This window comes from Gopherus flavomarginatus, chromosome 9, assembly GCF_025201925.1.
Source record: "Gopherus flavomarginatus isolate rGopFla2 chromosome 9, rGopFla2.mat.asm, whole genome shotgun sequence".
NCBI lineage: Eukaryota > Metazoa > Chordata > Testudines > Testudinidae > Gopherus > Gopherus flavomarginatus.
The window spans coordinates 8,730,994-8,981,510 of record NC_066625.1 but is presented as its reverse complement, the minus strand read 5'-3'; the positions used below and the strand labels follow the sequence as shown (position 1 = coordinate 8,981,510).

Here is a 250,517-nt window from a genome sequence, read left to right as displayed (position 1 = left end):
GAGAACGTGGGGAAGATCAATATTTGCCAAATGGGAAAGCTCAAGATCAATAGAGATGTTTTATTTTCAAACTTAATCGGAGGGTATCACAACTAATGGAGAGTAAGAAAGATAAAACCAGAAATCGACAAGACAGTGGCCCTTTAGCTCAGTCATGTGTGCTCATGCTGAAAACCCCCATCTTGACAGGTAGACAAAAGTGAGAACTCTACCCTGGTGCCGGGGTTTCTGTGTCCCAAGCAGGTGGATCTGATCAGATGGAAGAGAAAATATATATCGGTTTGTTCATTTCCTGCATCTCAGAGGAAATAGCTCAATTGTACAGCAGGTTTTTTCCCCCTGCCAGGTTTTTGTCAGGCATTCATACACCAGTACTGAAGATTGCTTAGATCAACGCTACAACAGCTTTGAAAACATCGTTTTTAAGCCTGAAGGTAAAAGTCTGCTTCCTCCCTCCCCGCCCCCTCCATCTTTTCATGTCTTTTTAACAGGCTTCCTCACGTTGCTGCATGCAGTGAAAGATGCTACTGGTAAAATACGTCAACGTGCAGGATCCCTGCAGTGAGGTCAGACAAGTCATGCAATTGCTGCCCTGGCATCGCCGTGTGAGGTTGTTCTCTGGAGCAGGTGTTCAGAGTGATTCTTCTGCAAAATGAAACCTCATCTGGGGAAGAGAGGGACAAAGAAAAGGAGTCCAAAAAATCTAGCCATCTTCTGCCTTCAAACTGGGTATCTTGCACTAGATGCTGTACATATGCTTAGAATCATAGAATATCAGGGCTGGAAGGGACCTCAGGAGGTCATCTAGTCCAACCCCCTGCTCAAAGCAGGACTAATCCCCAAACAGATTTTTGCCCCAGATCCCTAAGTGGCCCCCACAAGGACTGAACTCACAACCCTGGGTTAGGAAGCAGACTCCTAAAAAGTCCCCACAATTTGCCAAGCAGCGTGACAACGTGCATGTGAGGGGAAAGCTTTCAGCTCTGATAAAACAGACAAATGCAGAAGAAGTCACTGAGTGCCATGGTTCCCCTTGGTACGGATGACACACTCAGGGACCCAAGCCAAGAGATACGCCAGTCACAAAGTGATGAATCAGATGCCGAGAAGAGTGCTTTGCTGTCAGGACAGCTGCAGCCACATTTCAGTTCTGTTGCTAGGGAGGGCAAGGGAAACTATGAGCCCTCTACACCTTTATGCACAGGAGTAACTCCATTGGCCCCAGTTGGGCTGTGAATGAGAGCCAGGCTGGCAGGATCAGGCCTGTAAATTGAATGTATTGTATGTGGGTTTATCAGTAAAGATGTTCTGGTTAACAATGATAATTTACTAGTCCCTACTAACTCCCCAGTCAGCCGAAGAATCACGCAAATGGTGGCCTTCACGTCCCCAGCCTTCAACTTAATTTCACCTACTATTATTATTCCTGTAGCACCTAGTGTCAGGTGACCTGGATGTGGGCAGTCTAGCCTAGTGGTGAGTGCGAGCATGAGCTCTAAGGATTAGAGAAGGCGGCAGGAACCGAGCATCAGAAATCAGGGGGTAGGGTCAGAGCTGGAGACTGGAGTCAGGCACTGGGTATCACGGCCAACGGTCAAGCTGGAGTCCCCTAGAGCAAGCAGGATAACGGGCAAGGTGGGGTCTCAGGTAGGGACAAGAGTAGTGACAATAATGTACATGAGCACTGAACAGATAGCAAGCTGCTGCTGGCTTCAGAGCTGCTTTGCTGGCCCCTCCAGCTGCTCAGACAGCCTGCTGCAAACCATGGATTGCCTGGAGACTAGCTCTGTTGCAGGCCCTGATTTCTGACATCTAGCGCCCTATTGTGCTAGGTCCTATATAAACACCTAGGAAGAGACAGCCCTGGTTCCAAACAGCTTACCCCATCTATATAAACAGGTCAGAGGAAAGCGAGGAGAAAGGAAGTGCTGTTATCCCATTTTACTGATGGAGGATTGAGGCACCAGGAAGATTAAGAGACTTGCCCAAGGTCACTCAGGCAGTCTGTGGCAGAGCTGAGCATTGAACCCCAATTTCCTGAGTCTAGTGCCTCAATCACAAGACTGTCTTTTCCATCCCAGTGAGCTCTCCTTCGGGTGGGCTCATGGCCAGGGGTGTTTGCACAGTAGGAGGCAATCAAAATCACCGCCAAAATTGTTTAAAACTTTTCATCTGTGTGGCTATGGACTTAAACCCTCTCCCCAAACAATTTGGACAATAAACGCTCCAACCTGAAAGCCCTGACTACAAAGAAGAACAGATGACACCGAAGCTGAATGAAAAATCTCCGGTGGCATTTGACAGGTTGTGTTACATTTAGTGAATACCAACAACTCTACATGATCAGCTTTTGCTTTCTGCGATTCCATTTTTATTCTTTGTCCCAACAAATCCTAGCTAAAGCTGGCACAGGACTCTCAATGCAGCTGACAAAATATAACAATAATGCACATAACAATAATAACTCACACAAGAATATATGAAGAGGAGAATCTGTCCCTTTGTGTGTTTTTTTCAAGGTACGAGGCTTTAGGCCAAGTGTCTTTAACTGTCTCTTTTCTGCCAAGAATGAGAGTATTCACTCAGAAATGTAGGACAGGGGCCTGATTATCTCATCAGTTGCGCAGGCCAAAGCCAATGGGAGCTGCATGCATGCAACTGACAGGCTAATTGAGCCTGAGAAGTTCTAACGCCAGCTTGAATGGAAGTGGTAGGAGGCCTTTAGCGCTTGCCAAATGCAGCTGCTAATGTCCGTTAGCCAGGCAATATAAATGTACATCTTAGAAAGCCAGCTCAGGCCTGGAAGAACTGTCACTCCACACTAGATGGAACATTAAGGAACTAATTTTATCCTCTTAAGCTTCATCCTTTCTGCCATCTCGGAGGGGATCAGAGTAACTGTTTGGTATATTATTATTTAAAGATAACATCAGACACAGCTAATTATTAGAGTTATTACGGGACACTGATTTATTGAACTGCTGAAATGTAATCACTGAGCTCCTTGAAGCTCAACAGAGTTTGTTTTCTAAAGGAATTAAATAGCAGGATCCAGTAATATTCAGCTCTAGTTTAGTCTCAGGATCTTTTCTGTGCCATGAATATTTGGATGTGTTGAAACAGGCAGAACTATGTGCAGCTGAGGGAAAAAGCACAAGCCGTTGATGGGCTGTCTCAGATTTACGAGGGGAATCCCATAAATGGGCAGGAGGAGGAACAGAGAAACGATTTAAACATCTGTGAACATCCCACACAACCTTTCTCCCCCAAAACATTCAAATTCCAAGGGAATAAATCACTCATTAAACTAAAGGAAAATATTTTAATTCATGTGGGAGGGAAAAACCCATGAAAATATCAGAAAACATGCAAAATCGCGGATTTCAGAAGTCTGGCAACCTAACAAAATCCCTGAAGATGTCACTTTACTGTCAGGGATTCAATGTGCAGTTTCATTAGATGCACATGAATGCCTGGTCCCCTTCCACTCTCTAAATACCGATAGTGTTATATTTGAGGCCATGAAGAATCTTTCTCTTTGGAGTAGGTTGAAGCCTTTCACAAAGGTTTGTCCTGTGCTAGGAGCACAACGCTGTGTGTGGGGCCTATTCTTGAACCACTGAAGTCAATGGCAGTTTTGACATGACTTTCACAGGGAGCAGAAGCAGGGTGGAGCTGTGCCATACTTCCAGTGAGCTGAAGCTGTTGCTTGCCACTGGTTTGATGGGGACAGACATGAGTGGTCAAGGGCTAAATTGTATGCCAACACCCTGTGCAAACCCATTTCCTTCAGGGAGGGTGGACAGAGTGTAAAGCCATGTGTAACCCACACACCATCTGGGTGTGGTGTTCTGTCCTAGCTAGTGGCACTGAGACCTCTTAGAGTGTGATTAATGAGTCTGCTCTGCAGCCTTAGCTAACAGCCAGCGGGCTTTTAGCTCTTGTGGTAGAGGCTCATGCACTGAGGTCACTGGTTCAATCTCGCCTGCAGACAACCCTGGCCTGTCCGTGTTACACAGGCAAAATTTAGCTCTTAGAGAATGTCTTCACTGGAGGGAGGTGTAATTTCCAGATTGAGTGGACATTCTTGTGCTAAATCTGATCATGCAAGCATGCTCCACATGTAGCCATGACGGCATAAGCAATGGCACATAGCTAGTGTCTCAGATGGGACCATACTCGAGGTGGCTAGTTCTCTTGCTGCTCGAGCACCTACACTCTATTTTTAGTGTGCTCGCTCAGTCAGACCTAGCATGGGTATGTCTGCTCAATTTGGAAATTAAACCTCCATCTGCAGTGTCAATGTACCCTTAAATAGTCAACTCTTCGAGGCAGGGACTGTGTGTGCAGAGTCTAACACAGCCGGTCGCTGATTCTGATCAAGACCTTTGGATGCTGCCATAAACTAAATATTAAATAAATAAGGACAAGGATTTTCAAAAGGGCCTGAAAGTCAATGGGAATTGGGCACCTAACTCCCTTAGGAGTTTTTGAAAATTGCAGCCCAGGCTAGGAAGTTACTGGAGATGGGTGGAAGGGGCTTTCTTGTGGTTAACATTAATATTCAGGAGATGCTGAAAACTCTCCAAGGCCTTCTAAAAAGACACAAGCAGAAGGTTGGACACAGGGCTGTCTCTAAGTTTTTTGCCACCCCAAGCAAAACAAACAAACAAATAAACAAAAAAGCTCCCGGAATGCTGCCCCTGGAATTGTGCCATCCCAAGCACGTGCTTGATTTGCTGGTGCCTAGAGCCAGTCCTGGTTGGACATGTCTCCTCTACCTGTTCGTAGCAGCTGTTGGTTAAAGCTAATTCTGTGCTAAGCATGAGGATAATATCAATATCTGTTTCAGCATTTCCCATCTCACACACGCTGATTTAGTAACGAGGTTTCGGGGCAGCAGTAATTACATTCCTCGTGCTGTATCCACGCTGCCACTTGGCTGCTCTGATGTCTCTTCACATTTGGGTAGGATCTTTGATGTGCATGGCCTGCTGAGCCTCTTTGGATGAGCTTACTGAATAGTTCTTTGCACCAGTGTAGCCGTTGGGCACCCCCACCTTGCCACTTGCTGGAAGAGCAACTCAGCTGAGAATCCAGCCAGACCCCTCCCTTCCAGAACACTGTGACTCACAGCTGGTTTAAATGTGTGTTTATTTGTTTGGTAGCTCTCTGATTTGCTTCTAGCATGGAGTGAACCAAGGGATCCGAGTGTGGATTCTGCCTCCTTCACCCCATCCGCCCCAACTGAGGCTATGGCGACACTAGAGAGTATGGCTACACTCTAGTATAGCTGCTTTCAGCCAGTGGGAGACAGCTGTCCTATCGATTGAATGAATCCACCCCCAATGAGCAGTGGCCAGTAGCCATGTCAGCTGGAGAAGCGCTCCTGCCACCATAGTGCTGTCCACACCGGCGCTTAGGTCGGTCTAAATTATGTTACGCAGCGGGTGGTAGTGTAGATGCAGCTTAAGACATGTCCTGAGGTTGAGGTCCACACCTCCCTGAGAAACGACTAAGGGAACGGTTAGACCATCAGGGTGGGAATGCTAAAGGTTCCTCCCCCCGCCCCCACAGTCTCCTTTTCTTTCCTGTTTTCATAACTGCACCTGGAAGAACTAACCAAAAGGGTATAGGACAACACAGTATGGAGATAAACCAAAGGCTGATCTGACAAACAAATGTGAGAGTGGCCCATATAACCCTAATGGATGATCCCATTCATGGCCTGAGAAAAACACCTCCACTGCCGATGACATACTCCTAAGCAATGCATGATAACAGATAACACCACATACGGGCCACACACTTCAGTATGAGGCTGGGTAGTGCCCCTGGATCAGAGTAAGGATTGAAGCCAGTAGGTGACCCTGGTGAATGGGTTAAGGTCAGGCCTGCTGACAGGGGAGGGGCGGCAAAGGGGGCAATTGCCCAGGGGCCCAGGCAATTTAAAAGGGCCTGGGGCGGCAGCCGGGAGCCCCAGGCCCTTTTAAACAGCCCAGGAGGGCCACAGGGCTCCTAGGCACACATGACTGCGCTGGCCAATCGTGCCGGCCCATGGGGCCTGGAGCAGTCGCACGTGCCTGGGAGTGACAGGCTGTCCTGGAAGTGACGGATTTGTCACTTCCACTCCTGTCCGCCCTAGGGACAGCCCTGGCACTGGGGCCCGGAATTTCTGTCGGTGGGTCTAGTTAAGGATGGGGCCAGTAGAGGGTCTTGGGCCCAAGTTCCTAGCTCCAGCACCTCTGGGCTTGCCGCGTCAGTTAAGCAAGTACAAATATTGCTTGAGCCCCGGCACTGGCCTATGGTTCAGTCTGGGGGCGGCAGAGGGCTCCAAGCTAGGGTTAGGATTGGGGCCAGTTTTGGGCCCCGGGGCTAAGGTTAGGATTGCAGCTGGCTGGGGGCCCCAGGTTAAGGTTAGGGCTAGAGCTGGCTGGAGTCCTGGGCTCATTAGGATTGGGCCCCTAATTGCACCCCTAGTGGGGTTTGAAAGTGCTCAGCACCTCACAGGATTACTCCCAGGGTGTTGGGCAAAGAGCTCTTTGCTCTTGTTTGGTTCGAGTCGGGGATGTTTGCCTCTTCAGCACAGGCGTTACCCTACTGTCCTCATGGGAAGACACCAATCCTCCCCACGGCGGCCAGCAGACAACAGCTGAGAATGAGACTAACACATTTAGCCGGAGGATCAGCATTAATTATTATTATTATTATTATTTAATGATTAATAAATGCATCAAACATCTTAGAGTCTCTTGGGTCAGCTCTTAATATAACCACGTGCAGAGTTTGCCTTTCCCAATGCGAACAACCCCCCAAAGCAGCATCCGCCATATGTCAGTTTGCTGCACCCCAGTGAATGTAACAGGCAGCATCTGAAAGGCAGCTCCCGGTTACCCCAGGGCTTGCCAGGACAGGCTGGCTTGAACAGCAACCCCTGCTGTGCGCAGGTTGAGACTGTAAGTCAATCAAACCTTCTTTTGGCCCACTCGGACTTGCTGTTCTCCTATCTTCTCCTTTACCTTACTCGTTGCGGGCTGGCGGCTGCATGAAGAAGTACTCTATCTTATACTGCTTTGTACCCTAGGGACACGTCTACGTTGCAAAAAACCTGCCACAACAGCAAGCTTCAGAACCTGGGGCAACTGACAGGGCTAAATGCTACAGCGCTAAAAACAGCAACATAGACATTCCCGCTCGGGCTGGAGCCCAGGCTCTGAAACCCAGGGAGGGTTGGGTCTCTTGGCTCGGAGTGGGACATCTGCACTGCTGTTTTTCGCCCCTTAGCACAAGCTGACCAGAGCTGCGTGACTCGCTGCCACGATGAACTTTTGCCCAACACCGTAACAGCTGGGCAGCACACCAGCTCCAATGGATTTAGCCTCACAATACCCTAGGGAGGTAGGGCCCTGCTATTCTCCCCATTGGGAAAGTCTGTGAGAGAACAGGCACTCGAGCCCATGTCCCCCATGTCCTAGGCTAGTGCCCTACCCCTGGACATCCTCCCTCTCTCCCATTTGACGTCAGTACCTTTCAGAGGGGGCTACCTAACACCTGCCTCCAAAGTCACTCATTTTGAGTGGTGTAGGGTGGTATTATTTAGAGTGCTCAGGGCAGGGCCCATGTCTTTTATTTTCTGTAAAGCGCCGTTAAAACAAATACTTTTTCTATAATATATAAATAATAACAATAAGTGAGTGGAAAAGTTGGTCCACTACAGCCAGGGTCATTATAATGGAGTTTATAAAATGTAATGAGAGAGAGTGCATGTGTGTGTGTGTGTGTGTGTGTGTGTGTGTGTGAGTGTGTGTGCGCGCCCTCTGCTGGGTAAAATCTGAACAGCTCAACTTTGTGACATAAGCCCTATACTGCTAAGAAGTAATGGCCATTCTCCTTTAGCTCAGGTGGTATTTATTATTAATTATTATTTGTACTCATATTTCACTAGTGCCCAGAGGCCCACGGTCATATTTCAGGACCTGATCCTGCAGCCATTAGAGAACCAAAATGCCCACTGTCTTCAAAGGCATTTTGTCTGAGTAGGGACTGCAGCCCTAAGTCAGAATTTTGGATCATTGATAACATTATTCTGACAATTTGGATTTGGCCCTAAATGTTTGCTGATTCTGGCCTCTTGGTTGGATGAGCTTGTTCCTGTTTATGATTAACCAGCTTGGCCTATAACCTCATGAGGAGGTGTGACTATTTTTTTGCCACTTAGGTCCCACCCATGGATAATACAGACCTTTATGTCTAATAGATCAGGATGAATAATTCACAGTCCGTAATTTATCTAATGAATTTCACCTCTCTCGCACTCTCTAGACAGATTGTTCAGGAGTCACTTATAACTTCCATTCATCGATTCATCGTTTAAAATTATTCACCGAATACGCTCGGCAAATAAGTCACACTCTGTAGTTCATTTGTGAGCAGTTCATCACAACCACTCAATATTCAAAAGTCAAGATGGATTAGCTCGTTCTGATTGGATATACAGATCATGCGGTACCATTTCTGTTCCCTGATTGGATGAATCGGATTTTCAATGTGAATACTCACCACTGCAAATTCAGAATTTGCTTTCTCCATTTCCCTAATATTTGCCTCAAATTTGCTGTTTCTGCAAACATTTCTGCCAGCAAACTCACTCCTTAGCATATTCACCTAAGTAAACACACAACCCCTTGACGGGGGATACTACTCATGCTCCACCCACAAGAGTCATCAGACGCTTCTATTGAAACACACAGCAGTGCAGGAGGTAGCAAAGTTGACATTGAAGTGGTCATCATTAGACTTCAGAGTCAACATGCCATTGCAATATGACTGGGGGCAGTTGTCAAACTTGCCACCTCCTAGAGCAGTTGGGTGAAATTCAGTCCTGGTGTAAGCAGTTGCAACTCCGCAATAGACGCCATTGTTTGTCTGCCTGTAGACTCAGGCAAACAGCTCAGATGCACAAGTTTTTCATCACAAATGTAAGGACTAAAAACTATTTTCACGTGGAAGCTTAATTGGGTCAAAACTGATAGTGCCACTTGAGATGTAGGGGCACAGCTGGCACTCCAAGTACAATTGAGCCGGACTCCTGCTTTTCACTGATCAGCTACCCTCACTGGTGAAATTCTTACCCGTCACCTGGCAGGAAAGAGACGGCTGAAGTTGTGCCTTTGAAGGAAAAATTCATTAGGCAGCTGTTCTATTTCAGCTCCTGGTCCCTGGACTCATGCAGTTGAGTGGGTAAGATACCCTATAAGGAGAAGAAAGGGAAGGAGAATTCCCCAAGAAACAGGGCATTAATTGATCTCTCCTGCGGGACATGAGCGTTGGCCAATCAGGTTTGCAATGGTGTGGCCAGCTGAGCTTGTGTCTCATTAATGCGGTTATTTTTTTTAAAGGAAATGCTGGCTCAGGCCCTTTGGGGGGGGTATAAGAGAAGCTGGCCAGCCCCTTGTAAACATGCAACGTCTTCCAGCACTCTCGGTGGTAGGTACTTGCTATGTGTGACGGTCGGGAAGAGGTGTCTTGGGGAGATCTGCTGTGATTCATGCAGCCGCACTGGGCAGGAATTGAAAGTGGAGGCAGGGGAGGGAATAATGTCAGGCTATAAGAAGCAATAGCTACCCTTCTAACTTACCCAGCATGGATTTGTTTTCTTTGTGTTTTATGCCAGAGACACTTTGAACTCACAGATAGTTTTATATTATAGTTGTTACATCAGCGGAAGCCTTGGAAAACTAAACCTCAGAATTTTAACAAGCAAGAGCCTGCTCTGAAAACCCGTTGACGATAATGAGGAGATTCCTTTGGAGCAGGCCTTTAGAGAGGCAGTTTGATCAAATACATTAGAATAGTTAAAGGAACCTCCTTGCACTGTACTTGGTTTTTAACAATTGACTTAATTTAAGAGATCAGTGGGGTGTGTTATTCAGTGGCTAGACTGGAGAGGGGTGTATCAGGGCTCCTGGGCTGGCTGCACCACTTATCATGTGACCTTTGGCAAGACCTTTGCACCCTTTTTCAAAAATGTCCCCGGCTTCAGGTCCCAAAATAAGACGCCCACGGGGCTGATTTCAGAAGAGCTTCAGGTAGAAAGGCAGGTGGCCAGAAATATCAGATTTTAGATGCCTCATGTTGGCCTCTCAGAAACCAAGGCAACCCCAAATTGATGGACACTTTTGAAGATTTCGGCCATTCCTCAGTTTCCCCATCTATAAAATACTATCTCCCAGGGATAGTGAAGCTTACTGAATTGAATTCTGTAAAGGGCTTTGAGAGCCTCAGCTAAGGGCACTGTATGACCGAAGGTTATGCTATTTGTATTTACATGCGCGTATGTTTAGTGGGGGTCTAGCATAATGTACCTTTCAATCTTCTCGGTCACTAATATGCTTTAAAGATCCAGGGTCCAAGTTCTGCTCCCCTGCTTATTCATGTATAATGTTACCTTAGTTCACTAGTGAGTCTGTTGATTTTAGTGGGATTGCTGATGGAGTAGGGTGCGGCTCTTTGTGAACAAGGGAGAGCAGAATCCGGCTCTAAATAACTCTTGCAAACCTGGGAATAAGAATAGTCAAAACACAGCAGGGTCCATGGATTGAGCTACACGGAGTGCAAAGGAAAATGTTTGCTGATCCTCCTTTATCTCTGCCTGCTTGACCAGCAGATGAGGTACAGAGAGGAAAATTCTTCCTTCATGCTCTGTGGGTGAAATTCATCCACTGAAATCAGTAGGTTACACCAGGAATTCATTTGGCCCCCATAGCTTCCCTTATTGCTTCCAGTACCTGAAGGAGCAGTACTGCATCTTAGGTTTTTTTAGACCCTCAAGAACTTGAGTGGGCACCGGGGAAATTGAGATCCCCAGAGGGACCCCAACCCAGATCTCTCTCCGCTTAGTGCCAATCTATTCTGAGAGAGCAACAGGCTGCGGCCCAAGCAGCATCTTCTAAATGGAGCAACAGCTGGCAAACAGAGTCAGCTGCCCTTCCCCTTGGGATTCCTCCCTGTCAGCCAAGACTGGCTTGTGTAACCAGGCAGCTACTTCTGCTGTGACACCACAGCTCAATATGGCATTTAAACGCTGTTCTGGGTTACGCACCCTCTGCTGCAGGGAGTCAAGGGAGTTGCAGTGGTGGCTCAGTCTTTAATGACAAGAGCATCAGGGGTCAGGTCTGTGATGTCTCCTGGAGGAACAACCCGGAAGGCACAGATCAGCCTTTCCGCAGCTCACATCCTGGACTGTGCTGCTAGGACTAGTGCATTCCCTGCGGTAAGGGAGGGAAGCTATGTGGTCTGATTTCTGACTGCCGATGGGCCGTTCCGCAGCCCAGAGCCCACACAGAGTCTCTGTAGTGCTCAGCATTATGGAGATGCCACTGACACTGCCTGCCCCCAGATCTGCCCCAACATGCCTCCAGATTTGGGGCTTGCAAGCATTCTTGGTGGCCCTATGCATGGCCTGCACCAGGGAATTCTCCCCTTGCCACAGGCCAGGGGCTCTTGGGGAACGTCTACACTGCAGTTAGACACCCACGCATAGGTGCCAACTCCATGAGCACCCAAGGGGAAAAATTTGTGGATGCTCTGCACCCACCGGCAGCTCCCCGCCCTGCCCCAGCTCACCACCCCCTCTACTCCGGCTGCTCCCCTGAGTGCACTGCCATGCCCTGCTTCTCCCCCCTCCCTCCCAGCACTTGCGCTGCAAAACAGCTGTTTCGCGGGGCAAGCCTGGGAGGGAGGGGACAGGAAGGGGAACGTGGTGCGCTTGGGGAAGGAGGCGGGGCCAGCGTGGGGATTTGGGGAGGGGTCCAATGGGGCAGGGAGGGGCAGAGTTAGGGTGGGGACTTTGGGGCAGGGGTGGAGTTGGAGGGGACGCAGGCTCCCACAGGTGCAGAAAAAAGTTGGCGCCTGTGCACCCATGGCTGGCCCATGCCAGCTGACTCTGGCTCGTGTGGCTCGGGCTAAGAGCCTGTTTAATTGCAGTGCACATGTTTGGGCTCGGGCTACAACTCGAGCTCTGGGACCCTCCCACCTCACATGGTCCTAGAGTCCTGGCTCCAACCCAAGCCGGAACGTCTACACCACAATTAAACAATCCCTTGCTTAGCCCCCAGGCCCCACAAGCCCGAGTCAGCTGGCACAGGCTAGCTGCAGGTTTTTCATTGCAGTGTAGACACTATTCGGGCTTAAAGGGTTTAGGGGGTGTGGGAGAAATCACCTTTCACTTTCTAGCCTCCCTCTTGGTAACAATCCTCCCATTTGGGGCATCCCAGTCTCTCACTATGTGCTGTGATGGGGCCCTATTGAATTCACAGGGGGTTACTGTAGCCTGTGGGGGACAGAACAGGGCCCCAGGATTCCCCACTGTGCTCCTTGCCAGATTCTCTGTTCTCCCCCTTTTCACAGCCTTGCAGGAAGCACTGCTCCCCATCTCTTTTCCTTCCGGTTTCACCCTCTGCCTGACTCGAAGCCAAGATGCCTGGTGGCTACAAAGGCGAGTGCGGGGATGACATTGACCCCATGCCGTTCCTGAACCCTACTGAAAAGGAGAAGCTGGAGGCCATGAACAAGCCCTATGACATCAAGAAGTCGTGCTGGGTCAAGGATGAGAAGGAGGGTTTCGTTGCCGGGGAGATCCAGTCTGACAAGGGTGACCAACTCGTTGTGAAGACGGTGACCAACCAGGTACGGTCGGCTCTGTGAGTTGGATGTGAGAATGACAGCAGCTCCCGCTGGGTCACTGTCCTAACACTGCAGCTGCATCCCCAGTGTAAGCCTCTAGATTTCAGGGCCTGGTTTCTCCCTCCTCCCTCTATGGGGCAGAGGCTTAAAATCAATGGAAATCCATTGTATTCTCTGGCAAGAGGGGGAAGGAATCAGGCCCAGGAGTTAACTGACCACATAGGATTAGCCCTGAAGCCAAGTGGTGCTAGTCAGGATTACTCCCATGAGTAAAGCTTTGCAGGACCAAAACATTGTTTGTCTGAAGCCTCTAGCCTCCAGCACGCTGAAAGTGGCAGTGGCTGCCTGTCCGGGCTTGAAGGAGAGCTTTGCTGTTTGCTTTGCAGCTCTTTATGCTCATAGTTCCATGGGAAGGACGCTCGTTAACAGTCCGAGCATCTTCCACACAAAGCCTCCGGGGTTTGGTCTGATTAGAATGTTCCGGGCGAGGGAAGTCTGCTATCCCCAGAGTGGGCATGGCATGGCGAGCAGTCATCCCTGTGCCTGCCTCCCTGCCCTGCTGACGTGCCGTCAGCATGACCTGGCCTGAGCCGTGCTAGGGCTGGAAATTCAGTGTCCATGGGCCATTCAGGCCTGGGCCCTCTCTGCAGAGCCTGCCAACAAGGTGCTGTTGACAATAAGTGCAGGAGGGGTTGAGATATGGCTAGGCATCCATGAAGACCATCAAACCCATCTCACATAGCGTCTGAGGGGTGCTCACTGACCTAACACCTTTCAGTAGCAATTGAAAGAGGCAGAATTGAACCCAGAGGCCATAGGGCATAAGGCTCTACTTCCCATTTACCAGTTGCCTCGAACTCTGGTTCAAATATTCTGATGCAGACCAACCCCACTTACATATTGCTTCCCTAACACCCCCCTGCTCCCCTCCTCCAGACCCTCACCGTGAAGAAGGATGATATCCAGCAGATGAACCCACCAAAGTTCTACCAGGTCAGTGACATGGCCGACATGACCTTCCTGAACGAGGCCAGTGTCTTGGACAACCTGCGGCAGCGTTACAGCCACATGAGGATCTATGTAAGTGGAAGGCTCGCAGCGGACAGCCGAGTAGCGTGTGGCTATAACCATGTCAGTGCCAGGCACTAGTGGGTCAGAAATAGTCGCTGATGCCAGTACAGAGGCCCAGATCCAGACCTGAGTTACATCAGTGTAAATCTGGAGGCACTTTCTTCTTTTGGAGTTCCACCCCATTCAAACCCTCCTCCAGGCCTGCTTGGCTCTCACCTGCTTAAAGCAGATGTGGCATGTCAGGCAGCCTGGACTCTCACCCTCGCTCTGCCTCTGCATGAAATCAGCCAAGCTAATTCACTGCTCTGGGCCTCAGTTTCCCCATCTGTAAAACAGGGACAATGAATGACGCTGCCCTACGGGTGTTGGTAGCACTAATTCATGCTTGTAAAGCCCTTGGAGATCCCTGAGTGCAGGGTGCTAGATGAGTGTCAGCAGTTAGAGAGACCTGAAGTATCACCTGAGGCTGAGAAACTAGCTCTGTGCCTCCCATTGTGCCCAGAGCAAACTGGTTTTCCTCATGCTGGCTGGTTTCTCTTCTCTCTCTCACCCTCCAGACGTACTCTGGTTTGTTCTGCGTGACCATCAACCCCTACAAGTGGCTGCCAATCTACGGAGCCCGGGTGGCCCAGATGTACAAGGGCAAGAAGCGTACTGAGATGCCCCCTCATCTCTTCTCCATCTCTGACAATGCCTACCACGACATGCTCCAGGGTGAGTGCGAAGGGCAAACTGGCTTCCCTACTCCCCCGGAGCCTCTCTCCTTGTTCATCCCAACCACGGCTGCCCCCAGAGATCCCTCTGGGGCGGGGTGAGCTTCCCCCAGCAGTGAAAGTTGCTGCAAAGTTGGGCTTCACATGAAGTTTTGGGAGGGGAAAGACTAGCTAGATCCCTCCCTCCCCCCGAATCCAGGGCTCTGATGCCACAGAACCCTCCCATGGAAGGGCTCCTGCAGAGCATGTTCTGAAGACGGCACTTGCCCCTTCCTTGACAACACCATGGGTTAGGCTTCCCGGCGTGTCTGAGGGCAGAGGGGCAGGGACCAAGGGCGGTATCCCCAAGCCCAGACAGTGCATGCCCTGCAGGGCTGGTGCTTTGTTCCTAGGGGATTCTGGAGACCCTTGTTAACCCTGGTCTTGCCCTGTTTGTTGTTCCCCCACAGACCGTGAAAACCAGTCTATGCTGATTACGTAAGTATTCCTTGGGAGTCTTCAGCTGGTCATCTCCGCTGTGCCAGAGGGGAACAGGGCGCAGGGAGAAGAGGTGGAATTAGGCATGGGAGGGAAAGCTGTCCGGTAGTTGGAGCAAGGGCTGGCAGTCAGGATGCCCCGGTTGTGTTCTTGACTGTCACGGACTAAAGCCCCGATTGTCCTTGGGTGTGTGGGGAGCAAGGGGGACAAGAGCCTTTCCCCACACTTGCGTGCCCTGTGCGAGGACCAGCTGCAAATGCCATCCCTGGGCTTGGAAGGAGGGGGGGTGGAATATAGGGACTGTTCCCTTGATGCACCCCTGCGGGCCCTGTTAATTTTTCTGCTGATCCTCTGCAGGTTTAGTGGAGGCAAGATGCACGTTCCCCCTCTCCCCCCCAGTCTGCCCCCTTCCCATGCACAGATCGGTGAGCTCAGAGTCTCTCTGCGGTGTCCAGGATATAATGCAGCAAACTGGGATGATCCCTGCCTTCCCAGCATGGACACTGTAGATAAGTGATACCCCAGATTGCCCTCTCATGGCCTGGAATGGTCCTGCAGGCACCCTGCCTCAGTTTCCCTCTGAGTTCTGAGAAGAAAACACTTCTACCCAGTGTCTTCAAGAACAATATTACACACTTACACACAAAACCTTGAGCTAATTTATCAGATTAACCAGATTCCCTTTTAGATGCAGGGTTTCACAGCCCTCCTTCTTGGGGCTCTATGCTTCTGAGTTCTTCCTTTCAAGCTCAGCAGTTCCTCCTTGACTGGGCTTGCAGCCTTTTTTTGAGTCACCCACCCAGTCAAATAATCAGTCTCTTGATCCTTTCCAGGTGGGTCTAATAACTCCAAGCCCCTGTCTGCCAGAGAGGGGAGCTTTGCTCCCTCCCACCCCCCACTCTACAAGGCTCCAGGTCTCAGACCCTTAAAGGAACAATGCTCTTGGATGGCCCTAGATCTTTCCTCTGCCTTCTCAAGCTACTTCCCTGGTCTGTAAAGGCTGGAACCCTGTTACAGACACAGGCCGCTGCCAGCACACAGTATGGGCCATGTGTTGTAAAACTGTAGGGCAATGATGCCGATTTCTGCATAAATGTAAAACTCTTCCTGATGACTCTTCTGGAAGTATCAACTGTGCCTGATTCTCCTCTCGCTTACATTGGCCTTACACCCCTCCCCTATTCTTGACTTTAATGAAGTTACTCCAATTTTGCCCTGGTGCGAGGGAAAGCAGAATCAGCCCCGGTGAGCTTTGTAAGTGACCGTTCACATCACAGATGTCTTTCCCCAGAGCAACTGCCTTCAGTCTTTCCCCGCTCGTTCTTGGGAAGGCCAGTCCGCCCCAGAAAGGACTCGTGCCTGCAAACACACACAGTAGAAGCAATGTTATTTCTCTCCTGACACAGACAGATCATGTCTTACCTTTTGCTTGTTTCTTTTTACCGACACCTTGTTTCTCTCGTTTGTTTTACTTAGCGGAGAATCTGGTGCCGGCAAGACTGAGAACACGAAAAAGGTCATTCAGTACTTTGCCAACATTGGCAGCACGGGCAAGCAGGCTCCTGATGGGAAGGTAAGACGCAGGAACGTGGGCATACTGTCACAACAGTCATTCAGCTTCCCTTGGGAGAAACTATTCTTTAAAGAGCTGCAGGAAATGTTTGCAACCAAACCCCAAAGTCTTTTGTGTTTAGATTCCGAGGCCAGAAGGGACCACTGTGACCATCTAGTGTGACCTCCTGTGACCTCCTGTATAACACAGGCCACAGAACTGTTTTTTCTTGTGCAGGGATCCCTGGAAGATCAAATCATCCAGGCTAATCCTGTCCTGGAGGCTTTTGGAAATGCCAAAACTACCAGGAACAACAATTCCTCACGTTTTGTAAGTACCAGCCTCTCTCCTGACTTCAGTTTCGTTGGGAAGGGGGTGGGAGGGCTATGTCAATGATGCAACTCGAAAGCGTTCACAGAGGAAGAAGCCTCTGTAGGAGTAATGATAAGAAGGATGTATTTAGCACTTTGCATTTCCAAAAGACCATGCAAGCATTAATTACCCTGCATTTGCTAACTTTCCAAATCAAGCTTCATTGCATCCAGGTTCACTAAAACAGACACAAAAATAGAAAATCAAACATTGCCAGAAGCTGGGAATGGGCGACAGGGGATGGATCACTGGATGATTACCTGTTCTGCTCATTCCCTCTGGGGCACCTGGCATTGGCACTGTCGGAAAACAGGATACTGGGCTAGATGGACCTTTAGTCTGACCCAGTCTGGGTGTTCTTCTGTTCTTATGTACAGTAAGAAATACACATTCATATTAATGATCCACTGTATTAGTGACCCTTAGTGCTTATAGATCACATTCAAAATCCTTTGCAAGTGTTAGCAAATGAACCCACAGAACATCTCAATGAAATAAGTGAGTTTCATTCATCCCTTCGAACTGGTTGGGAAATCAAGGCATGAAGATTTTTTGATTCAGGAAATCCCTGAAGCACGTGCTTACGTCCCCCTGGAAGTCAGTGGGGTATATGCTAAAATACTTTCCTGAATCAGGACCAAAGAGCTTTGTCAAAGTCTCATAGCAGGTGCGTGAGAGTGTTCCTGGCTCCCATTCTTCTGTCGTTTGCACTATACAGCCTTGCCTCATGCTGTAACAATAAGACAGTTTCTTTAAGCTATACTAAAATATCCAAGAACAAAGGGATTTTTATAGATTTGAGCTGTGAAAAGACTAATCACTTCTCGCTGACTTGCACATTTGCCCCTGCTGCATGGCCCCTATGAGCTCTCAGAATCTCTCAGCTACTCCCTGTTTTTAGACAGATATCGCAACAAATGGCCTCCTCTTTCATTTTCTTATCCAGGGCAAATTTATCCGAATTCACTTCGGTACCACGGGCAAGCTGGCTGGGGCTGACATTGAGAGCTGTAAGTAGCCACATGAATGTTGTCATTTACTGCCCCCTGGGTCTCATCCAAAGGCCCTGGGAAAGAGTGGGAAAACTCCCATTGACATCAGTGGCCTATGGGCCAGGGTCTATATTGTATGGCCATCTTCTGCACTAGGGCAAAGCTGGAGTTAATTACATTAACTTGATTGATTTGCTGTGGTGAAAACAAAACCAGAATCTGGTCTCTGGTGAAAAGACCTGCTACAGTTACTTGTACTCATCATCATCAGGACAATGGCATGACTGTGGTATACTTAGGATTCTAAAAATAGCTTTCTAGGAATGTGCATTGTTCTTTGCACACATGCATTTAAAACCAAACTTAGAACCACATATCCCAGCTCTCAATGCATAGAGACCCCGGTGTGTTTCCTGGCTAGGGACTTTGAGAGGGCAGAAGAAAGAGAGAGAGGAAACATATGGACTGTTGGGTTTTTTTTCCTGGGAGATTCTTTATATCTGCCACTTTCAACTGGTCCCTGGTTTGCAGTCCTCTCTGGAGGTCATAGGTGGCATTCACCTCTTTTTTTGGACAAGGAGGTGTAGATTTCCTCCGAATCAATCAGAACTGCAGCCTAACTGGCTGTTGAGCAATGCAAGGAGCTCCTTCCCCCAACTTCTTTGCAAATGGCTGAATTTCCTGCCTCGGCATCATTTGCAAGTTGCAGCCTCAGCTGGTGTGACCAAGGGAATAAGAGACCAGAATCAAACGTAAGTCTCCTTCATGTCAGTGAGAAACAGCACCGTTGGACCAATGCACACGGGCATAGGACATGATGACTGGGCACAGGGAGTCTTTTCTATGGCTCTTTTTAGAGAGGAAGAGCATCTCAGAGATGATTAGTAGTTTAATCATATATGCAATAAATTGACTTTTCATAACATCCTTTGAAATGGAAAGAGCTTCGGGGCAGTCACATATCTGGAGATTAGAGTGGGGCTCTGAGAATCAGAAATCCTGGCTTCCTTGGACCCACCATTGACTTATGACCGTGGATAAGTGACTTCATCTCTTGCCTCTGATTCACCCATTTGGAAAATAATTATAATAAAACTGATCTAACTGGGAATGTTGTGAAGCTTACAAAGTTCTTTGAGATCCTCAGCTGAAGGATGCTCTAGGAGTGCAAAGTATTATACTTATTGTTACAGTAATGCTGGATAGAGTGAATGGAGAAGGAATTTGCTTCCAAAGGATACTTACTATACATGAAATTCTGGCTCCATTGACATCAACAGAGCCAGGATTTCACCCTATATCTTTTACCTATATCTGCAATCTTAACACAGGCCTGGGTTTACCAATGATCCCCTTTATATTTCAGATCTCCTAGAGAAGTCTCGTGTCATTTCCCAGCAGGCAGCTGAGAGAAGCTATCACATCTTCTACCAGATCCTCTCTAAGAAGAAGCCTGACCTGATTGGTATGGCACTTCTGTGTATATTCACTCTTCTTAACTCAGGCTTCCCTGATATGTCCTCTATTTCCAGGATGAGAAATTGATTTGCCAAAGCTTTGTTTATCAGTGGTTAAAGTAGGTTGACTCAAGAAGGCGACCTCTTACTGAAGCAGCTAAGGAGGAAGAAGACCAGGCCAGTGAATGAAGGCGAAGTTGTATTTCCCTTTCTTTAAACCCTGTAACTGACTGGTCTAAGGTGTGCCATGTAAGGTCTCAGCTGATCTGCTCAGGTTTGGTGCTAAGGTAATGAACATCAGGTGCAATCTGAAGCAATGGATTGCTAGAGCACAGAGACTGCTTATTTCCCTAGACATGGGAAAAACACTGCGGCTGAGGTTTTCAATGTTGCGTAAGAGATTTGGGTGTCCAGTTCTCATTAATTTTAATGGAATGGGGTGTCCACATCCCATAGTTGGTCTGAAAATCTCCGCTCTAAAGGAAGTCTCTCAGAAAGTGCTCCATTAGAGGTGGATCCCTGGGAAATGAAACTCCTTCTTCCCCTCCCCAAGTGAAGCGTTTTCCTTCTCCACCCATAGGTCCAGTGCAGGCACTGCTTTGTAAGGGCATTGCTATCAGACCATGTAATCACCTCTTGGTTTGCCTCCTTCTGCAGAAACTTTGCTTCTGGTGCCTGATCCCAAGCATTACCACTGGATAAGTCAGGGCGTAACTACAGTAGACAACATGGATGATGGGGAAGAGTTGCTTGTCACCGACGTAAGTCTGGAAAAATGAAGTGCAGGGAGGCTAAACATGATGCTCCTCCATGATCTCAGTTCTCTCTAGAAATAAGGGGGTAACTTCTTAATAGTGAGAGTACTTAACTATTGCAGCAACTTACCTAGGGATCTAATAGATTCTTCATCACTCAGAGATTGGGTTTATCTACAGGATATCTTCTAGCAACCAGAAATTCTGGGCTTGATGCAGGAGGTCCTGGGTGAAATTCTATGAGCTGCATTATTACAGACATCAAACTAGATTAATTATAATGGTCTTTTCTAGCCATAACACCTATGTACGTTCTTTGACTGTTTTCATACAGTTTTCTTGAAGGGCAATCTGGCTTTGGAAAGGGCTTATTAGGAATCCTTGCTCCTGACGGTGGTATTACAAGCACTGTTTCAGCTACACAGAGTTCAAACTGTCTCCAGCTGCGAATGTTATAGTGCCACACGACCCTTTAGAAGAGCTTCCCTCACTGTAAACGAGATGCTAGCTAGAGCAATAGCTTTAGGCATAGAATAGTCCTCAAACATTGAATTTTCCCATCAGATTCACATCTTTGTACAGTCCGTGTTCAGTTCTGTGATAGATTCACAAGACAGAGACAGGAAAAGGCCAGGTAGGTCATCTAGTCCCTTGCCTTGCTGTTGCTGTAGGGCTGTTCCCTACAATTAATTGACCAGTGTTTTGGCCAGACTAGTTTCAGGTGATAGGATGCCGTCACTACCCTTGGAAGACTGTGGTTGGTGACCTGCATTTCAGGAAATGTTGAGAAGGGTTCCCAAAGGTCAGGTGTTATTCCTCTCTGGTGTGACTCTACCAGAGCCAGTGAAGTTACATGAGAGATGGAAGCAGCTCCTTCTGTCTTCCATCAGGCTCTTTGTTTGCACAAGATTCAGGTTTCTGCCCAGTGTGGGGATTTCAACCAGCCCTTTGTTTATTTGGTACAGAATGATGAAATAGGTCTGAATTTGAAAATGATCTTTTTTTGTTTTAGTGGTGGTTGGTGTTTTACAGGCTTCAATCCTTTAAATGAAACAGCTGAGGTTCTCAGAGTCCTCCGAGGGGCTCTTGATGTCCCACTCCCCTGAATTTTAAAAAGGGGGCTTAGAAAATCTCAGCGAATGTGTTGGATTTAACTCCTTCTGTCATGAGACTGTTCAAATGACTGTTGCCGAGGGGGCAGATCCTCAGCTGGCATTAAGTGGTGGATTAAAGACAATCAGGCTACACTGATGTCCATCAACTGAGGATCTGTCCCAAATGACTTCCCCAACATGCTATCTAGAGCTAGTTTGAAGGGACCTCACTGGGCTGATCTTGATGGGCTGTGAAATGACTTTAGGTGTTTATAGGAAGGAGAAGTCCTCCTGCTTAAGGTGCAGGTTTATATTTCCCTTCTGTGGGTCTCTTTCCCTGCGTCCAGGTGGCCTTTGATGTTCTAGGCTTCTTTCCAGAAGAGAAGCTTGGAGTTTACAAGCTGACGGGAGGCATCATGCACTTTGGCAACATGAAGTTCAGGCAGAAGGCAAGAGAGGAGCAGGCGGACGTAGACACCACCGAGGGTAGGTTGGAGGTCACTGCTTTAAGTCAAAGTACGCCAAGGGAATCTACAGCTGACAGAGGAATAGATTGTTTTACTCAGCCAGTTCACTGATGTCCCAGAAAAGCTGCCCAAACCCGAGCATGTTTCCAAAGGATAAAAATGACCTTAAACAACCAACTGCATCTGAATCTTTAAAGTGAGCAGATGTGCTACTGAGACTGCCATTCACCACTCCAAAGGGGTGTCAGGCCTAGACAAGTGACTGAGCATTCAGCAAAAAGGCTTGATTGTTCCTCATAGACATCACCCTGCATTGTGGCTAGTATGGAGTCCTGGGGGAGTGGGCAGACAGAATGTCTCCTGGAGCAAAAAGGCAGAGCACCCCCTGCTGCGTATCTTTCTTGACTGGGCTCTGCTCCCTAAACTCCAATATGGCTGGCCAGCTCTGCTGGCCAATGTGTGTGTGGGGACAAAACGATAGCCCCTCCCCACCCCTTGTGGAATGCTGTGCTGTAGTGGTGAAACAGACTCTGCGCTTCCCAGAGTGCAGAACCCATAACCCCTTGCTAAACAACACAAACTGGAGACCAAGCACCATTCTTCTTCCCTTGAAGATTAACTAGGTTCCTCTTCTCCTTCAACAGTGGCTGACAAAGTTGCTCACCTCATGGGTCTCAACTCTGGAGAGCTCCAGAAGGGCATCACCCGGCCCCGGGTGAAAGTGGGCAATGAGTTTGTGCAGAAAGGGCAAAACATGGAACAGTGCCAGAACTCCATCGGCGCCCTGGGCAAGGCTGTCTATGACAAGATGTTCAAGTGGATGGTGGTCAGAATCAACAAGACCTTAGACACTAAGATGCAGAGACAATTCTTCATTGGGGTGCTGGACATCGCTGGCTTTGAGATCTTTGAGGTACACAAAGCAAGAGCCCCTCTCTCTGCAGTGGGACCCCTCTGTTTGTGAAAATATTTCCTTATCATCCTGCCCTCCTCCAAAATGTTACCTTCAGTATCCGTGAACATGCCAGCATAGTCAGTCATCGTCTATTGGGATAGGTCACTAAATCATGGGCACCAAACAGAGGTTGATACCCTTGCAGAAAACAACCATAGAGCACGTGGGGGTTAACCATGAGCAAATGACCACATTGGATCTCTCAGCTGCAGGAACCCAGCAATCAGGCCACTTTGTCTTAGGGGAAAAAAAGGTGCATGTTGTTCAGACATTCACTTACCTAAGGCCAAATTTTGATCTCATTTACACCGCAGAGAGAATCTGAAATAACTCTAAAGTCAGTAGGGTTGCTCTATACTGGCTCTGGAAAAACAGAGATCAGAACGTATCCCCGAGAGTGGATAATTTGCTTCTTGCCAGCAGCTGTGTTGTATTTGCAGCCTCTGGGGTGACATTTCAATGCATTGCTTCCTCCCTACTCTCTGCAGTTCAACAGTTTTGAGCAGCTGTGCATCAATTTCACCAACGAGAAGCTGCAGCAGTTCTTCAACCACCACATGTTTGTGCTGGAGCAGGAGGAGTACAAGAGAGAGGGCATTGTGTGGGAGTTCATTGACTTTGGCATGGATCTGCAGGCTTGCATTGATCTCCTGGAAAAGGTAACTTTCCCTGACCTGAAGGAGAAGAGCGGGGAAAGAATGATCTAGAACAGATGCAGAGAAGGGCTACTAGGATGGTTAGAGGAATGGAGAACTTAGCTCTGAGAGCAGACATAGAGAGCTCGGTTTGTTTAGTCTAACCAAACAAAGGCTGAGGGATGCTATGACTGGTCTGTATAAATACACCAGAGGGATAAGCACCAGGGAGGGAGAAGAGTTATTTCAGCTAAGGGCCAATATTGGCGAAAGAACAAATGGCTATTAACTGGCCATCAACAAGTTTAGACTTGAAATTAAATGAAGGTTTCTAACCATCAGAAGAGTGACGTTCTGGAACAGCCTCCCCAGGGGAGCTGCCTTCCAAGACTGAGCTTGATAAGTTTATGCAGGGGACAGTATGATGAGACTGCCTACAATGGCATGTGGCCTATCCACGATGGCTAGCAGCAAATATCTCCAATGGCCCAAAGATGGGACACTAGGTGGGGAGGGATCTGAGCTACTTCAGTGAATTCTTTCCAGGGGTCTAGCTGGTGGGTTTCACCAACATGCTCAGGGTCTAACTGATCACCCTATTTGGGGTAAGGAAGGAATTTTCCCCATGGTCAAATTGGCAGAGACCCTAGGCTTTTTTCGCCTTACTCTGCAACATGGGACACAGGTCACTTGGTGGTTTGAACTAGAGTAAATGGTGGATTCTCGGTAACTTGAAGTCTTTAAATCAGGGGTAGTCAATTGCTTTTTGTCAAGTTCCAAATTTCTTGATCAAGGTATAGTCAAGAGCCAGACACTGGAGAAAATAATAATTTATAATAATAATAAATAAAATAACAATCATGAGAATAATAAGTACATAAAAAGACTTTGGGGTCCATTCAAAAGCATCTGGCGGTCTGGATTTGGCCTGCGGTCCACCTCCTGACTAGCCCTTCATGATTTGAGGACAGAGGTTTTTAAGGTCAGGCTTGACAAAGCCCTGGCTGGGATGATTTAATTGGGAATTGGTCCTGCTTTGAGCAGGGGGTTGGACTAGATGACCTCCTGAGGTCCCTTCCTACCCTGATAGTCTATGATTCAGTAACTTAGCCCGAAGTTAAGGGGTCTATTATGGGAGTGGGTGGGTGATGTTCTGTGGCCTGCAATGTGCAGGAGGTCAGACTAGGTGATCACGAGTCTGCTCAGCTGCACATAATTAAATTACTGGTCAATAATCTTGCCATAAGTGGCAAACTCAAATTAGAGGTGAAGCTGTCCGCACTCACCACTGAGAAGGCAGAATGGGCTTCTCTCATTTGCTTCTACCTTGTGATCCTCTTTCTTCCCCCAGCCCATGGGCATCTTCTCTATCCTGGAAGAGCAGTGTGTGTTCCCGAAGGCCACAGATGCTACTTTCAAGGCTGCCCTCTATGACAACCACCTAGGCAAATCATCCAACTTCCTGAAACCCAAAGGAGGCAAGAAAGGGCCTGAAGCCCACTTTGAGCTGGTGCATTACGCTGGCACGGTACGTCCGGAACAATGTTATTTTTGTTGGCATATCATCCATGAAGATCCGGCTATCTGCATGGGTCTGACCCCGCACTCGCTGAAGTTAACGATGAAACTCCCACTGACTTCAGTGGAAATGAAACCAGGACTGCACTGCAAACTCAGGCCTGTTAGACCCATGCCTGTGCTCGGTGTTTCAGCATCCACATGGCACTGGGTCATGCACCAATCATGTCATGCTTTCCAGGCATTTGACATATCCCAGCACAATGTGCCTTTTATGGGCCAAATTCCCTGCTGGAGTAACCTGGTGGAGCTCTGCTGCCTTCAACAGAGCAGCACCAACTTACCCCAGCAGGGAATTTAGTCCTGCAGGGTCTAATTGAAACACATCTCAAAATGCTTTATAACAACAACAACAACAGAGATAAATCACAATCTAAAACTTCAGCTGGGCAAATGGACCATCAATGACTCAATAGTAGCGCACTTTAGTGGGTTATGAGTAGCAAGTCAATTGCGCCGGTCAGGGATGGTCTACCTATACTTGGCCCTACCTCAGCGTGGGTGGGATGGAGTAGGTGACCCCTCCATCCCTTCCAGCCCTGAATTTCTATGACACTTCAACACACAGGGCTCAGGTCTGATAAAAAATTAACTCCTTAGAAAAATTCTGGAAGCCATTCTCTCCCCTCCAGTACCAGGACTTTGTTTCTGGGAGCACAAAGGCTCACAGGACAGTTACTAGGCGAGCAAATCAGCCAAGGGATTAAATGAATTTTTGCTTGTTTCTCAAATGTTGCCAGAAGATCCTGAGTCCTGGGGTTCGCTGCCGCTTGTCTAGTCTTTCATGGAGACTGTGTTGAGCAGCCGTGCCAGCGCTTAGCCACAGGAACAGTCTTTATGCATTTAACCAAACTCTGCCGGTTATTCACGCACGCGACCGCACAGACATTCTGACAAAACATGATCACAGCATGAATCATAAGAGCTTTCTGTGTCTTAGTCACATTCAGGAGCTATTGCCATTCCGGGATCACACATGGGCATTTAACATTGGCATTTGTGTTAGACTACGCCATGCTAAATTCAGATAACACCAACGGATGGGCCATGTTGTCCCCTCTGGCAGTGGCTCCGGGTGAATGCATATTAGGGAAGTGTCTGACCTCTGCCTGCAACAGGCCTCCATCCTTGAAGCCTGCCAAAGCTCCTCCATCAGGGGAACATCTGCTTTCCATGGCAAGAATCCCTAAACCCACAAGACTTCAGTGAGTAAGTTAATCCTGACTGTGAGTCAGCAGTAACTCAGTCACTTCCCTCTTCATGCAGTGGCTTTCTCTTCAGGGGTCTTTGGGGCAATGGAGAAGAAGCGTCTTCTTATTTATACTGTGTTGCAGCAACATTCTCTTTCAGAATCTGGAGTGTTCACTTTTCTTCCCCGTCTCCAGGTGGGGTACAATATTACTGGGTGGCTGGAGAAAAACAAGGACCCCCTGAATGAAACAGTTGTGGGCTTGTTCCAGAAATCCAGCCTGGTACTGCTCTGTAATCTCTTCAAAGAAGAGGAAGCTGCAGGTATGGTAAACATGACGCAGTACAGCAATGTGGTTGGGCGCAAATGTGATCGTGTCTAGCCCTTTAGTGTTTCCCCATGATTCTCTGGGGCAAGGATTAGGCCACTGGTTGTAGCACCCTCTGCAGCCAGGTAACAGACTTTGCTCTGCAATACCACCTCTTCCACGCTGAAAGATGGGCTAGCTCTGTTCTTGAAAACGACACCCCCTTAGTGTTAGCCAAGGTAGCTTCCCTTGTTGGACTGAAGCCTTTCTAGAATACTGCTGCCGGCACACACTTGTGTCTGAATGAAGGGAGGATGCAATACGGAGTTAATGACAAGCTATGGAATTCCCTCCCGGCAGTAAATGGCCTTCTGTTGACCAGACAAATGTCAGGTTTCTATCAACCAGAAAACTTGCTGCCTCATCGGATTGTTGCCAGCCCAGCCTGGGGCTCCGCAGTTCAAAAGATGAATGGGAAAACTGTTTATGAAAAGGCTTTTAAGATCTGAAATTATTAACAGATTGGGTCAAATTCTCCTCTGAGTTACACTGGTCCCACTCCATCCAGTTACAGTGCAAAGCAAGGCATATGCACCACTGTAATCGAGAGGAGAATTTGGCCCAATGGATGTACCAATACATGTACTTTCAAACAAAATATTGTAAACTCAGTTTTATTTTTCCATGCACTCAGCTCGCTTCAGATTCCAGGACTCCCTTACAGTAGTAAATGATACAAAATCCCTAAACCAGGATAGCATGCAGGTTTTATGGATGCTTGTTTTTTATTTAAGGGGCTGTAGTCTCCAGCGAGACCAGTACTGTCAACTACAGGCTCCTGAGAAGATGTATTTATTTTGTGTGCTATAGTATAGCACTTTCATCTAATGTATACTTGAGTCTCTCACTTGTATGTTATGCATTTTAATATTATTCAGCTGGTACCAAGAAACAGAAGAGAGGGTCTACTTTCATGACTGTTTCCAACTTCTATAGGGTAAGTGGGCATTCACCACCCATCAATCGCAATATAGGGTTCTTTATTATTTGAATTTTGGTAGTGACCCAGGCTGCTATAGGGCCAGACCCTATACACACATATAACAGAGCAGCCCTGCCCAAAGGAACATACAATCTAGGATATGATCTAGGATAGGGTTTCTCAAACAGGGGTCACCGCTTCTGTAGGGAAAGCCCGTGGCAGGCCGGGCCGGTGTGTTTACCTGCCCCGTCCGCAGGTCCAGCCAATCGCGGCTCCCACTGGCTGCGGATCACTGCTCTGGGCCAATGGGAGCTGCTGGAAGCAGCAGCCAGTACGTATGTATGTATTGAGCATGAGGTTCTCTCTCTTCTGCTTGGCTCGCTCACTTTGTTTCTCTTCCTCTGGCTTCAGGAGCAGCTGAATAAGCTGATGACCACTTTGCATAGCACATCACCCCATTTTGTACGCTGCATCATTCCAAATGAGTTCAAGCAGTCTGGTAAGTGTCTGCAGCGCCTCTGAACCACACTCGGGCAAAGAAACACAATGCCTTCAGCCCTAGCTTTGGCTGGCTGAACAGCAGATCTTTATCCAGTCCCGGATGAACATGGGATATCACTTCATAGAAGACCTCCATGTCGCTTAAAGGTAATATTAGTATAGGACAAGACTCCAGTAGAGAGGTTTGAAGACAGGATGGCTAATGAGCAGTTCATTCCTCTGTGGATGTCCACTGAACAGGGAAATACAGGATCACCAAACTGCTTTGACACGCAGTAAACTAGCAAGGACAGGAATAGAAAGCACAAGGTAGCACATGGAATTCTGGTAAAGGGTGGTTACTCTTGATATCTCCCTCTAGTTCCTTGTCTACCCATGAATACGCTGTTGGGCTGATAAATGTGCCAGATACTTCACCTCCTGGATTTCCATAGGGGTTGGTGGAATCTCAGCTGCACAGTAATTGCAAGAAGACTGATTGGGCAGGGTTGAAGTGAAAATGTCCACGAACAGGCCTTCTGGTGTAGAACATTTCTGTTTTTCTTGTACCCAACACAGCAAAGTGAAGGGCGCCCTTAATACAGTCCATTCTCCTCCATTTCAGTTCTACCCACAGTGTTGACTGCGAACCTCTCCCTTTACATCTTTGTGTCACGGAGGGCAAACTGCGCCAGAAGCTCCAATTGTTTTGTTCCCTTGGCTCTGGCTCAGTAAAGTGAAGTGCTGACCTGTTCTCTGGTTTTCGTAGGGGTGGCTGATGCCCACTTGATCTTGCACCAGTTGGCCTGTAATGGAGTGCTGGAAGGCATCCGTATTTGCAGGAAGGGCTTTCCTAACAGACTGCAGTACCCCGAGTTCAAGCAGAGGTGAATGTTTATATTTTTCAGCCCGTTTGGGAGGATGGACACATACAACATCCTATATGGTAACCTCCTTGGACAATCGGGAGGTGGAGTAGCGCCACTGCTAACCCTCCTACGTCCGCTCCTCCAGGAACTCTTATTAAGCAAAGACGAGAACCAGGGATTGTTATAAACACCGCACAGCTGGCACCCCTGCCCTCTTGAGACCTTTGCTAGAAGAGCCTGCGATGGAAGTAGACATTAACCCTTGCCTAGCTCCAGGGCCATCCTTAGGCATATGCAGCTGTGTAGGGCACCCGAAAATTTGGGGCACCATTGGGACCATAGGTGCTGACTACTCATCTTGTCAGGAGGTGCTTGACCCCCCTGCCCCCGCTCCAGGCCCTGCCCCCAAACTCCCACCCGGTCTCTTCCCACCACTGCTCCACCCCCACCCCTTCCCCACCTCCTCCTCAAAGCACACCCGTCCCTGCTCGTCCTCCTCCTCTCAGAGCTTGAGCACTGCAAATCAGCTCTTCGTGGTGCTCTGGAAGCACTGGGAGGGAGGGGGAGGAGTTAGTAAGTGCAGGGCCGCCAGCATGCAAGAGGCATGGAGGGAGGGGGGCAAAGGGGAGGAGCTTGGTGCTGGTGGGTGCTTTGCACCCAGTAAATTTTCCCCATGGATGCTCCAGTCCTGGAGGACACACCCACAGAGTCCACACCTGTGATTGGGATAGCAGGCAAGAGTGGGTCAGCTCCAGCACGCACTGCAGTCTCCTTGGTAGGCAGAAGGCAGGGGCCGTATTCACAGAGCCAAACACGCTGGGGCGGCGCATTCTGCATGAGGGAGAGCGTACGAGGGTCTGGTCTCTGAGGGGAACTGTGACTCTCCACATCATCCTGTCAATAAATCAGAATTTTTTCTATGGCATTACTACTTTAGCGCAAGTATAGTCCCGCAGCATTATAGGATGTTTAATTTGTTTAAACTGTTTTTAATAATGTGCACGTGGCAAGTTTTCCAATCCGGTCAGCTTACGTTTGTGTTACTAAGAGCAAGTCGGGCATAGAGGCACCAGTTCAATAATACGCTACTGCGTAGGGCCCCATAAATCCTAAGGGCAGCCCTGCCTAGGTCTTCTACACTGGTTCTAACAGTGGCTCTTACATCACTACACTTCTTTCTCATTCCAGATATCAAGTCTTGAACCCCACTGTAATCCCTCAGGGATTTGTGGACAATAAGAAAGCATCAGAATTGCTGCTTGGCTCTCTTGAGTTGGGGGAAAATGATTACAAAATTGGGCACACCAAGGTACTGGTTTTTCCTGTCAGATTGAGCTAAATGAATCCCAGACCACTGTCATTCAATTTAAGTGTATCCACACAGGGAATGGCACCAGTTTATGTTGATGTCAAAACTGATTTTTATTCATGCACTGGGACTTCTGTGTGTCAACCAGGCCTCGGAGTTAAAAGTTCCTACAGCAACCTTAGGCTCTGCCTTTCATTGCCTTCCATTACGTGAACTCATGGCCCAGAGCAATGGGACATGTTCCTTCTCAAATACAGAGCAATACAACGTGAAGGAGGCACACTTTTAAAGATGGGCTAAATTTTCAGGTCTTTTCGCTTTTCACTCGCTCCTTAGTGTATGTCTACACTAGAAACACTACAGAGGCACAGCTACAGAGACCTAGGGTGACCAGATGTCCCAATTTTATAGGGACAGTCCCGATTTTTCAGTCTTTTTCTTATGTAGTCTCCTATTACCCCTCCCCCTCATCCCGATTTTTCACATTTGCTATCTGATCATCCTATAGACACTACAGTGCCAGAAGGGGTTCTTCCATCACTGTAGTAAATCCACTTCCCCTAGAGGCAGTAGCTAGAATTCTTTTGCTGACCTAGAAGTGTCTACACTTGGGTTTCTGTTGTCTTAATTACATCATGCAGAACGTGACCTAACGTTGTAATGTAGACCAGGCCTTAGTCAAGTAAAAATTCCACTAAAAATTTTGCCCAACTTCAGTCTTCAGTAAAAAAAAATGAGTCGACCTTGTTTTTTGCCCCTATAATCTTAGTGGAGCGTGTCAGAAATGAATATCTCTGCATGTATATTTTGTGTGATCATATAATGAAATAGACAATTGTGATATATATGCAGAGGCGGAAAAAGTTCAGCTTTTTCCAGGAACTTACAATGGAATTTTCTAACTTGTATAATACTCCCACTCCACTTACTGCTTCTCTAGCACATTTCATCCTTCGATTTCCAAGTGTCAGTTAATTAAATCTTCCAGTGTCATTGTTATCCCCGTTTTACTGCTAAAAGAACACAGGCAGAGAGAGGGTAAGTGACCTCACCTAGGCCACACAGCAAGTCAGTGCTAGAGCCGGAAATAGAACCCAGGAGTCTTGACTCCCAGGTCCTTGCTTATAAAAAGCCCAGCTTCAATATTTTATTAATATATAATTCTGTGTACTTACAGCAGTGGCCCCCTAACTTTATTGCCCGCACCCCCCTCAGCTCATCCATGCCCCCCGGGAGCCATGGGTGGGAGCCTGGGCTGGGAGTGGGGGCTGCAGTCATGGGCCACGGTCAGGAATGGGACCAGTGCTGCAGCTGGTCAGCCGGGGTCCATGGTCAGAGCCGGGGGCTGCAGCCAGGAACAGAGCTGTGGCTCAGAGTGGGGCCGCGATTGGGACTGGAACTGCAGTTGGGGCCACATCCAGGAGTGGAGGCATGGCTGGTTGTGGGGCCAGGAGCCAGTGGCTGAGGATAGGTGCAGGGCTGCCGTGGAGCTGGGGACAGGGCTGGGTGGTGCTCCCACCCTGCCCCGTGGGGGCTGGCCTGAGCCCATCCGCAGCCCCCCCAAATGTTCCTCCATGCCCCCTTAGGGGGCATGTGCCCCAGTTTGGGGACCAGTGGCCTACAGTGATAGTAAATGTAGGTGGAAAGTCAGACAGGGCAACAAAGGCAGAAACCCACAGAAGGAAACTAAAAGGGGACTAACAGCCCTGAATAAGCCCAGATACATGAATAAGCCTAGAGACGGGGGCAGAAGTTCTGGTGCACGACCTGGAAGCCAAGTTCTAAGAGTCTCCTCTTGCTCTTCAAGGTGTTCTTCCGTGCCGGAGTCCTGGCCAAACTGGAAGACATGCGCGATGAGCGTCTGGCAAAGATCATGACCATGTTGCAGTGCCGTGCGCGTGGCTTCCTGATGAGGATTGAGTTCAAAAAGATGCTGGAAAGAAGGTATCCCTTTGAAATATGAGACACCACTTCATGCATCTGAGAGAGCGCTAGAAACCAATTGCTAACATACTTCATTCTCTACTAGGCACCATGAAATGAATCTTGGAAGTCAACCCTTGGTCCTGGCATGCAACCAAAGTCACGGGGTTATGCACTGTGGATCTACATGGGAATCACGGGGATAAAGAATCCTCCCCTTCAGGCCACAGCTACAATAGCTCCACGACCTCCCATGCATCTAATCTACTTGTGGATGGATTCACAAGCCCTGCCTCTGTTCAGGAACCTGATTGTGCATTGTGGTGCAGTGAACCCTTTGGAACATAGCTTCATGGTGCACAGTTGGTGTAGATCAGAGTGGGCCCTTAACATCATGGTCCCAACCCGTGCAGTAGAACTGTATTGTTTCTGCTGCCACTAGGGGACATTGATGGCTGCAAGGCGGAGGCGTGTTGGGGAGGGAGGCAGATACTGCCAGTTAGAATCTTTTCCAGCTGATGCACCATATTTGTTTCCTCCCATGCATGAAACACCCATGTTCTACTTCAGTGGCAGCATTCCTTCTATTCCAGTACAACCCTGCCACCCTTTTCCTACCTCAGCACACTGCCGCTGAACTTTCTTGCACCTGGGACTGGGAGAATACTGCTCCATCCATTCCTACCCCACTCAGCCAATGCACCAGCATTACACAGCCTCTGTTACTGGCTCCAGTTTCCTGGTGGGATTCTATCACACTGCCACAGTGATACCCACCCAGTACAATACACACACTGCACAACGAACCTTTGAAAATAATATCTGCTTTAGGAAACAATCATATTCAGTGAAGAGAAAAAAACTCCTCTAGCCAATGGAGAAATGTGAGGTCAGCATTTAAGAATGAACTGAAAACTACTATAATGAGCTGATAAAGAAACTTGCTGCATACCAGGACAATGTCTTGATGTCTCAACTACCCAGTCCACATTGCCAGGAAACTGGGGACTGTTTCTAAGCCACACAACCTGTTCTGTTTCATTACAGGCTAGGCCTGATGGCGATTCAGAGGAATGTTCGCAAATTTCTGCAGCTGCGCTTCTGGGGCTGGTGGAAATTGTATAACAAGGTGAGAACCATGCTCCCCACAAACAACCCCCCGCACACACCACTGTGCCCATCATACACAGACTGAAATAAAAGCAGCTGCAAGTGCTGGCAGTGGGTGGGGTGCTTGGATTTTGAAGATAAAGGGTAGGAAAAAAAGAATTGCCTTGCCCAGTTATTCAGTGACAAGTAAATACACTTTGGGTGCCAGTGACTTTCTTGCTAATTATTAACAGGGCAAGTGGCATGAATTATTTCCTTCCAAGTCGATGCCAGAGCAGTCTGGAAATGGTGGAGGGATAGCTCAGTGGTCTGAGCATTGGCCTACTAAATCCACTTAGGGATCTGGGGCAAAAACCTGTCTCGGGATTGGTCCTGCTTTGAGCAGGGGGTTGGACTAGACGACCTCCTGAGGTCCCTTCCAACCCTGATATTCTATGACACTTTGAAATCTGAATCTGCCACCTCCATGAAATGGTAATTAGATTCTTCAGGAAATTCAAGCCCTGGATCACCCTCCTCCAAAAAAATAAAGTTCAACTCTGCCTTAAGCAGCTAGGTGTTATAGTCCTGAACACTGGGGATGGACTCAGGCTATTAATTAAAACCTAGAACAGAGGTAGACAACCTATGGCACGTGTGCTGAAGGCGGCACACAAGCTGATTTTCAGTGGCACTCACTCACACTGCCTGGGTTCTGGCCACCGGTCCAGGGGGCTCTGCATTTTAATTTAATTTTAAATGAAGCTTTTTGAACATTTTAAAAACCTTATTTACTTTACGTACAACTATAGTTTAGTTATATATTATAGACTTCTAGAAAGAGACCTTCTAAAAAGGTTAAAATGTATTACTGGCACGTGAAACCTTAAATTAGAGTGACTAAATGAAGACTCGGCACAGCACTTCTGAAAAGTTGCCGACCCCTAACCTAGAACAAAGTTTCTTGGTCCATTTCCCCACCAGCTCAGAAAGACGTGGCCTACATAGGACAGATGAGCCCCATTCCACAGCAGTGGCTTCTTCTCTCATCTCCTAGGCCCATTAAGATTTTTTTTTTTGGTGGCAGGGGATGGAAAGGAGCATTGGCCAAGGTATTCTTGCATAATAGATGCTAATGGACCCATACACCAATTTAAGGCCAAATTTAACAGGAACCTAAACAGCATCTGATAAATGTACCTGTGTGCCCATTGGGAGCACAGCCTCCCACATCTGCACATAGGGTGACCAGATGTCCTGATTTTATAGGGACAGTCCCGATTTTGGGGTCTTTTTCTTATATAGGCTCCTATTACGCCCCACTCCGTCCTGATTTTTTACATTTGCTGTCTGGTCACCCTATCTGCACATGCAAAATTGAAGTTGCAAACCTGAAATATTCATTATTCCACCCCCATTTTGTATGTGCGCAAATGTAAATATCGGCCTTTTGCATGTGTGTAGAGGCCAAAATGTTAAAAATGTGGGTTCAATGTCCTCAAATTACCAGAAATTCAGCACCTCAGGAGCAAAGACCCAGAGCCTCAAAGGTACTTAGGCATCTTACTCTCCCGTTGAAATAAATATTTTTGAGGATCTGGGCCAAAGAGCCTCCAAAAGACATTACATCAGATTTTGATCTCAGTTACACTGGTGTGAACCTGCAGTAGCTCTGATGATGTAAATGGCACTCAGAATCTGACAAACTATCCTGAGTTCTCTGCTGGGGCCCAGAATTGTTAGGGTAAGTAGTTTATTATGATGCCTTTCCTGGAAGTTAACTCACACTGTAGTGATGAAGCACTCCGCACCGACTTAGTCATTTCAGAAGACACCAGGCCCAGGCAATACTTCAATATGGCAATAAAGAGATCAGCTCGGGTGCATTCTGGGGGGAAGTTGCTACAGAGAAGATCCATTTGTGAATCTCACTGGCTGAACTGCTTCTTACAGGTGAAGCCTCTGCTGCATGTGGCCCGACAGGAGGATGAGATAAAGGCGAAGGAAGAGGAGCTGAGGAATGCTTTGTCGAAGACTCAGGACCTACTTGATCGTGTCAAACAGCTAGAGGAAAATATGGCCACCCTCAGCCAAGAGAAGAATGATCTTACCATCCAGCTGCAGGCTGTGAGTTATAAAAAAAAGGATGGTTACCGGTTATGTCTCCTCCTTGGGCCCATAAGAGGGCACTGGCTATAGCTTTTCCAAATGATTCATAAAAGGGCTTGTTTCAAGAATCTGGAACAAGTAGAGACCAGTGGTAGATGGAAAGTGAGAGTCCCAGAGAACCACAGCAGGTCAAAGAAAAATCCAACTCTTCTAAAAACAGCAGGAGGCAGAATGGGCTAGTGGTTAGAGCAAGGCAATGGGAGTCAGGAATCCTGGATTCTCTTCCTGCCTCAGCCACTGATTCTGTGTGGCCTTAAGCAAATTACTTGGGGGAAAAATTTTCAAAACCGCTCTCTAATTTGGGTTCTTCCATTTCTGGTTGTTGCACAGTCAACCTGTGGAACTCTTTGCCAGAGGATGTTGTGAAGACCAAGACTATAACAGAGTTAAAAAACGAACTAGATGAATTCATGGAGGATAGGTCCATCAATAGCTATTAGCCAGGATGGGCAGGGATGGTGTCCCTAGCCTCTATTTGCCAGAAGCTGGAAATGGGCGACATGGGATTGATCACTTGATTATTTGTTCTGTTCATTCCCTCTGAAGCACCTGGCACTGGTCACTGTTGGAAGACAGGATACTGGGCTAGATGGACTTTTGGTTTGACCCAGTAGGGCTGTTCTTATGTAACTTGAAACACCGAAGGCCTGATTTTCAGAGATGCTGTGCAACCATAACTCCAGCTGGAGTCAATGCACCTTTAACATTCTAGCATAGCCGCCGGTGCTTCAGTGGAGTGGCTCTGACCAGTGTAATGGATGTTTGCTGCCACAAGAGACCAGGGATACAGTAGCATCTAAAATGATAAAGGTTGTGTTTCCCTCCCACCATTAGGAACAAGAGAACTTGGCAGATGCTGAAGAGCGGCTTACCCAGCTGATGAAATCTAAAATTGACATGGAGAGCCAGATCTCAGAGATAAAGGAGCGCCTGGAAGAAGAAGAGGGCACAGCCGCTTCCCTGAGTGCCCACAAGCGCAAGCTAGAAGGGGAGCTCAATGACCTGAAGCGCGACCTAGAGGGGTTGGAAACCACCTTGGCCAAGACCGAGAAAGAGAAGCAGGTACGAAGCATCGTTGGTGTTCTAAGGCCTGGTCTACACTGGGGGTGGGGGTCGATGTAAGATATGCAACTTCAGCTACGGGAATAGTGTAGCTGAAGTTGACGTATCTTATTCTGACTTACCTCCCATCCTCATGGCGCGGGATCGACGGCTACGGCTCCCCCCATCCACTGCGCTACCGCCGCTAACCCTGCTGGAGTTCTGTTCGGGGAGCATGTTTGGGGATCAATATATCGTGTCTAGACGAGACATGATATATTGATTCCCGATAAATCGATCGCTACCCGTCGATCCAGCGGGTAATGTAGACATACCCTAACTCTCTCTTCCTTGCCCTTTAGGGAAATAACCACTGCCAAGAGCAGGGAACCAACCAGCAAAGCTCACTCAGTCTGAATGCCCTTTGAGAAGCTAGCTCGGAAGCTGTCAGCTGTTCCCTCTCCAGTATTCAATATTCCATAGTCTCTAAAAATCTGTTATTCGTTCCATCTTGAGCTGGGATGAACCTGAATCTACAACTTTTCTTATTGTCCTGTATTAGGAAGAGTAATTTCCCTGTAACTTCCATGAATCTCTCTCTCTCTACAGATTTCAGAGTAGCAGCTGTGTTAGTCTGTATCCACAAAAAGAACAGGAGTACTTGTGGCACCTTAGAGACTAACAAATTTATTTGAGCATAAGCTTTTGTGGGCTACAGCCCACTTCATCGGATGCATAGAATGGAACATATAGTAAGGAGATATATATACACATATTATGTTCCATTCTATGCATCCGATGAAGTGGGCTGTAGCCCACAGAAGCTTATGCTCAAATAAATTTGTTAGTCTCTAGGGTGCCACAAGTCCTCCTGTCCTTCTCTCTACAGCGGCCTTCAGAGCCCTTCCACATCCTGTGTTAATTACCACCTTCCTTGCACTGCAAAGTTACTGGGTCTTTGCTTATAAAATGTGCCCCCATGAATCCCTTCCAGTTGCCTTTTTCTACGTTTGGGGGATACTCCCTCTGTTCCCTATCAACCATTACTTTTTGGAACAGTCACCGAAGGTTTAAATCCATGATGTTATAGCCTTTTTGTGTCAGTGTGATACAGTCCCTGGGTCACAGTCAGCAGATGCTTGTGGCACCCTGCTGCTTCCCCTGAAATCAGTGTTAGTTACACAGAAAGCAGGACAGGGTCCTTGATCTTCAACTTCCAGACACTGGGTGTGTATGAGAATTCAGTAGCAGATGTCCAGGTTTTGGCCTTCCCAGAGCTAAAGAACTACAAGTTAGTTGACTTGAGGGACGCTAAAAGTTGACATGGCTGGTTGTGATCTTGACTATGTTATCTTCCCTGTCTCCAGGCACTAGACCACCGAGTGCGAACCCTGACTTCGGATCTCTCCGTCCGGGACGACACAATCGCTAAACTCCAGAAGGAGAAGAGGGCGTTGGAGGAGCTGCACCAAGTAGAAAAAATCTGCTCCATTTTCTTTATTGCACCCTAATAGTGTCCTTAGGGCTGCGCTCTGGTAAAGGAGAAATGGTGTCCTACTCAGGCTATCGAGAGATTAAATTGCTGCACAAATGGGAAAGGATCCCAGGTCTCAGTCATGCTGGGGATTTGTGTCTCCTACGAATTACACATTGCAGAAGAGAAAAATCTTGCTCCTTTGCACTAATGGCTGAGGTCTATTGTGAACTGCTGAATTTTGTGTGAACAAATGCAAAACACACCTAATGTTTGTACATGTTGTTTGCTAGCTCCTCTGGCCAAGGACTGTTTTTCTTACATACAATGCCGAGCCCACAGCCAGTCAAAACCCACCCCCACAGTCACATTCGGCTCAGCGGGCTGACCTAATTAAGGCACATCCGTTTCCACAGCGTAGCATACAAAAACGTCATGATAATTAACTACAGTGCTACTAATATTACTGAATTAGTAAACGTTCGGCAGGCTGTTTTCCACACGTAACGACATCTTTGTAACATGTGAGCTCACTGCCGTTGTCTATTCTCACATCTCTGCTGAGCTAGGAAGAGACTGGCTTTTCCTGGGTGCAAAAGATGGTGTGTGGGTTAGCCAAGAGCAAATGAGGGTGGTTCTTTTGCAATGATACATGTTATCATTGGGCCAGATCCTGCAGGGCTTGCTGACAATTTACACACAGCTCCCATCAATGTTAGTGGGTGTTTGGCCTGAATAAGGAGGACTGCAGCTGTATCCCAGGATTATTAGTATCATCTTCGACCTTTAAGACACCAGGAAATTAAATAAATCATTAATAAACCTGTTAACCTAAGGAGCCTTTACTGAGAGTAACTGGGATTTTGGATGGTGTTTTCTTATTGTCAGGACAGGGGTACTAGTCTTCCAGCCAATACAGTACACCGATGATTGCCCTTTTCTCTGTCTCTCTCTTTCTAGAAAACTCTAGATGACCTGCAAGCTGAGGAGGACAAAGTGAACCATCTGACCAAGAACAACAGCAAACTTACCACTCAGCTACATGAGGTGAGGACTGGTTGGTCTGAGATTGTAATTTCATTCATCACTGTGTGAGGGCTTGTTTTTAAAGATCGATACATTGGGTGCCTCTGATGAACATCTACTGCCCGGGTGTTATCATGACAGAGTGCTTGTCTCTACCCAGCCAGCTTTTTCAAATTCTTGTGACCATTGATTCTCCTCTCCCTTTTTATCTCTGATTAGCTGGAGGACAACTGGGAACAGGAAAAGAAGATCCGTGCTGAGGTGGAGAAAGCACGACGGAAGGCTGAGGGTGACCTGAAAATGACCATTGAAAACCTCAATGAGATGGAGCGAGCCAAACTGGACTTGGAGGAGGTTGTTAAGAAGTAAGTGTCAGTCCATATGGAATCTCATTGTGTGGCGGATACTCCGCAGTCAAAACAGGGCAGCACCAGGGATCTGATGGCATTAATTATAGCAGAAGGCCACTTCATTAGAAAATCACTAGTAAGAGTTCCTCTTGGCATCCGAGAAATCCATTACTAACCTAAGGCCAAGAGGAAGTGCTATCTAATGGTTAGAGCAGAAGACTAGGAGTCAGGACTCCTGGATCTTATTCTTGAATCTTTCTCCAACTCACTGTGATCTTTGGTAAGTCAGCCTCTCCAGTTCCCTCTTATAAAATGAGTATAATCATACCTACCTCAATGGGTGTTGTGTTAACTGATCCTTATTTCTACAAGGCTCTGTGATCCTTAGATAAAAGCTGTTCTAGAAATGCAAAGTATTATCGCTAATTAGATCATTATTATAGTGTCACCACTGACTACTCTAGTGATAGGTCTGCCAGCATTTCTCCCCCTCAAAATTAACTTTAAGGATGTAAATTCTCAATTACATATTATCAAAACCACTGCTATTGTTAGTTAAATAGCTAAGTAGCTAAGCAAATGAATACAGCTATTAATTAGTAGGTGCAAAGCGTGATAATGCCAGTCCTAGCAGGGAGCTCAGCAGGAAGTGCAAGACTCTTGTGCTCCCGTGCAAGGGAAGCTACGTGCAGACACAAGTAAGGTTAAGCACTAATATCGCTCCTCCACACTGAGTGAATGTATCAGCTCCCCTGGGTGGTCATGCCTTTCCCATCAAGGGTACAGAGTAAAAAGGGGGCAGGGAATGGACATGACTAAGGAGAAATTAGCTCAAGTACTAAAGCTCATCATGCTAAAGAGGCAATTAGCTATGAATTGCCTACTTAGCCCTCACTCCTGTATAGCCTAGCTCAGGGCTGGCCAACTGTGGATCTGGAGCCACCTGCGGCTCTTCAGAAGTTAATATGTGGCTCCTTGTACAGGCACCGACTCTGGGGCTGGAGCTACAGGTGCCAACTTTCCAATGTGCTGGGGGGTGCTCACTGCTCAACCCCTGGCTCTGCCACAGGCCCTGCCCCCATTCCACCCCTTCCCGCCCCCTCGCCTGAGCCTGCCATGCCCTCGCTCCTCCCCCTCCCTGCCAGAGCCTCCTGCATCCCAGGAAACAGCTGATCGGGAGGTGCGGGAAGGGTTGGGGAGGCGCTGATCGGCAGGGCTGCCGGCGGGTGGGAGACGCTGGGAGCGGTGGGTGGGGGGAGCTGATGTGGGGATCTGCTTATGTATTACTGCGGCTCTTTGGCAGTGTACATTGGTAAATTCTGGCTCCTTCTCAGCCTCAGGTTGGCCACCCCGGCCTAGAGTCAAGGGTTCCTGCTGGATTTCTTACCCATGTGACACCCCCTCCCACCTGAAGGGGTCTCTTGTGCCTTTTCTTGCAGGCGAGACATGGAAATCAATTCAATCAATTCTAAGGTGGAAGATGAACAGTCTCTGAATTCCACGCTGCAGAGGAAACTGAAAGAACACCAGGTGAGGAATGCTTTGGCTATTCTCTTGCCCTTTACGTCCTATTTCAAGACTCTCTCTGGTTTTCCTTTGCTAGTATCAAAGGGACTGTCCAAACTCACATGAGAAGTCAATCCACTGGCGTGCTAGGGAGCTGGATTGGCCGTTAGGGACCCATGTCATTCGTGACAAAGGACATGGACCCCACTGAAAAACTCCTCAAGCCAAAGCTCCAATAACACCAAACCTTTGTGACTAGGGCCAGATTCTCCGCTCTGGCCTGTCAGTGTAAACTGGTGTAACTCTGCTGAAGTCAATGAAGCTACTCCAGGTTGAAACCAGTCTAAAGGCGATCACCATCTATCCCCTGGTGGGGTGGGATCTATTACCTATTCTCTACACGACAAGTACAAATGCCAACTTCCTTTTCTTCTACGGAAACTGTTCTAAGAAATCCAGTGCAACACAGCAATCCAGCTCTTTTAAACTATCCTGTCAAAATGGAGACAAGGCCCCATTGTTTATTAGGACCTCAATATTCTTCTCTTCCAGTAAGTCACACAATAGTCAGGTAGCCTCTTCCTCTTCCAGGTAAATACAAAGCTCAGTTCAGAGGCAGCACCTGCGTGGTTTTTTTTCAGGGAAATTTTGGTTTTTTTTTCCCCCAGCTGCCCTGTCTGAAGCCCCAGGATGTGTAGTCCCCTGCCCTTCAACTCACAATGAGTCAGTGGCTCAGTCAGCTCTGAGCTCCGCCCCGTCTTTTGTTCCGGCTACTTGCACTAGACCCTGTTTCCTTTTATGGCTGGAAAACTGCAGCCTCCGCTTTGAACTTAAAACTCATCACAGATGTCCTGTCACAATGATGCAGCAAGAAGGAAGGTGATTTAAGTGCAGGCACCTCTTGGTCTATTTATATCTACTGCACAAGTATGGCTGGTCAAAAACGTGGCATCGAAACTAAGCACGGGGACTTCTCTGAAGTTTCCTTTCTCCTGACCAAGAGGGGATAAAGTTGCGAAGAATGGAAGATGAAGCTCAGCCAGAGACCCCAGCCCATAAGGCCCCAAACTACAATTCCCACAAGGCCTTGCAATATTTCTGGTTTCGGCTGGAATAGTTCAGTTTTCAATACTTCACTGAAAAGTCAAAATTCATCATGGAAAAAATGCCTATTTTCTGCCCAACTCTACTAACAAGTTTCCCCATGTAAATTGGTCATCTTTCCAAGGACCCACCCACACGAGATGTGACACTCCTCAGGAACAAGAAGAAATGCCTGGTGACAACAGGTCTTGCATGTCGGTCTTTTACAGTTTAGCCAAATTCCACAGGCCCTTCCCAGGAAAAACTCCCTCAGAGGTTGACAGGTGTTCTGACTGAGCACGGAGTACAGAGGTTAGAATGTACAGATGTCTTCATGCAGGTTCTTTCTTATTCCCTCAGCTACCCAGATATAAACACTGGACAGTTCACTGTTGCTTGTCTGATCACTTGATATACTTGTGTGTGTCTTACAGGCCCGTATTGAGGAGCTGGAGGAGGAACTGGAAGCTGAACGGGCTATGCGAGCTAAGGTAAAAATATCCTTCCAAAGAGAGAAGACTGTATGGTGCCAGTCCCTGATAAAATCAGCAGTGGTGTCAAGACCAGTCTTAAACTCTACTTTGCTTTCTGTCCAGCTATCAGTGGGCAGGTACTCACACCACAAGGACCTACCAGTATGCAGCAGCCCTCTGGTTTGAAATCTGCGTAGACTGAATGGGCCATGAAGAGTGAACTATCTGCCCACTGCAAACAGGAGCTTTGCAGTTCAGGGGCTGACCAGTTTGAGGGGAAATCTGTGGTAGAACAGGGTGGATCCCATCCTGGCTTTAATAAAAAAAATCTTTCCTTTTGCTCTTTACAGATATGTAACTATGTATGTATCTCATATAACAATCCTTATATATGCTATTCCCTAAGCCAATTGTAGAGATCTGACTCATAACTATATTATCAGATCTAGTGATAGCAGAAAAGGCTGTAGATAATTCACACTCCAAAAGGATATACTGTAAAGCATGCCCTACACACAAACTGTGGCTATGAATGGACAGCATGAACACATAACTTTTCCATTCCAGTGTGCTGTACAAATGATAACTTCTGAATTCTCCAACAAGCTACGAGGCAGATAAGTATTACGAGTCCCATTGCACAGATGGGGAAACTGAGGCATGGAGGGACTTGCCTATAGACACAGCAGGCACCAATGATTAGAGTTCAGGAATTTCTGGGTCCCACTCCTGAGCTCAAACCGTGCCTGACTCTCACCGTGGTTTCTGACATAGTCATGCTTTTTAAAAAAGGCCACAGGAGAATTTAGCTTTGTCAGCGAGTAAGAATTTCTTGCCTTCCCTCCCACCAGGTGGAGAAACAGCGCAGCGACCTCTCCCGTGACCTTGAGGATCTCAGCGACAGATTGGAAGAGGCTGGAGGTGCCACTACTGCCCAGGTTAGGAACTGACCAGAGAAGGGCATCTGACTCTTTGGTCCCCCTCCTTGAAGAAAGCAAAACATTAGTGAGTTAGGAATATCTCCAGGAGCATTTTCAGAATCTGCACTGAGCTAGTGAGAAGGCAAGATTTTACACCCCCTTGTATCACCAAACCTTTACTAACCCCCAACTCCCCCAAAACCTTCCCCAAGCAGAGTTTGACCCCAACAGGGACACACGTCAGAAACTCCAGGAAGTCTGCCATGAACTTCACTTTTGCTATTGACTTTACATGGACAGCACTCAGAAACTATGGTGATACGTAGCAGTATAAAGCCCTTAGATTCTCTGAGGAATTCATTTACTAGCATGGAGAAGGGGGGGTGGCAGATGACTTGGGCAGCGTTTCCATTAAATTCCACAATGAAAACATTTGGACTGAAGTCCAAAGAACGTTTCTGTTTGAACTCCAGCCCGGATGCTTTGCCTTCCGGGGGATCTCCTCCTGGTAGCCAGCGATAAACTCATTAATGAAATTACACCAGGATGGAGCTGGTGAAACAAAGCAAGAGAAAAGGCATCAAAAAGCCTTTCAAACAAGACAGCCCTTGAGGCACATGCTGCGAATTGGCGGCTCTCCTCATCCTGGTGGATGGTTTGTGCTCTGTCCCTCTGCAGATTGATCAGAATCGCAAGCGTGAGGCCGAGCTGCTGAAGCTGCGGCGTGAGCTGGAGGAGGCAGCCTTGCAAAGCGAAGCCACAGCCTCGACTCTGCGCAAGAAGCACGCAGACTCCATGGCGGAGATGGCGGAGCATGCGGAGAACCTCCAGAGGGTCAAGTCTAAGCTGGAGAAAGACAAGCAGGTCATGAAGGCTGAGATCGAGGACCTCAGCGCCACCATAGAGACCATCCAGAAATCCAAGGTAAGGCGCAAACAGCCAGTGTCTCTGAAACCCAGCAGGAAAGCCAGGGGGGCTGCATATGTGTTGAACCCCTTCAATGTCAGCTGAAGCAGAGGCCATTCAGCAGCTTGGAGCGCCAGGCCCACATCCCACTCACCTGGTCCATGCTAGTCGTTCCATTAGAATGACAGCTAACAGGACAAACTGGGTGTGCCCGGGAGCAGAACTTGGCCCTTCAAGTCAGACTTTGCTTTTGTATGACTGACCTCACCGTTCATTTACAGCTGAATGCTGACGCCCATGTCCGCAAGCTGGAAGACAACTTGGCTGAGGCTAATTCCAGGCTGGCTGAGATGGAGAAGAACCAGGCTGAAATTAACGCCATCAGGACAAGACTCCAAGGTAAACTCCCTGCTCTCCTCTGACATGTCTGCCCCATACTGTGCCCCACTGGGCCTCCTCTTTCCCCTTCCTCCCATCTAGCTCTGGCAATCCTGTCCCCATCTCCTCTAGCCATCTCTTGCGCTGCAAAGTCTTTCTGGCAAGGCCGTGACAGTCCAGCTTTGTCAACTCTTTCAATCCATCAGTGCAGAATTATTTCATCTCACACTTGTTCTGCACTTTATTTGTAGCTGAAAACAGTGAGCTGAGCCGGGAGCATGAGGAATCTCAGAGCAGGCTTACCCAGATTGCCCGCATGAAGACTACCCTCACCTCTCAGGTGGATGACTTGAAGAGGCAACTGGATGAAGAATCGAAGGTGTGGATGATAGCCCAAGAGGGGGCTGCTGGCTGGATAGCTGCACTAATTGCCATCCTATACACTGCTCTCTTCAGAGAAACAAACCTTTTATTGTGTTAATGACCCACCTCTAGCCATGGAAAATCAGCCTGGTCCAATTCATCCCTGGGGTAACAAATAATACCAATTAACAGCACTTGTTATCCATGGATCTTGGTTGTAGGTACCATTAGTCCCATTTTACAGATAAGGAAATGAGACCTAGGACAGTGATTCTCAAACTAGGGCCGTCGTTTGTTCAGGGAAAGCCCCTGGCGGGCCGGGCCAGTTTGTTTACATGCCGCGTCCGCAGGTTTGGCTGATCGCGGCTCCCACTGGCCGCGGTTCACTGCTCCAGGCTAATGGGGGCTGCAGGAAGCGGCGTGGGCCGACGGATATGCTGGCCGCCCTTCCCGCAACCCCCATTGGCCTGGAGCGGCAAACCGTGGCCAGTGGGAGCCACGATTGGCTGAACTTGCAGACGCAGCAGGTGAACAAACCAGCCCAGCCCACAGGGGCTTTCCCTGAACAAGCGGCGGCCCTAGTTTGAGAACCACTGACCTTTTTCATAGCCCCACAGCCCAAGCCCCGTCAGCTTGAGCCAGCTGATCCAGGCCAGTTGTCCTACAGGTGTTTTTATCACAGTGTAGACAAACCCTCAGAGGTCTTACTTGAGTCAGTGGAAGAACTGAGAATAGAACACGGCTCTCCTGACTCCCGCTCCTATGCCCTAACTACTGGATCTCACTGCAGATGACTCCAGCTGAGTTACAGCTGGAACAAATTAGACTGACAACTATGGCAATATTTCAAGTACCTCCTCTGCCCTGGAAGCACTCAGCATATTCTGCAGGCAGGCTCCATTTACTTGGTGCATCGCTCCACTGGTGTATCAGTACATCTCAATCATGGCAGACACTGTTTCTCGGCTTAGAATGAGCACAGAATGGGCTTTCCATGGTAAATCAAGTGAAACACCAAGCCAAAGCGTTGAGAATGGTCCAAGGCCAAATTCTGCTCTCAGTTATATGAGTGCATGTGCAACTCATTCACAGCAAAGAAGTAACACCTATGCACAGAGAGTGGAAACTGCCCAGTGACCGTGAATATATTTGTATTGTATTGAAATGTTTCTAACAGGCTCAGAACTGAGTTGTTCCATCTGAGCACCGAAAGGCCAGGAAGTTACTCCAGTGCCTTCATTAACATAAGAACAATCATCATGCGTCAGACCAAGGGTCCATCTAGCCCAGTATCCTGTCTGCCGACAGTAGCCAATGCCAGGTGCCCCAGAGGGAATGAACAGAGGCAATCATCAAGTGATCCATCCCCCGTCGTCCACTGCCAGCTTCAGGCAAACAGAGGCTAGGGACACTCTGAGCATGGGGTTGCCTCCCTGTCCATCCTGGCTAATAGCCATTGATGGACTTATCCTCCAGGAATTTATCTAGTTATTTTTTAAAGCCTGTTACAGTTTTGGCCTTACTTTAAGCTCCCAAAGGAGAAGTAACTCATGGTGGTTTTGGTATCTCCAGTCCCGTAGCGCCGCTGTCGTGAGCCTGGCCAACACAAAACATGATCTGGACCTGATGAAAGAGCAGCTGGAGGAAGAGCAAGAGGGCAAAGCTGAGCTGCAACGCCTGGTCTCCAAACTCAACACTGAAGTCACGACATGGAGGACCAAATACGAGACGGATGCCATTCAAAGAACTGAAGAGCTGGAAGAGACCAAGTGAGCATTTGACTTTCAAGGCGCCAGAGAGGGGATGGGGGTAGCCAGTATTCAGGTTGGCTGTGGAGCAAGTCAGAGATAATGGCAGTGAGTTTTTGGAGCATAACTTGAAAAAGCTAAAGAGAAAGCGAGAGCATCCCGGTCAGGAGAAAGAGAGAATGTTGCTTATAATAATAAATAAAGGATGTTGAGAGCTAAATCCCCATTGCTGCCTGGTATCAAACACAGCAGACACATTCCTAATAAAGGGCCAGGTTCAGATATCCCTACTCGCACCTAAGCGGTACTTTACTCCTCAGTCAGTCCTTATGGAGTCAATAGCACTACTCATGGGGAAAAGGGCTACCAAACCAGAGTAAGGCACTCCACCCCAGGGAAGCTGCACAGGCTGAAAGCGGAGCCCTCTTGGCCGTGATCCGTCTGAAAAGAGCACCGTGAGGAGAGCTCTTAGCCCAAAAGCCCCAGTTTACATCTCTTGACTCAGATCAAATAGGTCAGGTTTACTTTAGATTTGATGGATCAGGCATTGGCTGAGGGGGGCCAGGGAACAATTTACCCTTCTCCTCTTTGCAGTCCTACTCCTTGAGACCCCCTAAGTGTCAGGCCAAGGAGAGCTCAGTGCCAGCAAACCACCCAAGAGCAGAGGGCTGAACTGTGGCCCTGACCACTCCTTCCAGTAGAAGAGACAAGCATGTTGCACACTGTTAGGGGTGCTGCTGGGTTCCTTCTCTGGCATATACCCCCCAGCAACATTGGATGTGTTCTCGCCGCATCGGCAGCAACACCTCGGAAGAGTCCTGCTGGTGCGGAGCCCTTCCGCGCAGACTGAGCCCAGCGTTTAGTTGCAAAGCTGAATGGCAGGCACCTTGAAATGTGCCAGATTGAAATTTAATGCTGCAAAACCAATAAACTAAGCGGTGCACGCGCCATTCATGAGATAGGACAGTACCGTTCTCAGTCAGGCTTCTGCAGGCCTCCTGACCTTGGTAGGTCCCTCTGAAGGTGAAAACAGTGAACGTGTCTGAGGCGAGACAGATGGGCAAGCCTCTCTCCCTCCTCTTTCTCCAGCTTACGCTTTAAAACCTTCCACCCTCAGGAGAAAGCTGGCTGCTAGGCTCCAGGTGGCAGAGGAGACAGCGGAAGCTGCCCAAGCCCGGGCCGCCAGCATGGAGAAAACCAAGCAGAGGCTTCAGATAGAAGTGGAAGACCTCACACTTGACCTGGAAAAGGTAAGAGACCTGATGATGCAAAGATGGATTCCTGCCAACATATGCCTGAACAGAACATCCCAGGAAGCCCTAGGACCTGATTTAAAGCCCACTGAAGTTCCTCTGTCAATTTCCATGGACTTTTGGCCAGGCCCCTCATTCACATGATTTTTATCGTCTCTACTAAGTTTATTAAAGACAAGACAAAATCTTGCATTACCAGCAGTAGCAAGACACTAGATGTATCCCACTGTGTGAAAGCCCAGAGCATGGGTCAGCAACCTTTCAGAAGTGGTGTGCCAAGTCTTCATTTAGTCACTCTAATTTAAGGTTTTGCATCCCAGTAATACATTTTAACGCTTTTAGAAGGTCTCTTTCTAGAAGTCTATAATATATAACTAAACTATTTTTGTATGTAAAGTAAATAAGGTTTTTAAAATGTTTAAGAAGCTTCATTTAAAATTAAATTAAAATGCAGAGCCCCCGGGCCGGTGGCCAGGACCCAGACAGTGTGAGTGCCACTGAAAATCAGCTTGCGTGCTGCCTTCGGCACGCGTGCCATAGGTTGCCTACCCCTGGCCCAGAGGATAGTCACAGACATTCCATATGGACATACAGCATGTTCCTTTTAGTCAGGCTAATTAACCAGCTTCCAGTAGCAGCAAAAGCAAGTCCACCTGGCCAGACAGCCCGTCCTAGCTGCAGCACCAGGTAACCCTCTCCGAAGCCTGTGTCTACCTTCATATTTGCCAGTGTTGGACCGCCACTGTTTGCAGCAATGGTGGGAATGCTAGTGTGGACTGGCCACTAGTGTTTTAATCATCATGTCATCTAGCCCTGCAGTCTAGACAACCTGGCAGTGAAAACACTAGTGATCGGTGCTGCCGGTCTACACTAGTGTTTCCATCTTTGCTACCACTAGTCTAGATGCACCAATGACAGTGCAATGGTGGGAAATGGGAATAAAAATGCTAGTTAAGTCAGGACTATGGACTAAATGGGAGTTTTTCCAATGACTGCAGTGGGCTTTGGATCAGGCCGTAGGAGAACACAACCCTACCTCACTGTGTTACATCCATGGACGGTGGGTGACTTGCCAGCTTGGGAAGGTTAGCCCCTCCCGCCATCCTTCCCCTGATGGAGCCCAGAGCCTTCCTCCCCACCCCCCTTCCGTGGCCACCAACCCCCTTCTCCCCCCCAGCACTCTAAGTAGGCAGCGTGTGGCTCCCTCAACTCCATCATCCCCAGCACAGAGCAGGCAGCCCCAGCGCCAGCAGCCCCCCACCCAAGCACTGGCTAGTGCAGGCCCAGCACTTGCGGGGCTCCCTAACACTGGGTGACCCCAGCCACTCCAAGTCCCAGCCTGCTTCCCATAGAGTTGCCAACCCTTCAGGATTGGCCTGGAGACTCCAGGAATTAAAGACTAATCTTTAATTAAAATTATGTCATGTCATTAAATCTCCACGAATACGTCCAACCAAAATTGGCAACCTTATTTCCTGGAGAGGAGCAGCCAGCCTGCCTGGGCTGGGGCCAAGAGGGAAGGGCAAGCAGGAGGGGGCTTTCCAGGCGGAGCATGGGTGGGGCCACATTGGGCTGTTCGGGGAGGCACAGCCTCCCTAAGCCTATTTACGTGCTGCCAACGGTTGCATCCCTGGGGCAAAGGGGTGCTTTGCTATCATTTCCCTCTAATGAAGCTCATCTTTGGATAGTAAGAATGCAAGGCGTATTCATGATTAAAAGCCACAACGCTCCAGGAAAGAAAAACACCCTGTTATCCTTTCCCTTTTATGGTGATTCAGTTTAACACAATCTAAAATTGGCTTGGATAGCATCTTGTTTGCAACTGAAGCCAAAATGCTTTCGAAAGAGCCACAGTAGTCGACCACAAGAATTCCTACCAGTGCATCTGTATGCAATATGTCTGAAATGGGAAACATTTGCTCCCCATGTAACAACAGAGTTGAGGAAGGCCATCACACTGAAAGCAACTTGGTGGTCTTGCCAAATTCCTAGCAGTGGGGAAAGAAAGCCAAGCAAATATTTGAATCATCCATTCAAAATGACTAAGAGGAACTCTGCCAGTCACGAGAGCTGCTGCCAATTTAACCATGACTAGCAGGCAGGACATGCACAGAAGTGATGTGTAAAGAAAAACTTGTCTGCCGTGAATGCTTGGCTTTCTGCTTCCAGGCCAATGCTGCTTGTGCTGCCCTGGACAAGAAGCAAAGGGCCTTTGATAAGATGCTGGCGGAGTGGCAGCAGAAATGCGAAGAGCTGCAGGTGGAGCTGGACAATTCCCAGAAGGATTGCCGCATCTACATGACGGAAAACTTCAAGCTCAAAACTGCCTATGAGGAATCCCTAGAGCATCTGGAATCTGTTAAGAAGGAAAACAAGACCCTCCAGGGTAAGCACTGATTCCATGTAAAAACAACCTCCACACATCCGCCCAAGCCCCCGATTTACATAGAATGATGGGCTGTAGCTTCTCCCAGCTGATACTCACGTTCTCTTTGTGAATGTATGTCTGATGACATTCCAAATGATGGGCCAAATTCTGCTCTTGTGGTGAAATTCACCGACTCACTGACACCTCCCCATGCACAAACACAAAGTAAATTGCGAAAGTAACATAGGTAAATGTATAGTGCTGCGAGGGAACAAGAAGGGCTCAGGAGACAGGAAGATTGTGCTGCAGGTCAGTTCCCTCTTGGTGGCCACTGGTCTAAAGTAGAGGCCATGACCCCTGTGCATCCCTTGGGGGGAAGGGGGTTATCATCACAAGAACCAGATAATAGGGGGAATGATGGACTAGTGGTTAAAGCAATCGACTAGGATACATGAGACTTGGATTCCATTCCCAGCTCTGCCTCGGAGTTTTCTGTGATCATGAGCCAGTCATTTAATCTCTCTTTGCTATAGTTTACCCATCTGTAAAATGGGGCAAATGACACTGACCTTCCTGACAGGGGTATTGTGAGGATAACTCCATGAATATTCGGGAGGAGCTATGACCCTCTGGCACTGTGGCCCACAGAAAATAAAGAATGATGGACTCAGTGGCACAGCCCTGATGCTCCCTGCCCCCTCCATCCTTTGCTCCAGCCTACAATGGCTGGCACAGAGCCCAGACAGCATGGAGTCTTGTTTTCACTTAGGAAGAGCAACCATTTGAGAGGAGGGAGAAAGAGGCGGAGAAAGATTGTGGAGAATTTCTGATGGCGTAACGGGTTTCTCTTTTCCATGTCGCTGAACGCAGGCTGCCAACAGGCTCATTCAGAAATCCAGAGTAACATTTAAAAATGAAAGCAAAGGCCGACTGATTGGAAGTAGAGTCCTAGAAATGTAGGGCTGGAAGGGACCTTGAGAGGTCATCTAGTCCAGTCCCAGGTGCTGAGACAGGACAAAGTACACCTAGACCCTCCCTGACAGCTATTTGTCTAACCTGTTCATAAAGACCTCCAATAATGGAGATTCCACAACCTCCTTGGGTAACAGATTCCAGTACTTAATTATCCTTATAGTGAGAGTTTTTCCTACTATCTAACTGAAATCTCCCTTGCTGCAGATTGTTGATCGCTTGACTGGAACTATCTCAAGCCATTTTCTCTCAAAGGATCAGTACAGGTGGCACTTGTTAAAAGTTCCCAGTCCTGGAATACACCCATCACACAATGTCCATTTTTCTTCCTCAGAGGAGATTAAGGATCTGATTGACCAGTTGGGTGAGGGAGGGAGAAGTGTACATGAGCTACAGAAGATAAAGAAGAAGCTGGAGGTTGAGAAAGATGAACTGCAGATGGCACTAGAGGAAGCAGAGTCTTCCCTGGAGGTAATAATTGTATCCAATTCTGACAACTACACATGAGGGGAACACATCAGACTAGTACATAACTTGCTGGCCATATTCCAGCAGATAAATGACATAGATTTTACCTCTTAAAAGCCATTCAGTCACACTTCTATTGTATGTTTGCTGGCAGGTTGAAGAAAGCAAACTGATCCGTATTCAGCTTGAACTAGCTCAGGTGAAAGCCGACATTGACAGAAGAATCCACGAGAAGGAAGAGGAATTTGAAGCTACAAGGTATGGAATATTTCATAGAATATCAGGGTTGGAAGGGACCTCAGGAGGTCATCTAGTCCAACCCTCTACTCAAAGCAGGACCAATGCTCAGATTTTTTTGCCCCAGTTCCCCAAATGGCCCCCTCAAGGATTGAACCCTGGGTTTAGCAGGCCAATGCTCAAACCACTGAGCTATCCCTCCCTATCCCTTTAAGTGCTCAAAGGCCACGTCCAGACTAGGGTATTAAAATTGATTTTAGATACGCAACTTCAGCTATGTGAATAACGTAGCTGAAGTCGAATTTCTAAAATCTAGGTACTCACCTGTGCAGACGGCGCGGCATCGATGTCCGCGGCTCTCCATGTCGATTCCAGAACTCTGTTCGGGTTGATGGAGTTCCGGAATCGATGTAAGCGCGCTCGGGGATTGAAACATCGCGTCCAGACTAGACGCGATATATCGATCCCCGAGCAATCGATTTTAACCCGCCGATGCCGCGGGTTAGTCTGGACGTGGGCAAAGATACACACTCAGAGTTTTTTGACTCAATATGCAGCGAGGAGGTGTAAAGTCCCAATATGAATATTCGTTCATTCGATGAAAGAAGCCCACATTTGCTTGGGTGATCTGCTGGATTTGACCTGATCTAGTGGCTGTATTACCAAGGGGTCTTGTGTTAACATTAAGAAGCAGGTGATTGTAGAAGATTCTGGGTCGAATCCAGCTCTCTGTTACAGCCGCGTGGTGTCATTGAAGTCCAAGGTGTTGCGTTGCATAACTAAGTACAAAATCTGGCTCATAATAAATTTCTTAGTTACTATCAGAACATAGTTCTGCTTCAGAACTTATGCCAGTCTCTGTTAGAGAGTAGGATGAGACCTAATATGGGAGGCAGATTATCCCACAACCAGGGTTCTTACACCTTCCTCTGAGGCTTATGCTGCTGGCTAGTGTCAGAGACAGAATATTGGACTAGATGGACCTTGGCTGTGAGTCAGCCTAGTAATCCTTAGACTTCTAATGTCCACAAAAGATAAAAAAAAATTGTATCTCAGGGAAATGTGATAAACCACAATTATCATGTTAAACTCTCAGGATTATTTACAGTGCTTAGCTACCTCATTGGAGAAGTTTTGGTCCACTTCAAATCTATACTTATTAGTATGACGTACTCTAAGACGGAAAGTGTTTGGGATCAGTGTGGCTGCTGGGATCAAGAATCCCATTTTCAGAGCGTTTCTGAAATGATCCCTTTTTATTATTTCATGAACAGTCCCTTGGTTTTACCCACCTAAAGCCAAAGGCTGGACTGGACTCAAGTGTAACAGAATGGTGCAACTTGTGCTTCATTGGAATCCGCAGGAAAAATCATCAGCGTGCAATTGAGTCTCTGCAGTCAAGTCTGGAGATGGAAGCTAAGGGGCGAGCTGAAGCGCTCAGGCTCAAGAAGAAGATGGAGACGGATCTGAATGAAATGGAAATCCAGCTGGATCACGCCAACAGGAACAACAGTGAGCTTGTCAAGACGCTGAAAAAACTGCAGCAGCAGATCAAGGTAAACTGGAGAGAAGGAAGTAGGACCCTGAAGGGAAAACTCTATCCAGTTACATCTTTTTACATATAATAACTCTAGGAAGTGGAATATACAGCCTTGTTTAGAGTGACTCTGTTAGGTCACATTTGCCCCCAAATTCAGGTTTTGTAAGCAAAGGATCTAAATCAGATGTAAATGAGGAGTAACTTCATCCAAATCAATGGGGTACAACTGCTGTGAGAGAAGAACCAGGCGCACAGGCTTCTACAAAACCTCAGACCAGCAGAAATATTTCCATGCAATTAAAAAAAAAATTGCAATGAAAACGGTTTTGTTTTTAATAGACAGTGCCTGCAGTGTTTGCAAATCAAACAGTGCTGCTTCACTCCAGTGCAGGTGAACCTGAAAGTGAAATTGACTAGAAATCAACTGAAGTGAAAAGTGAAACTTACCAGTCTGTTTTCTTTCTCCAAGCTCAGAGAACTGCAAAAAGGATACAAATAGCATAAAAAGGGCAAACCAAATTTAGATTTAATAACAATAATAATAAAAAAACTTTAAAGGCCAGATCCTCAGCTGGTGTAAACGGGTGTCACTGCAGCTGAGGATGTGACTCTAATAACCTAAGGCAGGGGTTCTCAAACTTCATTGCACGGCGACCCCCTTCTGACAACAAAAATTACTACATGACCCCAGGAGGGGGGCCTGAAGCCTGAGCCCAACCAAGCCCAAACCTCTGGGTGGGGGACCAAGGTTGAAGCCCAGGGGCTTCAGTCCCAGGCAAGGGGCCTGTAATCTGTGTACCAGTGCCCTTGGGCTTCAGCTTTGGCCCTGGGTAGTGGGGCTTGGCTTGGGCTTTGGCCCCAGGCCCCAGGAAGTCTAAGCCAGCCCTGGAGACCCCATTAAAATGGGGGTGTGACCTACTTTGGGGTCCTGACCCACAGTTTGAGAACCACTGACCTAAGGTGTTGTAACAGCATTGAAAAGTACATTTGTTTTCGTTTTTTAAATATGTGGACCTTATTTTGCTCTTTGACACTGGTGTAAATCAGGAGTAACTCCACTGAAGTCAAAAGTTGCACTGGTGTAAAGCAGACATTATTGACATCAGAATCAAACATCATGATTTTTAACTGGACAATGTCTCTTTTAAAAAAAAAAAGGAGAAAAGAAAAGGACATGAGTGGGCCATCCTGTACTTTACAGCTTCCCCTGTGTGCTTCTTAATCATACTTATCCCTCTTTTGCCTTCAGGATCTTCAGATTCAGATGGATGAAGATGCTCGCCAGCACGAGGAACTCCGGGAACAGTACAACCTCCAGGAACGCCGCCTCAGCCTGACACAGACGGAGCTGGAAGAAATGCGCACTGGGCTGGAAGGCAGCGAGCGCTCTCGCAAACTCCTGGAGCAGGAGCTGTTAGAGATCACTGAGAGGCACAACGAAATCAATGTCCAGGTGAAAACAAATACCATGCTGTTGATACAGGGTTGTTGTACTGTTTGCTCCGCTGCTGGCATTAAAAGTCTGTTGTGCTTGATGAGAATGTACTGTGCTGTAAAGAAAATGTTATGAAAGAATAAATAAAAATCAGATTGATTTTATTAGAGCCAAATCTAGCAGCAAAACTTCCAGTGACTTCAGTGACAGCCTGAGTAAGGATTGCAGGATTCGACCCATAAAGGATTAAATGTGATATTATTCCTTCTGGGGAAAGTCCTATAGAATTTATGATGAACTCTACCAAGAGGGTTCTATGGATATTACACTAAGGATGGGATATTCAAAAATGCTGAGCGTTGGCCCAAGTCTATGATCCATTGATGCCAGTGGGGGCAGAGTTAGGACAATGCTGAGTACTTTTGAAAATGACACTCTAAAAATCTACAGGGTGAAATACTGGCTCCACTGAAGTCAATGTGAATTTTGCCATCGGCTTCACTGGTGCCAGGATTTTCCCCCTAGAATTTAATGAAGAGTGAGATCCATTTGATTGACATTTTAAACCATCCTACAGAATGCAAAGAAAATGGCATCCTATAGGATTCTGTGCGCTGGTTTCAAAATTCTAGAGATGGTTTATCATTATTTATTACATTCTCTAGGCCTTTTTCCATAAAGGATGGACCAAATGTGCTAAGGATTTCCAAAGAAGGGGAAGGAAGGTCTACAAGATAAACTGCTGGAAAGGACTAATAATAGAGAGAAGCATTTGCATCCTGAGATGATGATGGACTTTGTCTATCTAAAGAGATGGAAAAAATATAACAAATACATTTACTTGTAACTGATGCTCAAAGGCTAAATTTTCGGCAGCTAAACTGCTGCATTTATGTCTCATAGTCTTCCTGATGCTTGCTTGTTATACAGAACTAATATTGTACAGTGCTTGCATTGTACTCTACAGCAGGGGTAGTCAATTATTTTTTGTCAAGGTCCAAATTTTTTGTTCAAGGTATAATCAAGGCTTAGACTTCAGAGAAAAAATACATAATAACAATAATAACAAATAAATACAAAGATTTCAGGGACCATTCAAAAGTGTCTGGAGGTCCGGATTTGGCCCGTGGTCTGCCTATTGACTACCCATGCTCCACAGTATTGTGGTATGCAGACTTGATGCTGTAGTACTGGAGATCTTGAAAGTCTATGCAATGCATTGCTTGGTTATTTAGTAATGTTTCTAGGTATAATTGTCTTAGCATTTGGGCTCCTTACAAAAAAAATCCAAAACTATACACATTGGCAAACATTGTGATTAGAAGAGGATTTTCAGATTTCCCATGAGGCAGAAGATACATGTAGGCTATAAGTTCTTTGCACAGCAATCGCGCGTGTGTGTGTGGAGCGCCTATAGACAAAAACGTCTGGATGCTACTGCAATGTAACTTTGAAATAATAATACACACACATGCACACAAATACAATGAAGCAGGATTAAAATCAAACCCTTTCGTGGACAAAGGGCTACAACGCATGATACAAGATTGGTTACCAAGGAAAATCTTTCTGATATAAAAGTAAAATAAACATACAGGGCCAAATGCATCCTTAGTTTCAAGCCTGCGAAGTGCCAAGGCGTCTGCTCAAAGATCAAGTTAGAGCCCACAAAGCTAGGCTGGGTCACCGAGTCTTCCCTCCTCCCTCCAGAACCAAAGCCTGCTGGTGATAAAGCGCAAACTGGAGTCTGACCTTATGCGCATTACAAGCGAACACGAGGAGATGATCAGCGAGTTCCGAGCAGCCGATGAGCGAGCCAAGAAAGCCATGGCTGATGTAAGTTGCACTCGGCCCCCAGTGATGGTCCCTAGAAGCCTGGGGGTTGTATATTCTGCTCTTTCCTACACTGCTCAATTTTGAAGTGCGTTGTTACTGATTAATCTTAGCACTTACGTAGCATTTCCCATTCCTAGAGGGCTGAGCACACATCAGCTCATCTGTCCTCCAATATGGCAAAAGGAGACTTGGAGAAATCCACTTCTCTTCTGTCCCCCTGCTAAGGAAGGAATCTTCTGTATTACTGATGGCGTCCTGGGGAGTTCCTCCATTTCCCCTTCTGTTTTGTCCCCGCTTTCCTCAAGGCTTAACATTGAAACGATCATGCTTCTAACCAAAGACTGGACGCCCTCCCCCGTAGCCAGTCAATGCCATTTATAATTGGCAGGGAGAGCAGAAGTGGCCACTGTTGAGTAAATTTCTCAGTTGGCACTTAACAATTTACACCTTAGAAATTCCACAGACAGCTGTAGAGTTAATGCTCAGTATTTCCTCCTGAAAGAAGGCTGAACATTCTGCCTTCTTAATGCTCTCAGCTATTGCGTGTTCATACAGCACCTTACCTAGACCCCAGGGCAAGAAGCCCAGGCTGGACCCTGCTCTCAGAGGCTCCCTCTTTAACCTCAGCTGGCTTGTCAATTTCATGGCTGGGAGCTGTGAAACTGACAAGACTGTCTGACTTCTGGAGGGGAGTGGACATTAGGGGGAGAAGTCCTGGGTAGCTTCCTCCCCTTCTCAGCATGGAACATGGAGTGGTGGGGGGCAGCCAGGCTCACAGCTCTCAGCTTCCACACTGCCCCTCTTAGGTTGGTGGAAACGCTCCTGGTGAGGACGTGCACCACCAGTCCAAGGAGGATAGTCTGGATATGCACCACTGCAGTAATTTATTGCGGGGCCTGTAAGTTGACCTAATATAGGTTGACTTATGTTTCTAGTGTAGACATACCCTATGGTAGGTTCTAATCTCTCTTCTTCCCAGGGGAGGATGGAAAGCATAAGCACTGGATTGTACTCTGTAGGCAGAAATGACTGTCTTAATAAGAAGGATGAGTAATATCTTACACTGTACCCCTGTGATAGTAAGCAATCACAAATCTCCTGGCTTGAGGCCTGATCCAAAGCTCACTGAAATCGATGGGAGCCTTTCCTTTAGAGAGGCAAACTGTGATACATAGAACAGACTTCCAGCTCCTGCAAAAATTCCCCATATGGCAGCATATGGACATCAGGTCTAAATAGCCTAGCTTCCAATGCTCAGTATAAATAGTCTGTGCTGACAAGCTGTTTCTTACCCTCCTCTTAGGCTTCCCGCATGGCAGAAGAGCTGCGTCAGGAGCAGGATCACAGCATGCACCTGGAAAAGATAAAAAAGAACTATGAAATCACAATAAAAGACCTGCAAGTCAAGATGGAAGAGGCTGAGCAGTTGGCCCTGAAAGGAGGAAAACGTACTATCATGAAACTTGAGACCCGGGTAAGAAAAACTGGATAGATCTACTCCAAAAAATTCTTCCAACACCGCCATCCAACCCTTCCCTGACCTGAGCTTTAGTACTCGGGAGAAATATTTGAAAAGAAAAGGAATGTTTTTATTAAAGGGCCAGTATATCCCAGATAAATTAAACTAAATTAAAGAGAGAGAATAATAGCAAAATATATTCTAGAGAAATTAAAATCCACCCTGGCCATACTCAACCCACTGCAATGCAAAGAAAGGTCAGTGCTGCTCCTCTGTGTCATATGCAATGTCTGGTTGGATCCTAAATGTCCTTGGCTATAACTCTAGGGCATATTATCATTAGCCATACCATCTCTGTCGACCATCCCACCGATGGGTCCTCCTGCCCCCAGTTCACACAAGGTCCTACTGGATCCAGTGATAGAGCTCATTGGGATTCTTTTCATATTTGTTGCAACTCAAATACCCCTGCATCAGTAAATAAAAAACACAAGACCACTTTCCAGATTTTTAGTGTGACTCCAGATCTCCATGTCCATCATGCTAAACACAATCAGTACTAATGTATCCTGCTGGGTTTTTTCCTCCTTTTCAGATTAAGGAACTGGAAACAGACTTAGATTCTGAACAGAAGCGTCATGTGGAGACGGTGAAAACGCTGCACAAGAATGAACGTCGCCTGAAAGAGCTGATCTTCCAAACAGATGAGGACCACAAAACCAACCAGCGCATGCAGGAGCTTGTGGAGAAGCTGCAGAACAAGCTGAAGACTTACAAGAGACAAATTGAAGAGGCCGTATGTACCCTAGACAGTTACTCTCCCCTCTTGTGCACACACACAATAATATCTACCACATACATTGTGTCTTCAAAAGAAACATAATCTGAAATATGTGTTCATCAGTAGCATTAGCACCTCCAGTCATCAGGCTCCTGTTTGATGCTCCTTTTTCCTGCCATCTTTGATAATACGGGCCCCAACATACCTATAAAAAAGCCACCTAAAAACCCACCTGCCTTATCCTCTGCAAAAAATCAGATTAATACATGTTGTCATCTCACCCTCTTGCAGTCCTTTGGCTGCCCTCACAAGTTACCTCCAATATCTGAGGGGATGTGCATGTAAAATGTATTTATTCCTGGTCCAACAGTTTACTATACACTTTGCCTGATTGGTTGTATTGAAGGAATACAGGTCAGAGCCATTTTGTGCTGGCATTGTCTAATATAAAGACTTAAAAAAAAATAAGCCCAATCTTCTCCCATCCCCAGGAGGAGCAGGCTAACCAGAGCATCGCAAAGTACAGAAAGACGGTGCACGAGCTGGATGAAGCAGAGGAAAGGGCTGGAATGGCTGAATCGGCTCTAAACAAATTGCGCACCAGGCACCGTGTCTCGGCGACCAAGGGATTCACCTCTGTGGAGATCATCCAAGTGTCGAAGTCTTCTGCTTCCAAGTCCGCTTCTGGGGAATAGACACTTATGCTCTGAACCTGCAGCTGGTAGGGCTGCATGCCTGGCCTTTTTCAGACAGGGTACTGGGGTGGATTTGGAAACATAGGTTCAGTAGAGACCCTGGGTGACTCACTGAATTCACTATGAATGGTGACAGGGCCATTCTGCTTGGCTCTGCTGATGTGGGAAGAGGAATTTTGAAACTGAAGAGGACTGTGATGATTATAGATGCTGTTACAGCCTTAGAATCATGCAGAGGCTCCATTGTAGCTCTTTAGCTCAGAGGCAGTGGGGTTTCTGTCCTCTCCACATCCCTCAAGTAGAACCTATGCTCAAAACCGATATACTTGGCCTGGAGAGGTCAGGATTTGGCCCTATTAAAGGAAATCATTGGCCCGGTCTGAACATCAGTAGATTCCAGTGGGTGTTTACATGGATATTGTAGCATTTCTCACCTCTTCCCCTCCTCCCTAGGGAGGCTTTAAAGGATAAAGAAGTTGCTATTGCAATCCAATTTCAATGTCTCTTTCCTTCCAGGGTGACACACATCTTCCCAACAGCTGCCCATTGCAAGATTGCTACCCTAGTGATGAATTGAAAACAGCAGTCTAGAGCCATCAAGAAGACACCTACATAGGGAGAGAGAAATGGAAACAAAGAATGTACATGTATCTCTGGGGAGAAAATAATGATTGCACTGGAGAGCTTGAAACCAGTACTTTCCCCGACTGGATTAAACCACAAAATCATATAGGTCTGGCTGTTATCAGTTGGAATGAGTCTGTTTTCATGTGGATTTTACACTTTCATGTCAAGGACGGAAGGTGTAAAGCATCTGTGTGATGTGGGCTGTCTCTTGTAAATAATTCCTCACACATTAATAGTCTTAATGCATAGTCTTAATAAAGCTTACTGTATGGGAAAGAAACTTGGAGACGTTGCTGGATTGTCTATGTTTGTAGGATGACAATTTGATTCACTGAGACCTCCTGTCCAAAAAAGCATTTTTAAAAGAAATTCAGCAGCACTGAACCACGTTGGCTGTTGTGCATGTGTACCAGTTACCTTTACTGGATCAGAATTTCTCAGCTGTGTGTCACGGGTCCTCTAATGCCAGCAGTTAAAAGCAGGTTCCTCTTTCACCTGGGGTTTTGGAGAGGAAGCATCTAAGTTCTATCCCTGATATTGCTCCAAGTTGCTGTGGTACACATCACAGTGACACTTATGAAGTCCTAGGCCACGGATTCTTTGAAATCCCAATGTACGAGGACTCGCACAGCATTTGCTTTGCTCATTTAACACAAGGGCTGTAGAGGTTTTCCAGATCCTTTTGGTGATGAGGTCCCAGCCATGCACTGTTGGGAGCAGTTTTGTGACATCAACAAAAGGGTCCAGCCAATCAGAACATGGCTTTGGACAATCAGTGTCTCCAACCCAGACACTACTATGTACTAGCACACACTCTCCTGGGGTGAAAAAATACAGCATTGTGTGTCTGTATGATACAGGCCCTTGTGACCATGGGTTCAAATATGTGATGCTTGGGAACAGAGATTTGTGCAGCTAAGGGAGGCGGAAGCAAAGGTGGCCAAACACATGCTGACCTAGCTCCAGTAGCAGCATGGTGGGGGACAGTGGTCGTTCCAAGAAACAGCTCGAGGATTTGTCAAGAACAAATCAATGCCAAAACAACCTGATTTGCTGCTTTGACAGGGTTACTGGCCTAGTGCACCAGGGGCAAGCTGTAGACATGATATATCTAGACTTTAGTAGGGCTTTTGACACAATCTCATATGACACTGTCATAAGCAAACTAAGAAACTCTGGTCTAGATTAAATTACTGTAAAGTAGGTACACAACTGATTAAAAAAACCCTATTCAAAGAGCAGTTATCAACATGTTGCTGTTTAACAAGGAGGGTGTATTTAGTGGGGTCCTACAGGGGTCTGTCCTGGGTGTGGTACAAGTCAATATTTTCATTAATGACTTGGATAATGGACTGGGAAATACGCTTTTAAAATTTGGAGATGACGTCAAGCTGAGAGGGGTTGCAAACACTTCGGAGGACAAGATTACAATTCAAAACAAGCTTGACAAAATGGATAATTGGTCTGAAATCAACAAGATCAAATTCACTAAAGGTAAGTGCAAAGTCCTTCGCTTAGGAAGGAAAAATCAAATGCACAACTACAAAATGAGGAATTACTGACTTGGCGGTAGTCCTGCTGAAAAGGATCTGGGAGTTATAGGGGATCACAAATTGAGTTTGAGACATCAGTGTGATGCTCTTGCAAAAAGGGAAAATAATATTCTTGGGTATCGTAATAGGAGCATTGTATGTAAGACATGGGAAGTAATAGCTCCGCTCTACTTCGCACTGGAGTATTATATGGCCTTATCTGGAGTATAGTGTCTGGTTCTGGGCACCACACTTCAAGAAAGCTGTGAACAAATTGGAGAGAGCCCAGAGGAGAGCAACAAAAACTGATAGAAGGTTTAGAAAATCTGACCTATGAGGAAATGTTAAAAAAATGAGCATATTAATCTGCAGGGGGGCCTCATAGCAGTCTTCAAATATGCTAAGGCTTGTTGTAAAGAGGACAGCGATTGATTGTTCTCTGTGTCCACTGATGATGGTAGGACAAGAAGTAATTGGCTTAATCTGCATCAAGGGAGATTTAAGTTAGGTAGGAGGAAAACCTATCTATAAGGATAGTTAAGCACAGGAACAGGCTTCCAAGGGAGATTCCCTTCGAATCCCAGTCATTGGAGCTTTTTAAGACCAGGTTAGACAAACACCTGTCAGGGATGGTCTAGGTATTCTTAATCCTGTCTCAGGTAGAGGGGATGGACAAGATCAGTGGCTCGCAAAGCCAGTCTGCCGCTTGTTCAGGGAAAACCCCTGGTGGGCCGGGCCGGTTTGCTTACCTGTCGTGTCCGCAGGGTCGGCCGATCACAGCTCCCACTGGCTTCATTCCCCATCCTCACCCCACCAATCTGCCTCCCTCCCTCCTCCTTCAAAAATCAAACCAGTCAAGCCCCTCCAAGGTGGGAGGAGGGGGCAGTGGGAGCCCTGAGGTACGTGAGGTGGTCGGGAGGGGAACCTTGAGCTCTCACCCTCATTCTGCCCCCTCTCTGCATTATCCTTCCCAATTCTTCTCCCCTCCCTCCTGCAGTGATCACCTGCTCCCTCCACCTTCCTACCAGCCACATCCATCTTTACCCAGGAGCTCCACAATGGCCAGGTGTCAGCAGGCACAGGCAGGAGCCAAGAGGGAAGACAGTCCACCCAGCTGCCTGTAGCCGTCGCTTGGTGGCTGGGAGAAGCAAATGTAGCTGTGCCTACAGCTGTGCTGAATGCAGGAGGGTTGCCAACCCTCTGGGATTAGCCTGGAGTCTCCAGGAATTAAGGATTAATCCTTAATTAAAGAGTATATCATCTGATGAAATCTCCAGGAATATATCCAACCAAAATTGGCAACCGTAGGAAGCAGCGGTGCTGTCACGGCAGATATCTGGCACTTTACCAAATGGTTGAGACCCTAAATCTGTTTCCAAAAGTGCTCATTTCAGGCCTGACCCTTAGACCTGAGCTTCCCAACTCCCACTGATTTCAGGGAAGACCTCATCTTGCAGGAGCTACCTGCAACTAACTACTAAGGAAAAATGTGACCCAAAGACCACAGCTCAAAGATAGCATTTACTTAAGGTTTTGATCAGGTTAAAAAACAACTGAATCATGCTCCCTCATTCCCCACTGTATGTCACAACCATTTCACATACAGTCCACTTAAACACAGAAGATTAAAACACAGCACAGCAGCTGTTAAACTGGCCTGTCTTAACCAGCTATGGAAGCTGTCCAAGATGATGGCATAAACTGACCTTCATTTGTTAAGAATCACAAATTTTGCAACTTCAATACATCTAGAGTGGCTATTTGAGATCAATATAATGCCTTTGCTAAGTCAGATAGCTCTAGTATTGGTTATGAAAACTGATTTTGAAAAATTATTATAACCCTAGGTGGATGCTGTACTGAAGTCTTAAGCAAGTGCATCTTGGAAAAAAATCCAGTACTTATTTTTCTCTTTTTTTCCCTCCCCAAACATGCTGTGTTTCCTTCCCTGTGCCTGAAAGTGACACATTTTCAGATGTCAGAGCCTACCTTACACTTCTAAAATAGATACTTTTGCCGACAAATGCATTTGTGTTTAGTTACCCATTTTGAATCCAAAATGCATATTGTGCACTTGCAGTTACCTGTTTGCACATGTCTACACATATTTTGCAGTTGTCTGCATTTTGAAACGATGTCCCGTCGTTTTTTTCTTTAGACCTTAAGGCAAACTTCATCTATAGTTAAATCTCCCACTCTTGCTCTCACATTAGAGCAGTTCCACCACTGTTAGAGGAGTGTTAGTGTAGATTGGTCACTGACCTTTTCAGTACTAAATCTTCTACTCCAGCTCACTGCTGCTTGGGAGGATGTGATGGTGAAACTGCTGACAGCTTGTTTGCCTTGGAACTGGCATAGCTATATCAGTAATACTGCTGGAGCCAAAGTGGGAGATTCCTGAAAACCTTTATTGTAGACAAGGCCTTAGTATTTTTGCATTTAAAATCTCCAAGCTCCTGCAGAACTCAGATGCTCTGTAACGTATCTGGCTCAGTTGCTTTCACCCATCTGCCAGTGAAAATCATTTTGTAAATGTAATACTGTATTTAAATACAATTTCAATCCTGTTATGTAATATTTAGTTGACCTAGTTATATATCTTTAATCTGCACTTGTTTTAGAAGCAGACCAGTAAGAACTACAGTGACTGCATGTTGCAAAGTCACTCTAATCCTCCGATCACTCCACTCAGATTTGTCTTTTCTGTACTATAAATTGCCAGCTTTACAAGTGCTGCCTTTTATAATTATGGTGCTGTTACCTAGAGAACAGAGTACTAGATGGGAACTCTGGAGAGCTGAGTTCTACTCTTACTCTGCCACTGGCCTGCTAGATGAACTTGGGCAAGCCCCTTCACCTCTTTGTGCCCCAGTTTCCCCACCTGTGCAACAGGGGTAACTATGACATTCCAGTTTGATTTATAACATTACTCCCTAGCTTTTTTCATCAGTAGAGCTCAAAGCATTTGACAAAGGAGATCAGAATTCCCAGCCAACTGCTAGAGCACGCAGATCCTGCTGAACTGACAGGCACCACCACAAACCACAGCTCCCAGCACTTCAGTGACTAGCTCTGCACAGAACCACTAACCAACCACAGTACGCATGTGTAACTTTCCCCTCCAGGCGATCACTGCGCATGTACAACTCTCCTTCAGGCTGGAGACAGTGCGCATGCTCCATCCTCTCGCCTCCTCTCCCCACCCCCGCCATTGTGTAAGTGCTCTCGCCTCACCACGCTTCAGATCTATGCGCAGGCGCAGTAAGACGAGCGGCTCCCGGGCCCGTGCGCAGGCGGAGGGGCAGGAACCTCACCCCGCCCCGATTCTGTGCGCAGGCGCAGTGAGAGGAGCGGCTCCCGGCCCATGCGCAGACTCCGAAGCTGTTTCCTGGATCGCTTGTCAGTGCCGGGCCCCGCCGGCCGCTCCCTCTCCCGCCGCCCGGAGCGGAGTCGCGTTGACTGACCAGAGTCCGCGAGTCCCGCTCCGCTGCCTCCTCCCCTCCCCCCCAGGTAAGTGGCGGGTCCGCGGCCAGGCTCATCCCGCGTCCGCCTGGGGACCCCGGGCCCTTCGTCCCCCCCTCAGGGGGACTCGGCCCTTCCTGGGCCCCTCCCCTCAGCGGGTGGCGGGTACCTGGGCCCCGCCCCCTTCCCTCACGCCGGGGGGGGCGGGAACCCCTCCCCCATTCTCCGTGCGGCGGAGGGGGGGTGTCCGGCTGTTCCTCAAACCTGGGCGGGGGGGTGAGAGCAGCCCCTCACCGCCGCTGGGTGGGGCAGGGCACGGACCTGTTCCCGCGCCGTCCCCGCCTGGAGCTGGTCCCTCCTGCCGCCCCCTCCCCACACATCTGGGGCCAGGGGTTCCAGAGCTCCGGGCACCTGTGCCGAGAGCAGCGGGAGGCGGCGGCCCGCCAGAGCCCAGCTTGCTCAGAGCCCCCCCCCGCCAGCCCTCCAGTGTCTAGGGCGAACCCCGTGCCCTGGTAGTGACAGCCTGGGTCAGGGGCACAACCCTCGGAAACAGCGTCTGTTTATAATGCCTCCTGCATCCTGGGCCAGCAGCCCTGGCCGTGAGAGAGCAGTCCTGACCCATTTGGAGGCAGTGAACTGCAGACACTTCCCTTCCAGATGATTTATATGATCTGAAAGGAGATCGATGGGTGCAAAAAGAATCCCTCTCTTTTTAGCACTATATCTGGATTTGTAGGCAGTATTCCTGCAATGTGTGTGTTGGGGATAGCCTTGTAACATATTTAACCTGTCTTGGTTAGGGAATGACCTTTCCTCACTCCATTATCTCACTCCCCTCCCCACCACCCCTGAAAAAGGAAGCTGATACTGTACAAAAAGATAAAATTCCCCTCTTGGTTCTGGAAAGCAAGGATTATTACTCTGCAGTTGTAAATTAATTAGATACATTAGGCCAAGTACCTAGATTAAAAAGTTAACTAGGGTAATATATTTACTGTGAGGGATTCTCAGATTGGGCTGACAGGGAGGGTTGAAGATATTGGTGGTTGAAAACTGCATTAAATACCTATCAGTAACATCAAAGGGCTGACTTCACTAAAGTATGGATTAGTGTCTTTGTCCTGCAATGAGCTGTTTGGTGATTAGGAAGAGTTTTTTTTGACTCTCTTAGAAAGGAATGTTAGGAAAAGGATAGTGTGGTTATCAAATGTGTGGGTGAGAGATATTCATTTTTGAGAATATCTGTCTGCAGCATTGCTCTATAGTGCTTAACTGGTCCTCCAAAACACAATACCATCACTGTATACAGGTGAAGGGAGATCTAATGTCCGTCTTACGAATACGATTCTTGCACTAGAGAAACCCAGTCATTTGGAAAGAATGGATGATACCTTCTGTCTAGATTCACTGAATGGGCATTTTAGATAAATACTGGATATGGGGGAATCTTTCTAAGGTGAACTAGAGCTGTTTTCATGTACGAGCATCTATTTTTGATACGAGCTTGCTGTTTAGTCTGAAGCTTAGGAATAAAATCTGTGGACTAGATGTTATAAAGACAGGAATATGTCCCCAACATGTAGCGCATGTGTGGGAAAGTAGCAGGATTGTGTTAGAAATCGTGTTTTGAAATAACTATACTCTTTGGTTTTAGAAAATTTTCTACATTTTATTTCTGAAAGAGAGTAGAGAGGGCTGAGCCATCCTTGTTGGTGAACCAGCTCTTCAATTTTTCCTGTATATGGAAATTTACTGCCACTGACTGTTGGCGTGCACTAAAACAAGAAGATGATAAAAAGAAGTTGCAGATATTTTGCTTAGATTAACAAATGGAATCTCAGATCATGGCTGTCCCAGGTCAGAGATAACTCAAATCCCTTTTAATGAAGGAAACGATGTTGACATAACACTTTGGTAGGACTGGATAAAATCTCTCCAATAATAGTTTCCTTTGATTTACCAAAATATGGGTGTTAGAAGAACAAGCAATAAGGTGTCAGTTGAAAATTATATCACCTTGACCTTAGTTAAAAGTTTAAATACTGTTTTTCTCAAAATGCACTTTCAGAAGAAGTACACTGATATATAATTGTATTTGTTTCCCTAAGTGTAAGGTAACAACATGGAGGCAGTACTTATTTTTGGAGACTTTTTTAAAAACTTATTTGTGGTGTTGGAATGCTGTATCATTTGTTAAACTACTGTGACTCCATATGCTAAATTCAGTAAGGAGTTGCTCATCTTCCATTCACTCCTGAGTTTCTGTTGGGTTCTGTTCATTTCCTGTTTGCATCTGAATTCCTACCTTGCCTTGCAATCTCCACCCTCTGCTAACATGGCCATACTTGGGTATGTTGTAATTTCAGATTATAATGGGTGTGAGTGTTTTAGAATGACATCACTGTGGGTTGGTTTTTTTTTTTCCTTTTACATGCATGTAGGAAAAAAGCTTTCTCCTGGACTATTATAAATTGATCCTTGGATATGAAATTTAAGGAATATGTGTGGGAATTGGCATACAAATTATATGTACTGAGCTGTATGTAGTTTGATGACTACAGGTGCTTTTAAACTGCTGCAGTGTTATCTTCCACCCATTTGTGCTGCAGTCTTTATACTTTTGACAGCTGTGCATGTGGAGTGTATAAAGTCTCAGATTGTCCTGTATTATACAGTTGTGTGGTTAATCACTAATACAACTTCAGTTGCAGAATCCAATTATTTAGTTTTAATGCAGTTACAAATTATGGAATACAAGCTTTTTTAAAATAAATTGTGTATTTACAGATTAGAATATTTTATGCTGTCATTTTAGTGTTCAGTTTTCATGAAAAAAATCTGTAATCCAAAAATTTATAGCTAATTAGAACTAATTTCTTTTTGGGATTAATGAAGTGAATAATTTTATCACATAACAAATGTGTCAGTACACTGTAAGTTTCAGTGGAATGTGTGTGTTAATATTAAAATGACGCATTCAACTTTTTAAAAAAAAATATTCCTGGAATCGTCTTAATGCTGCCATTGAGCCTTGATATTGCATTGGACTTTGATCCGTTTATTGAAATATCTATCTAAATAGCGAGAGCTTTTTTTAAAAAAAAAAACACCATTCTATAATGCTGTAGAATTATTTAGGTTTGTTAGAAGATTTTTCATAAGTCAGGGAAAGCCTGTCTCACTTTCACGTGTGAAGAAACGCTAAGAAGTGATAATTTGCTATTAGCTGTATTAAGAATGAGAAGTCAAAATAAGTCTGCATACCATGATGAATGAGTGCTTTGTAAATTCCTGAGATAGCAAAGCTAACCTTTATAGGCATCTATACTCTTGTTGAACTAGTTATGATGATGTGTAAATAAGCTATAGTATTTGACTCAAGCAGCCCTAGTAAGTAACTTCTAAGACTGTAGCTTTATGTAATTATCTAATTTAAAATGTTGATTTTCAACTCTTATTCCTTTCAGCTTTTTCACTGTTTAGAACACTAAAAATATCCTTTATTCAGAATGTCTCTACATCAGTTTTTATTAGAACCAATCACCTGCCATGCCTGGAACAGAGATTGTACTCGTAAGTACCATATTAACCATCTTTTCCCCTTCGATTGGTATTTTGTACATGCTGCAGAACCATATACTTATAGAAAGATGACCCAGAACTTTGAAAAGGAGAAAACAATCCAGTACAGCAACAATTACAGACAATATCAGATATCTAGTGTGCCTCACTGAGCGCTCCCCTAAAAACTACAAAACGTGCTGCAATAGTGATAGTCTTCAAAATTCCGTACTAGGACATTGGGTATATGGGAAACTAGAGTCTTAGAAGTGTTTATCTTGGTGCCCAAAAGCAAAAACTAGAGATTTAAGTGGGCGGCATCACTTCCATGACTTCCTGTTACCTTCACTCTTAAGTCTCTTTTCCAGGCCCCAAATCCAGCCTTTTTTTGTACCCTAGTTTCTCTCCACCCATTTTGGATTATAACCTTCAGAATCTATTTTCTTCTTTGGAGAATGTTGAATACTAAACATCATACAGTTCTAAAGTTCTTCACAGCTTCTCCAGATAAGAAATGCACTACAATGCATTCTGGACTTTGGGAATAAATCTTTTTATTCCAGACTTTGCATTCTCAATGAGATTGTATCCACCTGTGTACACATTTTGAAATTGAAAAATACAGACTTGATTTGGACAGAGATTCTGTTCTAAAGCTTTTGTCATAAGAAATCAGGGCTTTGGAGCTGTGCTCCGGCTCCGCTTCAGCTCCAGGCAAAAATCTGCAGCTCCACTGCCCTGGAGCTGCTCTGCGCTCCACTCCAAAGCCCTGTAAAAAATAATCTCACATACTAATGGATTAATTCCCTTTGCCAGAGATTGCCATTAGCCCTAATAACCATGAAGTTCACATCTATAAGAAGAGTGGGAACCAGTGGGTAAAAGCTCATGAGCTGAAGGAACACAATGGACACATTACAGGTAAGTGAATCTGATAACATAGTTATAGAAAGTGATTCAACCTGCTTTTAAGAAGTAGTCTGACAAACAGTGAGAAATCTGGAAGTGATGAATAGATGATCCAGTCTTTTTATAGGTTGGCACTCTCACTTCATGGAGAGCTTTGCAGCATTTTTCTGGACCACATAAAGCAAATGTGGGGAAGCAAAGCATTGATTTCCAAACACTTTCACTGAGTAGCTACCATACTAAAGTTCAAGGCTGTAAAAAGTAGTAGTATCCTGTTCCTGTGACTTTTTAAAAAAAATCTTTAATGAGATAGCAAGAATATTTTTTTTTCACTTTTCAAATAAGCCAAATTTGTCGTGATTTTTCTCTGGTCGTACTTTGCATTCCATTGTAATTGCTAGTTTTAGTAAGCAAACTTCAGCAAGTATGTATGACTCTGCTATACTGCTATGTGGCTTTTGATATCTGTAGATATATTTTCTTGGGATTAAACAAGCACTTTATGTTTAAGCAGACTGGCATTAGTTAATCTCTTCCTTTCTCTTTGATATGCTTGTAATACAGTGTGTCTTTCTGTAAAGAGCAGTGGGTTGCCGTTATTAACCCTGGTGATGGAACAGGGTCTTCAGACGTTTGTTTTACAAGGTAAAACATGCAAAGGAAGATAATGCAAAACAGTTTTACCAAAGGTCCTTTGTATTCTGGGGAAAGTTAGAGCTCATTTCTATAGCAAAGTCTTGGTTTTTGTGCCAGAATAGAAATTCTGCAGCAGCTGAGTTTAATTTTAAAAGTTGGGGTTTTAATTATAAAATTAATATAACAATACAGTATTCTTTAAATATTAAATCCAGTTTATTTTAATTTTTGTTTGCATTTACAGTTTGTACTGTCTCATACTTCTGTGTTGACAATTCAGTTTTATGTTAAAGTTTTCAGTGAGGGAAAACTAGACGTTGTGGGTTTTGGTGGCTGGATAGCAGGAAGTTGAGGATTTTGGCATCCAGGGAGATGTGGTAGAGGTTTACAGTGCTCACTTTTAGGTTACCATGTTTTGGTTTCACAGTTAACACTCATTGGAGATAAATGGTACTGTTCACATCTGTGAGTTATTGTTTCAGGCTGTCTGCAGATTCAGGAAGACATACCACTGCATTGGTTTTACTCATTTTATATTTTAACACCTTCTTTGCAACTATAATGGCTAGAAACCTTTGCTAACTAAAGCTTAGATACTGATGCACAATTCTGGGGTAAGTTCCACTTGTGTGAATTCTTGGAATTCACGGATCTCTGGCTTTAACACAGAAGCTTAGTTAACATAATGTCCAGGATCCAAAATTAAAATATAGAAATGGTAAGATTGCCAAAACACGAGTCACCCAGGTATTGTCTAGAAAATGGGATTGTCCTGCATTAGCCTTTTAAACAAAGTTACTTGGGAAACTAGTTAAAATTAGCATTTGCCCTGTCCACCAGTGTTGTGTGCTGATGTCAGCCCACCTTTGTACTACAGGGTTTTATGGAACTTCACCAAACTTTCCTGCGCCTCATTGGCAAGCACACAGCAGTTTGCACTCTTTCTTGCTGACCTAACTGTTGAATGAACAAAAGACTTGTCATTCCCAAAGGTGTTGCTCAGCATTTTAGTTGCACCTGTTGCCACTAGCAACATTTAGGTGTTCATTAAAGAAGTCAGTGTTGCATACCACTGCCACTTGAGAATGCTGGGTGCTTTGCAGCTTTTAAAGCTTACCAAAGTCTTGACACTTGCAGTATTTTAACATTAAGAAACCTGGTTTTATAGTAGGCCAGACATGAATTGTAGAATAAACATTGCATCTAAAAATATTAGGCATCAGATTCTGCCATATTTTTCTATTTTAATTCTATTTTTGTATCTTTCATGCTGTTTTTTTTTAATCAGCATGCTGGAGGAATTTCTTTTAGTACAAGTAGTGCTGGTAAGGAAGGTCTAAATATATTTTTGGGGCGGGGGAGACTAATGATAGCAGACTGACTCAAAAAGAAAGAAGCAGAGTAAAAAGATAGGAAATAACTCTGCTCTGAATATTTCCAGCTGTAAACATCCATCATTGCATAGGAAGGATGGAAAGCTATGGCAAGCTTGTCAAAGGGATTTCTTACATTATTTTTTTCTGACATCGCTTCTTTGCATTGATGCTGATTTATTTTTGGCTGATGGCACAGCTTAAGTAGGCATGACACAGATACAAATATTGTATTCCTACATTAAAAACTGATAGCTTTGTTCTTTCTAACATTTCTAAAAACTACTACTGTCTGAAGTTTTAGACCATGACCGTGTAGCTTGGCAGCAGCAAAGTAAACAACTTTGCTTGAGGTTTGAGCGAAGTTTTGGAAGTACTGCTTGTTTAGCTATTAAGTAATAAGCCTCTTGCAGAAATCAGAGTTGGGATCCAGAAAAGGGGGTGGAGGAAGAGGGCGGTAGCCATTCTCCTAAAAGGGGGCGAGCTTTCAAAGCAGTCTTCTTTATCACACAGTCTATGTTCCAGTAAAATCTATCAGTAAGAGGGATTTGGCGAGGGAAGTCAGGAGTAGTAAAGGTTTACAATGGTGATTGACTGAATGGTGGTGAAGACATCATTGGTATCTGTCTTCATGGCAAAGGGCAATAGCTGATGTCTCCGTTCTGGGTTGCTGTACAGTAAACAGGGATTCACAAGAAAGAAAATGTGATATTAATAGAAGGTCTGAATTGCAGGTATTGATTGGGCTCCCAAGAGTGACCGCATTGTAACTTGTGGTGCAGACCGTAATGCCTACGTCTGGAGTCAGAAAGACGGCGTGTGGAAGCCAACTCTAGTGATTCTGAGAATTAATCGTGCAGCCACCTTTGTGAAGTGGTCTCCTTTGGAGAATAAATTTGCCGTAGGAAGTGGAGCTCGACTCATATCTGTGTGCTACTTTGAGTCTGAAAATGACTGGTGAGCAGTTTAAACTTGATGAATTCCATTAAGGCAAATCCACGGGGCAGTACTTTGTCTTGTTTCTGTATTCCATAGTGTATTTTAAAATGCAGTTAATGGACCATAAATGTGCTTTAATTGCTGAGTTTTTATCTTTTTTATTGAGGCTTTCTTAGAGTTGCAAAGCTGTAAAGGGTACATGTTATGCATGTGATTTAATCATGCAGTTCTCATTAATATTAATAGGTAGCTAAATCCTCAGACAGTGCCATGAAAATGTATTTCTAACACAGTAGAACCTCAGAGCTACGAATACCTCACGAATGGAGTTGTTCGTGACTCCAAAATGTTTGTAACTCTGAACAAAACGTTATGGTTGTTCTTTTTAAAGCTTACAACTGAACATTGGTTTAATACATCTTTGAAGCTTTATTATGTAGAAGAAAAATGCTGCTTTTAACCATCTTAATTTAAATTAAACAAGCACAAAAACAGTTTCCTTACCTTGTCAAATCTTTTTTTAAACTTCCCTTTTTTTTAAGTAGTTTACATTTAACATAGTATTGTACTGTATTTGCTTTTTTTAATTTGTTTTTGCTGCTGACTGCATACTTCAAGTTCCAAATGAGGTGTGTGTTTGACTGGTCAGTTTGCAATTCTGGTGTTCGTAATTCTGAGGTTTTACTGTATGTCTGTTGAGACCTTTATTTTCATACTCCACTGCCTGATTTCTGGCAAGTTTAATGGATTTTCTCAAATATTTGGTGTTTTTACTTCTTCTACCTCTTTCGAAAGTGCCTGAATTTCTTTTATAACTAACCATTGCCTGGGACTTTGCTCATTTACCAAATAGGTTTTTTGGTGTAATAGTTTACTTGTTGTTGACACACAAACCATCTCTGTACTAATTCACCAAGATTCTGAAGTTGTTTGCATAAATATTGTATAGAGCTTCAGAAATCGAGCCCTATAGCTCACAAATATGAAATAACATGAAATAAAATGGTCATGGTGCTGCTCAGGGTTGGCCCAGTTACCCTTCGTCATGGGGTGTAGGAAAGGTGTTGGATAGATTTTGAGTGAATGGCACTGTGGCCTGGCACAGAAAGGGGAACTGAACCCATGTGTTGAGCTACCACTGCAGGGTGATTGTGGGGGAGGCTCTCTATGCAAACGCACACCCACCGCCAGGTCCAACCCCTAGTATGGGTAAAACAAAATAACCTGAAAATCCACAAAAGAGGAACTATAAAAAATAAAAAGAATTTCACAGGTTTCTAGTCATATACTATCTGAAACAACCATTCAAAAGAAATGTATTGCGTAAGCAAAGAACTTACTTTAATAAATCTCTTCTGTTTGGTGTGTAAAGAAACAAGTGGTCTACCTGACACTCAGAATTGGAGTGGGTGACCATACTTGAATCTGACAGCATCAAGCAATGTATAACCATTAGCATTTCCGTGTCTCTTACAAGATCTGTGAGACACATGCTACTTTTCATTATCATTTATATACTATGCCAAAGCCACAGCATTTGGGCAGGCCGGAAGACGTTGCATTTTAAGATAGATTTACAAACATGGACTGAATGGTACCTTGTCCTTATTTGCATAATCCTCCGTGTTTAGAGAGGGTTTTTCCTCAGTTACAGGCTAAGAACTTGCACCTAAGTCACAATATTTAGATGGAAAAAACTTTGTTTTGCTATTGCCGTTATCCGTGACTTAAATGCGGCATTTAATTGATCTGTTTATTGTAACCTTCTGACTAACCTGTGAAAATTTCCATGCAATATGAGTTTATATAACTTTCATAAATTTTAACCATAAAATATAAAGAACAGAAAAGTTATAAGATGCAGAAAACACTTTAAACCTGCAAAAAAAAATGCACTCAGAATGTTGTACTAAGAAAATACTGCTCAACTCTGTTATGATTCAACAATGTTCTCTTGTTCTTGAGCATATAAAAGGGGAAATTTACTACATCAAAATCAAGTTAATGAGCTCAAGGTCAGAGTAGTGGTCAATTTGGTGTATTAAAGTGTTTCCAAAAATTGATTTCAAAAGGGCATAGGACCCAAATGTGTATCTGCTCAGAATAGTAGCTTTTTTATTTTAATTGTTGATGCCTGGCTGACAGAGCTCATAGCCACTTGAAATTCATGAATTGTATTGGAGGTTTTGCAGTCATCAGTATTTTCTTAAATGAATTTACAAAATCTCGACTAGATGGAGTAAGGTAGAAGAAAGGAGCAAAAAGAGAATAATTAGTTGAACTCTTCTCTAAAAAGTTCAGCTGGTCTGTCTCAAAAACCTACATAGCGCTATCTGGAAAGTAAAGAGAATACACATATCTGATAGAATTCAGGTATATATTACAAGTGGTGCATTTTAATGTACTCACTGTGGAGTAATAGAGGGCTGGAGTTCCATGTTGTCTAGAACCATTTCTTGTCTGGTGAGAATTTAGGGGCTGATTTAACAGTAATGATGATCAAATGGGCCATGTGTATTTCAGTCTCCTCTTCCTTGTACACATCAGTTCTGTTGCAAAGTTGGAATGTTTCCAGTCGCTTGCACTGAGATTTGATGCACTGGAGTCACATACTGCTTGATATTTGGTGCTTTACTGGTAAGCAAATGGTTCCCAATAAATAAGTTTTATTTCCTGTTGTTTTAGGTGGGTGAGCAAACACATTAAAAAGCCCATTCGCTCCACTGTCTTAAGTCTGGACTGGCATCCCAATAATGTCTTGCTGGCTGCAGGGTCCTGTGACTTCAAATGCAGGTGAGAGTAAATAAAGCATTTGCAGTTGATTTGAGTTACTGATTTAAATCAGTAAGTATGTGCTAATCCTGCGTACACTGTCAAAATAGCAACCTGTCACGTACTAGTGTATTTATTTAGAAAAATAAAATATATAGCCTTGAAAGACCATTGAATCTGTGCCACTACACATGTACACAGGGCTTTAGATTTTTAATATGTGTCCCCTAAAAAGTCAGTGTTACTTTCATAAATCAGTGTTTGCTTACTTATACTGCATCAGCTGTGCAGGTACCTGATGGTCAGCTCCATGCTGCTCCTAATATGAAATCAAAGCCTGTCAAGCACCATCTTTTATCTGAAACAGACCTTTGGCCATTGTTAGCATGAGGTTGGAAGACTTGGCAGCTGCTTAGTGCAGATAGATCCCTGCCACCTGCACAGCATCCCATTAAAGTCATGGGATGCAGTGCACAGGTCCGTCCATGTGTCTCAGCTTGCAGGATCTGGGCCCTGATAGGTAATTTTCTACATGGTGATTTCACCATATTCTTTTTTATTATTATTTTAAACACTTTTACTTTGCACAATAGTGAGAATTTCCCTTCCTTCTGCTACAGGGGAAATATTCAGGCTTAAAAATAAAGTCTGTGTATTCAAAATGACTACTAGAATAAATGCTAGGCCCAAACATTACATTCCCTAGTCTAAAATGAAGTGTAAATCTGAAGTTTAGAGCCTTTGGTCATTTGATATCTCATGGCACTTTTCACATGAGGAGGGGTGTTCTGACCAAATCCCAGTTCGTTTAAATTGGATATGGTATACCTCTTCACTTCCTGCCCTAAACAGTTGACTTTTGTAAAGTGTTTTCACCCCTCCAGAAGAGACTGCATGTGAGTTGTGTGTGAAAGGTTCCTTCCGTATATGTAATTAAAGCACTTTGCGACTCTATGAGATGAAAGGTGCTATTTAAATGTGAATTATTTTTTTATATTAATGTCAGTTTCCTTGGATTTGTAACTTTTTTGTCCTGGTATTTTTTTTCTAACACCTCTTATGTGGAGAGGATCTCATGCAAGGTTTTTCTTTCGACTTCTCCTGAGAAGCTGTAACTGATTACCTTGTAATGCCTTCTTGTGTCTAATCATCCCTTATTGAAAAATCTTATTGAAGATATGAGTAGGCAAGAAATTACCAAACATAGGTTGAATCAACTTCCCAGGATTTCCTTAGAACAGAACAATGATTCATGGAAGATTAATATTATTGTTTCATGTACTTCCTGCTAAAAAACTTGTTCTGCCCTGCATTTTGTTCCTCTGGAAATGGTCCATTCTGAAATGTGTATCTTTCTATTAAAATATTTAGGAGGCATTTATTATTTAAAGTTTGCATTGCAGGATGGGCCATTTAATACCAGTTACAGCTCTGATCAGAGAGAGGAACAGGTCTTTATGTTGGTGCATCAGAGGAAGAAGTGTCCATCTCAATTCACATTTCCAGGTCTCAGACTTTTATTGCCTGCGAATAACCTATTTCTGAATGTTAGGAGAACTGTCTTGCTCTGCTGAAGGTGAATACAGGTCTCTGGAATTCTGTTTCCAGGCGAATGTTCAGTTATATACTAGAGTTATAAAGACGACTGGGCTTTTATCATGTCTGCACTGATAACTGCTTCTGAAAAGTTATTAAATGGCCAAAATTAGTAGTAGCTAGCAGTACATCACTTCAGCAAGCAGGAGACATGCTGATAAAAATCCAGGGCAAGAGGTGCTGCTGATTGATAGTTATTTAATAGGATTTAAGATGGCTGGCCTTGATAATCCATAGGGCCTCTTCCTTTAACTTTATCTCTCTCAGAGTATAGCTATGAGCACTATGTAGGGGCGTTTTTTATACTGTAGCTGGAGCAGTGTCACTGGAAATAAAGGCCATATTCTAGTGCTCTTTGAATGTGGAGGCTTTCAAGCGTAGAGATGGCTTTAGTTCTAAAATTGAATGGTTCAGAAAGAAATCTCAGCAAATGAAAGGCTTTCTTCAATCATCAGTCACCTCCGAGTCTTCTTGCTACTTGGGACTGCTTTATTCTTGCCTTGTATCAAAGACTCTGCTGCTTTTAACATATGATGTCCTATTTCCATATATTAAGTGAGCTGTCCTTCTAGATTCTTGTAAAGGGCTCTTAAATTTAAACCTGCCAACAACACACAGTCCTTTCGCTAACTTCTGTTTTAAACTGACAAGGCTGATTGAACTCGTGTTTACAATTTAGAATTCTCTGGTAGCCATATTAACATAGCTGCACTTAAGGCCTCTTTTCTGTTCTATATTTGTCGGCTTTACTGAAGACGTGTGTGTTCTTCAAAGCGTATGTTGAACAATATGGCACACACATGCAGAGGTGAAAAAATATTACCACAAGCTCACTTTAAAAAAAAATAAAAAATTCCTCTTCATTTTTGACCTTGTGCATGATTGTTTGATCACGGCTATTGTTATACTGAAATGTTTCATTATTTGTACTATGGTGTGGTTCAAATAGAAGAACTCTGCTACTGTTAATCCTATGCCTGTGACATCATAATAACTTCCATGGTAGCAGTTATGGATGCCATATTGTGCCATTGTGCCACCCTTGAATCTCACAAAAGGAACCTATGATTATAGGGGGAGACTTTTTATTTAACACATTTTGATAAATAGCAGTGCTGGGAAAAGAGATGCAGAAAAATAGTGACCGTTTAATATGTTTTGATGCACTCTTCCAGCAGTTAGTCCAAATGTGACAGTCTCTCTTACCCATTCTCTAGATTGAGATTTGGAATCTTTATAAGTATGTGTGTTAGCTAGCTGTTACATATTGCACTTCTCAGATTCTCTCCGAACTTTGATTGTCAGGGTTGTTAGTGGTGTGAAAGGAAGAAACAAAAATCTTAATGCAAGAGAGAATTTAAACATTTCCATAGCCAGCCTCTGGCAAAAAGGAAAGAGACAGAAGGTTGCATTTTCAAGAAGGCGGCTGTGTACATTTTATGCATAATACTGCTGAGTGCTGATGTTTTCCCACAGCACACAGAAGTCTGCTGTCAAAGGAGGCTCAAAAAATGGCGCCTTAGCATGACACAATTAATGTAGCGTCTGTCCTGGTGACTCTAACATGAGATTTTTATACAGTTACAATGTCTGGTTTTCTTTCCATTAACATTTTGGTGTTTTTTTATTTGCAGAGTGTTTTCTGCTTACATTAAGGAAGTGGATGAAAAGCCAGCCAGCACACCATGGGGCTCAAAAATGCCCTTTGGGCAGCTGATGTCAGAGTTTGGTGGTCCTGGAAGTGGCGGATGGGTGCACAGTGTCAGTTTTTCTGCCAGTGGTAACCGTCTAGCCTGGGTCAGCCATGATAGTACTGTGTCAGTTGCTGATGCCTCAAAAAATATGATGTAAGTATTTTCTTTTTGGTATTTCCAGAAGTGTTGTGTCCAGCTCTGTCAGTTATGCCGTGGGGTACAAGCAATCCATTTAAAGTTTAGCAGACTTGTGTCTCTGACGTCTGTTCAGGTTGGCTCTTGGGAATTTTGGATAAATAAAATCAGTCTGGAGTAAATGAATGGTTTTTGACAGAACCATTTTGTTTTTGAAACTAACAGTGTGTTTTGTTCTGCTATTAGGAAACTACATTATCCTGTGGAATAGCTATAGGAGACTTTTGTAAGAGCATGTCCAGTTCTTTTACATCTAGTCCCCAATTTGATAGTGTTAACTAGGGACTGGAGAATAAACTGTTTATTTCATGAAATCTCAATTCCACACCTGTCCTCTTCACCATCTTACCTGTTGCAATGTTTTAAATTATATCCTTCAACCATGGTAGAAATATTTCACTACTCTCCTATAGTCCCCCTACCTCTCTTTTCTTGGGAATGGAGAGAGGTGATGTTGTTCCAGGGATGTGGGGAGAGGAGAGGGCCCTCTGAGCACAGCTGTGTTTAATTGTGACACACACAGATCTGGGGAGAAATGCAGAATGTATACTTAACTAGAGAGATCATTAAATAATACAGATGATCTAGGGCCATCTTTGAAATCCTGTTCTGTTGATTAATTTCCTTGATATTGTTGTAATAACTTGAATGATGAGATCATTTAATATTGATATAAATGCCCAGCTATTGTGTCTTAAAAGGATGCAGCCAAGTACTTTAAGTACTGGAGTGTTTTACATTATTTTTATAACCTTATAGAGACCTATCTTTTTGTCTTACCAAGCAGAAAAGGCCCAAATTGGTAAATATCAGTATTGCTGGAATGTGTAATCTTTTTAAATGTGTGTCACCACTTGTGTACAGAATGCTCTATAAGGTCAGCATATTGCCAGGAATACTTTTCTGGTTATTGTCTCCCTCTACTGCCTGCTCAGCAGCCCAGTATAAGATATTGTAGGATTTTTATAAACATTGACTACTGTCTCTTCCTTAATTTCTTGGGGACATGGCACAGGATTTAAAAGAAAAATAGATTTCACAGGGCATTTGCACTAAGCTATAATTACTTTCATGTAAGTCACAATCTACTTGGGTCACTTGAAGGCACCATATTATAGTAATTGGGCTATACTAGCTTTTGTACTAGTAGCGCTGTCTGAGAATGGGCCCTTTTGTCATATTCTGTTGAAACAAAAGATAAGAGGTTTCAGTGAGGCCTTTCTTTAACAATTGTTCTTGTGTTTAGGGTTTCACAGCTGAAAACAGAGTACCTCCCATTCCTGAGTGTGTCATTTGTCTCTGAGAACAGCGTTGTGGCAGCTGTAAGTGTCCCTTCTTTCCCCATGTAGAATGTTGTAGTTCTTCAGTGAGAGGATAACGCACACACTGTGAAGTTAGTCAGTAATAGAATACCTCTTCAGAAGCACCAGCAGGCCCTGTTCTGCAGCCAAGTGAGGTATAAAAAGCAAAGGTGCTGCTCCTAATTAGCTAATTTTTTTGCTTTAATGATGTCTTGTTGCAGGGCCATGATTGCTGCCCAATGCTCTTTAACTGTGATGACCGTGGCTCACTGACCTTCATTTCCAAACTAGACATTCCAAAGCAGAGCATCCAGCGCAATATTTCTGCCATGGAACGGTTCCGCAACATGGACAAGAGAGCCACTACAGAGGATCGTAACACTGCTTTGGAGACACTACATCAGAACAGCATCACGTGAGTGCCACCATGCTCAGGACATGTGACAAAGAGAGCTCCCTTGCACCTCACATATTGCAGGACATATCGGAGACTTCAACCTTGGATTTGCAATATCAGAAAACTTACCCTTTCACTGATAGTTGCTTATTCATGGTGTTTCATAGAAAGGCAAGAATGCCTGGCCCCAGGGACCTAGCCAATTTAGCAATTTTGTGCATAGATGTTAGCTATTGGAAAGGGAGACATGGAATTCCTTCCTGACCCCTTGTCTGAGACCCTGAATAAAGAGATTTAATTGCTCCAGTTTTGTTTGGAACTTCATAAAAGATAATCATTAACATTGATAGTTACAGATGTGTAACTCCCTTTGCTTCTGGGTAAAGTCGTATTTAATGTGTTCCATAATTCAGACCTGAACAGACACTGTGTAACTAGGACTTGATACTGTAAGTGGGACGAGGGACACTTACCAAAGCCACTAAATCCAGTGAGCAGAATTCACCTGAAAAACTAATTCTCCTTTCACCCTCACATTTAAAAACATATTTCAGTATTTATTACTGTTCTGGAATGAGTGAATACAAGTTAATCATGTGAGATGTTCCTCTGTTTGCCCCAGTACTCCATGTGCACAAGATACACTAACACTTCTAAAGTAAAGTTGGTGCCTCTTTAAATTAGAAGCTTTTTATAATAGTGCTGGATGACCTTCCTTACCTGCCTTGGAGGCTGCCTCCCAAGTTCTTACATTGACAGAACCACTTCACCATTCTTACTCCTTGAAGATGCATGAGGTGGGGTTGTTTTGAAATCTTTACTTCATAGCACAGCTAATGAAAGATGGAAGGGTTTCAGGCAGACCCCCCTTTGTCAAGTGACATAATGAAAATCAGGTAGAAGATACAAATTACAAGCATATCATTCTGTCTTCCTTTGGGAGAATAGGGATTGAACCTTCTGGAGTTCTTACAAAGCCAGTAATATCCAGTGCTTTAAAGTCTACTCAGCCATGTCTCCACTACTTGTGGCTCTCTGGTATTCTTAGCTCTCTTACAGCTGTCACTCTCTGTTTTCAGCCAAGTGTCTATTTATGAGGTAGACAAGCGAGATTGTCGCAAGTTCTGCACCACTGGCATTGATGGAGCAATGACCATCTGGGATTTCAAGGTATGCATTTACTACTTTGCTTATGAGTAAGGCTATGATAATGTCATAGAAGTCACAGAATCTGTGACTTCCAGAGACCTCCGTGACATTTTCTGCTTCAGCCCCTGGGCTGCAGGGCTGGAGCTGTCAGCCAGAGGGCCCTAGAGATCTCAGTTGTGGGGCCACCGCAGCTCCCAGCCATCGCGCAGGTGCAGACACTCTTCCTCCCCCTCCCCCCGCCGCCAGTGTTCCCTCTAATTTTTCCCACCCATGTGTGGAGAATTTTGTCGTGTCACATAACAAAATTCATGTGGTGGGGGTGGGGCCAAGAGGTTTGGAGTGTGGGAGGAGGCTCAGGGCTAGGGTAGAGGGTTGGGGTGCAGGGGTGTGAGGGCTCCAGCTGGGGGTGTGGGCTCTGGGGTGAGGCCAGGGAGGAGGGGCTCAGGGCTGGTGCAGGGGGTGTGTGCTCTGGGGGTGTGGGCTCTGGGATGAGGCAGAGGGTTGGGTGCAGGGAGTGAGGGCTCTGGGATGGGGCTGAGGATGATGGGTTTGGGGTGCAGGAGGGTGCTCTGGGGCTGTGGCAGGGAGAGAGGACTCCACCCCCCACCCAGCCCAGGTGCTGCTGAGGGGGAGGGAGAAGAGGCACTTCTCCCCACCACGGGAGCTCAGGGGCTGCAGGATAGGCGCCCCAGCCCCTGTGGGGAGGACCACCCCAGCCATGCCTGCATCTGGGCAGCTCTGACTGTAGCTGGGCCTGGGCCATGCCTAGGGGGCCAATCCGGGCCGCTCCAGCTGCGTACCGTGGCAGGACCAGGCACCCCAGCCCTGGCAGGTCCGGGCCACAGGTTGAGTTGGGGCCAGGGAGGGGTGCCCCAGCAGGTCCCAGGGCAGGTTCCCTGAGCACCTGCGCGGCACTAAGTAGGCTGTTGCACAGCCGCACAACTTACAGGCAACTTAGGCCCCTGCAGCTCCCAGCTGCTGGGCTGGAGCTCCAAGCCACTGTGGGGGGCCCTGGAGTTTGTAGCCTCTGCAGGCCCTGGAGTTCCGAGCTGCGGCGAGAGCCTCCTCAGCTGCCAGTGGGAGATCCCATCTGTGAAGGGCAGCCCCTGGCGCTCCCAGCCACTGCAGGGGACCTGAGCAGCAACTGGGGGCCCCACAGCTCCCAGCCGCCAGTCCTCGAGCTCCAGCCTCCGCAGGCAGCAGAGACACTGCAGCTCCCAGCTGCTCTGAGGAGCAGCAGTGGTGCTGGCTCCCCCATTCCCCATTTTGTCACAGCTCTTTTTAGTAAAAGTCAGGGACAGGTCACGGACTTCTGTGAATTTTTGTTTATTGCCCATCACCTGTCCCTGATTTTTACTAAGAATAACCGTGACAGAATCTTAGCCTTACTTGTGAACTGTCTGATTTGTTAATCTCTGGGCATCAGAACCTGGGATTCAGCCCTAATGTAAATTGTATTAGCATTAGGGAATCTAGACTCTGAATAGTTAGGACTCTTAGTGAACTCTTTAGAGAGGACAGATCCAAGACTCAACATAATCACAGATGTATTTGCTTAGCAGATGGTACTAATCCAGACTAATTTTTTTATGGGATCACTCAGGGCCCTGTAGGAATCTTGTTAATCCTCTTCTTCCTTCTCCAATCCCCTTCTTTTTTTTTTTTTTTTTTAGCCGCAACCATGCTGGCTCAGGAGACCAGAATAATTACTGGAGCAGTGAAAGGGATTCTGGCACAGGTCTACAAAGGTATTTAGGCTTATAACTTCCATTGAAATCAGTGGAAGTTAGGAGCCTGAATACCTTTGTGCATCTAGGCCACTGTTATCTTTCTCCATCCACTAGGGACTGAACTTACTGTCTTGGCAGAACCCAGGCTCTTCAGAGACTTTCTTGACTTTTTTTTTTAAAGTAGCAAAAACGTGTCTAAAGCGAGGTCCAAAATGCATGGAAGCTCAAACAAAAAGCCTAAATGGATTTAAATGTTTAAATGATTCTAGGCTGTCTTTTTACTAGATTCATCTTGATGTCAAAACAGACTAGGTCATTCACCCTGCAAACTAGGATTCATAGTTTAAAATTCCAACAAAAGACCTCACAGACTACTGCTTGACACTCCTATGGCAGGGTGCCCTACTTGGTGCTTTAAAAAAACCCAACCATAATTGGGATATATCTAGGATCTAAGGATCCATCTTTGTGAAAGCCTAAGCATGCCCTATTCTGTACGCAAAGTCTCTCAGAATTTCCTCCAGACCAGATTGCATGTGTTGCTGCACATTGGCCAGCAGGTGTCTCTGTAGATCTCCGACTCTTCTGTTGTGCTCTGGAATACTGTAGAACCTCAGAGCTCGAACACCTCAGGAATGCAGGTTGTTTGTAACTCTGAACAAAACGTTACAGTTGTTCTTTCAAACATTTACAACTGAACATTAACTTAATACGGCTTTAAACTTTACGATGCAGAAGTGTTCCCTTTATTTTTTTAGTAGCTTGTTTAACACAGTACTGCACTGTAGTTGCTTTTTTATTTTATTTTTTTCGTCTCTGCTGCTGCCTGATTGTGTACTTCTGGTTCCGAATGAGGTGCGTGGTTGACCAGTCAGTTTGTAACTCTGAGATTCTACTGTACACAATTTTTGCAAGAGAACTGTTGGTTGCTTTATAATCTGGTAGCATGTACTAGCCCCAACCAGTGTTTAGGCCAAGTTAGAGGGCTGGACCTTGTCTCATGTTTCATCTGTTTTGTTCTATCACTTAGTTTTGCTGTAGGGGTTCACTATGTTCAATACAATATACTGTAGTAGTTACTGATAAATGTTTTCTCTCTCAAGACCTTAGAGTCTTCTATCCAAGGTCTACGAATCATGTAAAGATGGATCTCCATTATCTAGCATGACAGACTGCTTGACAGCATGCAGCTCCAGCATCCACACAGACCTGAAAAGGGACGAGTAAGCTGGATCATTTGGAAGCACTGAGAAGATATGGCTTGGCAGATTTTCTTTTAAATACATACTTGGTGAAATGTGTTGGTTTCAAAATCAGCTGTGATTGTCTCTCTTTCGTTTTGATTGGTTGTTTCATTCCATTCTTTACCAAAGCTGCTCCGTTAGTAGTATATTGCAGGAAGTTATGGATCACTAACTTAAAAGGGGAATTTTATGTAAATTGTCTGCTAGAAATAAAAGATACAGAATGTGTTTGTAGTTTGATTCCTTGTTAATGATGATCTAATCAATAGTGAATGCATGGGAAATGAAAAAACCTTTAGTGTGTCCTTCTATATCAAGAGGAGGAAGTTCATCTTCTCAGCTAAAAGCTCTTTACAATCTCAAGAGTGAGGGTAAATCCAACCAGACTTCTTCCGAAGGAAGAGCCTGGTCATGGAAAGCTGTAATGCTGAGGGAGACTTGTCTCAATGATTATTTCCAGAGTGATTAGTCCTGTCTGCTTTAGCAGCTAACAGACTAACAGTAGCAAATTAAAACTGAAAGTTGTCTCATTATCAGCTCATACATGGTTCGCTAAAGGCAAATTAAATGACCAGGATTATCTGTAATGCTTTGAGGCTTGCACGAAGCACCTCCTCAAATAGCATTAGCTCAAAGTATCTATGATATGGGATGGACACTACATACTGGAATTAAAGCATAATTAATACTGAGCTCGAGTCTAGTAGGACAAGTGAGACAATGACCTTCTAGGCATGGTGTATAAAATTCTACTTTATTATGACTGCTGGAGGAGTGCAGCTTGTTTAGCAGCACAGAGAGCACAGACCAGCTTCTCCAAAGACATAAAAAGTAATGTTGGACCGGTCATACTTGCCGGAGTTCATTTCTGACCTCTTGATAACTCGCAGAAGCAGTTATGAGTAACTTTGTCCATATGGCCATGTAAGGTGACTGTTGAATCTTACTGCATGCCTTGAGGTTGGCAGTGCATTAGAGGGGATTATCTGGCTATGGGTAGTTTGCATTGTCTCTCATGTTTGAGTGTTGCATTTTAGACACAAGAAATGAAGGGCGGGGGGTGGAAAGCACTGGCTATATTTACCCCTTCCTCTGAAACCAGCATGTAACTTGATACACTACTTATTGCTCCCCTTTGAATGGTTTGAAAAGAGGGGTGAGAGGGAACCCACAAGGCATTGGGTCTCTCTTGCATGTCTAAAAAACAAGCTACCCGCAACTTCAAGACGCATCTTTTTTCAGATAAGGTGTCTGTGAAACAGAAAAATGATTATTTTCCAGTTCCTCTTGTTTCTGGTTTCCAGGAGTGTGCGGAGGGAAGTCAACATTTTGCAATTTTTCCTTCATCTCAAGAGCATAAAATCGGTGGGACTGAAATGAACCTCTTATTCACCATCTAGTGCACTGATCTGCAAAGTACCATGGCTGATTTCATCTGTAATAATACAGGGCATTTCCTTGTATGTTCCATGTGAGGCTGTGTGTGCTTGAAACAGTGGTGAATTAAACCTCTTATGCTGCTATTGCATAGGTATTACCTCCCTCTTGTAGACAAGTCTGTTTCAGAGCTAGGAAAATATCCCCCTGGCGAAAACCTGTCACAAGAAGCTATTAGAGACATTAAGATAGTGATGGAGTCAGGGAATGTCATGAATAAGAAACTGTTTTTGAAACAGCTTAGGATAATAAATGGTCCATTCCAAACATGGCAAAAATGTAACAATGGAATGTCCCAAGGTTCTATATTTGGACCAGTGTTACATATATTTATCATCTGGAAAAGGGGGGAGCCAGTCAGATGAGTTATTTTGGCTTCTCAAAGCTTGAGAAGACTGAGAAACTCCGGAGGAACCTTTTTCACCTGGTGCATGGAGGCAGCGCTATCTCTAAATTCATTGTTGCTATATACCCTGTAGAGAAATATTTGAATTACTACATATTGCTGAGACCTAAGTTAACTGAAATAACTCGGAAAAAAGAATTAAGTATCACTGTAAGGAGAGCCTTGTTCAGGGGTAGACTAGTGCCAGCCAAAAATAATAATCTGGTAGGAATAGGATAGAAAATTTTAGAGCTATTGCACATCATATTGGAATGTCTCAAATACTGCTGACTTCTGGTCACCTGGGATAAAATTTTTCAGAAGTGTCTGTTTCGTTTGAAGTCAATGGTAGTTAGTCCCCCAAGTTGTGTGGATGTTTTTGACATTTTTATTCCCACCTCAGAAAGACAGTAGCAGAAACGGGAGTTCAGAAATAGGTGACAAGAATGAGTAGAGGCAGAAAGAGAGAGACATCTGCTGGAAGAGTGAGAAGTGGGCATGTTTAATGCAGAGAAGAGGGTAGAATGGAAGGTCTACAGAAGTTAAACTGAACTCTGTTGTCCTTAGTACAAAAAAGGCAAAAAACAGCAAATTCCAAACTGAGAAGGCGTCAGTCACAAAACTGCAAAAATCAGCAATTTCCAAACTCCTTGACGTAACACAAGCTGTGTGGCTTATCGCCACAAAAATGTGTATGCCAGAAGCTTAGTGGGGTTCAGAATGAATTAAACACATATGGACAATGAACACATTCACCGTTAAATTAAGAAAGGATAAAATTATGAAGTTAAGGGAGATAAAACAACATCCTTTAAGGCATGCAGGATTTCTTGCTCCTTGCTCTGCAGCATCCGGTTGAGGCAACTCTCAGAGATAGGGACCACTGGTCTCATCTGGAATAGCTTTTCCGGTACCCTTTGCATTTATCACATGACCATCTTTCCTCTCCCTTTAAACCAAACTGAAGGTCTGTACAGTGCCTGCTGAGTCAAGCAGTCTCCCTGCCCTGATTTTCCCACCTTTTAAGGAGGCAAAGGGGCTTTCTTTGTATCTTGCTTTGGTAAGAATCAGCTAGTACATGTTAGCCAGCTGCAGCACCAGACTACGCACCCAGTTTGGTCAGTGGTGTCTTGTCTCACTTATGGAGCAGCTGTCGTGCTTAGTGACAGCCGACAGGAAAGCTTCTCCCTGAGAGGCGGTAGCTATGTCGATGGGAGACATTGCACTGTCCGCACTGGGGGTTTGGTCAGTGATGAAGTGATATAGTTACACCGACATAAGTTTGTCATGTAGACAAGGGTATAGAGAGCTCTATTCCTAACAAATACAACTCATAGCTGCCATCTTAATTCTATGGGAACAAGCAATCTTACTGGTTTTTCTAGCAGTCTTCACTCCAGTCCTGCTTTAAGGCAATTGGACAATAGCAGCACAGTCAGCTGGCCAGGTCTACATCCTGCTTAATTGTCTGCAGTTATGTTGAGCTGGGTTTAGGTCATCAAGAGGGTTTTTGGGTGTCATGCACATACAAATTATCTGTGTAGCATTTCATGTCATTACTGTGCATATGCCTTCCTGAAACTTGGCAATGGAAATCCGTGCAAGCTGTCCATTGAATGTCAGGTAAATCGTAAGTCAAGCGATGCAGAAGACTGTGGTCTTGTCCTCTTTTCAGCTGGTCAAGAGGTTCCTTACAGTGAAGAATTAGCACCATTGTCAAAGAATTCTGTTTTCAATTCAATTCACTTTCAATTCCACAAGCGAGTATGTTCTACACTAGCTAGAGTATTAGGAGCAGCTTGCGTTCTCTGTCACATCGTCAAGCTTGCAAGGACCTAGAACAGCAAGATGGGCAGCCTGACCGTATGGTCCTAATTCATTTTAAAGTCTGGCTCTCTTCCTGTGCTCAATAATTCTCCCTCTTGTAAGCTGATTCTCTCCTCCTGCCTGCTTTATATGGAGAGGCTGAAGTGGGGGAAGCAAAACTGGAGAGTTGCTTTTAACAAATGTCCTTTTTTTCCCCCCGGGAACTCATTTGTTTGAAGCAAGGAACCTTTTGTTGTGGCTTCATTTTAATTTTTGCTAGTAGGAATAACTATGGCAGGAAGCTCATGGGCTCTGAAGGAGCTGTAGTGTTGCCCAGGCCAGCTGCATTCAATGTATCAGATAATGTGGTTTGAGTAGAAACGTTTTAAAATATGTATTTTTTTTGGACCAGGCCAACTTAGAACCCTAATTTTGAAAAATCTATAATAGTGCCCATCGTCTAGGTATCTTAGATTGTAAGCTCTTTGGGAAGGGATTAGCTTTGGTCTGTGTTTGTACAGGGCCTAGCACATGGGGTCTTAGGCCCTTCGGTACACTTGTGAGAAGCACTGTGTGGAAACCCTGAGAGAGTTTGACCCCAGCACCAGCAGGTGGGACCTGGCTAAGAGAAGAACCCAGCCCCTTAAGCTTTCAGGATGATGCTGGAGTGTAACCAATGCTTTACCTGCCTCTGGAAGTGAACAGGTAGCCACCACTCTGGCAGAGCTGGGAATAGAACCCAGGAGTCCCTGAGACCAGTCCTAGGCAGCAGTGTCCGATTACTCTCTTGCAGGGGATACATTGGCATCATACTCTAGACTAGAGAGACACACAAGCCAGATCTCTGCAAGAACTGCACATATTCAGTAGCAACTTCTTTCTGTCCTTGTTAATTACAACACAACTGAACAGAAGAATGTGTAGCAGCAGCAGCCACACCTCAGCCTGAAGCAAAGAGGAAGTGCAGTAGCTGGTAGGGAACTGCTTTGCAGGGAATGCTGCTGGGTTTTCATTCCAAGCTCTCTGTTTAGTGAGGTAAGGGTTCCTTCCCACAGTCTTAACATGTAGTAGCAGTGAGTGGGAGTAGAGTGCTCCAGGCAGCTGAATGTGTTAAGGTAGCCTGAAGGGGTGAATCTTTTGTTCTGCAGTGAAGTAAACCTATGTTCATTCTGTCAGGTCTCTCCGTGGCCAGTGATCAGTGGCAGTATGCTTGCAACGAAAGAGTCAATATTCCGATGTATTCAGGAAAAGATCCCTGGCAGAGCAGCTTAGATTGGTGTTGCTGAGATCACAGCAGCTTCTAGCCACCAGCAGCCTGAAGGGAGAACGGGTTTGCTTGGTCCGAGGACATGAGATGCGCAGGGTAGGAAATCAAACCTCTGCTAAGCTACAGCTTTCAGCTCCGAGAAGCCTGTAGCAGGTGCATTGTTAGCCAAGTCACCCAATGAGGGACAAGGAGTGGTTACACCTGCCAAGTTGCCTTGGTGGGCTTTGCATCTCCCCTCTCAAAGCTTAGAGTTAGGTCTCTTGCCTGATTTTTAAGAGCTGTATTTTCCTGTCGGATCATCCTCTGTTACCTCTAGCCCTCCCTAGGTGACCAGCACTCACTCCTCCGCCCCCCCCCCCCCGCCATGTGTCCCAATATTTTCTTCCTCTCATCTGGTCCCCTTACTCTAGCCCTCCCAGCACTTAAAGCAGGGGTGGCCAGCCTGTGGCTCCGGAGCTACCTGCGGCTCTTCAGATGTTAATATGCGGCTCCTTGTACAGGCACTGACTCCAGGACTGGAGCTACAGGTGCCAACTTTCCAATCTGCCGGGGGGTGCTCACTGCTCAACCGCTGGCTCTGCCACAGGCCCTTCCCCCACTCCACCCCTTCCCACCCCCTCCACCTCCCCTGCTGTGCCTTCGCTCCTCCTCCTCCTCCCGAGCCTCCTGCATGTGAGGGAGTAGGAGGCGCTGATCGGTGGGAGCCAGGGCAGCTGATGGCAGGCTGCTGATGTATTACTGTGGCTCTTTGGCAATGTCCATTGGTAAATTCTGGCTCTTTCTGAGGCTCAGGTTGGCCACCCCTGACCTAAAGACTCCTGCAGGCTTGTAGGGACGCTCTGAGAACAACCCTCCTTGCATGCTGCAGAGATCCAGACTATCCAGTTAAGCAGGAAATCTGCAGAGTGGGCCAGGAATATGTGAAAGGTAAAGCTGTCAAAGCCTTTTTGGATCTGGCATTTGTGCAGCCGTTTCAGCTACTTCTCCTCCCCCCCAGCAATGCCCATGCATATTAATACTTAGCACAGGGGTCGGCAACCTTTCAGAAGTGCTGTGCCGAGTCTTCATTTAGTCACTCTAATTTAAGGTTTCACAGGCCAGTCATACATGTTAACGTTTTTAGAAGGTCTCCTTCTAGAAGTCTATAATATATAACTAAACTATTGTTGTCTGCAAAGTAAATAAAGTTTTTTAAATGTTTAAGAAGCTTCACTAGCACAGCTGGGCCCACCATGAAACCAGCATCACCCTGCCATGCTGGGAAGCTGTTAGGGACATTTTGATCCTTCCTCTCTCCAACCTGCCAGCAGTGGAAAGCCATAGCATCAAACTCCACTGGGATACCCTGGGCTGGCGCGCCACAACAGGGAGAGCAGTAACTATTTTGCTCGGAAAAAACAGAGGGTGGCTATTCTCTGTTGTAAATGAGGATGCTTTGGGTCTGACCCTGCACACGCTTCTGCGAGTAACTGCCCTCATGAGCAGTCCTGCTGATCTCAGGTGTAAATGCTGTTACTCCCGGGCATCAAGGAGTCCAGGATTGGGCCTCCAGGGCCACCAGTTTGTCCCTTCCAGCTATGAAACTGTCAAACGGGGGAGCAGAGCAGGAACTTTTCCTGTTGCATCCACCTGTTTCTGCCCCTTCCCTTTGGTCTTTCACAGCCCAGTCTCCTCTTGAGGCCAGGCACCTCGAATCTGCCAGGTTTCTGGGCCAGATGCGAACGCACAGCAGCGATCCCCTGAGCTTCAAAGGCATCTGCCAAGTTGTAGCGAGGGAAGCTCTTTCCAGGCTCCTGCACTTCTACGTGTCGGCCCCAGAGCCTTGCACACAGGCCTGGAGAACTGAGCCAGAGCTCATGCAGACAACCCAAGCCTGCTGTGGCTGCTGCTTCAGCTGGAGGCAGCCTGTGCAGCTTTCTGCAGTCCCCACACGCCCACGCAAGGAAGTGGTTACATTTCTCAGAGAGGAAAAGGGAAGTCAGGCTACTTCAGAGCGAGAACTCAACTTCTGCCTTTCATTCGGGGCTGGTTCAGCTGCAGTTCGTGTCGACTGCCCAGAGTCCATGAACTAGCGAACCCACTTTGGAGAGAAAGATTTTCACCCTGCTTTCCTCATCTTCTCTTTGAAGGTAAGTTGTCAGGAGTTTCTTCTCTTTTACCACAGGGGAATGGGAGGCTCGTCCTTGTCTCCTAGCGGAGTTGCTGTTTAACCCTGGAGCGCGCCACCAAAAGAAAAATCTTTGTTCCTTTTGCTTGAGCAGAACAGCTCTGGAGCTACAAGAACGGCACTGAGATTGGAATGAACTTCCCCTTTGAATCAATAGGTCCTCAGAACTGTTGGTTTTTCCCCCCCTCAAACACACTTTTTAAATGTTTCTTTTCCATTGTAGCATTTTTTCCCCCTAGGAGGCCTGAAAGCGCCACTGATTTGGAACAGATCCCTGAGCAGGGATACCACAGAAATTAATGAAAACGGTGTGCTGGACCACAGACCCGTTAGCCCTGCTGCTGTTCCCCAGATCCCTCCCCAGGGATCCCCTCCATGTGCACGCTGGGTCTGACTCTCCCCTTGCTTACACTGCTCCATTTGGCAGAGTTACTTCTGAGTTACACCAGTGGGAGTGAGAGGAGAATCAGGGCCTCGGGCTCCACATTTGCACGTTCCCCTCTAATACTGACACGGATACTTGATGCAAAGGTGTCTCTTGGCACATCTGCTGGAACCGGCTAGGGGTGCTCTCTTTCCAGCCAACAAGAGAGAGTTTGCGCGGATTTCTGCCTAACAGAGTGGGCAAGCGAAGATGGAAGGGTCGTAGGATCTCAGCACTGGGTGCTGATCTGCTGGATGCTCTGCTCTTTGATTGATTAAAAACATCAGGCTTTGCTCTCGGAGCAGAGACCTAGCAGCAGCAGGCAGGCAGAGAGCTTCTCCCAGTCTATAATCTGCTGTGTCTGTCATAGAGGAACTGCCTTGACTGTGGTGGTGTCTGATAGCCTGGGGTGGGGGCAGGGGGCCTTCAGTTAAATCAGTTCATTTGGAAGACGGAAGAGAGAACCCTGGCGGGCGGAGCCATTGTCACCCTCAGCAGTGGGCTCCTGCTGGCTCCCTCTCCCGAGGTGGGGTTCCGGGCACTCTGTCGCAGCGAAAGTGCCTTGCCTGACTCCCAGGGGAAATCAGTGGGTCACAGGCTCCTGAGTCACAGAGCTGCTTTGGATCATGTCACCCCACTGAGTTGGCTGGAGAGGAGGGGAGGAAAGGAAAGGAAAGCAGGTGGATGGAGTGGATGGGTAGAAAGCAGGGCCCGGGCCAGGGGGCGGGGTGCACAACTCTGCCTCCCCCTCCCTGCAGCTGTTCCTGGAGATTGACCATTGAGGCCCGAGGGCACTATCAGTAATATGGGGCTGGGACGGTGGCCTGACTGTAAAAAGCTTTGGGACAGACTCAATCCCATCCCTGGCCTGGCTCTCCCTCCCCCCAGGCTGAAGCAGGGCAGTGGAGATGCAAACTTAATCGCTCTGCAGAGCAGGGTGCCCGATGTCCCGATTGCATAGGGACAGTCCTGATATTTGGGGCTTTGTCTGATGCAGGCGCCTATTACCCCCCACCTCCTGTCCTGATTTTTCACACTTGCTGTCTAGTCACCTTAGTGTAGAGCATCTCAGCTGCCCTAGCACCACCACCTCCTGAAAAGGGCCGGAGGAGCCTGGCTGGACTCCCAAGGGAACATTGATTCTGTGTCCCCTCCCCGTATTAACTGCTTGACCGTCCAGCAGGGCAGGGGTTAACACGGACAATCCGCCTGGCTCAGGGCGCGGGCGGGGAGGAGGACTATATTAAGCAAAGCTGCATGTGCTAAATTCAATTTCCTGCTGAGCCTTTTCACTAGGGGAGGCAGTGACAGCAGAGAAGCTGATCCAGCATTTTGCCTGTTTCTGACCTAATTCAATGCTCCCCACAAAATTTGCAATCAAGGCCCTTCCTACTGAGCAACTTCCTTACCTCGGGTGGGAGGGGGAGGAGAGAAATTGCCCAGCTCAGGATCCAATATTCAGTTACTTCCCCCAGCCTGTCCCTTCATTGGTGAGGCCTTGAGCCTGGGCAGAAAAGGAGTGAAACCTGAGGAAGTTATCTAATTCTAAGCCATCTCAGTGCTAGGGATCAACTCATCTGTCTCAGGCAGGCAACAATCCTCAAACTGAACTTTTTACCCACGAAAGCTTATGCCCAAATAAATCTATTAGTCTTTAAGGTGCCACCAGACTCCTCGTTGTTTTTGTGGCTACAAACACAGCTACCCTCTGAAACTTACCTTTGTTTTACTTGAGCGAGCAGGTATCTGATTGTTTCGAGGCAGGAGGGGCTGTGGAGCCTGCAGATTCAGGAGGTGAATGGGACTGGCTGTTGGAGTGGATGTTAGCATAGAATGAAAGGTGACGAGCAAAGGGGGGAATTATTCTGGACCCTTTTTTGGTTCTATATTGTGCATAAAGGTGACCAGAAAGTTTGTTTTATTAACCTATGTCCTGCTTTGTCCTTGCATTACAACTTCAGCTCTTGTCTAGTCTGCCCATGTCATGGTATAATTCCCCATGTTCAAAAGTTGGGGTACCAGCATGAATTCCTCTAAGCTCAATTACCAGCTTAGTACTTGTAGCGCTGCCACCAACCAGGAATTCCAGTGCCTGGTACACTCCGGTCCCCCCCAAAACCTTGCCCGAGGACCCCCAAGACCCAGTCCCTCTGGATCTTAACACAGGGAAAGTAAACCCTTTCCCTCACCATTGCCTCTCCCAGACTTCCCCTCCCTGGGTTACCCTGGAAGATTACTGTGATTCAAACTCCTTGAATCTTTAAACAGAGAGGAAAATTCACCTTCCCCCCTCCTTCTCTTTCTCCCTCCCAGACTCTCCCTGAGAGAGAAAGTAATCCTAACACAGAGAGAAAATTAACCTTTCTCTCCCCCTTCCCTCCTTTCTCCCCACCAAGTCCCTGGTGAATCCAGACCCTGTCCCCCGGGGTCTCACCAGAATATAAAAAAAAAAATCAGGTTCTTAAACAAGAAAAGCTTTTAATTAAAGAGAGAAAAACAGTAAAAGTTATTTTTGTAAATTTCAGATGGAATATGTTACAGGGTCTTTCAGCTATAGACACTGGGAACACCCTCCCAGCCTAAGTATACAAGTACAAATTAAAATCCTTCCAGCCAAATACACATTTGAACTCCTCCCAGCCAAATACACATTTGCAAATAAAGAAAACAACCATAAGCCTAACTCGCTTTATCTGCCTAGTACTCACTATTCTGAACTTATAAGAGCCTGTATCAGGGAGATTGGAGAGAAACCTGGTTACAGGTCTGCTCCCTCTGAGCCCCCAGAGTGAACAACAACCAAAATCTAACAGCACACACACAAACTCCCCTCCCTCAAGATTTGAAAGTATCCTGTCCCCTGATTGGTCCTCTGGTCAGGTGACAGCCAGGCTCACCGATCTTGTTAACCCTTTTCAGGCAAAAGAGATATGAAGTACTTCTATTCTATTAACTCTTACTTATCTGTTTATGACAGCCCGGAAAAGGAATAGTGGATCTGTGAAATCAGATGCCAGCAAGTGAAACCTAACCTAGGAGGGGAAGTGATTGTTGCTCAGATGGCTTAAAACACTTGGGTGCAGGCAGCTGACAGCAAAGCATCTCCATTTTTAACCATTCAGCACCCAGTGCCTTCGACGGAGGGTGAGGAAGGCAGCCAACGACTCCCCCTGCAAAAGAGGGAAGGCAGAACTTGATATTCCCAAGGCAAAATTAAGTAAAACTTCCCCCCTCCTGATATTATTTTAAACCTTTCAGGCTGTCTTGATGCATCAAAAAGAAGGCAATGGCGACACAACTCCCCTTTTCTCCTTTGCAGGTCGCTGTTGAAAAGGACAGAGACGCAGTAAATGCACCCTTCCCCCAAACCCATTGCTCTCCTAAAGCAACATCCGCTGCTCAGTTCTGGTTAGCGACTTCACATGGTTTCTGCTCCAGGCTTTCCCTCACATTTGTAGCCAGGGCCAGCTCCTCCAAAAGGCCCAGCTTTCAATGGGGTTAGGCACCTAAATAGCTTTGAGGAGCTGGGCCCAGACTACTATGTACAGCCAGTTTTATTCAGACAGGCCTCCTGGGACACCCAATGCAGCAGCCTGCTTGCTTCCTGTGCATCTCACGCCAGCAGTGTAAATGGGATATGCTGTAGCAGGTTTCAGGACAGCGGCAGCACTGCGCAGTGATCACTGAAATATACGGTCTGGTTCATTGGGGCAAACAAATCCCCAGCATAACCTCATTGACACTTTGATGTGATTATAGCATAGTCCTTTGATGCTCATAACACTTCCCAGGGTTGCCACTGGTCACATTTCTCCCTTGCAGATGATGTGTACAATCCCTCAAATAATATAGAACCTTTGCATTTTTAATACAATGGCCTCCAAAGCTACTTACGCTTAATTTGATAAGGTTTGTGAAGGAGCGTGCGGGAAATTGTCAGATCTGTCACAGACTGCATTGTGCACTTAGATTTTATCATGGGTTTTACAGCTGTGTGCGCATCGTCCAGCCTGCAGCACTGCTTGCAACGGGGTTAGTAGGCTCCTTGGTTTGACCTGCTGTGCTAAGTCCTACGTTCTCCACCATCACCATTCTCATGAGCAATCCTTGGAGGGTGGGGCTGGATGTTGCAGCTGTTTGAGGCATGGGGAGTTGCCATGTTATGTGTTGTGGATCTGAGCTTTGCTGGGACTCAAACAACTAGGCATTGGTTTTGGTAATTCCTGAGTGTGGGGCTCTGTTTCTCTTGCTCTTCACAGGCCTAGGAGGCTGGAATCTGTTATTAGAGACTTTGCTTTTTTGCCTCCAATAATAACAAGCGGCAAACACTGCAATTAACATCCTGGCTGTCCCGCCCAAGGGTGGTGCAGAGAACTGTGGCAATTTCTGAGTGCTCCTCATGAAATTGACTTCTAGGTTCCGTGCAGCCCAGCTCAGCAAACCGGGGTCTGTTCCTTATCTGATGGTTCCAATATCTTCCATAGAGTTGGCCAAGGCCTGTTTAAAAGTCAAGGGTGGGTTGATTAAACACAGGGCCGCCCAGAGGATTCAGGGGGCCCGAGGCAAAGCAATTTCAGGGGCCCTTTCCAAAAAAAAAAAGTTGCAATATTATAGAATACTATATTCTCATGGGAGCCCCTGTGGGCCTGGGGCAAATTGCCCCACTTGCCCCCCCTCTACCCCCCCGGGCAGCCCTGATTAAACAACTGTAAAAATAACCCCTCCCACTCCAACGCTGAGTATTTCAAGCAGCACCACAATGGTTCTTTCATGAAGAATTCTGTACCCTGGCAAAAACCAGCGATGAGCTAAGCTAGTGGAAGATATTAGTCATGATCTACACTGGGGTTGAACAGCCAGGCAGCTTGTGCTTAATAGAAATGTAGATTGATTGCTGTGGGGAGGTGAAGAGAAAGGAACGTTTTAACCATAAGAGTTGAGACGTTTCTAAAGAGGAAGGAACTCACAGAGGAACCAAAGTGAGGAAACTAAGATGAAGCAACCAAGCAGGCTGAGAGATTGCACACTGTTACACACTGTCAGCAAGACAGTTTCCAGACGAAGGGGACGACTTCTCGTTTAAAAGAGTCTCTGACTTGGGAGCAGCTTGCTAAGACAATCATGGTTGATGTTGCTAAGAGAATTTTGATCTCGGTTGCTTTTGGTACGGAAGCATCTTGAGGCACATGTGTGCCTGGCCCCATAGCCTTTGCCACAGCCTCTGCTTTGTTTGGGATGTTCAATGGAACAGCTGAGCATTAGCCAGATTAAAAACGTGTCGTCAGTATTGATTAAATTGGAAGCTGGACTAAAACATGCAGCGTAGTGAATGCAGACGGAACGAGGCAGTGTGTTACTGGGGACTGGATGGACGCTTACAGTGGGCAACGCCAACCGTTAGACAGAGCTCGAGCAGGCACATCTACAAGAGCTACCAGCTCTGACTCGGCTGACTGCATCTCAGAGAGGCACCTCCCAGCAGCCAGACAATGGTTCCTTCTTTTGCAACATCCTGCAGTGACCCCAGCTGGAGGCAGGAAGCCAGGGGAGGTTTGTACTCAGTCTGAAGTTTCCCCCCCATCCTCCTTCTATAAATAAAGGGAGGACTAGCCTCTGTAGGGCAGTCACCCCAGTACTGAATTCACCCCCTCCATGGAGGCTTAGTGGGGACACGGCACTCAATAGGTGGCTGTGTCCAACTGCCTGTGTCTTTGAGGGGGAAAGTCAGAAAGGGACCTGAGCCATGGAAAAGAGAAGATTCCCAGCCACAGGCAGTTTCCTCATCAAGGAGGTGACTAAGTGTGTGGAGACACTGAGGACTTCCAGATGGAGCAGGCTTTCCCAGTGCACTTAATTTCCAGGCCCGCTGCTGTTCCTTCAGGCTCTGCTATGTTCTGCTGCACGCAGCAGGGGCATCTGAGGAATGTGACAGGCATGTGAAGGAGGGGTCTGGCAAGAGGATAGGGGAGGGGTTAGCACAGCAGCTGCTCTGTGCTCCAGCTGATGGAGGCTAGTGGCTCTCTGGAATCACACCAAAGGTCCTGGCCAGGAAGAAGGGAGGCTGGCAAGGCAGGCAGCAGTTCCTCTCTGACCCTACGAACCTGAAGAATTTTGCACTTCATTCATCCGCAAGGAGCCCCAGTTCTGGGCTTGGTTCACCAGATAGGTCACCTCTGCTCCCTCCCCTTCATTAAGGGGCTAGTCAGGACCATCCGTGTGAAGTGGACTGAATGGCCCTGCTGAAATGATCTGCTGATGGATAGTTATGTGCCAGTCACCTGGGATAAGAGGCCATGGAACAGAATGATTTCCTGCACCCCCGCACCAGTACAGCAGACTTTCCCATAAACCATGTGTAGCAATAAGCCAAGAACATATATGCCCATTGGGATGGAGCAGTTCCAAGTGGTTTTGGTCCTGGCCTTTCTGCAGAATTCTTATCTCCTCTGCCCCAAATGCCGAGAGCTTCCCTGATGTTTATAGACATTGCAGAAACCCGAAATCCTGCCTAATGCGTCCATTTGTCTGTCATCGCATCCTCCCCCCCTTTCTATCTCCTTGCACTTGTTGCAACTTGACTTTATCCACCCCACACCGTGAGCTTTGGGGCAGGGCCTGTCCTAGGTACGTGTCTACACAGCAATGAGCAATGAATGGACTGCCCTGACTGAGGTCCCTAGGGGCTGCTGCAGTGCAAAGAAGTAATAACAATATAGCTGATTTCGATGAGAGCATCAGACTAGCCACAAGAACAGATTGAGATCACAAGTGACTTTGTGTTTAGCCTGTGCCAATCCCCTCCTGTAAAACCCCGGCACGTGCTGTGGGCTGAGTCTGTTCGCTTCAGGAGCAGGAACCAGCGCCAAGAAGGTTCATGAGTGATTAGAAAGTCCCTTAACGTTCTGAGCCAGCTTCCTGTTTTTTAAAGTTATCGGGACCTTCTTGTTTCCTTTCAATGCCCTGACTGTGACAGGTTGCTGCCAAAGGGCCATTCCAAGGAGACTTGAACTGGGGGAAGGCCTTGCTGTGTCCTTCCAGAAATAAGGCTCAACTGGTTGGTAATATCATTGCCAGAGGGCCAGGTCCATCCTGTGGGATGGACCATGAGGCCCTAGCCTACTCTCTTCTCATTTTGCACCACAAATCTCCCTCTACCAAAGGCGTAAGGGGAATAATTTACCAGACTAAATTAGTAACGCATTCCAGTGCTGACTTGTGAGAATCAGACAGCCTTAAGAAATGCTTGGGGCTACTGACTGCAAAGGCCTGGCCACAGAGATAGGATAGGAGTGTGTGACTCACTGGCTTTTCATCAGCTGGAGATCTGGCTTCAAATCCAGCCTTAGGTTAACAATGAATTGATGGGTCCTCATCCTAGTTCCTCGTGCCCCATACAGCTACACAGGTCATGATTAGTTGAACTTTTCTGAAATCAAATCTGAAATTCAACAGCGATAAGTGCAAAGTACTACAGTTAGGAAGGAAAAATAAAATGCACAAATATAAAGTGGGGAATAACTGGCTAGGTAGGAGTACTACCGAAAAGGAGCTGGGAGTGATAGTGGATCACAAGTTGAATATGAACATACAGTGGCAAAAAAGGCTAATATCATTCTGGGGTGTAGTAACAGGAGGGTTGTAGGTAAGACACAGGAGTTAATTGTCTACTCAGCACTGGTGAGGCCTCAGCTGGAGCACTGTGTCCAATTGTGGGCACCATGCTTTCGGAACAAACTGGAGTGAGTCAAGAGGAGAGCAACACAAATGATAAAAGGTTTAGGGAACCTGCCTTATGAAGAAATCTTTAAAATGATATGTTTAGTCTTGAGAAAAGAAGACTAACGGGCAACCTAATAATAGGCTTCAAATATGTTCAGGCCTGTTATAAAGACAACTGTCATTGATTGTTCTTCATATCCACTGAAGGTAGGGCAAGAAGTAATCAGTTTAATCTTCAGCAAGAGAGATTGAGCTGAGATATTGGGGAAACGTGTCTGTTGGATAATTACGCTCTGGAATAGAGTTCCAAGGTAGGTTGTGGGATCTCTATCATTGGAGGTTTTTAAGAACAAGTTGGTCTAACACTGGTCTAGGTGGACTTGGCCTACCTCAGTAGAGTGGGATGAACTGGATGACCTCGCAGGGTCCCTTCCAGCCCTACATTTCTATGATTCTATGAAAGCCAATCAAAGTCAATGGAGCTATGCAGATTTACACCAGCTGAGGAGCTGGCCTTCGGTTTCAGTTGTCATTGAACACCAATGTGAGAATCACCATGAATCTGCCGAGTCAGGCAACGATTGGGTGACCAATGAACAGATTCCAGTTTACCGCCCTTTGGTGGCTATTTTCTTTAGATGTGGCTGACGAGGGCCATCTTTTAACCTGGCTATTACATCTCTGCTTTTTCACTTCCATTCCAGCTGAAAAGCCATGGCCTACCACAGCTTCCTGCTTGAACCCATCAGCTGCCACGCCTGGAATAAGGACAGAACCCGTAAGTATACAGATCCCTTCTCTTCCATGTGCACCAGCACCATGGAGTGAAAACAGGTTATGCTGATATAACTGAGTTAGCAGAACTGGCTCATGGTATGCATGGAACACACTGCATTGGTAAAGGTCCCATTTCCCAGGACCCAGCCTCAGAGCACAGAGAGTGCCGAGCTGGTTGCATCGGCTTCCCTTCAGGGTTGCCTCACAAGACTGCTTCCCATGTTCTCCCCAGCTGCCAGCTCTCCCCAGATGTTCAGGCTGTAGAGACCCCTCACATCTGGCTTTGCCAAGTGCAATGACTTACTGGGCTGGGCCTATGACCTAGTCATGCTATTCATCAGAAAGAAGAGACACAATGTTCATCCAGATTCTGAGTGCTTCAAACTCGGCAGAGGTGTTTTCAAATCCGAGACCCTAACAGAGAGAGGAGGCCATTTGCAAGGTCCAGGTCCCAGTTCCGAAACCCCAGCAAGCCTGGGGCTCGGGGGGGGGGAAGGGGACAGATCTCGGAGTTCGTACAGAGGGATAACGCCCAGGAGCAAGTGGGTAACACATCTGGGGAGGCGTTCCAGCGGGCTCCCACTCCTCGCCTTCCTCATGTCTTCCTACCAGGAGATTGGGGTTGTGTAGGAGGAGGCTCAGCCCAACGCAGCAGGCTCAGCGAGACAATCCTGCAGCCCCGTTTACTAGGAGCCAAGCGTACCATATGTGCCGTGTTCTGGGAGGTCCAGCCCCCATGGTGCAGCAGTGGGCAGAATTGAGGTTGAAGGGAACAGCCTGTTACTGTTAGTAACACAGATAAATACATTTCAAGACAATCTGAGCTGCCTTTGTGGCCTGCTGGCAGAGCCCCTGGGCGATTCATGGTGAGTGACACTGTCTCCTCCCAAGTCATGCCGCCGTGGTGCCCTGGGGTGGAGGGTATAAAAGGGCTGCAATGAGCACGGAGTAGCTCACCAGAACAAAAAACACTTTCTTTCAGGGACAGGGGGGAAATGGGCCAAGTGGCTGGCTGTAGGCAGGATGGGGCAGGCACAGGCAGAGTGCCTGCCAGGGGGCCACCCCTTGACAGCTGGCATTCCATAGGGAACCTCCCAGCAGAATGGCTCACCTGAGGTGGGCGGAGCCTCTTCTGGTGGTGGGTGGGGCCTCTTCTGGTGGTGGGCGGGGCCTTCCTCCCACTTGCCAGTTTAACTCGGAGCTGAAAATCAACGCTGGGGGCTGCACAGCGGTGGCAGAGTGTGGCATGGATGGGCTGGGTCAGGGGAGCTCGGCTGGGACAAGTCACATTCAGCTGCTCCCCTCCAGCACTGTCTTGCCTAGCTTCACCCAGCTGCCTCTTCCCCTTATGCTACTGCCCTCACATAGTTGAGGCCTGAGCAACGGAAGGCACAAGATCTAAGCTATGCTTGAATCAAGGCCTCAGGCTTCCCTTCGTGTCCCTTTTATAACCTCCACCTTCCTGCGTAAAGGCCCTTGCCTGCCACATGCTAGTGCCAGGTTCACCAGCACACAGGCACTGACTTTCCCGCTCCGCCCCCCACCTCGCGTCTTCCTGTCCCTCTCCCCCCAAACCCGAGCACACCCTGCCCTCGTTCCTCCCCCTCCCCTCCTGCACGCGTAAAACAGCTGATCCACAGCGAGCAGGAGGAGCTGGGAGGAAGGAGGAGGCCCTGATGGGCGGGGTCTTCGAGGGGGTGGGAGGCACTGAGGGGCAGGGGAGGAGCTGATAGAGGGGCTGCCAATGGGTGCTGAGCACCCACCATTTTTTTCTCATGGCTGTGCCAGGTCTGGAGAACTCATGAAGTTGGCATCAGCATACCAGCACATGTGAAGTTTCTCTCCTAGCAACTCTCTTTGTCTCTGTGCACAGGGACCACCCATCCCTCTATCCTCTCACCACAAGGCAAGAGGGATGTTGCTTTTAGTAGCTTTCCCACAACAGCGAACTACGTGTCCGCTGCCTGTGCGCTACAAGCTGGGCTCTGGCTCCAGACTCAGGGCCACAGAGCAGGCAGCACCGGAGCAGGTACCAGCAGGGAAAGGGTGAAAGAGGAAGAGCTGGGGGTCGCTCAGAGTGAGCCCCTTTGAAGTGTACAACTGCTCCATTGGCTCTGGTATTCGGCCGCTGGCTGCAGCTGGCAGCTCTTGCTGCCTTAGACCACCCCCCCCACTCGCCCCCAGCACTAGTCAGGGTAGAGGCTTTCCTGCCTGACCCTTGTGGACCATAAGTGAACACCCTGAAGCTTGAGACTGGCCTGTCTCACCATGAGCTTAGCCTGACTAGCCACATGTTGTATTTATGAGCATCAGCTGATCCTGCTCTTCACTGGAACTTAGCTGTGGGACTTAACCCCGCCCGCAATGGCGGATCACGTAACAGCTGTTATTGTTCCCCAGAGCTTGCCATCTGCCCCAACAACCACGAGGTCCACATCTACAAGAAAGCTGGGGAAAAGTGGAACAAGGTCCATGAGCTGAAGGAGCACAACGGGCAGGTGACAGGTGAGCCAATGCGTCATTGGGCCAAGGGTCCCTCTCTCTTCTCTGAGAGCAGTCAGGAAACACAGCCGCATGCGAGAGACAGGGCTGGAGGAGACAGATCCCTGGCTAATGGGAGGGCTCCCTGCTTGGTAACGCACTCAGAAGGTTGTGCATGTGTCTGCAATGAGGGGACGGGTTCCCTTGAGATCTTGTCTCAGCTGCAGCCAGAACCCTTCAGGCTGCACTTGGTCATCTTGCTAACTAAGCAGGGTTGGGCTGGATCAGCCCTTAGATGGGAGCCATCCACGGACCACAATATTGCTGCAGGAGATGGTGGTGGTGTATGAGTCAGTAGGTGGTGCTTTCCCCCTTGTCAGTACTGAGCCCAGAGTCCTAGCGTAGTGGTAGGGGGAACTGTGCTGTCTTTCAGAGGAGATGTGCAAAGGAGATCCTGACCCAGAGGCATCAAAATCCCAGGGCACTTTCCATAACAGGTCTTGTACTGACTAAATTCCCCATTGGTCTCGTTCGTCACTCCCTGTACTAAACTGTTGTGTTGCTGTATGCTGTCAAACCACTGCCATGTTCCACCCAGACGTGGCTGCATTTCAGGGGTGAATGAAGGAATTTATGTAAATTGTTAAGCAGTGAGGGATTTTGTGAAAGGAAGAGTGGAAATCGAAGCTTTTGCTGTTAGCCAGCTGAGGGAAGAAGCCGCTGAAAGGGCCTCCCCAAGGTATAAATTGAGATGAGAGTTGCAGCTAACAGGAGAGATGGCCTTAAGCCATCATTAAAGCTGATCTGGGGCAGGGACTGTCTAGTGGCAGCACATTGGTGTTCAGGGCCTCACCACCCTGTCACTGCAAGGACTGGGAGAGACAGAGGCTTGGAGTGGCATCAACAGTCTCCAATTGGAACAGTGTCCAGCCTTGTCTCGCCCCTGGTAGGCCTTCTAGAGGAGGGGGCGTGTGGGGGGGGGATTGATCCTCCTTCCTCAAAATCAATAGGTTTGCAGCTTCCCGCCCCCAATGATCTGTGCTTGGAAAGGCTGCCTGTGCCTGGCTGGCTCATTCTAGGAGGTTGTGGCTCTGTAGCAGGAAGCCCAGATCAGCGTGGGGCACTGAACGTGAAATGGCACTAGTGAAAGGTGGGCGGGGAGGGGAGAGTTTTGGAAGTGGAGGCTGCCAGCAGAGGGGGAAGGAAAGGGCAAGGGTGCCCCCTGCTGGCCATTTTGTTGGTTTCTTCTCACCAGCTTTCCAGGGGGCAGTAAACTGATGCCAGTTGATGGGCCTGACCCAAAGCCCTGGCACCAAACACCCAACCGCTGAGGCCCCTTAAGCCCAGCTGTGAATGTGGGGACTGGGCAGGGGCTCGAAGAGCCGGGGAAAAAGGAGTTTGGGAGCATAGACTCATAGATCTTCAGGCCAGAAGGAACCATTATGTCATCTAGGCTGCCCTCCAGCAAAGCACAGGCAGGGACCCTCCCCCCTCCGGCAAAGCACAGCCAGGGACCCTCCCCCAGCATTCCCCGCCCCAGCCCATGCCCTAAGCCCATGGCTTTCTGTGTTTCAGGCATTGACTGGGCCCCCGAGAGCAACCGCATTGTGACCTGCGGGACCGACCGGAACGCCTACGTGTGGACCTTAAAGGGCAATGTCTGGAAACCCACCCTGGTTATCCTGAGGATCAACCGCGCCGCCCGCTGCGTGAAGTGGTCTCCCAAGGAGAACAAGTTTGCTGTGGGCAGCGGCTCCAGGGTCATCTCCATCTGCTATTTCGAGCAGGAGAACGACTGGTGAGTCCTGGCCCTTTGGCGCTGCAAGGGAACATGCTCCCAAGGGGTAAGGCGCCTTGGCCCTGCTGCTCTCAGGCACTGTGCTACCTGCTTGTCTTGTGCCCTAGGTGGGTTTGCAAGCACATCAAGAAGCCCATTCGCTCGACTGTCCTCAGCCTGGACTGGCATCCCAATAATGTCCTGCTGGCTGCCGGTGCCTGTGACTTCAAATGCAGGTGAATTAAGAGTCCTTGAGACAACACTGAGTCCCGGGGATGGCAAGGAACAGGAGGTTCTGGAAAGGAGCAGGAAGGCTGCTCTCTAGTGGGGAGCCCTCGCCCTGTCTGGACGGACATGCTCTTTGGCGCGCCAGGGTTGGAAATGGGGCCCTGTTGGGGTTTGGGCTTGCACAGAACTGCCTCTCCCTTTGCCGTGCCCCATCACTGTCCTCAGGGAAAGCTGAGGTCACCCTCCTCCCCTGTTTGTTTCTGACTAGAAGTGGGCCCTAGATCAGAGCACCCCAAGCTTTGGGGAAGTCCTGACCCTCGACTGGATCCCAGCTGTGCAGCTCAGGCCCATCACTGGCTCTTCAGAACCAGAAACGTCCGCTGGGCAAAGCGCAAAGCCTCTCGTGTGAGAGTCACCAGGGACGATCCTGGGACTAAAATAAAGATCCAGGCAACAGCCGAGAGGTTGGGTTTGCCAGATCTAGGCAGGACTGGGCCGTCCAGGGTTCGGAGTGTTGTTCGGGACCCGGGGGTGTGAGGGGAGTCTCCAGGTGGCAGCACTGCCTCCCTGGCTGATGATATCATGGAGTGACTGCCTGCCTTAAGCATCCAGCAGGGAGCTTCCGATCTGTTGTTCCCCACCTTGGGGGGTGTCTCATTAGTGATGTGGCCCCGCCCAGTTCCCTGGCAAAAGCTCCATCATCTGTGGCCCTTCATAACACAGCTGGGCCTTGATCAGGAATGAGTGAGTCCTGTCGGGGCGGGAGGGGGGGAGAAGAGTAACTCCCTCGTCTGGGTTCTAACAACACTCAGCCCCTCTCTGGAGAGGGCCAAGGGACTCGCTCGAGGTCACACCAGCCAGGATTACAAACCTGGTCGCCTGTCCAGCAGCCTGGGCCCTAGCTGAGGAGTTTCAGCTGCTTCTCCGGCAACCAGTGCCATAGCCACCGTTCAGCCAGCGCATGCAGCAGCCCAGATCTGTGCTTCCGTTCCCCATAGGATTTTCTCGGCCTACATTAAGGAAGTGGAGGAGAGGCCGTCCCCCACGCCGTGGGGCTCCAAGATGCCCTTTGGGGAGCTGATGTTCGAGTCGAGCAGCAGCTGCGGCTGGGTCCACAGCATCTGCTTCTCTGAAAGCGGCAACCGCGTGGCGTGGGTCGGCCACGACAGCACCGTCTGCCTCTGGGACGCCAACAAGAAAATGGCGTAAGTGGGACTGTTTTCTTTAACTGAGCAGGACGTGCCAGCTGCAGCCAGGACACCTGCCTCTCCAGTGGGGCTGGCTGGACGCACAGTGGAGTGAACCCCAGCCCATGGGAGAAGCTCTGGGCAGCACAGAGCACGGAGAACCTCGCTGTGAAGGGCTGAGCTGGCTGCACGTAGCCGGGCTGCTGGAGTGGCTGGGGGTTGGGTATTTCAGACCCGAGGCTGAGAGCCTTGCTCAGCCCCATGCGCTGATCAGCCCCCCAGGGGTACAGGGGCTCTGCAGTCAGAGGTCTGGGAAGGGCTGAGAGCGCCGGGGCTGACTGCTGAGCCGTCCGCATTTCTAGCCTCTGTTGCTTCTCTGCTGGTGCTGCAGCCACCTCGCGGGGTAAAAAGTGACAGCAGCTGGCCAGCGCCCAGCGACACTCGAAAATAGCCTAGGGCAGCATGCGAAGACTGAATCCAACACACTGAATCCAACGCCATCTCCTGCCGCTCTCCCAGCCGCCTACCGACCCAGCCCGATCCTGCCGTGCCAGGCTGCCTGGGCGAGGAAGGGGCCATGCGTCACAGTCTCCCTGCTAAATGGGCCCCGTTCTCTTGCTCACCCCACGGTGCTGGAGACCAGGATGGGCTCAGCCCTAGGAAGAGCCGGCTAACCCTGGCTGCAGTCTGGCTCATTGCTTGCGCTCTGGAAATCTGGGGCGCCAGTTGCGTTCCCTGGTGGTTCCAAGGAGGATGTATGTGATGTGAAGCCAGAAAGCTGCTCAGAGATGCTAATCGCTCTTGGCTTCTTCTCCCTGTCTAGTGTCGCCTCGTTGTCTGTGGAGACTCTGCCGCTCCTAGCTGTCACCTTCATTACCGAGAACAGCCTGGTGGCAGCGGTAAGTCTGCGGCTCGTGCCGGGAAGCTGAGTGGCTGCTCTGGTGCCTGGCAGCTTTGAGCAGGACACATTGTTGATGTTTCCCCAGGGCCACGACTGCTACCCGATGCTCTTCACCTACGACGAGAGCCAGGGCTCGCTGACCTTTGGCGGGAAGCTGGACGTCCCCAAGCAGAGCTCCCAGCGTGGCCTGACCGCTCGCGAGCGCTTCCAGAACCTGGATAAGAAAGCCAGCACTGAGACCAACAACGTCACGCTGGAAACGCTGCACAAGAACAGCATCAGGCAAGGGCCAGGTGGGGCACTGGGAGGGACCCCACCACACGTTAGTCCCGGAGACAGGGTGGGGGATGGGGCTAAGTCCAACCAAACCCAAACCCCACAGCTGCCTCCTCACTTCGAGGAGGTTCAGCTTCCAGTCTGATGTTAGTGTGGGATTGGCTGAGCTGGAGGCTTGCAGTGCAGGAGCCCAAAAGGCCAGGAGCATCTCCTTGGCCATTCTGCAGGGACAACCTGCCCCCTCTTGCTGGAGCTCACTTGCTCCATGCAGCCTTGGTATCTGGGAGAGCCCTGGCTGGTGGCCTTCACAACTGAAGGTGGTGAGTTGGGTTGCGTGAGACAGAAACTCGGGCAAAGCTCTCCTGTTGGAGTCAGCATTCTCGTGTGGCAGGCATGGAAAGGTGGCAGGTGGTAAAATAACCCCCGTGCTTAATAAACTCTGCGTCAAACACGTCAGCTTAGAAAGATTCTGTCAAAGGCTGAGGCCAGGGAAGCCAAATGGCAGCTGACTTTCCGGTGTCCGTCTGTGCTCTCCAGCCAGATTTCTGTGATTGCCGGTGGCAAAGCCAAGTGTACCCAGTTCTGCACCACAGGAATGGACGGGGGGCTGAGCATCTGGGATATCAAGGTAAACAACCCAAACTGTGACCGGAGAGGTGTTTGCAAGGTTTGGGGCTTCCTTGGGTCACCTCAGATCACAGCTTGAGGGCCAGGCCCTGCTCGCAGTTCCGGTAGTGTCAGTGTCATTGTGGCCAGCTGTAAAGGAAAATAAAACATGGTCCCGCCAGGGCCGGTGCAAGGATGTTTCATGCCCTAGGCAAAACTACCACCTTGCGCCCTCCCCCCCCCCGCAGCAGCTCCCCATCCTCTGCCCTGAGGCACCCCTCCCGCCCCTGCTCCACCTCCACCCCAAGCACGCCTTGGCTGCTTCACTGCTCCCGCCCCCTAAGCTGATTGGCGCCGCAAGCCTGGGAGGCAGGAGAAGTGAAGCAGCCACGGTGTGCTCGGGGAGAAGGCAGGGCAGGGGTGAGCTGGGGCGAGGAGTCCCCCTGCGTGCCGCCCCCTCCCCCCTTACTTGCTGCAGGCGGCCTTCCCCACGCTCCCCTGCCCAGCTCCCTCTGCCTAAATGCCAGCAGCGAGCGAGGCGACCGAAGATCCAGCCACCGCGGTTGCTGCTCTGGGCCCTGCAGCCCTTCTACACGAGTGTATTGCTGGCTCTGGGTAGTGGTGCTTCTGCAGTCCCCGTGGGAGGGTTCTCCCAGGCCAACTCTGAGCCCTTAACCAAGCTGGGTTTTTATTTACCGGGGTTGTTTTCAAACTGTCAGCATGCAAGCCCCAAACAGCAGGGGAAGCCTTCCCAGACACTTCAAATGACTTTTTTGGGAGCCGCCCCCACGACCATTATTAGGCTGCTTAGCAAGCTAATCTCTGCCCCAATTGCGCTTTCTAGTTGCTTTTATTATGCCTGGTGGCAGCATTCGGCCGCTGCTTAGCAGCAGGTAACAAAATTCACACTGGTGGGAAGGATGCAGCAGCTCAGAAGCCTTGTGGCTGATTACAGGGCTAGACAGCAAGAAGGAAGCTGGGTTCTTGCCCTTGGAAGGTGCTCGGGAAACGTTATACAGGTCTGTCGCATCTTACACGCATTTAACATGTGCGATTTCAGCTTTATGCGGTTGGCAAAAACAAAAGAAAAAGAAACAACAATTTAAATACTGTTTCTGTAGTGCAGGTGATTCCACCCGCCATTCAACTCAATGTAATTTTGACTGTACCCGGTTTTTGCTTTACGCACTAACAGCAGAACGGAGCCCCCGCGTAAGATGAGATAGACCTGTATTGTAACAAAAGCTTCCATTTCACGTCAAGCTCACGTCCCCAGCATCCCACTGATTTGCAGTTCCGGCACCCAAATGCCTGGGAGCTACCGCTCAGCACCAGGCACTGCTCGCAGGCCAGTCCTGGTACAGAGAGCACATACCTTTCCCTAACACTACACTATCCAGCCTCACAAAGCCACAGCGTGGTTCCCCAAGGCCGTGCTGGGAGCTGACGGCACTGAACGCTGTCTGTTTGCTGGTGCAGACATATCACTACTACTTGGTACTGCCATTTGCTAGCTCCAGGGGGATATATGTCCACAGGAAGCTATTTCCTCACCTTCATACCCCAGAACATGGAGCAGCTTTTCAACCTTTGCTTCTGTTGAAAGCTCGTCAGCATGCCCCAGGGAGTGTTCCACGCCGGTGCTGCGCCCATCACAGCCACTCTCACATAGCACAAATGATTGAGTCCTTGTGTAATAAACTCTGCTTGGAATGGGATCAGACATGCATCAGAACGAATGCAGCCTAGCCTATGGCTCTCACCTTGTGTGTGCGACTCCACCATTCCATCACAGCTAGTAACATTCGGCAGAGACGTTCTGTCCATGATTTGACCTACCCAGATAGTCCACCAGGCCGGGGCGGGGGGGAAATATTCCTGGGATGGTATTTTTAAAATTCAGCCTGACCAAAGGGAAATTTGGAACATGACCCCTAGCCCCTCTGATTAGAGGGGCCTGCAAAAGAAACGGACACACCCAACTGGCTCTATCAGACAGTCGACTTGAACAGCCCTTTGGAGCAATGGAGAGCTGCAAATGCTAAGCACCACAGAAGAGCATGTCATGATTTATCCTCTTGCTGGGGGGTGGGAAGGAGAGAGGGGAAGAGAAGGGGGTGTTCAGGGAATGCTAAACGCATACTAGCTTGTATTTTTACATGGCTGGACACAATGTCTATCTATTCCCCCTGCCCCCCAGCATAAAACAAATACTAGCTGTGGTCTACATCCAGTTTTTGCAGTTTTGACATGTCCACACCAAATCACACCCTTAGTGGTAGAAAGACGTTCTATGGAAATGTGGCTTAGTCCCCTTCCCATATGGAATCAGTTACACGGGGATGACTGTGTCTACATTAGCAGGTGGCAACACTAGCTCTAGCAATACCGTTACAGCAGTTCATCTCATGTGTATAGACAAGGCTTACGAGATGAGGTCACAGAGGGCCCTGCATTAGAGGGGTGACTGGTTGAGAGGCAAGGAGTCTGCTGCAGGAAGCAGGCATATTTCCATGGCTTGTGCTTGCACTCTGGCCGAGCAGGCAAGCCCCCTAATTTGCAATGGCCAGGCTGCACATACGGTTTATTCAGTCACTGTGCTCTCACGCGCCCGGAGAAAAGTGCTTGTTAGAAATCTTTGCTGTTTTCCTTGTAGAGCCTGGAGTCTGCACTGAAGGATCTCAAGATCAAGTGATGGAGCCTGTGGGGAAAGGCCGTTTGCAGCACTGCCAGCCTCACTCTCGTATTCCAATTCCGCTTGCTTTTTCTATAAGATGTTGAGTTTAGATCAAGACAACTGATATTTGTAGATACACATCTCCCCTGGCAGCGGTACAGCTGCCTGGGCTCAAAGGCACTTGGGAGGCTTGTCAGCTGAAGTAAATTAAGTAGTTTTTTTAAAAGACTTTTTAAAATTTTTAAACAATGCACCTATGCTGGTCATAAATTGCTTGAAGAAACAGAAAATAAGTGTCTTTTTCATGTAAATCAAGCGACTGCTTTCTAATATATATTGATGTCAGTGTCACTGTTAAGTTCTCCCCAGGGTAGCATATATCTTGGGGGAGTCTCCTAGGGCTGTCTTGTGTCTGTGTCACACCTCATAACCACTTCCTGTTTCAAACAATCGCTGCACTGACACCTGGCACCCTTTATTGCCAGAACAGAAACAGCTTGTGCCTGGGAAAGGCTGGGAGGGGTTCTGCCCATGCTTGTCTCTGCCATGTACAGCCCCACCCAGTCTGCTTGAAGAGAAGCAGGTTTCCCAACGTGTGATGTTGCTGCCCTGGTTTCGTAACTCTACCTGCAAACATGGGACCCAAAGCTTGCGCCTCCAGCATGCCATCCTCGTGGTTGAGTCAGCACAGCTTCCAGACAGGTGGGGGCTTTTCAAAGATGCAGTAAGCCATGGTGTGGGCACATTATCTTCCCATTGGATTTTAACCAGTCATGTCCACTTCTAAATGTCTCCTTCTCATTTATCCAGACTTCCAAGGACCACATTCTGGCACCCAACTAGGGGACAACTCTCTCCTAGTAGCACAGTGGCATTTTTGATTGTTGGGAGTTTACATCCCCAGTGTGTGTGTGATCATAGGCAGTTCTGAGACACACTTATGAGACAGGTGTTTAACAAGGGAGACTTGGTGTAGATCAGATTATCAGACACTGATCAAACCTTTACAGATACATTGACTCCCTCTATAAACATTCAAGTCAGAGCTTTTCATGATAAATACGCCTTTTCCCTCCTCCCAGAAACCTCACACTAACCCCCCCACCTCTGCAAGGTGTAACAGTCCAGGGTTAGCTCTATCCACACTGAAGAGGACATGGATTGGAAGAAGTTAGAGGACAATTATCCCCTGCCACTAGCCAATTGTGTGTGTAGAGGAGATTGAGATGTCCAGCAGGTCCAAGCAGGGAAAGCAACATTACCTTCAGGCTGTAGCTGTCAGTATAGTCCAGATGCTCCAGTCAGACTTGTCCTATAGGCTCCATTTTGACAGTGCAAGTGGCAGAAAGTGCCAGGAAAGCAGAGCAAAACAGACATGAAATAGCAAGCCACCATCACAGCTCACAGGTACGGGGCATCTCCCACAAGTTGCTGTAACTGGAAACCCTGCAGAGGCACACCCGGTGCCCATGAGATTTCATGCTGACATGCACAAAAGACAAACGCAAAGCATTTACGATAATTTAAATTTTAATCAGCCAAATATACAAGTTTGGGTTGGTTTGTTTTTAATTTATTGAATTTTCCTTTTTACCTGGGTGTTGGTACAATCAATGAAGGCTTTGCTTTAAATAAAGGATGATGTGGTTAAAAACTGACACTATCCCTAGTCAGAGGAGAGAAAAAAGGAGGGAAAAGGGTGGGGGGTCGAGGGTGAAATGGGAATGAACAGCACTCCAGAAAAACAGCCATGAAGTTAGGCTTCCAGACTATTCTCACAACACTCTGCAGCTCAGTTTCACAGACTGTTTGCAGAAGTGGGTCCTTACGATACACCACCCCAACCTTTGGGTTTTCATCAAGATTACCGACCCCATGCCCCACCCCCAAGCTGACAGAAAATCTAAGTTTTGCGATCTAATATATGAAGCATTTGCCCTCCCACCTTGCTCCCCCACCCTGCCCCTAATGTGTTCTTAGTCCTAAAAACAGCAAAAACATTCAGGTTTCCAAACTGTTACACAGAGAAGTGTTGTTCAGCACGGTTCTGCCCCGAAGGTAGCAGCTGCCCCCCCAACCCAAAATGGAATTCTGTGCCAAGATGAAGACGAACACACTGTCAGTGTCTCTTGGAGGTGAATTTGACTTCGATGTTGCAGTACACCCCATGTGGTATGCAACATGGCAGAGTTCCTGGCAGGCACCAGGCAGAGTTCCCTGGAATTCTTCCTCCTGCATGTCCTGTGCTTATTTGTTAAGGGATAGTGATTGCAGTCTTTTGCCTGCCACAGACGCGTCATCTTTTGCTGTTGGAGTCAGGGCGGGGAGAAAGAAAAGAGAGAGACTTGTCAATGTTTCCAGATGACCATGGGGAATTGGTGCTGTCTCGGTGGCCCTAGAGACAGAGCTCCATTTAGCCACACCACATGCATAGCACGGACAACAGCTTAGCAAGTGTCCCTCTGCCACCCCCCTGCTTAGATGCTAAAAGTCCTGGTGGGCCCACATCCAGAGTGAAAGGAGAATGCCATCTCTACGGTCCATTCTGACCCCGGCCTCAATCATTGGTGCCAGCTGTGAAGAGATCTGTGCAGTGCGAAACGGACTGAGACCAAACCCCCATCCCCACTTTGGTTCACAAGATACTTCAGCTGAATTAAGGGTCAGCCTGTGACCTAGAGGTGCAAAGCTCTATATCCCATTACCAATTCCCTGAGACGTTTAGGCCCCAGCCCATATGTAATTCTGATGAACAATATCCAAGCTTTTTGCAGGGAATTCACTGAACTGCTGGTGTGAACATGTACAAAAATCCACTACCTTTGCCTGTTCATCTGAAGTGTAGGTGTAGAGAGCAATTCCCTCCTTACTTTGCCTTCTCACTGCCTAACTAATCTACCACTTTATGATGCAGCATAAAGCAGAGGATGAAATACAGCTGACTCTAGTGTTGAACAGAACAGCTGTTTAACAGCACACGGTAACAGCACTGGTAGAAAGGGAAAACTACGCCTACTTCGCTTGTGATACTGAGATCACAGTTCCTGGAGGTCCGTCTGTCGGTGAGGACAGTTGGGGTGGATGGAATGAAGAACCATTACTGTAGCTGTAACAGTCTTACCTTTTCTTTCCTCCTCTTTCTTTTTGGCAGCTTCTTCCCTCTGTTTCCGGATGATGGCTAGTCGAGCGAGATCTGCCTTTGCCTGTTCTGTTTTACCAGCTAGGTGCATTTTCATGTATCTTTCTTTTGCTTTCTGCTTCTCTATTTCTTCTCTGTTTGAGTGAAATACACTAGTCATCATGGTAGCCAAATTAACACACAGGTATCATTAGTATTAGAAAGAGGATTAAGAGAAGACATGATCTCAAGCAGCATCGATCTCTGATCTTGGAGCACAAATGCGCAAAGTCATTTCAATCTCTAATTAGCATGTTAGTGATCGAGCAATTCAAGGAGGCTGAAGATCAAAATAAAGTTTAAATCCTTTTCAGAGCAGTCATGGGGCTTGGGAAAAGCCATGCTGAAGATGGTGTCTGGCTTGAAAAGCCACCTAAATAAAGGCTTCTTTCTAACATGCATTATCCTCACATCCAAGTGCCTCACAGTAGCCCGGTGAATTAGGGATTGTTTCTGTTCCCACTGTGCCAGGGAAAACTCTGGCACAAAGAGTTAAGAGACTTAGGGTACGTCTATACTACCCGCTGTGTAATGTTCGATGTATCGGGGATCGATTTATCACGTCTCGTTGGGACAAGATAAATCAATCCACGAATCGATGCCCGTACCTCACCTCCGCAGGAGGAGTAAGCAGAGTCGACGGGGGAGCTGCGGCAGTCAACTCACCGCCGTGAGGACAGCCAGGTAAGTCAAACTAAGACACTTCGACGTAGCTGAAGTTGCGTATCTTAGTTTGAACCCCCCCGCTGGTGTAGCCCAGGCCTTAGCCTAATATCCCACAGCAGGACAGTGTCAAACCAGAGCACAGTCCTCCTGCTTCCCATCTAGTGCCCTACCCACAAGCCGCCCTTCAGCTCTAGGAATCGGTATTGAATCAAACTCGCACTTTTCTCTCTAAAAACCCACATGTGAAAAGGCAACTGAGTTCAAGATTGAAAACAAAATCTAAGTGTCCACTGGGGCAAGTCACTTCATTCTGACCCCAGGACTCTGGAAAACGCACTCCCATCAATACCAGGGCTCCTGCCACACCAGGAACTAACACGGTGACCCTTGGTATGGTATTTTTCTGCCACTACGTGCTAATGCACAGGGGCAGTTATTTCTGATTATTGACATCAGGCTTTTAGAAAGGAAAACTAGATAGCCAGCGTCCATGACTAGGGCTCCTAGGTGCTTAACAACAAATAATTAATAATCATTATAATAATCATCAGAGGAACAAACATTTATGCCCATCTCAATGCGTTTCACAAAGCTGCCTGACTTTAGGATGACAAGGTGGGTGAGGCAATATCTTTTACTGGACCAACTTCTGCTAGTGAAAGAGACAAGCTTCCAAGCTTACACAGAGCTCTTCTTCAGGTCTGGGAAAGGTGCTCAGTGTGTCACAGCTAACGACAGATTGTTTAGTATAAGTAGTTAACACATGAAGGATGGCAGCCACCAACATAGACTCGCTCTACTTAACCATGTAAGTTCCTATCCCATGAAATTGGGATCCAAAGTGAATCCTAATAATTATCTTCACACCTACTGTGACAATGGGCTCAAATAAATAAAGGACCTCACTGAAACATCAGCTCCCCTCCCAGCATGTCAGATTTACTGGCACTACATGGCTTGGCTATTGCAGAGGGCAGAACGTTATTCTAGGAACAAACACAGCACACACATCTCTCCAAGCTATAAGAGAGAAGGAGGATTGTTACCGCTCTCTCCGCGACAGCTCCTTGGGTCCATCCAGATCCAGCTGAGTTACTTTTTTGGCTGTCTGAACAACTCGATTGGGATTCTCTATGTCTATCAACCCTTCCACGCCTTTGCGCTTTTGCTGGAGTTTAGAAACAAAGGACATGCATGTTATCAAAGAGTTCTGTAACTGTCAATGCTCAATGAGTCTTCTTCACATGTGTCCTGGTGGAGAAAGTTCACTCATGTGGTCATTACCTCTGAAACCAAACCTAGACAGATACTAAACAAATTCTTATTACCAGGGAATATACCTGGCTGCCACATCATATTTTACTTTACCATGTGTTTTCAACCCCACTGTTAATAGTGAAAGTTATCACCTCAGTTTCTTCCACTTCAGTGCACAGCAATGAACAGGTTAGTAATGGAGTGAAGATTAACTGGGAGGAGACACACACTAAGTTTAACTTTAAAAAATCCCACCATCCTTATAAATCTGGGCTCAGGAGCCCACAAATACATGGGGAAAATAAAAACCAAGGATTAGCAGGTTGGTTGTGCCTTGAGAATGTGGGGTGTTCATCTACGTTAAATGCATTGGGAATTACGGTACCTGATAGTCCTCGTCATCTTCATCACTCTCGTCTGAATCTAAGGATTTCTTCTCTTTTCTGGGGTCTCCTATTGCCCCTTCTCCCCCTTCTTCTTGCTCCTCCTCTTCCTATGAGTTTACAGGAATTAAGAAAAAATGTAAATTGATGAAATTGCAACCTCTATCAATGACTCTTCAAAAGAAGCAGGCACAGTGAAAACATTAATAGGCAAGGGATACAACTGCATGGCCGAGAATGTCAGTATTATCGGCATGTCTCCTATAATGATTTTATTTTTATTGCATTCAAGAGCAAGATACATTTTGTCCCCTAAATGTGTCCCATTATTCACATCACCTGCATTAACAGGGTCCTCAATAAGAGACTCCACTGCTTTCTATATACAATATGATATCCATTGCTAGGTAACTTGATCACCGCATTCTATGTTTCACATTTTACTTCCTACAGAGGAAGAGAATAAGGGACACATTCTGACTTTGGTCTCAAGTGCTTGACGTCCCTCTGATTTTGATAGAAACTGCCCAAACATTACTATGAATTAGATCCAGCTCTAAAACTCTAGGTCACCAACAGAAAATCTGGAGAATAGCAGATTGTCAAACCCAACACAGAAGCTTTTCCACATATTGTAATTCAGGTGACAGAATGATTTACAACACTTGACTCTAAGCTGCCTTTGCTCATGAACTGCAAAATAATTGAGTATAAGAGCAGCAGTTTATCTCGCTAAGCACGTGACCAGACAGAACACATACCCTGGCCTTTTGTTTTTCTGCTTGGAGCTGTGCATCAATCTCTTCAGGGCTTGTGTACTGTCTTGCTCGGCCTTTGTGGCCTCCTTTTCTACCTGCATGAGAAATTAAGTCAGTAGCTGATTTAGTGAGATGTTTCCACACACTCAGAAGCCTGTCCCCCATTCTCTCCTGGCTGTGGTAGTGCATAGCACAGACCAGTTCTTCTTCCAGTAAAAGCTAAAAGAACACAGAAGGAGTCCAATAATTCACCGACCTTAGTCAAGCATTTTGAGCCCTTAGATAAATACACAGAGAACTGTTATTGAACCACAAACGGGTTCAGAGAAAAACTTTCAGACCACCCAGCACTTAGCTTAATCCCTCCAGATCTTAGGGAAACCTGCGCCAGTCGGACCACCTAATCCAATGGTCTGTATTTGAGAGGGCCCAGTTTATACCTGGCATCACCAGAAAAGAACATAGCCCATCATCTCCATAAGAGTCTCTACATCATGTTAGCAAATATAAGCTCTGATCAATTTCAATTTTTCCTGTAGTTCACTAGGGACGTTCTCACCACTCCTCAAGGTGGGTACTACTGTTCTCATCTCAGCTACTATAGACTTCAGGCATTGCAGCACGGTTCTGTCAGGCTATAGAAGGATGAGGAGAATTACGCTTCCAAGGGCTCAGATAGTGGAATGACACCATCCTTCCCCTTCCATCCACATCCACAGTTGCCTCTGATTCACTTCCTGAGTTGGCAACCAAATATAAATCCCACAACCGCTCCTTACTCTGCATTTACTATACAGCAAGGAGCTGCGCTCTAGCTATGCTGCCACAGAAACACTAGGGAGTGACAGCAATTGTAAGTGAGTTTCTACTATAACCCTGATTTTTTCCTGACCGCCCACTGCCCCTACACACACCCCCAGAAAAATGAGAGATGAAATCAGTTTCCCTGGATGAACTGCCCTTGCTGAGATTCGGTACCTACCGCCAAACTTTAATACCTATCGCCAAACTTTAATTGATTGATGTGAAATCACGGAAACTATTAATGTTTCCTGATGAATGGCAGCTCCAGTGGTCTTGGCACAAGACATCCAAGGACTGCTGGAGACCTGAGCTTTCATTTTTAAATAGTCTCTACCCTTTTCCCTGCAGAGACAGAACTCGAAGTACAATCTGACCCCTAAAAGTACTTCGCAATTTTTTTTTGCCAAACAGTTCACAAGGGGGTTCTCTCCTCCTGCAGATCTCAGGAGGGCCATTGGCAGGAGCCATGGGACATCTCTCTGACCTCTTCCCTCCCACTTTATTCCCTGAGGTCAGTAGGTACTCTTGGGGGGAAGGGGTCAGGAGCGAGAGATCAAGGGCACACTCTTCCTGAGATCTGTATGAGGGGAGAGCAGTCAGCTCCCCTGCATAGGTTCAGTAGCGCCCAACTAACCTAATTTGTTGAGCTGGTTGAATAATTGGAAAATGTTCATGAAAAAATTGTCCCTTTTTGGGCGGTAAGTTTGTCAACAGCATTAGTATGTTAGTCCAGCAGAGGCAGGCAACCCCCGTTTTCTTGATCAGAGCTGAGCCACCTACTGCGAGTGTGGGTGGTGTCGTCTTGAGGAACCTACCAAGGCCAGGAGGCACAACTGTTCATGAGGAGGGCTCTCAATAGCTCAGCAGCTCCAACATACCTGCCCGCTCGCCCCCTTTCCTCACACTGTTTATCACTGCAGATTTTCTAATGTCTCTAGGAAGGGAGCTTTGAACATGCAGCTCTTAGAAGATCTGAAGGGGGGAAATGAAAAAAGCAAGAGGCTTGAAGAAAGAATTCCCAGTCAATCTTAGGGAGCTCAATGAGCCACCTCCCCACAAATCTTAGGAAGCCTCATGGCCCCTTCACCTCTGTATTTCTATGTTTTCTCACATGAGAGGTGAGGTTCTGTACACTAGTGGCCTTGAAAGGTGATATTCACTCAAAGAACTTACATGTGCGTGCTGCCTTCACTTCACCTTAAAAAAGCACATGATGGATTTTCAGTTGTGATTTCAACTACAGTATCCGCAGCCATTGATAGATGGCGCTGTACATTAAAGGACTTATCTACCCATTTAAACCACCTTTTTTTTCCTCACAGCTTATAGGGATGCCAGAGTAGAATTACAATTCAAAATTGATTACTTATTTAAAAAAAAAGTGTGGAGTAACTGATACATGTACAAAGTAACTACTATGATGTAAACTTTATCCATTATTCTACACCATGAAGGGCTACATGATCTAAAACAATGATCTGCTATAATACTACCAGGGTAACTAGGCTCTTTGTCTGGCAGATGCATTTTCAGGCATTTGTTTTATGTGTAAGGTCAGCTTATAACAGCAGATTTCAATGTATTTTTAAAAAAAATAAAACTAGCCTGTAACCCTTTGGTCTTCACGTTAGGTGTTGTGAAAAGCAATAGATATGAAGAGCAAAGCTCATTAGTTCTAAGCTTTACCCATTCTACATTCAAGCCTGTACCAAAGAATTAGGTACTGTACCGCTCAATACTTTTACTATCATCTCATCAGCTAGAATGAGATGAGACTTGAGTCACATCAGTATGCAGATATTTAATCAAGGAGGGCATAGGGAAGGCCTTTGCTCATGGTAAGGAGGTAGGACTGCAAGGGGCTTTGGACTGTGAGTCATGCAACCTGAGTTCTATTCCTAGCTCTGCCACTGACCTGCTGCATTACGTTGGGCAAGTCACTTCACCTCTGTGCCTCAGTTTCCCCATCTGTAAAATAGGGATAATGAGTCTTATCCTCCTTTGCAAAGCACTCTGAAACCCACAGATGATTATATTTTTAAATTATGGTAAAGGCATACAGAGCCTAAGATAGGCATGTTTTTAAATACATATTTATTTCAGTTTATAAGAGTATTACTATGAATGTGAATTTAAGCTTAGAAGAATTTTATGGAGCTATGAGTTTAAAAAAAACGGGTTTTGACAGCCTCTAAACAGAGATCAAGAAGTACTTCAGAAACTACTTGTTCTGTATTAGCAGACAAGCTCATATTAGCGCAGCAGAAAGGGTTTCTCCCCCAACACATTATGAGCTGCTACTTCAATAGCGCTATTTCTTTTACAGAACATAGATTATAAAAAATTACACACACACATTACAGAAAAGAGAAGAGCATTCACTGAGTGGATCCTTTTGAAGCAAGATGTATTTGTAACATACACAGCTGGGGTTTTTCTTTTTTTAAATTATTGACAGGATTAAATTTACATCTGCTACCAAACACTGCAGGCAAAACCCTGGCTCCCCCTGAAGTCAATGGCAAAACACCCATTGATTTCATTGGGGTCAGGATTTCACCCTGCAAAGCCCAGACAAACTTGAGAGGGGTATGTTTAGAATTGTGTGATGAACTTGGAACAGAAAAAACTGAATTTATTGAGCCTTCATTACAAAAATAATTATGAGCATCCACACAAATAAGTCTGGAGCCTTCTCCTTATCTAGCAATAGTTTTATATAGTACAAACTGGTATGAAGGATGTCTGGCCTAGATCAAGATATCAAAGAACCTGTATAAAAAAACTGGCAAACAAAACTTATGATATTAAAGACTAGGTGGAGGGGGGTAATGTATTCTCTACAGTCTGACAACGGTCAGTCAGGCCCCAGCAGTCAGTACATTGGGTGCATATGAACTGCATTCTGTGCCTTATTTAGCTTGTGAGCTCAGTGCCTCATGTAGTCTTACAGCACTAATCATACACTCCATGCTCAACAGATGCCAGTCTACTCCCCAGTGCAGAACAAAACCCCTCACCCTGTACTAGATCTGCTAAGGGCCACCAGGCCCACCACTTTTCCCCTGCACACAGTACCCCTACAACTTGCACACACCCCTTAGTTCCCAGGGGCTTATGACCCCTCATGCTTCTCTCATCACCCAAAGGGGCTTCAAGCTTGTACTCCCCATAACCTTCCATCAGTCCACTGGGGCTTGCATCTCTCCATAACCCATCACTCCATTGCCCGGGGGCCTGCATCTTCCTCTCAACTCAGTCACTCCTGGGGGCTTATACCCCTTCCCCAGGGACTCAGGACTTGCCCCCTCCTTGATCCTATCCCTGTTGTAGGGCTTAAACCCCTTCCCCAGAGCCCTAAGGCTTGCCTGCAAAAACCCCACTACTCCTGAGGGGCTTATACCCCGCCCCATGGGACCTAGAGCTTGGGCTCGCCCATAACCCACCATTCATGGGGTGGCTTATATCCCTACCCCAGGAACCTAGGGCTTGTCCCCCTCAACCCCACCGCTCCGGGGGGCGGGCTCATACCCCTCCTCCAAGAACTCTGGGCTTGCCCCCCTAACCCCACAGCTCCGGGGGGGGGGGAGGGTTATACACCTCCACAGGAACCTAGGGCTTGGGCCCACCCTTAACCCACCACTCGTGGGGGGGGGGGGGGTTTATATCCCTCCCTCAGAAACCAAGAGCTTGCCTCCCCAACCCTACCCCTCCCACAGGAACCTAGGGCTTGCCCCCCCCCAACCCTCCCCCTCCCCCAGGAACCTAGGGCTTGCCCCCCCCCCAACCCCAGGAACCTAGGGCTTGCCTCCCCCAACCCCAGGAACCTAGGGCTTGCCTCCCCCAACCCCAGGAACCTAGGGCTTGCCTCCCCCAACCCCCCCCCAACCCCAGGAACCTAAGGCTTGCCTCCCCCAACCCCCGGAACCTAAGGCTTGCCTCCCCCAACCCCCGGAACCTAAGGCTTGCCTCCCCCAACCCCCCCCCTCCCCCAGGAACCTAGGGCTTGCCTCCCCCAACCCCAGGAACCTAGGGCTTGCCTCCCCCAACCCCAGGAACCTAAGGCTTGCCTCCCCCAACCCCCCCCCAACCCCAGGAACCTAAGGCTTGCCTCCCCCAACCCCAGGAACCTAAGGCTTGCCTCCCCCAACCCCCCCCCCTCCCCCAGGAACCTAGGGCTTGCCTCCCCCAACCCCAGGAACCTAGGGCTTGCCTCCCCCAACCCCAGGAACCTAAGGCTTGCCTCCCCCAACCCCCCCCCCAACCCCAGGAACCTAAGGCTTGCCTCCCCCAACCCCAGGAACCTAAGGCTTGCCTCCCCCAACCCCAGGAACCTAAGGCTTGCCTCCCCCTCCCCCAGGAACCTAAGGCTTGCCTCCCCCTCCCCCAGGAACCTAGGGCTTGCCTCCCCCTCCCCCAGGAACCTAGGGCTTGCCTCCCCCTCCCCCAGGAACCTAGGGCTTGCCTCCCCCTCCCCCAGGAACCTAGGGCTTGCCTCCCCCAACCCCAGGAACCTAGGGCTTGCCTCCCCCAACCCCAGGAACCTAGGGCTTGCCTCCCCCAACCCCAGGAACCTAGGGCTTGCCTCCCCCAACCCCAGGAACCTAAGGCTTGCCTCCCCCAACCCCAGGAACCTAAGGCTTGCCTCCCCCAACCCCCCCCCCCAACCCCCGGAACCTAAGGCTTGCCTCCCCCAACCCCCGGAACCTAAGGCTTGCCTCCCCCAACCCCCGAAACCTAAGGCTTGCCTCCCCCAACCCCCCCCCCAACCCCAGGAACCTAGGGCTTGCCTCCCCCAACCCCCGGAACCTAAGGCTTGCCTCCCCCAACCCCCCCCCAACCCCAGGAACCTAAGGCTTGCCTCCCCCAACCCCCCCCCCCCTCCCCCAGGAACCTAGGGCTTGCCTCCCCCAACCCCCCCCCCAACCCCAGGAACCTAAGGCTTGCCTCCCCCAACCCCCCCCCTCCCCCAGGAACCTAGGGCTTGCCTCCCCCAACCCCCCCCCCAACCCCAGGAACCTAGGGCTTGCCTCCCCCAACCCCCCCCCCAACCCCAGGAACCTAGGGCTTGCCTCCCCCAACCCCCCCCCCCAACCCCAGGAACCTAGGGCTTGCCTCCCCCAACCCCCCCCCCCAACCCCAGGAACCTAGGGCTTGCCTCCCCCACCCCCCCCAACCCCAGGAACCTAGGGCTTGCCCCCCCCAACCCTACCCCTTCCCCAGGAACCTAGGGCTTGCCCCCCCCAACCCTACCTCTTCCCCAGGAACCTAGGGCTTGCCCCCCCCAACCTTACCCCTTCCCCAGGAACCTAGGGCTTGCCTCCCCAACCCCCCCCCAGCCCTACCCCTTCCCCAGGAACCTAGGGCTTGCCCCCCCAACCTTACCCCTTCCCCAGGAACCTAGGGCCTGCCTCCACAAATCCCACTGCTCCTGGGGGGTTTATACCCTTCCCCTCCGGGACCTAGAGCTTGGGCCCGCCCTTAACCCACCAGTCATGGGGTGGCTTATACCCCTCCCCCAGGAGCCTTGGGCTTGCCCCCCCACCCCACCGCTCCGGGGGGGGCTTATACCCCTCCCCAGGAACCTTGGACCCCCCTAAACCCCACCGCTCCGGGGGGGCTTATACCCCTCCCCCGGGGATTTAGGGCTTGGGCCGCCCCCCCGTTCCTGGGGCCTGTTTCCTCTCAGCCGCCCCTCTCTCACCTCCTTTAGGCATAGCAGCGATGGCGGCTCCGGCAGCAGCTGCAGCGAGTCCCCCGGCCCTCGACCCGGAAGCGGAAGCCGCAAACCGCAGCCCCAGCGCGCGGCTCCCTCCTCAGCCCAGTCACCAAGCCTGGCCCTGGAGCACGAGGCCCCCAGCACACGGGCTATCCGCAGCACTGCCTGAATGCAAACCGAGCCGCTACCTTCCCATTGCACCTCACCCACGGCACCAGTGGGGAGGCCTGTCCCTGCTCCTTCCTTCCGCACCCACCACCCGGGGCGAGGGGGTGAGAGGGAAATTCCTTGCAGGCATTACAGTGGACACCAAATGCACGCGAGGATTGCTGTGACGAAATAAACTTGCGCTCCCCACCCAGAAAACGGCGAGTGAGTTTAGAGTCATTAAAGCGACTAGGCAGCGGAAGGACCCCACCTTCTTGTGACGCCATAGGGAAGCGACGGATTTGAAAAGGCGGAAGCTGTAACTAGCGATCGTCTCTTTTCATCACCGGCTGGGCAGGTGAGCTCCCTTCTTTCAGCGAGAGCGCTGTGGGTCGCATTGCACTGCCCGATACGCCGCTGGGCGGGGTGAGAGTAGGGCAGGAGGTACTAGGCCTTATTGTGAGAGGTGGCGTGTTCTCCCTGAGAGCCTGGTAACGAGAGACCTGCGCCTGCTCCGACCATCCCTTGGGGCGTCTGGGCTGGATCTCATACTACACGCAACTAGGGATCAATATTCCCGATTTCAGCCCAGCATGTTTAAACTCCGGTTTCCTTGACTTGGCAGGGCCAGTCTATGGTTAAAAGCAAATGTGAGGGGAGCTAAGACTCTGGGATTCCCAGCTTTGTCACTGACTTGCCAGATGATGTTTGGCTTCCCCGCCTTTACAATGGCAGTTATGATGCCAATGTATATCTCAGAAATTTGTGAAGCATAATAGATAGGTCTTTGGATTGAAGGTATTAGAGAAGGGTAAAGTACTATTAACTGGGAAACCTGCTCTGGCTGGCCCTCAGAAGTGAAGGAATATGAATTAAAAGGGGAAATAGGAAAGGTTCCCTTCCTCCTATACACTGGAAACACATTAAACACTTTGTTTTTTTTAAAAAGCGTAAGACCATGTCATTTGTTTGTTCCTTAGTTTCATTTACCTCTAAATAAAAAAAAAACAACCCACCTCTATCTTTATCATTGTAAAAGGGGTGATGACTGCAAGGGAGTCAAAATAATGCTGAAAAGTCTTAAGGGCTTCCTTCTGCTTTTTTGGGGTGGGGGTGCATGATGACCTTATGATATCTGGAAACATAAGTACTATTGAAACTTGACCTGCATTTATCCCTACAACAGCCTTTTTTTGAGAATATGCCCAAAGTAAAGAGAAGCAGGAAAGCTCCTCCGGATGGCTGGGAACTGATCGAACCAACATTGGATGAGCTGGACCAGAAAATGAGAGAGGGTAAGTCATGAAGCCAGGTGCTGGTTAGCATGTGACCCTGTGATTGTACAATCCTTAAGAGCTTCAGGATACACATTTTATAAAAGGACAGCAAGTGTGGTTTTTTAAATCTCTTTTCATTAGGGGCTAATAATGAAGATGAAATATTTTGATGGTGATAACTTAGTGTGTTAATTTCCTGCATTGAAAGTGACCCCCTAGAAGACAAATTCCTAATTCTAATTTAAGGCACATGGGGTTGGGACATGGCAGAATAAATTGAAATGAATATTGTTCTGAGTCTATAGTACACCACCCAAGCTCTAAGGATTACTGTAGGCCAGGACTGAAGCACACTGATATAACTATCTACAGGGGGAAGCTTGCACTGCAAAGGCCAGCAGTGTTTAGTTCTAGTCTGTGCTGTCACTCTTGGGTTCATGGGTACTCAGATGTGCTTGTCCTTTCCAATCATTATACTTTCCTTACCATCATCCCTTTAGTGCTTTGACTTCCTTTCCAAAGGGAGTGAATGAGTTAAATACCTCCTGTGTGTATTTTTACTCCAGTGAATTTTGTTTTTGACTATCTCCCCACACTCCTTTAAAACTACACATTTTTTCTCAGAACAGTTGTGCTTTTTTAGGCTACATAGTGCTGTATAACTTGTAGGCCACTGACAGTGAAATCTGATTTCTGTGCCCTCTTTCCTCAGCGGAGACTGAGCCTCATGAAGGGAAGAGGAAGGTTGAATCCCTCTGGCCCATCTTCAGAATTCATCACCAGAAAACGCGCTACATCTTTGATCTCTTCTATAAGAGAAAAGCTATTAGCAGAGGTAAAAAGCTTAAATATTTGCTCTTGTGGTGAAGAGATCACAGCTTCCATATGGAGTGTCTGAATCATTAGGCAGTGATTGTAAACCAGAATTAGTTTATTGATGGGAAAGGGTTAAATAATTGTTCTTAAAAAAAAAAAAGTGACTTTCCCTGTCTGTATTTGCTAGCAAGTGGAACTAGCAATGAGAACTAGATTCAGTGTAAAGACTAAAACTTTTTAAACAAACTGTTCATTTATCTGCCCCCAATGAGAATTCTGTGGTGCTCACCAGTCACCTCTCTCGTGCAGAACTATATGAGTACTGTATCAGAGAAGGATACGCTGACAAAAACCTGATTGCAAAGTGGAAGAAACAGGGTTATGAGAACCTCTGCTGCCTGCGCTGTATCCAGACTCGGGATACCAACTTTGGAACTAACTGCATTTGCAGGGTCCCAAAAAGCAAGCTGGAAGTGGTATGAATTTTTTGTTTGCTCTGATGCTATTTTCCTTGCTTGGATTTTAAGACTTACTGTAATTATATTTCCTCTACTACCTTTGACAATAGTATCAATTTCTAGTTTCTTACCACTGGATTCTGCTGTTAAGTGGCTATCCTATGTTTTTCCTGTTTCCTGAAGCATTTGCCCATGAAAATGACATTAAGGGGCTAATATAGGCTTGCCCCAGTTACCTCCACATGTAACCAACTAAAATTCTGGTGCAGTGCTTAGGGTGCTAGAACAGCACTTGAGACCAGAGCACTGACTTCCTATACATAGTGTCTTGAGCCTAATTACATATATTACTGTGGCATCTAAGAGCCCTAGTCATAGACCAGGACCAGATTGTGCTAGGCACTGCACAAACACAGAACAAAGAACGGTTCTTGTCTCCTGCAAGTCAGACTGAGCTATTTTTGAGAGGGATTTGACTGTGGCAAAGGACAGTGAAAGGAATCTTAAATACCCAAAAGGAAATACAGCTGTCTACTTTCTGATGTGTTCCCTTTCTTCTTGGTAACTCGAGCTTGTAACATAGCTGTAGTGCAGAAGTTCCCACTGCTTTAGATGAAAATTTGTAATCGTAGGAAGGAAAACTGATAGTCTTAGATGTTCTAGTCAAGGGACCAATTAACATTCAGGGGATATTCACTGTTCCAGACAGCAGAGTCCCACTAATGCACTTCTTGGCCAAATCTAGTTCTGTAGGATTCTATAATCTTTCCTGGTAGAATATTCATTTCCATTTGTTTTTATAGTAATGCCTGATTCTTGCTTCATCCCCTGAGGGAAGGTAAGGCTTGTATAGCCTCTGCATAATGTTGCATAAAGTGGTGGTGGAAGACTGTATGTAGAGTAGCAGGAAACTCAGTTATGGAAGCTTCAGAGGGCTTCCCATTTGAGATGTAGCATACTGCACTAGTTTTTTATTAAGAACACTTGTTCTCGATATAAAGTAACTTATCTGGAATGTTACTAATGCTTGTTGTTGCTTTATAGGGGAGAATCATTGAGTGCACTCACTGTGGATGCAGAGGCTGCTCTGGGTGAAATCTTTAAAAACTGGACACTTTTGGGGTTTGGAAAAGTGCTTATTCCACATCATGGACTATTCCTGCTATAATTGTCTTGTATAAACCCTGCAGTGAGTGAAGCTTCCTTTAACAGTCTGAACAGCAATATGCCCACTTGGATCATAAAATGCAGTAGTGAATGATTTTGACTAGTCTTGTATAACCATTTTATTTTAAAATAAAATCTTACCTCCCCTCACAGTGGAGTAGCATAATCTTTTGTGATAAGGCAGTTCAAAGACTGATTACACATTCACACACACAATGGCATGTGGCTCTTGGCAGCAGAGCTGTATTGTCAGTAGTAGAGGCACCTGTGAATGGGGTGTAATCCTTAACAAATGACAACTCTATGCCATATCCTGGAAGCTGAGTTTGTACAACTATCCCTTTGTCTTTAATAGTAGTGTCCTAATTACAAAGTGACTCCCTAAAGCAAGATAGTGAGGCAGGTATACAGAAACTACTGTACAGGTTTTCTATTACTTCAAATTTCAGTACTAGAGAGGCTAGTTGGCTTGCTTGCGTGTTGTACCATTGGAAAATCAAGTTTCCTCATTCTCCCTGGGTTACAGCTTTCTGTTAGGAGTAAGTTTCTGGGGTTTGGAATTCTTGTCTGTTACTAAATCTAGCAAGTCCCAGACCGCCAACTTTCAAGCCCTGAACACTTCTCTAGGTGGAGGGGAAGGCAGCTTTCAATAAATTGCTTAACAGGAATGGCATAAGTCTAGTGGAACAGTATGGACCTACAAACTGAGTATTTAATTTCATGAAATTATCACGCCCTTTGGCAAACAGTAAGGAAAGTAACCTAGGGTCAAATGTGTATCGTCTCCTATTTGAGCCAAAAACGCCTCAGGTTGTCAATGTTACAAATGCTTAGCAGCTGTATTTCACAAGCAGCTGTTAGTGTTAAGCATTTTAAGTTCTCTCTCTATCATATACTTCATCTCCTCTGCTACATGTAATCACATTGTATCCTTACTAAAAACAGCAGGAAGTGCTTCTGTGGAAAATTAATAGCAAAACATTTGCATCTAATAAGTGTTTTGACCTTTGAAAAAAAAGGTCTTACTTTTTACATTTCCTTTGTTACTGAAGTTTGAGGGGTGATAGTTCCCTAAGAAGATGCTAGTTTCCTTTTATAGGGAGCAGCAGACATCAGCTGTTGTTCAGGTCTAAAGGCCCTTTTCTTCAGTGGTGCCTGGACACAGACACAGATGGAATCAAAAACTGCCTTATGATCTACCTCTGCAGATGAATTAGACAACCACTGAGTAGTTGTTTCTAACAACTCTGACAATTAAAACCTCTTACAGAATTTAACACAAGCTTGCCACTTAGTAACTAAGCATCTGTTAACAGTGGTGGGAAGCTATGCAGTGCTGATGACCATCCAGTCCTTTTTGGTTCTTATTTCTCCTTTCTGGTGAGATGATACTTTATTAAACAGTCAGAACATACAAGTACAGTGCTGCCAGCTATAAGACACCTGAAGGAAACAACCCTCCAAATTCCTGTCTAGGTAGTTCCAGCATCTGATGTAATGCACATTCCACACAGGGAGAATACAGACTTGCTCTCAATAGTTACTGTTCTCTGGTGCCCTGGGGCTGCGTGTCCTCTGTACTGCCCTTGGCAGCTGAATCCTTAGTTCTGTATTTTGCCCATGGGTGCGGAGTCTCCTCTGCTACCATTGCTTTTAGCCAGCGGAAATAGTAGCCTCTGAACCCATCAATCTTCTCCAGGTATGTGTTCTTTGACTTATACTGCAAGTGAAAACCCAATAGTACGTGTTATACTATGGAAGAGTAACTAGGCTGCTCTGATTCTGCAAATAGGAAGACGACAGAATACACCACTACTAAGCCAATATAGAAAATATTTGGCAGCTGCACTGTACTCTTCTCTGTCAGCATTTCAGCTAATGTTAAAACAGATGGTAGATGAGGAAGATATAGTTTTATTGGGGCAGGGAGGAAAGGCAGAGAACTTAAAAATTACTTCACTCTCCTGCTAGGCAATATATAAACAGACAGTCCTTATCCAAAACAGTTTAGTCTCATCTGTGCTCTTCCACATTACAACGTTCACTTCCGCCTTCATCAGTTACATTGGTCCTGGTCCTAATAAATGACTGTGGTACTTACCCTGTCAAACTGAGGTGGATACTGAGCTGCAAACTCCAGCTGGCGTATGACAACTTCATTTGGGGGGACCTGGTTCTTTCTCATGTCTCGTAGGATTTCTGTGAGGTAAGTATAGTCCAACTGCTTCACAGCTGCATTGATAAGGGTGCTGTAGATGTGGGTGTTGGGAGTAATCCCAGACTTCTGAAAACACATCAGTGACAGAATTTAGTGCCTGCTATCTACTATAGAGCTGATCTCTGCAGTCCTTTCTGCCTGAGAGAGAGATGAGCACATTCTAACTGAGGATCTGTGACCAATGTTGTTTGACCTCCGTGCTGGCAAGTCACATCACACTTAGGCTAAGAGTGCAAGAGCTGAAGCATAAATACTTTTGCCTGCTAACATGCACTTTGGGAGACGTGTGTCACAAATCCACTGCAGATAAAGGGGGAGGGTCCATTGCATAGGGAGTGCAGCTGCCTTTCCTGTTATGGCTTTGGTTATCTGTACAGTACTAGTGAAGTTTACAGTCCAATCCTCCTTCCCATGACCCATGCATTAAGCTATGCTACTGTACCACAAAGGAGGAGTTGCAGAAGATCTGACTAGAGGGAGTTCTGTTACTTTAGCCTCCATGAAAGCTCATGTAGAGAAACGTATAGGATCACTGACTGCAGGAATCCCCCAGTTACTCCTGTCCCAATAACAAAGTAGTAATACTTTCCAGTAGCCAGAGCTGTAGTTTTTGTACCTTCATGTCCAAAAGTAACTGCAGTCCATCTCTCTCTCTGTGGCAGGCTATTGCCAAGTTACAAAACGTCTGTATGTTGGGTGATATTCCCCTCTGCACTAAAGCTGCCAGCATGCCCTGCAAAACACAATACTTTTGTATCAGACCATTCTAGATGATTTAAGGTGCAGCACTGACTGTTTCCAAAAGAAGTTCCATCTAGTTCTCTTTAGACAGAAGGCTGCTATCTGAGAATGCAACAGAATCGTCAAGGCTCCAATAAGTACTTTAAAGGTCCCTTATGGGAGCGGGAGAGAATACAGGATTCTGTGCCTTCTGCTGTGAGTGGAGAGTTGATCTCAGAGGTTAAAAGGCAGCTAGCATGACACCAGTATGAAGATAAATTTGCAGTATACTCATCATTTAGGGGCTCTTATTCTTACCTTTGCACCTTCTAGGTCTCCCAGTTTACTCTTCTTTCTCAACAAAGTATTAAAAAAGGTCACATCTACTTTCACTTTATGTTCATCCAAGACTGTCAATAAAGAGGATTCTGACTGGCTCAGAGGTTCAATCAGCTCAGCCAACAGTGTGAAAGTCTTAATATTGGGTGCCACATTGTCCTCTTTCATTTTATTCAAAAACCCCTCCATGTTCCCCATCAAAGCCAGTCTATCAGAGGCCGTTGCTACGGTCCCTAAGGAAACCAAGTTCTTATTGGAGATTTTCAAGTCCAACAAATTGGGCAGGTTACAAGCAGGCTCAAAAAACTGACCTCGGTTTGTCTGAGGCGGATCTGAAATAGCCTGGTTTCTTCTGAAGTCTCCAATCCTACTGCATTCTACTGTCTTATTAGTGAGACCAGCTAATCCAGTTCCTGGCTCAGCCTGAACCTCACTCACATCTTTGTCTCCATGGCTGATTAAGTGTTCCTCAGCTTTTCTGGAATTTTCTTGAAATATTTGTTTTTCCATGGTTTCCACATCCAACTGAGTAGAAATTCCACTGTCTGCTCCCTTCCTTTTCTGACCTTTCACCTTTTGACCCCGCCTACCCGATATGAGCTTTACTTGAGTAGGGTTTTCATCTGTGCTTCTTAGCAACAAGTCAGAAGCCACAACTGGGTCACCTATTCCACAATCCCTTGCAGCATGGAGCATCAAATTGTAAATGTAACCATCAGGTTTAATTCCCAATTTAGTCATTTGTCGCCAAACCTGTTTTGAAAGGGAAAAAAAGGAGAGAAGCTTAGACAGAGTTAATGTATGTGAACTGTGTACAGCATTAAAGAAGTGGGGTATTTTTAGTTAGAAGTAATCTGTCATATTTAGACCCAATTATTGTAACATTTTAGATACCCACCATCAGGGTTTCTAGCTGCACAAACTGGAATGAATACACTTCTTCAACAGAAAAGACCTCCACCCACAGACCGGACACCCATCCAAACTATTATTAGTACAATCCCGTAGTGCACATGGCACTTTATGGGCATCAGATAAGAAGCCTGACTGAGGAGCTTACAGTTTAAGCACCTTCTACTTCCATCAGCTCCAAAGGCCCCTCCCGCAGGTTCCAATCCCAAATTAGAAATACAACAGTTAAATAAAGCAACACTTCAATGGCAAAACACAGGATAGAGTTAGACCTGCAAGGCATATCTGAGGCCACTCTCCTTGTCCTTTATGCAGCCCATGAGAAGGAAGCTGAAGGTCTCTGTGGTGACAGCATGGCCTTTATGCACAATTTCCTAGAGAAGGAAAAGGAAGCTTACAGTTACACCAAGGGAGTTTATTCTGCAGCTGATTGCTTAATTGAAAGTACTGCCTCTCTTGCTGCTCAATGGAATCACTTTTTGGAGACACATCTGCAGCAAACTGCATAGGAGATCTAAGGACTCCAAGTATTTTAAGCAGAATGATGGCTGCAGAAAAGAGAAAAACAACATCTGACAGCTACTCCAATCTCAGCCTGCCCCAGCTGAAGATACTATAGGGAATAGTGTAGGAAATCTGGGTGGGATATGGGAAGGAACTGCTTAGCTGCTCCGCTGTCAGCCTTTCAAGGAGGAGCTGTGTTTGGGGCAAAAGCAATCGCTTTAGATGAATACATATTTGTGAAAAAGGGACCGTAAACCTGACCTTTACACAATAGTTAATACTCGAGAGCAGAATTTCAAAACCTCTAAGTCTGAGCCTGCAAAATTCCGTTTTTGTCTGTTTAAACTGAATACTTAAGATATCGAACTACCCAGTATGATTGCACAACTCAATGCTAGTACAAAAGAGTGATCCTTTGAATTTTTTTTTTAAAATCTATTCCCCCAAGCTTAAAGGCTAATATAACATGGCATAATTACAACCTCTCTGCAAGGAAAGCCACATGCTTCCCTAAAGTGCTTTTATTAGAGATGGAGATATGTATAGTACAAGAAAATACTCTTTACCTTCAGTATGTCAAAGCATGTCCTGAGATCTGAGCAGATGGCACATACTTTCAGCAGAGCGTGATACGTTATCAGATTCAGCTCCAGATTTTTGCTCTTTAGTTCTTGCCGTAGTTTGAGCGCACTCTGCAGGCCCGAATCTTTCCATGGTGACTCAGCACAGGCATTGAAGAGGGCTGTGTATGTAGCGTCTGTGGCGATTAAACCCCGCTTTTTCATCTACTCTCAGAGGGGAAAGATTTAAGGAAATTATATTAAATAAAGAGTCCAGAATTAAGATTAAAAACAATAGTTCCACCTTGTACAGATACCCTGGCGATGGGCACATTAGGAAAACCTAAAATAGATTAGATACAACATGTAAGATTCAAGGCTACAGTAAATTCTTGAGCACCAGTCTTCTGAGTCCCCAAGCAAAGTGGAAACACCCATGGAAAGGCATTTTGGAGGACGTGTCTCCAGAATGAGCTCTTTCTATGGGACAGAACGCGAATGGCTATACTTTAACTCATGAAAGACCCCCATTGTACTACCTGTCAGTGACTCTGGCCCCTTTCTTAGGGAAACAGCTATAATATTTACATCATTGTAAAGTCTGAATGCCTTCTTCACATAGCCGACCCTGCCACAGCCACCAATCAGAATAGTGTAGTTGCTTTCCTCTGGCTGCAGACGCTCTTCCTTCAGCATCTGCACCTCAAACAGCTTCAGAGCCTCTGCCAGCTACAGACAGGAAAGACAAAGATGAGAAGGTAAGAGAAGCAGTTCCTTAGCTAACATTTAATAAAGCAGATACATAGACAAATATGGAGACACACTGTGATGAGACAAGAGGTGCATGTTTATACTTCACCTTGGGATGAAAACCACTACCCCTCCATTCCTTATGAAGCCACAGAAATGCAATCATAATTCCTCTGCCCAAAACGGTGACTTGTGAGAGGCCCTCTCCTTCCCACTCAGAGGTTAAGAGCAATTATCATTATTTATTATTCATATTACCATAGCGCCTTGGAGCCCCAGTCATAGACCAGGACTTCATTGTGCTAGATGCTGTACAAACACAGAAAAAAAAAGAGACAGTTCCCTGCCCCTAAAAGCATACAATCCAAGTATGGCTTTGCAATACTCGCAGTCCATGCTAGCCTGGAGAAAGACCAGGAAGTGAATGAACATTCACCCCATGACATGGATTGGAATCTGTTTGCCTCACTTCTCACCTGCAGGAAAGGACTTGATGCCAGGTTAGCAAATTGACTTTTTTTGCCCAGTGGAGATGGGACAGAGAGCTGCAGGGCTTGGCATGAAGAACTGCAAAAGGTGACGTAGAGAGTCACTGAACAGAGAAGTAGCACCTGAGCTCAGGGTGTTTTCCTTATCAAAGGTAGATTTATGCTGCACCAGAGTTGATGGAAGCAACAAGAACACAGAAAGGGCATGCACCAGAACTCTGCTGTTGCACTTTTTGTTATTAGCATATTCTGTATTTTAAGTAGTAGTGTATTTTTGCAGATGTTATCACGATGGACTGATGCTTTTTACAGAGATAAGTAGGGTGACCAGATGTCCTGATTTTATAGGGACAATCCCGATATTTGGGGCTTTTTCTTATATAGGCTCCTATCATCCCCCACCTCCGTCCCGATTTTTCACATTTGCTGTCTGGTCAGTCTAGAGACAAGGTAGGTGAGGTAATATCTTCCATTGGACCAACTTATGCTGGTGAAAGAGACAAGCTTTCACGCTTATACAGAGCTCTTCTTCAGGTCTTTTAATGTCATTATTACAGCATCTATGTATGTTTGTGGTGGTCCCTGGATGAACAACTTCCTCTCCCTACTCACTGTCAAGGAACAACTACCATGTTTCCTTGACCCAGATGTCAAAGTCACTGCTTCAGATCAGGGGCAACGAGTCCAACAAAAGAAGAACTTCTAAACATGGCATCTGGACAAAAAAGAATATAGCTGGACTGTGCTTTTGATCTTTACTGGTGACTTGGTTCAAGAAGTATGAAAATGCTATTTTCCTGTGCTCTTCAGAGGCCACAAGACCTGATAAGACACTAGTAGTCATTTTTGTGCTGTTTATAAAGATACTCTAATACAGATTAGTGTTCATTGCTCAACACTTTTATTAGGGTTTCACCAGCCATGAAATGGGAACCACGCTCTAATAAATGGATTGAAAAGTGGTCTAGTGTTATTGTAAGTATTTCTGCATCCTCTGCTGAAATCTAGTTTTATGATTTTTTTCCCCAGCAACACTGTTAAGTGAATCAGTACCCTCCTAAAGCAACACCACATATAAGGGGAATTATTATCTTTCTTTCTGCAGTTGTGCAATACCATTGTATAGCCTCTCTTTCTTGGTATCATCTGAGCTTAGAGCATAAACCCACTATCAACCATTTAGCATTCACATAGCACATTGCACTCTTTAAAGAATTAATCCTCTCCAACACTCCTGTGAATTGGGTAGATAGATACTATTCCTGGGGAAACTGAGGCATATAAGCAGGTAGCCAAACTGGGCTTTAACTCCACTTCTGAATTTTTGTCTCCCAGTCCCACAAACAATCTAATAGATCATACTGCCGCCCCTCAATTATCAAATGCTGTTAACTACTCTAGTGATTACAAAACCTGAGAAACCAACCTTGTCTTCCTTTATCAGTGCCTTGCATTGCAGAAAGTACCAGTATGGTGTGTTCTTAGGACCACGTCTAGGTTTCCATTCTGGCTCTTCTTCCTCCTCTGCTTGAAATCTTAAATTCTGCAACTCTGATGTTGTTTTGTTAAAATATTTTCTAGAAGAAAATTTATTAGATAGTGTTCCGAAGCCTACATCTGCATCACCGTCTTCCGATTCTTCCGATTCTTCTTCATGTTTCCTGATAGCTTCAGGAGAGCTGGCAGGGTCAATCTGTTTCAAGTCTCGGTTGTGTAACTTACAGAGACCCTGTGATGAGCTGAAAGGCCTCAGCCTCATGCACTGCAGTCTCTGGCCCAGGAATCCGAGCAGACTCCATATATTTTTGGGACACCCGGAAAAGCTCTTGGGAGTTGCCCACAACACTGGAGTGGGACACCCCGAGGGATAGGAGCATTTCAGGGAGAACAATCCTCCAGGGAGCTGGCGGGCCACCAAGTGCGCGAACCTCATGATGCGCCTCCTGTGTCACTCCCCTTCGCTACGAGCGGAAACGTCCATCTCCTAAAGCCAACAAGAAACGCGATCCGATGAGCGGCGCCTCACGGGCTCCGCGAGGGGGGCCTCAGAGGGCGGGAGACACACCAGGCCAGGGCTGACGGGCGGAGACAGCCCAGGAGCCCGCACATGCTGCCAGGGCTCCTCCCTGAGCACAGAGACGGAGGGGAGCGGGGTGTCCATGCACCTTACGAGCTGCTCTCTCCCGCCCTGGCCTACTGGGACCAGACCCCGGGGGGGGAGGGGGGGCTACGGCCCTTCCCGCCCCTCAGCCCCGGAGCGCGCGGCACAACCTCCTCCAACTCACCCGCAGGCCTCGCCTCAGCTCGCGCGAAGGGGCGGGGTCATGGCGGGCTTCCCTTCCCATTGGCGGAGGCGGCGCCGCGCGGTGCATGCTGGGAGCTGGGGGTCAGAGGTGGCGGCGGGGGGAGGGGTGAGATCCCAGCATCCCGCGGGCGGGCGGTCCGGAGCGGCTGAGCCGGTGGCCCCGCCGGCCCCCAACTCCGCGAGTCCCCGGCCCAGGCCCCCTCCCCGCCGCCACCATGCAGGAGCTGATCGCCAGCGTGGACCACATCAAGTTCGACCTGGAGATCGCGGTGGAGCAGCAGCTGGGGGCGCAGCCCCTGCCCTTCCCCGGCATGGACAGTGCGTGAGGGGCCGGGAAGTCCGCTCCCCGTCGCCACCCCCGGGGGGGACCCCCTCCTGCGGAGCCCCCCCTCCATGGTCCGGGGGGGACCCCCCCTCCTGCGGAGCCCCCACTCCATGGTCCGGAGGGGAACACTCCCCTCTCCTGGGGAGCCCACACTCCATGGTCCCGGAGGGGAACCCCCCTCTCCTGCGGAGACCCCACTCCATGGTCCTGGGGGGGAACCCCTCTCTCCTGCGGAGACCCCACTCCATGGTTCAGGGAACACTCCCCTCTCCTGGGGAGCCCCCACTCCATGGTCCCGGAGGGGAACCCCCCCTCTCCTGCGGAGACCCCACTCCATGGTCCCGGGGGGGAACCCCTCTCTCCTGCGGAGACCCCACTCCATGGTCCGGAGGGGAACACTCCCCTCTCCTGGGGAGCCCCCACTCCGTGGTCCGGGGGGGACTCCCCTCTCCTGCGGAGACCCCACTCCATGGTCCTGGGGGGGAACCCCTCTCTCCTGCGGAGACCCCACTCCATGGTTCAGGGAACACTCCCCTCTCCTGGGGAGCCCCCACTCCGTGGTCCTGGGGGCAGGGAACACTCCCCTCTCCTGGGGAACCCCCACTCCATGGTCCCAGGGGGGAACCCCGCTCTCCTGGGGAGCCCCCACTCCATGGTCCTGGGGGGGAACACTCCCCTCTCCTGGGGAGCCCACACTCCATGGTCCCGGGGGGGAACACTCCCCTCTCCTGGGGAGCCCCCACTCCATGGTCCTGGGGGGGAACACCCCCCTCTCCTTTGGAGACTGCATCCCATGATCTAGGGGGTAAACACCCCCCCTCCCCTGGGGAAAACCTCCTCCTTCCTTTCCTCACCCCACCCTTGTGTGAGAGGCTTCTCCATATCTTTCTTCCTAGAGGATAGCTCCCCTCAAGGCCATGAGGAGACACTTCCATTATCCCTTTAATGTCTTCTCTCCCCACCCCAGCATTGGGCAGATGGCCCCACAGGTTCTCATTCATGGCCTAATGGAATGTGTTTTGTATTTTGGTGTCTGATCTGCATGATTATTGCTTGAAAACAGACTTTATCTCATTAATTAAGGGACAGTAGGGACCAGATTATTGTGAGGTAGGTCAGCATTAGTATCCTCACCTTATTGATGGGGAAAACGATTGGACAGAGAGGTGAAGTGACTTGTTTCTGGTCACACCAGGTCTGTGGCTGAGCCTCAAAACCTTGTGTTCTGATAATTGACACTAGTAGTGGGAGGAGAGGCACCCTTTAACAATATGTGCTGGCTAGCCTCAGTGTCCCTGTGTTTGACTCTGTTTGCACACTGCAGATGCTCTAAGTCAGGGTCGTCGTGCCTAACAAGGGGCAGTGTGCTGCTGACCACGCTGTACTTGTTTGGTGGATAAATACTGCATGAGATTTCAGTCTCCAGGACTGGACAGGTTCTTTCACAAATGTGAAACTGAATTAAAAGTAACAAAAAATACTCTGAAGAGCCAAATGGCTGAGACCAGCACAAGAAAGTTCATATATTCCATTAACATGCAGTTTGCCAGGGGGATTTTTAATACTGCTCGACTGCTTTTGATGCCCAGAACTAGCTCATCTCCAGATGGAAGGAAACACTTTTAACATGGCTGCAGAGTTTCAGAAACCTTCACTGTGAATATTTTTTCTCCACAGAATCGGGTGCTGCTGTCTGTGAATTTTTTTTAAGAGCTGCCTGTGGAAAAGGCAAGTGACATTCCTAATACTATATTCTGACAGAAACAAAAATAGGAGAAATAGGACTGTTGGCAGTTCATTAATTATATTATCTTAATTTATAATACCCTAGTTACATTGCAGGGGTTGGGGAGAGAGACAGTGAAATGGAGATCAAGAGGGACTATGTTTCACGCAGTAGAGCTCTCCAAAGCAAAGATGCAATGGTGGGATCACTATAAGATGGATGATGCGTGAACTAAGAAATTCAGGAGGGTGAGGCTTGAATTGATTACATACAAACCCTTTTGAGGGGTTTGGGCAATGGTAGTGGTAGGCACTGGGTACGAGACTGCCATGCAGAGGACCTGGCAGTTGAACTCCCAGCCATCTATGTGGATAAACAAAAGACCTCGCTTTTCTAAGGCTGTCAGTTCAGGACCTTTCACCAGCACTAAATGGTAAATTCATATGCAAATGTCAAGACTTCTGAAACTCCTCCTCTTCTAGGATTCAAACCAAGGACCACCATTGCCCTGTAGGCCTGCACGAAGTTCCAACTGTTCATTCTTTCTTCTCCCCTCTCCACCTGTAGGAGGAATGTGTCCTTTCCGACACATCAGTGGAGAAAAGACAGTTGTCTGCAAACACTGGCTCCGAGGGCTGTGCAAGAAGGGAGACCAGTGTGAGTTCCTTCATGAGTATGACATGACCAAGATGCCTGAGTGTTATTTCTACTCCAAATTTGGTAAGGGGTGTTGTGGCTTCTCATTGAGTTCACTTGCTGGTGTGGGAATATGACTGGTAAAGAGGACCCTGGTATATACCTGTCATCTCTGCTTCATCTGCCCTCTCAACCCTTCTCTGTCTGCTACTGATGCTTGTTAGATTGTAATTTACACGCTCTGATCAGATCTGTTTAGTTCCACATTGTATTTTACCCCCTTAACTCTTCACACATTTAAAACGTTTTGTCCTTCATAGCTTGTCCCTAACTTGAATAGGTGGTCTTTACATGAATTGATTTTTCAGCAGATGATGAGTGACAGGAGGCTCAAGGGTCCAAAAATTGAATGCCTCAACCTTCAGCTCTGGAGACCTGGGCTAAATTAAATTAACATATTGAGGCAACTTGTTAGAAAATTATACTCCTGTAGGTTTCCTTGGATCAAGGTTAGCATGTAATTTGTAGTTTTGCCACACTTTTGCTGCATTACATGTTTAGTTTTGCTGTAATTGCTTCCCTTCCCAGTGTACTTTATTTTTAAATGCGCATCTAAATAACCCAATCTAGCAAAATCTTACTCGCCTGCAGTGAATATTTGTTGTTGTTGGTAAAGGGCAGGCAAACAGATTTTGTGCCTGGATTTAGAAATATTCATGACAGTTTTGCTGGAACTAGATGACCGAGGTATTGTTTTGGGAGGGGATTCTACCTCGCGCATGCTCTGTTTCCTAAAGTGTGTGTTTGGCTTTGGTACAGGAGAGTGCAGTAACAAAGAATGTCCGTTCTTGCACATTGATCCAGAGTCTAAGATCAAAGACTGCCCCTGGTATGACAGAGGCTTCTGTAAACACGGTATGTATGGTGCATAAGTGCTGCTTTTGTGGCTATAAAAATGAGGCTAATGTAATCCACCTCCCATATGTGCCACTAGTAGGGGCTGGAGTATGTGTATAATATATGTGATCCACAAAGTTTTTTGTTGTAGGTCCCCTCTGCAGACACAGACACACTCGAAGAGTCATTTGTGTGAATTACCTGGTGGGATTCTGTCCGGAGGGGCCCGCTTGTAAATTCATGCAGTGAGTATGTTCTAGGGTCTTTTCTGTCATCAGTAGTTTCCTCTCTGATCAGTTAAGCATCAGGTCTATCTTACTATATTGCACCCATCAGTGTAGAACACGTGCAGCACTGATACAATAACTGTACTGTACCACACAGCTTAAGTTTTGTTCATATTTGAGTTTACCTCTTAAAAGTGAAAAGAATTTGTAGTCAGGATGATCAAAAGAGATTGGGCAAATCACACCAGTGTTCCCCAAGAAGACTGAAAATGTCAGTCAGTGCTTGCATGGTCAATACAACTTGTACAAAGCAATTTGATTAATTACAGTTGATCTGGTCCTCTTAACTCTAGACACGTTATTCAAACAGTTACACTTTCAGCTACACAACTGTTTTATTTCATAGTATATTTTTTTTTAATCCTTGCATATGAGTCAGTTCATTCAGTGGTCAAAATTGGTATGGACATTTACTATATTGCATTGCATTTTCCAAATATCAGACTAAGGAGGCAAGTGGCTGTTTAGATATTTACACACACAACTCTGGGACATCAAACAAAGGTTGTGAGGACAACTGCAGATTCGATGAGTATATATCCCAGAATGCTTCACAGCTGCATACAGAAATACTCTTTACTGTCTCAGTACCACCCCTACCACTTTAGTTTATAAAGGCTAAGCAGCAGAACGTAGGAGAGAAGGTCCACTTGTTGTGAAGCACAGTTTAGATAACTAAAGGTTTGCTTTGCTCTCTGGACAGTTATTTGTCTTTTAAGGAACTAGTTCAGTGCTGTGCTGGTAGTATATGCCAATTTCTGGTTTGAGTATCAATTCTCTGTGTCTTTTCTCTTTGTGTGTTTATAAACCAGTCCTCGATTTGAACTGCCTATGGGAACCACAGAGCAACCACCACTGCCTCAGCCAACACAACCACAGCAAAAGGTACACGACTTCCCTGCCTCTCCCAGAGACAACACAGTCAAAGCACAACTCATTTAGATAACAAATTTGACACTCTTTTTAAAGAGGGCATGTGGTGTAGTGGTTAGAACAGGAACAAGCCATCAGGACTCTTATCCTACTCATAGGGCAAACATCTGTAAAATGGGGTAATCCTTTCCTATTTCACAGACATATTGAAATTTGACCAAAAGTTCTTAAAGAACTGTGTGATCATTGGAGGAAATCCACCATAAAAATGCAAAGTTTTATCCTTTTCCTCTCTCCTCTTACTTTTGGCATTGATCACAATTGCTGCTTTCTTCATTCTGGGGTTGTTTTTTTTTTTCTTCTAGCTGAACCCCTGATTTCCTTATTCTGCTGCTGCCACCTTCCTTCAGCTGAGAGGGCAAATGCATGGCCAGTAGTGACAGTTCTGTTCCATGGACTGTCTGGAAGGTGGGCACTGTGTAAGCATTAAGCAGTGCACCTGAGCTCTGCTACGCTGACAAGCACAAGTCCTAAGATCACTCGTATATTGCAGTGTAAGCCCTCGGTCACAGAGCACTACCATGTTACATAGTATATCATATACATCTGTGTTTTCTTTATTCCAAGCAACCATCTGCCAAATTAAAATAATAAATCTGCTTGACACCTGTCACGGAGCTCTAATGGACATATCTGGCAGCCTCGCCCAGCTCTGTAGATCTGTTTTGTAAGGGAAGTCTTGGTTGCTAGGTCAAGCCCTGTATGTCCTATTGTTTCTGAACTTTCATCTCTGATGCTTGGGCTGGCAGATAAATTTTCGTCTGAATTTATTTAGAAGGTTATCATTCAATGTGTGGGATGTTCTCTTCCCTCCCAGCAAAATAACAATCCGCCATTACAAAGGTCATCATCCTTGATCCAGTTAACGAGTCAGAACTCTTCTCCCAACCAGCAGAGGACCCCACAAGTCATCGGTGTTATGCAGTCTCAAAGCAACAACGTGGGGAACAGAGGTCCCCGGCCACTGGAGCAGGTCACCTGTTACAAGGTAACTCTCAGAGGGTGTTTGTATTTGAAAAATGCAAAATAAAAGTCACCTAAACTTACTAGTGCATCCTTTGTGCTGCTAGCCACCTGTCCCATCACTTTTCAACTTGGTGCAGATTGCAGTAAAGGGAACAGGTGGTTGAGTTGCTGGGGCAGCAGGGCCTGTGAAGAAGCATTGACATGGTAAAGAAAAGTATTGAAATGTATGCACTGGTTATTAGACATGTATTTTGGATAGTGGGTGCAGCTTGGGATCAGGGAGTTAGTATTGAGCTATGGAGCCTGTGGGTTACCAGTTACCTAGTCTGTGGGTTGGTAATGACTGTTAGATGGCCCCTCGGTGGCCTGTATGAAATGATTCAATGCACCTGATCCACTTGCTAATCACAGAAAACCCCACTGGTGCCAGGTAAAAGGATATTGTCAACCCGAAATTGAGCCAGTTTCAAAAACTGTCTTAAAAGTAGTTTCAGATGCTACCCCTGCCTGAGTGTTCCTCCTTGCATTTTGCTATTTTTAAAAAGGCTTCTCCCCTGTTGCTGTGTGAAAAACTCACCCAAACAACAGGGGGAAGTGACTATACACAGTCAAATCCAGAAAGGCTGAAGATGTGTCTGCCACAGCACACGTAGCTCCTGCCAAACCGAGAAACAAGACGTCAAACCCAAATTCCTGTTAGTGGTGCAGGCAGCTCCTCAATGAAACTGAAACCTCAATTTCCATGAACATTTTGCAGAAACATCCCCAAATGCTACTGTAGGTAGCAAAGGATCTTCTTAGCCACTGTTTTCAGTGAGTCTGACCAAGATGAGCACTAGCATTAATAATGAACCTAAACATTTCTTTATTCCAAACTAAGTCTCTTAATAATCCAACCATACAACTAAAACTATTTTTGGACTCATTCCGTCGTCATCTTCTATAACTTTGACATTTATTCTGGCTACATAACAGCAAACATCTGAATCAGTTTCACTGAGAACCTCTAAGGCTCCAATTTAATACAAGACTTGGGTTTCAGTGAAGGCAAAGGGCCTAAACCTACCCACTAAAGTTATCCTTGTGAGTCTTGCCATTAACTTCCTTTGTAGCAGAAACTCTAATTGGGGCTAGTTGTATGTCATCGTGGGGGGGGGGGGTCGGAGCAGGGGAGAAGTCATAGGCTTCCAAAGCTCTTTTACGACTAATCTGTGCAGCGCTGTTGCCTTCGTCAAAGGTAAAGCAGGAAAGCAGCACAAAAGAGGATATGGGGGCAGCAGCAGTTCTCTTCTCCCTCCCTCCCCGTTCTCTCTCTCACCACAGGGCTTCCCCACCAGGCATAGAGATTGTACGTTTAACGGGTTCTAACATTTCAGTCAGATTTTTATTGGAAAATAAAGGATATTTTGATTTCAGTTAGTTACCCCATGACTCGTGTCGTGCATTTGCTTGGTTTTATCATCAATGCACGACTTTCCATTTTTCTGCAGCTGGAGCACTGAAAAGTCACTACCCTACCCAACGCTAAGCAGTTTCTCCGCATAGTCATCAATAAAAGAGTGCTATCAGGCTGGGATTTAAGAAAGTAATTCAAATAAATTGCACATCTGGAGAAAGTAGGAGAGTCAGACTACAATATGTCATGGCTTCACGGCTTAGAAGGCTGTTTGTTTCAGAGCATAGAAAGCATCTTTTGTTCAGATTGTGTTTTACCCTTGTAGTCCAGGGTGGCTGACAAGGAGATTCTCATCTGAACTTCTATGTTCATCATACATACTGGTCAGAGCAGTGTCCTTGAGACTTCAGGTGCTGAAATATAGCAGGTAAAAAGCCCCCATCTCTACAGCAGAGTAATGCAGTTAAATCTCCTCAGGGCTTTGAGTGTCTGTTTTGCAGTCCTTTCCCACTGGTAGTGCCAAGAACACCAACGATCAGATGAAACCTGGGTCTTCAGGTTATAGTGGCAGGCAAGTTTTGGTCCTAACAGTCAAGAGGCCTCAAAAGGGTCTGTGGCAAGAATCTCATTTATGGTATAGTACAGAATGCATTAACTTGCTGAATATTGTCTCTTGTGTACAAATGGCATCGCTTCCAAACTAGAACTACTTGCCAGTTGATTTGTTAAAGGCAGTTTTGGGAAAAGCCACAATAACTTCTCTTTTTTCCTTCCTAGTGTGGTGAAAAAGGACATTATGCCAACAGATGCACCAAAGGACACCTGGCCTTTCTAAGCGGACAGTGAAACAGCATAGAGGGAGGAGAGTGCAAGGAGGTTCTTTACATTGGGGAAAGGTTTCCACCTAGCACTATTTCTTGAACTATCGATCAGTTTTGTTTTGTTTTTTAACGCCATTAGTGAAAGAACTGTGGCCAGGGGCTGGCTGCTGATAAACATTTTTGTAACTGTCCAATTTTTTTATGTTTTAACCTTTTAAAATAGATCTTGGCCTCTGCCTTCTTTCACTGAGCCTAGTTGGGAGGCAGATCTAACGGCAAATAGATGTGCAAACCCTCACCAACGTAGCATTCAGCGTAATACACATCTTGCTCCAGTGTGTTTCTGTAAAGGATAGCCTTTGGGAACCTCCAACCTTTCAGCAATGCTTCTTCAAGGAGGAAGACAGACTGGAAGAACTAGTACTTGAAATGCCTCCCACTTCAGTGAGGGAACTTGTCATGGAGTTCTTGAAAGGAGGCCTTATGTTCCCTTATTCAATCTGAGGTTTCTTAACCTCCTCTGATGGCTTACATAACATGTTGTGTACCAAGATGTAAAGTATCTGTCTGACTGAAATAAAAGTTTGTTTGCTTTGGCCAGAAGCATTTCCACCTCGCTATTGTGCAGGGTGAGAAGTTGGTCCTCGTATGTGAAAACCACTTCTAGGGGAATGAATATACATTTATGGTTTTAGCTGAAATCACAAAAGCATTGGCTGTAGAAGAGGCACAGGTCTGTTCTCACCATGGCAACCCTGAACTCAGACCTGAAGTAGCTTTGAAGGTGTAACAGTGTATGGATACTAACAGATGAAGTTAGCTGGCATTCCCACAAGCAATCAGTTGCACAAGTATCTTCACAGGCTCTCAAAACAAATAAGTGGAACTATGTTTTCTTGAGATTGCTTTTGGATTGGACTCTTGAGTGTCAAGAGTATCCTCTTAGAGCATGTTTTTCCAAGCCAAAACACCTTAATTTTGTAAGACTTTGGCCCTTTGAAATAATGACAGAATTAAAAAAGAAAAGAGAAGCCCAGCTCTTGTATCTGGAATATGTGAGCCTTTTCTAGTCTCGAGCATCTATCTACATTTGCTTATCTGCCTTTGTGTTTTTTCTTTCCTGTTTTAAAGTTGGCTGTGAAACTTAGGTTGTGATTTTTTCAGGAAAACTGTAGTGTATGCCTGGGAAGTGATAAGACCCTCTGTTGGTTTAAATGATTACACAGGACTGTTGATTTAAAAAAAAATTGTAGAAGCTGTACTTACTGATACGCCCTCTAGTACACAGTGGGATAGTCAGGCTTAAAAGTTAAAATTAAATCCACAGGTGTAAGTTGGCTGACTGTAGCACTGCACATTCTGCATTTTTCAGAACACACACATCAAGACTTCTGTCCCTGAAGTCTATAAACAGGTGCTAAATTTGTGTTTGTACTTCCAGCACAGGGCTGTTAGAAACTGTGCATCTCTAAGCAAGTACCCAGTCTACACTTTGTAAACCAAAGCATATCTGCTTGAGAGTACGGTCAGCTTGTGTAAGTAACTTTTTTCAAGCCAGACAGTAATTTTATCTTTATAATACTGCTGAACACAGAAGTGCCCCCTGCCATCCTCCAGCAAGACCTTTATTCTAACCATGTTCTTAATAGGCAGGGGCCTCTGTACCCCCTTAACAGCTTAGCTTTAGACAAAACAACTTCTTGTAATTTATCCATATAGCACTCGCCCCTGCATCCTTCTGAACAGTGGCATCATTACTTACTGATGTGTTTTGTTAATGTAGGTGGTCCCAAGCACATTGAAGCTGTGCTTCTTTAAAGTGACAACCATGTACTCCATTGCTTATTTAGACTTTCACCATCATGGCTGGAAGTGTTAGCTGGCAAACATTTGCTGCTATAGAAGTTTCATCCCTCCCCACTTTATTTAAAAAAAAAACAACCAATTGCGTTAACATAGTTGCTTGTCCCTGGCATTTAGAATAATCTGTCACATTCCATTTCAAATACAGACTGCGCAATTGCTTTCATTCGGCCTTTACCATCACTTGGGCAAGGGTAGTTCTACACACAACTCTATGGAAGCCTTTTAGGACCAGTGGTAGGAGCTGCTTAGCAACATACTATTGAAGACAATCATTACTGGAGATCTTTCTTAGTAAAACAGTACAGAATAAAAGCGGTGGAAGTGGTCCTCTAGCAGAGAAACTGTGTGTATGAGGCAATTATGATTATAAGTTTTAGGCATCTGTGGCCAGGGCCGGCTCCAGGCACCAGCTTATCAAGCAGGTGCTTGGGGCAGCCCTTTCAGGTATTCAGTGACAATTTGGCGGAGGGTCCCTCACTCCCGTTCGGAGCAAAGGACCTCCCGCTGAAGTGCCGCAGATTGCGATCACGGCTTTTTTTTTTTTTTTTTTTTGGGGGGGGGGGGCTGCTTGAGGCAGCAAAACTCCTGGAGCCAGCCCTGTCTGTGGCTACAATAAAGTGTCGGTTGGCATCTTAAACAATTGATTTTTCCTTTGCTCCAGTAAGACTCCTGTTAAAACAAGTTCTGACCACTAATATTTGCACCCATTTGGTTGAAGAGAAGGGATCATTATAGTAGAGGTATCCTATATAGCAGTAACACTTCTCAGTAAAATAGTTAAAGATTAATCAGTCTTATCCTTAGTCATTTGCACTGCACATTAGATCAATGTATTATTAAAATGGCAAAAGGCTTTCTAACCATCTTCATTGTACCTACCATACAGGGGGAAAAGTGAGAAGAGACACACAAACACTTTTCAGCACCAGCAAGTGAAAGTCTCACAAGAATATTAGCTACATAAACCAACCAACCAACCAACCTTAAAGTACATATTTTATTGGTCATAGAACCTGCCTGGAATTATAACAGTACAGAATTCAGTGTGACTGGCTTATATGCCTTCATCAGGGAAAGTTGTTCCAGCAGCTGCGTCCAGGTCCAGGGCTGCAACTTGCATTGCTGCAGTAAGTTAATGTTTCAATGATACTTCCTCCAACGATCATGCTCTGCATCATTTAAATTAAAACAAGTCAGTATGCTGAAGTCATAGAAACCATTTTTAGTACTTAGGTATTTAAAGTACAGTCTAAGATTGCACTACACAGTAGGCAGTTCTTGACTACTGTTGGGCAATAAAAGTAGCAAGATAATCTTTGTTCACCGCAAGTACTATTTTGTAAATTATTTAATTCCTAAATATTACCAGACAGCTAATTCATCTTCACAACTTCTGACAGGCAAGTATTATACCCATTTTCCACACAGGTTAAAATTATTGAGTGAAGGTCACAAAACAGCAGAGGCAGGGGTAGACTAACTCCTTATTCCTAGTCCCATGCTCAATCTGTTAGTATGGGTCTCGTCAGGGTTTCTCAGCTATATCAATAACAAAGTTAAGCATTCACTCTCACTTTGCTTCCTCTTCCAGGAACAGTTTTTGAAATAATCCCCCCACCCAATAGTTTTAGACTATACTAGTGTGCTCAACCATACAAAACAAGGTTTTACTTACTCAAGTGCTCATAGTTCCAAACGTAGCTGACAACAACATAACCAAAAAGCACCATAGCGATACCACCGATGCCCCCTTTCTTCACATTGATGTACTTATTTAAGTATCTGTCATAACCTAAATAGGAGAGTTATTTTCTTAAGTTCAGTGGCACTTATACCCTGTACACAGTTATAACTCAAAAATCATTTTGTACAGCTACTTACTGCACCCCTTTTAACAGCAATTCAGATGAGAAAAAAAAAAGAATCTCTGGAGATCATAGATACTATTTTCTAAACATACTAATGCAGTGGTTCTCAACCTATTTATCGAGGGCTGCATTCAATACTACCTGTATGGCCCTGGGGATGTCACATGGGCCACATCTGTGTGCTGACTGGGCCACAGGTTGAGAACCACTGTACTAATGAAACAAGTCTACCAGAAGACAACTCTCATGTTAAGAAAAATAGGATTAGTATTAGCATTAGACTCGTGTATGGAAAGGAATAAGATTGATCCAGTATCTTGTTTCAAGCCAGACACTACTGTGACTTCTATGAGATCAAAGTTGTTTCTCCAGTTATCCAATTTTTTGAAAGAACTATATTCTCTGTCTACCCAACTACTACTGGTCAAGAATACGTGTGTTTAAAGATATCTGAAGATGTATATGGCACCTAAACTGAAGTTACAACAGAAGTACCGTATTTAAAAATTGTTTAGTCTTTAGGGTTTTTGCAAAATTGTTACTGAATTTTATTAGTCTCTGTATTATGTTAATCTCTACCAAAAGCTTGTTTCTTTCCAAACCACCATCAACTAAAATTACACATTTTATTTCCTTCTTGTGATATGAAAAAAGTACTGATTGTTTATTTTAAGCAAATAAATTCAGGTCCCACACACTAATTTTAAGGAATAAGCAGGCCATTTTACTGATTTAAAACTTTTAAAAGATCTATTTATCTATATGTAAACCAAAAGCATATTAAACCTCTGAACAGGCTGACAAAGCAACCTTAATGAATTCACACATATTCATAAGAACAGAACAATATACTATAGAAGGCAACATTTCTGTGCCTGCTTTAGGAACATAAGAACTGCCATATTGAATCACATCAGTGGGCCATCTAGTCTGATATTCTGTCTGCATCAATGGCCAGTACCAGCTGCTTCAGAAGCAGCACCAGGCAATTATGGGATAACCTATCCTCAAGGAAAACTTTCTGCCTAGCCCCTGCAATAGTCATAGGTTGGCTTATGCTCTAAAGTTTCTTCCTCACAGGAAGGATAGTGACAGTATATTTAAATATGTGCACGGTGCTGGTCAGTGTCAGTAGAGGAGATACTCCCCCTCCTTAATGAGGGGCAGCATTCCCCACTGAGGATAGGTCTACACTTGCGGTGGCGTGCAGGGTACAGAAGCTGCACACCCAGCTAGCACAGGTATAAACAACAACATAGACAATGAGGGACAGCTTTGGCAAGTAGGGTCAAGTACCCTATGTGCCTGAACGCTAGGGTATATGCCCTATGTGGCTCTCTACAAGTCCAAGCAGTGCCTCCCACGGCTACAGTTATTTTTACCAGTTTAGCATGCCGCTGCCATAGTGAAACTCCAGCAGCAGGGAAAGGCAGGAGCTGCCAGAGCCTTTCCTTACTGCATCCCCATTGCAGGAACTTTTCATTGCCATGTGTATCTACATACTGCAGCGAGTGTGGATGCAGGCTGTTTTTCACTGTGATGGGTAGACAAGGTCTAAGTCTGAGAGGATGGGTGGGGCAAATACGACCTAGTCCTCTCCAGCAAAGCCAGATATGGCCAGTTAGGCCCAGATCCTGCAGTTGGCTTTAAGCAGGATCTGAAAATGTGTGCAAGGTTAGGATATGTGGAAGGGATGTAGAGGGCAGGGCAGCTCCACATCTGTCCTTGCCATCAGTAGTACGTGGCATTACCCTTTACCAAGGCTACCTGCTTTACCCCTGCCAGCTCATGGGAGAGACTCACCTCTTCGCACAGCCCCAATCAGCCCGGAGGGGGTGAAATCCCGCGTTGCGATCCAGCTGGGCACCTGGCCCAGCTTCACGTCCAGGAGCCTGGTGTCTTTGAGGGGAACTGAGACACAGAGAAAGCCCGGTCACTGCCCGTCTGTCTGGGCGGAGCTGCAGCACAGGGACCCGGGCAGCCCCCCCGCCCGGGGACAGGCACGGAGAGAATCACATGGGACGGGAGGGGATCCGAGAGCTGAGCAAGGCCCTCCGGGGGGATGGGCGGGGATCCCGGGGGTACGGGGTGGGCAGGACGGGGCACGCTGCGGAGGCCGGGCTAGGGCCAGAGGTGCCCCACAGCCCGCAGGACCTGGACCGTGGGCTGGGCGGACGCAAGGTGCCGCAGTCTCCGGTCACCTTGGAGCCCCCGGGGCCGCACTCACCGGGCCGGTCCGCCATCTTGCAGCTGCACGGGGTGTCGGTGCGCAAGACAGGAAGACGAGCTGAGAGTGGCGCTGAGACTCACGGGAGGAAGGGCTCCTAAACCGGAAGTGAGGCAGCCATTGCCGGCGTGGGCGGGGCGCCATGATAGGGAGGGCGGGGTTGGCTGGCTCCGAGCCACGTGCGAGCAGGCCCACCCCTTCGTGTGAACAGACCACCCACGTGTCCCGTGCAAGGAGATACACCCTCGTGTGAACAGACCATCCACATGTCACATGCAAGGAGACACCCCCTTGTGAACAGACCACCCGTGTGTCACGTGCAAGGAGACACCCCCTTGTGAACAGACCACCCGCGTGTCACGTGCAAGGAGACACCCCCTCATGTGAACAGACCATCTGCGTGTCACCTCCCCTCTCAGGGCCCTGCACGCCACACACTGGGGCCACCACAGGGTGATCTTTATTTTATGCCTGACACTCAGCAGTTGTGCGCAGGCACCGTTTGGACTTTTCCCTTTTCCCCGCCCGGGGTTGAGTCTGTGTGGGAACGGCTCCATTTTGCATTCAGGGTTGTCATCCCCATCCCAGGACTCAATGCCTTGTATCGAACTGACAACACTTTTCATGAAAATATCATGACCTAGGGATGCAAGATGAGGAAATCGTGTGAAAACATAGTGACTTGTGGTGACATATAACATCTTTGACCTGTGACCAAGCAGTATCACGCTGCATCAGAATGTCTTCACTGTGCATCTGTACATCATCTTGCAGAGAGGCAGCAACCAGGGCCGGCGTTAGGAGGTGCGGGGCTCAATCTGAACAGTTTCGATGGGGCCCCGGCAGGGATGACTAAAAAAAAAAATAGAAAAACAAGTAAAAAAACGCGTGGGGCTTGTACTCACCGGGCGGTGCTCCAAGTCTTTGGCGGCACGTCGGTGGCAGGTCCTTCACTCACTCCAGGTCCCACTGAAGTGCCGCTGAAGACCCAGAGCGAGCGAAGGACCTGCCGCCGAAGTGCTGCTGAAGACTCGGAGCGCCGCTAGGTGAGTAAAAATTAAAAAGGCGCCTCTAGCCAGGGGAGGGATTCTCACTGGGCGCGGGGCCCTCTTAGGCATGAGGCCCGATTTGGGGGAATTGGTGGAATAGGCCTAAAGCCAGCCCTGGCAGCAACTGCAGCATGAGGACTTCAGTGCGGAACTGATGCAATGCAATGATTTTTGTATGCAAATAAGATCAAATCAGATGCAATATCGCCTAGCATCTCAAGGCAAAGACATAGAAACATAGGAATTGCCAGGCTGGATCAGACCCAAGGTCCATTCTAGTCCAATGCCTTGCCGCTGATAGCAGCCAATACCAGATGCTTCAGTGGAAGATGTAAGAAACCTGCACTAGGCAGATGTGGGAAACTATCCCCCACGTTAAGGGCTTGTCTACACTTACCAGGGGATCTATGAGCGATGCATCAGCGGTTGATTTAGTGAGTCTAGTGAAGACTCACTAAATCAACTGCAGATTGCTCACCTGTCGACCCCTGTACTCCACCAGATCGAGAAGAGTAGGGGGAGTCGATGGGAGAGCATCTCCCATTGACATCGCGTAGTGTGGACTCCGTGGTCAGTAGATGAAAGCTACATCAATTTGAGTTATGCTATTCACGTAACTCAAATTGCATAGCTTAGATCGAATTTCCCCTGTGGTGTAGACAAGGCCTAAGTCTCATCGTCATGGAACCTAACAGAGAACAGCTTAATACATGAGATTTAATATCCCTTCCAAAATTTGTTATCAAATATGATAACAAAACCTCAATTTTATGAATAACTGGTTATATGAAATTTTTTTCTCGTGGGAAAAAAACAGTAATCACATAATGAAAGAGATGCTGATGAAGACCAAGTCAACATCCCTTAACATTCCAATGCCTTCAGTGCATTGGAAATCACTTTGCAGTCTTTTGAAGGACAAAAAGAAAACAATGCAGTGCACTGTGCTGCAACTTGTGCACCGTATCTTCTGTAATTTTGAGATGTTCTATTTTATTAATGTTTTGATCCTCCCTTAGTTTGTAAAATAAGGGGTCTACTATAACTCTGGATATTCTTGTTAACTATATAAAGGTCCAGACCCTTTTAGAATCTTGTTAAGTTTTTGTCTTCAATTATTTCCTGTAGCAATGAATCCTTTATCATGTTAGAACATCTTGTTCATGAAAACATCACATAGCAATGCATCATCATCACTTCATGTCTGGCCATCATCAAGTCACATGAGTGTTCCCAGGGAACAATGCAGTGTGAGGACACTGAATCCGAATGACATCATGAAAACATCACATGGGTTAGACCAGTGGTTCTCAACCTATTTACCGTCGTGGACTGCATATATGTTATGTGGGCTGCATCCACACAATATATATACTACCTGTGTGGCCCAGAGCTGTGTGCTGATTGGGCTGCAAGTGGCCTACGGGTTGAGAATCACTGGGTTAGACCATTGTCCTGTCACGGGAGAATGTTACTCCACGTCCAAATGGCAGTGCCACATGATGAAGTTACATGATATTGTTGTCACATCACATCAGAACTTTGCAGTGTAATAATGTTTCACAACCTTCCAAAAAGTTATTTGGGGTTTGCTAAGGTCCTGCAAGTGACATTTCCAGGATGTGGGATCAGTGCAACAAAAAGAGGATGGTCTTCGCACTGTCAGCTCAGATGATATCAGGAGTCTAAGGGCTGGAGAGTGAAACACCCGTAGAATTCTTTTACCATTTCGAAGATACTAGAGAGTTGGAGAGGATTGATCTTTTTTTCTAGCTATGTTCCTCCAGTGTTTCTTAATGTTTCTGAAGCTGAGAACCCACTACTTCCTTCCTCACTCAAAACAGTGTGAATCTAAAATATGTTAATTTTATTGCTGGAATGAGCCCATCACTGCAGAACCCCCAAACTATTTCTGGGCCCTTTCTGGGGTCATGGATTTTGGTTTGTAATTAGCATCTGCCTCTATGCTCCTACTCCTCTTCTTTCTGTTCCCCACACATCTGTTCTCTTGCCACATCCCCCTTCTGTCTCAGGACTGTATCTTACAGTGTGGTCTCCAATGCAGTGTATGCTCTGCTGTGAAATTACTTATAGGATGAGGGGGTGAGTTAGGCCACTAGCTTTTCCTATACTAGTGATTATGTGTCAAGTGAAAAAATGAATCACGTGGTCCCATCTTAGTCCCTTTGGGGCTTTTTTTTACATGTCAGAACCATCCTGCCCTTCAGCACCACAGCGAAAGTGGCCATGGACTAGTTAGTACAGCAGTAGCTGTAACTAAGAATTGCTGTGCTGTTGCATAGGCAGAAGCGTGTAAGGATAGTTGGCATATTACCTGCAGGAGCTGTGCCTTGCTGTGATGAGTGCTATTTCCTCATTTCCATAACTACTAACAGAACATCCAGATTTGTTTCATGTTTAATTTTCTTTGCCCATGAGTCACTATTGGGGTCCCTGAGCATGTGTGGGCTGGGCAGCAAGGAGATCTCTTTATGCAGAGGGGAGGGAGAGATTCTGAAAAAACTAGATAGGATTAAATGAATGATCATTTTAACAAGTAGAAAACCCCAGCAGGTGTCAGCCTTGCTTAGCAGAACTGTTCATTTAGAAATAATCTCTACATTAGCCCGACCTCTAGAGGTTTTAAAACAACATAATTCAAACTCTTGAAATAAGCATTTGGTTTTCTATGAAAGCAAAATGATACAATAGGAAACAGAGACTAGCCGTCCACCGGTGCCTTTGGAGTGCCAGGGAAGGCCCAAGCTTTGCTACCCCTTATTCTGGTAATACTATTCTACAGTTTAATAGACTTTATCCTCAGGTGTTCTACATGTTCAGCTCATATTTTGCCATAATCAGTTTCTTAACTTAGAAGGATGCTCTCTCCCTTAAATAAGAAAAAGGATGGAATAAATTAATGCCAGTTATTTTCTTTTACTTATTAGTAGGAACCAGTATTAGGAAAATGTAATGTGCTCAGTCAGTTAAAGGAATTATTCCTCCTCAATTCTCTGTTAAATGAGTTAAAAATCCTTCTAGTTTCATATTATTATTGCACTTACTGGAAATGGTTTTTTTATTGCAAAACTGGCCCCTGGCGAACTCTCATATGGCCTTTTTCTTGTATTGCTAGAGTCTATAGGCTCAGTCCTGCTTCCTTTCCTGAGGTATGTAGTCCTGTTGTCTGAAATGGGACTATGCATGTGAGCAAGGATAATGTGCAGGGGGAAAATCTGTAAGGTCAGGTTCCTGTTCTCAGGCAGTTCCTTTCCTGTGGAAAAGTGCCTGGTACTGTGCAAAGAAGATAATGTCAGGCTGGTGGAAGTTAGGGGTGGAATTGAAATCAGCTTTTCTTTTTTTAAATCTCCAGTACAGGTTCACATAGACAGCAGTGATCTAACCCCTGACAAGAACTGTCCACCTTCTTTAAAAGTAAGAGTAGCGATAGAAGCTGTTTAGGCCCAGAACCTTAAAGGTGTTTAGGTTCTTAACTTCCATGGAAATCAGTCAGAGTTAGGTGCCTAAATAGGTTTTGAGGAGCTGAGTTTTAGTTTTTATACAACCTCAGCCCTGAGCGGAGCACAGTATTTAACTGATGTAAATATGTGCAGTGGTTCTGTGACATGTAATAGCTCACTGAAGTGCTGCCCTGAGGCTTTCACTCATTTCTCCAGGGCCTCCTAAATGGTGGGAAGTTACTTCACAAGTAATCACATGGAAACGCCAGGGATTTCATCTTTCAAATAAATAGAGCGTTCTGTAAAAGAATTCAGTGAATGCTATGGACATCTTTCTTTTTATATAGCATCTTTGATTCACATTATTACAGTGTGCTTCATTGGGGAAGCCAATTGTAAGCTAAAGAGTAATGACAGAGGCGGATTATGGTTTTGTAAGGCCCTGGGCCAGGGCAAGTGGGGGCCCCTCCTGACTCCTTCCGCCTGCAGTCCGCTCCTGCTGGGGAAATGAGGTCAAGGCGCGGGGGCTTCCCCTGCCCGGTGCTCCTACCAGGGAGTGGGAGAAGCGCCACAGGAGTGCTGGGTGGGCAGAGAAGATCAGGGCATGGCAGCACCCATTTTTCCAGGGCCCCGGAATTGTCTGGGGCCCCTGGGCATGGGCCTCATTGGCCCAGTGGCTAATCTGCCACTGAGTAAAGAGAGGTTTTATAGCCAGATGAATGAGAAGTAGCTTAAAAATAATGTGTGTGCAGTGCCTAGCACAAAGGAGTCCTGGTCCTATGTGCTATGGTAAAACAAATAATAATAACTTCCCTTATGCCTCGTAAAATATTTTGAGATTCTTGGATGATGAGAGCTACAGAATATTATTATTTAATATTATTATTGTATTACTGATGTAGCAGAATGTTTGCATAAATCAAACCAATCCAAACTGCAAAGGGTCCACACACTTAGCTTTTATCATACAGTAATGATACTTTGCATTCCTGTAGCTCCTTCCCTCTGAGGTCCTCAAAGCACTTCACAAACATTAATGAATTAAGGTAGGTAAGGGATATATCAGGACCCTTCTATCCATTCCTATAATGCAGCAGTTTAGCAACACATAGCAGCACTGCTTAGCAATAAGGACAGGAAGTAAAGAAGGCTACCACAGCTAATTGAAACTGCAGAGAGAATTCAAGCAGGCAGATTGCAATTATCTATATTGGAATTTGGTCAGAACACAAGGATTAATTTCCTATGCTAACAAAAAGTACTATGGGATCTTCAATGGCCATGGTGATCAGACCCTCAGTTTTACATCACATCCAGAAGACTGTCCCCCCCACCTAACACCTTAATGTAGTATTGGTTTACCAATGACTAGAGGGGAGGGTACCGCTTAACGAATTGCTAGCACAACTCCCTAGAACAGGAAGATGTTACTTGCAGGTCTCCTAGCCAAGTAGTGGTGCAACCCAATCCTACTTATCTTTTGAGATCTTGTGGCAACCACAGCAGATGATAGCTTGGCTGCAGGCATGGTGTTAAGTTTGGTGCACACAGGGCATGCAAAACATAGCAGCAGCCAGTGCAATCTGCACTTCGCTATCATTAATGTTTCCTTAGAGTTACTGCCCTGGCAAGCCCTCATATCCTGAGGCCTCTTCCTCTTCTCTCTTTTGGTCTGAGGCTCTTTGCCAGTTGGAGTTTTCCCCAAGATGAAAAGGAGGAAGAGGAAAATGACAGCTGCAGAGACATTGGCTGTCTGGGTTGGGAAGGTAAAGAGGAGGCCTGAGACATGATCTGTTAAGACAGAGATGAAGCAAGAGGGGAGGTTGAGACATTTTAGAAAAAGACTGGCCAAGCAGTCTCCTATCTCATAAGCACTTGCTGCTTCTCCATATTTGTTATGAAGTACAGTGGCTAGAGTAGCACAAGGCCTTTCTTCTGAAGACTTGGAGCTGGTGGGTGATGTTTTCGGGTTATGAGAAAGCTGAGCAGAGCTGAAAACTGGGGCTAGGTTCCACAAGTGGGCATGCAGCTGCAGAACCTGAACCTGATGCAGATAGACTTTCTGATTTTTCCAAGTTGGCTTTAGATTTGTAAGGTGCTCAGATATCACAGTGTTGGGCATGGTATAAGAACCTAGCTAGGTTATCTGAGAGTGGATTGCAATATCATTATCTTAGCTTTGTTATTTACCAATCTTGACCATTAAATTATCTGGCCCTGGTGACCACGCAACAAATGATAGATGAAATTCAGTGTTGCTAAATGCAAAATAATGCATATTGGAAAACACAACCCCAACTATACGTATAAAATGGTGGGATCTAAATTAGCTGTTACCACTCAAGAAAGAGATCGTAGAGTCATTGTGGATAGTTCTCTGAAAACATCCACTCAACGTACAGCAGCCATCAAAAAAGCTAACAATGTCAGGGGCTATAAGGAAAGGGATTGATAAAAAGACAATAAATATCATAATGCCACTATATAAAGCCATGGTATGCTCACACCGTGAATACTGCATGCAGTTCTGGTTGCCTCATCTCAACAAAGATATATTAGAAATGGTAAAAGTACAGAGCAGGACAACAGAAATGCTTAAGGGTATGGAAGAGCTTCCATGTGAGGAGAGATTGAAAAGACTGGGAGTATTCATCTGGGAAAAGAGATGACTAAAAGGGGATATGATAGAGGTCTATAAAATCATGAACAGTGTGGAGAAATTGAATAAGGAAGTGTTATTTATTCCTTCACATAACACAAGAACCAGGGCTCACCCAATGAAATTAATAGGCAGCAAGTTTAAAAACAAATAAAAGGAAGTACTTCTTCACACAACATACAGTCAACCTGTGGAACTCATTGCCAGAGGATGTTGTAAAGGCCAAAACTGGGTTAAAAAAATTAGATAAGTTAATGGAGGATAGGTCCATCCATGGACCTAGGGATGGTCAGGGGTGCAAACCCTATTCTCTGGGTGTCCCTAAGCCTCGTACTGCCAGATGCTTGGATTGGACAACAGGGGATGCATCACTTGATAATACTCTGTTCTGTTCATTCCCTTTGAAGTATCTGGCATTGGACGCTGTTGGAAGACAGGATACTGGGCTAGATGGATCATTGTTTCTGACTCAGTATGGCCATTCTTATGGCCCTGTTTTAACTAAGGTGTGGAAAATTGACTCCTGTGATGGATCTAGATAGGCATGACAGTGGATCAATCCCCTATGAACTGATTGAACAGTAGTTCACAGGACAGTTGACAACTAAGAGGTGCCCTTGTTCCTTGCTTGTGAATATATCTCATTTCAGATTTCTGTACATATAACATTTTCTCGGATGCCAGCCTAAGGGACAATTATACATTAATAGCTACTTCTTTCAGAAGCAGCCAGCCCTGCTCTTGAGAAACGGCTATTTTCAGGCAGCCTTGTTTCTGCGGAGCTGCTATTTTTAGTGACTTCTATTTCTGAGGGGAAGAAAGCGATGTCTTTATCTCTAAACCATGGCCCAGACCCATTGGCTGTCTCACATTTTTCAATAAATGTTTCCTCTTTACATCTCAGTAGCCTAGGGAAAGTGGCTCTCCAGCCATTACACAAAGCAACGATCCAAGCAAGGTCTAACTAGGCAGACAAAGGACTTGTGGGAGTTGGTCTGTGCAATTGTACCATTGATTCCTTTTCTATTAACAGGGAAATGTAACAGTTCCCTCCTGGAAAATGCAGGACTTTTGGATGCCTCATTTGGAAGTCCAATCTGCTATCTGGTTTCAACATCCCAAGAGTAATGATTAATCCTGTGCTTCAGTTTTTTGGGAATCATTCAGTCTGTAGGTGTGGTAAAATGCGTTGCACATGTGTGATGGGTCTCATTCACAGTGGGGGCATTGCCCTGCGGCCGGGTCTGGGAATTAGTTCTTGCCCCTCTGGAACCCTTTCTCATCAATTGCTTGCCCTGTTCCCCCATCTCTCTGTGTGACTCAGGCTGCTCCCTCTTTGTGAGTTGTCCCTCTAGGCTAGTCACTATTTAATCCTCTCTTTCCAGAGTATCAGAGTCCCCAGAGACAAACTGTCTGCATGCTGTGTCAGGCAGTCTTCCGATCAAAGTGCAGGTCCAGTACCTCTTTCCGAGTGGCTGGTACGGGAACCCAGATCCACCCACTACTCTGACCTCCAGCCCAGGAATCCTATGCTTAGCAACAGTCTACTCAATCTCCAGCCTTGTTGCTGTTTCCTTGGGCTCCTTTCTACCTCATTTCTCTATTTCCTGCCCCACTGTGGGTTTGCCAGCCCAAGCTTTCTCCACTCCCAGTGGCTTCTTCACCCCCTCAGCTTCTTTCCAAATGCTGTAATCCAGGGCAGGATCCCAGGGCTTACAGCCCCCATAAAACTCCTCCTCATCCCTAGCCGGCTCCCTTTTTCCCTCAGCAAGGACTGCAGAGCTCCCCCCTGCTAACCCCTCTTGTGCTCAACTTCCTGATTTTGTACAAGCCCATGTGCCTCTGCCCAGCAGGGCTTCACCTTCAATTAGGCTTTATCAGGCCCTGACTCTCCTTCAGGTGCAGCCTATACAGTTAATTGGCCCTTTTTAACCTGCTCAGGCCTTGGCAATGACATCGTGTAAATGATTCAAGGCAACAAATATCCCAGATTTATGGTCATTAACCTATTGCACATAGACATCTGGCTGAGATTGGAACTCAGAATCTGCAGCTCTAAGGTAGTTTCCTCTCTATGGTAGATAAAAGAGGCTCCATGAGTGCAGAAGAAGCTGGATCTCACTAATATGATCCTGATCCTATTGAAGTTAATGGAAGTTTGTCATTGACTTAAATGGGTGGACTGGTCCAGCACGATGCAGTATTGTCTTGTGCCACCACCCTCAAAGTGCTATATGAGGGATGAGTTTATAGTAATATACCAGGAATACTTCTTTCTTATTAGCAGAACTAGCTCTAAACTGGCGGCCAGATATGAGAGTGAAGCAACTCTTGTCCGGGAGAAGAAGTGCTAAGCTTGTCTCAGCTGGAAGTAGCTAGTTTTATAGCTTGTGACTGCTCCTGAACACTTCAGGCAGACTGCAACAGCAGTGTGGCTGAATGTAGCCGCTTTGGGTGACAGCAGCATCAGTGGAGAACTAGACCATAAAAGAACCTGTGGAGCTGCTCTTTTAGTTCACAGGCTAGATGCCAGGCATTCTGGAGGCAAAACGAGCAAGTTTGAAGTCCTTGGCCTCCTCTGGATATTGTGCCTATGGGAATCACTACAGATTGGTGCCCAACCAGTTGGTGAACATCAGATACTCTGTCTCCTGCTGGAGGCCATAGCTAGAGAAGGAAGTATGTGCTGATTTGTGGTGCCTAGGCAACACCGCCCTCTCTCAGAGAATAAGAGAATTGATCATAATACTGAGCTAGCAGAGTTTGTCCTTTAAGTGGCCTGAAAGAGGACAGACTTTGAGGCTGCTCTTGTCCTGAGTTCAAATCTGTTGCATTCTTTCAATGTCGCTTTTTATACAGTTCAGCCACACAACCCAGCCAGCTGATCTTTTTCTTCCTCCAGTGTACTGTCCCTTCCCAGAGTTTGACAAGGGTTTCATGGAGATTTAGATGCTGCCATTCAGAGCAAGACAGTAAGTCAGTCCCATTTGCTCTACAGTCACAGCCGGCATCTCATTCACTCTGGACTTGTTACTATTTACAGTTATTGTTGGCAGGACAAGAAGATCAGTTCTACCGGAGCTGGATTTTCTGCTTGTAGTGGGATGCTCCTGATTTTAAGAGAACTGAACCAAAATATAACTATAAATCATCATTCCACTGGAAAACTGCTCCATGGCCTCCTAAGCAGTGAGAATCATCCCCTCTGGCTGCATGGAGATGTGAACAAGAAGCTCTACCCAAGTATCTAACACACGCTGGTTACCACTGGCACTGCTAGGGTGACCAGATGTCCTGATTTTATAGGGACAATCCCGATTTGGGGAGCTTTTTCTTATATAAGCACCTATTATCCCCCATCCCGTCCCGATTTTTTACACTTGCTATCTGGTCATCCTAGGCACTGCTGATGCATCAGAGTTATGCTTCCTCATCAGCATAAGAGTTTTCATAGCAAGACAAAAGGCAGAACAAATCCCCAGCAAATCCCATAAAGGGAGATGGCTGGAAGAGGTTTCCTTAGCACACAGGAATGATATAGGGAGGGAAGTCTCTTTTCTTCCGGAATTATTGCTGAATATATTGAGGTTTCATGCTATCATAAAGCCCCACTAATCAGGGTGTAATGGGGAAGGCGCTTGTTGCAGAGTAGACCAAGGGCCCTTGAAAATGGGCTGTTGAAATGGCACGAGGAAGCTCTCAATGTCCTTCCAACAGGTGGTTCTGTGATAATCAGGCCAGAGCATTCTGTTGCCATGACGGCAGAGGGCGTCCATTGTGTGGCAACAGCCCAGAGCTGCCATTCCACCCCAGGGGCATCAGGGAAGCTGGCTGGAGAGCTGTGTAATAGCAGCAAGTGGGAGGGAGGTAGCTGGAGAGAGGAGCAACATGGTTGGGTGAAGAGAAACACAGTATGCCCATATAGAAATAGAATAAGAAAAGACAGGACGAGAGACTAGAGCTAGTTACATCAAAGTGCCTGTGTCCGGGCCTTTCAACGCCAGGAGTACAGGAAATAAAGAAACGCAGGTGGAACCAGTTTTAATTACAGCCTGAGAATTGCGGAGGAAACGAAACCCACTGACCAGCAAACTCCAAAGCCATGCCACTGAAAGAACTTTCATTTGTTTATTGTAAGGGGAGAAACGTCAGCAGAGGGGAAACTCGAAAAAGCGAGAAATGCCGCCTGTGAAATCATCAGCGGAACACACACCTGAGCAGCTCACTTGACACCCACAACCACACGGGGGTGAGAACATCAGCTGCTGCCGAAGGCCCAGGCCCATGCAGATAAAGGAAAGTGGTTAATAATGGATTCAGTTACCTACTAAAACAAAGGGACTGGACAGACAGTTTACTGTAAGCGTGTTTACGTTGTGTCCCTGCTGTTAGGGGACCAGCCTCCGCATTATGGGCGGCACTGTGCTAGCATGTCACATCTGTACTTAAGCACGGCTACTGATAGCACCATTTCCCTGAGCCATGTGGGCAAACATTTTTTTCTCCGTGTGATTACTGCGTTATATATACTAGAGGCTATTTAGCAGGTAAGTCTCTAGCACCCCTTAAATACCATAAGGATTTGCACTAAAGGATGCTCTGATTTGCAGGCAGTTTGGCAGCCCTTTTTTCTGAGCCAGACAATCCACACGTTCAGCAGGAGAGGGCTTGGCGTAAAAGCCTCTCTGGCAGCTCTATGCCACCTGCAGATTGTCCTGCAAAGGGGACATCTTCCATCAGCCAGGGAAGCCAGCTTCAGAACAGGTTGGCAGTATAGACATGATTAAAGAGAAAGAAGCTGGGGAGGGGAATTCATCATATGTGGTGCAGAAAATCAGAGCAATAGGAAGCAAAGGAGACATTAGAGGACATAATTGCTGCAATTGATGTTTGAGATGTGTAACAAATGAATGGAAATTTCCTGGATCTCAATGGGCTTGTAAGCCAATGAAAGGGAGAACACATTTATCTCTTAACTTTGATCCTTGAAACCCCTCCAGAGGAGCCTTCTAAATAAAGACACAGACATCACTAGATTTCTCTCAGCAGGATTTTACAATCTAAATGCAGCAAGAGAAGTGGGCAGCTTTTGCCTCTGGTCTGGGCCGTAGTGGATGCAAAGATGCCATCCCCCCGTGCCAGATGGCTGAAGGCACCATTTGTTCAGAGCAGTCTCTCTACTGACCCCGGGAAAGTGTGGACAGAAGAGTTTCCCTGAATAGGAAAGGTTGCTTCCTGGCCATAGTGGGGACGAGGCATGGCAGGTTGCAACAGCTCAGCTGAAGCATAAGGAAGTTCTCTGGCCTATGTTGTGCAGGAGGTCAGACTAGATGACCACAGTGGTCCATTCTGGAATCCATGAATTTATGAAGTGCGGGTAGACCTATCTTCCCAACCACTGCAAACTGGGGCTTGCATCAGTCCTGGGCCTTGTGCTATGCCTACAGCATTGATAGACCTGAATGGTTTTAAATAAAACTTTGTCACATTATTAAGCCTGTCTAAAGAGGTTCTCAACTGTGAGTAGAGCAATGTTGTTTTTTTACAGAGTAAGAATTCCCTAACTCCCGGAAAAGCCAGGACTCATTGGCAGCCTTTCTAAGCGCTGACTGCCTTTGTATTCTGGACGCAGGCAAAGGACAGCATACGAAGCATGAGTGAGTCTCGGCTGCTTCTATCAGAATGGGAGCTCATTATTTGGCACTTTCTCCTTTTACTGCTTTGCTACTGAAAGGAAGAAAGAAATGGGACAGAAATCTGGGAACAGAAGGGTAATTTACAGCTCAGGAAAGAGCAGCTCAAATTAATTAGGTGTCTGAGGGTCCACTCTGAACTGTGCTACAGTGCTCACACTGGCTTTTCTGTATCACATGGTCTGTCTGTGCTCTGCTTCTGAGATTAGATGTGCTGGGAGATTAAAGCCGTAATTTTTAAATAAATTAAGTGCCCGATGAGGGATGCAAAATGTTTATGCAATTGAATGCCTAATTTGTGTGCAAAATCAACATGACTGGCTGTTCAGATCAGGTAATCACATGCTTAGAAGGCTACTTATGGCGCTACCTGTTACTAGTCACAGTAACTGCATGTAAATTATGTGTGCAATTACCCATATAATTGCACATCTAACATCTTTGAATATCTGGGCCTAATTCAATTCCTAATACTCGTCCTTTTTTCTCTGGCTCAGCCCACATTAATACTTGTCATCACCATGAATGAAATGGTTTTCAAACATGACATCATAAAGGTCCATCTACAATAGCAAATCAAGCCTGTTGTGGAATTGCATAGCCTAGTAGCACTTCTGGGTCCTGTTATTAGCCACCTTGGTCCTTCTGGTGGAGATGGGAACAAACAGTGTTTTTATCATGTTTCAGCCTGTTCCAGCTAGCCTAAGAACCCTACCTGGAGAAAGAACTTCACAGTCAGAAATGTCCTAAAATGTGTTCTTTTTTGTGTGCATATTTTAAAAAAACTGATTTCCATCTGAGAACTATTTGTCCTGATCCCGAGCTTCTGCGGTTTAATTTAGTCAGCAGATGCCATCTGAATGTTAATGCCTTCTTAATTCTCACCTACATGCTTTTATTCTTATTAATTTGGTATCTGGGGCTTTAATATTCCTTTTTTCCCCTATTCTGATCAGTTGAAATCATTTGATGGCAGTATTTCTGTAGCGGTTGCACAGTGTAATGTATAATTATGCATAGCAGCAATATGTATGCATCGTATCTTGCTTGTCCATTGTACTGTGTGTGAACATGAATGATGTGATGTGCTAGGTGATTTGAAGTGAAGGTTTACTGATCCCTGATGGGAATAACCAAAGAGGGAAGAGAGGTCTGAAGATCATTTGCCTTCCCCCATCTCCCACCCCCTACCCCCATCATTCTGATGCCAGATCCCTTCACTGAGGTTTCCTGGTAAACTGGAAAGCCAAGAGAGCAGAGTGATATTGTAGTGGTATGTAGACTGCAGGCATAGGTACTGTGGCATCTGTTAGTAAGTAACGTGTCACATGCTGCGTGTGTCAGATCTGTAGTAATAATATATATTACCTTTCCTCCTGAAGCAACCCAAAGTGACCATATAGCTGTTGTATTATAGGTGGGGTTGGTAGCACCACCTATTATTATGATTGTCTGACACTTCCTGTTACCTGATCTTTTTAAAGCAGTTTATAACTTTGACAAACGTTAACCATTTGGGGCGAAATAGACTCATAGACTTTAAGGCCGGAAGCAACCATCGTGATCATCTAACCTGACCTCCTGCACTTTGCAGGCCACAGATACTCACCCACCCACTCCTGTAATAGACCCTTAACCTCTGGCTGTGTGACTGAAGTCCTCAAATCACGGTTTAAAGACTTTAAGTTACAGAGAATTCACCATTTACACTAGTTTAAACCTGCAAGTGACCCAGGCCCTATGCTTCAGAGGCAGGTGAACCCCCCCCAGTGTTTCTGCCAATCTGACCCAGGAGAAAATTACTTCCCAACCCCAAATATGAAGATCAGTTAGACCCTGAACATGTGGGCAAGACCCACCAGGCAGATACCTGGGAAAGAATTCCCAATAGTAACTCGGAGCCCTCCCTATTTAGTGTCCTGTCTCCAATAATTGGGGATTTTTGCTACTGGCAGTCGCTGATGGGCCACATGCCATCACTGGCAGTGCCATCATCCCCTCCCTTCCATAAACTTATCAAGCCCAGTCTTGAAGCCGGTTAGGTTTTTTGCCCCCACTGCTCCCCCGGGGAGACTGTTCCAGAACTTCACTCCTCTGATGGTTAGAAACCTCCACCTAATTTTGAGCCTAAACTTGTTGCTGGCCAGTTTATAGCCATTTGTTCTCTATAGCGATGGTGGGTATCTGTCTCAACCTGAATGTTTGTGCAACAATTCAGCCAAAATCACTCAGATATTTCCAAGGATGAGGCTAGGAAAAGATATTTTGTTTTGCCCATATTAAAAAATCCTGGTGGCCTTTTCTTTGAAAAACTCTAGCAACCCCCGGCTTTGGAGCAGGGACTTGAAAATAGGCAGGGAGTGACTGACCTTCACAGATAGAGATAGGGAGATACACAGCTTCATCCTCCACTGAAATAATGCAGTAATGCAGCCACCTCTGAGGTGGGGCTATTCAACAGTGCACAGCAACCCTGTGAATAATATTTCCTTCATATCAAACCATTAGAGGAATTTTAGGTAGGCAGAATCTAATCATTTCTTGTTCTGGAATTAGGCCAGGACAGAGACTACACTGTTCTGGCAAAAGCAATGGACTCTTTAATGACCCTCAGTGCTCAGGATTTTTGTAGGCACGTGTCATTCTTTGGATGAGATATAAAACTAGTATTCAGTTGGGGCATTTGATACAGACTGAGAGAAGAGTGCCACCTATTGAATCATCATCACTTTCTGAAGCCCCCAGAGTTTTCTTTGGAGGTCTACCATCCATGTGCAAACTGAGCCCTGCCTCTCTTGTGTGACGGGTCACCAGCAGAGCCCAAGGTAACCAGACTAGAAGTTTCTAGGGTATTTGTAATATGGCACTTTTGTCATAGATGTTTCGCATGTATCTTGTCATGCACAGTTGTGTAAAACAAAGGGAGTCTCTTTGGGCGTGTCATGGCCAAAAGAACCAGGAATGATGACACAAGAAATTGCTGACTCCCGTTTTTGGCTGGGAACTGCAGTTGGTATGCGCTTTTGTTTTGATTGTAGGCCCGATAACGTGCCCTTGGAGACCCGTATCGGAAATGTTATGTATGAAAGGAGGCTTCATTCAGGGCCAAAAGCAACACCAAGTTAGAGAATGAAGGAGAAAATGGCCAGTTTCATGAACACAGTCACATTATTTGCAAAGACAGGGGTGCGGGGGGATGCCCAGGTCCCAGACTTCAGTCTCGCAACCTTTGGAGTTCACATCCCGCTGGCAGAAGAGAGAAGGGGAGCATATACCCTGAGTCACCCTCTAGCTGGCTAGTGAGGTACAACATTAACTGAATTCCAAAGCAAGTTACTCCATCCTGGAGGACAGTCAGGATGACATGAGTCCTTAGACAAGGAAGTGCATTAAACGTTTATAGTAGCCGTTTAGACCAGGTGCATCTGGATCCCCTACTGATCGGATCCCTTTATATCATGACTGGGTTCCCACTTTTAGAAACCTGTCAGCTAGCGGGGTTTGAGGCTGGAAGCAGCAAGGTCTTATCACAGCTGTTAGAGCCAGGCTGAGATTTGTGGGGGGAAGGGAGAGGAGGGAAGGGAAAGGAAGAGAGAGAAAGACAGACATGTACAATGACTTGAAACTCTCCATCCTTGTCTTTAACAGATTTAAAGCCACATTTTCATAAGCAGTAGCTACATTTGCACACCAGTGACCTAAACCTGGCTTTGTGCCCTCAAGCGATCTAATTTTTCCTGAGCAAATCTAAGCATATGGGCATGCAAACACACCGTCTCCTAATGCAGCAGGCTCCAAAATATGGGGAAACCAATACAGAGGCCAGGTTAAATCCCCTTTTGAGACGTGAGCCAGTTCTCGCAACTTCTTGTTATTGCAGGGAAGAGAATACATCCCTGGAGCCTCCCCAAGAACCCCACTTTCTGGGGAGGATGATACATTGAGGGGCTCAAGCCTTCCCCCTACAATGTTATATGAGGATACCAGCAGACCAGAGCTGGAGTCTCTTATGGATGCCTTGTGTTACTTTCAGTGGAGCTGTTTGGTTCTGTAGAAAGTTATGAGTGTATGTGGTTGTCTTTTAATGCAGTGAAGGGCTTGAAAGTGAATGCATTTTTTTCGCATGGCGGCGTCCCCTGGAAAGCGGGGATACCTGAACTGCATATGCCAATTAGATATTTGATTGTGCAAATTGGAAAACAACGATTTTTCTGTATTTTGATCAGCTTCCAAATTCAAATTTCAGTCCTTTATTTCTATGGCGTGAGGACAGCAGCTGATATTATTTATCACAAAAGATGCTTATTGCCATAGTATCTGGACCCCATCGCAACATAAACCAATTTCAGTCACTTACCATATCCGGTAGGTAAGCTGATTCTGCCATAAACCAGCTCCCGCTTTGACTGACCTGCTAGAAGGAGCAAGTTCCAGAATCCTGGCCTCTCTACGGGATGCCCAGCTACCCAGCCCATGAAGTTCAGTGCCATCAAGAGACAATGGCTTTCTGGCTGATGGCAGCTGCTGCACGAGACAGCAGTGACTGGTTATAATGCTAGAGGGGGTAAACGAGAGCTAGCTGAATAATTCATTACCCCTGTGAGTTAGGGAGTATGTGGTGTTATCCTCATTCTCTAACTGGAGCACAAAGAGGTTGAGAGACTGGTCCAAGGCCACAGAGAGAATCAGTGTCAGAGCTAGGATTCAAACCCAGGAGATTCTGGTTTCTCGGTCCTGTGCTCAGACAACTCGATCACATCAGCCTCTCTCCTTGAGAACCATGATCTATATCAGGGATCATTATTAGAGCCGGTCACATTATTCATTATGCATAGCTTTAGATGTGAATTTGGCCCTTTCCTCTGTTTGTGGATGGTTCATGACTCTGATACCTTGGACGAACAGTTATTCGAGTGTCTGTTCATGAACAGTTCTTGTTGACTATTTGCTATATGTGGCATGTAACCTGGTCATCTTGGTCACATGATGTTGCTTCCGCTGCTGGGAGGGACGAATGCAACTTTTTTAAATAGGATAATAACCAGTGTCATATTGCCAGTATGAATTTGCAGTCCAAGAATCATTTCCCACTAAAATGCATTTAACTCTTGGGACTTGTGAGTCTTTTAATGAAATCTTGGCAGCCATCTGAATACTCATAAAAATATGTATTCCTTGTTATTGTTATTATTTGCATATCATTTCACCGAGGAGCCCCAGTTATGGACCAGAGTCCCATTACGCTAGGTGCTGTACAAACACGGAACAGAAAGACAGTTCCTGCCCTAAGGAGCTCACAGTCCTAATATGAGTGCAAGGGTATCAGTGATCTGAACACAGTACTGTTATTTATTTTTGCCTGATTCATGCAGCTCTAAAGCAGACATAAGAAGAAAATAATAGAAAGAGGCTGAACAGGAAGAGATAGCTGCTTGAGATAAATATTTGAGGTGATGTCTGGACAGCAGGAAAGAGAAATTCCTTCCTACACCAAGAACATAAGAACTGCCAGCTGTCAGACCAATGGTCCATCTAGCCCAAGAACCTGTCTTTGACAGCAGCCAGTACCAGAGCTTCCGGGGAAGTGTACAGAACAGGGCAATTCTGGAGAGATCCACCCCGTCATCCCCTCGTGGCAGTCAGTGGTTTAGGATTGTCCTGAGCATTGGGCTACAACTCTGACCATCCTGGCTAATACCCATTGATGGACCTGTCCTCCATGATCTTATCTAGTTATTTTTTTGAACCCAGTTATACTTTTGGCCTTCACAATGTCCCATGGCAATGAGTTCCACAAGTTAATTGTGCATTGTGTGAAAAAGTATTTCCTCCTCTTGTTTGTATTAAACCTGCTGCCTGTTAATTTCATCGGGTGACCCAGGGATTTATATAGTGGCTTTATGACACTTTCTGTCGTATTTTCTATCCCTTTTCTAATAGTTCCTAACATTCTGTTAGACTTTTTGACCGCTGCTGCATATTGAGCTGAAGTTTTGAGAGAACTATCTACAATGATTTCAACAGCTCTTTCTTGAGTGGGGACAGCTAATTTAGAACCTATCGTTAAATATGTATAGATGAGATTATTTTTTCTAATGTGTATTACTTTGGATTTATCAATGTAGAATTTCATCTGTCATTTTGTTGTCCAGTTGCCCAGTTCTGTGAGATCCTCCTGTAACTTTTGCAGTCAGCTTTGGACTTAGCTACTGTGAATAATTTTATATCATCTGCAAACTTTTCCATTTCACTGTTCTCTCCCTTTTCCAGATCATTAATGAATATGTTGAACAGGACAAGTCTCAGTACAGAGCCTTGGGGAACCCTGCTGTTTACCTCTCTCCATGATGAAAACTGACCATTTATTCCTATCCTTTGCTTCCTGCCTTTTAGCCAGTCTATGAGAGGACCTTCCCTCCTATCCCATGGCTACTTAGTTTCCTTAAAAGCCATTGGTAAGGGATCTTGTCAAAGGCTTTTTGAAAATCCAAGTACACAATATCCATTGGTTCACATACTTGTTGACATTCTCAAAGAATCCTAAGAGATTGGTGAGGCATGACTTCCCTTAAGAAAAGCCATGTTGATTCTTCCCCAACAAATCTTGTTCATCTATGAGGCTGATAATTCTGTTCTTTACTCTAGTTTCTACCAGTTTTAATGGTACTGAAGTTAGGCTCACCAGCCTGTAATTGCCAGGATCACCTCTGGAATCCTTTTTAAAAATCAGCGTTACATGAACTAACTTCCAGTCCTCCAGTACAGAAGCTTTTTTCAGCACTAGGTTACATACCAGAGTTTATATTTCTGCAATTTCATATTTAAATTCCTTCCAAACTCTTGGGTGAAAACCATTTGGTCCTGGTGATTTACTAGAATTTAATTTATCAATTTGTTCTAAAACTTCTGTGGGCACATCAGCATGGGACAGTACTTTAGATTTATCATCTCAAAGGAATAGCTCTGCTGTGGGGATCTCCCCCACCTCCTCCGAAGTGAAGACGGATGCAAGGAATTCATTTAACTTCTCTATAATGACCTTGTCTTCCTTGAGCGCTCCTTTAGCACCTTTGTCGTCTAGCCGCCCTACTGCCTCTTTGGCCATCTTCCTGCTTCTGATGTACTTACAAAAATTCTTACTGTTAGTTTTTTGTGCCATTAGCAAGTTGCTTCTCAGATCCTTCCTTGGCCTATTGTATGATACTTTTACACTTGACCTGCCAGCATTTGTGCTCCTTCCTATTATCCTCGCTAGGTTTTAACCTCCAAATTTTAAGGTGCCTTTCGCCTCTATTACTCAGTTGTCTTGCCACAGTGGCATTCTTTCAGTCCTCTGATTGTCTTTTCTGATTTGGGGGATATATTTTTTCTGAGCCTCTCTTATGATGTTTTTACATAGCCCCTTGGTAAGTGTGCATATCGAGAGCATCTGTCAGATCCCCTGTACACACAGGAACAACAAGAATTATTGTTAACAAAGTCTGGCAGTTTGTGTGGCAACGAGGGTGGTCTTGGTTTTAAACCAGCTAGAGACCCAACCCCCTGATTCTATGCTTTTTGCAATGTCTGTTTCTTTTTGTGTTTCTGTTTCCCAGCCTAATGTCTTAAACATGCCCAGAAAAGGCTCTTTTCCCATCAGGCTGCATCTCTGCAGAGAGAATCTGAAACCCTCGTCCATTTCAGGCCCATCTGACCTTGCGTTGCAACCAGATGTTTCACTGGAGAGCGACACTAAGGAAAGGTCAAGCTGCACATAGCTGCCAATGAACTCTCTGGCTTGGTCAAGCAGCTGTAAACACAAAGAGAACAAGACAAACAACCCTTTTCTAAGTGGAGTCAGTTGAAGGCAGAGCTAAATCCAAACACGTGCACAGCTGTTTGTAGATCACGTGAGCTGGGCTCACACCCGTTGGAGCAAGACGCTGGCTCAGCTTCGATTTCAAAGGTCATCTTAAATCCTGGAACCACACATAGCTGAGTCACTGTGTTTTGCAGATACCGAGTATTGTCCCCACTTGTTTGAACTGCAGGTTTTGGCTAAGCCCATCACAGCAGCCCCTGCTCTTTCTGTCCCCCCACCCCACATCTCAGCTCCCCAACCCTAATCCAATCGTGGCTCATGACCAGGCTGGAGCAGAGAACTAACCATTTACATGGCCCAGCCATGCTGCTGTACTTGAGCAGGTTTTTAAGGGTGGAAATCTGAAATCCTTGCAGCAAATGCTGCCCTGCTGGGCTCCCATCGGGTAGCAGTTCCTAGGCAGTGAGGCAGGAAAGGACCATTTTGGTCATTCCCTGTGGGCTCCGGTGTGGCACTGGACTTTTTTCTCCAAGCATGAAGCTTGCTCGGCAGGGCCTCAGTCTAATATATGAACTGCTGCCACCTCATTTACCCCCCAGCCTCAAGTTCTGCCTGACTTCCCACTTGTGCAAACCAGCAGACGCCGGTGGAAGGGGCTGCACACAGTGGAAGTCGGGGCAGAATTTGGTTTGAAATCTTTGGGCTCTGCAGATGCGAAGATCAGATAAAAAGGGGCTGAGGACTCCTCATGGGGCCAGGGAGGGAGGAGTGTCCTGTGAGTCAGGTCCCTGGACCAGGACTCAGAAAACCCAGTTTCAGTTCCTGGGTCAGCTGCAGACTTTTATGACATTGGGGAAGATTCCTTCTCCTCTTTCTCTGCCTCTGAGCTCTCCATCTGTAAAATGGGGCTAGTGAGGCTGCCCTACCGGGGGCTTGTGTGGGTCAAGTCTTTGATGACGGTGAGACCTGCAAATACTAGGGTGATAGAGGCCACATAATACTGAGATACATATCCCTTGAAACTCACACGGGAGGGTCACCAAGCCGGTGGCATAATGGTTACAAATAGTTTGACATTTGACATAGTATCTTCCATCCCGATGGATCTGAAGGGGCTGTACAGCACGTACTATCCATATATCAGGATCTCTCCCCTCCCGTTGAAATAGCCTCATTCTGCACAAGCAACACTATCCTACATAGTTTGTTTAGCAGAGGAAGTGAAGAGTAATGTCAGCCGTTGAAACCGTAGGGGGAATTTAGACTGGCAGAAATGTAATTACCCAGGCTGGAATTTGGTCAGGCCTCTGGAGATTTATTCTTGCCCAAAGGTCAGTAGGATCAGGCAAAGACCCAGTTTAATGTTTCACTTGAAAGGTGGTTCCTACAGCAGCCCAATGCCCCCCTAACACTCTTGTTATGACCAGTATCACTGGTTGGCATTGCTACACAGAGGCCTCTGGGTTCTTTTACGTGCTGAGTGAGCAAATGTTCAGTCTTGGGAAGATGTGCCTTGTAGTTGTTAGTATGTGTGCCAAGTTAGAGGGCGTGGGGAGCTGCGTGAGAAGCTGGAGAGTTTGCTTTCTGCCCTGGTCTCTGATTGGAGTCAATTCTTGAGGCAGACTTCTTTCCTGGTGGCGGGCTGAGATCCCTGAAAGAAGAGATTTCTCTGCATGCTGTTTGACCAGTGCTGCTCCAGATCTGGTGTATATATGTGCAAATAAACAAGTTACACCTAGAATAGGCCCATACGCCACATCACTGATTTCTCCTCCAGTGGGAAGCCAATCTGCAAGGCCTGGACATCTGCTGTACTGGGGCATCTCAGCAGAGGGGCAGCACGATGCTGAGGCATTGATCCATTAGCGGCTCCAAAGGAAGAGTGCCATTGACTGAACTACCATCATAACTTCCTACAGCACTTAGATTTCCCCATCCACTTGCTGGCTAAACCTAAGACTGTTCTGCCAAAATCATAGACTGGAGTGGTTTGGCTACAGTCCACTGGGAAAAGTCACACACACATAGTCACACACTGCTGACTGTGGACTGTATTGACCTCAGCGTTGTTATGCCAGCAGAGAATCAAGCCCTATAAATCTACTTTAATAATCAGTATGCATGTAAGGCTGCGGTTCTAATGTGGACTAGGTCTAGTTAATCACGTGTTTCATGCCAGTCTCACCACCATGGTAGCTGAGTACCTGTGCTTGTCCTTCACTTGTAAATCAGGAGTAACATCCCTGAAGTCAATCAGGTTCTATTCTATTCTGGTTCTTAGAGTGCGTCCATCACCGTGGTCTCTGAGCACCTCTCTGAGGTGCGTTAGGATGAGTCACACTGTGTAAGGGAGAGAATAATTAGTCCAGAAGATACAATATTTTACCAAAACCCTACCCATTTCAACTGTCATACTTTTTCTGTACAGTATTTCTTATCCCAGTATCTGCCTCTCAAGGAGCTATTTTCTCACTGAAATGTTCTCCTTTCACTTACTGGCCTCTGCTTTTGGTCCTGTTATTTTAATCACTGACATCACTCAGTGAATTGGGCAAAGAGAGCAAGCTGATTAGGAAGGAGGAAGGGATCTGATAACATTGTGTTCCACCCTCCCCTGTTACTGAGACATTTCAATCTGTTTTAAGTATCAGAGGGTAGCCGTGTTAGTCTGGATCTGTAAAAGCAGCAAAGAATCCTGTGGCACCTTATAGACTAACAGAGGTTTTGGAGCATGAGCTTTCGTGGGTGAATACCCACTTCCTCAGATGCATGTAATGGAAATATCCAGGGGCAGGTATATATATGTGTGCTAGCAAGCAAGCTAGAGATAACGAGGTCAGTTCAATCAGGGAGGATGAGGCCCTGTTCTAGCAGTTGAGGTGTGAAAACCAAGAGAGGAGAAAACCAAGAGAGGAGAAACTGGTTCTGTAATTGGCAAGCCATTCACAGTCTTTGTTCAATCCTGAGCTGATGGTGTCAAATCTGCAAATTTGACACCATCAGCTCAGGATTGAACAAAGACTGTGAATGGCTTGCCAATTACAGAACCAGTTTCTCCTCTCTTGGTTTTCACACCTCAACTGCTAGAACAGGGCCTCATCCTCCCTGATTGAACTGACCTCGTTATCTCTAGCTTGCTTGCTAGCACACATATATATACCTGCCCCTGGATATTTCCATTACATGCATCTGAGGAAGTGGGTATTCACCCACGAAAGCTCATGCTCCAAAACCTCTGTTAGTCTATAAGGTGCCACAGGATTCTTTGCTGCTTTTACAATCTGTTTTAAACATCCGCTGCCTCACTGCTGGAGTCTAATATTCCACAACCGCCAGGGCAAGAGCTATTTTAATCTCTTTTCAGCATTGCGAGGCCCCTTCCCATTCTCTCTCCCTCTGCATGCATGTATGCATATATAGCCACCAAGAAATTCCCTGCTTTAGCTGTCATTGGAAAGGTTACCCAAGGGTATTCACTACCAGCAGGTGTGAAGTCAACACTGGTGTGATTCCAATCATCGGGCAGGAAGGAAGCAATTGGACAGTAGATGGGGGATAGGGTACAGTTTCCAGCTGAAGACCCATTGCCTGATTTAGGATGGCAGGGTGATGGGATGGGAACGACTCTGAAAGTCTGACACTGATAGGGTCTTACTGTGCTATAGTCCCTCCCACTTGTTTTCAGCTTGTTTGATAATATTTAGAAACGTTAAAAGTAAAACCCACTTGGTCACGTGTACAAGAAGGCGTCCAGCCAGTCAGGTGATCAGATTTCATCCCTCCCCCTTGCTTTGGTCCTTTTGTTTTCCCTGATGAACTGGAAGATGAATTTTCCTGGATGAATCTGAAGATCTTAAAGCATTTAGAATGAGCTGCTGCTACAGTATATAAAGCTCTGCACTCAGATACTACAGTGATTAGGGATGGATAGATTAGATTAGCTAGACTATCCCTTGTCCCTTAAAAATAGTAATTTTGTTTAGCTCAAGCCCAGTCTTTTTCTTAATGTTTCAACATAAATGGATGGACAGAAGCAATGTGAATATCACCAGGTTCTTGGAGTCTGGCACCTTCATGATTTATTGCTTTGGTGTGTGAATGTTAGACCTTGAAAGCAGTAGAAGTAGAAGAGAAATGACTCAAGCACAGTGGTGTTACTTAATACCAAGAGTGGCTCTGACCCTGAAGTTCAACGGTCCCTGCCCTTTTCTAAACAAAAAACAGCATTTATCAGACACCAAATATCCTGGGTGACCCAGAGGATGATTCTGTTTTAGAGGAGAACTGGGGAGGACAGTTTTCCCATCGCATGCGGATTTTCAAGATTTTTTAAAAAAATAATTCCATTGTCAATCAGGATGAAAAGTCAAAATCTGGAAAATTTTCACAAAATGAAAATTAAAAAATAAAATCAGATCCAGTCAATCAAAACGTTTCACTTTAAGAATTTGGAAATGTTTGGTTTAAATGTAGATTTTTTAAACATTTTTCTCCTATAAATTAACAAATTTCAAACCTAAAAGTCATTTTGTACCCCCAAAATGGAGCTTTTTCCCCTCTAAAAATGTCAGAACAGGGCATCTTGACAATTTAAAAAAGTTTTTTTTCAAAACTTTTCTAAACAGGAAATTTGTTGAAAACAACCAGTTTCTCCAAACTGTTTCAGTGTCAATGAATCTGCATTTTCTGATGAAAAATATTTCATCTAAAAATACCTGACCAGCTGTGTTTTACAGAACAGTGGGTTTCTTGTGTCAGTTTGTGGGTGACAGCATTTGTACTCTCATAGATTGGCATCAGTTGATTTCTTAGAAGGCTTGAAGTTGGTTTTGTGGTGAGTTTTGAAAACGGATTTGAATGGAGAGAAGGTGGTAGCCTTGTGCACTGGGTGGGAAAGAAAATTACCCTGGCTCAATAGGCATGGGACAGACCTCATCCACCCCATTGTGGTCTGTTTCATACAAGTGCCAAATATGCACTCAACCCATTCTTGCCGGTGGGCCTTTCTTTTCCACATTGCTAAGCAAAAGGGTCACATGACACCCCATTTGTGAGGCTGTTTCCAGTTAATCAAGGACAGCCAATCAAAGCAAAGAGGAGGACTGAAATCCTCTCATTTGATTGGCCAAATAGGACACCCTTTCATGTTTGCATCCTGGGGACAATTTTACACTTGACATTTCTAAACATTCTCAAGCAAGTTGGGTGGGAAAATATAACTGATGCTGACAGGTCTAACAGCCACAGGCCAACCCCCGGAGTCCTTATTCAGTCCTTCTTCAGGGAAAACTCCGACTGAGATAAGGAATCTGGCAATTGGCCACATGTCAAGGACATTGTCTGTTACCACATGAACCACCAGTTCAACAGCTGCATTGAATGAAACCCTGTATAGCCTTAGGAGAGCCAAGTGCTTTCATTCACCTTCCAACACAGGAAAGGATTAGAGAATTCCAAGTATCTTCTTCCAAAGGAAAGTTCTTTCATGCCTGGGTTGAGTGTTGATCATAAACAGTGCACTTGGAACGGCCAGTAGCACTTCAATTCATAATGATATTCAGAGACGTTGATAGGTTTTCTTTTGGCTGGGAAATTCTTCCCGTCTGGAATGGTGCGAGCTGACGCTTTAAATTTCTAGAGATATCATCAGTTTTTCCACATCCCCTTCCATCATTTGGATGTTAGCAAAACACCACTGCTATTGTTGTTAGAGTCACAAAGAATCTCAGGAATAGAGAGCATGCTGTATTGGGAAATCCACAATTATATGTCAGGGAAGGAGACAGCAGGGATCTCACAATGCCGCACCGAATGGATAACGCTTGGGATGGCATTAACTGGGATGTGGCATTAGAATTCTGACACATGGTGTTAATTTGTGACATTGAGGCCATCAGAATGGCATCCCCACTGGTAGTTATAACAGCTTCCTATTTTTTATCCTGTAGCTAGGGAGGGATAATAATATTTCACCCCTCTGGATAGCAGAGTGTCAGACAAGCATTTGTTCATTAACTCTCCCTCCCTGAGAGGGGGGTCACTATTGTCTTCCTATTACAGAAAGGGTAGCTGAGACACAGAGAGGTTAGGGGACTTAGGTGGCTAACTGCCACTTTAGGTGCCTAAATCCCAGGACCAGACACCACTGGTATTCATAACTCCCACCCCTCGCTCAGCTGCTGCCAAATCCTGTAGGTGCCTAAACTCACTTGGCATTATGTTTTAGCAGTAAAATTTCCCTAGTTACCTGTGTTCTGCATCTGGGCAAACACTCAGCTGCTGCACTCCTAAGCCTCAGTGCAATGCATGGACCGGGGGAAGTGAAGTGTTCGCCTCTGCCCAACTCACCTGCAGGGCCACTCCACTAGGCAGGCTCAGGGTACTCACCTGGGATGTGGGAGATGTCTGGTTCAGCTCCCGCTTCTGCCAGAGTGGGAGAAGGGATTTGAGTGCTCTAACCACTGGGCTCTGGGATATTCCAATGTGTCTCTCCTGTTGTAGCTGTTTCACTTTGGATGAAATAGTTAAAGAGTCATTGGGCCAGAGAACAAGAGCAGAAGAGAGAACATGCACACTGACCACACTACAGCCTGGTGCTTCGATGTGGGAGATGCAGGATCGAGTATCCCTGCTCCAATGAGCATCATAACGCCTACATTCCTTTGTGAGTCTAGTCCCAAGCCACTTGCCTGATCTCACACAGTAGCAGAAAACAGACTCAGGAGTTCTGATCCCTTTGTCCCTCACTCAAAGGCCAACAGAGTAAAACACAGAATCTACCATTAGGTGCCTAAACGAGGAACCTGATTTTTCAAAAGTGCTGAGCACTCAACAGTTCCCACTGAAGGTACTGCATGAAAAAAAAAAATAAAATGGGGTGAGTTTGCAACCAGTCTCACCTCCCTCCAATGTTTACTCCAACTTATTTTCACATCTCAGCCCTTACATAGAGCCCTTGTTTCTTCACCCAGCAACACATTGTCCCTCTACACAATGCAGCTTTGTGCATGCATGCAAATCTAGCTAGAGGCTAGGACATAAACATTTGGCCCTTATGTCCAGCACACATAGCTTAACTGAAAGCACCATTGTTGTTGAGTTTTTCTTTTTATGAGCAACGTGAATTTCTTCCGACTTGCTATCGTTAACAATGGCGTGAATAGTCACTGAAAAATGACCAGCAAGCTTCAAAGATGTCCAAATATTATGTCTCAGGTGTTTGATTGGAATTCTGTTTCTGCAAAATCAAAGTCATCTTAACACCTGTGCGCTTGGCTGTAACTTGTTCTCAATGGAATATGGGAAAAGTCTAGAGAAAGGCCTGTCTGTTGCAAGGGGAATTTCTTGCCACACTGACTAATTTCCATGCTATTGAGCAGCTCCTTTACTACTGTCAGTGCTGTTCACTATAGTTCCTGTTTTCTCAGAGTGTTTGGGGGTCTTCATCTCAGTCCCTTTTACTGTGGTTAGATTCAGCAATTGTAGAGGGCAATGAGTCAAACCGAGGATGGGTTTGGATTGGTGGGGAGAGGCCCACAAAATGTCAGTTAGGTTTTGCACAACTGAAACCTCATATGCAGCTTGGTTCTGGGTGCCCCTTCATAGTAGAAGTTTAATTGGTTGGGAGGTGAAAGTGGTTAGATAAAAGGTTTCAGTCTTGACCCATCCCAGTCAAAGAACAACACAGCTACAGTGCCTCCTGGATATTTCTGAAGCGTGGTTAGCTGAAATTCCTGGTTAGTTAAAAGTTGGTTTGATCCTCAGAAGTTAACTGACTGAAGCTTTGCTTCTACAGAGCTCCTGTTCTCTGCAGGAGAGGAACTCCAGTCCTGCAATGCAACTAAAATCCTCAGGACTGCAATTGAGTTTCTGCAGGGCTTCTAATGTTAGGGCCTGTCTAAATGAGAAGTTAGTGCCCGGCAAGCTGAGGTGTTAATCTACAGAGGGGGTTAGATAAAAGTGGCAGAGTTCCTGTCCTACTGTGATACAGAACAGACACAGGGTCAGTGTCCAAACTCATATCACATTCCTGGGGTTTCCTTTTTTCTTATCTTATTCCTAAATGTAAACTCTAGCCTGAGCTTCTTTCTGAACTACCTGTTTCTAGAGATCTTCCTCCCCTCCATAGCCCAAACCTCACTCTTGCATCCTTCTGCCTCAGAGAGGCATGAGAACCATTTTATATACCTGGAATGGAGCTAATAGGACCCACTTGGTCTAGCTACCAGTGTGAGTCAGCAGAAAAACTCTACATCTCTGTGCCATTCCTAGAATCTGATATCCTGTTACAGAGAGGTTTATAAATGTCAGTGTAGTTTGCTCCCCCTGTTTTCTAACCTGACCGTAACATTATAGTTCAATGATGTCAGGGAAGATATCATCTAAGTCTAAAACTCTCTCAGCCCTCCATGCCCACGCACTTTAACTCTCATCCCTCGCATGCTTCTGCTCTCCCCCCATATTGAAAGTGCTCTCATTAAGACCCCAGAGGGAGGAGATGAAGCTTCGAAATTGACTTAATTGCTCTTGTTTATGCTAGTTACGATGGCAATGAATCTGCCATGCAGAGGAGGCTGTCTTCAGATATGCAGGCTGTGCATTGTTCAGTATTCTGAAGGATTATCTGTAGGCAGCTCCAAGTCATTTGTAACAATAGATTAATATGAAGAGCAGTAATACCTGGTGACTCACAGTCACACGCACACGAGACCCACCAATCGCTGTGACCTACCGCCAGATTTGAGAGGAGGCCGAGTGCTGCTGGGATGTTCTCCCTGGAATTGGAAGAGATAATAATAATACTCGGCACTTGTATAATTCCTTCCATCCAAGGATCATCAAGAGCTTCACAAATATTAATTGAACCTCACAACACCCCTGAGTAGGCGAGAATACCTGTTTTAGAGGGGTAAAGTGAGGCAGTGTATGTGATGTACCCAAGGTGACAGCACACACCAGAGCCTAAAATAGGAGTCCTGATACCTTGTCCCCTGAGCCAGCTCCTAGACACTCCAGCTTCCAAGCTCCAGAGACTTTTTGCTGGCTTGGCACTCTGCTTGTATTTTACACAATTCCTCACTCAAAACAAAGCTGCAAAAAATGGCCCAGCTGGCTCAGCCCTGCAGGGTCCCATGTCAAATGCTGCAGTATTAGGGCCAGGTCTCGGTCTGGTGGGAATCAGCGGCTCCGTTGCGATCAGTGGAGTGACACCTGTGGCCGGCAGCTGTGGATCTGGCCTTTTGGGTCTCCTGCCATGTTTTTCCTGTTGTCATAGGCTCAGGGCACATTTAATGGAATAATGACTAGGGGGTGGCACACTTAGTCACTCCTGATGGCCAAGTACACTGCATTAATCCACAGCATCCTTTCATTCCTCATCCTCTCCCATGAGCTCCCTGGATGCCCCCCCTCCCCGAAGCTCACTCTATTTCAGGGACTTCCTGCAACCCCCACCCCTTCCCTCATGAGAGGGACTCTGTGTGCCTCCTCATTCCCTCCTTCCCCATGCCAGGGGGTCCCACATCCTCCCTTCCTCTACCTGCCAAGGATTCTATGTGCTCCCCATTCCATCCTTCCCTCCCCCAGATCAGGGTCCACCATTCTCTCCCCATGCCAAGGGCTCTCACTCCTTCAACCCCATCGTACTTATTTTGTTTGTTTCTGTCTGGGATCATTCTGTGTGTCAGCTGCAGAAACAATAGCAACATTTCCGTGCTCCGCCCATCCATTTTGCACTGCAGCATACCTGCCTTGCTGAATGATGGTCCCTTGAGTTCCTTGGATAAAAAACATTATCCAATTGCAAAGTATTAATACCAAATGCTAGTGGTAACCCATGAAACATTCCTCTTTGTATCCTCGGTAGGGTACCATCACTAGAGGGTGACTTGATCGCATGCTTTTGCCCAGGCATGACATTCTATCCAGGGCTAGTTACACATACACATTATTGCTGTGTGATGAAGCACAACCAGCTGAGGGCAGCCAGAAAGGGGGATTTAATTAAAGAGCTGGCCAGGCTAGCAAACCATCATTTCACCCGCTCTGTGGTGGCGAGCAAAGGGAAGTGGGAGGCAGCTTTCCTTTCACCACCTCAGATCAGACGGGGCTGTCAATCAATTCGGCATTATTCCTATGACTAACTTCTGTAACTCCTATCACCATGGCAGCCGGGCACAGGGAAGAGAGAGAGTCAGCCCTAAAAAGAAGAGCACAACCAAATTCTTCGTTACAATGGAATCGGGGGGTCTGACCCAAAGGCCATTTAAGTCAATGGAAAGACACTCTATAGCTTTGGATCATGCCCTCGGTCTTGCATCATGCCCTGAAGGTTGCTTGGACTTGGCCTTTAATGACCATATCCAAGAGAGACAAATTCTGACGCACCGGCCCTGAGGATTTACCTTCTATTCTCCAGGCGCACACCTCAGTGGATGCTATATTATACCTGTCTAGGGTGACCAGATATCCTGATTTTATAGGGACAGTCACCATTTTGGGGTCTTTTTCTTATATAGGCTCCTATTACCCCCCCACTCCCTGTCCCGACCTTTCACACTTGCTGTCTGATCATCCTGTACTTGTTCAATGACAGCTACGGGGCAGTAGGATTTTTCTTTGCTTGTGCTGGATCCTGGAAAAAAGCCTTCTCCTTGCTTCACCCTGCTCTGCCCCAGTAAGCCTGTGCGTTTTAATTCTGAGTGATGGCCAGGGTTGACGGAGGGGGGGAATCTTGACAGCACTTTCTGCTTCTGTTCTGATTACATTTTAAACTTCCTCTCTTTTTGCTTACATTGCAGAGTTTGTCCTGACACGGAACATCGGACTTCCGCCAGGTGTCAGCTCCAGAGGCTGAAATGCCACACAGCTCTCACAAGGCTTTTGCCTGAGGCACTGGTGGGACACTCACAGGTGAAGAGCATGCTGAGCTGTGGGGCTGTTAGGACATCTGGCTGGTTTCCTCTGCCCACCATCACCCAGGAGCCTCTTAACCTTTATCTGTCGAGTGTTTGATGCTTCCAAAACGTGGCATGGGTGGGATACCAAAGCACATGACCACTTCCCTCTGTGGGGATCCAGCCTCAGCAATACCTGGAATTTCATTAACCACTCAGGCTGCCGGGTCTGTTCAGCTACTTTGTTTTTCAGTTATGCTTTTGATCCTATAGAGATCTACTGTCACATCATTTCCATTGAGAATGGTTTAATTTAGAAACCCCATTGGCCTGGTCTAGCTGAGACCAAACCAATTTATTTCACCTAACGACTCAGTTAGCCACATACCCCTTGGCTGAATCACCAGTAGTTAGGGAGAAGGATTGACTTGTGGTTAAAGCACTGGCTTGCGACTCAGGGGATCTGGAGTCTATTTGTGCCTCAGCCACAGATTCCATGTGACCTTGGGCAAATCACTTACTCTGCCTTGTTCCCCATCTGTAAAATGAGGCTAATAAAAATACTTCCCTACCTCACAGGCCCGTTACAAGGATAAATGCTTGTCAAGCGCTCAGATACTACAGCAATGGAGTATGGTTATCAGCATGCTTATAGGACAGGGGACCCTGTGATATGCATTACAGATAAAAGAACACTTCCCGTCCCATCAAAGAAAAGCTTAGCTGGCACGACAAGGCCATCTACAAGATATGGTTATCACCAGCACGGTAAAATGTCCCTCCATTTTATCTTTCATGTTATTGTTTCTACTGTTTTTTTCCCCCCTTTCTCTTTTTCACAGTCAAGGCTGAGTGGGACACAAATAACATCTGAATGTGAGCTGAATTTTTCCCTCTCTCTCTCTGTGTTTTTCAGCACTCTGTGATGTAAGCCACAGCCTTCCACTGCGTTACAAACTGGGAAAGATCAGGGTGCCCAGCCCTAGCCTATGCAGTGAACCACATCCTGGGAGGTACTGGCCACCTGCAAATCCCACTGGAGGCAGCAGGAGTTGCAGGGCTGAGCTCCTGTTCAGAAGTGACCCAGTGGGTCAATGTGTGGGTGCACGTTTGAATGGGTGAGGAATCCATTGATCACATGGGTTCCTGGGCTCTCACCTCCATCAGCCATGTCTCCCCATGGAGCAGAGGCAGAGAAAGCTGGAGTCAATGCCACAGGCAGTGACATCCCTGTTAATCCTCTCATGACAACAGGCTGCTAATCAAAACTGCTCTGCTTGCCGCTTCGGCATCACTTTGGGAAGCCTGTGGAGCATAGAGATTCTCAATTCCTCTCCCTACACACACCTTCCATTGTCTTCGTAACTGACAGCTCCGATGTGGTGTGTCGATAAAAGCCAGCTGACGCTGTCAGGGCCTGGTACAATTGCACCACTGGGAAAAAGGCAACTGGCTCTGACTCATCCTTGTCTTCTTGTCTTGCATGCGGTCTGTCTCCTGGAAGAGTTCAGCCCATAAAGACACATGTTAGAGCTCCTCTAGTTGCTGCCGATGTGCAGCGGGTTTTGGAAGGACTGCGTATAACTGGAGATGTTGTGACAGCTTCCAGGAATCCCATCCAGCATTCCTTAGCATTTGAATGAATCTCAGCTTAGCAGGGGTCACCAGCCATGGAAGAAAAAATCATCAACACAGCCACCTGAGAAGCTCTCCAGGGGACTGTCCCCAACGACAGCTATCAGCAAAGAGGTTTGAGAGAGCAGCTGGTAGGCCACACTCCCACTGGAGCTACCTTCAAGGATCTTTAGCTGAGCATCTCTGCTCTTTTGGGCAACTGTGCAGCCCAACCAATGGCATGGCTGGGGGTTGCGTGACCCCTTAGTTGGATACCTGGCTGATGATGACTATCACAGATGACTTCCCTGAGTCTTTTGCTCCTAATCACCCACTCTCCAAGGGCTGGTCTTAGCTTTTCTGATGAGGGTGCTAAATGAGACCCCAGTGTTCATTATTGTGCCCACAACTGCCCAGCGAGAACTGGGCTGAGGCTGTGTTAGGCCAAGTCTATCCTAGAAAAGGTTTGCTGGTATCGCTACGTCAGTGTAGCTACACCAGCGACACCCCCATGGAGATGCTGCTTATACTGGCAATAGAGCTCTTTTGCCTCTATAGTTTATACCAATTCCCTGAATGAACTTAGCTGTACCAGCAAAGGATATAAAGACGTGGTGAAGAATCATACCCCTAACCACATTACTGTACCGGCAAGAGTTTTGAATGTAGACTTGGCCTTAGAATCCCTGCCTTGGAGGTGAAGGACTCTCTTGCATCTCCAGTCTGGTGACATACGTTCCATACTTGAAATGCATCAGTTCCATGCCAGAGGGTTAAAGGAAGGGACTCGAGGGAGGAGCATTGGACTATAATGTGAACTTTTGCGTGACCATCTGGAATTGGGCTGTGAAACTTGAGATTAATCACCGTGCTTCTTCTGTCTAGGGAGTTGGCAGAAATGCCCATTACTTAAGGTCGGAATTCAGGGCTTATGTTTGCTTCCTTCTTGACTTTTTCCACCAACGCGACATTGAATGAGAGGCATTAGGAGTTCCTCACTATAAATAGGCACTCTCCTGTCACAGCCAGTTAATTCAAACCCGGTTTCAAAAATATAAACAAGATGTCTCTGGGTGTTAAGGATCCGCTGTGCGTCGAGTGGGAAAGGACGCATGGGGAAAGTTTACTTGCTTCCTATTTGACCTTGTGATCTTGGGATAATGGAGAATTAGAACCGTGAACTTCCATACTCTTCCACAGCTCCTAGGTAGTGACATTTGGGCATGGTGCCAGGAAGATGCAGCGTAGGGGGCGCTCCGTGCAGCTGGATGCAGTGCCTGCAGTGCCCTTTGGGATGTGCATGGGATGTAGTGCACACTGCGTCCCCTTTCTGTCTATCTATGGACTCTTAGGGTGCCCATCACTGTAATAGTTAAATGCCCCTATTGCCACAAGTTCTATTCCAAGCTCTGCCACTGACTCACCATGTGACTTTGGGAAGCACACAATCTCTCTGTTACTCGGTTTCCTCATGGGGACAGCTATGTTCACCTATCTTACGACAGTGCTTTGACTCTTCAGGTGAAAGCCCCTATATTATTAGTGATTATTATCATTGTTATTATTATGGATTGCCATAAGAAACAGCCATTTCAGTGGTGCCTGCTATTCACAGGCTTGGCCGTATGGTCAGCTTGCTCGAGTGTGACAGTGGCCCTTTAAAATAATGTTGGTGACATGAAACAATCGAGGCACATCTCTCCCCTCCTGTGGGAATTTGGTTGGGCTTGGCTTTGTGAGGTGCCCAACAGAGATTTCAGGACCTTTAAGGCAGCGTGTGATGTAGGATGCAGCAGGGAGAGCACATGCCACCACCCCCTTGTCCCTGGCGGCCTGTAAGTGTCATCCACACTCTGATTCCGTGGAGGCAGGGCTCGTGCTCACAGGCAGCCTCAGCAACAAGTAGACAAAAGGCAGAGGAAGGAGGAGAGATGATTTGAAGGCGTTTTATTTGAAGCCGAGCCGGGGGAAGCAGAGCATAAGCCCAGAGCTGCTGCAGCAGGTGGGGTGGGTTTTGCTGTTCATTCTGAGGTAGATAACCTGAGTTCTGTGCCTGCTGCAAACCCTTGGAAGCCCAAAGTCTACTCATCCCGGACATTAGAGATCCTGGAGCACTGTCCATAAATAGAAGGATTTGCCCTAGAGTCCTTGTCCCGACTTTCCCCCTTTGCCATATAGCATAGAGTTTGCCTGGCTGCCACCCTAGAGGGGGCTGCATTGTGTTGCTAGTTTCTGAAGCACTTTGGGCTCCTCTGAGATGAAAGACATTCTATAGCTGCAAGATACTGTCACTTTTTGGGATCAGACTAACGCCAGCTGCATAATGGGGGCTAAGTGGCATTAGTCAGCAGTCAGTCAACAACTTTCTACATCTGCCCTGGCCCTTGCAACTGCCGTTCTCCGAGAGGCCAGGACTCAGACACAAGCTCCACAGTGCACTCCCACCATGCCTGAGTCAACCAAACCAACTGAGCCTTTGGGTTGTTTTTTTTTTCTATACACAAAGTGAGGCCAGCATTTAATCCATATGTCCACTGATTAATTCCCCTCCCTCCTCCCCAAAAGTTTTTCAACCTGTCAGATCATTTTCTCTCTCTCTCTGATGCATTCGGGGGAAAGATAATCATGAGAGGGGAAAAAAGAGTCGTGTTTAAAAAATCGCAAAGTATTGCCTTGGAGCTCCCCCCAGCATCCACATAGCAGCTGGTCCGCTGCTGCGAGAAACGGGGGAATTGCTGAGCTGCTGCAGTTGTTTTGTTTATGTTTTTTCAATAAAAGGCCCAGGCTGCTTTGCCAGTTGCTCGGAGCAGGCCTGGCCCTTGTCATGGAAAATTGCATTTTGCACCCTCTCCCCTGCTGCCGTCACTGTAGCTGTCGTGCTGAGGGAACGGAAACGGTTTGTGCCGGTTACCAGCTGTCAGCCCAGCCGAGTCAGGTTCTTCGCTCTGCAATGCAATTGCCGTGGGAACTGGCCCTTCACGCTCCCGGGGCTGCAGATGGAAGAGGCAGAAGGACAGAATGTGGCACTTTGCAGCTTCTCCAGGGGTCCCCAGGTGTCCTATGGCCAGGGGAGGCTTCACTATGGGCCCTTAGTAAACTGCTGGCCTCTCTGAGCTCTTGGGGCCAGATCCTGAAAAAAGGTATTTAAGCATCTAACTCCCATTTAAATCAGTGGGCGTTAGGTGCCAAATCCCTTTGAGGATCTGGGCCTTAGAGATGCCAGGCTCTTGGCCTCCTCGTTTATGGCATGAGATAACGACTAACCTCCTCCTGGAGTGGGAAGCTCCTGGGGTGCGTGAGGCACAGCAAATCTTCTCCCAGAATGAAGTTTTCCTCCATGGTCAAAGAGTCAGAAATGACCCTGTTAGCCCTTTGGGCCCTGAAAGACAGATATTTAACACCCATGACCCTGCTGTCACGTAGGGTAACCCTGCTTCCTGTGGGTCTCCTGGGACTCTTGCTAAGCTGTTCAATTGACTAGAAAGCTCTTTTCATTTTAGTGATGGCCAAAGATGCCAGAGAAACAAAATCCTCAGGCTTATAAGTAACTCACAACCATGACATCAGGTGAACTGAGCAGTAAGAGTCCTTTATCCCTCACCTTCTTTTACCCTCGCAGAAGGCCTCCCAAAATGGAGCAGCAGCACTATGGCATTTGCTTGCCCCCGGAGATGCTCTTCGGCAGTGAACCTCTTGACTGTGACAGGATGAAAGCTCCGAGGGATGTGATGTGCCTCCAGAAATGGAGGCGCTCTTGTCTCAGCAAAAGGAACTCTTCTTTTTCCTCTGGGCAACGTCAAAATTGCCACAGCCATGAGACGCTCACCCATTCTTGGGGTTGGCGGGAGAATAGGAAGTTAGCTCCCATTGGAAATGAGAGATCCACCCCAAGGCTTTGGGGAAAAATAGGCCAACAGCAAAGAGTCTGCACAGTATTGGGAATGGACAGGAAAGGGATAGGTTGACAGTGACTCCCAAAGCTCACCTAATCCATGGACAAGCTGGGCCAGCGATCCAACATTCTGGGACCAACCCCAGAGCACGTGGCCCAACGACCACAGGAATGACTTGTTACTGACAAGTGATTCGAGGTGGAAATGAGAGTGAGATTCTATTACCAAAAGGGCATTTACATGCCTGTGACATTGTGAAAGGCTCTGAACAACTGCCCTCATCTCTACCCAACAGGCTGAACCAAAATACCAGACTGGAGAACTTGGGGGCTGCCTGGATCAAGATCTGAACTTTGTGATTTCAGCCCATTTCCAGTTCTAGCAGCAGCCTGTGGGTGCAGCACAGAGCTCTCAGGAGGAGGTGAGAGGGAGGCATCATAGTCTCTCCTGCTTGGAAGCTTTGGACAAATGATTGAAGCCCTTCTCCTTCCACCAGCGTTAGCTCTTGCTCCTGCATGCACCTCCAGGCTCGTTTCCAATCAATTATCCCATCTGCTGTATTGCAGTGGCCCTCTTTTCCCATCAACGGGAGCTGGAGAACCCAGCAATATCACCCCATGCACCAAACAGAAGGGATTGCTTAAGGGTATTATGAAAGGCCTCTTCTGCCATCAGCAGTTGATTGTCATTGTGGTGCTCCCAGCTTCAGCCAACCTAGAGCACTCATATCCCCTGCATGGTCACTAGATGAAGGGGCTGGCAGACTAGTACACGGCTTTGTATTCCTTGCTCTGCACACAGAAGTCAAAACTCTGCTTGCAGAGGGGATTGGTGCAGACTCTAGTTTCCCTTTTCTTTTTTTGAAGGAAGCTTGTGAGGGTGGCTGGAAATCTCTGCAACAACCAACGGTGTCCTGCAGCCAGTCCGCTGTGATGGGATTGATCTGGAGTGTGAATAACGAGCTCTGTGGGCTGCGGGTGGAAGTTATTTAATCAAAGGAACATGTTCAAAGGATGGTGGAAGCAAAGTCTTAGCTAGTGGAAGAAAGGCTGTTCGGTGTCCTTGAAGTGGGACACCAGGGGAGAAAATCCATTTATCCTGCATTTGCCGGAATAGAAATATATTTATTAGAAATGGCCCTGAGCCAAAAGACAGGGGCCTGATTCTGATCTCACACCAATGCCAAGCTTTTCTTTGCTGTACCATGCCCCTCACTGTGACACATGAATGCCCTCCAAGAGGCTATGAATTGCCACGGCTAGTATCTGTCATGTGCATAAGTCAGTGGAATTATACTCATTTAAGTGAGGTTTAATGCCCTCTCTTTCTTACACAAACCTTAGTTAAGCACCTGCTTAAATGATTGTTTGGATTACCCTTCTGAGTGTTCATTTAATTTCAGTTGCTTAACTAAAGAAAAGGACTTCTAATTTTATAGAGTTTGATTAAATATCTTTAACAGAAACTAATAGTATAGGATATAAAAAGATAAAAATAGCAGTGGACTATGATTTGGCTGTCAAACTAGAAAATTGGTCGATATAACTATTTAGGTTTTTAGAATCAAATTACACAACCACAATTGAAAATAACACTTAGACTTAATCACTATGTTGGGAAGCTGACTGTTTAGATTTCTGACTAAGAGCCCCTCAGAATAGGGCCTCACTGGTGCCAGTTGGTTATTAACTCTGGTGTTGCTAACACAACAGAGGAAAAACAGTCCAAAGTTAGCTCACAAGACAAATGGGTCAATTACCTACATGCCAGTTCACCAAGGTCTCCTTCCCCATGGCTCTATACTAGTCAACCCTTTTAACCTACTTCCCAGTGAGTTATATTAACCCCATGATTTGATTAATACTTCTAACTACCTAAGATAAATGCCTACATTTATGACAAACTGTATAAACAGAGTGTACGTCAAGAAGCTTGCACCACTGGTCTTGTAGAATATCAGGGTTGGAAGGGATCTCAGGAGGTCATCTAGTCCAACCCCCTGCTCAAAGCAGGACCAATCTTCAACTAAATCTTCAAATGGCCTTCTCAAGGATTGAACTCACAACTGGGGGTTTAGCAAGCCAATGCTCAAACCACTGAGCTCTTCTTCCATCCTGCTGTTTCCATGAATTTGAAAACAGGATGAAACCATTAACTATGATAGACACATGTGCCGTGTTTCACAATCTTCGTTAACAACAGTAACTTGCTCAATTTTAGCACTACTTTACAAAACTCTTGTTTGGAATCTGTTGCAGAATAAGGACACATGCTCTGTGACAGTCTTTAAAGCTATCTTTGGGGTGATAGTGGTTTCTTGAAAATAACAGGGCTTTCAGGGGCCAGAGTAGCAGATTGTATTCATACATAAGCCAATGGGAAGGTTGTGCTAGTTTTTGGGGTGCTTGTGAAATGAGACTAATAGTGTTGGCTAGTGGCTTAGAAGCCATCCTTGTGCAGCCAGCCGTCACGCTAGCTCCCACCAGCACAGCTTGGCCAAAACACTTCAGACCAGACCTTCAGCCTCCCAGCCTGAGACTGGCCTTGCTGGACACAGTCCGCCAGTTTATGGGTAGTTCTGAAAAGCAAATAATGGGACCAATTTTTCAAAAGCAGCCTCCAACTCATTCACCCCAAAACGACACTACCCTAAATTTGGATGGACAGACAACTGTGGGTACCCCCAAATCTCTGCTTGTGCACTGAAAAGTGCCGTTTGGGGAGCTCAGTATCTGACTGTCCAACTTGGGCACCCAAATGTAGTTTGAGGGCACAGAACCCAGTTCTCTGAGCATCCGCAATGCTGGGCGAGCAAATTTAGAGGCTAGGTTGGCACTGCTTTGAAAATGTGGCTCTACACAGCTTTTGAGGCACAAAACAGAGTAAGCAAACTCATTTCACTTGTCCAGACAGAGGGGCAGAGCCAGGTCAGCAAAGTCGAAAAGCTCTGTATCAGCTGAAGCCATTGGAAAGACCGCTGGGATGCCTTGCTCCTGCTTCCTAAAACCTAGGGTGAACGACCAGCTTAATGAAGAGAAAATATAGGGGGAATATTTTGGAAAAGTTTCTGAGCATGAGCTCTCATAGGGAGTGGAACAATCTCCCAAGGGAAATGGTAGAAGTCCCATAATTTGGGACACTTGAACCTAGCCTGGACAATACCTTGGAAAATGAAGAATAGGGGACAGTGCTACATTGGGAGAGGGATGGAGCTGATGTCTGTATCAGCTCCTTTCCATCTCTAGATCTTCTGGGCTAAACTCCACCCTGGTGCAAGAGGGGGCCATTCAGCTGAAGCCACTGGCATGCTGCCTGCTTAAGTGAGCCATGAATTTGGACGCGTAATTCTATCTACATTCTCAGCTCTCTCTCCTCTCGTTATCACATGAGAACTGATAATCAACTTTATTTTTCCACTGAGCATAGCAGGAAAATAGCAAACTATTTCTAGATTCCTGTGGGCAAAAATCTATGTATGGGCACCCTGCTGAACTGTATTCAGCAGAGCCAGGCAGCCCACTTGGCTGTGCTCTGGTAGCATGAATAACAAAGCCAGAGCAGTAGCTACAAACTGACTAACTACTTCCAAAGGTGGCGTAACTACATCAGTGTCAGGATAGCTCAGCCAATGGCACTCCCGCTTCTGGACCAGAAAGCCTTGGAGTCAAGTCACACGCCTCGGAGGTCAGCTCTGATCTCACTCACACCAGGTTTCATGGGGAACTGGAATGGAATTACTCCTGCTTGACACTGGTGTGAGATCAGAACGAAGCCCTAGGATCTGACCTCATAACCAGTGCTGATGCACTGGGAGTACGGCACGGCTGGAGGAGCCAGGCTCATGTAACTATAAGGGTAATTAAACCCTGGACTAGGCTTCCAGGGGAGGTTGTGCAAACAGGTTGGGTAAATACCCATGAAGGATAGTCTAGGTTTCCGTGGTCCTGCCTTAGTGCAGAGGGCTGGACTGGGATGATATCTAAAGATCCCTTCCAGCCTGATGTTTTTATGATTCTACATAAAGAAGCACTGCCAAATGCTATGAGAGGGGAAGCCTTGGTCTTGCCTGTTACCCACCCCGTAATTACCCTGACAGGACACCCTCTGGCATCCAGTGCCAGAATCATGATTCTACCGATCCCCAGCAGGATTCAGAGACTCCACAGACAGGTCAGGATCAAAACAGATCAAGCCTCAAGGCAAAGGGGAGGAATCTGTCCCTCCCAGGCACTTCTTTTATTGACACTGCACAAGAAGCGAAGTCTTTCTTCCTGATTCCAAGGAGCTCTGACTGAATTCAGCACAGCATCTCCTCTCCTCCCCATTGCCAACTGCAGAGGGACATTTCCCCCCCAGCCTTTGGAATTTCCATTTGATCCCGTTATTTTTTTAATAGGATCATTTACTGAGCAATTTCTAATGATCAAACGGGTCCCTCGTGCAAAACGTGCTTGGGCAAAAATAAAAAGTGTGAGCTTAGGGGCTGGAAAACCCAGTCACTCTTCCAGTCGTTCATTCAGTCCTTTTCCAGTCCTCACAGTCCTTTTCAGCTCTTCTTGTTTCTCCCCACCAGTACTTCTTAAATACTCCTCTCACTGGCAGATTGTTCTATGAACTGCAAAATTGAAGCCCCCTTGGATTTTTCATTTGCCCTTAAAGAGCAACGTTCAAGCCCCACCGCTTCATTCCAGCTCTGAAGGCTGCAAGGGAATTCCAGTACCGATTTATTTCATTATGAGGACTGCTAATAGTCTAGGTGTGTGATCCACTCAGGCATAAGAGCCCAAGCTGCCTGCAGGGGGCAGATGCTCCCTGACCTTGGCCTATTATCCCAGAATCCATATAGGCATTGTAAAGATTCCTAGTTGTGCCTTTAAAAGCAAATGAAATTTACCTGTCAGAGAATCTGAGAGGCCAGCAGCTCTCCAATCTCTCTCTCTCTCTCTCTCTTTCCCCGCTCTTCCCTTCTTCAAGGCTTTCCTTCTGGCACTGCTGCTCCGTTCATGAGTTGTTACTGCACTGAGTGCATTCACAATAGGAGGGATGATTGAGTTTAGGGCATCTCCTTGCACCTCTCCTGCTGCATGTGGTGAGCTACAGAGGTCAGAGGGTTGCCCCCATCACACCAGCTCTCCTCCTTAGTCATTTCCAGGTGATGGTTGAGTCTCTGCACCTGGGGGCAGGGTACATGCATGCTATGCGTGTCAGGCAGGAGCAAGGAGCGGGTTTGGATGAGTGTGTATATGTGGGTGTGTCGGGGGTCCCATGTTTGTGTGGGGCTGTGTGTGCTCCCAGAGAAAGGTCATTAACCTCGCAATGTCCTGACTAAATGCGACTGTTGTCATGGTGCTGGGGAGGAGGAAAACTCCTTCCAGCCCCTGTACTTGGTGATCCATTATTCCTCTGCATGTGAGCAAGCAGTGCCGTAGTTACTTCAGATTTGGTAGGATACAGGCCAGTATGGGGTCTGCTTCAGGCTGCATAAGCAGCTGAAAGATGTCAGGAAGGCAGAAGAGTATAGAAGGGAGAGGGATGAGAGAGCTTAATATATCCCCCCCCACACACACACACTTTAACTCTTGCTTGGCCTCCGCGTGTGCGTGCACTGCATGCAGCGTTTATGCACACGGGGTCTGTGCTGCAGCGCTTTCTGAGCTCCAGCTGATGATGTCCAGGCAGCAGTGTGTGCGTATGGAGGGGAGTGGGAGGGGTAAATTGGGCCCCTTGGAGAAAACAGCTCCTGAAGGAGCAATCAGTATTATGAGAAGGGTGTGGAAACAAAAGACAACACTAGCTCCGGCTCTGGTGGGCCCTGTCATCACTTCCCAGGACTCCCACAGTAGGTAAGAGCAGAAATATCACATATGGCCATAGGCAAGGGGAACCTGAATTACTCAGACAATTAACATTCCCCACCAGTCCCTGCACACAGCCTGCTGGGCTGACACATACCAGCATACATAATGCCTGTTCAGACCTAGGTATAGCCCCACTCTTGGAGGGGTCTTGTCTGGCCTGTGCCCATCACCGTGGTATCTGAATGCTCTGCCAATGCTTATGCCAATCATGACAATAACTATTTATGGCTGGGGATAGACACATCCCTACGGGCATGTGCCACTCATCCCAGCTACAGTGAATGACTGGCAATAGCACACACCCCTGAGTGAATTCCAGTTATATCATCAGCAGCTTAGCTGATGAGGAGAAATGATGCAGATGCCATGTGTGCTGATGCACACTTATAGCCAGCAGTGGGAGAAACACATGCGGAGGGCATAGGCCAATCATACCAGCATGTGCATGTGGCTGCTTCCTCCGAGTGTGAGTATAACTGTTATGTTATAGGACACTTGCTTGGAGAAGAGTTTGGAGCAATAGGCCCTTCTTGAAGTCTGGTGAAAGGTGCTGAATTAATGGCTCTGGAATCTGAATTACTCTCGTTAGCCGTAGATTAGGAGCAGGGCTATTTAGGTATTTATCCAAAGTGGCACAGTCATTGAGCAAGAGAAAGACCCAGTCCCTTGGCTCCAATCATTTTTTGATTATTTATCTACAATGGAAAATCTTCACCACAAGAGATTGAGGGGAGGCCCCTGTCAGAATATCCCATAGCTCAGGGGTTAGAGCAGCATCCTTGCCTCAGTTTCCCCTCCATGGTGGGTCCCCTTGTCTTTCTTCACATAGGCTGGTTTTGGTGATGTGGCGTGGCCTGCTGGCCAAGTTATTAAACAAATTTAACCCTTCCAACAAAGAGTCCAAACTTCCCTCTGCCCCTTTGGGCCTACTCTCCAGCCAGCCTTCTAGGCTCAGTTCTCAGCCCCTTCTAGACTACAGTTAAAGCCTGTGCTGCTCCATTATAGAGCACTGACTTTCAGGCTGCTCCTGGAGCCCCTCTGGCAGCCTCTCATTCCCCAGAGTTCCCTGTTCTTTGCCACATTCCTCAGCCCTGCAAAGTTCCTCCTTGCCCCTTTAGCTGGAGCACTGACCCCCAGGGCTTTCTCCCTGGAGGCCCTTTTTCCTAGCAGGCTCCGCTCCCAGGGGACTCTGGTAACTTCTCCCCAGGACCTTGCTTCAGACCCACCATCAAGGCCTCCCACCAAAGCTTAGCCTGCCTCCTACCATTCCTCCCTCAATCTGACTTCTCACAGCCCTTTTTATGAGGCCCAGGTGTTCCTCCGGCTAACACCTGACCCAATAGTCCCACCCCTTCTGGCTGAGAGGCAGTTACTTACAGCTCAGGCTGAGAGGCAGTTATAGCCCCCTTAAAGGGGCCATTAACCCTGGGATAGGGCCCAAAGGAGAACTCTGCTTCTGAACATGGGAAGAGTGCAGGTGCAAATACAGCTCCAGAATCTGCAGCCTGGGCGCTCATCTCAGATGATAACGCATGCCCTGCACCCCCTCTCAGCCTTTGCAACCGAGCTCTCAGCTCTCTGTAACACCCAGGGCAAAGTTCCTGCCTCCAGGAACTGGTTCCCAATGGCTCTATTTACCTTTAGGTAATAATGTTAAATCAGGCCCTTGGCTCATTAGGGAGCCCTCCAATTAAATCTTCCCCTTGCCAGATCAATACTATTTCCCATAATGCCATTTTGACACTAAATCCAGGAGACAGATTGATTCTGGGGTTCTGGATCCATGGAGAAGAGCTTCCGTCTTGATCCAATTAGAGCCAGCCCTGGGATTCCTGAGTTTTTGATCTGTTGTCAGAGGAACAACAATAGCTGCAAATGGAGTAGCTGCGGCAGATGGAAGCAACAAATGTGACAGTGAGGGGTGCTAGAGGGCTGGACAATTGATGCCCATTTGTGGGTGAGCTTTGTGGGGGGCCTGTAGCCATGGTTTGGAGGGGACTGTGTCCCCCCACTCCTTTTCTATTTCATGCACACCATTGGAACAATGGTATGACACACAAGCATAGGTCCATCCCCCAAATAGCCATCCGATGGAGACTGTCAATGAACAAAGACTGTGAATGGCTTGCCAACTACAGAACCAGTTTCTCCTCTCTTGGTTTTCACACCTCAACTGCTAGAACAGGGCCTCATCCTCCCTGATTGAACTGACCTCGTTATCTCTAGCCTGCTTGCTAGTATATATATACCTACCCCTGGAAATTTCCACTACATGCATCTGATGAAGTGGGTATTCACCCACGAAAGCTCATGCTCCAAAATGTCTGTTAGTCTATAAGGTGCCACAGGATTCTTTGCTGCGTTTACAGATCCAGACTAACACGGCTACCCCTCTGATACTTGTCAATAAGGGTTGGATCTGACCTGGAGGTGAAAGACTCCTCTCCCTGGTAGAAAGTATGTTTTGAAAGGAAAAATCACAGGGCCATCACTTCTCAGCACATGATGAGGCTAATTAACTGTGAGCCCCACAGACATATGGGCAGAACATCATTGTGCCCCAGCCTTGACTCGTAGGAACCAAGCCTAGGGGTGAGAGAGTAGGTCAGTCTCTGCGTCCCTGTAGTGGGGTTATCTGTTCGGTCAGGAGGCTCAGTGGTGAAGGCCTGCTGCTCCAATCTCTCTTTTAGTGCCGTGAGTCCAGAGCCCCCTCTATGGGGATTAGCTGGGTCAGCTTCCATGTCAGTAACCCCTTAGTGCTCCTTCTAGAAACAACTTCTCTCCTCCCCCTTGCCTGGGATGCTGGAGCTCTCCTTAGCAGTGCCTGAGGAACGGAGCTTGCCTGGCCCAGGCCAGGACTGCTTCAGCCTTTCCCCTGCCTTGGCCTTGGCGTGAGGTTTGTAAACCTCATCCCAGTCCCATTCAGTCCTGGCCTCTTCAGTGAAACTGCCAACAAGATGTTCCAAATGTAGCGGTGGTTTTGGGCATAGACATTGCTACCCTGGGAGCTGGGCTGAGACCCCATTATTGGTATCATGGTCACACCGCAAGTGCTTCTTCAGGACCCTCAAGCACCACCACTGCCGCCCACACCGACCATCCTCAGGACAGCGAGCGCTGATTGATCGTGTCGTAACGCTGGCAGCCAATGGGAGTTCTTACAGACACAAGGTGGGCGAGGTCGTATCTTTTATCGGGGTGAAAGAGACAAGCCGACGCGCTCCACAGAGCGCTTCTTTAGCTCCAGACCAGACGAGGAGCTCTGGGTAAGCTCGATACTTGCCTCGCTCACCAGCAGAAGTCGGGCCAATAAAAGATGTTGCCTCACCCACCTTATCTCTCTAATATCCCGGGACCAACCTGGCTACAACAACATGGCAAATCCTTGGAATGCTGAGTGGGAGTGGCAGGCTCCAGAGATCCAGCCTGCTGTTCTCCAGATGTGCAGCCTCAGAGGTCACAAATAAAGGTTCTAAAGCCGGGGAAGCTGTGCTTTGAGTGAATTTTATCACCCCTGTTCCCCAGGAATTGCCTTGGACTGTCTGGGCTGTGATCTGACTGCAGGGAAGCTCCTAATCCATCAGCCCATGGAGACCCCCTGTCTGCACAGATGCCATGCTGTGGCTGGTGAGGTACCTGTGGTTAATCGTGGAGCTGCCTGTCAGTTCAGGCCAGGTCTTGTGACCCTGGATCCATTGCAACATGGCTTGAGTTCTGAGGCTGCAAGGTTGTTTCAGCTCCCAGGTTTCTGCTTCCAGAGCTCTGCTTTCTCAGCTGCAGCCCTGGCTGGTTTAGCAACTCACGGAGGCGGGTTCTGCCTTTTATTTTTGACTCCAAGCTTGGCCTGAATTCCAGCTCTTTGGTCCCACCGCTTCTGGCTGATCCCTGCACACTGGTGCTGTGAGGTCCTGAGTGATCTCCTCCTGCCTTTCTTGGGGTCACATCGGCTGAGACCACCAACCTCGTTTGCCCCAGTGACCCTGAGCTGGAGTCCAGTGCTGCAGGCAAAAGGTCAACATTATGTCACTCGCCCCCAACCTCTTCTCCAGCTCCTTGCCCCCCGACACCTCCTAAGGCATGAATAGCAGGATCTCGGGTGCTTATTCAGCTGGCTTGGAGAATCAGGGAGAGCATGTGGGAGGCTACTGGAGAAGCATGGGTTGCAGCCCATTAACTGCAGTTACAGCTTCTCAGCAAAAATGTGCTGAACAATATTTGTGGGGGGGCTGATTGGTGGGTGGGTGGGTTGGGGGATGTTTAAAGGGTGAACTCTACAGTGCCAAGCCTCACCCATCTGCCCACACTTCTGAAATCTTCTGTGCTAAAGCTTATCTGTGGGATCAGAGAGATCTCTGGGGCCGGGACTTAGCTGAGCCAAGAGATAGATCCCCTAACCCCAGAGGGGGAAGTGGAAGGAATGACCTCAGCTGCCCCAGACCTCTTCCACCCTCAAAATTAAATGCTTTCTGAACCCAGAGCAACCTGATTGATGCGGAGTCTGTGTGTTAATATCTCCTGGTTTATAGATTGCTGCCCTGCAACAGTACAATCTTCTAAAGATTTGGTGTAACAAAGTGGCTTTCCCCTTCCCTGCACCCCCAGTGAAACCCCAAAGATCCAACAGGCTCATCCTCAGGCAGATCAGAGGGGTGGGTGTGGGGATCTGGCTGGCTGTGTTTGGATGTGGCCAGCTAGGGGTGTTTGGGTGAGAGGGGACAAGTGTGGATGAACAGGGGTGCTTGACTGGGATGGTGTAGGTGTCTGGCTGAGTGAAAGGGGAAAATGAAATCACCAGTTCTGGGGAAGCCTCCTCTCCTGGCAGGAGATGATGGGGCAGCTGATACAGTATGGGGCCATTGCAGGAGACATTGGAGGATCCTGATTTGGGCCCAGTCAATTCTGGCTGCAGCCCGGCTTGGGAATCGTCTTTCTGATGGAGGCCCAAGAATCCTCGTCTGTCCTGAGATGGCTCAGTGCATTGGCAGCGGCAAGCTAAACACAGGTAGGGTGACCAGACAGCAAGTGTGAAAAGTCAGGACAGGCGGTGAGGGGTAATAGGGGCCTATATAAGAAAAAGACCCAAAAATTGGGACTGTCCCTATAAAATTGGGACATCTGGTCACCCTAGACACAGGTGATATTTGGCATCCTCTCTGAGTGCTCCCTGCTGTACCCAGAATTCTGGCTGCAGCAGCGACTCAATGGAGGCCCCAGAAGATGTGGTGGGGCAGGCAGCGTAGTAATGGAAGTCTTCACCAGCAGTGGCCTGAAAATGGCTGATGAAAGAAGAAAGAAACCACTAGCAAACCCTGAATCCTTCCTCTGTGGGAGGAGATGCCACCTGATGACTGCCACATAGTGCGGATTCAAACAGGAGGCCTTATTTAGCGTCACCAGCTGGAATTTACGGCACCAGAGGCCATGAGCTCTGTTCCCATGTCACAGACCAGTCTCCCCTTGGATAAGGGAAGCAAGCGGGGTAAGCCACTCACAGACTGATTTCCCCTTCATCCAAGCCACCCACACTTTAGTAGTTTGGGGCTCATGCGGTCAAAAGCACTGGGGTGGGGTTTTCTTTGGCCCTGAGGATAGGTGGATCGGCCAGTCTGCTGTTTGCCGATGTCAGGGAGTATGACGAAGCCCTCCCTGAGTTAGGTGTCTAGGGATGGGGACGTAAAGCTCTTACCTTTGACCTTCCGGGATCTCGTCCTAAGCAAGTGAAAAATAGACACAGTGAGTGCTGCCGTTAGGCCAGAAATAACCAAGGCCTCAGACAGCTGAACTGCTTCAGAGGTTGGGGTTTTTTTCCAGCCCTGGGAGTTGATCTTTTCATTCGGCTTTTCTCTCGCGTGTATTTTTGCAGCGCACTTGTGGGAAAGCCCTTCCCTGCACGGTGACGCAGCACTGCAGCTTGGGCCAAATGGCTGGGAGTGCATGCTACAAGGAGAGCAATGTAGTTCCTTATGCCTCCCCAGCCCTGAGCGATAGCCGGGCACAGTGAGGCCAGGCAGCTCCAACTCCTCCGCCCCGGTGGGGAGGGGGAATTGGCCAGTGAAGCCTGGCTGCAGCTCTTCGTGCTCTCTCTCCCGCGTTCTTACTCTGTGTTCCTGGCATCTCTGGCCCTGGCCCGGAAAGAGCAGCCGCTAGCATTCTTAACACTAAGAGACACAGAGCTCGATTCCTCTCCCACTCACGCCAGTGTTGTGCCACTGACAGCAGTGGCGTGACTCCGGATTTACTCTGGCATGAGGTCTAGGCATGAGGCCTTTAGTGCGGGATGGAAATGAGAGTGTTTCCCGCCCCACAATTAAACAACTCCTTCGCCCGCGCCCAAGTCAGCTGGCTTGGGCCCGCCGTGGGTTTTTAATCGCAGTGCAGACGTACCCATTAGGACTAGTGCCATAGAGCTCAATATTTGAAAGCTGTTCATGGGAACCTCGTGATAAGAAAATAAGGGCTTCCCCTGGCATGACCCTTCATGGGATTGGATGAGCTGTTTGGGGGAAGAGGCTGGGAAAATAGTTAAAAATAGGGTCTGCCCCTGCTCAGGAAAGACTGCTGACTCCTGGGTTCTCTATATGGGGATTGAGAGTCATGCTGTTAGCCATGTGGTGTAAACACCCTCCCCATGACCCTAGGTGGGATCAGCCCTCGGGCAGATGTGAAAATACAAGCAGTGCACTCGTGCTCCAGCACCACAGAGGGACCCTGTAGGAGACCTCCTGGCCTGTCTTTTCCAACGTCAGCAGCTTCTGACAGTCCCTGAAGCAAGAGCATAGCATGACAGATGTTGTAAGGAGGAGGTGCCTCCTGCACACAGCCTCAGATCCATGTGGATGAGTGACCGAACAGGAAGGGAATGGAGCAAACACAGAGTGTTGGTGATCGAATTCTGGGGTTCAAGGCACGGACCTCAACTATCTTCAGCCTCTTCTAGTGGGGACCATAAACCAACCTATTGCTACAGATTCCAAACAGATGCTTCAATGCTCAGGTACTCAATCTGCATGTGCAGCTGCAAAGTTTGCAGGTGAAAGCAGTGTCTGTTCAAATTGAACAGGCACTCACGAGAGACACTTTCTTTGGAAAATGAAGCCCTCAGTGAATTTAGGATGGGCTCTTTATTTTAAGCCCTAAAAGGGGCATTTGCCATCTGTCAAGAACTGGAGAACGGAAGCCCTTGGTACCATCTGCCCATGGGACTGGTGAATCATCCCAGTTTCCAGTTACCCACAGTGTTTGCTTTGGTAGATCTCCAAGTTAGAGGGGAAAAAAAAACACCCAGGCATCTTTTCCCACACGATAATAAAAATGCATTTTTTTGACAAAAGCTAGTGTCAGCTCTGCTTTTACTTAGGCAGCAGGCTGGATAAAAATAGCAAATGGGATCGCACTGGCTTCAAATGACAGAGCCAGAGCCAGGGTTCTAGGGAGGTCAGTTGGGATCGGGCAGCTGAGACTTTGCTCCACAATACCCAAGCCAGGAGGGAGAGGCCAGGTTCCGCTTAGCCTCCTCTTTTGTTATTTCTCTAGAGGAGCATTCAGCCGGTAGGTGGCCATCAGTGTAGGCGACTTGTGTAGGGTTCCCTCAGAGGCTGTGGACCAAGTTCCACCCTCCCGGGTGACTCCTCTGGAGTCAGACTGAGGCCCTGTGTCAGTTTGTGTGCGTGTGCGCACATCAGCTGGTGTGAGACACTTCGCTTTCCCCGACTAAGGCCTTTGGAATCCACTCCACCCCCAGCCAGCTGTCATGCTCAACCTTTTATGTATTTGAAAACTGCTATCATGTCCCCTCTCAGTCTTCTCTTCTCCAGACTAAACAAATCCAGTTTTTTCAATCTGCCCTCTTAGCTCATGTTTTCTAGACCTTTAATCATATGTGTTGCTCTTCTCTTGACTTTCTCCAATTTGTCTCCCTCTTTCCTGAAACGTGGCACCCAGAACTGGACACAATTCTCCAGTTGAGGCCTAATCAGCATGGAGTAGAGCAGAATAATTGCTTCTCATGTCTTGCTGATGTAAGTGGGCAGAGCTCCATTGAAGGTGGAGGATTTGGCCCGTTTGTTTTTTTAGACCAGTTCTTGAATGAGCAACAGGGAAATTGGGATGGACAGAAACATCAAGTACACCTATGTCCAAGCCTGCCATTGCTCAAGAGGGTGAGCCCCACAAGACCCATCAGTAGTTCCACTGAAGATGGAAAATCTGTCCCCTTCTGTTGTGCCTTTTTCCCTGTGGACATGACATCACCTATGCTACCACAATACACTTAACTCCCCATCCCAATGTCCATCTTAGGTATTTCTAATGCATCCATCAGTGTAGGATCTAGGATCTGAGTATTACAGTAAGACAACCCATGTAGAAACCTGGTGCTTGGTCTCTGTGCTCATAGAATCAGCATTAGAGCTAGTGGGAAAATGGGCTTTTTTCCACAGGAAATTTCGACAAAAACAAAAAATTCATTTTCAGCAGAAAATTTCTACTTCTCTTGGAAAAACCTGAAAACCTTAAATGTTTGGGTTTTTAGCAAATATTTGTAGCTAAAACCCAAAAGTGTTAGGACCAAAACTGCAAAAAAAAACTCCCCCTACCCCACCCCCCAGTTTTTGACTGGACGTGGGGTTTTTTTTAAGGTTTTTTCCCCCCTTTTCTGAAGAAAAATTGAACATTTTCAAGGCGAGCTGGCACCATCTGTGAAAAGTTCATTTAATCCAAAACCCAGTTTTCTCTCGAAAAAAAGTGAAGTGGGAAAAAATGTTTGACCACCCTAATCAGCATGTGCTTTCAGTACCTTTGCAGGGTGAGCTAGGGCTTCGTAGAAGGCCTGAGAGGCACAGCAAGAGGGTTATGTATGCTTTCTCACCCATCAGTCATTTGGAACTAACATTATTCTCACTGGAACAATGGGCCCAGCACAGCCCTTTGCTGCCAGAATGGCTCTGCTGTAGCAGTTCCAGATTGTTTGGTCAGTGGCAGTGGAGAATGGCAGGGTGTCCATGAGCGATCATGCCCAATGTATCATTGGCTGTGCTCTTCCTGCTGCAAAGCGCTGATGCCAAAGACAGAATTAGCAGCAGGGCAGGCTTGGTTTTGTGTTACTGATTTTTCAGGTGTCCACAGGAACATAGGAAATTGGGATGGACACAAACTCTAGCCCATCAAGTCCTTTTCTTTTTTTGGCAGGACCTGCCCAGTCTTGTGCCGTCGGGAGCAGGGTTTCCTGCTTGACATACCTAGGTCAGCATCTAGCATTGCTCAAGAGCACATGACCCAGTAACTTGCCGATGGCACCAAGACCCAGCTGCTGATTCCCAGCTTTGGGGTTTACTTTGACACTGGACTGGGGCAGTCCAAATGGATGCTGCAGACCTGGCTTTGACACTGGACCCAGCAGCTGCAAATGTTTAGTGGTGGACTGAACCATTTGAACTCAGAATGGCTACCCTCCACGGAGCCTGGCAATCCATTGCAGAGGAGAGGAGCGGGCGGCAGGCAGGGGGTCTTGGGGGAGAGGGGATTAAGGAGAGGAGCGCATAGGTGCTGAAACTAAGGGTTTGGGGGCAGGCTGCCACACCCTCTGGCTTGAAGTGGTTTCCATCACAGGCAGGGTTTACAGTTTGGCTTAATGGCTCGCAGCACCCCCACCATAAAGATTGTTCCAGCCCCCCTGGAGGAGCGACTCAATGAGCAGCAGGTGGTGGGGGCCTTGGGGGGAAGGGGCAGAGTGAGAGCAGGAAAAAGAGCAGCACAGACAGGGCCATGAGAGAAGAGCGGAAGCAGGGCCTCAAGGCAGAGTGCAGGTGGGACCATGAGCTGGGGGTCTGTGCTCTCAAAGGCAGTGGGTCAGCAGCACACCTCCAAAGGGACATGCGCCAGATCCTATTTCAGGAGACTTAGCCTCCCCGGCCTATTTTACACCACTGTCCATGCCAGGGATAGTTCCCACTGAGGAAGGAAGGGATAAGTCACAGGACAGTCAGCTGGAGATTGCCTTAGAGCTGGTCAGAAAATGGGATTTCCCTCCCATCGGAAATTCTGACATTTTCCTTCCAAATCAGGATGAGGAATTGAAATATCAAAACTTCCTGCAGAATGAAACATTCTGAAATTTCTTTATTTGGAAACAAACATTTTTTGGCATTTTTGATTGAAACAAAACATCCCGAGAATTTTGAAACACACATTTTTCTTTCCAAAATAGTGATTCAATCCAAAACAGTTCATCTCGAACTGACGCTACAACTTAAAAAAATGACACTGAAGTGGCATTGTCAGTTGAAACGCCAATTCATATCGCCACTTGGAAATACAAAACGTGATTGCATTTTGAAATGTCGATTCAAACCAAAAGAAATTTCTATGGAAAATAAAAATTCCATCAGAACCGACAATTTCCAGTGCGAGCTGTCAATTTTGATGAAGCCACATTTTTCCATTGGGAAAATTTCTCAGTTGAAAAATGTCGGCCAGCTCTGAGCTCACACACCCAGGCTGCCCACCACTTACTGAAACACAGCATGACAAAGTTCATGCCATTCCAGAGTCACTAGCATGCAAGAGCCACTGCTGGTGTAAACTGGTGAAGTTCCCTTGACATTCAGTGGAGCTCTGCTGATCTACCCTAGCTGAAGATCTGGCCACGCCTTGTTTACAAGGAGGTCTGGCCATCACAGTCCCTACAAAGCAGGGGTTTGGTGGAGGTGGGCAGAGAATGACACTGGGGAGGTTACGGAGACAGAGATGACTCTGGAATGCTATCCTAGGCTGGGCCAGTGAGCACTCACTTCCTTTCCAGGCAGAGTGTCTGAGATTCCACATGGACATACTCTGGACCGACCTGGTAAATTCATCGGTGCAGCAGGTGAGTTTTGTCTTGGAATCCTCCACTCCAATGCTGTCTCATCCACCATGACATAGCCTATGGCGTCAGTCAGTTCATTTATCCCACTGGGCTGTTCCCTGCCCCTAGGAAGTCCCAAGATGTACAGGGTCTCAGCTGGCTCAGCCAGCCTGGGAGGATGCAGCAACAAACGCCCCAGCAGAAGGATTTCTTCTTGCTGAAAAGCTGCTTAGAAGCTTATGGAAACAATAAAAGTAGCATTATCTTCAGAGGCGAGGCAGATGGTTTGGATGATTGGTTTGACTCTTAAGCTGGATTTGAGCTACAGATATTCTGATTTTTAACATTTTTTGGCTGGTCAGGCTGTGGCACCATAATCCCCAGGTTCAAGTTCCCTATAAATCCAGTTCTCTTCGACTTGGAGACTCTCCGTATGATGCTCTCCTGGGCACGAAACAAAGATCTGTGTGGCCCTGAGGATGGGTGAGCCCATTAGCCCACTGGTAGGGCTGTATGCTATGCCCTACCATCCTCCCACCAAGCCGATAGCCAAGCATGCCCACATTTAGCCCTGATGCTCAAGGTTGGCCCTTAATTCACACCTGGATCTTTTGTATTCGTGACATTCTTACCTTCCTAGAATTCCACCTGGACTTCTATTGGCATAAAGTATGTGTCTTCACTTCCTATCCTAAACCGGTGCATGGTGGTACTGTCAAAGAGCTCTGGCTGGAATTTTTTGTGCTGGCCGAGGGGATTCCTAGGAGAGACAATTTGCAGGAGTGCTTTGGGATCGAAGGTGCTGCATAAATGCATCAATGGCATTAATTAAGGCATGAACAGATTCCTCCATTGGCTTTAAAGGTGCTTCTTTTAGTCTTTTGTCCCATGCCTCAGGAGGCCTGGACTTTCCCCTGCCATATGAGTGGTGTTCTCAGCTTGAAATGCTCCTACTGTCTCCTGCTGATACCATTTAGCTTGTTCTCGCCTTCGCCCCCTCATTGCTTCATTCTGGCAATGCCTTATGGAGCGATTTTCCAGAGGAAGTCTTGCTCGTTCAGAACATGGCAGTGGGACAGGTTCCCACCAGCCCAGCTCCTCACACACAGCACTGGTTGCTCGGAAAGTTTCACATTCATTTCAACCTACAGGCTGCTACAAGGTGAACACCCTGATGCGTTTAACCTTGATTGCCCAGCTATAGGCTCTCTTTGCCACAGTTCACCATGGGTAGTGAGTTATTAACTGCTCCTGAATAGCAGCAAATGATGGCAGGTGCCAAAGCGTTTGTCTGGTGCAGCCCTGCGGCTCTGTTGTTCAGGTTGGCCCGGCACATCTGTGCGTATAGCGAAAAACTGGAGAGTTTCCATTGCCTTTGAGAGATCCTTAAAAGCAGCTGCTCTGAACACCCCAACCTTTGAAGGAGGGTGGGGTAGGGTGAGGAAAGTGTGAATGGGGATCTTTCAGAATTTGACTATTGCAAGTGGCCCCCACCTCTACAATGGGCTGAACCTCCACCCCCTAGATTAACCCCTCCTTTCCCAAAATCCAGAAAAAAATCTGTGGTCTGAGCCCATGTCTAGTCTCCAAAGCCCGGCTGTCGGCAGGAAAGTGACTTTGTTAGAGCAGGGGCCAACTCTCCTATTCTCCCTGCAGTGCTTCAGGGGTGATTTTCCTTCACTTTTGCAAGTGAACCCTGGCCTTTGTCCACTGCCAGCATTGCTGGCCCAGCTTCCAGGCTGGGAAACTGAGCTGTATTCATTGCGCTCCTGAGGAGGGGAGACACAGCCATCAGTGAAAAACTGGGGACAGTTTGCAGAAGGTGCGTAAAGCTGAGGAGAGCCCAGCTCATGGCTTGGGAGTTCGAGTGGCTCTGTAGGGCCGACGCCGGTGAGAGTGTACTTTTGTGGGTAAGCTATGCAGCTGTGCCCCAGGGAACACATGAGGAGCAGACAGGTGCCATAATACTGAGCCAGATTCCATGTTTTGGGGCCAGGCCTGAGGGGACGAGCACTTTGTGAAAGTCACTTGAGAGAGAAGCACATACACAATATGGTGATATATAAGCTACCCCTGATACTTAGCCCAGCCTGTGAATTGCAGCATATGGTTAATTACCAACAATGTCACATTGAATAAAGAGCCTCTCCCAACCCACAGCACTCTGGGTAGGGGCTGGAGGCAGGTCTGAATCCCAAGCATCCCTGAGGCTAGACTTCTGCTGAGTCGCAGGGTACTGCTACTTTCTCTCCAGAGAGGGAAATCATCCGAACCTGGCCAGGCAGAGGGTCTTGGCCTTCCAGTTGCCTGGGACAAGAAAACGATTATTGAATCATTTTAGTGTTTACAGATGTCTCAGTAATCTAGCAAAGTTCATTAAAATGCCAGCCTCACGCAGGGCATTGTCTTTAACCTTGGTACTCTCTTAATTACCAGCTCCATATTTGCCTGGGGCACCAGCAGATGCGGCGTTTGCTGCAGCTGCTCGGGTCAGGTGCCAGCACACTTTTTCTGCTTGCTTTTTTCTATTCTTCCTCTGCTTCCCATGTGTTTGGTGGCAGGCGTGTTGCCTAGTGATTAGCACCCTGGACTAGCTTTAAGGCATTCTAGGTTCTACTCCCAGCTGTGACACTGATGTATTGCATGACCAGGGGCAAATCACTTAGCGTCGTCATACCTCAGTTTCCCTACTGTTGAGAGGCTCAGACCATTAATGTTTGTAAATTGTTTTGAGATCCTTGGAGAGAAGATGTTATAGATGTATGTTTTTGTAGTTAGTGTCTCCCCACACTTTGGGCACAGCCCAGCCAAACAGTGGAGGACTCCAAGAAGAGAACCTGTTTGGGTATAAAATTCTGCACTGCATGGGCTGGGGAAGGGTCTCCATGTAGTCCACTCCCTCCACGTACAGCCCAGCTCCCTGCAAACTGCCAGCATGGGACTGCCACTACCCACCAGCTGGGAGAGGCAAACAGAGCTTGCCTCAGACACTGGCTGAATCTCTCCTGATCAGCCGGCAGGCATGGCTGGAGAGCAACACAAAACTCCCTACCTCAGCACCCCAACTATCTGAGAGCTGAGCCTGTTAGGCCTGTGGTGCTCCAACATCTGCCACCTTTGGAAGTCTAAGGTAAGCCAGCCACAGCCTCCAATGGACCATCCAACCAAAGCAAGGTTACATTCCCTGCCCCTTTATCCAGCCCTTAACCCCCACATTGCACAGGATCTTTGGGTCAGTATCTCTTGGCCCAGTGCCAGTTGCTGCACTCCAGTGGAGTAGGTTCATTCCAACTCTGTAATGACACAGCACCTTATGGTCTTCCAGGCAGACATCCCAGCCCTCTCACAGTCTGGCACGAATATCCGGTTCAGCCTTCAGCTGCCCATTAATATCACCTTCCCACTCAGTGAGGATCCTGGCGCATGGGCCTCCACCCAGGACTGGATGTCACTCGGTGCAGTTTCTCGGACAGGACAATGGGGCTGTGGGACCTAGCCCTTCACTGTTACCATTGGCGCTGTTACTGTGTATTGTTTATCCAGTGTCGTGCATCTCCCATAGTGACACAAACCCAGACATGTCCCAGCCTGTCATTCAAACCTGCCTCAGTTCATTGCAACTCTCAACTTGCCCCAGTAATATCTGTGACATCAAACACCTCCAAGACCAGGACCATGGAGAGGGAAAGTGGTTGCTGGTGAGAACAAGAGCTCAATAGGAGCTGCTCCCCAGCTGCTGAAATTGTATTAGTCATCTTCATTCCTGTCCAGAGAAGGGCTGGGACTGAAACCCTGGGTCCCAACATGGACTGAAACCCTAGGTCCCAACTCTCCTGGTGTTTGGATAAATTTGGACATCGTGGCTTGGGCTTTTTCTTCAGAACTATGCTCAGTTCGTATCTGAGCTCCCCTAGTCTCCAGGATGCATATAAGTTCAGAGTCATGAGTCTTGAAGGCCTGATTCTCCTCTCACATGGGTTTTGCTTCACTGGAGTTCCTCTTGGGACTTACAAGTGGAAGGAGACTCAGGCTTGTGGAGCCCATATGTTGGAAAAGAGGAGGAGAAGCCCTGGGGCAAAGACTGTCTTTTTGTTCCATGTCTGTACAGTGCTTAGCACAAGGAAGTCCTGATCCCCGGCACTAGGTAGTAATAATAAATAATAACAACGGTCAATAAAGCCACCATTCATCCTCCGTTGGATGAGAAGAAGCTCATCCAACCTGCCACTGGGCTCTTGGGATTAGTATTAAACTCAGAGTCCCCTGGACATGCACAAGAGTCTGGGAGTCACCTGTTTACAAAACAGATAACTCTTGAACTAGCTCAGGAGCCCCTGGCAGAGCGGTTGAGCTTGTGTGTGTGTGTGTGTGTGTGTGTGTGTTCGCACGCGCGCACGCAGGTGTCTATGTAGTCAAGGGGAATGGATATGTTTGCCTCAAACACCCCACAACCCTGGTAGCAGGTGGTGAGCGTGTTGGGGAATGGTAATTGGCTTCTGCTGAATCACTGAAGCAGGTGGCTCATTACCCCACCTGGAAATAATAAAGCCAGGGAGTGGCTGTGTAGAGCAGGGGTGGCCAACCTGTGGCTCTGGAGCCACCTGCGGCTGTTCAGAAGTTAACATGCGGCTCCTTGTATAGGCACTGACTCCAGGGCTGGAGCTACAGGCGCCAACTTTCCAATGCGCTGGGGGGCGGTGGGTGTGTGCTCACTGCTCAACCCCTGGCTCTGCCACAGGCCCTGCCCCCACTCCACCCCTTCCCACCCCCTCCCCTGAGCCTTCCATGCCCTCGCTCCCCTGCCCCCGAGCCTCCTGCACATCACTAAACAGCTGATCAGGAGGTGTGGGGAGGTGGGAGAGGCATTGATTGGTGGAGCTGCTGGGGGTGGGAGGTGCCGGAAGTTGGAGTGGGGAAGCTGATGGGACACTGCTGACGTATTACTATGGCTCTTTGGCAATGTACATTGGTAAATCCTGGCTCCTTCTCAGGCTCAGATTGGCCACCCCGGCCTAGAGACCCAAATCCTAGGGCGAAGGCTGAGCAAGGAGCAGCCAGGTGCAGGCAGGATTGTGCGGAACTTGATGTTATCTTATTGTTCATTGCAAATATTGTTAGTTTTTTGTTAATAAAACTGCCCAGCAGGAAGGGGTGAGTTTTGACGCTACACAGTGTCTGGACCTTATTTTAGAGTCAGTTGGGACCCCCTGCTCACAAGATGTTATGGGGATTTGGGAAGCTGTCTAAACAGAGCGTGGGGAGATTTCCTTTTCGCACAACGAGCTCTCGGACATGGCGTTTGCACAGATGCCCTTGCAGGTGACTGGGCAGGAGTCTGAATGGTTCAGGGATCTGGATGACGCTTCGGATGGTTTTAACAAAAAGCGAAGTAGCATGGCCTGCTGGATGTCAAGCACCGGAGTGGGAATCAAGTGATCTGAATTCTGTTCCTGGCTGCTATTGTGACCACTCCTCTTTGCTGCATTTTAGTTTCCCCATCTGTAAAATGGGGATAATGAGACCTTTTGTAAAGAGTTTTGAGATCGTTGGCTAAAATGTCCTAGAGAAACGTGCAATGCTACTGCTGCATTTTGACCATATGGTGAGCTGGATTTTGACTCTCTTGGGGCGAATGTGATGGAATCTGAAGGTGGTTTTTGCAGGTAGTTTTTGTAGGATTTCACCCAGTGAAATCAATATTTTTGTATTAGTTAACACTAAAATCAGCTCAGCACCCTAGGATCTGACCTTCAAACAAAGGGCACAGCACCAGCCACTTTATTCATATTAGAATTGTTTTTATTTATTAAATCTCCATAGCATTAAAATAAAACTTCCCAAAAAACAAGGATCATCTTTGTGTTTACATGTAAGTCGTAAACTGGGCAATAGAGGAAGACTTCTACAGAGGTCAAAGGGCAACCAATCATCCCTTTAAGAGAAATAAACATCCGTTTTCTCTGGTACAATCACAAACTTCTGTGCTGGTGGACACTGTGAACCAACGAAGCAGGAGGGGGTTAATGAGACAGCGCCCAAAGGGAGGAAGGCTCTGGTGGGTGAGGGCTAAGGGGGATTGTGTGTGAATGCAACTAAGGTCTGACTGCCACAATCACAGGGGGAGGGGGCATGCCTGGAGGACGGCCCCACCATCAGCCTGCAGATGTGAAGAGGCCCCCCTTCCTCCCTAAAACAATGAAACACTAAAACAAAGAATAACAACTGAAGGGGTAATTTTATGATATTATGTGACCCACATTACAGCTGAATAACTGAATGTCCTTTCAGGGCCCATGTATCAAGACAGTGTCTCTATAAACAGAAGGCTACCGCCTACCCGGATGGCTCTAAGGACACGGGAAACCTCAACTGCAAGAGTTACTGGCAGATCTTAGCTGTCAGTGACCCATGGAAGTGGAAAAGTGTCGGAGCAGGGTTTGAGGTGCACAAAACACACTTAGCGCCAAAGACACACACCCACAGCACTTTCCCAGAGGCTCCCCCCACCACAACACTTGGACACTCATCACTCCATTTGCCCTGCCCTGGGCCCAGGGCCAGCAGGTGGAACAGGATAGCGAGTTGGAGCTAAGTGTGGAATCTGGGCAGAGAAGAGATGTTTTAAAGGACAAGTGTAAGGAGGGAGAAATGAAATGAAAAACCACATGTTGCTGTGTATGGACTGCTGGACAATCTGGAAGCATATGGCTTTAGGAGCTACTGAGACTTGGGACGTGTGCAAGAGATGCCATTCCCATTCCCTGTCACCTTGGTAAAGGAGTGGCTCAGAATCCAATACACAGCAAGTTTTAATGTCTTGCTTCCTCTAATACAACCGGTGGCAAAAGGTGCCTCAGAGCAACCTCGGCCACAAGGCAACTGAAGTCAAACACAGAAAAGGTTTCCACTTTTCTAATCTTCAGGACCTCCATACCAACCTCCCACCCGCCCCTTAAAAATTGTATTACCCAAATAGTGCTATCGAGCAGTCTGCAAGAACTGAGCCAGCCAAGGACCCCAATGCACAGGTCAGTTACAAAGTAGAAATGCTTTCCGCTTTATAAAGTTTGTTTAAGAAAACAACGACAGCCTTTGAGTTCTGCTCTTATGGCCTTATCCTGGAACCCCATCTTTGGTGTTGTATTTCTCTCATTACTCCGCAACAAGATCTAGTGGTTAACACACAAGGGAGCCAGGAACCCCTGAGTTCAAGTCCCAGCTCTGACACTCTTGCCCCCTTGTGCAAATTATTTCCCCCTGCCTTAGTTTCCCTCCTCTGTAAAATGGGGGCTACTTGTCTACCCCACAGGCATGTTGTAAGGAGTTATTAGTTGCTGTTTGTAAAGTGCTTTGAAGATGAAAGTTGCTCTGAAAGTGCTAAACAGGCATTGCAAATGCAGATATGCCCCTTAAAAAAAGACGAGGCGAAAACAGCTGTCTGTGCACAAACATTCATTTACCAACATAACTAACTTGGTTGTTTATAATCTTCCCTTTCTAAAAGGAAAAACTAAAAACCCTAAAGGGCATCGAATCTACTTTGTGGAGTAGTGGATGGCAACTTGTAAGTGACACAGGAATTATCCTCCATGATAACTGATTGGCTACTGTTTCACTGATATCTTGAAAGGGGTACTGGCAGGGCAAATTTGGCCCAAATTTAATTTTTACTTAAAGACCAGTAGAAATATTTCCATTGCATTTTTTTTAAAGTTACTGGAATGGAGACAGATTTTCTTAAACAAGGAAACACTCCCCCTTCAGTTCACCAGACCCAAACCTTGAAGCCTTTTGCTGATTCCTGGGGACCTGTCAGCAAAACTGACTAAAAACTGACAAGAAACAAAGTGAAACTGACTCATCTGTTTTCTCTATCTAAGCTAAATTAAATGTGAGCATTGAACAAAGAACTTAAAGGGTGGGAATTAAATTAGATGTTTAAAACTCTTTCCATTTGAATAATGCACAGGGGTATTACTAATAGAAATATGGGACTTTTTCAAGGAAAAAGCTTACTGAAGATTTTTACTCTGACAGTGACCTGTTAGCAACAAATGTAAGGGAAACCCTTACTTATGTCCCAGTCATACTTAAGTGCTTCTTAAGGTTGGATGGAGAAATTAAAGCTGCCAGGTTTTTATCATCATGATAAAGGACTCTAATTGCCTGATTTGCCTCTTAAATACACCAGGGCAAATCTCGAGTAGGAGCAGAGTTATGCAAGGGTAAAACTAGTGTAAGGAAATGGAGATTCGAGCCCTGGCTGTTTTTCTTGCCTTTGGTAGTGCAGGTAGAAGGGGAGGAGAGCGAGAGAGAAAAAGAAAGCCAGGGAGGTTCCACCTTAATGCAAAAGGAAAAACAAAATTGACAGTAGAAGCAGAGAGAAGCTGATGATGCGTTACTATGGTTACCACATGTGAGACATGCCTTGAACATCCCAGAGGTATCAGACCCTAGGGTAGATACAAAGATCCTCACACAACAGGTTGTTCGGGCCTTCCCAGAAGGCATTGCAAAGACATAAACAGGGCTGGGGCAAAAAGGTTTGTGTTCTCTTTGAAACAGCTGTGCCCAGTAAACAAGCAACCGTCAACCCATCTCCAGGCTGGACAGAGGGAGCCAATCTCGAGACAGGGAGAAATTTAATAAACCTCATTCCCTGCCCTCCTGAACCCCCTACCCCCAAGTGCAACGTTACTAATTATCTCATTATTATTTAACTCAGGACGCTTTGGTCAGAGAAATGCTGTTGAGCATACGTGCCTGCTGGTTAGGCCAGATTCTTGTCTCAGACACACTCTGGTGCATCCAGAAGAATTCCCGTGCATGTCAATGAAGTCGCTCCAGATTTACACTGGAGTGACTGAGAGAAGCATCTGACTTTTGCATCAGCTGCAACCCCAGCTTCCCTTCTGTGAGGCCTGGTGGCGGGAATTCAGTTGTGGATTTCCCTGGTGAGGTTCCTTCCACAAAGATTCCCCGCACCCCACCGGTGACCTTGGTCTAGCAGGGGGCATTTCCTGGATGACTTTGTCTGGTGCACGAAGTCCAAGAGCCCCAGAATTGGCTCTGATGATAATTCCCATAGGAAGACAACACAGTTAAACACAGATTAAAGCAAAAGATCTTCTCCCCTTGTTGCTGGACTCTACCATCCTGCCCTGCAGTTAGCTGTAGGACAGAGCTTTCTTTGATCAGCCTGTTCACTTTAACACAGCCACTTCTGCCTTCTCACTCTTTCAGTGAACCGGCCATGAGATAGAGCATGCCAAGATAAGCTGCAGTTTAACCCTTCCCATGTTATACCCTTGGATGTCAGGACTGATGCTAAGGTGTGTTCCTGGCATCACATGAGTATCCTTCACTGGGCATAACCCTTCTGTCTTGGGAGTAACAGAATCTCCAGGGACGGAGAGGCTTGAAAAAATATCAATTGATGTTACAATATATTAGCAAGTAATGGCTGCCTGCCTGTCATCCCTGCTATCAACAACAATATTGATCCGAACTCCAGCCTGTCTGAAACTCACTGCGGATGGGAGCCAAAATCGATAGAAGACAATGGAAAGACTCCCGTCTCTGGATCAGGCCCTGATCCTTTGTTCTATGTGTACCCAATAGTGGTGCATGAATAAATAGCACTAGACACTTACTTGAAGCCGGGCTGTGATCTAGGTAGGAAGGTACTTGGGCAAGGTGGTGATTAATAGAAAATAGATAAAACTTCTCCGCCTAGTCAGTGTTTAAGCAGCCAAACAAGCCTTGATTGTTAAAAAGGTTTTCCGGTGGCGTAATAAGTAGCCCCAAATGCCTCTGCCTGCCATGTAACATTCATTTGATCAGCAATGTAATTAGATTCTTAACCTTCAAAACGTGTTGAGGGTTCACTGGATTGAACACAGATGCTTCCTATTAGCATATTTAAGAAACCACAACATTTATAACAGCTAATAGGCATTTAATTTATTTGCTGGGGCCATGGTGCTTGGCAAGTTGGATGTGGTGATAGAAATTCTTTTTGTCTACTCACTCGTGAGTGACAATGGGGGTACAGGTTGTCTCCTACAGAACAAGGACCTCATCCTTCTTCAAAGACTCAATCTCTTCCTTTCACCCACGTTCTCTGATATAAGCCATCTAGCCTCCCAGGCAAATCCACTATGGTGACCAGATAGCGAGTGTGAAAAATCGGGACAGAGGGTGGGGGGTAATAGGAGTCCATATAAAAAAAATCCCCAAATATCAGGACTGTCCCTATAAAATTGGGACATCTGGTCACCCTAATATCCACTAACATCTGTCTTGAGAAAACAAAAAAGAACCAAACAAGGACTCAGTGGATGTGGCTGCAAAAGATGTGCATGAACCTGCCACTCCCACAACAACCCATGTGCTGCATGCACACGCACACCCCCATTTGCTGTGGAAACTTGCAATTGAACATGCAAATCAGGTGCCTCTCCAGTTAAATTAACTTCCCTGCCTGCTAGGAGTCCAAACAAGTGACTAGACGTGCAGCTACCCAGCTTTTGCAGCTGCTATAGGCATATTCATCTTTCGACTGGTGCATCCGCTTTGGGAAATGGGGTCCAGGTTTAACCCACCAGGACCCAGAAATGTAGCGCTAAAGTGAAATGCAGAGTGTGTGTTTGCAGCACATTTGCTTCAATGGGTAAGTCACCCCCATGCCGCGGAGACACCTGCTCCAACCAGATGCAAGGGGACGAGTTGGGTCCAAAGTGTGAGCTTTCTCTGGGGCTTTCCTGGCTTCTGTGCTATTAAGACAGGTGCCTATTTATTTGGAATTATGTTTTTTATAGTGCAAGCAACTTCATTATTCATTATGATTAAATAGAAAAGCAAACAGTCAGAGCGCCGGCCCCAGAGCTCTTTGGAGTGGATGTTTGCTTTGTTGAAGGGTGCCAGATCCGAGGCTGAAGTTCTCAGTTTATCCACAACAGAGGTACAGCACTGGCCGCTCTGCACGCTTCTCCCTTCCGGGGCTGCTGCTGTTTCGTTTACATAGATTCAGTCACAGAGTTTAAAACCCGAAGCGACCATTAGATCATCTAGTCTGACCTCCTGGCTATCACTACATTTCACCCAGTTACCCATGTACTGAGCTTGTCTTTGGCTAAAGCGTCTCTTTCAGAAAGGTATCCAGTCTTGATCTGAAGACGTCAAGAGATGGGGAATCCACCACTTCCCTCGGCAGTTTGTTCCAGTGGTTAATCAGCCTCACTGTTAAAAATTTGTGCCTAATTTCTAATCAGAATGTGTCTGGCTTCAGCTTCCAGCCTTGGGTCTCACAGTGCTTTTTGCCACCAAATTAAAGAACCTTTTAGAACCCAGTATTTGCTCCCTAGGAAGTTCGTTGAAGACTGTAATCAAGTCACCTCTCAATTTTCTTTTTAATAAGCCAAAGAGTCTGAGTGCTTTACATCTCTCACTGCAAGGCATTTTCTCCAGCCCTTGAACTGTTTGTGTTCTTGGTCTTTCTGTTGAGGTAATCAAAAGGTTGCTGATTAGAGCCAGCTGTTGACCATGGTTTTTGTGATGCTGAGAGCTCTCTACTAAGGAACTGGACTGAAATCACTAGGCTACTAAACAAGCATCCATCTAAGCATGTTGACTTGTGGACACTACTAACCTGGCCTGGATTCAGATCTCTGACCTATTTGGCAAAGGCTCCAGATCAGATCAGCAACCCCTGTGCCCTCCGGCCCCAAAACACTCATATACAAGAGTTAAGAGGAAAACCCAGAATGGCTGACCCAGTGTCGTGTCCACCATGTAATAAATCTCTATGTATTATTTACTTCCTAGCATATTTCCTGTCTGTTGCTAAAAGATCTTGAGAGCTGTCATGAGAGCTCAAGTCTATACACAGTGTCATGTAACATCCTTTCATGGAAGCAGTGCACTCTGAAAACGGCAGCCACTGGAATTCAAGGACACTTCAGACACATGGTCCCTCGATGCTACCATGTGGGACAATGAATATTGTTGCTCTGGAGAAACTTTTGGATAGTGATTTGGACTCAGCCTTCTTCACGGCTAGGCTATTTTTGTCCTGGCTCAAAACATATTTCCCAGTCTCCTCTCTGCTTCCACACCTTTTCCTCTTAGTACGAGACCCAGTCTATTGTAGGTTCTCTTCTGTGTTTCAGTAGCATTTCTTTGTTGGCATTGTGCTGCCCTTCTCCGCCCTACTGATTCTTCCTGTGACCCCTTCCCCGTGTCTGCTGAAAGCGAGGGAGATTTTTAACCTCCCAGCACGATGGAAAGAAGAGTTGGCTGAAACTCCTTTCCCTATTGTTTTGAAGGGCCCCATGCTGATCTCAGTTCTACAATGGTGTAACCTCATTGACGTCAATTGAATTGCTCCTGATTTACACCACTGTAAATGAGATCATCATTGGGCCCTGTGGCTCTAAAGATCTCTTAAGCAATGTCACATTTTTACAGTCTCCTAAAAAGCTTAAAATACTTAGAACATCACATCCCAAAAAATATTTCATCAGCTTCCTGCCATCGAAGCATGACAATGCTTCTCCCCACCCCAAACCCAGCCCTTGAAACTTTGCTATCTCAGTCAAACCAGCAAGTGGATTGATCTGTTCAGCTCATGGGGAATTTTTGTTTTGTTAGCACAAGCAAGCCCCTTTTAATCCCTTAGCTGCTCCTCCACGAACTGGATCCATCACCTCTGAATGCCAACTTTCCAATGAGAGATCAGTGCTTCACACAATCATTGGGCTTTCTACTACTACAGAGAGGATGCAGGGAAACCTAACCATGAAGGGATTAAGATCTTTTCTTCCCTCTTTGCTCTTACTGGCTTGATGCTCTTCATTGTAACGTCCTACTGATCAGCATAGTTTGACCAGATCTTTGCTCAATGTCTGACCATGTTTGCTGCGCATTTAAATTATATATGTGACAAGTTACAAGGCAATAAAATATATTTAAAATACGATACAACCAGACAATTTTTTTATGATCTTTAAAATATACAGCATATTTTAAATAAATCAAAATACATTTGTTACATATTTAGATTATTTTCTCTATGCTATTTATCTCTTTTGGATACTTTTATATCTATATATATTTAAAAGAACATGAAAATTGGCCAGTTTTGTCACATGAAATACATTTTACTTCTATATGTATACTGTCACATATATCTGAAACACATAACAAACAGTGCTGATGGAAACAATACAGATATGCCCAGAAGGCCCAGCAATGTCTCTAACCACTATATATACAAACAATCCTCCAAGAATGGACTCTATCACCACTTAATTTTTATTTTCCAGGAAGCAAATGCTCTCTGGCAACTGACCTGCCTGAGCATACAGTATCTGATTCTCCAGTGTCTGGCACCTTGTCTACACGGCACAGCAATGCTCACTGGAGAGGTGTGAATTCTAAAGAGCAACGTGTTGCACAGTAACTGGCCAATGCTGACTCTGTTGGTATGCACTGAAAGTTCGCATTGACGTAGTACTGTTGAAACTGTATTATGTTAACATGCCTTTGGGAACATTTCCTGCATGCCAGCAGGGTCCATACAGGCCAGTTAGTGCATAACACATTGGTGCAATTTACAATTCAGATCCCTCGAAGTGCACATTGCCACACTGTCTAGACAAATCCCTACCCCAGGGCAAAGTGAGCATCAAGTGCATCCAGGTCAGAATGGTGGTATCGTTCACTCACTTTGCACTAGTGAGAGTGACTCCACAAGGCTCAGTTGTGAATCAGGGCACTGGTGAATCAGTTCCAGATTCCATTGTCAGTGGGGGACCATTAAAGCACCAGTCAAAGGCAGTGAGGTCTGGAGAAAAGTTCTACTTGGCTTTTCAGGGTACACCCACGCAGGCACACAGACAGTGGAGCAGAGAAACAGCTAAGTGACAGACAATGAAGCTCTTTTCAGAACAGAGGAACATGAAATTCAACGAATTCTCTATGTGCATCACCATCTGCCGGTTGCGCTCTTTGGAGGAAAATGGTTCACGATGGACCAAATCAGGATTTTCCTTACTTGTTCCTTGCTCAGGCAACACTCCCATTGACATCAGCTTGAGAAGGCATGAGTAAGGGCTTCAGGAGTTGGCCCTATGGCTCTGATTCACCCATGGCATATCCACAGGATTAAGCAATGCACTTCAGCACGCACCTAACTTTACGGACATGCTCAAGCGCTTTGCCGAACAGGGGACTCAAAGAGGATTCTGCACTGGTAGTTATTAGAAGATGGGCCTAAAACGAATATCCAGATCTAAATACACCTGACATTTTGGAGAGTTTGAGGTTCTCTAGATCACAGCTGAGCTTTAATTCTACAACTGGACAAGCCACACCCCAGATCCCAGCATCCCTGAATTGTGAGGGGTTTGAGAGGCAGCTCCAGATCAGACATGTGGAGCTTTAGGCCTACCTCTGTTACACATGCTCTATAAACTCACTCCTTCAGTCAGCGCTCCCTTTTGAAGTGCAAGGAAAAGAGGAGTGACTCTTTTGGTCTTCAGCACAAGTGAAAAGAAAAGAGCAGGAAAGTTTAAAAATAAACACATTTGTTCTGCCTTATTAAAGATAGAAAAGGTGGCTTTGAATTCATCTCCTACAAAAGGTTTGAAGGTCAAGCAGGCACCGAATCTCAAAAGGTTACAGGTAAGTGATTGTCCCAGCCCTAAAGATTAAGTGCACTAGATTAAATAAGAAGCAGCTAAGGCTTATCACGACAGTTTCCATTCCCAGTATGCAAGCAACAGCTGAATTATTTATCATTTGGAGAAAGCTGGGCTAAGAGTCACCCAGAAACTAGCTAAGGAGGGACGGGAGACCTTCTGCCAACCCGTGGGCGGGAGGGATGGGGATTTGATTTCCCCAGTGCAGGCTGAGCAGCTGTTCTTCTGCAAAGCCTCAGGGTGTAGCTGTTTTTGAGGAAGCAGGGAATGTGCTCTTGAACCAGGGATCTTAGGATAGAGACCAGTTTCTGCTTTCACTAGTGCAACTGGATTGACCTCACTGGAGCTGCACCAGCGGAAATGAGAGCAGGATCTGGCCCAGGGTCCCAGCCAGCCAATCAAAATGATTCTTTTCCAAAGCTCGAGCCCTGACTAAGGGAGCGTTCGTTATATACAGAGGGGATTGCAGAGAGGACTTGGTGGGTCTTTTCCATCTCTGACGTCAAAGATTCTCTTGAGGACCAAGAGTCACACCAGGGAGTTAACCAGACATAACCAGGGTTTTAAGCTTCAAGGAAATGGCTGGCAGGTGTTCTGCCTAGCCACCACTTCACCTGCTCTGCTCAAAAAGCCCTTTCCAGAAAGGTGTTGGTCTCTGGTTGGCTATGAAGGTCTCCTACTTGTCCCTGAACTCAGGAAATTAAACACAAACAAACAAAACAATCCCACACACCAACCAAAGAAACACAAAGAGCTTGGCACAGATTGGCTCAAACATTGTCCAATCACATGGAGAATCCTGTCTTGCTTGGCCTGTCAGGAAATCCCTGAGTCGGGCTGATATTTGTGTGGAATCCAGGCTGAAGACACCAGGACTGAAGTGGATAGAGTATCTCTTCACATGGCAAATTCTGCTTTAGATGTACCCGTACCAGAGTAACTCCATCCAGTGGCTCCTGACCTATTCCACTTCAGCCCTTCGATGTGGTGTCACATCCCTTTCAGAAGGCCACGCCTTTTAAAGGCAACCCCCAATTCATTAATGGGTTGGCCACATCCACCACCGTACCCAGGACCCCCCCTTTTAAGAGCAAACCACTTTTGCATGACTGGCTTGTCGACACGTACAATGCACATGGAGAGCGCTCTTAGCGTGTAGCCAGCTCATTGCATCGCAGGCTTCCCGTCGGGGGGAGATGGTCCTCTTTACAAATGTCAAATACCCAGACTTTGTTTGGCTTCTTTTCTTTTTGAATGTTTGCATTCTGCTGCAATAATACTATTTGTTAGCCTAGAGGAAACTGTAGGGACATCCTTATATTGTTCCCTGATAGTTGTAAAAAGACTGATCAGCTATAGCACTCACAGTTAGGCAAAAAAAAATATCTATACATTATGTAACAGCACGTTCCTTCTCTAGAACTATACATTATATATAACATTACTCTCCAGAGCTAGCGCTTCACTAGCGAGATGTTCGGGGTAGAGGGCATGTGAACAAGACTGAGGAAAAGTCTTTGAAATTCAATTCACTAGGGCTGCATGGGTTTTCCACAAGCTAGTTCACATCTTCCTATGCAGTAGTTTAAAAATACATATGTATATATTATTCTATTCTCCCAGGTGGGACTGTACAATTATATAATATTTTTTTAAAAGCAATAATTTACTTAAAGACATCTCTATTTTTTTCTCTCTTTTCAGTTTTATATACAAATATTTACCGCGATATATATTACGAAAGGAACCCCACAGCAGCAAAGTTGTGCATCTTTCTCAAAAGAACCTAAAGCCATCCCAAAAAAGCATTTTAGAAAAAATAAAAATAAATTAATAATGCCCGCAAGAAAGATCCTTGCCCTCCCTCCCCCATCCCCACCGTTGCTCAAGAAGCAGGCACCAAAACTGTCCCTCGGATCAAAACAGGAAAGTTGTGTGGTTCAGCTGGAACCAGGCAGGGAAGGGGGTGGGATCACATCTACATTTTTCTGCCTTAGAAACACAAAAAAGTTCTGCCTCTGGCCTGGGGCTTCGCAGGGCAGGTGTGACCATATTTCTATGCAGCCAGGCCCATCGCTGATGGTGTGACCATATGCTCCAGTTACACAGGGGACAAATTCTCAGCTCTGAAACATTTTCAGGGCACTGGATAAACATTGCTCATCCTCACTGGCATACACTAATGCAGAGTTCCCATGACATCAGTGACATTGCAACAGTTGCCAACCCTCCATTCCTGTCCTGGTGTCTCCAGGAATTAAAGACTCATCTTTAATTAAAGACTGTGTCATGTGATGAAACCTCCAGGCATACATGCAACCAAACTTGGCAACCCTACCACTGCAGCACGGGAGACAGTCACATGAAACAGCTAATCTTTCCAAGCACCCCTCTGCAGCGCCCTGATTTTACAGATGGAATCAGGGAGACATATTAAGAGACTTTCCCAAGGCCACACATCAAGTCCTTTGCAGAGCTGGGATTAGAATTCAGGAGGCCCATGCGCTAGGCCAGCCGAAAATAGTCACAGCAGTGCTGACATTTGTCAAGGAGAAGCAGATGCTTTCTCCTCCTTTCCCCACAGAGCAGGACTGCACATCATTTAGAGGAAGCCAAAAATAAAGCAGCCCCTTGAGTGAGCAGCATGGAGCATTCAATCACTGCTGGAAAGGCCAACGGGTGCTGGAAATGGTACCAGGAAATGGTACTTGGAGGAAAATCCCCCGGAGAGGTAACCTCTATTTCGGTGACCTCTCCCGTTCTTTAGAGCTAATTGTTACCATCCAAGCTGCATGTTCCAGCCAATGCTTAGAACGCAGCGGTACAGGAGAAGCAGGTCTGCTGAGGAAAAGGTGGGCACTCTCTCAAGAGACACAGGTGGTCTGAGCACAGGACTAATCCTGTCTCTGACACCAACTCCCTCGATGGCCTTGAGCAAGTCCTTTAACCTCTCTGTGCCACGGGGGATGACAATACTTAACTCCTTGCATGCACTGGAGGAGGCTACGTTCATTACTATTTGCAATGCCCTGGAAAGATAACGAGAGCTGAGTGTGGGTCATAAATGATTTGGCTGATGACCGTATCTCAGCTCCTTCACCTCCCTTTCATTCCCTCTTTTGCTGATCAGGATACTACGGCAAATGAATTGGCTAGTGGTTCTGTGCACCCACCACTGCCCTCTGTTGGCTAAAATAAAAGCTGCGCAACTGTGTGTCATAGGCGCTATGCTGCCAATAGCTACTAGAGTTTCTCTTTTACTTGAAGTAGCAGGAGCCTGGATTTTTAGAGCTGGAGTTTCTGAGCTCTCCACAAGCTGTCACTGGGAAGTTCAGTAGATAGGAAAGTGACAGCTGGCCACATGAACCGTAGGCCACTGGGACACAGGTAATGATAGGCCCAGTAATGATTTGAGATGGATCCTTTCTCTGCGCAGTGCCAGAGAGCCCCTGATGGCCTTTCCCTCGGGGAGCAAAAGCTCCCACGCAAGTAGAGGCATGATCTTTTGTGCCTTTTGGAATAACAAACAGTTGGTAATCAATAATAGCCTGTAATGTGTGCAGTGTGGGCCCTGTTTATTGCATATGATTTGTTCTGTGCTCTTGCTGCATGGCTGAACCCATATGGAGTGACACATGACATGCCGTAAGGCTGGAGGAAGAGCGCTTGACTAGGAAACAATTTCAAAGCAGGGATTCTGGTGCTGGGGAAAAGCTGTGCACAGCTGAACAATTTTGCATCTCTAAGGCATGGGACCCCTGGTTTGAGAATAGATGAGGTTTGAATCAGAGAAATCATTGGTTCTCTTTCTTAGCCTTTGCACATAGCACTGTCCAATGATGGGGCAATTCATCAGTTACAAACATGCTCAAGAATAGAATAGACGCTAATACAAGGGAGGGCAACCAACTCCTTATGAATTTTGCTTTGTGCAAAAGTACCAAAAGAAAAAAATATATTGCACATAGGTTTTCATGTTTAAAACAACTGAATTGTTTGAGAGAGAGGGGAAAAAAATCAGGTTCACTGGAAAAATGGGCAATACCTGACTTCTAGAACTTCCATTCAATTCTTTAAAAAAATCAAAATTCTGAATGGTCCCACTGGAGAGACGGAGTCAGATCCAAAGCTAGTGTAAATCTGAAGTCAATGAGTAGATGGCAGCTCCATTTACATCATTTAAAGGCTGGCCATGAGGCCACATTTCATCCTCAGTAACAACCCCACTGACTGCAAGGGACTCAGCCCAGAAATCTTGCTCCTCAGCTACTCAACGGAGCAAAGCTGATTTACCTCAACCGAGAATTCAGCTCATTTTAGCCAAAGGTGCAAAAAACAAAATAATCAGTGCTCAGAAATGTTAACCCAGCGGACATGCCCAATCCCGCCCCATCCCCAAAATAAATATTTCCATTAGCGTGTTAATTATTATTAATTATTTGTTTATCCCAGAGTCTAGCATTCTCTGTGCTATGTTGCCAGTAATTGTGCTCCTTGCTTTCGCTGCCACTTGGCTTCAGTCAGTCAGTGCTGCGACCTGGTTACAAACTTTGCCAGCCAATAACCAGGAGGCAGCCTGCTGAGCACCCTGGGAGTCAGCTCTAAAACAATTCATGCGGCTTCTTCATTACCTTGTTTGTTTTAAAAATATATTGACTCACATTTTAAATGTCTGATTATTATTATTGGTAAACAGTCTCTCGAGCACAAAGCTGACAAATTAAAACCTCATTTCCCTTCCCCCAAATTAAGAAAAGGAGTACTTTACATTACATGTTTTCAAGTGTCGTTCTTGTGCAACCGAATCACATCTCCTGCCAGAAATATATATAATTTTTGTGTTCAGTTAAAAAAAACAAAACAAAGAAAGGATTTGTTTTCTGATATTTCCTCCTTTTGAACCTCGCAGAGCTCAGCTCCATGAAAATGGAGTGAAAGACAACAAAATCACCAGCTCTCTGAGTGCAAAGACGATATTCCTGCATGGCCCACCCCCGGTGTTCTCCCTTAGCTGTGCCGCCATATTGAATCTGCTTCCAGTACATTTTCTAATAGCTTTATCAACACCGGAAGTTCAAAACACTCTGTGGCCTGCTGTGGTTTCCTATCACAGACCGCTCAGTGGTTATTGCAATGAAACTTAAAACTACAAACGATACTAATTTCTCAAGCATTCCTATGGCACTTGCATTGTTCTGCATAATTTGAGCAGGTGGCAGGGGAAGAGATGAGAGGAAAAATAACCTCAGAACAGTTAGCAAAGGGGCCCTGGGTCATATTTCGGACTCCCTTCTATATGACCTCTGATCCAGTGCTATTGTGGCCTGAAGCCTGTCAAATTCATGCCTGTTGTCCGGGTTCAGGTCATCCAGACCCCTGCTGTCATCGTCCTCTTCCTCCTCCTCCTCCTCATCACGGCTCATGAAGGCAAGTTCATTCTCGTAGCAGAAGGAGTTGGTGCTAGGGAGCAGAAATTTGTTCTCCACTAGGTCCTTAGCACTGCATCGTGGAGTTGACGGCACCTCGTAGGTTTTGTGGAAGTGCGAGTAGTCTACTTTGTACTGGTTTTTCTCTTCAAACAGGACGGGCTCAAAGCGGTGGCCCCACAGGATCTCGCTGGCCAGGTAGGAGCTCCGAGCTTGTGTCGTCATGGCTGTGGCTTCTACCATCCCTTCAAGGATCACCACAATTTCAAAGTCATCTGTTTCCAGGTCCTGGTGGCTAATTCCAAACAGTGGGCTCTCCTCATTGATCTCATGAAGAATAGTGATTGGTGACACCAAGAAAATACGGTCCAAGCCTTTGTCAAACCCAACATCAATGTCTATTTGATCGAGGGGGATATACTCCCCCTCCTCGGTGATTCGAGGCTTAATTAACTGAGCTCTCACGTGGGCTTCCACAATGTGGCTTTTTCGAAGGTTCCCAACTCTCCACATCAGGCAGAGCTTCCCATCTCTCATGGCCACGACAGCGTTATGGCTGAAAAGTAACGTTTGGGCCCTTTTCTTGGGCCTGGCCATCTTTGCCATGATTGCCCCAATCATGAAGGAGTCAATTATACACCCTACAATGGATTGCACCACCACCATGAAGACGGCTAGCGGGCACTCCTCTGTCACGCAGCGGAATCCATAGCCGATCGTCGTTTGGGTTTCAATGGAGAACAGAAAAGCAGCCACAAAGCCGTTCACATGAAGAACGCAAGGCTTGAAGTTGTCATCCCCGGCTGGGTTTTCTAGGTCTCCATGGACAAGTGCAATGAGCCAGAAAATCAGCCCAAATAATAACCAGGACACCAGAAAGGCAAGGGAGAAGAGCAACAACATGTACCTCCAGCGGACGTCGACGCATGTCGTGAACATGTCAGCAATGTATCTTTGAGGCTTGTCATCCATGTTGGTGAACTCGACATTGCACTGGCCATTCTTCTTCACGAACCTGTTTCGGCATTTCCTTCTGGTGTGGATCTTACCGTTCCCAAAGCCATTGACTCCTGGCATGGTGGTCAACCTCAGCCCGTCTTCCTCAGAGGATACTATGCTGTATGCGTTGACTCTGCTGGTGCTCATCCCTGAGTCAAGCATGTAGAGAATGTGCAAGGTCTCCTGACTCCTTCTGATGTTCCCCTCCCCCCTTCCCTGCCCCTCCCTCCCCCCCAAATACTGCTGTTGTGGAAGAGAAGTCCAAGGCTGCAAAGTCTTTGCTGCTACTTCACCAAGCAGATCCAGTGAGAGACTCTGCAATGAGAAAACAAAGACACACGTTACCATTCAGACACAGAACCTGAGGAGGGCAAAATGGAAGCAAATATGTGTTCTGCAGGGTCGCTGTATCAAACAGCTGTGTGCTCCTCCCCAGAGGCGGCTGCATTTCGGTGGTGGGTGAAGTGACTTACTCTACCTCTTAGAGGCAGCACCATTCACAAAATCCCTGGGTGCCATTTGCTCTCCTGCTAATCAACAACATGGATTTGCCATGCTGGGTCAGATCATCAAGCCCAGCATCCTGCCCTGGCCAGAGACCAGTACAGAGGATCCTGGCTGGGCACTAGCCAATTGTGCAATACTGTACACAGAGAGAGGAGGAGTGGGGGATCCTTCCTGACACCCCTATTCCCTCCAGACACCCCAGTGCTCGGCTGATGCCTTGAGACAGGAGCAATGTCATGGAGCTCAGCTGGCTAAGCTGTACGTGTTAGTGTTTATCTCACAGGGCCAGCTAGACCAATCGATCCAGTCAATTCCTGCAATCGGTACTGCTGCCCGGGGATACGATGTAACAAGCACACCCTTTTCCATCACATTGTAGGCTGGGGATTGGTTGGCTGGCCCGGCATCCCAGCTAGAGGAGCAGTGCCAGACACATGCTGCCTGTGGCTAAATCAACCCATCTTGCAAGGATCCAATGATTTCCCCTGAAATGCATTTTGCAGTGTCCAGTTTTGGATCCCAGCTTTGCCAAAGAAACACTTGGGCTTTGCAGGTGTTGGGAGCAGGTCAGAATCAGAACAGTCCGTGAGAACCCTTGCAATGCAGACAGAGATAGCTGGGGAGTGTCATCAAAATGCTTTAAAAAAAAATTCCTCCGCCTAAATCACAACACCTAGAACTTTTCATCTTTAATGAAGCCTTCCAACAGCCCTATCACATCACTATTATTACACCTATCGTACAGTTGTGGAAACTGAGGCAGCCAGGCCAACATCACCAAGGGAGTCTGCGTCAGCGTGAGGGGGATTAGAACTCAGGAGCTCCTGGCCTCTCAAGTCCTGCACTTATAACACACTGCTTCTGAAAAGAAGAGGAAATCTGACTATACCACTAAAATCATTCCATATAATACAACAGTCCTGATTCTTCTCTCACGTATACCGGTATAACTCCATTGACTTGGCTGTAAATCCTGAACTCTGATATGGGGCTTATCTTCCAGATGTCTCAAAACGCTTTACCAAATATCATGATCACCAGCTTACACGTGAAGAAAGTGAGAAGGAAAGAAACCTACCCAGGCAGCAAACCAGTAGACAGGCTGGGACTAGAACCCAGGTTTCCAATTCCCAGTCTAGCCTCCCATCCACTAAATTACAGGGAGCCAATGTGGTCATGTAACTGAGTGGAGAATCTAGCCCCGTATTTTCCTCTCCTTCTTTCACACAGTAAAATGGCACATTGCAGCCTCTATTGGACAGGAAACATGTAATCCCACTCAGTAGCTCCCTTTTCAGCCGTGCATTGGGCATGGTCTATGGAAAACTATAGGGGTAGGAATGCCTAGTCAACCATCCCTATGTAGGGTCATATTAGATGCAGAGATAAGAGTATTGCTTCCTGAAAGATAAAGATATTTAATGACATTGTTACTTAAAATGTCAATAGAGTGAGATAACATTCACCAGCCTTCTGAAAGCTGAGCCCCCATCCAGAAAAATTAAACCAATCACCCCCCCCACACACACACACGTCTTTAGCACCCTCATGTGCTGTTAAAGGCCTACACAAATGGAGTGGTCACTCAGAGTAGATTGGGTAGCTCTTCCTAAGCTGTCTCCTCCTTGCTTACATGCTGTGATGAGCAGTGAGATAGTTAACAATGCTGGTGTTTAAAGCATCATCAGTGGCATCTAAGTCAGTGCCCACAGAAATGAACATGGCAGATCACACCACAGAGCTACTGTTTCAGGCTCCCTGCAGACTCAGGCAGATATCACCACGTCAGTTGCACTTGGGTCATGTTTTCAACGTTTTTTTCTCAACCTAACAGCTAGAGGCTTTTTTTTTCTAAAGGAAAACTGAGACCCTGGCGAACAAAGGAGAGACTTAGTCTGTGCCCCTCAGCTAGTCCGATACGTCTCCCCCCAGGGGGATGCACCCCACGCTTTAGGAAATGCTGAAGTAGGGATTTGTCATCTCAGGCAATAAAGGGTTTTACCTAAAGCGAAGGTCAATTAGGCCACTACACTGAGCTATTGCTGCTCTATTTACTAATTATTTATATGTTTAAAATAATAGAAAACCGCCATGCTAAGACTCATAAAGAATAGCTAATAACATTTCAGAATGTGGGCCCTGGTTCTCCACTGCTGGTTTTATACCAGTGGAACAATTCCATGGAAATCCTGCAATGGAAAACAAGCCCCTGCTTGTTATCAAATTCCCCTCAGAAAGAGAAATGGCCTCCAGACAAGCCATTAAAAATCAGTCAAAGATGCTCATGAAGGGAGGAAAAAACAACATCAGGCTGAACAATACCAAGACTTCAGTGTTGCATCTAGTGGTATAATTAAACCACAGCTAAATATAGGAAAGTCAAATGGGTCTGGATTGGATTTATCATACAAAGTGCCCCCACAGTTTTGATTATCTGTGGTTAGTACTTCATTTAGCTTGGGGTTTTTAGTATAAAGAAGATTGAACAAAATGTCAGTGTAAAGTGGAGCGCTTTTTACATTTTGTGCTTGTGCCTGTGACGCAGGCAGGGAAACTGATTGTGGCCAGCATTTTTCTGAACAGCTCAGTGCTCACAATCAGGACCAGGTTTTCAAAGCAGCTCAGGACATCAGAACTTTTGAAAACCTGGCCACAAAATGTGACACTGGGAGCTGCTGGGGACTGAACACATTTGAAAATCCGGCCACATACTTTAGTGCCTAATTGGGAGCTGAATGCTTTTGTCAATCCTGCCCCAGTTGTGGGTAGGGCTGCCACCTCTGAGGTGTTAAAAAAAAACAAAAACAGGACATCCGAGATGATCCTGAGCTCATAATACTGGAGAGCTGGCAGCGTGTACTGAGCTCCCTTGCAGGTTCCCTGCGCTACCTCACAAAAAGGATCAGCCTGGGAAAACCAGGACAGGTGGCAACCCTAACTGTGAGTGATGAGTATATGAAAATTTGCCCCTACAAGTGAAACTGACCAAGTCTAGCTTCAAGCTAAGCAAAGTGCAAAAACAGTCAGCAACGTCCTTGATGGGTGAACAGCAAATCAGGTTTCTCCAATTCTTCCAGTGGTACCAATCAGAAGCAGCCGTATGTAGGTGGGCCAAGGAAGGGCACAGGATGCGTTATTATTTTGAAACTGTCCCTTTGACTGAAGGAAAGCTTGGCCGTCAAAATGGAATATGGCTCCCTCCCTCCTTTCTTTGAGCATTCGGAACAGTCCAGCCCATCTGCACCCCTGTGAACCCTGCGCTGCTGGCATGGGAGACTCACCTCCTGTATGCAGGATGGATGTGGTGGGGATGGGCGAACACAGTCATCCATGTGTCAAGCAGCATGAATCTCATGCTTTGGGGGAGCTGACTGCGGGATTCCCTAGTTGACCAAACTCACTGGATAAAACCCTAGCCCACTGTGGGGGGCATTCTGGGGCACCTCAGGGCACAGCCTGCTCAGTGGGAAATGAAAATGGCAGGAACAGGGGCTTTTCCTGAAAAGGTGAGTAGCCTTCTCCCCAGCTGGTGTAAAGACACAGAGGAGCAGCAGGATATGAGCCTTACTGGCTGCCCCCCAAATATAGAAAAAGGGGAGTGGACCAGCTGGTCACCTGTGTAGAGCCCCATTATTGGCAACTCTTAGAACATGAGAGGGGGCGCGGGGGGCAACCTGAGCGTGAGAAGGAGCCAGAATTTACCAATGGACATTGCCAAAGAGCCACAGTGACACGTCAGCAGCACCTCCCGATCAGCACTCCCCAGCACATTGGAAAGTTGGTGTCTGTAGCTCCAGCCCCGGAGTCGGTGCCTGTACAAGGAGCCGCATATTAACTTCTGAAGAGCGGCAGGTGGCTCCGGAGCAACAGGTGGGCCACTCCTGTCCTAGAACGTGGCTTGGTGGGAAGGGTATGCAGGACCAATGCCAGATAAGAAGGGGTTGGTTTGGTTGGGGAGATCGTTCAGTGGAGACAAGGCACAAGTTAGTCAGATCTGGATGATATTTGTATCTTTCATGGATTGGACTGAAGTGCCCAGTACCTTGCAAGATCTATGCAATCGGAGACACTAGCCATGTCTCTTTTGGTCCAAGTCCATTCATCCTGGTGGTTGCCACAATTTTCCTTGAGAAGAAACTCAACCTTTCCACTAGTCACTAGTGATCATTTAGGACCTGACCCCCTGCAAACCTTACGCTCATGCTTAATTTTAATGAGTTTACTCCTGGTGAGTAAAGTTAAGCTAACGAGCAGGTGTTTGTCAGATCAGGGCCTTAGACTGTGAATTCCTTGAAGCAGTGTCTTTTGCACAGTGCCGAGCCCACTGTGCGCACTCAGGAAATAAAACAGAATCATATTATTAATGCTGAGAGAAGAAACATTAGCTCCCTCGCAGGGCTAGTGATGTTGAATGCAGAAATGTTTGCTTACAAGTTTAAATCAAGTTATAGCCCAACCTGAAAGCTAATGACTTCTGCCACGTTGTACCAAACAACTCCCCCATGGCTGAGCCGTTTCCCACCAAGTGTCTCAAACAATCTGCCAACTGAACAGCTAATTTTATATTTTTTAAATGGGAGTAAATGTTACAATATATTGGGCACCCCGCGCTATCAGAGAAGGTGTTCAGTGCTGAGGAGGTCATTAGTTATAATTGCCTGAGCCTGCCTACAGGATTTACTGTCTTACCTTGCACCACATCTATGGGGTAGAAGAGCCTTTCTACATCTCAGAGAGCTGGATGTTAGGAGCCTGAGGGTGAATTCTGCTTTTGCCACGGCCTCACTAGCCGTGCGTCTCCTCTCGCTTACATAGGAGAGCAGTAAATCACAGGTAACACGGCTGCATTTAGTGATGTATAACAGACTTGTCATCCCAGTGCACACCCTCATGGAATGACATGGATGCAGCAGCTCTGCCTCAGTTTCCCCACATTCTCTTTAGCCCACCTGAGCCATAGATGTGGCTTAGTTCTTCAGTCAAGACACTTCAATGAGGCCAGCCAGGCTCAGCTTTCAGCCCCCTTCTTTACCAGCAGGCCCCTAGCTGCAGCGGCCTGTGTTAACATCCAGCTCCAGGTTCCTGGGCTTCAGCCAGCCTCCAGCAAAGGGCCACCATCCCCAGCCCACCTCTAGCCCCACGCAGGAACAGCCTGTCTGCTCTCCTCCCCAGTGATCCCTCCTTCCTTTTACGTCCACCTCCCAGTCCATCTCACCCAGCACTGGCGGAGCAGGAGGGGGCTAACTGAACCCATGTCTGCGTCTGAACCCCTTCCTGCCTGGTATGGGTTGTGTACACCCTGTCACAGTGATGTAAACCTAGCGTAGGTGAGACTCAGGCCCATGGAGTGATCTTGATAACATCACTTAATCCCTCGCATGCCTCAGTTTCCCCCTCTGTACAATAGGGATAATGACACGCACTTTTCAAAAGAGTTTTGAGATCTAGAGCTGAAGTGTGTGAGGTTGTGGAAGATGGAAAGGGCCAGTACTAAGTATTATTATCACGAGCATGTCCTGCAGAATGGCCCTTAATACTGCCGCTTACAAGAGTGACATCTCAGGGTCTAGTTTTGTAGTACAGTCTAGTACATGGGAGATACCCCTCAGTCTAGAAGTCAGTTTAGAACAGATTGCTCCACCAGATGTTAGCACAGCTGCGTCAACCATGCAAACCCTGCCTGTATCAGTCAAACCGGTGCTGTCAGTGGGGCTTGTTCACATGTCCATGAGAAAGGAGCTTTGACTGGATGGATCCTCTGCTGTCATCTAACTCGCCCTATAACAGTCGTAGGTAAAAGTCAGCTGAGCACATGGAAGCACCTCCTGAAAATCCCCTCACAGGACAGCCAGAGAAGTGTTCTTGCCCCTGTGTTTTCAGCAGTAGAACCGCGCTCTCTAGTGGCCAGTGCAGCTAATCCAGGGGTGGGCAAACTGGGTGGGGAAATTGTATGCAGGGCTGGGGCAGGGAGTTGGGGTGCGTGAGGGAGTGCGGGGTGTGGGAGGAGGTGCGGTGTGCAGGAAGGGGCTCAGGGCAAGGGATTGGGGCAGAGGAGTGGGATGGGATGTATGAGGGGATTCAGGGAAGGGGGTTGAGGTGCAGGAGAGGTGAAGACTGTGGGAGGGGGCTCAGGGCAGGGGGTTGGGGTACAGGAGGGGTGCAGACTGCAGGAAGAGGCTCAAGGCAGGGGGTTGGGGTGCATAGGGGTGCAGGATGCAGCAGGGGGCTCGGGGCAGGGAGTTGGGGTGCAGGAGGGTGCCAGGTACAGGCTGGGGGCTTAGGGCAGGGAGTTGGGGGTGGGGTGCAGGAGGAGTTCGGGCTCCAGGGTGGCAGCGGCACGCACCAGGGCCAGGGCAGGCTCCCTGCCTGCCCGCCCTGTCCCCGGCCCCGTGCTGCTCCAGGAAGCGCTGTGGCCCCTGGGGAGGGGGTGGGGGCGGAGGGCTCAGAGTGCGCTGCCCTTGCTGTGCCTCTGGGTATCTCCCCCAAAGCTCCCATTGGCCACAGTTCCCTGTTCCCAGCCAATGGGAGCTGCAGGGGGCAGTGCCTGGAGTCTAGGGCAACACAAGGAGCCCTCTGCCCCCCCAGCCCGGGGGCCACAGGGATGTTGGGCCAGCTGCTTCTGCAGAGCAGCTCGGGGCCCGCAGCGCCACGGGGGACAATCCTGCGGGCCAGATCCAAAGCCCTGAGGGGTCAGATCCAGTCCACGGGCCATAGTTTGCCCACCCCAGAGCTAATCCAAAGCACGGATTTTCCCATGTGCATTTCCCATATTTATTTAGCTTGCAAACTCTCTGGGCAGTTACATGTTTGTACAGGGCCTAGCACAATGGTCTTCTGGTCCAGGACTAGAGCTGCTAGACGCAACTGCAATGCAAACAATAACGTATGCTCAGATTTCAGATTAGCAGGAGCTGGAGAGGATTAATTTGCACCTCAGTTATGACCATGCCCTGCCCATCTCTTTAGTGCCTCTGCATGGGCTAGTACTTAGAGCAAACAGTCCCCAGATCTCTCCTGGTACCAAGCTGAGTCCAACCTTGACACTCACGCTGTGATCCAAATCACGCCACCTCCTTGTGCCCATTCAGCCTAAGGCACAAATCAGGGACTTGGCAAGAAGCCAGATGCGGAGTCTGAGTGGAGTGTTCCTGAGCAACTAAATATAGGAGAGGGGAAGGGGTGGAAGCCCCCAAGCTGCTTGCTGACGGACAGGTGAAAGCAGAGGAGCTGAGAGACAACGACCAACCTTCCGCAATTAAGATGTAATCCTTCGGCAGCCAGCCAGGGCGCTGTCTGCCCAGTGCCGGCGGGAGCACTTCCACCTGACTAATTCCCTCCCTCCGCCACTCCGTGTTTGCACACTTCCACTAAATTAATGGCAGACGGGAGCAGGCCAGGCCCCGGTGTGCTCAGGAAGATAAACGACCCTCAGCAGGCCAAGGGGATAGGCGGGAGCATCTCCTGAATAGCGAGGAAACCGGTCAATTACAGCAGGAACGAGGATAAAATATGAGCAACTCCTCGCAGTTTGTCACTCTTCCCTCCCCGTCTCTACCACAGTAGACGGCAGCGTGGCAGGGAAATGCAGTGGCACAGAGAGGCTAAAGATGTTTAGAGGTAGTTATACTCCCAGGGCGTTTATTTAGGTGCCGATGTGTATCTTTAGGCACCTAAATAAACACCTTTAAAAATCAGTGCCCAAGCGACTTGCCCAGGTCACAGAAGTGGAAATTGGACTGAATCCCAGGCTAACACCCTAACCACTGCACCATCCTTCCTCTTGCTCTCCCAGCCCCTTGCCAAAACCCAGGAGTTTCACATCAGCTCTACATCCCTCCAGATATACACTGAACCGAATTACCCCTGGGGGTCTAGACTGGGGTGACCTCTGACAGAAGACATTTGGATTCTTCCTGAATTGTCTGTGTCAGTGATGAGCTCAGCAGATAAGTCAGTCACCCCAAAGGGTTGGTTTTTGTTCCAAAGCCAGCTGCCCCTCCTTCCAGTCTGTCCTTAAGACGGCTCCCTTGCACTCAGCTAGTGCCTTTCCATCTCTGACATGGGTGTGCATTCCTACCCCCATTTTACAGGCAGGGCCACTGAAGAACTTGCCCAAGGTCACACTGCAACTCAGTGACTGGGAACAGACCTAAGGTCTCCTGTCTCCGTGATGAAGCTTCTAGACCACAGCTATCTGCCCTGCTGTCATATGTTTCCCCCTGGATGGGGAGGGAGGAAAGGTACAGCTGAGGTACCCCTGCTACATTAAAATTATCCGTTATTTCCTTCTCTCCTGGATCTTTGTCTTCTACCTGCACTTCCCCCGTGTGTGTGTACAGAGTACAGGCTTCCCTCAGGGGATCGAACTAAAGAAGCCACATCCGTAGCTTGGATGACATGCAGAGGGGGCAGCCCGCAGCAGCCTTTACAACTTCTCTGCCATTAACTGGCAAGACAGTCTCCTACGGGCAGGCATCCAGTGACCTCACTGGCTCCCTCGCTGCCCAGAGCAAACAGGGAACCATGCTGCACCCTGGCCTGGCAGGTTAGGAGTGGGGTTGATTTTCCAAGGCCAGGCGTCTCCTTCCATGGCTTGCAGATGCGGCTCGGAGGCTGGGTGGCCTTGGCTTTGTCCCCATTGGGCTCTTTGAAAAGCCTTTACCTAAGGGTCTGTCAATCTGCCCACAACCCCATTGCTCTGTCCAGAGGCTGCATTCGTATGCAGAAGCAGGGTGGCCAGCAGGCAGGGAGCAGAATACACGTCTGAAATCATCTGGGGCAGGGTAAGGGGGTGTCAGCAGGGCTAGCAGGAACAGCTGTGCTCTCTGGACTAGCAAGGCTGGGACTCGCCAAAGCGCAGGGAAAACATAGCTAAATTAGCCTTTTGCTGGAATGTTTTCCCAAAACAGGCCGCTGTGTCCGAGCTTTCAATGGTGCCTGTCTCCCACAAGGCCCATCTAGCTCCCGCCCCAGATCCCCACTGTGATCTGAACCCAGCTGACCCCCTGCTCACAAGGAAGTCCCTTCCCACCTGCCCAGGCCTGGAGTATACTTGCTAGTGCCCAATAAGATTCTATAGGAAGGGCCAGGGGTCTGCAAATGGCCAGAGCAGAACGAGATCCGCTAACGCCCACTAATGATCACAGATCTTTGCCCACGGCCCCATTAAAAGTGAGGCGCTCCCTTCTCTGCCACAGGTCTCAGCACTGCGTAGTCATGCTTATCGTGCCCAGGGCACCCCTCGGCTCTGCTGGCGGACCAGGAGAATCGCAAGGAGTTTTAATTGAATTTCTAGATTATCCCCGAGAGAAGTAATCGCCTTAAACCCAACCTCTTGTAAATTCCCTGAGCCTACTGTCCTTGTGCAGGGGAAGGGATTTAGCGTGGGGGGGGGAGATTTCCCAGCCTGGCAATGTCGTCAGTGACCAGTCCTCTGGGATTCGGGCCTTGGGCTAGGATCAGGAAATGCAGCATCTTTGCCCAGAAGACCAGATCAGCTCCTGGAGGTCCCAGATCTGAACATGTGGGGAGCTAATTCTTTGCAGCTGTGCTCTCCCCAGGGGATTTAACAGCTGATTGCTCAGGGAGGCTAACCCCCTGCAGTACCTGTTAATTTCACTGGTAACTAAGGTTGCTCAGTGCAGACCCTGGGAGAAGTGCAGACCCTGGGAGATGAGTTGTACTGGTTTCAGGAGGCAATCAGTGACCTGCTCTGTGCTGTCTCTAGAGCCTGTTGGGATGTCATCAGGCATCTGGACAGCTACGGGGTCTAGGTTGAGCTAGATGTTCTAGAAGGAGAAGGATCTTCTCTAAGTGCAAGCACCTGACTTGGATGCATTTGTTCTGTTCAACAGCTAAGTGACAGCGGATTAAAAAGACCTGAAGAGGCCAGTTCCAGGTAGATTGGCCCCTTTCGTGAATGAGAAAGAAAATCTGAGCACACAGGAATCCCTGCAACGCCCAATACACAGAACTGTAGTAAAGCACCAAATCTGCATTGGTCCCTGTGCTGACTCCGAGAACAACTAGAACTCAGCTCCTCCCACTACAGCTAAAGGAGAATCTTTGTGAGGTTGATCAATATTAGGGCTCTCATCTGACACAGGCCAGCAAAATCACTCATTTAGCAGACAATGCCTTCCCAGTTACACCCCAGCTATGTAATCAACATGGCTTCGACGGAGAGAGAACCCAGGGCTTTTAGTTCCAAAAGTACAAATCCCTTTTGCTTGGGCTAATGGGAGGGATGGGGGGAATCTTTACTGTCACTGCAGAACTTAAGGCCAAGATAAGAGTGAAAAAGTATCTCAAGGCTTCCGGTGGTAAGCCTGCACAATTGGTTTGTGGGAGTGTTTCACTTGGGGGATAGAGAACCCTTGGCCATGCAGGGGAAGGGTGCCCGAGGAGCCAGAGTTTCTTTGCTATTATAACATTTCCAATGACACATGATCCTGCTGATTGCCATTCACCGCCCCCCTGGCACTGCAACCCACCACCTCACCCACTAACCAAGAGTACAGGTGAGCTTGTGTCCCTCTGTGTAAGTGGGGCCGTCTTTCCCTTTTCAACCTGGCGCATATATAACAGCCCCCAGAGGCTTCTGCCCCATGCCTTTGTTTCCCTGCCTTGGTAGACGGATTTGTTCTGTGTCTATGGCAGCATTCAGGACCAATTCTCACTGGTGGCCATTCCACCCAGCAGCCTTATCTCTCGTGGCTTCTCTCTGCCTGGTGACCTCTGGTCTGTCCACTCCCCAACCCTTCCTAGCTCCCCCCACACCCCGGGATCCCAGTTCCTTGTCTCTCCAAGCATGGCTAAGTTATGGGCTCATGGGAAGTTTGGGATTGGCTCTGCCTTCTGGAGCATCACTGACAGAGGAGCTGCAGCACCCGGCCTCCTCTGCTTTCTGCCCCTGCACAGTTAATACAGCTTCAACGCTGGGGCATCCCATCTGCTCATTTCCACTACACCCTGCCTTTTTCTGGCCTCAGGTGGCTTCTCATCCATGTGTTCCTCCTCCCCTGGGTCTGAAATAGCTGCCTGAGCTCCCACTCTGCTCTCCGCCATAGGTCACTGGATTGGTTTGTGTCATTGCCCGAGGCCTTGGAAACACTCCCTGAATTGACGTGGGTTCTCATCAGGGGACAGTTTGTTCCAATTCAGCATATGGAGGGACTTCCCAGAGCCCAGCAGAGACTCATGCCCTGCCCTTTAGCACCTCCACCTTTCCAGTCCCCTGGGGATCTGCTGGCAGCTACAAAGCACCCCAGGGAGCAATGCAAAAGGCAGGAGCAAAGACCCAAATATCTCCATGCCAGTTTTATCACAAAAGAGAATGGGAAGCCCAGTGCAGGGCCCGGCCCCTAGCCAGGCCTGTTCAGAGTCATGCAAGACCGAGGACCTAGCCATGCAACATCACAAAATGCCTGAGCAGCAGCACCCTGCACCCAAATAAAGCTGCAAAGCAATAGGGCTAAACTCTCTGTGCGGTTAATATTGCCAGTGGATTAAATGGGTGAAGGCAAAAGCTCTAAGCAGAAGTTGGGAGTCAGCTATTTCAGTGCAGGGATTCCTCAGTTTGCAAAGCTCTTCCAAGGAAACCCACTCCTGAACCACAGCACCCCCTGCTGTTCCAGTCCTGCCAAGGCACCGCACTCCTGAGCCGCAGCACCCCCTGCTGTTCCAGTCCTGCCAAGGCACCGCACTCCTGAACCGCAGCACCCCCTGCATTCCAGTCCTGCCAAGGCACCGCACTCCTGAGCCGCAGCACCCCCGGCTGTTCCAGTCCTGCCAAGGCTGTTCCAGTCCTGCCAAGGCACCGCACTCCTGAGCCGCAGCACCGCCTGCTGTTCCAGTCCTGCCAAGGCTGTTCCAGTCCTGACAAGGCACCGCACTCCTGAGCCGCAGCACCCCCTGCTGTTCCAGTCCTGACAAGGCACCGCACTCCTGAGCTGCAGCACCCCCTGCTGTTCCAGTCCTGCCAAGGCACCGCACTCCTGAGCCGCAGCACCCCCGGCTGTTCCAGTCCTGCCAAGGCACCGCACTCCTGAGCCACAGCACCCCCTGCTGTTCCAGTCCTGCCAAGGCTGTTCCAGTCCTGCCAAGGCACCGCACTCCTGAGCCGCAGCACCCCCGGCTGTTCCAGTCCTGCCAAGGCACTGCACTCCTGAGCTGCAGCACCCCCGGCTGTTCCAGTCCTGCCAAGGCACCGCACTCCTGAACCGCAGCACCCGCTGCATTCCAGTCCTGCCAAGGCACTGCACTCCTGAGCCGCAGCACTCCCTGCTGTTCCAGTCCTGACAAGCCACTGCACTCCTGAGCCACAGCACCCCCTGCTGTTCCAGTCCTGCCAAGGCACCACACTCCTGAACCACAGTACCCCCTGCTGTTCCAGTCCTGCCAAGGCTGTTCCAGTCCTGACAAGGCACCGCACTCCTGAGCCGCAGCACCCCCGGCTGTTCCAGTCCTGCCAAGGCACCACACTCCTGAGCTGCAGCACCCCCTGCTGTTCCAGTCCTGCCAAGGCACCACACTCCTGAGCCGCAGCACCCCCTGCTGTTCCAGTCCCAACAAGGCACCGCACTCCTGAACCACAGCACCCTCAGCTGTTCCAGTCCTGACAAGGCACCACACTCCTGAGCTGCAGCACCCCCTGCTGTTCCAGTCCTGCCAAGGCACCACACTCCTGAGCCGCAGCACCCCCTGCTGTTCCAGTCCCAACAAGGCACCGCACTCCTGAACCGCAGCACCCCCGGCTGTTCCAGTCCTGACAAGGCACCGCACTCCTGAGCTGCAGCACCCCCTGCTGTTCCAGTCCTGACAAGGCACCACACTCCTGAACTGCAGCACCCCCTGCTGTTCCAGTCCTGCCAAGGCACCACACTCCTGAACGGCAGCACCCCCCGATATTCCAGTCTGACCTGCTGCCACTAGTGAACTTCAGTTCTCCGCTTTCCTTTTTCAAAGGCAGCAAGCGCTATGTAAGGCAGCCCGGTCTGAAAGAGCATGGTTAGGCTTGTACCAGCCCAATGGTTTGGGCACTAACTTAGGGGATCTGGGTTCAATTCCATGCTCTGCCGCAGACTTCCTGTGTTACCTCAGGTAAATCATTTTGCCTCTCTGTGCTTCAGTCTGCCCATCCGTACAATGGGGATAATAGTCCTGCCCCGGCTCACAGGGGTGTAGTGGGCTGTAAAGATTGAAAAGCCGTTTGAGCTCTGCTGAGGAAAGCACGGTTTTGACAGTCAGGGATTTTTATTGTTGTTTGTTTCACACCCATTCTTGCCACATTTAAAAACATGTGAAGAAACTGGGCTTGTGCTTTATAAAAATGCCACCTGTGGGCAGAGCCCAAGCCTGGAAAATGTCATCTTGAACGCTGAGTGTTTCACAGAGTTACCATGCGCGTAAAGGGGACATGCATGTCTGTAACTGAAAGTGGCTGCCAGCTGTCGCAGGTGCAACGGCGAGCAGAACGTGGCTGGGGAAGACGGTGCAAAGTGCTGGGGACACAAAAATACACAGGTTCAGCATCAAGACGCCTTCCTAGACAGAGGATGCTTCTCCCCAGGATTCAGAGTGAGTTAGCAGCTACAGGAATGAGTAACAGCAATACACTCAGGCCGGGGGGGTCAAGCCCGTCCCACGACCCTGCTCCTGGAGCCCAACCCTCCCAAAAGCATTCTCCCCACTCCAGCCAAAACGTCCTTTCCCTCCGCAAGGCGAGGGAGAAGCCGAAATGAGGTTAACCTTTATTCGCCCAGGAGCAGCAAATGCATCTGCACCCTCTTTTAGACCTCTGTAGCCACAAGGAGGTTCAAATCCCAGTTAGCTCGCCCCTTCAGCCTTCTCTGGTGTCCCAAGATGCAGCTTAACGTGTAGGAGCTATGGGGGGACATTTTAAAAAACATTGCCAGATCTACTCTGCCTGCTCTTTAAAAACCCCTGAGCACTTTGCTTAAGACTAGGGGTCTGTTCCCCTTCCTTGACAAAATTACCACTCCCCCATGCAGTGGTGTGTGGGATGCTGGTGGGGAGGAGCATTGTTGGCTGCCACCACTCCACCTTTGAGGTGGCTGCATTCCCAGGGCGCCGTATGTAAACAGTTTGTAAGGCATTGTGAGACTCTAATTATAACATTAGTACAAAGGATGCAAAAAGAAAAAGAGTTGCTTTGCTTGGCCAGCAGCCTCTGCTCTTATGGCGAATAAGCCAAGTTAGCCCCCACGTGCCACTGGCATTGCTAGAGTTTGAACTCACAACACAACTCACATCTCAAGCTCTCAAGCAGAACTTTCACCCACCTCTGCAGCTGGCCCTGGCCTACAGGGTCTTCCAGTGATCACAGACAGCCATATGTATCAGGACCTCAGCGTTACTTTCACCAAGAGCCCTGACAAACTGTTTCCGATTGAGGTTGGAAGCTGTTTGGGGGTAGAGATAATCTTTTAGGTCTGTGTCTGTACAGCACCTGGTACAGTGGGGGGCTTGGCCCATGACTCGGTTTCCTAACGGCTACAGTAACCCAGGCCTGCTTGGTCAGCACTTTGCCCCCACCATTGGTGGATAAACCAGTTAGAGCTTGATGTGCCTGCGTCAGCCACACCTAAGAGAAATGTGTTTTCTAACGCTGTCAGGAGCGGTTCATACATTACATTCCAGAGAGCCCAGGTTTGAGCCCAGCTGACGCTGAACAGGCTCTGGTGGCCTTACATTACCACAGTATAAATAAGAGGGAGGGGTTTGTTGTTTTTTTTTAATTGGCAGCATGTGAAGGCGTCAGGGAGGTAGCAGAATCGCTGAGTTGTCAGGACAGGGGACTACACAAGCCCTTTGACCCTGCCCCTGTTCTCTAGCTTTTCTGAGGAAAGGCCAGAGAGCAAATGCTGCCACTCCAGGTGCATCTTAGAGGACTGAAGGAAGAGTACGGTACTTTCAAACACAGGCCGAACCAACCCAGAATCGCCAGTCCCCATCTGAGACTCGGCAGCCAAGACCAAGAGCTGAATTGCCCAGTCCAGCTGAGGGGCTCGTCTCCTGGAACTTCTGGCCTAGGCTGAAGCAGGATGTACAGGGAATGTAGCGATTCATAGACGTTAAAGCCCAAAACGACCAGGCACAAGGGATGGGTCCCACAGGCAGCAAGCTGAAGATTAGGGGAAATTTACACCTCACCCCAACCAGGCTTAGCAGCTTCTTTGCAAGAATCATCTGCGACTTTGACCCAGAGAGACCAGGATGGAAAAGTCTCCGCAGAAGACCTAAAACATGGTAGCTGGACGGCATCAACAGACATTGGTCCCTCATCAGCATCCTTTCCTGTAACAGGCCAGGTTTGGCTCAGGACAGAACATCATCCATTTGGTGACCTCTAAGAGAACTAACCACCCAATGGCCCAGAACTGGGATGTGCACACCTTGGTCTTAGATGAGGATAGGACTCTTTGAATCTGGGATTTAATGGCCATTTGGGCTGTGAACAGAGACAAAGTATCGGGAATTTTCCCCAGCCCTTTTGGGAGGGGCGGGGAATCAGCTCCTTTTCTGTTTAAAAAGGTGGCAGCCAAAACAAAGAACGCCCACCGTCCCGCAAATTGCCAATTGCAGTGCTGGGTGACGCTCCAACTGCTGTCAGGGAAAGCCCAGGCACTTGGCAGACCCCACCCCTTCCCACCCTGGGGACCTGCCAGCCATGGTTTGAAAACCTCAGTGTACCTGTAACTCGCCAGAGCTCCCTCCCTCTGACTTACCCCCGGCATAAACTGAGCTGTCCTTGAACCAGATGAATCCTCCCTCCCAGGAGCTATCCGCCAGGAAACAGGGTCAGGCAGTCACCCTTTCATTGCTCCACTGTCGATATGAAAAGAGCTTTGCAGGATTTGCTTGTGGCAGGAGCCTCGGAGCTCTGGTCTCCATCCTGCCACTGGATTCTATCCGCTTTGTTTTATTTACACAGAGGACCATTTCCGGAAGAAGCAGGCAGGGCAGGGTATTAACGAGTTCAGACCAAGAGGAGCTGCTTTATCTGATGATTTTATTGCTTAGCACGGGGAGTTATGTAACACCAGGGTTTGCGTTCCCCCCTCAGGGATCAGGCTACCAGTTCAATGAATCCTTCCTAATTCACTGCCCTTGGGGACCTTCAGCTGGAGAGCACCAAGCAATGCAACTCGCGGCCAGCTACGCCAGGCCCTGGCGTGGAGACCTGGAAGCGCCCCCCAGCAGGAAGAAGCAAGATCTTTTTCACACCTACAGAGCCCGCCCAGCTAGATGGTGTCTCATTCCACGTTCGTTCCAACATGTGCTAAGGGCTGCGATTCGTGTTGCTGGTAGCATGTAGTAACCCTACAATAACAATGCCCATGAGAGCAATCCTACAATAACAAACCTTTGTGTGCTGCCCATTAATGTAACCCTACAATAACAAACCTGCCTGCACCACCCATGAGAGCAGCCCTCCAGTAACAAACCAAATAACAAAACATGTGCACAGCCCTGCACTCATGAGCCAATCTACAACAAGCCTGTGTGTGTGCACATGAGACAGCAGAGACCATTCCAAGAGTTTATTAAGAGAGAGCAAACATTAATTATCGAACAAACGTAATTGCCAGCACCCAGTGATTCTGTAGAACAGGACTCCCAAGTGGTCTAAGAAAACCAAGCACTTTGCGGGGCACTTCAGCTCTTTTATTCCAGCATCTCCAGCTCTGAGCCAACAGCTGCTGCTCTTGGCACGCTCTTGAGAACGCTTTTCACTAGGCTTTAGGCATGAAATGTACCAAAACAGCCTGTTACAGCAGCGATCCCACTTCCGGGGTCTGAACCAGTATCAGACACCTTCACGCAGTTTCATAGCAGCATCAAGGTGCCATAGTGCTAAGCTATATCTAAGCAGCCTCAGGGATTGCAGCCGTGAACGACCCACACCCCTGAGCAACGTAGTTAGCCCCAGGCGCAGACAGTGCTAGGTGGATGGAAGAATTCTTCCTCAACCTACCTACCGTTCCTACAGTGATGGGAGAAGAACTCTTGTCGGCATAGGTCACGGGCAGCGCTAGCGTGTGAACCCCCTCTTCAGGGAGGCTACCCCCCGCCCTGCCCCTTCTGCCTGAGTCCCCACCCCTACCCACCTCTTTCGCCCAAGACACCACTTCCCAGTCTCACACACTGGGACCAGAGGAGCCCCGAGCTCCCCACCGCAGCCGGGGGAGCCCCGGCCAGACCAGCTGAACCACCCCGTGTTCTGGCTGCCTGAAAGAGCCCTGACTCCCGGCCACCCAGAAGAGCTCTGAGACCCCCCCCGACCCCCGCAGCCCAACCCCGGGGTGGGGAACATTAGCAGAGGTTTGGGGAGGCATAGCCTCCACCAACCTCCATTACACGCTGCCCGTGGTCTAAGTAGCGTCTACACGGAGGCACTACAGTGGCGGCGTTTCAAGTGTAGACAAGCTGTGATTGGGACTGGGACTAAGGCTGACAGGCTCGGGCATCAACCCCCTTTCTCCCTGCGATGAGCAGCTGCCACCTCTGCGCCCATCACACTTAAACACTGCGAGATAAGCAACATTCCCTTGCTCTGAGCCATTGTAGCAATGCTCCCCACGTGAGGAAGAGTGAGACCCCTGCAGCACGGCGAGGGAGACAAGTGGATGCAGAGCCTGGGCTGCTAGTGACGGACTGTTGCCTCCATTCTGATGCAAACCAACTGCTCCCAGCAATGTGAACGGAGATTCCTCCCCGCCTCGCAAGACAAACGTATATGCCAAGAGCAGGAGGCAGCTGGATTCCCAGGAAGCAGACACATCACATGGGCCGGATCCTCAGCCGGTGTCTCTTTGCTGGTTTCAAAGTAGCTTTGCTGATTTACGCCAGTGGAGGCACTGTGTCAGCTGAGCTGGGCTACTGATCTGGGAAGAGGCTGACGGCCTGTCCTCTGGGCAGCCCTAGGAAGCTCAGACGCGCGTTGTGTTCACAAGGTGAACTGTGGTGGGAGACGACGGGATGTTTCGGAGACTGCTGCCTGAGTGACACACCAGCTTAGCGCGTGCAATCACAGTTGTTACTACCCTCTGGGAATGTGGCAGGAACACTGGCTGGCTAGTGAAGTGTTGAGGTGATGAGGTCACAGCTGCAGGTCAGGCTGAGGGGCACTGGGCCTGTGGACCTCAGGACCGGACGAGCAGAGGGAGTTGCAGGCTTGGAGTGAAGTGCACGGCAGAGTTGTGTGTAGGGATCCCGGTTCAGGACTGGAGAAGCAAGGGGCTGCGGGTTGGGATCGAGGGGCATCAGCAAGCCTGTGCGTGAGGAGCCCAGCACTGAAATAGCAGGGGGGCTGCAGCATGGGTGGTGGGTATAAGAGGCCAGGGGAGGCTAAGCCTCCCGAAACAGGCAGCCCGCCGCCTTTGAAGCGCGCTGCTGCCGAAAGAGCGCCCGGACCACGGCCCCACCCGTGCTCTGCCCTGAGGCCCCATTCTCACTCGCCCTCTTCCCCTCGAGGCCCTGCCCTCACTCTGTCTGCATGGGGGCTTCAGGGGTGGGGGCAGAGGCGTGAGCGGCAGGCGGTGGAGCCCTGGGAGAGGAGGCAAAGAGAAGTGAGCAGTGGGAGCCTCAGGGGAAGAGATGCGAGAGGTGGCAGGGGGGCTTTGGAGGAAGTGGTGGGCATGGAGTGTGGGCATGGAGCATGGGCGGGGCTTCAGGGGAAGGAGGCTGAGCGGGGCAGGCTTTGGGGCAGGGCCACGGTCTGGCCGCGCCCAGCCTCCCCAACTGGACAAATCACGCACCACCCATGGGCTGCAGGTGGGCTTGAGGGGCACCAGCAGAGCTCTCTGGGAAATGTTAGAAGCTGCCCGTACTAAGGAGGCTTTGCCCTAGCCTTCAATGGGGAGCGCTCCCGGTGCCTGGCTGCAGCTGGTGCTCTCAGACCCTCGCTCTCACAAGCTCCAGGTTCCAGCCATACAAAAGCAGAACTGCCTCAGCGTCCCCCATAGGGCAACAGCTCCCCATTGACCACCACCTTTCGTTCTCAGGGGTCTTTATGCTACCCCATAGGTGAACCCCAGGCCTTTAGGCATCATTTCCTAGCGCACTCCCCCTGGAGGACATTAGAGCCCAAAGAGATGGTGATCACCTGACAGGTCAGTGCATACACAGAGGTACCACTGGTTAGCCAAGGTCATCCTCCATAGCACAGCAATGAAGTAACCCTCGCAGCCCCCAGGAGGGAGGTAAGCATTATTCTCCTCACTTAATAAATGGGGGAAATTGAGGCATGGGGCCTACTCAGTGTTGCACAGCTAATCAGTGCCAGACTTAAGCACAGAATCCAGAGTCATTCATAGATTGCAAGGCCAGAATGGACCATTGTGATCAGTTAGTCTGACCTCCTACATAGCACAGAGCATGGAATTTCCCTGAAAAAAATTCCTAGAGCAGATCTCTTAGGAAAACATCCAGCCTTGATTTAAAATTTGCCAGTGAGGGCGAATCCACCACAACTCTTGGTAATTGTTCCAATGGTTAACCACCTACACTGTTACACATTTATACCTTCCCTCCTGTCTGAATTTGTCTACCTTCAACCTCCAACCATTGCACCATGTTATACCTTTCCCGGCTAGACTGAAGAGCCCATTAAATATTTGTCCCCTGTGTAGATACTTATAGACTGTGATCAAGCCACCCCTTAGCCTTCTCTTTGTTAAGCTAAACAGATTGAGCTCCTTGAATCTATCACTATAAAACATGTTTTCTAATCCATTCATCATTCTCATGGCTCTTCTCTTTGTCAGGGCCGGCTCTAGGCACCAGTGCTCCAAGCATGTGCTTGGGGCGGCACTTTCCAAGGGGCAGCACTCCGGTTCCCTTTTTTTTTTGGCTTGGAGCGCAAAAAGCCGGGAGCCGGCCCTGAGCAGAGGTGAGCTGTGGCAAGGGAGGGCCGCAGGAAGTAACTCGGGGGGGGGGGGTGGCAGAGGAACTGATCCCCCCCCAGCTCACCTCCACTCCACTGCCACCTGCTCCCTGCCACTCCGCTTCTCCCCTCACCCTCCCAGGCTTGCCACGTGAATCAGCTGTTTTGTGGCAAGCCTGGGAGAAAGGGGAGAGAAGCGGAGAGGTGGTGGTGTGCTCAGGGAAGCAGGCGGAGCGGAGGTGAGCTGTGGCGATGGGGGGCGAAATGAGGGCTGCAGGAAGTAACCCAGGGGGGCAGAGGAACGCTCCCCCAGTTCACCTCCGCCTCCTCCCCCGAGCGTGCCACCGCTCCACTTCTCCCCCTCCCTCCCAGGCTTGTCACGTGAATCAGCTGTTTTGCGGCAAGCCTGGGAGAGAGGGGAGAGAAGCGGAGAGGCGGTGGTGTGCTCAGGGAAGCAGGTGGAGCGGAGGTGAGCTGTGGCAATGGGGGGCTTGAGGGCTGCAGGAAGTAACCCAGGGGGGCAAAGGAACGCCCCCCCAGTTCACCTCCGCCTCCTCCCCCAAGCGTGCCACCGCTCCACTTCTCCCTCCACTTCCCTCCCAGGCAAGCCTGGGTAGGAGGGGAAATGCGGCACTCCCGGGGAAGGAGGTGGGGCTGGGAAATTGAGGAAGGGGTTGGAAAGGGGCGGGGAAGGGGCGGAGTTGGGGCAGGGCCAGAGGGGGCACAGGAAATTTTTTTTGCTTGGAGTGGCAAAAAAACTTGGAGCCGGCCCTGGTCTTTATCAACATCCTTCTTGAATTGTGGGCACCAGAACTGCACACAGTATTCCAGCAGCAGTCGCCCCAGTGCCAAACACTCTCTATTCCTGCTTTAGGTTCCCCTGTTTATGCATCCAAGGATTATATTAGCCCTTTTGATCACAGCATCACAGTGGGAGGACATGTTCCGCTGATTATCCACCCCCCACACATCTTTTTCAGAATCACTGCTTCCCAGGATAGAGTCCTCCAGCCTGTAAGTATGCCTACGTTCTTTGTTCCTAGATGTATACATTTACAGTTAACCAAATTGCAACGTGTACTGTTGGCTTGCACCCAGTTTACCAAGCGATCCAGATCACCCTGTATCAGTGACCCGTCCTCTGCATTATTTACCACTCCCCCAATGTCCGTGTCATCTGCAAACTATATCACTGACGATTTTGTGTTTTTTTCCAGGTCACTGATAAAAAAGTTAAATAGCGTAGGGTCAGGAATTAATCCCTGCAGAAACCCACTAGAAACACCTGCTTGATGATGATTTCCCATTTGCAATTACATTTTGAGACCTATCAGTTAGTCAGCTTTTAATCCATTTCATGTGTGCCATGGTAATTTTATACCGTTCTAGTTTTTTAATCAGAATGTCATGCAGTACCAAGTCAAACGCCTTTCAGAGCATTTTACAGAGCCTAAGTGTATTACATTAACTCTATTACCGTTATCAACCAAAGATGTAATCTCATAAAAAAAAGAAAAGAAATGAAGTTAGTTTGACAGGATCTATTTTCTATAAACCCATGTTGATTGGTATTAATTATTTTACCCTCTTTTATTTCTTTATTAATCGAGTCGTGCATCAGCCACTCCATTATCTTGCCTAGAATCTATGTCAGACTGACAGGACTATAATTATCCAGGTCATCCTGTTTACCCTTTTTAAATATTGACACAACATTAGCTTTCTTCAAGTCTTTCCCAGTGTTCCAAGACTTACTGAAAAACCAACATCAGTGGTCCAGTGAGTTCCTCAGCCAACTCTTTTAAAACTCTTGGATGCAAGTTATCCAGAGCTGCTGATTTAAACGTGTCTAAACTTAGCAGCTAATGTTTAACATCCTTCCCAGATGCCAGTGGAATGGAAAAAGCTTTATCATACAATATGACTAGATCATCTGCTTTTTCCCCAAATACAGAACAGAAATATTTACTGAACACATCTGCCTTTTTGGGCACTATTATTATTATCTTTTCCATCTAGTAATGGATCAATACCGTTGTTGGGATTATTTCTGGTCTTTTGTCCTGACTCCCAGCCTGTGTGCAGGCCACTACATCAGACAACCTCCCAAGTGGGGTCTGGCTGAGTTTCAAGGTGCTTATAGAAGCCACGCAATTCTAATGTTTGGAAAATTTCTGCCGCTGTTGTACAATCATCCCATCTCACCCTATATATATATATATATACACGCACACACACACACAGTGTATCTACAGTACAATATGCCAGCATGCAGAGAGCTGACTCAAGTTGCCATAGCGATGATCAAACACTAATGCTCTGAGGACTCATCCTAGAAATGTTTCATTTAGCTCCTGACTCCACAAAACAGTGACAACGCTTAAGAAGCCCAGCAGTGGACAGACTTGCCTTGATGTCCTGGCTTCTACCAAAGACCAGCCTCCCTTCTGACCACTGCCAGCCTGGTCAGGGCCTCTCCCCCAGCCACCAACTGGCCCACCACTACTGCTGATCCCCACCATTACCACTGGCCTCTTCTTCCTCCACTAGTGCTGCCAGTGTCCACCTCCATCACCACGCACAGCCATAAAGCCAGCGATGGCATCCTCCTCCAACAACCTCTTCTGCCTCCATTCCCTCATACCCCGCCAGACACCTCCTGCCCTGCCCCATGATGCCCTGGGAGAGCTCTGGCCCACCCTTCACCTGAGGGCAGTGGGCATTACTCACTTCCCCAACTTTGGCCAAACTGACAAAGTAGCAGTGATGCACGGCCGAAGGTTCGATCACCACAGCAACCTGAGGCAGCCGTCTCTAGGAGACCAGCTTTTTGCCTTTCACTCCGTTTGGTGACGCAGCACTCTAAAGACGCAAGAAGAGAAACAAAAAACAAAAGGAGAGAGAAACTTCTGGTCGTGCTCTGAAGCTGCCGTCAAACCGTCTCCTCTTCCTACAATGGTCTCACCCAACTGGGAGCCAAGCCAACCACACAGAGAGTTCGAAACCCCTAAGCACAGTCACTTGCTCCCAGCAGTGATTGGATAAGGCCTGCGAACCTAAACTACCACGGGAGGACGGACGGCTTTGGACTGATGGTAAACTGAGCCCCGACACAATCATGTCACTAAATGCTAAATGTCATTTGTAAACACCCCTCAACTAAACCAGGCGATCCAACTGGGCTGGTGGCCTCAGAGGGTGAGGTTCTGTTCTGATGACTTTCTCATCCTGAAAAAAGTTTTTTTTGGTTTTCTTTTTGAGAGGGGAGTTTTGAAACGGTGGACAGGTCCCGTTTTCACATGTTCACAACAAAAAATTCCCTTTTTGTTCGGATGAAACAACTTTTCAGCTAGAAATTTAAGCCAGTAATAGTTTAAGTATTTTTTAATTTAAAAAGCTTGAAATCAAAACAAAACATCTTAAAATTCAAAACCAAAATATTTCATTTGACCCAAAGTGAATTTTTATTTCTTTACTTCGGATTCTCGGTTGGCAATTTTTGTGATTTTTTTTTTTTGAGATTTTGATTCTTTGGCCTGATTCGGGAAAGGAAATTCTTATCAAAAGTTTTCCCAAGATGAAAAAACCATTTCCCACCCCACTGCAGCCATGGAGGGGGTTGGTGGAGCTTGTTCGGCCAGTGTCCTGCTGTGTAGAGGTCCAGGCCTGCGTCTCCAGGACCATCAAAGCTGTCCTTTCTTCCACCACCACTTTCACTAGTCCTTGCCTGCATATGCCTGGCTAGCAGAGCCAGTGCTACAGGGTGACCGAGACCTGGGGATCTGGCACCGCTTTGCTTTTCAGCGAGACGGCTGCTGTCAGCAGGCAGCTCCGACCTGCCAGTTCCAATTTAAAACACCCTCTGCTCAATTACAAAGACAGTTTGCACGTGGGTGAGATGCTGTCCTCACTATGGGGGCAGGCTGCACTGGGGAGGTGGAGGGATACATTTCACAGGGACTGCGGGGCCGAACGGATCACAGCCCAGGGACATGTGTTCAGGGAGGGGACTGGGCCCTGTAAAACACAGGAACAACCCTGCACTGGCTGGGGCATGGACTACATACAGAGCCATCCCTAGGGTACAGCGAATTGGGGCTACCGCTCTATATCCCGCGCTTTGGGGGGCCCCACGGGCTGGCGCAATGGCCTGGCATGGTCAGTCCCGGAAGTGACGGATTGGTCCCAGAAGTGACGGATTCGTCACTTCCGCCCTGGGCCCTGCACCCTCCCAAGGACAGCCCTGACTATATACCCTGGGTGGAACTTCTCCTGGTCTAACTTCTCTGGCCCATTTGAAGGAACATCTCTTCCCCTTGCTGTGGGCTCTCTGAAGCTGATTTCACTCATCCCAGAGTGATATTGATTCATCAACAGAGAAATTGATTTCCACTCCACTGATCTAGCAACTTATGCTACAGAAATATACTGTAAGGGCACAGCCAGAGTTCCCGAAGGGGCAGGAATCTCCTCTGCTTACCCTGTTTTCCCTATTTTAGGATGTATGGATGAGAGTTGTTCTATGACACAGCGTATGGGCAAAGCCCAGGACCGTGTGAGAAGGATAACCTAGTGGTTAGAGCACTGCGGGGGGTGCACAGCTGGGTTCTATACCTGGCTCTACTGCTGACTTTTGGCAAGTTGCTTCCTTGCTCTGTGCCTCGGTTTCCCCAGCAGAAATAAAAGTACTGACCTGCCTCATGGAGTGCTGCGGGTTAACCCACTTGCGTTTGCACAGTGCTATAGGCAGAGGGCATTAACTAAGGGCAGGCTGTCCTTGGGAAAGGCAGCTGGGATTAGCACAGCAGCTCTTTCTGAAGAGCCCCCACACATTCGCCATGTGAACTTTTAACATGAAGAAATGACGGGGCCTGAGAAGCAGCAGCCTGGGAATTCCAGTCCCAGCCCCTGCTGATGCCATGTGAGCTTGTGCACACACTTGTGGGCCGAGGTAAAACGTTTACATCAGCCATCAAGCTCCTACAGCTCTCCCTGCTTCTCCTCGCTGGGATGCTGCTCCCCCAGCCGTGCACTACAGAGGCTGGTCGTGGAACTGTGGGAAGGATAATCCACTCAGCTCATGCAGATGAACAGATTTCTCCTCCAGAGAGCCTTCAAATGCTGCAGCCACGCTAAGCAACACAGGGGCAGCTTGCTCCTGCTGTCCGTAC

General features: G+C 47.3%; 9 protein-coding genes and 1 long non-coding RNA gene across 13 annotated transcripts; 5 read left to right on the top strand and 5 right to left on the bottom strand.

Moving 5' to 3' along the window:
* Window positions 1-11,212: 11,212 nt before the first annotated feature.
* Window positions 11,213-60,338, top strand: LOC127057622 (myosin-16). Its single transcript, XM_050966546.1, has 44 exons — window positions 11,213-11,272; window positions 12,409-12,687; window positions 13,621-13,764; window positions 14,313-14,469; window positions 14,918-14,945; window positions 16,422-16,518; window positions 16,735-16,827; window positions 17,816-17,879; window positions 19,228-19,326; window positions 19,976-20,079; window positions 21,515-21,653; window positions 22,279-22,547; window positions 23,078-23,248; window positions 24,576-24,752; window positions 26,188-26,314; window positions 27,237-27,295; window positions 27,692-27,779; window positions 28,530-28,647; window positions 29,818-29,938; window positions 31,746-31,882; window positions 32,909-32,990; window positions 34,904-35,077; window positions 35,954-36,181; window positions 37,528-37,632; window positions 38,595-38,681; window positions 38,880-39,025; window positions 40,450-40,540; window positions 42,034-42,090; window positions 42,924-43,010; window positions 43,671-43,916; window positions 44,180-44,297; window positions 44,528-44,655; window positions 46,212-46,408; window positions 47,505-47,637; window positions 49,810-50,026; window positions 51,315-51,451; window positions 51,603-51,706; window positions 53,049-53,241; window positions 54,475-54,678; window positions 56,371-56,496; window positions 57,800-57,970; window positions 58,551-58,751; window positions 59,228-59,457; window positions 59,948-60,338. The coding sequence occupies exons 2-43, from the start codon at window positions 12,478-12,480 to the stop codon at window positions 59,429-59,431; spliced, it is 5,838 nt and encodes a 1,945-aa protein (XP_050822503.1). The 5' UTR covers window positions 11,213-11,272; window positions 12,409-12,477; the 3' UTR covers window positions 59,432-59,457; window positions 59,948-60,338.
* On the bottom strand, window positions 54,705-64,095 carry LOC127057660 (uncharacterized). Its single transcript, XR_007776145.1, has 3 exons — window positions 63,853-64,095; window positions 57,789-57,850; window positions 54,705-54,775 (listed from the first exon to the last, which is right to left on the bottom strand). It is a non-coding gene; the product is annotated as an uncharacterized LOC127057660 (long non-coding RNA).
* An 842-nt stretch (window positions 64,096-64,937) lies between these two features.
* Window positions 64,938-84,776, top strand: ARPC1A (actin related protein 2/3 complex subunit 1A). 2 transcript variants are annotated; one of them, XM_050966584.1, is made up of 10 exons: window positions 64,938-65,100; window positions 68,561-68,625; window positions 69,430-69,534; window positions 72,266-72,488; window positions 75,156-75,263; window positions 78,473-78,685; window positions 79,974-80,049; window positions 80,250-80,443; window positions 81,505-81,595; window positions 84,408-84,776. In XM_050966584.1, exons 2-10 carry the CDS (start codon window positions 68,562-68,564, stop codon window positions 84,444-84,446), a joined length of 1,113 nt encoding a protein of 370 aa, XP_050822541.1. In that variant the 5' UTR covers window positions 64,938-65,100; window position 68,561; the 3' UTR covers window positions 84,447-84,776. The 2 variants fall into 2 exon arrangements, with proteins under 2 accessions (XP_050822541.1, XP_050822540.1); XM_050966583.1 differs by having other exon boundaries at window positions 68,520-68,625.
* Window positions 84,777-91,447: 6,671 nt separating this feature from the next.
* On the top strand, window positions 91,448-110,997 carry ARPC1B (actin related protein 2/3 complex subunit 1B). The gene is made up of 10 exons (XM_050966586.1): window positions 91,448-91,572; window positions 100,458-100,531; window positions 102,931-103,035; window positions 104,587-104,809; window positions 104,917-105,024; window positions 106,015-106,221; window positions 107,027-107,102; window positions 107,190-107,386; window positions 107,918-108,008; window positions 110,643-110,997. Exons 2-10 carry the CDS (start codon window positions 100,468-100,470, stop codon window positions 110,679-110,681), a joined length of 1,110 nt encoding a protein of 369 aa, XP_050822543.1. The 5' UTR covers window positions 91,448-91,572; window positions 100,458-100,467; the 3' UTR covers window positions 110,682-110,997.
* A 1,178-nt stretch (window positions 110,998-112,175) lies between these two features.
* Window positions 112,176-123,531, bottom strand: PDAP1 (PDGFA associated protein 1). The gene is made up of 6 exons (XM_050966609.1): window positions 123,414-123,531; window positions 116,909-117,000; window positions 116,150-116,257; window positions 115,554-115,675; window positions 113,785-113,936; window positions 112,176-112,969 (listed from the first exon to the last, which is right to left on the bottom strand). Exons 1-6 carry the CDS (start codon window positions 123,424-123,426, stop codon window positions 112,911-112,913), a joined length of 546 nt encoding a protein of 181 aa, XP_050822566.1. The 5' UTR covers window positions 123,427-123,531; the 3' UTR covers window positions 112,176-112,910.
* A 293-nt stretch (window positions 123,532-123,824) lies between these two features.
* BUD31 (BUD31 homolog) lies at window positions 123,825-127,443 on the top strand. Its single transcript, XM_050966610.1, has 5 exons — window positions 123,825-123,933; window positions 124,762-124,870; window positions 125,565-125,687; window positions 125,978-126,144; window positions 127,171-127,443. The coding sequence occupies exons 2-5, from the start codon at window positions 124,777-124,779 to the stop codon at window positions 127,219-127,221; spliced, it is 435 nt and encodes a 144-aa protein (XP_050822567.1). The 5' UTR covers window positions 123,825-123,933; window positions 124,762-124,776; the 3' UTR covers window positions 127,222-127,443.
* PTCD1 (pentatricopeptide repeat domain 1) lies at window positions 127,385-136,117 on the bottom strand. The gene is made up of 9 exons (XM_050966559.1): window positions 136,070-136,117; window positions 135,211-135,768; window positions 133,135-133,275; window positions 132,553-132,771; window positions 131,755-131,856; window positions 130,550-131,323; window positions 130,128-130,244; window positions 129,395-129,577; window positions 127,385-129,013 (listed from the first exon to the last, which is right to left on the bottom strand). The coding sequence occupies exons 2-9, from the start codon at window positions 135,715-135,717 to the stop codon at window positions 128,834-128,836; spliced, it is 2,223 nt and encodes a 740-aa protein (XP_050822516.1). The 5' UTR covers window positions 135,718-135,768; window positions 136,070-136,117; the 3' UTR covers window positions 127,385-128,833.
* A 79-nt stretch (window positions 136,118-136,196) lies between these two features.
* On the top strand, window positions 136,197-144,679 carry CPSF4 (cleavage and polyadenylation specific factor 4). Of its 3 annotated transcripts, none has more exons than XM_050966603.1 (8): window positions 136,197-136,407; window positions 138,092-138,142; window positions 138,708-138,860; window positions 139,596-139,691; window positions 139,825-139,918; window positions 140,773-140,845; window positions 141,789-141,881; window positions 144,033-144,679. In XM_050966603.1, exons 1-8 carry the CDS (start codon window positions 136,305-136,307, stop codon window positions 144,099-144,101), a joined length of 732 nt encoding a protein of 243 aa, XP_050822560.1. In that variant the 5' UTR covers window positions 136,197-136,304; the 3' UTR covers window positions 144,102-144,679. The 3 variants fall into 3 exon arrangements, with proteins under 3 accessions (XP_050822560.1, XP_050822559.1, XP_050822558.1); XM_050966602.1 differs by having other exon boundaries at window positions 141,786-141,881; XM_050966601.1 differs by having other exon boundaries at window positions 136,199-136,407; window positions 141,711-141,881.
* Window positions 144,680-146,921: 2,242 nt separating this feature from the next.
* ATP5MF (ATP synthase membrane subunit f) lies at window positions 146,922-150,126 on the bottom strand. The gene is made up of 4 exons (XM_050966613.1): window positions 150,038-150,126; window positions 149,614-149,721; window positions 147,618-147,734; window positions 146,922-147,111 (listed from the first exon to the last, which is right to left on the bottom strand). Exons 1-4 carry the CDS (start codon window positions 150,051-150,053, stop codon window positions 147,083-147,085), a joined length of 270 nt encoding a protein of 89 aa, XP_050822570.1. The 5' UTR covers window positions 150,054-150,126; the 3' UTR covers window positions 146,922-147,082.
* A 61,084-nt stretch (window positions 150,127-211,210) lies between these two features.
* On the bottom strand, window positions 211,211-225,122 carry LOC127057636 (ATP-sensitive inward rectifier potassium channel 12). The gene has a single exon (XM_050966577.1). It carries the CDS (start codon window positions 225,090-225,092, stop codon window positions 223,779-223,781), a length of 1,314 nt encoding a protein of 437 aa, XP_050822534.1. The 5' UTR covers window positions 225,093-225,122; the 3' UTR covers window positions 211,211-223,778.
* Window positions 225,123-250,517: the final 25,395 nt, after the last annotated feature.

What these genes read in the sequence shown, in the direction of transcription:
- LOC127057622 (XM_050966546.1), top strand. Translation starts at nt 12,478, where the DNA reads ATGCCTGGTGGCTACAAAGGCGAGTGCGGGGATGACATTGACCCCATG. An exon ending in GAAGAAGCCTGACCTGATTG is followed by an intron (nt 19,327 to 19,975) that starts GTATGGCACTTC and finishes CTCCTTCTGCAG; the next exon opens with AAACTTTGCTTCTGGTGCCT. An exon ending in AGACCGAGAAAGAGAAGCAG is followed by an intron (nt 36,182 to 37,527) that starts GTACGAAGCATC and finishes CCCTGTCTCCAG; the next exon opens with GCACTAGACCACCGAGTGCG.
- ARPC1A (XM_050966584.1), top strand. Translation starts at nt 68,562, where the DNA reads ATGTCTCTACATCAGTTTTTATTAGAACCAATCACCTGCCATGCCTGG. An exon ending in TTTGAGTCTGAAAATGACTG is followed by an intron (nt 72,489 to 75,155) that starts GTGAGCAGTTTA and finishes CTGTTGTTTTAG; the next exon opens with GTGGGTGAGCAAACACATTA. An exon ending in TGACCATCTGGGATTTCAAG is followed by an intron (nt 81,596 to 84,407) that starts GTATGCATTTAC and finishes TTCTCTCTCAAG; the next exon opens with ACCTTAGAGTCTTCTATCCA.
- ARPC1B (XM_050966586.1), top strand. Translation starts at nt 100,468, where the DNA reads ATGGCCTACCACAGCTTCCTGCTTGAACCCATCAGCTGCCACGCCTGG. An exon ending in GCACAACGGGCAGGTGACAG is followed by an intron (nt 103,036 to 104,586) that starts GTGAGCCAATGC and finishes TCTGTGTTTCAG; the next exon opens with GCATTGACTGGGCCCCCGAG. An exon ending in TGAGCATCTGGGATATCAAG is followed by an intron (nt 108,009 to 110,642) that starts GTAAACAACCCA and finishes TTTTCCTTGTAG; the next exon opens with AGCCTGGAGTCTGCACTGAA.
- PDAP1 (XM_050966609.1), bottom strand. An exon ending in AAGATGACGAGGACTATCAG is followed by an intron (nt 115,676 to 116,149) that starts GTACCGTAATTC and finishes TCTAAACTCCAG; the next exon opens with CAAAAGCGCAAAGGCGTGGA. An exon ending in GAAAGAGGAGGAAAGAAAAG is followed by an intron (nt 112,970 to 113,784) that starts GTAAGACTGTTA and finishes TGACTCCAACAG; the next exon opens with CAAAAGATGACGCGTCTGTG.
- BUD31 (XM_050966610.1), top strand. Translation starts at nt 124,777, where the DNA reads ATGCCCAAAGTAAAGAGAAGCAGGAAAGCTCCTCCGGATGGCTGGGAA. An exon ending in GGACCAGAAAATGAGAGAGG is followed by an intron (nt 124,871 to 125,564) that starts GTAAGTCATGAA and finishes CTCTTTCCTCAG; the next exon opens with CGGAGACTGAGCCTCATGAA. An exon ending in GAGAAAAGCTATTAGCAGAG is followed by an intron (nt 125,688 to 125,977) that starts GTAAAAAGCTTA and finishes TCTCTCGTGCAG; the next exon opens with AACTATATGAGTACTGTATC.
- PTCD1 (XM_050966559.1), bottom strand. Translation starts at nt 135,717, where the DNA reads ATGAGGTTCGCGCACTTGGTGGCCCGCCAGCTCCCTGGAGGATTGTTC. An exon ending in GCCTCAGATATGCCTTGCAG is followed by an intron (nt 131,324 to 131,754) that starts GTCTAACTCTAT and finishes CTTTCAAAACAG; the next exon opens with GTTTGGCGACAAATGACTAA. An exon ending in ATCCACCTCAGTTTGACAGG is followed by an intron (nt 129,014 to 129,394) that starts GTAAGTACCACA and finishes TTTCACTTGCAG; the next exon opens with TATAAGTCAAAGAACACATA.
- CPSF4 (XM_050966601.1), top strand. Translation starts at nt 136,305, where the DNA reads ATGCAGGAGCTGATCGCCAGCGTGGACCACATCAAGTTCGACCTGGAG. An exon ending in CAGAGGCTTCTGTAAACACG is followed by an intron (nt 139,692 to 139,824) that starts GTATGTATGGTG and finishes TTTTTGTTGTAG; the next exon opens with GTCCCCTCTGCAGACACAGA. An exon ending in CAACACAACCACAGCAAAAG is followed by an intron (nt 140,846 to 141,710) that starts GTACACGACTTC and finishes CTTCCCTCCCAG; the next exon opens with CAAAATAACAATCCGCCATT.
- ATP5MF (XM_050966613.1), bottom strand. An exon ending in GATTGGGGCTGTGCGAAGAG is followed by an intron (nt 147,735 to 149,613) that starts GTGAGTCTCTCC and finishes TCTCCTATTTAG; the next exon opens with GTTATGACAGATACTTAAAT. An exon ending in TTGGAACTATGAGCACTTGA is followed by an intron (nt 147,112 to 147,617) that starts GTAAGTAAAACC and finishes TAAATGATGCAG; the next exon opens with AGCATGATCGTTGGAGGAAG.
- LOC127057636 (XM_050966577.1), bottom strand. Translation starts at nt 225,092, where the DNA reads ATGCTTGACTCAGGGATGAGCACCAGCAGAGTCAACGCATACAGCATA.